General features: G+C 43.4%; 2 protein-coding genes across 3 annotated transcripts in view; both read left to right on the top strand.

The window, feature by feature from the left end:
• Positions 1–15,009, top strand: part of TRAF3IP2 (TRAF3 interacting protein 2) — a 41,871-nt gene extending 26,862 nt beyond the window's left edge. Inside the window, exons 6-9 of the mRNA XM_056566339.1 lie at positions 6,829–6,897; positions 7,509–7,622; positions 8,683–8,757; positions 11,429–15,009. Coding sequence (XP_056422314.1) covers positions 6,829–6,897; positions 7,509–7,622; positions 8,683–8,757; positions 11,429–11,575 — 405 coding nt within the window. The 3' untranslated portion in view covers positions 11,576–15,009. The remainder of the gene's footprint in view (positions 1–6,828; positions 6,898–7,508; positions 7,623–8,682; positions 8,758–11,428) is intronic.
• A 36,683-nt stretch (positions 15,010–51,692) lies between these two features.
• Positions 51,693–276,578, top strand: REV3L (REV3 like, DNA directed polymerase zeta catalytic subunit). Of its 2 annotated transcripts, XM_056566337.1 has the most exons (32): positions 51,693–52,306; positions 138,870–139,062; positions 142,661–142,735; positions 148,943–149,103; positions 164,092–164,188; positions 166,988–167,082; positions 170,800–170,904; positions 175,592–175,676; positions 176,625–176,767; positions 178,960–179,088; positions 197,432–197,669; positions 203,186–203,322; positions 203,578–207,739; positions 210,620–211,527; positions 225,827–225,906; positions 226,126–226,251; positions 227,007–227,196; positions 242,084–242,189; positions 248,738–248,853; positions 249,680–249,798; positions 251,176–251,294; positions 255,243–255,384; positions 256,611–256,855; positions 257,203–257,311; positions 257,433–257,639; positions 258,362–258,471; positions 262,127–262,241; positions 263,517–263,654; positions 267,157–267,347; positions 267,621–267,867; positions 273,255–273,473; positions 275,422–276,578. In XM_056566337.1, the coding sequence occupies exons 1-32, from the start codon at positions 52,168–52,170 to the stop codon at positions 275,560–275,562; spliced, it is 9,387 nt and encodes a 3,128-aa protein (XP_056422312.1). In that variant the 5' UTR covers positions 51,693–52,167; the 3' UTR covers positions 275,563–276,578. The 2 variants fall into 2 exon arrangements, with proteins under 2 accessions (XP_056422312.1, XP_056422313.1); XM_056566338.1 differs by lacking the exons at positions 51,693–52,306; positions 138,870–139,062; positions 142,661–142,735; ... (6 more) ...; positions 178,960–179,088; positions 197,432–197,669 and adding an exon at positions 198,045–198,198.
• Positions 276,579–288,358: the final 11,780 nt, after the last annotated feature.

Below are 288,358 nucleotides of genomic sequence, written 5' to 3'. Positions count from 1 at the left end.
GCAAAAAAAGAAAAAAGTGCTTATGTGAAAGAAATTTATCAACAGGCTGAAAGCAGTTGATAAATAAGTCGCACATAAGCAAAAAAAATAGAACTAAATAGAAAAAAGAAAAAAATAACTAAAAAAAAGGAATACATAAGCAAACATTGATAAATGTCCCCCATTGAGTTTTAAATACATACTAGCTGAATACCCAACACTGCCCGGTTTTTCCTACCTTATCCTTGTGGGGGAAAAGCAACAAAGGAGGAAGCTTTTGTCCTCATATCCCGTCCCCAAATCCTGACCCCATATCCCCTCCTCATATCCCGACCCAAATCCCCTCCTCATATTCCGAACTCACACCCTGTCCTCATATCCCGACCTCATATCCCCTCCCCATAGCTAATCCTCATTTCTAATCCTCATATCCCGTCCTCACGTGGGGCTGTGCTGTGGTAAAGATATTGTAATCTGAAAATAAAAGTGGGCATGTTTTGTGAGATGGGGTGTGGCTTACCAGCCTGACTGACACATTCACCAGGAGATGCAGAGCGGAGCTTGTGGAGTAAGGCACCAGAAGTCCTATTTGACATATAAGTAACATGTGAACAAGTATTATCGAAATATCTCCAGCCGTTTGGAAGTTATGCAGTAACATATATTTCCCATAGACTTGTATGGGAGTTAAAAAAAAAAACCCGCCCCTGGCAAATGGGGGTGAGTAAGGGTTAAATTACCTATCCTATGTTTGTTGTTGACATATAAGTAACATGTGTGCCAAGTTTCATGTTAATATCTTTAGCCGTTTGGACGTGACGTGATAGATATATACAGTGACCCCCCCGACTTACGATGGCCCAGACATACGATCATTTCAACATACGATGGCCTCTCAGATGCCATCGCATGTTGAAGGCAGCATCAACATACGATGCTTTTGTATGTCGGGGCCATCGCTTAAACGGCTATCAGGCAGCGCAGACTGCTTCAGCTGCTGCCGTATAGCCATTTAATGTGCCCCGTGTTCCCCTGTGAGTGTTACTCATCTGTCCCCGCCGCTCCGGACCATCCTCTTCATGCTCCACTGCATGGCCGTCGCTCTCATTCGTCGTTGTCGCACACGTCATCCCGTTATCCAATAGGTGCGGCGTGCATGACGACGTGATGACGGCAATGGAGAGCGATGATCCAGGGCAGTGGTGATGGTCCGGAGCAGCAGGGACTTGTGAGTATAACTTTGTCTATTATTATTGCACGGATCCCTCAACATACGATGGATTCAAGTAACGATGGTTCATTTGGAACAAATTACCATCATATGTTGAGGGATCACTGTACATAGATTATCGTGGTTTTGAGTTTCATATTACTGTGCACATATATGTTGCTGCAGTTGCTTCTGTGCTAGTACTATAGGTATTATACATGCATGCAAAATGCTTTGCTCGAATGTTGGGTTGCGATACTCATATAAGATACAGTGGTCTCTCAAGTTACAATATTAATTGGTTCCAGGATGAACATTGTATGTTGAAACCATTGTATGTTGAGACCAGAACCTGGTAATTGGTTCTGAAGCCATCAAAATGTCATCCAAAAATTGGAAAAAGTGAGGATTAAACAAAAAAAAAAAAGTGGATAACTAATATACATAAAGCAAGTCCTTACATATAAATGTAAGAGAGATCTGCTGGGAGCTGTAAATCACTGTCTATGTAGAGAACAGGAGCTTCTTCAGGGTTCTGTACAGTACATGCAATGTACTAAAAAGGTAAAATGGGGCCCAAAGGAGCAGCTAACCCTGGCACAGGTAAAGAGTAGTACAGAACATGTAGTACCACCCTGTACTGCAGGGACCAGTGGCGCTACTGGCTGTCAGTGCATGCACTTCAGGAATAGAGGTGTTTTACCAGTAAAATGCCCATTCTGATTGGTCGGTTCTTCCAACCATTGACACGTTTTGCAGATCTGTCCTGTCCGTATCATTGTATGTTGAGTCTGGTTTCAAGTTACAATGGTGCAGAAAAGACCATTGTATGCTGAAACTATTGTATGTTGAGGAGATTTTAAGTTGAGGGATCACTGTATACTGTTTTTATTGTATACTGATAACTTAAGACCCCATATCAATACTTAATACAATAATCAATACTTAAGACATAAATCAATACTTATCATACCCATAAGAATATATGCCCACTTTGTGTTTCCACTAGGTAATACGTCCACCAATTATGCCTTCAGAGTTATATGGTCTCTCTTTCTATTCCCACTAAGCAATATGGTTACTCTTTGTGCCTCTCACACTATCTAGGCCCTCTACTGCAGGTAGTACTTTGCACTGACACTGCATTGTTCTGCATGTGTCAGGAAGTGGAAGTCTTGAACTGTCACAAACATTGTAGGCTGCAGTCCTTAAAGGAGTAGTCCAGTGGTGACTCAGTGGTGAGCAACTTATCCCCTATCCTAAGGATAGGGGATAAGTTGCAGATCGTGGGGGGTCCGACAGCTGGGGCCCCCTGCGATCTCCTGTACAGAGCCCCGACAGCCCGCAGGAAGGGGGCGTGTTTACCTCCGCACGAGGCGGCGGCCGACACGCCCCCTCAATACAACTCTATGGCAGAGCCGAAGCGCTGCCTTCGGCAATCTCTGGCTCTGCCATAGAGATGTATTGAGGGGGCGTGTCGGCCGCCGCCTCGTGCGGGGGTCGACAACCGCTATCTGGGCGGAGAGCCGGGGCCCCGTACAGAGAGATCACAGGGGGCCCCAGCGGTCGGACTCCCCGCGATCTCAAACTTATCCCCTATCCTTAGGATAGGGGATAAGTTTTTCACCACTGGACTACCCCTTTAAGCAGCCAGGAGCTTACAGGTGCAAGTGATGAAGAAGAGTCAATGAAACACTGCTCCATCACAGCTTTTAGCTGAATCTGCACCCCGACATTACTGATCAAGTTACAAAATGGCAGTAAGGGACAATTGATGGACTGGGAAAGAGCCAGAGCTGTCTAGCCCTGTGGTCCCCAGCTCACAGGCCCAATAGTGGGCACATGGCCTGCTTTCACCCTTATCAAGACTGACACCTTATATTAGGCAATACTCACACTGCTTTTATGTTGAAGACAGGGGCGTAGCTAGAAACCACGGGGCCCCGGTACGAAAAATTGCCCTGGGCCCCCTACCACCTAACGACCCTCTTCCCCAATCCCGGACGACCCCTTACTTGGTTGCACAAAGATATCAGTGACTACAGTCAGGGGAACACACAACAATATAAGTGACTAACAGGCAGGGCCAGACAGACAAAACAGGCATTTAAGAATAAGCAGCCCATTTTTCTGGAGGGGGTCCAACTTCTGGGACCCCCACCAATCACCCAATCAGCTGTTGTAAAGCTATAACTCCCATCATGTCTGGAGAGCCTCAGCCATTATAGGAGTTGTAGTTTTTCAATAGCTGGAGAGCCACAGATTAGGGTACAACATCACCCATCATCACTGCGGAACTTACAAGTGACTACAGCTGTGATGGGACAGTCAGGAGAAAACACAACACAATGATATGAATGACCTGAGTGACGTCTTCCCTATTGTCTTTTCTTCTTCATCTGGTCCAGACATCAGGACTTCTTCCAGCTCCATCTTCTCAACAGAGTCTGGCACCCGGACATCATAGGTTCTCACTTTGTCAGTAGATCCTCATCCTCTGTATGAAAACAATAATCATTATTATTCTGCTAAATACTGCACCCCCTCCATATAAAACTACCGTCCACTGTACCTCTTGCATATAATACTGCCACCCACTGTACTCCCTGAATATAAAACTACCATCCACTGTACTTCTTGAATATAATACTGGCACCTACTGTACCCCCTGTATATAAAACTACCATCCACTGTACTCCTTGAATATAATACTGCCACCTACTGTACCCTCTGAATATAAAACTACCATCCACTGTACTCCTTGAATATAATACTGCCACACACTGTACCTCTTAAATATAAGGCTGCATTCACACCACGTTTTGTACATATGGGTGCCGGATCCGGCGGGGGGAGGGGAAAACCAAGCGCTCCCATACCCCAGCCGGATCAGCCCGTGACTCCATTTACTTTAATGAGCTGACCGGAGTCAAGCGGTGACTCCGGTCGGCTCAGTTTTGACCAGTATGCGGTTTTGTAACCGGACCCAAAACCGCAGTATACTATAGTTTTAGGTCCGGTCCAAAACCACATACGGGTCAAAACTGAGCCGTCCAGAGTCACCGTTTGACTACGGTCGGCTCATTAAAGTAAATGGAGTCACAGGCTGATCCGGCTGGGGTACGGGAGCGCCTGGTTTGCCCCTCCCCCCGCCGGCACCCGTATGTACAAAACGTGGTGTGAATGCAGCCTTATACTGCCACACACTGTGCCCCTGAATATAAACCCTCAAAAATAACCATGCTATATGCTATACCCTCCCACACATCATACATACATCTTGCTTACACACATCTATCATTCATACACACATCATTATTCATACATACATCATACATACACACATCATTCATACACACGCCACCTCCGGACCCCCCAAACACATGCATTATACATACATACATCATACATACACACATCATTCATACACACGCCACCTCCGGACTCCCCAAACACATGCATTATACATACATACACACAGATCATACATACACATACATCATACATAAATACACCCGCCGCCTCCAGATCCCTCTGCATAATTCATCTCCACACATCATACATACATCCTTCTAGCTTACACACATCTCCACACATCATACATATACATCTTGCTTACACACATCATTCATACATCATACATACAGTACATACACACACATCATTCATACACACGCCACCTCTGGGCCCCCCACACATGTATAATACATACACATCATACATACATCATACATAAACACATATCATACATACACCTGCTGCCTCCAGATCCCCCAACATAATACATGTCCACACATCATACATAAATCCTTCTAGCTTACACACATCATACATACATCTTGCTTACACAACATCTATCATTCATACATCATACATACACACACATCATTCAAACACACGCTGCCTCCAGACCCCAACCCCCCTATGCATATATACATCGCGCTTACACCTACATACATACATACATTACATACACACATTCTACACACATCATACATATACATACACACAACATACATAGACAAACGCAATAATACAAACACACGATACATGTACTCACACATAAACCCTCCCCCCCCCCGCCCCGGTCCTCAGCCTCCTCACCTGCATACATCGTGAATTCAGGGTGATCCTGTCCCGGGAATCCAGCGTCTGAGGCATCAGGCCGCACGGAAGCTTTAGTGCCCTGGCCAAAGCAGAGTCCCGTGCTACAGCGCGGCCCAGGGGTGCGGGAGGTTGGGGTTGGGGGGGCTACGGGGCCCGGTCGCAATTGCGACCCTTGCGACCTCTATAGCTACGCCACTGGTTGAAGATATACACCAGAAAATACTCCCAAAACTCTTTGGCAGTGGTGCTCTGTGTATATGCCGTTTAAAGTCCTATTGAACCAATATATGCGGAAAATCTCTCCTTCTAATCTCTCCTTCTAACGCATGTGACAGCATACCTTTTTTTAACCTGCACTAAATAGCGTGATCATCTATGATTTTTCATCTCGTGCTTTAAAAAATATATATAGAAATCCTGCAAAAAAAAGGATGTTTTGTTTTGTAAGTATTTATAATTTTTTATATATGGAATGTAATATGCTAGGTTTTACATTGAATGCCATAAAGTACAACATATAGAAGACTTCCATCAGAGGTACAAATCAGGTAGATTTTCCAGCATATACCTCTGACATTAACTGCTGTGTGACTAGGGTGTTAATAGGGAAACTCTCTTTTTTCACAATTGATTATTGCTTTTATTCACACTGAATTGTAACTGATACATCTTTGAATTCTTTTTTTAAAGAAATAAACATTTACACCACATTTTTGTTTCAGCTTCACTGTGTTCCATTGCAGTATGCATAATTTAGCTGTATGCAAAAATCTGGTTAACTACACTATTATAAAGACACTATTATGTAAGTCAATGAGAAATGCTTATCATACAGCAGTATATGTTAATATAAAAGTTACCTAAAAACATATATGTTAAACAAAAACAAAACCATGGTGTGAACACATCCTTATCTAACCCACATATACCCAATGTTAAAGTAACTGTCCACACTGTCATGATTATTTATCAAGCCTAACTTGAATATAGTCACTTCTGTTGACTTATTATGTATGAAACTTTATCATAAAAATTAAGCACCACTAAAAAACAATGTGCTAAACATCAGGCAAAGGAAAAACCAGAAGATATGTGAAGTCACTAAGCTATTTAAAGGGGTATTCCGGTGGAAAACATGTTTTGTAAATTACTTTTATTAAAAATGTTTAACCTTTCCAGTACTTATCAATGGCTGTATGCTCCAGAGGAAGTTCTTTTCTTTTTTAATTTATTTTCTGTCTGACCACAGTGCTCTCTGCTTACACTTCTGTCCATGTCAGGAACTGTCCAGAGTAGGATAAAATCCCCATAGCAAACCTATACTGCTCTGGACAATTCCTGACATGGACAGTGGTGTCAGCAGAGAGCAATGTGGTCAGACAAAAAAGAAATTCAAAAAGAAAAGCAATTCCTCTGTAGTATACAACAGCTATCTCTGTTGTCTCCTGGGGAACTTTCCTAGATGGCAGCTGCTATACCTCTTTGATATTAAATTATTTTATTTATGTGCCTTATAATTCTTCTTATCTTAGATTGACATTTTTGAGGGATCAATTCGGGGAATGGACATCATCAGGTGGATGGAGAGATATCTCAGTGATGTAAGTACATAATAAATTAGTAGTCACAGCTGGATTTACTCTGTAGATATTGTAGGTACACAAGCAAAGCCAGCCCTATATACACAGGAAATCATGTGGAAGGTAATATGCGGACTTTGAGCTTCTTCCACCTGATTCTCTTGTTAGGCGTAGATTTCACTACGTAAATGCAATATAGTCCAGTTTAACATCTGTTTCAATAAAAATAAATGTTCAAATGTTAAGATATTTTTGGAGGTACGATATTTGTTATACTGTGACATACATTTAATCATAGGTCCATACATCTAAAGTAGACAACACCTATTGTTTATTGAAGGCATATGGACATCATAGAGGGGGTTCTCTGTACTGAATTAAAATGCAGATTAAAAAGACAGCAGTTTTATGCTGTTAAATACAAAAAAGTCACAAGGGAGGTGAATATTTTATATGTTTTGTGTCAATGCTATAGTACAAAGTGGAGTATTTGGGGCTATGCAGTTTGTTTGTTTTATTTTCTCTGAAAGAAACATTCAATGTTCAGATTGGGCTTTGTATTGTTTTTGTGTAGGTTAAGATCAAGTCTATTGTAACTTACACATTTTGTCCATTTTTTTGTAATTGAATAGGCAAGTGTGATGATCATCATAGCGATCAGCCCACAGTACAAAAAGGATGTTGAAATGGACTTAATCCATGTTAGTGATGATCATGGACTACACACACGATACATCCACAGAATGGTAAGTAACCTGCCTGATACGTCTGCAAATCAGCAAAACGTATATCAGTCATTTTATTACTGTCTCAAAAAGACAGCACAAGTCCTTAGGTCCTATTAGAGTCTATAGGCATTACAAAGAGAGGTTCTCCACTAATAACCTCCCCCTCTAGGTTAAAACCGAAAGCCATACAACACTATGTTTCCCCTGGAAATGTGTGGCTGTCTGTGGGTTACCCCAGCAAAATCACCTTTCCAGCAGCTATGATCTGGAAAGGTTTCTCTCATCAATGATATTTAACATGCAAAGATGGTCATAGATATATATATATATATATGGGATTAGTATTAATTGCAATAATAGTTAACAATAATCTTAATTTATTACAGTCATTATATGCTTTTACAGGTCTTCCCAAATCCAGGGTGGTGAAATAATGGTATATTCAATGTTTCCCAGAAATTTCTGTAGTAGTATTGGGAAAAAATGCCTGTGGAATATTGGGTAGCAGATCCTGACCTAATATCTATGACCATCTTAATGCAAAGGAAGTAGTCTATAACTGGCCATAGATGTGTCAGGGTCTTGTGTAATGGTTAAGTGACAGGATGGGGCCAAAATGAAAGTGGATATACTGCCAATAAAATCTCCTTGCAATCTCTGCATGCCTGGCATATGTTCTCAGCAGCGAATATCCCACTTCTAGATATCTCTGGTGGCTTATCTGTCTTGAGAAAAAATGCATGGTGCATTAGAATTCAAATGTCTGATACTTTTTCCCTGACTTCTGTAGTTGGGGAGAGATTGGACAACCCCATACACATTAGATGGCTGGCCAGTTCTGGGTTATCTCAGAAGACAATCAGAAAGTGGAAAAAACAAAAGAAAACTTCAATCATGTTTTCTTATTGTTGCTGTTTGTGCTGCTGTGGTTGTAATATCTGATTGCATATCGCAGATGTTCATTTCTTTGACGCAATGGTTATCTGATCTATCATGATGTTATAAATCTGTACTGTACATATTATAAGCAGTGGTTTCATATTTCATGCTTTAATGGGGATTTTACTTTTTAATGTAGATGCAGATGGAATTCATAAAACAAGGAAGCATGAACTTCAGATTCATTCCTGTACTATTTCCAAATGCAACAAAGGTCAGTATAAACTAAAATGCAACAAAACAACAACTGTCTAAAAAGCAGCAGTGCATTATTTCAATAATATATGATTATGATCTCTACTGATAGATCTGCATAAGCAATAAGCAAGAGCTAGAAGAGCTCGACTTCACTGTAATATAGCTTGTAGTGGACCCTGGAGTCAGATTTGCCTTAGTGCGTCTGTAGATGGGCACGTTATATCCATATGTAACAGTCTGTATTACAGACAAAACATCTCGACCTCTGTTTATTATGGTTGCAATACATCTGTCTGTTGTAGCCCAAAGAGCTTAGCAAAGCTAGGCAGCTAAATCTTAAAGAGGTACTCCATTGGCCAGCATTCGGAACATTTCGTTTTGAACGCTATGCGCGTGCTGCACGAGTCGGCCATGCCCCCTCGTGATGTCATGCCACTCCCACTCAATACAAGTCTATGGGGGGGGGGGGAAGACGGCCGTCACACCCCTCCCATAGACTTGCATTGAGGGGGCGTGGCATGATGTCACGAGGGGGCATGGCCGACCCCGCAGCGCGTACACAGCGTTCGGAACTAAATGTCTGAACGTTGGCCAGTGGAGTTCTCCTTTAAGCTGGCCATACACTTTCTGCAGGATCGACTGTCTAAAGTGTATGGCAGTCTTCCCACATCTGAAAGCAGGGTTTGTCGTGTTTAATTTTAACCTCCAACCCTATTGGTCTGGTAGAGATAAGTCGCTGTCTGGCTGCAGTTTACCCTTTCCCATAGGAAAACATATGGCTGTGCCAAACATTCATGTACACTGCTCAAAAAAATTAAGGCAACACTAAGATAACACATCCTAGATCTGAATGAATGAACTAATTGTATGAAATACTTTCATCTTTACATAGTTGAATGTGCTGACAACAAAATCACACAAAAATTATCAATGGAAATCAAATTTATCAACCCATGTAGGTCTGGATATGGAGTCACACTCAAAATCAAAGTGGAAAACCACTTTGATGTAATGTCGTTAAAACAAGTCAAAATGATGCTCAGTAGTGTGTGTGGCTTCCATGTGCCCATATGACCTCCATACAACGCCTGGGCATGCTCCTAATGAGGTGACAGATGGTCTCGAGGGATGTCCTCCCAGACCTGGACTAAAGCATCGACCAACTCCTCTACAGTCTGGGGTGCAATGTGGCATTGGTAGATGGAGCGAGACATGATATCCTAGATGTGATCAATTGGATTCAGGTCTGGAGAACGGGCGGGCCAGTCCATAGCATCAATGCCTTCCTCTTGCAAGAACTGCTTACACACTCCAGCCACATGAGGTCTAGCATTGTCTTGCATTAGGAGGAACCCAGGGCCAACCGCACCAGCATATGGTCTCACAAGGGGTCTGAGGATCTCATCTCGGTACCTAATTACAGTCAGGCTAACTCTGGCAAGCACATGGAGGGCTGTGCGGCCCTCCAAAGAAATGCCACACCACACCATTACTGACCCACTGCCAAACCGGTCATGCTGAAGGATGTTGCAGGCAGCAGAACGTTCTCCATGGCGTCTCCAGACTCTGTCACATGTTCTCAGTGTGAACCTGCTTTCATCTGTGAAGAGCACAGGGCGCCAGTGGCAAATTTGCCAATATTGGTGTTCTCTGGCAAATGCCAAATGTCCTGCAAGGTGTTGGGCTGTAAACACAACCCCCACCTGTGAATGTCAGGCCCTCATACCACCCTCATGGAGTCTGTTTCTGACAGTTTGAGGGGGCGGGGCTCTGGCAGTGCTCCTCCTTTCACAAAGGCTGAGTTAGTGGTCCTGCTGCTGGGTTGTTGCCCTCCTATTGCCTCCTCCACATACTGGCCTGTCTCCTGGCAGCGCCTCCATGCTCAGTACATTACGCTGACAGACACAGCAAACCTTCTTGCCACAGCTCACATTGGTGTGCCATCCTGGATGAGCTGCACTACCTGAGCCACTAGTGTAGCTTGTAGACTCTGTCTCATGCTACCACTAGAGTGAAAGCACTGTCAGCATTTAAAAGTGACCAAAACATCAGCCAGGAAGCATAGCAACTGAGAACAGGTCTTTGGTCACCACCTGCAGAACCACTTCTTTATTGGGGGTGTCTTGCTAATAGCCTATAATTTCCGCCTGTTGTCTGTTCCATTTGCACAACAGCATGTGAAATTGATTGTCAATCAGCGTTGCTTCGTGAGTGGACAGTATGATTTCACAGAAGTGTGATTGACACATTGTGTTGTTTAAGTGTTCCCTTTATTTTATTTTTTTAGCAGTGTATATATGGCTGATTTGCAAACTGTGTAATAGCATTTGCCATAAAGGAAAAAAAAAGGATAAAAAGGATAAAAACATATATTTTTTTAAATCTCAGAAAACTGACCAAATCACTCAAAAAAGTGACATGTTATGAGGCTGGGAAAGCAGATCTAAAAACTGAGAGGGCATGTAGCCAGAGTGTGATTTATCTACTTACCTCGAAGGCAGGAGCCTCTGGTACATCAGTCTCAGTTGTATCAATATGGTTAGCTACCTGGTTTACATATATCTACCCCATTATGTGCATTGGTAGATAATATAGCTACTACTGCTAATATATATCATGGATAACTCAACTGAAGCTAAATCTATAAAACAATCAAATTGTCTTTGCTTTTATGCTTGGTTCTTCAGGAACATGTGCCTAACTGGCTGAAAAACACTCACATTTATCGGTGGCCATATGATAAAGGGAGGCTATTCCTGCGGTTACTACGGGAAGAGGAATATATTATTCCCCCAGTTGGACAACTACCAGTACTAGAAGTTAGAACTATATAAATTCACAATATCTCTTCTCCAACTATTAGGTAAATGTAAGCGCATTGCTCTATAGAGAGGCTTGGCCAAGACCAACATTTAACATCAAATCGTTGTCCAGAAAACCTGATGATGCCATTACTTCTGTGTATCAGTCATTTTGTGCAAGCGTCTTGACAAAAGTCTTTGAAGTTGAGATTAAGTCCTTGTTCATGCTTATGAGTATATTTAGATCTGTAAACCTGTATAGTATTTTGCATTATATTGTGGTCACTACTGTTTAGTTTGGCTGCCATATTACAAATTGGGGGAGATTTTTTAAGTCTTTGAATTTTTTAAGTCACTTTTGTTGTTGTTTTTTGGCAAATATGCACATAATTTATCATATGTCTAATAAATAATGTGCAAGTAGCTTAGGGCTATATGGTAATATAAGGCTACACTAATATTGGGGTAAGATTTGTAGTATAAAAGGGGTACTCCAGCACTAATACATCTTATCCCCTATCCCTCGTGACATCACGATACTCTGGCCCCGTGGTCATCACGTTGCACACTCAGAGCCTCCAGTGCTGCGGAGAGCTTGCAAAGGTGGGTGCTGAATGACAGATTGCGGGGGTCCCCAGCGGCGGGACCCTCATGATCAGACATCTTATCGCCTAGCCTTTGGATAGGGGATAAGATGTATTAGGGCCAGAGTACCCCTTTAAGCAAAAGTTGCAAAAGGAAAAAATTACATATTGTGTTATATTCATATGTTTGATGCAAACATTGCTTTCATCTGTTTTTTTATTTCTCCAAATTGGTCACATAGATAATAGAAAATAATAGTCTGGAGCTGACTCATTGATTTCTATTAGATAGATTTCTATGCAGGATCAGTGCAGAGGTCACTGTGTAGGGAGGGCAGGAGGAAAGTTGTGACCTTTACCTATTATAAATGGCCTTGTCCTGTCTTAGTTAACTATACAGTCATGGCCGTAAATGTTGGCACTCCTGAAATTGTTCTAGAAAAGGAAGTATTTCTCACAGAAAATGATTGCAGTAACACATGTTTTGATATATTTGTTTTGTATTGGAACTAAAACAAAAAAAGCAAACTGGACATAATGTCACACCAAACTCCAAAAATGGTCTGGACAAAATTATTGGCACCTTTTCAAAATTGTGGAAAAATAAGATTGTTTCAAATATGTGATGCTCCTTTAAGCTCACCTGGGGCAAGTAACAGGTGTGGGCAATATAAAAATCACACCTGAAAGCAGATAAAAAGGAGAGAAGTTCACTTGGTCCTTGCATTGTGTGTCTGTGTGTGCCACACTAAGCATGGACAACAGAAAGAGGAAAAGAGAACTGTCTGAGGACTTGAGAACAAAAATTATGGAAAAATATCATTATCAAGAAGTTTGCAACCCATGGCACTGTAGCTAATCTCCCTGGGCGTGGATGGAATAGAAACATTTCTGGAAGGTGTAAACGCAGGATAGTCCAGATGGTGTATAAGCAGACCCAAACAAGTTCCAAAGATATTTAAGCTGTCCTGCAGGCTCAGGGAGCATCAAGGTCAGCGCAAACTATAAGTCGACATTGAAATTAAATGGCTGGAGACCCAGGAGGACCCCACTGCTGACACAGAGACATAAAAAAGCAAGACTACATTTTGCCAAAATGAACTTGAGTAAGCCAAAATCCTTCTGGGAAAATGTCTTGTGGACAGATGAGATCAAGATAGAGCTTTTTGGTAAAGCACAGCATTCTACTGTTTACCGAAAATGGAATGAGGCCTACAAAGAAAAGAACACAGTACCTACAGTGACATATGGTGGAGGTTCAATGATGTTTTTGGGGTTGTTCTGCTGCCTCTGACACTGGGTGCCTTGAATGTGTGCAAGGCATCATGAAATCTGAGGATTACTAACGGATTTTGGGTCGCACTGTACAGCGCAGTGTCAGAAAGCTGGATTTGCGTCCGACATCTTGGGTCTTCCAGCAGAACAATGACCCCAAACATACATCAAAAAGCACCCAGAAATGGATGGCAACAAAGCGCTAGAGAGTTCTGAAGTGGCCGGCAATTAGTCCAGATCTAAATCCCATTGAACCTGTGGAGAGATCTTAAAATTGCTGTTGGAAAAGGCACCCTTCCAATAAGAGAGACCTGGAGCAGTTTGCAAAGGAAGAGTGGTCCAACATTTCGGCTGAGAGGTGTAAGAAGCTTATTGATGGTTATAGGAGGTGACTGATTTCAGTTATTTTTTCCTAAGGGTGTGCAACCAAATATTAAGTTAAGGGTGCCAATAATTTTGTCCAGCCCATTTTTGGAGTTTGGTGTGACATTGTCCAATTAACTTTTTTTCCTCCCTTTATTTGTTTAGTTCCAATACACACAAAGGGAATAAACATGTGTATAGCAAAATATGTGTTACTGCAATGCTTTTCTGTGAGAAAGACTTAATTTTCTAGAAAAATTTCAGGGGTGCCAACATTTACGGCCATGAATGTATATTGGTGTCACTTTTCATTGTAGTCCGGTCTTTTATGAAAAGAGATAACTTCTTAAACATTTTTACGGCAAAACAGGAAGAATCCGCATTTTTTTAAGCTAAGTTGCCAGCCTGAAAACAGCAAGATTTCAGGATTTTATACTATAGTAGATAGTAAAGTGTACAATTAGAAAAAAAAGAAAAGTTAACAAAAATTTAAATTTTTTTTTTAAATAAAAATGCATAATCTAAACAATGGGTCGCTTTCTCATGAGATCACATTATTGTTAGTTTATTTAATAGGAAACCATCAATTTTTCAAATAATTACTGTATGTAATTCTTACATATTTTTCTTAAACCTGTGTAGTTATTTGTGTTTACAATATAAAATGGACCAAGTAGACTTTAAAATGTGTAAGAAAATATATAAAGTTGTAAATCAAAAAATAATAACAGAAATAGTAACATAGTACTGTGAATGTAGCCTACATGTATGCAGTTCCATCCTGAACAAGGGACCATAAGATAGTTACATAGACTCAATACTAGAAAATCATTGATAGCTGGAATGACAATTGGATTGCTTAACGGGTAACAATAAACTGGTTCTAGAATGCAGCATGGACTACAATGTACTTTTGCCCGGCACAAATATGGATTTATGAAGTGTCTCCAGTAGAGGGCACTACCTGTCAACTTTTTCCTGAGTCATTTCCTTTGACTATTTCCATGTTTTTTTTTTGTGTCTAAATATCATCTTGTGTGGTATTCATAAAATCTAACAATTGCTTGGCTCCCTGTATGATAAAATATACTATAATTATAAGTACTTTATAGATAATTATCAGTATCCATCTATACTGTGGAATACATAAATATATATAATAAATATTCCATATAAAGAAACAGTTGTGGAATGAGTAATTGTGTTGTCATGTTCACATTATTATAAAATAAAATGAAGTGGTGTTGCACAAAACAGCAATGTAATGAGTAATATTTCCGTATCTCTAGTCAGTGTGTTGCATTCTTCCTTACAAGGATCTTTCACTTTGTACACAAACTACTGAAGCAGCCTGCGGGCAGCACCACATTTGGTGTTCTCGATCCCACTAGCACCACATCTGGAAGACAGTTTACCATCCACTGTACACGTGACTGCAGAACAATATTTTGAAGCAGAGCCAGGCCCACTAAAGCACATTAGAGGAATCCAAAACCCAGCTATTCCACATTTAAAAGTTTTTTTTATTTTTTTAGGAGTTAGGGATGAGAACCTTCCAAACACAGCCAATTTACTATTCAATATATGGAAAATATGTGAGGGCTAGGTTCTGTTCACATTAGCATTATGGCTTCCTTTTATAACAAAACCCACAATGCTCTGACAGATGCTTCATAAAATCGATGTCGCTGGTGCCTATTGGACCATATCTACTTATAATGAGGTCTGTCAGGATCTATTGAGGTTTCTGTCGTTTTTGTAGGAAGAATAGCACAGCATGCAGTGTTATTCTCTTGGTCAAACCTGGCGACAAAACCATTAACAACAGTGTGAACTCAGCTTAGGTGTTAATCATTACAAAAGACACCAGGTATACCAGTTTCAATCTACCGTGTCTTGTGGAGTGTATATAGAGTTTTTTTTTTTTTAAGCTAATATTGTTTTTATACTGTTTATTGCTATGTACTTAGGTAAATGTTTTGACAATGGGATCAAAGAGCAATTTCCTAATTCTGTGGCAAACTACACAGTAAAAAGAATGCCTAATACTAAAAAGAACTAATTCTCACTGACCAATTTTCTCTCCGTTTCTACTTAACACTTCAAAGGCTTTCCACGGTCTTTGTTTTGTAGGCTGCAGCAATAACATGCCATATTGGGCACAGCAGTTAAGCAGTGGCTGCAGCAGTGAGGTTAGTATGGATTTTCATCAAATACCTGGAAGTTAGTGTGGTGCCAAGGTGTTGCAATGATGTAGCAGGGTCTGGTGGTATTAACCCTGTGGGGTAAGGTGTTCCCCTGATTAGTCGTGACGCCAGGATGTGGTTGTTTCGGTATAAGGCCCTGCCGACAACCAACCCAGAAACGGCAGGCAATAAAGGAATGTCCACAGCAGGAATTGTGAAAATAACTGGAACTTTTACTTGGAATTCTTATTAACCCCTTAAGGACCAAGGGCGTACAGGTACGCCTTTGCTCCCTGGTACTTAAGGACCAAGGGCGTACCTGTACGTCCGTGGGAATTCCGTTCCCCCCCCCCCCCCCGTCACAGCAAACCTAGCTTGACAACATACACGCCCTCCCCTCAGCCTCGTCTTGCTGGAGGAGCTGCAGGACCACAACACCCCCCGTCCCACCCCTCATGTTGCTTGAGAAGCACTGTGAGATCCAGTACCCCCACCCCCCAACCCCTAATCACAACCACATTGCGGCTGCTTTTTTGCCTACTTCCTCCTGACAAGGAGCGCTGCTTCCTCCCCCGAAGTGCCTCTCTCTGCCTCAGCTGACAGTGTCTTCAAATCAGGGTGAAAAGGTCACAAATATCGGCCATTCCTGTCCTTAGAGCCTCAGCCGGACAGAGAAGAGACACTGACTTGGTGAGGCTCCTTTCATGTGTGATCTGTCTGCTAAAATGTGTATCTAATCCCCCAGTGTGTGATCTGTCTGCTAAAATGTGTATCAAATCCCCCAGTGTGTGATCTATCTGCTAAAATGTGTATCTAATCCCCCCAGTGTGTGATCTGTCTAATAAGCTGTGTATCTAATCCCCCATGTGTGATCTGTCTAATGAGCTGTGTATCTAATCCCCCATGTGTGATCTGTCTGCTAAAATGTGTATCTAATCCCCCATGTGTGATCTGTCTGATAAAATATGTATCTAATCCCCCAGTGTGTGATCTGTCTAATGAGCTGTGTATCTAAACCTCCCATGTGTGATACTGTTTGCTGAGCTGTGTATCTAATCCCCCATGTGTGATCTGTCTGCTAAACTGTGTATCTAAACCCCCCATAAGTGATACTGTTTGAGCTGTGTATCTAATCCCCCTTGTGGGATCTGTCTGATGAGCTGTGTATCTAATCCTCCCAGGTGTGATCTGTCTGATGAGCAGTGTATCTAACCCTCCCATGTGTGATACTGTTTGCTGAGCCCCTGTATCTAATCCCCATGTGTGATTTGAGCTGTGTATTTAATCCCTTTATGTTTGATATTGTCTGCTGAGCTGTGTATCTAATCCCCTTATGTCTGATACTGGTTGCTGAGCCCCTGTCTCTAATCCTATAATGTGTGATACTGTCTCTATCTAATACTGTTACACTGTCTGCTAAACAGTGTGTCACCCCAGTAGTAAGGAGATTACATGAGGAGGAGGTTTGTTACAGTGTGTTACCCCAGTAGTAAGGAGATTACATGAGGAGGAGGTTTGTTACAGTGTGTCACCCCAGTAGTAAGGAGATTACATGAGGAGGAGGTTTGTTACAGTGTGTCACCCCAGTAGTAAGGAGATTACATGAGGAGGAGGTTTGTTACAGTGTGTCACCCCAGTAGTAAGGAGATTACATGAGGAGGAGGTTTGTTACAGTGTGTCACCCCATTAGTAAGGAGATTACATGAGGAGGAGGTTTGTTACAGTGTGTCACCCCAGTAGTAAGTAGATTACATGAGGAGGAGGTTTGTTACAGTGTGTCACCCCAGTAGTAAGGAGATTACATGAGGAGGAGGTTTGTTACAGTGTGTCACCCCAGTAGTAAGGAGATTACATGAGGAGGAGGTTTGTTACAGTGTGTCACCCCAGTAGTAAGGAGATTACATGAGGAGGAGGTTTGTTACAGTGTGTCACCCCAGTAGTAAGGAGATTACATGAGGAGGAGGTTTGTTACAGTGTGTCACCCCAGTAGTAAGGAGATTACATGAGGAGGAGGTTTGTTACAGTGTGTCACCCCATTAGTAAGGAGATTACATGAGGAGGAGGTTTGTTACAGTGTGTCACCCCAGTAGTAAGTAGATTACATGAGGAGGAGGTTTGTTACAGTGTGTCACCCCAGTAGTAAGGAGATTACATGAGGAGGAGGTTTGTTACAGTGTGTCACCCCAGTAGTAAGGAGATTACATGAGGAGGAGGTTTGTTACAGTGTGTCACCCCAGTAGTAAGGAGATTACATGAGTAGGAGGTTTGTTACAGTGTGTCACCCCAGTAGTAAGGAGATTACATGAGGAGGAGGTTTGTTACAGTGTGTCACCCCAGTAGTAAGGAGATTACATGAGGAGGAGGTTTGTTACAGTGTGTCACCCCAGTAGTATGGAGATTACATGAGGAGGGGGTTTGTTACAGTGTGTCACCCCAGTAGTAAGGTTGGGCATGTCAAAGGGCAGAGCCAATGTGTGGGGTCAAGGGGGCGGCAAAATTAGCTTTCGCCTAGGGTGCCAAAAGTCCTTGCACCAGCCCTGATCATGTATGATTGTGATTGTCTATTATATGTAGGCTCACAGCTCAGGACTACATCCCCATCATGTGTGATTGTCTATTATATGTAAGCTCACAGCTAAGGACTACATCCCCATCATGTGTGATTGTCTATTATATGTAGGCTATAATAGACAGTCACAATCATACATGATGGGAATGTAGTCCTGAGCTGTGAGCTTACATATAATAGACAATCACACATGATGGGGATGTAGTCCTGAGCTGTGAGCCTACATATAATAGACAGTCACAATCATACATGGCAAAACCTAGTTTTGACAACCCTTTGGCTCCGCCCATTGAACCCCTTGGCAAATATAAGATAAGGGGTAGAATTAGTCCCGTAAACCTCATGGTAAATTCTAGACTTGTCCTCCTCCCTACAATTATAACTATACTGCACCTAATGTGGGGGAACTGTACTGCACCTAATGTGGGGGAACTGTACTGCACCTAATGTGGGGAAACTATATTGCACCTAATGTGAGGGAACTATACTCCACCTAATGTGGGGAACTATACTGCACCTAATGTGGAGGAACTGTACTACTAACCTAATGTGGGGGAACTATACTGCCAACCTAATATGGGGGAACTATACTACTAACCTAATGTGGGGGAACTATACTGCACCTAATGTGGGGGACTATACTGCACCTAATGTAGAGGAACTGTACTACTAACCTAATGTGGGGGAACTATACTGCCAACCTAATGTGGGGGAACTATACTACTAACCTAATGTGGGGGAACTATACTGCATCTAATGTGGGGGAACTATACTGCCAACCTAATGTGGGGGAACTGTACTACTAACCTAATGTGGGGGAACTATACTGCACCTAATGTGGGGGAACTATACTGCCAACCTAATGTGGGGGAACCTAATGTGGGGGAACTGTACTGCACCTAATGTGGGGGAACTATACTGCCAACCTAATGTGGGGGAAATATATTTCCATCCTAATGTGGGCGATTTATACTGCCAACCTAATGTGGGGGAACTATGCTGCCAACCTAATGTGAATACAAAAATATTAAATTGTACTATTCTGATCCCTATAGCACTTTTATTTTTCTGTATATGGGGATGTATGAGGGTAATTTTTAGCGCTGTGATTTGTAGTTTTTATCGGTACCATTTTTTTGGGCTTTTTAGATATTTGTTATGGTATTTGAAGTGACCAAAAATGTGCTAATCTGATTAGTGCACTATTACGACTTTTGGGACCCCATTTCTGATTTTGCCCAGGGCCATGCTAAGCCTAAAACCGGCCCTGGATCCAATCCTCCTACACTATGTGTTACGCCGAGCGCTCCGGGTCCCTGCTCCTCCCCGGAGTGCTCACGGCGTCTCTCTCCCTGAGCGCTGCATTGATATGGCCGTCGGGGATGCGATTCGCACAGCGGGACGCGCCCGCTCGCGAATCGCATCCCAAGTCACTTACCCGTCCCGGTCCCCGGCTGTCATGTGCTGGCGCGCGCGGCTCCGCTCTCTAGGGCGCGCGCGCGCCAGCTCTCTGAGACTTAAAGGGCCAGTGCACCAATGATTGGTGCCTGGCCCAATTAGCTTAATTGGCTTCCACCTGCTCCCTGGCTATATCTGCTCACTGCCCCTGCACTCCCTTGCCGGATCTTGTTGCCTTGTGCCAGTGAAAGCGTTTTAGTGTTGTCCAAGCCTGTGTTACCTGAACTCCTGCTATCCATCTTGACTACGAACCTTGCCGCCTGCCCCGACCTTCTGCTACGTCTGACCTTGCCTCTGCCTAGTCCTTCTGTCCCACGCCTTCTCAGCAGTCAGCGAGGTTGAGCCGTTGCTAGTGGATACGACCTGGTTGCTACTGCCGCAGCAAGACCATCCCGCTTTGCGGCGGGCTCTGGTAAACACCAGTAGCCTCTTAGAACCGGTCCACCAGCACGGTCCACGCCAATCCCTCGCTGACACAGAGGATCCACTACCTGTAAGCCGAATCGTGTGACACTATGCAAGCAGGAGTGTGTGTGTGTGTGTGTGTGTATATATATATATATATATATATATATATATATATATACACACATATACACACACATACATAAACACACACACACGCGTGCGCGGAGTGAGTTTGTGCTTTAGGGTGTACACCCTAATGCAATAGGCTGCGCACGCGTATGCGACCACCAATAGCAGATCGGGGGTGGAGGGGTTTACTTTCGGTTTCCCCGTTCTGCCCACCCACAATAGGCGGGGCAGGACGGGGAAACCGACAGGGACCGGCGCCGAAGATCCAGTTACCCATCGGCGGCGGCAGCGGGCGACGATCGGCGGAAGAAGAGGACGGCGACTCAGCTCCCTGGATCCGACGGAAGTCGGTGAGTTACTTCGCAACATCTGGAGGGCTACAGTCTGAGACCACTATAGTGGTCTCTAAACTGTAACCCTCCAGATGTTGCAAAACTACAACTCCCAGCATGCCCAGAGAGCTTTTTAGGCATGCTGGGAGTTGCAGTTTTGCAACAACTGGAGGTCTACAGTTTGAGACCACTGCACAGTGATCTCTATACTGTGCACCTCCAGATCTTGCAAAACTACAACTGATAGCATGCCCACACAGCAGTTTGCTGTCTGGGCATGCTGGGAGTTGTAGTTTTACAACATCTGGAGGTCCACAGTTTGGAGACCACCGTGCAGTGGTCTCTAAACTATAGCTCTCCAGATGTTGCAAAACTGCAACTCCCAGCATGCCTAAACAGCAAACAGCTGTCTCTGCATGCTGGGAGTTGTAGTTGTGTACCTCCAGCTGTTGCATAACTACATCTCCCAGCATGCCTTTTGGCGATCAGTATATGCTGGGAGTTGTAGCTTTGCAACAGCTGGAGGCACACTGGTTGGAAAATACTGAGTTAGGTAACAGAACCTAACTGAAGGTTTTCCAACCAGTGTGCCTCCAGCTGTTGCAAAAGTACAACTCCCATGCACGGTCTGTCAGTACATGTTGGGAGTTGTAGTTTTGAGACAGCTGGAGGTTGGCCCCCCCATATGAACATACAGGGTACATTCACAATGTCGGGTTTACATTAAGTTTACTACTTCAAGTATGAGCTGCGGCAAATTTTTCGCCGCAGTGCAAACTTCTGGCGGTAAATTCACTGTAAACCTCTGCCAGTGTGAATGTACCCTAAAAACACTACACATACACTCCCTTACACTGTCCCCCCAACAAAAATAAAAAACGTATCGTACGGCAGCATTTCCAAAACAGAGCCTCCAGCTGTTGCAAAACAACAACTCACAGCATTTCTGGACAGCCACTGACTGTCCAGGCATGCTGGGAGTTTAGAAACAGCTGGAGGCACCCTGTTTGGGAATCACTGGCGTAGAATACCTCTATGTCCACCCCTGTGCAATCCCTAATTTAGTCCTCAAATGCGCATGGCGCTCTCTCACTTCAGAGCCCTGTCTTATTTCAAGGAAACAGTTTAGTGCCACATATGGGGTATCGCCGTACTCTGGAGAAATTGCACTACTAATTTTGGAGGCTTTTTTCCTTTTACCCCTAATGAAAAAGAAAAGTTGGGGTCTACACCAGCCTGTTCGTGTAAAAAAAAATTTTTTTTTATTAAATTCTGTGAGGGGTTTAGTTTCCAAAATAGGGTCACATGTGGGGGGGGGGTCCACTGTTCTGGCACCATGGGGGGCTTTGTAAATGCACATGGCCCCTGACTACCATTCCAAACGAATTCTCTTTCCAAAAGCTCAATGGTGCTCCTCCTCTTCTGAGCATAGTAGTTCGCCCGTAGTGTACTTCAGGTCAACTTATGGGGTACCTCCATACTCAGAAGAGATGGGGTTACAAATTGGGTATTTTCTGCTATTAACCCTTGCAAAAATGTGAAATTTGGGGGGAAACACCCATTTTAGTGAAAAAAATATATATTTTTTTACATATGCAAAAGTCGTGAAACCCCTGTGGGGTATTAAGGCTCACTTTATTCCTTGTTACGTTCCTCAAGGGGTCTAGTTTCCAAAATAGTATGCCATGTGTTTTTTTTCTGCTGTTCTGGCACCATAGGGGCTTCCTAAATGCGACATGCCCCCCGAGCAAAATTTGCTCTCAAAAAGCCAAATATCACTCCTCTTCTGAGCATTGAAGTTCGCCCGTAGTGCACTTCAGGCCAACTTATGGGGTACCTCCATACTCAGAAGAGATGGGGTTACAAATTTTGGGGGGTATTTTCTGCTATTAACCCTTGCAAAAATGTGAAATATGGGGGGAAACACACATTTTAGTGAAAATCTTTTTTTTTTTTACATATGCAAAAGTCGTGAAACACCTGTGGGGTATTAAGGCTCACTTTATTCCATTTTTACGTTCCCCAAGGGGTCTAGTTTACAAAATGGTATGCCATGTGTTTTTTTTGCTGTTCTGGCACCATAGGGGCTTCCTAAATGCAACATGCCCCCCAAAAACCATTTCTGAAAAACGTACTCTCCAAAATCCCCTTGTCTCTCCTTCACATCTGAGCCCTCTACTGCGCCCTCCGAACAATTTACATAGACATATGAGGTATGTCCTTACTCGAGAGAAATTGGGTAACAAATATAAGTATACATTTTCTCCTTTTACCCCTTATAAAAATTCAAAAATTGGGTCTACAAGAACATGCGAGTGTAAAAAATGAAGATTGTGAATTTTCTCCTTCACTTTGCTGCTATTCCTGTGAAACACCTAATGCGTTAAAACACTTACTAAATGTCATTTTGAATACTTTGGGGGGTGCAGTTTTTAAAATGGGGTCATTTGTGGGGTATTTCTAATATGAAGACCCTTCAAATCCACTTCAAACCTGAACTGGTCCCTGAAAAATAGTGAGTTTGAAAATTTTGTGAAAAATTGCTGCTGAACTTTGAAGCCCTCTGATGTCTTCCAAAAGTAAAAACACGTCAATTTTATGATTCAAACATAAAGTAGACATGTTGGAAATGTGAATCAAAAAAAAATTTATTTTGAATATCCATTTTCCTTACAAGCAGAGAGCTTCAAAGTTAGAAAAATTCAAAATTTTCATCAAATTTTGGGATTTTTCACCAAGAAAGGATGCAAGTTACCACAAACAGAATGATAACTAAAAGCATTCCAGAGTTATTAATGTTTAAAGTGACAGTGGTCAGATGTGCAAAAAACGCTCTGGTCCTAAGGTGTAAAATGGCCTGGTCCTTAAGGGGTTAAACTTGAAGTATTGAGAATATCTATGCAGGCCACTGTGCTACTAATATTATTCTTGAGTTGAGTAGTAGTCACTAGAATTGAAGATAGAGCTTGATAACTCACGTTTTGAAGTGGCTACAGGTTCTTTAGGCTTTGGCCTAGCGTAGATGAATTTAGACAGGTATTGTGTGTCTGAAATCCAGGAGATAAGAGAGTGAATTTAGAAACTACCGCCCCTAATATACTGGGGGGGCTGGACTAAAGCCCATTGGTTGCTAAGCCTGTGGTTACTGTGCCCATGGCACTCTGGGTAATGTCACATGACAGTGGTTCACATGACTAACCTCTATACATTTGTACAACTTTATGTATAATGTATAATATGTACACAAAACCTTTACAATGCATTAACAGAAGGGGAGCAAGGGGTGAGCCCTGCAGAAGAGCCCTATGGACTGCAGGGACTCTTCCGGAGGGGACCTAGAGATGGTACAGGACCCTGTCCTGTACCGGGACACCACATTAGGCTATATTCACATCAGTGTTGTTCAAATCCGTTATATGTCCGTTATTGACACATTACAAAAGTAATTCTTAAAGAGTACCTGTCATCAACAAAAACTTTTAATATGTTGTTCATAATCATTAATGAAGACATATTGTAATATATCTTCATTAAAAAATATTAATATTTATACCAGTTTTTTCATTTTATACTTTTGGCCACTAGGGGTCTCTCTTCTATGCCTGGTCTGCAGGCAGCTTCCTATGCTTTTCATAGTAAGTGTACAGCTTTTAGGACTAATGCTGAAAGGGCACTGGTCCTTCCACAGGAAGTTCAGTACTCTCAGCTCACTGTGAGCTACAAGCCTGCACATGCCTCTCATATAACAGAGGCTAGTCACCTCCCCCTCCTCCTTGCTCTGTGTTCTCCCTGCCCCTCACCACACGCTATCTTGTACATTGTATTATCTCACTGCACTCCCTGCTCTGTGCCCCACCCCTGACATTCATCTTAATTACTGCCTCTGTAATTGCTCCCACCGCCCCTGGTTCTCAGCATTGACTTTTTAGTGCAGAGAAACACAGGAGAGAGAGAGAGATAGAGGCTGCCATCCCTCCCCTGTACTTAGTCTGTATGCACACTGCAGAGCAGTGTTTCCCAACCAGGGTGCCTCCAGCTGTTGCAAAACTACAACTCCCAGCATGCCCGGGCAGCTGTTGGCTGTCTGGGCATGCTGGGAGTTGTAGTTTTGCTACAGCTGGAGGTACCCTGGTTGGGAAACACTGCTGCAGAGGGAGAGCAGCATACAGGAAGACTGGCAGAAGCAGAGTCCCGGCCAGGCTTCATGTGACATCATGCCTGCCGGGACCCGCCTCCTTCCACCCCTCAGAAAATCAGTGCTCCTGAGCTAATGAAGAGGAATAAAACAAAGGTATTTCCACAGCGTTTTAAACCTCAATAAACACAGGGATAGGCATAGTTAGAGTAAGTGACAGATGGGGAGGGGGATCAGGGAAAGTTTAGTTGATGACAGGTACTCTTTAAAGGTGTAGTGCAGTGAAACATAACTTATCCCATATCTCTATGCGATACATGGAGGAGAATGCCAGGGCCTTGTTCAGGAGATCGCTGGGGGTCCCAGCAGTTAGGCCCCCGCAATCTATAACTTATCCCCTATCCTTTGGATAGGGGATAAGTTATGTTTCACTACAGGACTCCTTTAATGGATATGAAACCGATGTTAACGGAGTAAAATGTTAAAAGATTTTGTAAAACTTGCATATAAAATAATGGACCGTTAACATCTTTTCTCCATTAAAGGGGTAGTCCAGTGGTGAAAAACTTATCCCCTATCCTAAGGATAGGGGATAAGTTTGAGATCGCGGGGGGTCCGACCGCTGGGGCCCCCTGCGATCTCTCTGTACGGGGCCCCGGCTCTTCGCCGAGATAGCGGGTGTTGACCCCCGCACGAGGCGGCGGCCGACACGCCCCCTCAATACATCTCTATGGCAGAGCCGGAGATTGCCGAATGCAGCGCTTCGGCTCTGCCATAGAGTTGTATTGAGGGGGCGTGTCGGCCGCCGCCTCGTGCGGAGGTCGACACGCCCCCTTCCCGTGGGCTGTCGGGGCTCCGTACAGGAGATCGCAGGGGGCCCCAGCGGTCGGACCCCCCGCGATCTGCAACTTATCCCCTATCCTTAGGATAGGGGATAAGTTGCTCACCACTGAATCACCACTGGACTACTCCTTTAACCTCTTAAGGACCCTTGACGTACGCGTACGTCATAACACCCTGGTACTTAAGGACCCATGACGTACGCGTACATCATGGAGAATTCCGTCCCCCGCCGCGCGCCGGGCGGGGATCGGACCGGGACACCTGCTGAAATCATTCAGCAGGCATTCCGTGCAAACGCCCAGGGGGGTCATCAGACCCCCCCCCATGTCGGCGATTGTGGCAAATCGCAAGTGAATTCACACTTGCGATTTGTGCAATTCCGGGTCATTACGGGTCCATGGTGACCCAGAATATAAGGGGGATCGTGGTTGTCTAAGACACCTACGATCCCCCTGAAGGGATAGGAGCGAGGTGGCAGGGGTGCCACCCCTCCTGTCCCTGCTATTGGTGGTCTAGACGCGACCACCAATAACAGATCGGGGGCGGGGGGGTTAACTTTCGTTTTCCCCGTCATGCCCACCCACAATAGGCGGGGCAGAACAGGAAAACGACGGGGACCGGCAAAACTGCAACTCCTAGCATGCCCAAACAGCTGTTTGCTGTCTGGGCATGCTGGGATTTGTAGTTTTGCAACAGCTGGAGGACCACAGTTTGGAGATCACTTTGCAGTGTTCTCTAAAACTGTAGCCCTCCAGATGTTGCAAAACTGCCAATCCCAGCATGCCCAAACGACTGTCTCGGCATGCTGGGAGTTGTAGTTGCATACCTCTAGCTATTGCATAACTACATCTCCCAGCATGCCCTTCAGCGATCAGTACATGCTGGGAGTTGTAGTTTTGCAACAGCTGGAGGCACACTGGTTGGAAAATACTGAGTTAGGTAACAGAACTTAACTGAAGGTTTTCCAACCAGTGTGCCTCCAGCTGTTGCAAAAGTACAACTCCCAGCATTCACAGTTTGTCAGTACATGCTGGGAGTTGTAGTTTTGAAATAGCTGGAGGTTTGCCCCCCAATGTGAATGTACAGGGTACATTCACACAGGCAGGTTTACAGTAAGTTTCCTGCTTCAAGTTTGGGCTGCGGCAAATTTTTCGACGCAGCGCAAACTCCTAGCGGGAAACTCACCGTAATACCCCAGTGCGAATGTACCCTAAAACACTACACTACACTAACACATAATAAAGGGTAAAACACTACATACACACCCCCTTACACTGTCCCCCCCCCCCCCCCCCTGATAAAAATGAAAAACTTATTGTATGGCAGTATTTCCAAAACAGAGCCTCCAGCTGTTGCAAAACAACAACTCCCAGTATTTCCGGACAGCCACTGACTGTCCAGGCATGCTTGGAATTTAATAACAGCTGGAGGCACCCTGTTTGGGAATCACTGGCATAGAATACCCCTATGTCCACCCCTAAGCAATCCCTAATTTTGTCCTCAAATGCGCATGGCGCTCTTTCACTTCGGAGCCCTGTCGTATTTCAAGGAAACAGTTTAGGGCCACATATGGGGTATTTCCGTACTCGGGAGAAATTGCTAATTTTGGGGGCTTTTTCTCCTTTTACCCCTTATGAAAAGGAAAAGTTGGGGGCTACACCAGCTTGTTAGTGTAAAAAAAAAAAAAAAAAAAAAAATTGTACACTAACATGCTTGTGTTGCCCCATACTTTTTATTTTCACAAGCGTTAAAAGTAAAAAAAAAGACCCCCAAAATTTGTAACGCAATTTCTCCTGAGTACGGAAATACCCCATATGTGGGCGTAAAATGCTCTGCGGACGAATAACAAGGCTCAGGAGTGAGAGAGCACTATGTACATTTGAGGCCTAAATTGGTGATTTGCACAGGGGTGGCTGATTTTACAGCGGTTCTGACATAAACGCAAAAAAATAAATACCCACATGTGACCCCATTTTGGAAACTACACCCATCACATACTGTAATAAGGGGTACAGTGAGCATTTACGCCCCACAGGTGTCTGACTGATTTTTGTCTGATTTTTGGAACAGTGGTCCGTGAAAATGAAAAATTTAATTTTTCATTTGCCCAGCCCACTGTTCCAAAAATCTGTCAAACTCCAGTGGGTTGTAAATACTCACTGAACCCCTTATTAAATTCTGTGAGGGGTGTAGTTTCCAAAATAGGGTCACATGGGGGGGGGGGGTCCACTGTTCTGGCACCACGGGGGGCTTTGTAAACGCACATGGCCCCTGACTTCCATTCCAAACAATTTTTTCCCAAAAGCTCAATGGCGCTCCTTCTCTTCTGAGCATTGTAGTGCGCCAGCAGAGCACTTGACGTCCACACATGGGGTATTTCCATACTCAGAAGAGATGGGGTTACACATTTTGTGGGGTATTTTGTCCTATTATCCCTTGTAAAAAAAAAATTATTTGAGGGAAAACTAGCATTTTTGTGGAAAAAAAATAATAATTTACACAGCCAACTTTAAAGAAAAGTCGTCAAACACCTGTGGACTCACTGGACCCCTTGTTACGTGCCTTGAGGGGTGTAGTTTCCAAAATAGTATGCCATGTGGGTTGTTTTTTTTTGCTGTTCTGGCACCATAGGGGCTTCCTAAATGTGACATGCCCCCCCCCCCAAAAAAAAAACATTTCAGAAAAACTCCCTCTCCAAAATCCCACTGTCGCTCCTTCCCTTCTGAGTCCTCTAGTGCATCCGCCGAACACTTGACATACACATATGAGGTATTTTCTTACTCGAGAGAAATTGGGTTACATGTTTTAGGAAGATTTCTCTCCTTTTACCCCTTGTAAAAATTCAATAACTCGGTCTACAAGAACATGAGAGTGTAAAAAATTAAGATTTTGAATTTTCTCCTTCAATTTGCTGCTATTCCTGTGAAACACCTAAAGGGTTAACAAACCTTTTGAATGTCATTTTGAATACTTTGAGGGGTGCAGTTTTTATAATGGGGTCATTTATGGGGTATTTCTAATATGAAGACTCTTCAAATCCACTTCAAAACAGAACTGGTCCCTGAAAAATTGAGATTTTGAAAATTTTGTTAAAAATTGGAAAATTGCTGCTATACTTTGAAGCTCTCTGATGTCTTCCAAAAGTAAAAACATGCCAACATAAAGTAGACATATTGTATATGTGAATCAATATATAATTTATTTTGAATATTCATATTCCTTATAAGCAGAGAGCTTCAAAGCTAAAAAAAAAATGCTAAATTTTCAAGTTTTTCATCAAATTTTGGAATTTTTCACCAAGAAATGATGCAAGTATCGACAAAATTTTACAACTAACATAAAGTAGAATATGTCATAAAAAAAAAATCTCGGAATCAGAATGAAAAGTAAAAGCATCCCAGAGTTATTAATGCTTAAAGTGACAGTGGTCAGATGTGCAAAAGATGGCCGGGTCCTACAGTGAAAATTGGCTGGGTCCTTAAGGGGTTAATATGCGTTATTTTTTCACCAGTTATTAATTTTTTTTCTGAGCATACTCAGTAGCAATAACAGATGAAATAACGGATAAAAATAATGGAGTATAACAGAGTTACTTGCGTCACCATAGACTTCAATGTTAAATTACTACATTCGATATTACATCTGTTATTTATGATGGAAAAAAGTACAGCTGAGATTTAAAAAAGCACATTGACAGGAATGGGATCCCTTACCTTCTTTTATCATCTCCGTAGCCCATTTCTATAATGGAGATGAAAAACGCTGATTTGTACAATATTTCAACACATACCTTGGCCAAGTGGTCCACATATGTTGTTTTGACTGATTTCACAGTTGCGTGTGGCAAGCTTTACATACATGATGTGGTTGAAAGCATATTTTTTTAATTGTATTTTTCAATGTTCAAGTTCTTTTCATCTTACGTTTGTTGACCGACCTTTCATAGGCATTTTTAGAAAAGAATAGCCCGTTGCATGCTCACCTGTCGTAACAGCTGCATGGAAGCCAGTTTTCCAGAGTAATTTTAAGGGGTACTCTGGTGGAAAAATATTTTTTAATCAACTGGTGTCAGAAAGTTAAACAGATTTGTAAATTACTTCTATTAAACAATCTTTATCCTTCCACTACTTATTAGCTGCTATATGCTACAGAGAAAGTTCTTTTATTTTTGGATTCATTTTTTTTTCTGTCCACAGTGCTCTCTGCTGACACCTCTGTCTGTATCAGGAACTGTTCAGAGCAGGAGCAAATCCCCATAGCAAACATATGCTGCTCTGGACAATTCCTGATATAGAGGTGTCAGCAGAGAGCACTGTGGACAGAAAAAAAACAAAAGAACTTTCTTTGTAAAATACAGCCGCTAATAAGTACTGGAAGCATAAAGATCTTTTAATAGAAGTAATTTACAAATCTGTTTAACTTTCTGGCACCAGATTAAAAAAAAAAATAATGTTTTCTACTGGAGTACCCCTTTAAATCACATAAAAACTCCAGCACTTTTCTAGTCAATAAAAACACAAAGTTTATTCACATCATCTTAAAAATGGACAAAATAGGAATGTTGAAAAAAAAACACAACTTTACTCATAGTCTTAAATACTGGATAAAGGTACTGCTTTAGAGAACTAGAGCTCCTAAGGCTGCTTTCACACTATAAAATTCATCCGTTTTAAAGATCCGTTTGATGTTCCGTTATGAAAACCCTGAAAATCGGCCATTAAACAATCCCATACGTCCGTTAGAAAATCCGATTATAGTCTTTGGGATATTTACATTATCCGTTATAATCCGTTATAATCTGTTATTAATAACGGACGTTATTTTGTGACAGGAGAATTAACAGAAGAAATAGTGCATGCACTATTTCTCCCGTTACTATCTTCCCTCATAAAATAACGTCCGTTATTAATAACAGACTATAACGGATTATAACGGATAATGTAAAAATCCCATAGACTGTAATCGGATTTTCTAACGGACGTATGGGATTGTTTAATGGCCGATTTTCAGGGTTTTCATAACGGAACATCAAACGGATCTTTAAAACGGATGAATTTTATAGTGTGAAAGCAGCCTAACTCTAAGATGTGCCTGCTTTTTGATAACCTGCTGCCCTTGGTTGCGACCCACTAAAGTAGGTCACACAATCTCAGTACAAATGCAGTCTCCTAAACATATTGGCTGAAGTTTGTATAGGGTGCATTCACACCACGTTTTTGCAATACAGTTCCCGTATACGTTTTCAATGTGAAAACCATACGGAACCGTATTGAAAACCGTATGCATTGACTCTCCATTGAAAACATATGCCAAAAGATGCATCAGGTTGTGTCTGTTTTGCATCCTGTACTCTTTTGTCAGTTTTTTTTCCCGTACCCAAAACCGTAGCCTACCATGGTTTTTGGTGTTGGTGAAAAACTGTATTAAACCGTATATGTTTTTTTAACATGGAAGTCAATGGGAACCGTACAGAACCGTATATGCATACGGTTCCATCTGGTTTTCACCATACGTTTTTTGACTTTACACAGTTTTTTTTCTTGGAATTTCAATCAAACAAGTGAAACTTTATTCAAAATGGAGTGAAAAGTTAAAAACTTTTGTTTTTTTCTTAAAAAACAGATGCAACCGGACATCATTTTTCAAACCGTATACGGTTTTTAACCGTATACGGGTTGAAATTTGTACACATGTTTTGATACAGTTTAGTCAGGTTTTGAGGAATCCGTTTTTCATCAAAAACCTGATACGGGAACTGTATTGCAAAAATGTGGTGTCGATGCACCCTTACAGTGCTGTCTGCCCATACCATATATATTTTAAAATTCAGAATGAACAAATTCTTCCTCCCATTTTCAAAAATCTATTATACAGCACAGCTATCATATTTACTTCACTTGCCCTAGATATGATGTTGTGGTATGCCTCGGGGGTTATAGGGTAGTTGGGATGTTGCTGTTCTGGATAATAAAGGGTGCCGTTAACCCTTGTCACTTGTGATGCCAGGGTGAGGGTTAAATACTGTAATGGTGCTGGGCCTATCGCCACCCTTCCCAAGAGCGATAGGTGAGTGCGTAATAAATGTATTGTCGACAACCCCTGTTTAACTGAAAACTTGCAATAACTTTTACTGAAGATTTTCTGAAGCAGGCAATATTAATAACAGTCCAGATAACAGAGTCTATTTACAGTTGAGCAGCGATTGACAGTTGGTTGGGATCAGATAAGCTCAATTTAGCTTTTAGAAGATTCTGTAGCATAGATCTGCTGGATTTAGGGGTGCATTTAGGTCCAATGATCTTGCGGAGAGTAGTAGGGAATTGTAGATGTACAACAGCTTTGGTATAGGCTGAGGCCACAAGGCTTTGGCCTAGTAAACGTGCTTGAAAGTTGCGGAGGTCCTACCTCGTTCAGTGACAGCAACCCAAGAGAGCGAATAATGGCCGCAGCTCCCTTATATGGGCAGGGGCTGAGCCGTTTGGGATTGGTCCATAACAATTGTCACTCACCGTTACATGGCATTGTGGGTGAACACGTGACACAAGAATCACCTAAGGTCCTTCAACATACCATAGAGTTCTGAGCAACGGGTCACATGACCTAAGGTCCTGCGACGCCAAACAAGTGAGTAATGCAATATACATATTTACAATGATAATTTTTATAAATATTAACTTACTAAGGTGTGACTAAGGGCTAACTAGGGAAGCGTACCCCCACAGTCCTAGGGACTCTGACTTTGGGGACCCCCCACCAAGGCACAGTATGAAATACGGTGCCGGGACACCACAATGTGACCCTTGCATCATCTATATTTTTATTAGCAGCATTGATACTTGAATATCTTCTAAATCCTTGTTTATTTCCCAATGCTTAAAGTAACATTTCCAGATCACATATTTCTCCATATAGAATAATTGTACAAGGACACAGAGAGAACTGCAGTTAATAGAATTGCCTAGTGCATGCAGACATATTAGGTGGGTATCACATGAAAAGCCTGATCTGCATGAAAATTCAGCAATACAAAATAAACTCTGTTCTATATGGTTCGTAAAAGAATTCACCTGTCATAAGAGGCATGCTTGTGCTGACTAGCCGCTAATACACAGGCATATGAACACACACCCAGACTTTATAATTCCCCAGTTATGATTCTTTTCCTATAAAGTGTCTGTTAACGCAATAAAGTTTTTATCTCCTATCTTAACAAAAATTAGCATGCACCTTACAACACTGGGTTCATTCACTTAGAGCAGTAGTTCCATTTCCATTACCCCCATATTAGAAACGTTTGGCCCCCAGATCCTCTCTGATTGTTCAGTGTCAGTGGAAGTCAGCAAATTTGAGTGACTGTGGAGGAGGGGGCGGCTGTAACACACTAGAATGAGCTGAGGAGATTGCAGAAGCCAGCGCTAAATTTTTAGTCGCCATGGTGACCTGGCATTTGTAAAACCCTGATGTAATGTATGTACACAGTGACCCCACACTAGTTGGGAAAAACTGGCAGACAGTGACCACACCAGCAGAATAGTGTGCACAGCTCTGGAGTTTAATTCAGGAGGCAACTCAGGATCAGACAGTACAGCATAAGTATTGTAATGTGACCTCAATGTATGGTGGCACCCGTTGTGCACAATCTAACTATATGCAGTGAATGCAAAGTCACATTACATTACTTCAGGGAAGCCGCAGGTGCAGGTTACACACCAAAGGAAACTGACTGATGTGATGCTCCAAGGGGGAGATTTATCAAAATCTGTCCAGAGGAAAAGTTGCAGAGTTTTCCATAGCAACCAATCAGATTGCTTCTTCCATTTTTGAAAAGGCCTCTGCAAAATTAAAGAAGTGGTCTGATTGCTATTGGCAACTTTTTACTCTGAACAGGTTTTTGATACCCTACCCCCCCCCCCCCCCCCCCAAGTCCCCATTCCCCAGGCTCTCTTATATATGATCACAGTGATGCCAGGGCTGTGGGCTGCAGTGCTCACTCCTTGCCAGTCTGCTGTTCTCCTCTTGGGTGATGCAACCATGATGAGAGGGGCAGCACACCTCCCTACTACAGGAAGCCATAAGTCGCTGAGGCAAATCGGCAATAAAGTTAAAGCCCAAAGCCACAGACTACTGGGCTAAGGCAGATATGCCTCTGATGCCAGCATCTTCCCCCTAATGCTGGCAGAATCTGGGGGGGGGGGGGGGAAGATGCTTGCCGCCTGCACCCTAGGAGGCTGCCTAGTTTACCTAGTGGCAGTGACAGTGCTGAACACAACCCTCTCCTTTGAACCTACCCCTGCACCTAGCTGACACTTTTCAACTCCCTGAACCTCCTTCATCCAACTCAAAAGCTTCCTAGACTAGCCTCCTACTGTAATGCCTAATGATGTGAGGTCTAGCTGAATAGTGGCCACAAGCATTAAAGTGGCGGTGCGGGTACTCTGCCAAACCTCATATTAATACGCATTTTTATAGGATTTTTTTTTAACGCATATCTCCAGAAGGAATGCTGCGTAGCCCTGCGGACGGCTGCCCTATATCCATCCTAGAACACGTGGATGTAACTTGTAATTCATGTGAGAAGATAAGCCCCCTTTTGACCAGATTGTTTAATATAAGAATAGGGGATAAGTGTCTGTGCCATACACAGGTATCTTTGATGCTCTTATAAACAATGTAAAAAGTGCGTGCCAACTGAGATTTGGGGCCGTGTCCTGGAGATCACAAGGAATCCCAGAGGTCAGACCATACACAATCAGACACTTATTACCTATCCAGTTTTTAAGTGCTGGAGTCCTACTTGGTACTAAGATGTAACGAGACCACAGATGACATGGTTATCAAGGGTTGCTATGGTCTTGTAGGTGTAGTCATCCTAATATTACTACTTTAACTTATTTCCATATACACATCCAGAACATACGGATGTAACTAGTACTCTGCCATACATTTTCAATTACTCTTGGCTTCAAACATTACATCCACAGGGGCTAAATGACTCTGTGAGCTTTGCTTTGCCCCTTTTATTTAGATTCTGTCCATTATTTATGGAAGTCAATTATTGGTCCTGTGTCTTCCATTAATCCCCTGTCCTCAATCCGATAATTGTCCGGGCGACCACAGGGATAAATGTTTTTCTTTTAAGAGTTTCTAACTGTTCCATGGTGTTGGTGTTGGGTTTTTGCACATAGGTCTTAATCCTTTTTTTCTCCTCCCTTTTTTGTCCTCTTTGTTTTTCCTATAGTTGTATATATATTATACATACTATGCTATAGTACTCCAGCAAATACTCACCTTGACCATCTATTCTCCAATGGTGATGCATAATCTACTATAATATATTTTGTCCACTTTTCCTAATGGTCTATGGGGTTCGATCACGCACTTTATCCGTCACTGTCTTTTATTCCTAGCATATTTTTTAAATCAGTTTTTTACTCTGTTTACAATGCAACTTTTTTCACTTTAGCACATTTGCACTTTCCAACATTACTTGGTTTACATTATATTCTATACACCAGTGGCCCCTCAGGTGCTCTTTGGCACCTTATGCACGTCACTATATGGCGATTATATCGGTCAGCATATATATATTGCCATACATTATGTGATATATACATGCATTTTTCTGATTTTGTGTGTATTTTTTCAGCATTTTTCAAGTATTTTTCCAGCATTATTCACGTCTTGGGTGGTGGGAAGTGTTCACATTGTACGTTTGTTGTGTGTTTAATGTTTTCCATTCACTCTTTTTGTTATCACTTCACTATCACCTTCACTTATTCATTCATTCACCCTCCTTACTACTGTGTTGTTGATGCACATCTTAACATTGCCTGCAATATATATGTCCTCCGTGCAGCTTTTCCAAGCGACCCTGCCACAAGCCGGCAGCACCATTAGATGCTGTGGGGCGGCTGCATGGATAAGATCGCACAAATACAGTGACCTACGATGGCCCCAACAAACGATAATTTCAACATACGATGGCCTCTACGAAGCCATCGCATGTTGAAGGCAGCATCAACATACGATGCTTTTGTATGTCGGGGCCATCGCATAAACGGCTATCCAGCAGCGCAGACTGCTTCAGCTGCTGCCGAATAGCCATTTAAGGTGCCCAGTGTGGTCCGGTGATGATCACTCACCTGTCCCCGGCACTCCGGACCGTTCTCTTCAGGATCCCCTGCATCGCTGTCCTTCGTCGTCATCACGTCGCCACGCATGCCGTCCCAACATCCAATAGGAGCGGCGTGTGCAGCGACGTGATGACGGTGATGAAGAGCGACGATCCCAGGCAGCAGAGACGGTCTGGAGCGGCGGGGACACCCCAGGGACGCGGCGACAGCGATGGTCCGGAGCAGAGGGGACAGGTGAGTATAACTGCCTATACTTTTCATTGCATGGATCCCTCAACGAACGATGGTTCATTTGGAACGAATTACCATCGTATGTTGAGGGACCGCTGTACGTGCTCTGATCATGCGCACTGTGCATGATGGCTGTGTTGGATAATGGCTGCCATATTGGCTGCAGCCATCCACAGGAGCCATGTGACCTCCACTTCCGTCTGGAGGACCTCCGCTTCCTGTATTACGAGCACAGCATTTAGCTGCATCTCCCAGTGCGACTATGCGCCGCACAAGTGCGGCGGTCGCATTAGATAGGCGTCAATAAGGATAAGAACGCACATTGGAGCTATTGTGAGTATCACATGTGTTGCAATTAAATCAGTAGAATCGCTGGCTATGATTGGTTGTCACTTTCTATATATGCTAACACCAGGATATGATAGACACGCACCCTGATGAAGCTGTGTAAGCAAAAATGCGTTTGGGGTAGGAGGTGAGAGACATCTGTCCTATAGGGTGCATGATCATTTTATCTTTAGCATTTGTACTGTTTTCTTTAGGTACTACACTGCTGCATATGACTTGTTATTTGCATGATTGTCATATATAGTGTGACAGTGCTGTGCTGTTTAGCATTAAAGCTATCTGGATATTTATTGCTATTTGCACATCCATTCCCTTCATAGCTCCAGGAATAATTCCAGGATTCCATATTAATATATATATGTAATGCATGCACCTTTGTTTATCCAATATGACCATGTGATTTATGCTTGTGCTCTCATTATCCACTCTTCTGCCTGAGTATTCTGCTGTGCCTTTGTGTATGTATTTTTTTAATTCATTTCTGTAATTCAATAAAAACGCCAATTTAATGAATATTGGTTCACTATGGTCTCTATTGTTGGTGTGGATAGTTGTGAGGGCCATGTGATATAAGATCTCAGATCGCCACTGATCCTTTTTGGGTAACCCTTGTCTCTGTTGGTGTCGGAAGGCTACCCTAAACCATAAAGTAATAGACTGCGTTGTCAGACATTTTTATTAAAATTACTAAAGTTCTCTGTATAGCTTATTATAAACTGTTGTGTATTTTAGGCAATTTGTATTACAAGCTCTTGTAAATGGCAGAGAAACAATGAAAAGCATTAGCATATTCTTATCAATCTAGGAAATAAATAATATGCAGACGCTGAGTACAGTACTGTGATAAATGTAGGAGGAGGAGGTAGAGTAAAAGCCGCACAGCCTTCGTGTGTAATGAATTTGCCATGGCAACAGACAGAAATTAGACCGATTGATGCTGAAAGTCCTCACTGCTGATCTGATGTTCATTGGATGAAGGAAGCTAGGCTGTACATTATCTTCCTAAATAAACATACTGTCATTACTCTGTTCCGGTCATGTCAGGGTACACCAGGTAAATTATTTATGGAGATCTTTGTTATGGACAAGTCACATATAACAGCATAAAAAAAAAATTCTATAAAAATAAATAAATAATAATCCGCTTACATCAACAGCATTTTATGCGAGATTAACCTCTTTTTAACCAGATTGTCTAATAAAAGATTATGCAAAGATTCTAAAGGGGTATTAGGCAAGGGGTCTTAAAGGGGTATTCCAGCTCTTAAAAACTTGCACAGGATAGGGGATAAGTGTCTGACTGTCCTGTACTCTGGTATCTCCGGTGACCAACCACTTCATGCAGTGGAGACAGTCAGGGCCCTGTCCTGGAGATCACAAGGAATCACAGGGGAAGGACCTTCCACGATCAGACTCATACATTTATAAGTGCTGGAATACCCCAATAGGACTTACTTGGTATCGAGTTGTGATCGAGAGTATGTGTGTTAAGATAGGCAACACGTGTACCTACTGTAGATACTACCACCTTACGGAATAGCTATAGAAAAAGAATCAAATAAAGGTGCCATAAAACTAAACTTTTAATAATGATTTCACAATAAAAAAGAATGAATTGTGTATCTGTCACCATTAAAAAAATTACCTCAAGTCTGAGATCAGTATTGAATGTAAAATACAAAAAAAAAATCACAATTGTCTCCCTATGCTCAGGGACAAAAGTACAATGTAATTGTAAAAAGTACAATGTAATTGGATCCTATAGTCAAGAAATTATTTTCATTTACATGATGGTATGTTTACCTAATGCAGAAACCGTAAGATATAGATACAAAAAAAATCCCACGCATTTCTGTTCCAGCTGTGGGTAATCCAGCAGGGGTTAACTAACAATCATGGGCAATACATAAATATCATAAAGCAAATGGGATCCCAATTACGTCATCCTATTCGATTTATGATATTTATGTGATGCCCATGATTGTTAGTTAACCCCTGAAGACTGGTGGCCTTTCCTCAGGATAGGCCATGATTTGCTGATCGGTGGTATAGTGACACCCAGCACCTCTGTTAGTCAGTGGGGGTGCAGTGGCTAAATCTATGCAGTGAACGTGGCCAGAAGAGGTTGGCTCTGTTCACTGCAAAGGCCGAGTCTGGATACTGCATTTCATTTCCTATTTGAAGAAACCTCCTGAGCAGCCGATTGGCCAGGTGAGACCCTGCCAAAAAGTAATTGATGGATAGGATAGGCCATCAACCATTTTTGCCCAGAAAGTTAATTATTTTAATTAATGGCATATGTTTTTCCAGGTCATGCAGAAAAGAAAAACTAAATCACTCAATGTTTAAAAAAATAAAAAATTATGGAATCATCAACAATAATATTCTAATTTGTAACTTGTCATTTCTTCTTTGGCCTTTACGACTGTCTGAATTCTCAGACTTCCACAATGATAGAAAGTCTCCATCAAGCTGGTTCCAACTACCGTACTTTCTCAATGAGACGTTGAAAGAAGATTAGTTTAGTATAGAACCTTGTCATGGACCAATAATTTTAAGGAGTTATCCAGCCTTATAAAATTGATAGCCTACCCTAAGGTTGACCAGCAGGGGGTTCAGTAGATGGGCCCCTACATATGAAATTCATCAATTTTATAAGGCTAGATATCCTCTTAAAATGTCCACCTTCAATTTTTAGCAAGATTGAGATCTGTTTGCTGGTCATGTTATTAAGTTGTCATGTTTTTGCTAAAGGAAAGCTTTAAGGCTGGGTTCACACCACATTTTTGCAATACAGTTCCCATATACATTTCAATGTGAAAACCTTATGGAACCGAATAGAAAACCGTATGCATTGACTCTCCATTGAAAACCGTATGCCAAAAGATGCATCAGGTTGGGCTCGGTTTGCATCCTGTACTTTTTGTCAGTTTTTTTTTTCCCATACCCAAAACCGTACCCTCCACGGTTTTTGGTTCGGGTGAAAAACCGTATTGAAATGTATACTTTTTTTGAACATGGGAGTCAATGGGAACCGTACAGAACCATATGTGCGTACGGTTCCATCCGGTTTTTACCATACGGTTTTTGACTGTGCACAGTTTTTTTTCTTGAAATTTCAATCAAACAAGTGAAACTTGGAATGAAAAGTTAAAAACTTAAAAAAATAATTCTTAAAAAACGGATGCAACCTGACATAATTTTTCCAAACGATATATGGATTAAAATTGGTACACACGTTTTGATACAGTTTAGTCTGATTTTGAGGAATTCGTTTTTCATCAAAAACCTGATACGGGCACTGTATTTCAAAAACTTGTGTGAACCCAGCCGAACACTCTTTGCCAGATGCCGCTATGCTTGAGTTAACTGCAGACCCTCTAAGCTGCAGTAAGATCTGAGCTGGCTAAAGGTGCTGAACCTAAGGGATTTTGTGATTTCATCCTTCAGCCTCTACACTGAAAGCTGAACTTTACTGCAGGGAATTCCCAGGCTGCAGCTTACAGAGTAGTCTCTAATAAAGTACAAGACAATCTGGTGGACAGAGTCTGGTTTGTGGACTCAGAATGCACAGGAGTAGGACTACATGTACCAGGCAGTGTGACCAGAAGATAAGGTGGGCATGTAGTCAGGTACAGCTGGAAGTAAAGACCAGGAATAGAACTAAAGGTTTCAAGTGCAGTATCTGAGAGGACAAAGCAGGTGTGTAGTCAGCAAAGACGTACAAAAAAAAATACCAAAGTGAAGAACAGCGCCAAGGAGCTCAGTCAGAACAGCAAAGGAATCAGAACTTGAAAAAATTAACCACTACTCTGCTGCAGCAAACCGTAAAGAAGAGAAGGTACAGACCTATACATGTATATTGGGAGGAATCTAGCAGATACATGCATCATCTGGAAAAATACTTTACCATCACTAAGTTTACACATATGGACAAAAGTATTACATGGCCGCACCTCAGCCATCGAATTTAGGTGTTTTATTTAGATCTATTGTGTACCACTGCAGTCTGCTTTTACAAACATTTGTGAAATGGCCTATTGCTTAAATGAAGTTTTTTTGTTAAAAATATTTTTTAAGAAATTATTTTTTTTCCGTGCCAATCTTTTTATGTGACATTTAACAGAAGTTACAACACTGCATCATGAAACAACACATTTGAACAGGCTGTTGGTGGTATTTAGTGCACGGAACAAAAACAATTAGTGACAACATACATTCCATTTCCTGCACACTTTTGAGTACCGAAAAATATATGTTAATTAGCAGGAAATGTATCACTAGTTCAGTTTGTTCAGTCCATTAAACACAATGGGCCAAGCCAGGACACCATTTTTTTTTTCACCAGATGCTGATGTATACCTCTGAAGCATTGTGTCTGAACTCACACCCCCTACTGCAAAACCCTCCCTTAAGCTCTTACATCACAATTATGAACTACAAATCCCAGCATACCTAAGAATAAAAATATCCAAAGAAATTGTGGAAATTGCTCTTTATGCTTGTGCAGTACTTCTGACTGTTTCACTGGAAACTCATCTCCAGTGCTAAACCTTCCCAGTGAACCAAAAGCGTTATTTCCAGGGAACTCTCCTGCTTTGCACTGATCATATGGATAAGTGATGGGCAGGAGAAGGAAGAGAACTGTGCAGCAACAAATCAATGCACAGTTCTCTCAATGAATGAGCAAAGCACTTTAGGGAAGCAATAAGGGAAGGCAGCCTGGCCCAAGCAGTGGACACCCTCAGACATGACAAATGAGGAGCCTCACCATGTTAATCCTCATTCCTCCAGCTGCACACATGGCTCCCACCCTCGCACCCCTATCTAGGTGCCCAACACCTAACTATACTTCAGCTGAAAACCAAGCTGCCTCTTTACTTTGACCACAACATCAGGTAGGCTTTCTACAACACCAGAGCCCTGCTATCCATGGTCCAATGCTGTGGGGTGGCCATGCTAATCGACTTTAACCTGGAGACCTTTCTACTACCACTCCTGTGGGCTGCCCTGTGAGCACCTTCCTTCACTTTTTCAAGTAACATAGTAACATAGTTCATGAGGTTGAAAAAAGACCAGAGTCCATCAAGTTAAACCTATATCCCTACTGAGTCCCTACTGAGTTGATCAAGAGGAAGGCAAAAAACCCTCATACTAGAGGTAAAAATTCCTTCCCGACTCCAAATATGACAGTCAGAATGAATCCCTGGATCAACCTTCTGTCCCTATAAATCTAGTATACATAACCAGCGATGTTATTACTTTCCAAAAATGCATCCAGACCCGTTTTGAACTCTTTTGCAGAGTTCACCATGACCTCCACAGTCTCACTGCTCTTACAGTAAAGAACCCCCGTCTGTGCTGGTGTAGAAACCTTCTTTCCTCTAAACATAGGGGATGCCCCCTTGTTATAGATACAGTCCTGGGTATAAATAGATCATGGGAGAGATCTCTGTACTGCCCCCTGATATATTTATACATAGTTATTAGGTCTCCCCTAAGCCTTCTTTTTTCTAAACTAAATAACCCTAATTCTGATAATCTTTCTGGGTACTGTAGTCCTCTCATTCCCCGTATTACCCTGGTTGCCCGTCTTTGAACCCTCTCCAGCTCCACTGTCTTTCTTGTACACTGGTGCCCAGTACTGTACACAGTATTCTATGTGTGGTATGACTAGTGATTTGTACAGTGGTAGAATTATTTCCTTGTCGTGGGCATCTATGCCCCTATTCATGCACCCCATGATTTTATTAGCCTTGGCAGCAGCTGCCCAACACTGGTCACTACAGCTAAATTTACTGTTAACTAAGACTCCTAAGTCCTTTTCTATGTCAGTCGTCCCAAGTGTTCTCCCATTTAATACATAATCCCAGCCCGGATTTTTCCTCCCCATGTGCATTACCTTACATTCATCAGTGTTGAACCTCATTTGCTACTTCCCAGCCCAAACCTCTAACCTATCCAGATCCAGTTGTAACAGTGCACTGTCCTCTATTGTGTTTACCACTTTACAGAGTTTAGTATCATCTGCAAAGATTGTTACTTTACTATTCAACCCCTCTACAAGGTCATTAATAAATATATTAAACAGAACAGGACCCAAGACGGACCCCTGTGGTACCCCACTAGTAACAGTCACCTAATCAGAATAAGTACCATTAATAACCACTAGAGATGAGCGAACTTACAGTAAATTCGATTCTTCACGAACTTCTCGGGTCGGCAGTTGATGACTTATCCTGCGTAAATTAGTTCAGCCTTCATGTGCTCCGGTGGGCTGGAAAAGGTGGATACATTCCTAGGAAAGAGTCTCCTAGGACTGTATCCACCTTTTCCAGCCCACCGGAGCACCTGAAAGCTGAACTAATTTATGCAGGAAAAGTCATCAACTGCCGAGCCGAGAAGTTTGTGACGAATCGAATTTACTGTAAGTTCGCTCATCTCTAATAACCACCCTCTGTTTCCTATCACTGAGCCAGTTACTTACCCACTTACACACATTGTCCCCCAGACCGATCCTTCTCATTTTATGCACCAACCTTTTATGTGGCACCGTATCAAATGCTTTGGAAAAATCCAGATATATGACATCCAGCGATTCCCCCTGGTCCAGTCTGGAGCTCACCTCCTCCTAAAAGCTGATCAGGTTAGTCTGACAGGACCGATCCCTCATAAAGCCATGCTGATATGGAGTCATACATTTATTTGTATCAAGATATTCCAAAATAGCATCTCTTAGAAAACCCTCAAACAATTTACATACAACAGAGGTTAAACTAACCGGCCTATAATTCCCGGGGTCACCTTTTGTTCCCTTTTTCAATATTGGTACCACATTTGCTATGCGCCAGTCCAGGGAAACAGTCCCTGTTGCTATAGAGTCCCAGAATATAAAAAATAGGGGTCTGTCTATAACATTACTTAATTCCTTTAGAACACAGGGGTGAATGCCATCCGGACCTGGTGATTTGTCTGTTTAGATTTTTTGTAGGCGGCACTGTACTTCTTCCTGGGTTAGGCTGGGTTCACACCACGTTTTGTTAAATACGGCTCCCGTATACGGTTGGGAGGAGGGGGCGGGGCTTAATTGCGGCAGCCGTATTCGGGAACTGTATTTAATGTATGTCTATGAGCCGACCGGAGTGAACCGCAGCCTCCGGTCGGCTTCGTTTTTGGCCGTATGCGGTTTCCCGACCACAGGCAAAAACGTGATCGACCACGTTTTTGCCTGCGGTCGGGAAACCGCATACGGCCGAAAACGAAGCCGACCGGAGGCTGCGGTTCACTCCGGTCGGCTCATAGACATACATTACATACGGTTTCCCGAATACGGCTGAGTGCGGGCGCTGCGCTTAAGCCCCGCCCCCTCCTCCCAACTGTATACGGGAGCCGTATTTAACAAAACGTGGTGTGAACCCAGCCTTAGACAGGTTACCTGTACTGGGGATTTTACCTTATCACACTGTATTTTACCTGGCATTTCATTTTCCTCGGTGAATACAGTGAAGAAGAATTTGTTTAATATATTTGCTTTTTCCTGATCCCCGTTTATAATTTCTTCCTCATCATTTTTTAAGGGGCCCACACTTTCATTTTTGACCTTGACCATGTAAGTACTTACTGACATGAGTGTGCTGTCTCCGGTTAAGCTGTTGAGAAAGTTTGGCAATACCAGGCTTCCCTAACTGCAGAAGATGGAAGGACTTTTTAGCAAGCTCTTACTCTTAAAGGGCCAGTGCTCATTCAATCAAGTGTCTACACCTGCACCCTGTCCTTAACCACATAGAGCAGGTGAGTTGCCTAGCAACATCCGGAGGGCTACAGTCTGAGACCACTATACAGTGGTCTCTATACTGTAGCCCTCCAGATGTTGCAAAACTACAACTCCCAGCATGCCCAAACAGCTATTTGCTGTGTGGGCATGCTGGGATTTGCAGTTTTGCAACAGCTGGAGGGCTACAGTTTGAAGATCACTGTGCGGTGATCCAACTGTGGCCCTCTAGATCTTGCAAAACTACAACTCCTAGCATGGCCACACAGCAAATAGCTGTCTGGGCATGCTGGGAGTTGTAGTTTTGCAACATCTGGAGGGCTACAGTATAGAGACCACTGTATAGTGGTCTCAGACTGTAGCCCTTCAGAGGTTGCAAAACTGCAAATCCCAGCATGCCCAAACAGCAAACAGCTGTCTAGGCATGCTGGGAGTTGTAGTTGAGTACCTCCAGCTGTTGCATAACTACATCTCCCAGCATGCCCCTTGGCGATCAGTACATGCTGGGAGTTGAAGTTTTGCAACAGCTGGAGCCACACTGGTTGGAAAATACTGAGTTAGATAACTGAAGGTTTTCCAACCAGTGTGCCTCCAGCTGTTGCAAAATTACAACTCCCAGCATACATGGTCTGTCAGTAATGCTGGGAGTTGTAGTTTTGAAACATCTGGAGGTTTGCCCCCCCATGTGAATGTATATTCACACGGGCGGGTTTACAGTAAGTTTCTGCTTCAAGTTTGGGCTGCAGCAAATTTTTCGCCGCAGCGCAAACTCCTAGCGGGAAACTCACTGTAAACGCCTGCCAGTGTGAATGTACCCTAAAAACACTACACTACCACAACACATAATAAAGGGTAAAACACTACATATACACCCCCTCACACTGTCCCCCCCAATAAAAATGAAAAACGTATCGTACGGCAGTGTTTCCAAAACGGAGCCTCCAGCTGTTGCAAAACAACAACTCCCAGCATTTCCGGACAGCCACTGACTGTCCAGGCATGCTGGGAGTTTAGCAACAGCTGGAGGCACCCTGTTTGGGAATCACTGGCGTAGAATACCCCTATGTCCACCCCTATGCAGTCCTCAAATGCGCATGGCACTCTCTCACTTCGGAGCCCTGTCGTATTTCAAGAAAACAATTTAGGGTCACATAGGGGGTATTTCCGTACTCGGGAGAAATTGCACTTCAAATTTTGGGGGGCTTTTTACACTAACATGCTGGTGTTGCCCCATACTTTTTATTTTCACAAGCAGTAAAAGGAAAAAAAGACCCCCAAAATTTGTAACGCAATTTCTCCTGAGTACGGAAATACCCCATATGTGGGCGTAAAATGCTCTGCGGACGCACAAGAAGGTTCAGGACTGAGAGCGCACTATGTACATTTGAGGCATAAATTGGTGATTTGCACAGGGGTGGCTGATTTTTCAGCGGTTCTGACATAAACGCAAAAAAATAAATACCCACATGTGACCCCATTTTGGAAACTACACCCCTCACGGAACGTAACAAGGGGTATAGTGAGTCTTAATACCCCACAGGTGTTTGACGAATTTTTCACTAAAATGCTGGTGTTACCCTAAATTTTACAATGCTCAGAAGAGAAGGAGTGCCATTGGGATTTTGAAGCGAAAATTTGTCCGGAATTGAAGGCCACATGTGTTTACAAAGCCCACATAGAGCCAGAACAATGCCCCCCCCCCCACATGTTACCCCATTTTGGAAACTACACCCCTCATGTAATGTAATAAGGGATACAGTGAGCATTTACGCCCCACAGGGGTCTGGCAGATTTTTGGAACAGTGATCGGTGAAAATGAAAAATTAAATTTTTCATTTGCACAGCCCACTGTTCCAAAGATCAGTCAATCGCCAGTGGGGTGTAAGTACTCACTGCACCCCTTATTAAATTCTGTGAGGGGTGTAGTTTCCAAAATGGGGTTACATGTGGGGGGGGTCCACTGTTCTGGCACCACGGGGGGCTTTGTAAACACACATGGTCCCCGACTTCCATTCCAAACAAATTCTCATTCAAAAAGCTTAATGGTGCTCCTCCTCTTCTGAGCATTGTAGTTCGCCAGCAGAGCACTTGATGTCCACACATGGGGTATTTCCATACTCAGAAGAAATGGGGTTACAAATTTTGGGGGTCATTTTCTCCTATTACCCCTTGTAAAAATGTAAAATTTGGGGAAAAAACTGCATTTTAGTGACATTTTTTTTTTTTCATTTACACATCCAACTTTCACAAAAAGTCGTCAAACACCTGTGGGGTGTTAAGGCTCACTGTACCCCTTGTTACGTTCCTTGAGGGGTGTAGTTTCCAAAATGGTATGCCATGTGTTTTTTTTTGCTGTTCTGGCACCACAGGGGCTTCCTAAATGCGACATGCCCCCCAAAAACCATTTCAGCAAAATTTGCTTTCCAAAAGCTAAATGTGACTCCTTTTCTGAGCATTGTAGTTCGCCCAGCAGAGCATTTTACGTCCTAACATGAGGTATTTATATACTCAGAAGAGATGGGGTTACACATTTTGGGGGGCTTTCTCTCCCATTACCCTTTGTAAAAATAATTAATTTGAGGAAAAAAATTGCACTTTAGTGAAAAAAATGTTTTTTCATTTACACATCTGACTTTAATGAAAAGTCGTCAAACACCTGTGGGGTGTTAAGGCTCACTGGACCCCTTGTTACGTGCCTTGAGGGGTGTAGTTTCCAAAATGGTATGCCATGTGGGGGTTTTCTGCTGTTCTGGCACCATAGGGGCTTCCTAAATGTGATATGCCCCCCAAAAACCATTTCAGTCAAATTCACTCTCCAAAATCCCATTGTCGCTCCTTCTTGACATCCACATATGAGGTATTTCCTTACTCGAGTGAAATTGGGTTACAAATTTTGGGGGGCTTTTTCTTATATTACCCCTTGTAAAAATTCAACGGGGTCTACAAGAGCATGTGAGTGGAAAAAATGAAGATTTTGAATTTTCTCCTTCACTTTGATGCTATTCCTGTGAAACACCTAAAGGGTTAACAAACTTTGAATGGCATTTTGAATACTTTGAGGGGTCCAGTTTTTATAATGGGGTCATTTATGGGGTATTTTTTTAATAAGAAAGCCCTTCAAATCCACTTCAAAACTGAACTAGTCTCTGGAAAATTGCTTCTGAACTTTGAAGCCCTCTGATGTCTTCCAAAAGTAAAAATATGTCAACTTTATGATGAAAATATAAAGTAGACATATTGAATTTGTGAATCAAAATATAATGTATTTAATATGTCTGTTTTCCTTAGAAGCAGAGAGCTTCAAAGTTAGAAAAATGCTAAATTTTAAATTTTTTCTTCAAATTTTGGAATTTTTCACCAATAAATGATTCAAGTATCAGCGAAAATTTACCACTAACATAAAGTAGAATATGTTATGAGAAAGCAATCTCGGAATCAGAATGAAAGGTAAAAGCATCCCAGAGTAATTAATGCTTAAAGTGACAGTGGTCAGATGTGAAAAAAATGGCCAGGTCCTTAAAGGACATCTGCAGCGTTCCAAAATTTATCCCCTATCCTCAAGATAGGGGATAGGTGTTTGATCGCAGGGGGTCTGAACGCTGGGGCCCCCGGCGATCTCCTGTACGGGCCCGCGGCTCTCCCGTGCAGGGGGCGTCCCAGCCGCAGCATGACGTTGCGGCCGGCACGCCTCCACCATACATCTCTATGGGAGAGACGGGGAGCCAGCATTCGTGCCTCCCCGCATCCCCCATAAAACTGTATGGGGACGGGGAGGAGACGGGGCGTCACCGTCGACCTCTAGGTCGACGCTATGCGCCTTAGTGCTCACCACGAGTGCTTATGGCGGCGCCCCGTTAGGGAGATCGGGGGGTCCCAGCGGTCGGACCACCCGCAATCTAACCTGTGGATACCCGATAAGTGTAATGCCGCTGCAGTTGTCCTTTAAGGTATAAATGAGCTGGGTTCTTAAGGGGTTAAATATCAGCTCCTCCCTTGGTTCTCTGCTGGATTTTTGGTTGCCTAGTGCCACAGTGAAAGTCCTGTATCCCTGTTTCCGTGTACCTGTTCCTTGCTACCTTACCTACCCTGCACCTGTGTTACCTGCCCTGACCTTCTGCTATCTTGCCACATCCTGCCAGTCTCCTTCTGTGTCACGTCACCTGCCAGCTACCTGTGTGGATGAGTCGTGCCAGGGGTAGCGACCTCGGTGCCGCCTGACGCAGGAAGACCATCCTGCTTTGCGGCGGACTCTGGTGAAAACCAGCGGCACCTTAGACTCCGCTACCTGGCACAGCTCACGTCATCATCCACACAGGCCCAGAGGATCCACCACCTGCCGTGACCTGTTACACCTGCATATGGAGATATATTTATATTTTTAAGGCACACTTAAAACTGTGGCTGTTGAAAATGTATTTGTCTGGGGTATCACATTCCAGAGAACTGGTGCAACACAGGAAAAATAAAAAAGTCATACATGGGATTGTTGACAGGATACGCGGTCTTTATCCACCCATGCATATGTAAGGTTCAGATTGCCTAACCTATACAGTAGGGCTGCAAAGATTAATCAACGTTATCGATAAAATTCGATAACGGGATTCGTTGTCGATGAATCCCGTTATTGAATAACCGGCTGATTCGTTGTCCAGGTTCCGGCTGTGATAACACTGCTGCGGGCGCGCGGCCAGACACTAGTCCGCACTGCCGCAGCCTCTGTTAAGTAGTCTAGTCGCTGTCCCACCCTCCACTACCCACTGCTCACCAATCACGTATGCGGCTGCTTCTCTGAACTCCTCCCCTCCCCCGCCGCTTGTGGACGCTCTACACTTATGGAGCCTCAGCCTGCCGTGGAGGACTCCGTACTACTGCCGCCGGTAGGACAGTTTCCTGCAGTTTAATGCACCCTGCCCCTGTTACTGCCGCATTGCTTATTCACATACACATGGGGGGTATCTGCAGAGCATTGCACCCTAGTGTCATCTACAGACGCTAGGATGTAATGCTCTGCACATACCCCCATGTGTATAGTAGTGTAAGTGTGTACTACATGCACACTGCTATACACATGGTAGTATATGCAGAGCATTGTATCCTAGTGTCTGTACTACAGACACAGGGGTGCAATGCTCTGCATATAACCCTATGTGTATAGCAGTGTGTGCAGAGCATTGCACCCCTGTGTCTGTAGTACAGGCACCAGGATGCAATGCTCTGCACATACTACCATGTGTATAGCAGTGTGCATGTAGTACACACTTACACTACTATACACATGGGGGTATGTGCAGAGCATTGCACCCTTGTGTCTGTACTACAGGGAGGGGATGAAAATTCATAAGCCAGGCGGTGCGGCGGACGAGCGGCGGTTACGTCAGAGTGCCAGAAGGAGGCTTGTAACCCTGCCCATGCCAGTTAGCAGCTCATTTGCATATCCACAAAAAAGAAGATAACAGGCAAACGGCAAATTGATCAGCGTCCCCCGCACTACCAGCTTTAACTGGAGCACAACAGCCATGTGAACAAGGCCTTAATACATACAACCAGCAACATAAGATGTTTCAGGCTAGGTTCCCATGGCCAGTCTCTCCTGTCCCGCTATTTTCCTGTTACTGCTGCTAAACGGATACTAACAAATGGATGCACCCGGATGCCATTTGTCTGTTATTTTAATGGACTACTTAACATAAATAAATAATAATAATAAACAAGTGGCGTCTTTTTGCATCAGTTTTTCATCCGTTTATATTCTTTATTGTCCTGTTTTTTTCTTGTCTGGCTACTTCCTGGTTGCTCACATCTCTTCTGAGTATTCTCAGAAGTAATAACGGATCAAAAACGGATTGGAAAAAAATGCCACAAACAGATGACATTAAAGGCTCATCTGTTTCCCATAGACTTCAATCTTAAATTTCTTATACAGTGATCCCCCCGACCTACGATGGCCCCGACATACAATCATTTCAACATACGATGGCTTCTCTGAGGCCATCGCATGTTGAAGGCAGCATCAACGTACGATGCTTTTATATTTCAGGGCGATCGCATAAATGGCTATCCGGCAGCACAGACTGCTTCAGCTGCCACCGGATAGCCGTTTAACATGCCCGTGTGCTCCGGTGAGTGTCACTCACCTGTCCCTGACATTCCGGACTGTCCTCTTCATGCTCCGCTGCATGGCCCTCGCTCTCCATCGTCATCACGTCACCGCGCACTCTGTCCCGTCATCCAATAGTAGCGGCGTGTGCAGCGGCGTGATGACGGTGATGAAGAGCGACAATCCAGGGCAGCGGTGACAGTCCAGAGCAGCGGGGACACGTGAGTATAACTTTGTCTTTTATTATTGCACGGATCCCTCAACATACGATGGATTCAAGTAACGATGGTTCATTTGGAATGAATTACCATTGTAATTCACTGTATCACTGTACTGAATCACTGTACTGTCTCCATATCTCTTCCGTTCTTTTAGACTGGAAAAAATAGTGTTCTGTTCACACTGAGGAATTTCCGCTGGCAGAATTCTGACGCTGAATCCTGTTCCACCTGAGGATAGAACATGTTCATTCTTCAGGCGGAATCCTCGAGTAAAAGCCCATTGAAGTCAATGGGATTGTTTTTCCTTGAGGAAATCCATTCCAAGCGGAATCCAGAAAAGTAGAATTCAATAGCCTCCTCCTTCATTCCTCGTGGAAATTCCGCTTGATAAATAAAATGACAGAAGGCAACAATTTCTTGACTGAAACGATTCCTCGTGAATTCCTCAGTGTGAACATACCCTTAAAGGAGTCAGATGTCAATGTGAACGAGCCCTTAGTCGCGTTATATCCCTTTAAATACACAATGTAAATTAACCCTGTAGATTTTCTCAGCAGTTCTCGCTCACAACCTAAAACACTGTTTCCCAAACAGGGTGCCTCCAGTTGTTGCAACACTACAACTCCCAGCATGCCTGAACGGCCTTTGGCTGTCCAGGAATGCTGGGAGTTGTAGTTTTGCAACAGCTGAAGACACCTAGGCTAAGAAACACTAACCTAACACCTGCTATAGGCAAATGCAAGTCGGTGCCGGGCTGGCATCTCATCCATCACCTAGCGCCACTTTTGTACAATGAATAGAGCAAGTCTAAACATATCCCATAAGCTTCAGCTCTACGGCGCCTGCGCGGAATTCTCATTGATATCTTACGGCAGTGTGCGACCCACCTAGGAGCCTGAGGTGTGGCACTACACATAGAGTACCCTACAGCCGGAGAGCATTCCGCGCTACTTCCTGTCCTGCCCCCGTCCGCGGAGCGTCTCCTCCATTGTGTGCAGCGCGCGGCACGTCAAGGGTTACTACTACTACTACAAGCGTACGACCGGGGGGCGTGGCCAAAGCTTCCTCTCCTCCCACACACACTACAGTGGCCACGCCCACGCTCACCCCCACCAGCTTGTCACTCTCCCTCCCCGTGACGTCACCATCATGGCAACAACAGCTGCGGCGGCCGCAGCAAGAGCAGTGCGCGGAGGTATCGTCAGCCCGGCCCGGCGGGAGTGTGACTTGGAGCTGGAGCACCAGTGCGGGGGCGAGCCCACAGCATGAGGCTCCCGGTAGCGGCTGAGCGGTATCCTACACGTGACGCGGGGCGCTGCTGAGACCCGACGAGGGGGGAGCGGAGGGCCCGCTGCAGGAGCACCTCTGTACCGATCTTCCCTAGACTGGTGTATGACGGAAGCCATGATCCGTGCGCGCCCGGTGCCCGGACAGCTGTGATCACATGGCCTGTGTATAATAGAGTCCATGTTCCTTCCTGTGTGGGACATAGCCTGCGGTGGACAGTGAGGACTGCTGGGGGTGTCCTCTACCCTCACCAAGATGTTCTCCCTGCGCCTGGTGACTGCGGATTACTACTTGGCTGCCCCGGTGCCCGGCCTGGATGTAACCAGATCCCAGTTCAGAGACTGCCCTGTAAGGAGGGTGCCCGTGGTCAGAGTGTTCGGGGCCACCCCTGCAGGTAAGGGGCAGCTGTGCCCTAATAGGTTATTCAGGGGCATGACTTATCCTATGTAGGAAGTACAGAAATGCCAGTGACGCTGTGGGCATGTACATAGTTGGCACCTATGATCACCTGATATGTTGTAGAGCAATGGTCTCCAAACTGTGGACCTCCAGGTGTTGCAAAACTACAACTCTCAGCATGCCCGGACAGCCAACGGCTGTCCGGGCATGCTGAGAGTTGTAGTTTTGCAACACCTGGAGGTCCACAGTTTGGTGACCACTGCTCTAGGGGGTTTCATACTATCCACTCCTACTGCAAGCTTCTGACATTGCATTGGCATTAGAGTGGCAAGGGCATTACAGGCTAGACTAGATGCCAGGCTGTCTTCTGCAAAGAGATTGGCAGACACAATGGGCTGTTTATAGTGAGACAAGCACGGCTGCCATCAGCTCTCAGACACGCACGGTGGCAGAGCATGTGACCTGCTGTCAGGCCATGCCAAGGTTACCATTGGACGTGCCTACCGCAGCGCTCGCCCTATACAGTCCTGGAGTCAGGAGGCTTGCCTGCCCTAGCCGTGCTGGTCCATGAAATCATCATGCGGGGCTGCTTGTTGCAGTGACCAATGAAAGTTGTGGGAAAGGACGTCCTGCTCTTTGTTAGACATGGTGTCAACCACATCCTGTTTGTGTCTATGACCTGTCTACATGGCCTGGGAATCCTTTAGGAAGAAGACATCTTTTGTATAGTTTCATCAGGACCGAAGTGGCTGGGGGAACCTCACATGACCTGCCGGGGAACGAGACAGGAGCTCTCGCATAGACGTGTTACCCAGAGGACAAGCAGCCATGCGCCTCCCCCACAGTCGTCACACTGCTGCTGAGCCTGGCGGATGCCAGTGTTCACCTGCAAGGGCTGCCATCCGTCTACGGGTTACTGAATTGTATGCTGGGAGGTTTCTGTAGGGTCAGCCAAGAGTCACGTAGTGCTTAGACATCAGGAGCAGCTTATATATTAGGGAAAGATTCTTCAGCGTATTAGAGGGTCATTTCAGCCGCCATTCAGATTGATGCTGGCAATGTTTTTCCTTTTACGGGTACGGAATGATTTCTGTGTCATAGGGACGTGCTGTAGAAAATAAAATTCAAAGCATATGACAGGAGGCGGAACGGTCTGCTGCCCTTTAAAATAAAAAATCCCTCTAGCCCTGATCCCAGCCTGCCATCTTTCTCTGCCTGGCGCCAATGCCAATGGCATGGATCACTTGCTGGCTGCACACTCTACTGTTGAGCATTGGGCTGAACATTTTTGTGTGGCATGAAGCTGGCATGAATGTATATAGCATAACACTGGCGTTTTTACTAGATTTAGAGGCACAGTCCTTGCACCGTGGGTTTGTGTCATGGACCTGGAAACCCCCCCCCCCCCATGTGCCATCATGTGGTGTTTCCGTAAATGAGCACTGTCTGAATCCAAAACTTTTTTATATGTTGTACATCTTGGCAAAACATTTAACCTTTGTAATATATACCTAATAAACGTTTATCCTCTTTTTTTTTTAAGAAATTGTGACTTGTAAAAAAATGACCACTAGTGGTCCCCATACTATCCAGAACATAATCATGTCTGGCCATAGCATAGTCTTTGTCCCAGCTAAATCACGGGCTGGGACAAAGTCCAGGAATTCAGGGTGGGACTAGCACTCCTCTGTGCTCACTCCTGGCCTGTCTATCAGACGCTTGTCTGAAACCAGCAAGGAGAGGGTTACAGAGCCGCCTGCAGTTATTGGATGAAGAGACCCAGCACAGCAGACTCTGGGAGGAAGTGAATGCATAGTGAGTGAGGGCAAGCTCAGTGCTTGGCTCAGACACGTCCCTTCCTAGGTAGTGGATGTCAGAATTAGTAAGCAGCAGAACAGAGGAATTTGTGAGACAAATACAGAAGCCAGACACATAAAAAAGAAATGTACAGCATCTGCATGACCTAGCGAGGAATATATATAAGCAATATTTTTTGTGATATGATAGGTAAGCTTTTAGACATCGCATTCTTTCTTTAAAGCTGTACCTCAAGAAGGCAATGTTGCAATACACTGTGGGCCAATCCATATTTATAGATCTGTAATATAGCCATGTGGATGAGGCTTCCCCTTCATTAGTGCTGCACATTGCAGAGGCTTGGGCATACAAATATAGAACCATTTCCCCCTAGAAGCAATTCAGTGACCCCCATACAGAACACCGAGAGAGGCTCTGTAATGGTGGCCGAGGTCCGATCCTCCAATGCATTCCATCAAAACTGACGGGGAGAAATAGCGCTTTCTTGGTGGACTCCTTGGTGGACTCTTGTTATTGGAATCTGTTGGATGCTGGTGGTGTTTGTCTCGTGACAGATCAGACACTGACTTGTGGTTTTGGTTTATAAAGGTGTGAACAGTGCCTAAAGGTTTACTGTCAGTTGCTGCTGTTGTGCCTAATGTACACACAATAGCTGGTTCTATTCACTTAAAGGGGTTATCCACCATAAGGTGATTTTAGTATGTACCTGGCAGACAGTAATGGACATGCTTAGTAAGGATCTGCACTTGTCTTGGGGCTAAATGGCTATGTTGTGAGATTACCATAACACTGTGGCTAGCTTTATGTGAACTGGTATCTGTTTGAGTTTTCTTCTTTTGCCCACAACTCCCATAATTCAATTTTTTCTCCCTCCCACACATCATCCACCCCATCCATTGAAACATAAATGAGCTGCATCCATTCAAAGATCTGTGGTTTTCAATCAGGGTGCCTACAGCTTTTGCATTAGTTGCAGAATGATCTCTCTTCCACTATGCGATCGCTCCACCCATTGAAGCAGATAGGCTCCCTGTCATCAGCTGACTAGTGAGTCAGGTCTCGGTCACATTGCAACCTGGGAAAAATCTGAGACAACAGTCATTTTGTATGCTGGTAAAAATAAATATTGGGGTGAAAATCACATAAGAATTGTGAGAAAACCGTCACACACAGGTACAGACACTATATTATGAACTACCCTAACTTTACAGGCCCTGTAGAATAGTCAAATAAAATTAAAAAAAATCCTGGAATACCCCTTTAAAAATCTTGGCAGCAGCTCTTCCATGGATAGGGGAATGATGCACATGTCTGAAGGCTCAGTCAGATCTTTTGTTCTTATGTACAATTCTATAATTTCCCATTTAGTGATAAAGGTAAATAAGTTTCGGTTCTGCGGAGGAACATACTTAGGCTAGGTTCAGACTACGGAATCTCCAGGCAGAAAATTTCCGCCTGGAGATTCCGAGTGCGGCCAGCGCCGGCTGAATCAGTCGGCGCTAGGACCGCGCGGACACTGCAGTCTCCAATAGACTGCAATGTGTTCCGCGCGGATTTCCGCCTGAAGAAAGAGCACCGCCTTTCTTCAGGCGGAAATTTCAAAGCGGATTTTCCACTTCACAAATGTCGAAGTGTGAATTTGTGAACGGAAACCCATTCACTACACTAGACCTTTTAGCAAGCGCAATTTCTGACGGAAATTTTACGACTGAATTTCTGTTGGAAATTCCGTAGTCTGAACCTAGCCTTACTGATTACTCATTCCTCTATGATGTACCATAACGCTGTGATCGGTGCAGGTCTGATCTCTGGGACTCCCAAGATCCCCAAATGAAAATCAGCCGTTGGCTGTCCGGGCATGCTGGGAGTTGTAGTTTTGCAACATCTGGAGGTCCGCAGGTTGAAGACCACTGCACTAGGGCACGACAAGCCTGTCTTTTGTCAGCCCTTTTCCATAGGTGCTCTCCATATTACCGTATTTTTCGCCCCATAGGACGCACTGGCGTATAAGATTTACCCAATTTATAGGTGCAAAATATAAAAAAATAAAGAATCTGAACCAAATAGTGGTCTTCAACCTGCGGACCTCCAGATTTAGCAAAACTACAACTCCCAGCATGTCCGGACAACCGTTGGCTGTCCGGGCATGCTGGGAGTTGTAGTTTTGCAACATCTGGAGGTCCGCAGATTGAAGACCACTGCATAGGAGGTAATACTCACGTGTCCCTGCCGCTCCGGACCCGTCACCGCTGCCCTGGATGTCGCTCCGGAACGTCTCTGCTGTCGGCCGGGTATCCTCGCTCTCCGTGATGACGAGGAAGGAGAGCGCTGGCCATACAGGGGATCCCGGCACGGAGCAGACACCGAGGAGGCAGGTAAGGTCCCTCCCGGTGTCATGTAAACACTAACCCGGCTGTTTGGGACCGCCGCGGTGAAATCGCGGTGGTCCCGAACAGCCCGACTGAGCAGCCGGGTTAGTGTTATTTTCGCTTCAGACGCGGCGGTCAGCTTTGATCGCCATGTCTGAAGGGTTAATACAGGGCATCACCGCAATCGGTGATGTCCTGCATTAGCCGCGGGTCCCGGCCGTTGATGGCCGCAGGGACCGCCATGATAGGGGTGTATTCGCCGTATAAGACGCACCAACTTCCCCCCCCCCGTTTTGGGGAAGAAAAAGTGCGTCCTATACGACGAGTAAAAGGTATCTTTACTTATTTCCATTTCTGTTGTGCCTGTGGTCTGCACTCCGGTGTTACATGAGTAGCAGACATCAGGTGACCACCCCAGATAATAAGTGGTCTCAGGAGTATGGAGTGCCACTGCCTAGGCTGCTGGCTGGCTAAGGCAGTCTTGTGATAATGGAGCGCAGACCAAAGACATCCCCTGCTGAACACCTCAGCGTCATTTTAACGACATCTGATGCTAAACACCAAAGGTAGAATGGGGAATCAGTGAGGGGTTGAGATGAGAACACTAATGACTGACACACACGGGGGGAGATGATGGGACAGTAATAAGTGGCAATCTAATGGTGGGTATGGGGACCGCCAAACTCTTTCACTGACAGCTGATGTTGGGGGAGAGAATTGGCAGACATGTTGGATATTAACATAACTGATACTTTTATTTTGTCACCGGAGGAGTCTGGCAGCAGCTTTCTCTGTTCTCCCTATTCAGAAAATATGCACACTTAAAGTCAGTCTGATTTGCAGTGGGTAGGACTGGTGAGACCCCTCCCCCACAATATCTGCAACGGAGAACAGAGTCTTCCCTGAGAATGAAGCAGCGGCTGCGCTGTGAGCCCATTGAGATTAATGGGCAAATGTAGTTAAACAATTTTCCAAATTTATACTGTCTGTGTGGGACATAAAATCATGGTACAGGATAGATGGGTACAGATAAAGGGTCCTCTTTATCTTAAAATTGCAATTATGGCCATAACGCTTCACCATAGGATAACACAGTATATGAGGATAATTTGTGCTTTTATTCATGTATAGGACAACGCGTTTCAGAGGGATCCTCCTTCTTTGTCAGGTCCAAACTACATATAGGATATAACAGTGGTGTGTGTGTGTGTGTGTGTGTATATATATATATATATATATATATATATATATATATATTTGTGTGTGTGGGTGTACAAACAGTAATTCAAATAATGGCAGGATTTGAGGTCTGTGCCATTATTTGAATTACTGTTTGTATATATACTGTACCACTTTTATATCCTGTATATGGAATTTGGTCCTGACGAAGAAGGAGGATCCCTTTGAAATGTGTTTATCCTTTGGTGAAACGCTACAGCCATTAATTGGAATTCTAAGATGGAGGACCCTTCTATCCTGTATCCTGCACCGTTCCCTAACGGTACCGACAGCCAGCTGCTCCCAGACTTTGGACTTTTCCCCCCAAAAAGCGATGTACAGTGTTGTGCCTGCTAGCGCAACACAAGGTGAGCAGTTCCATCACTCCACCGTCATGACACCCTTATATAGCGAAGTTAAAGGCACTATATAGCACCATCTTTGCCCTTTCTTTTCTATATATTTCTATAAAAGCCTGGTGGTCTAGTGCCAAAACATGGCTCCTTACATTTTTGGCAGGAAAAACTATACAGTCATAGGCCTGTACAAACATTGTCCCTGATTTACTTAGAGTGGAGTGTAGGTTTCTTTGTGGGTTTTAATTCCCTGCAATTTTTTCCCCACAGTATTTACTAATGTTTCCCTACATTTTCCACTTTTCGCTATGTTTTTTTATTTTATTTTTATTTTTTTTACACATGCTCTGATCTGTGGGGTTTTCCTCAGCTCAAATCCACTACATTTTCTGTGGAAACCTTAGTAAATATGTCATTTTTTTGTGAAAATGTTGGGGACACGCCCTTTTTTGTCAACCACGCCCCTTTTCTGGTTTTCTCGGTAAAAAGGAGAGTTGGTTGTTTTTTCTTTACAATTCTGGCGCAGGGAGAATTTCTGGCGCACAACCTGACAAAACATGACGGGTTTCCAATAGTAAATCAAGGCCACAGTGTCTTCCGTGAGGCAGGCCTCATACTATATTACAGCCAGGTAAAACCTGCCTTTTGTGTAAGGCGTTCTTGGCTTTTTTCCTGATATTCATTCAGTGACGCAATGTGTGACTCTACATCTTTGCTATATTATAGATTTAATCGTAGCCTTAGGGCTCATGAACACTTGTATAAAGCTGTAATATGGTGATAAACTCTGTTTCTGATTCCATATGGAGGCTTCTCCTCATATTTTTATGGAATTTGTGATAAAATGATCATGGCAAGATTTTTGGGTAGACTGGTGGCTTGTTAAAGGGGTTCTCCGGTGCTTAGACATCTTATCCCCTATCCAAAGGATAGGGGATAAGATGCCTGATCGCGGGAGTCCCGCCGCTGGGGACCCCCGTGATCTTGCACGCGGCACCCCGTTTGTAATCAGTCCCCGGAGCGTGATAGCTATCACGCCCCCTCCCGTAGGCTTGTATTGAGGGCCAGAGCGTGACGTCACACAGGGGTGGAGGCGTGACGTCACACACGCTGCCCGCCCTGTGGTCACCGGTAATCAGTCCTGGAGCGAACACGCTCCGGGGACTGATTACAAACAGGGTGCCGCATGCAAGATCACGGGGGTTCCCAGCGGCGGGACTCCCGCGATCAGGCATCTTATCCCCTATCCTTTGGAAAGGGGATAAGATGTCTAAGCACCGGAGAACCCCTTTAAGAAACCAAATGATGGCCCATGGAGTGCCCACAGTTCTAGAGAATGGGAATAAGTACGTGGATAAGTTCCTCTCAAGAAGGCGCTGGTACCCGGGGATGGAGATAAAGTTCTTTATTGGCAACGCGTTTCGATCCCGAACCGGGATCTTCGTCAGGAATGCCTGACGAAGATCCCGGTTCGGGATCGAAACGCGTTGCCAATAAAGAACTTTATCTCCATCCTCGTGTACCAGCGCCTTCTTGAGAGGAACTTATCCACGTACTTATTCCCATTGCTACTTACCGGACTGACGGGCGTCACACCGGGCTTGTTCCTCGTGGCAGCGGTTTCCCTTGATCTTCTACATATAGACGCTTCTGTAGGTGTTGTGCTCTGAGCGCAACACCTAGGGGTAAGAACCCATCTTTACGTTAACCCTTTATCATTGTTAAAACGGTCCTCACTAGGGGCGCACCTCCTGTGTTTTTTTTTCTCGTTTATATATTACACAGTTCTAGAGAAGGTATGTGCTATGGTACATAGTCAATAGATTAAGTTTTGTCTCAAACAAAGCAGATTGCGTAAATTTTGTAGTAATTTTGTGCTACATTTGTGGTATACATAGGCAAACTGTGCCTGGAAGTCACGAAATATAAGGTGGAAACAAATGTAACATAGTCACTATTGAATTGTGTTCGGTTTATTAAACTCAGTGTATCAGAGCGGGTACAGCCCAATATAAGTTGACCTACCATTCTGTTGGTTTGCTATTGTATACCACAAAAATAGTGTCGGAATAGATGTAAACAAGTAAGGAGAAGAGAGCAGCTAGTACTGCTATTGTGTGCAGTGCAGTACCTAATGGGGGAGGGGCTGGTTGTATGTGAACAGCATCAATAGCTTTATCAGCGATTACTGCAGAATGGTCTACTTAGGAGCATCAGTATATGATCACACCTGTTAACTTCCCACCCAGCCATGCCCCCTCCAGTAAAGTGCTGGTACAGATGGCACTGTTGATTTTGGAGTGTCTAAGAAGTATTCCTAATGCCTTCTTTCTATCCTGTTCACGTCCCACAGTGTGGGCAGCGTGCTGTCATCCTTTTATAAGGCAGCCTTGTTGGTCTTCATCTCACCGAGACTACTAGTATTGAACATTTAGCCAGGCTAGTTTCCTGTAAAGACCTCTGTCAGTTGCCCATGAAGGGTTAAAGCAGCGGGTAGGCAAAACTCTTCAGCATTTTTTGAGATTTTGCTATAAGAAACGCAAGCTCAGACGTGTATGGAAGTAAATACGGTTTTGTCTTTCCCATTTGCACTTTCTATTGAAGTGCTATTCAGTGCCTCTGTAAATGGAAAATATCAGCAGGGACTACATGGTGCACAAGTGAGGACTGGTGTACCAATTGAAAATAGTCCTATCAGGAGTCTTAATTCCTTTTTCTAGGGCATACAGGTAAATCAATGGTGAACTCTGGGTTGTTACAGGCAGCAAGGCAACATTTTTAAGAAGTAGTCTACTTACCCTAGGTGAGTGGTGCTGGGGGCAGAATGGCCACCACTGTATTGAATTTTTATGTGAATCCTGAACTACTTCACTCCAAACCATTGTTCTCTTCAAGACCAGATGCTTAGGAAAGTCAGGAGTTGTAAATGTAACTAGCATAGAAGAGACACGGTTACCCGCACTCACCGCTAGGCTTCAGCTGGCAGACCCAGCTTCAACTGCTCAAGTGGACGTCACCAGACCTGATGCAGGGCACTCTGAGGCAAGGCCGGAAGAAGCGCGCACAAAGCGCAAAACCGCCGGCAGTCGCCTCTGAGCACCCTGCATCAGGGCTGGAACTGGTGACGTCCACGTGAGCAGTTGAAGCGGAGTCGGCCAGCTGAAGCCTAGTGGTGAGTGCGGCTAAATGTGTCTCTTCTATGCTATTTGTATTTAGTAACTTAGTTCTTTCTAGTTCCCAGGACTGCCAGACCCGCACACTCAGGACTTCGGTCTCTCGCTGTGATAGAGGTACCGCAGCCCAGTGACCCTGACTACTTTATAACAATAGTGCCCCTATACCTTTTAGGCTAGATTCAGACTACGGAAAATTTCCGCCCAGAGATTCCGAGTGCGGCCAGCGCTGACTGAATCAGTCGGCACTAGGACCGCGCGGACACTGCAGTCTCCAATCTCCAATAGACTGCAAAGTGTTCCGCGAGTATTTCCGCCTGAAGAATGAGCAACGCCATTCTTCAGCTGGAAATTTCCAAGCAGATTTTCCGTTCACAAATTCCACTTCACAAATTCCGAAGTGTGAATTTGTGAACGGAAACCCATTCACTACACTATACGTTTTAGCAAGCGGAATTTCCACCTGCAATTTCAAAGCGGAATTGCAGGTGGAAATTTCGTAGTCTGAACCTAGCCTTAAAGTTATATCACCAAAGTTAAATGTAGTCACCTGTCTACAGGAAAGCTGATAACTAGCTGATTGTAGGGGTCCAGCCTATGGGACCGCACAAATCACAAGAACGGAGGTCTCTCATGGACTTTGAGGTATCCCCGGATTCTGGTCTGCAGAGTGTTCACTTGTTGGCAGCCGGACATTGTAGCGATGACAGGACTGGAACAAGTGTCAGAGTGAGTAGTCAGAATATATAACCATATCTAATGAATAAAGAAATAAGGTGTTCACATTTATGGTATACCACTAGATATAGTATCCGTGTCTGATAGATGACGTTCCCACCTCTGACCTCTATGAGGAAAGTAGCCAATGGGAATCCATGGACAGGGGGTCACAGGATTCCTGGTCTTTTCTCTTGTCCAGTTACTGTGAATAGGTTCCTCTTGTTTATTACCCAGTATATTCCTATTCTCAGCTGGCCATTGTGCAGTGTATTTTGTACGTTTGCTTGTACCATTTAAAATATAGATCAAAAGGAAATTCCTTTAACCACTGCTTTTAATATTGCCATGGTAACCTTCCTGGGAGAGAGGAAATATTCTTTATATACACGGAATCTGCAGATTTTTAGGATCACAAAGGAAACTGCTATAATCAGATACAGAGGGAAAAAGCAGTCCTCAATCTGGATTGCGTCTACAGGAATAATGCAGCATAATTACCATTGGCACAAGTATATCCATTGTGTCTGGACCAGGTGGATCTTGTAGGTATTTTAGGGAACTTAAGATAACAAAGGGGTGTAGCTTGTCACACTTGCAAAAGGAATAAGAAGGGATCTTGTTCATTGCAGCTTATTGTTTCCTTTTTAGACAACAATAGCAGATAATGTATTCTATAATTTTTAATATGCAATAGAGAATGAACATAAACAGTCTTTGGCTCCAGTAACCAAACCTGACCAGCTGTTCTATTGTCCTTCAATGGATGAAGATATAGGGGGAGATTTATCAAAACCTGTGCAGAGGACGATTGGTGCAGTTGCCCATAGCAACCAATCAGATTGCTTCTTTCATTTTTAAACAGGCCTGTAAAAAAGGAAAGTTGTGATTGGTTTCTATAGGCAACTGCACCACTCTTCCCATACACATTTTTTGATAAATCTCCCCCATAGAGAGCCACTTCTGTCCCAGACTTTGGTACTCTTTTTCCCAGTAGTCACAGCAGAGCCTTCTAACCCCCCCCCTCCCATTAATCACATTAGGGCCCCCTCCCGCTACACCAGGACCTCCCATTCCCCTCATATACCCCCAGCACACTCCTATGAGGCTCACTTGGCTGGCAGGCATTTTCGTGTGAACAGTCTATTCTTGGCTGCTTTCTGAAGCTTCTTGCTCCTGCATCAATCTCTGCTAACCGAGATCAATGCAGGGGAAGCACACAGCGATTGTCCTTGCCTGACACGCCTGGTGTGCACTCTTGGCTGCCAATAAAGACATTTTTGAAATAACACACTGCTTAAAGGGGTACTCCGCCCCTAGACATCTTATCCCCTATCCAAAGGATAGGGGATAAGATGTCAGATCGCCGGGGTCCCGCCGCTGGGGACCCCGGCAATATAGCAAGCAGCACCCACCTGTAACTGCTTCCGGAAGCGCTGGAGGTTCTCAGGCTTATTCCTCCCGACCAGGGGGATGGAAAATTGTGACATCACGACTCTGCCCCATGTGACGTCACTCCCCGCCCCCTCCCATAGACTTGCATTGAGGGGGCGGGGCGTGACGGCACACGGGGGTGGAGTCGTGACATCACGATGTTCCATGGTCAGGAGAAATTAGCCTGAGAGCCTCCTGCTGCTAGCTATATTGCGGGGGGTCTCCAGCGGCGGGACCCCGGCGTTCTGACATCTTATCTCCTATCCTTTGGATAAGGGATAAGATGTCTAGGGGCAGAGTACCCCTTTAAATATTGCCTGATACTTGCCTTGGGATTAGTGCAGCTACTTGTAAGGCTAGGTTCACACTACGTTTTGTACTTACGGTTCCCGTATATGGCTGGGAGGAGGGGGCGGGGCTTAATCGCAGCGCCCGCACTCAGCCATATACAGGAACCGTATTTAATGCATGTCTATGAGCCGACCGGAGGGAACCGCAGCCTCCGGTCGGCTGCGTTTTCGGCCATATGCGGTTTCCCGACCGCAGGCAAAAACGTGGTCAACCGCGTTTTTGCCTACGGTCGGGAAACCGCATACGGCCGAAAACACAGCCGGCCAGAGGCTGCGGTTCACTCTGGTCGGCTCATAGACATGCATTTAATATGGTTCCCGTATACGGCTGAGTGCAGATCACGGCATCTGCAGCGTCGCGGTCACTAAAATGGATGATCGGATCGCCTGCAGCACTGCCGTGGCGATCCGATCATCCAGCACGGCAGATGGAGGTCCCCTCACCTGCCTCCGCTGCCTTCCCGGTGTCTTCTGCTCTGCCTTCCCGCAGACCAGAGCAGAAGATGACTGATAACACTGATCAGTGCTAGGTCCTATACATAGCACTGAACAGGATTAGCAATCGAATGATTGCTATAAATAGTCCCCTATGTAAAAATAAAAGTAAAAAAATAAAGTAAAAAAAATTTGAAAAACCCCCTCCCCCAATAAAAATGTTAATTGTCCCTTTTTCACCCCCAAAAAGTGTTTAAAATTTTTTTTTATATACAGATTTGGTATCGCCGCGTGCGTAAATATCTGAACTTTTAAAATACAATGTTAATGATACCGTACGGTGAACGGCGTGAACGTAAAAAAAAGTTGCTGATGCTTAAAAACACAAGGAGCTGAAATTCAATATGGTTGTCCTTCTCTTCTCTTAGGGTAGAGTCATGAGGCCACCATACTTATACACATGAGTTGGTTGGCTGGTCAGTTGTCATGTGCCTTTAGTTACTGACATCAGAGAGGTCATCACTGGCAGTTTGTAAACAAAAAGAAACGTCTGTGCCGGATCACCGATAGATTGAAGGGATGACTGCTGATAGATTACAGCTAATGTGAAATCAAGACTTTATTTTACCATTGTGAAATAAAATGGTCAGTGGTCCTGATATGTTCGAGGACAGAGATCACAGCTCAGCTTTCATTGTACCAGAGCTTGTAAAGATATGAAAGCTGAGCTGTGATTGGTTATTATGTGAAAATCAGACAGTTTCTGTCTGGAAGCAGATTGGTCACAATAGCCCAGATTTACCAGTCTCATTTGGTAAAGAATTAGGAAAATGCATTAGTTGTTGACTGATCTTGGATTTGTTGCCCCATTGACTCTAGAGGGAACCTGTCACCATGAAAATGCCATGTAATCTATCAGCATAATGTTGTAGAGCAGGAGGAGCGGAGCAGGTTGATATATTTCTTTGTGGGAAAAGATTCATTCAACTTTTCATTCATAGATTGCACCTTCTGCTGTTTCTATTATTAGGAGTCCAGTAGGCAGTGTCACTCAATGATATGGTCACTCACTGGACTCCTAAGAATAACAGGATCATAGATTTGAATCGATTGTACTTTTCTGACAGAGAGATCAATTTACTCAGCTCCTCCCACGTTATAGCATTATGCCGATAGATTAGAGAGCATTTTCATGGGGACAGGTTCCCTTAAAGACAGCTACATACATTTTCTTCTAACAAGAAGCTGTTCACAGGGATCCCACCGCCGGACTGCTCGAGATCAGTGGAAGGAATCCTCAGTTAGTGTGCATCATTTTGGTTTCTGTGCACTTATACCTCCAGGACACAAGGTGCTCCTAGCAGTGACTCTCTGCCCTGGCTAAGGGACCAAAGCTGGCGACCACCATTTTTCATCTGTATGCCCTGTTGGCAGACTAGCATGAATTTACACAGTTTCTAACTGAGCACTTCATGTTTTGCAGCCTGGGTAACTAACCACTAAGCAATATTCTCCAGTGTGGGCTGCTCCTTCTGTAACTAAACACAACAGAATAAATCCCAGGATTAGAGGTACTCCCGTGCCCCAGCCCTCTGAACATACGGTTCAGAAGGCTTGGAGCAGCGGCTGCAACTTCGCTGCCACGCCCCCTTGTGACATCATGTCACTCCCCCTCAATTGATGTCTATGACGGGGCGTGACATCAATGGAGGGGGCGTGGCATGACTGCACGACCGCAGCTGCTGCTCCAAGCCTTCTGAACCGGATGTTCAGAAAGCTTGGGCATGGGAGAGTACCTCTTTAAATATTTGACCGATTCCTGTAAACAGTTTGACTTCAGAGTAGAGTCCTCCCGCCAGAAGTGATCCGTGTACCCAAACTTGCATCAGAGGATGATGCCTCATTGGCCCAGCGCAGTGGTTTTTACCACTTCAGAGATATTCACAGCCAGGCCTGGCATTCGAGAGTTCTATCCGGCATTGTGAATGTTGCAGCCTGTCGACCTGCGGGTGTTCATCTCTGCCATGTGGTTTTAGTTCCAGCTATAACTGCCAAAATATCAGTGGGATTATGTAGGTAAACCATGTGCTGCTTCGGGCTGCTGTCCTGTTGTGCGGTGATCCGCAGACTCTCTTGCGCAGGATTCCTTCAGGTTTAACTCTCCTTGGGAAACGTATTGAATATCTTATGTTGACTCATTGAGGAATTTGGCTACAAATGACTTCTTGATGGAATCAAATTGTAAATTTCCAACACATACAAAGCAGAGATGTATCTGGCACTACTACTATAAATTGTCATCTGAGACGGACTTGCAGGAGCCTCTTGCCATTAATGTAGATTCACCTATATCAGCATAAGGGGGTGCTCACATCCAGGATGCAGGCTTTAGGCTTTATTCCATATAGATGCAATGAACAAACAGGTACAGGAGCACTGGGAGCGTGGTGCCTGTACACGGGTCAGAAGGAGCGCCGCAGGGCATGAAACATGTCGCCGCCCACCTGAGCATCCCTTGCCTCACCTGTTTCACCACGCTCCTTGTGCTCCTGTACCTGTTTGTTCATTGCATCTATATGGAATAAAGCCTGAAGATTTTCCCATTTCATAGGTGAGTGCTTCATCATTCGTCTTCTTTTTATGTGATCAATTGTAAATTTGTTGGCTTACAGATAGGGCTCATTCACACAACCATACAGTATTTGGGAGCCATACTCTGTTTTGAGTAAACGGGAAATAATGGTGAGTTAAGCAAGTTATAAAATCTTGTCTTTGTCATATTGTTTTCATTTCTTTTCAATATGGTGTCCATATGAAAATATGTTACATACTTTCAGGGACTCTATTATAGTTGTGGCTTCCCCATTGTATTCAACAGAGTGTGAAATTTTTTATCTGTAATATGTATTACTACCCTTTGAAATATTTCTTAGATCTCTGTGACATCTCGGAAAAAAGGTGCACATTTGTGACATAAACAGCACCACATCTGTCCTCAGGTTGTACGTGTTATTACGGCTTGGCTCCCTGAGCGGCAATACCACATACATCCTGGGGTTTTCACATGAAAATGTGGAATTCCCCTTGAGGATTTGGGAGCATATTATAGAAATATTAAATTTTTTTATTTTCTATCTGCAGTTGGGGATTTTGCTGCATTCTTGCAGCAAAGTTTGCAACCACTGCTGATGTATTGCAGATTTTGGCTTCCCTCACCACGTGAAAGTACCCTAAGGCTTAAAGGGGTACTCCACTGGCCAGCGTTCTGAAGTAAATGTTCCGAACACTGTTTTCACGCTGCGGGGGTCGTCCACGCCCCTTGTGACGGCTGTCACGTCCCCTCCTATAAACTAGCATTGAGGGAGCGTGACCGTGATGTCACAAGGGGCGTGGCCGACCCCCGCAGCGCGAAAACAGCATTCGGAACATTTAATTCAGATCGCTGGCCAGTGGAGTACTTCTTTAAAACCACAGCAGACCACGGTTTTTAGTCTGAAAAAAAAAAACATGCAGTCCGGATATTAACCGACCAGAGTCCCTGGCTGGCTGACTCCAGTCAGCTCATTGAAATGAATGGGAAACGGCGGCAGCCGTTTTTCAAATTCTCCCATCGGATCCTGCTTCCGTTATGTCTGAACTGTGGCGTGAATGCACCTTCAGCTGGTTAGGACACAGGACTAGGGATCGACCGATTATCGGTTTGGCCGATATTATCGGCCGATAATCACGATTTTGGGCATTATCGTATCGGCAATTACCTTGATAATGCAACCCCGCACACCCCCCCCCACCACACCGCGTCGCACCCCGCCCCGGCCCCATTGCCTCCCCCATCCCCGGTTTTATAATTACCTGTTCCCGGGGTCCACGCTACTTCTGGCTCCTCCTGCGTTACGCTGTGCGCAATGACGAGTGACGTGACGCAACGTCACCGTCAGTGCGCACAGTGACAGCTCAGGAGGACGCCACCGGAGCCAGATGTAGAGTGGACCCCAAGCCCCGGGAACAGGTAATTATAAAACCGGGGATGGGGGAGGCAATGGGGCCGGGGCGGTGCGGCGGTAGGGGGTGCGGATCGATGGGGGGGCGGTCGCGGGTGATAGGACTCGGGAGGACCCCCGGACAGGCAAGGGGAGAGAAGTGGGTGGCGGCAGTGGTCTATGGCACCGCAAAAGCCGTTGCAGTTCATTGATTTTAAAGCGCCCGCTTTAAATCGGTGATCTGCAGCGGTGTCGCGGGGGATAAATAGCCGATAATTTATACCGATATTCCAGTATAAGTTATCGGCTATCGGCCCTAACCTCCACAGATTATCGGTATCGGCCCTAAAAAAACCCGATATCGGTCGATCCCTATACAGGACGTCAAATTTGTTTTTGTTTTTTTTTTTTAGAGATGCTCTACATTTATTTGCAATAAATCTGCATTGTTGAGAACTTTGCTACGGTAACACTGCAGGTTTGGGTCTTTTTTTTTTTTTTTTTATCAAACCTGTCTGACAGTAAAGCTGTCATTGTTGTCTGTGGCAACCAATCACAGCTCAGCTTTCATTTTTGGGTAACAGGGGCAGCATGACCCTTAGATTTGTTAAACGAGGCACAGTGGGAGATAATCCAATCTGCATTAATGAAAACTGTTGCCCATAACAACCATCATAGCTCAGCTTTCATTTAAACAGTTGATCTCTGGTTGCTATGGGGAACAGTAAAGCTTTTTTTTTTCTTTCTGTATTTGCTTCACGAATTTCAGCTCTGATATCTCAGGATATCGGAGAGATTCCATCAGAATCACTGCAACCTATGGCATCATAGGGTAAATATTCAGTTAGTTCACGAATATTTCATATATACAGTGACCCCCCCCCCCCCCCCCCCCGACCTACGATGGTCCCAATATACGATCATTTCAACATACAATGGCTTCTCAGAGGCCATCGCATGTTGAAGGCAGCATCAACATACGATGCTTTTGTATGTCGGGGCCATCGCATAAACGGCTATCCGGCAGCGCAGACTGCTTCAGCCGTTTACGGTGCCCCGTGTGGTCCGCTGACGATCACTCACCTGTCCTCGGGGCTCAGTAGCGTACTCCTCGGGATCCCCTGCATCGACGGAGAGCGACGTTCCCAGGCAGCAGAGACCTTCTCGGAGTGCTGGGGACGCGGCGACAGCGATGGAAGGCGACATCCAGGGCAGCGGTGACTAGGGATCGACCGATATCGTTTTTTTTTAGGGCCGATACCGATAATCGGTGGAGGTTATGGCCGATAGCCAATAACTTATTCCGGAATATCGGTATAAGTTATCGGCTATTTATCCCGCCGCGACACCGCTGCAGTTCATTGCTTTAAAGCGGGCGCTTTAAATCAATGCACAGCAGTGGCTTTTGCGGTGACATAGACCGCCGCCCGCTTCTCTCCCCCCTGCCTGTCTGGGGGTCCTGAGTCCTATCACAGACAACGCCCGCCCCCTACCGCACCGCGTCGCACCCCCCACCGCACCGCCCCGGCCCCATTGCCTCCCCCATTCCCGGTTTTATAATTACCTGTTCCCGGGGTCCACTCTACATCTGGCTCCGGTGGTGTCCTCCTGAGCTGTCACTGTGCGCACTGACGGTGACGTCGCGTCACGTCACTCGTCATTCCGCACAGCGTAACGCAGGGAACAGGTAATTATAAAAACGGGGATGGGGGAGGCAATGGGGCCGGGGCGGTGAGGTGGGGCGTGTGACGCGGGGGGGGGGGGGGGCATTATCGGCTTATCGGCAAGGTAATTGCCAATACCGATAATGCCCAAAATCGGGATTATCGGCCAATAATATCTGCCAAACCGATAATCGGTCGATCCCTAGCGGTGATGAGTGGTGACGGTACGGAGCGGCGGGGATACGTGAGTATAACCTCCAATACCAGTGGACCTCCAGATGTTGCAAAACTACTACTCCCGGCATGCCCGGACAGCCGTTGGCTGTCCGGGCATGCTGGGAGTTGTAGTTTTGCAACATCTGGAGGTCCACAGATTGGAGACCACTGTCCTATACTTTACACGGATCCCTCAACATACGATGGTTTCAACAAACGATGGTTCATTTGGAACAAATTACCATCGTATGTTGAGGGACCACTGTATCATTATTATTATTATTATAATAATAATATATAAAAAAAATTTTTTTTTTTTTTTTTTTTTAGAAAAAACTAATTAGTTAATGCTGAATTTCACCCTATACTAAAATGGACATTTGTATGTGCTGAAAGTCCGCTAAGGACCCTGTAGCGTCTACAAGATCAGAACAAAGGAGCCTCCGACTGCACTGTGCCGAGGGCAGGAAAATACAGCACTTGAAAAACCTATTGGAAAGCAAGTCTCATCCAATATGCTAAATGGCTGTAGAGAGAATATGGTTTACCGCCTCAATGCGTAGAGCAGGAGAGCGATCAATCTCTGCCAGCTCTGCCGTCACAAATAATGTCAAATTATAGCGGGCGATAGAACGTACAGTAGGTCACATTGCTCAAATCCATGTTCCCTATAGTGAATAGAAGCCTGGCAGTTCTCACCTGCAGCGGCAAGGTTTATTGCTCCTTTTAACCTTTTCCTCGCTATCACAGTCTGCCATTGTGGGCTTGTGATACGAATGGCACAGAGGCTTTGGCTGTGTTTTTTATTTTTTTTATTCTCTCGTGGGTGCTTATATTGCTCACATTGTTCATTTAGCTTGTGTTACCTTGGATATTTTATATGCTGCAGCATTTAGTGCAGTTCATGTACTGCAGTAATTTATGTCTAGCTATTATAGGCTGCTTATTGACAGGTGCTGCGGATGTGCTTGACGATAAGGAATACGAGAAGAAATGCTTTGTCTTTGTTAGTAATATAGTATTGCTGCATTTCATTTTGTCAGCCATCACATCTATACTTACAATCAGTAAATTCTTATTTTCATTGACCTTCAGAAGCCGAGCAATTTCAATAGGGCAGCGTCACCAATGTTGGCTAATTGGAATCTTGCAAGGCTGAGTGGTAATAACCATAAGACTTAATAAAAGATAATTACATTTGGTTTGTATTGATTGTACATTGGTCTTTGTGTCTAAAGATCATCCTTTAGGGTACGTTTACACGTTGATAAATCGTAGCGGGTTTCCCACTGCAAGTTTCACTATCCTTCACTTCACCGGGAATAACTGCAATCTGCGAATCTGCTGGTATTGCGGATTTTGCACTTACCCATTGAATTGAATGGTAACACAACTTGGATTGGGTAACCCACTGCGAGTTTATCAACATATGAACGCGCCCTTAGGGCTTTTTCACACGAGCAGATTTTATTGCGAGATAGCATTATGTTTCCTGCTGCGAGTTTGAATTGGGGCAGGTTCTCCATTGCAGATTTTCGTCAGGCGATTTTCTACTTTTGAAAGTTCACTGAAGACCCCATTGAAGTCAATGGAGTTTGCGAAAGCTCTTTAACAGCTGAAATCCCACTGCCAAAAAATCTGTCGCAGAGAACTGTACTTGAGGAATCCTGCAGAATTCTGAAGGAAACTCTGCAGAAAATTCTGCTCGGATTTTGGGCTGAATTCTGCAAAATGCATGCGGACACGGAATTTCTGCAGAAGTGCAGGAATTCTGCCGTGTGAACATACCCAAAGTCGATTTCACCTTTGCTAAATTGAAAGCGGTAACAACTGCAGTAAAAATCCACAGCAATTCTGTAACAAAATAAGCTTGCTGCAGATTTATGTATGTAGAATAAAATAAAAATGTATGTAAACTGTTTGGGGCTACTATATTTGATTCCGACTGTGATTTATGTGTATAGTGTTGCTGTTGTGCCCTATTCAGGCCTTCAGCAGTCTAAAAAGCTTTTACTATTATCTGATCGGGATGATTCTGCCCATGCTGTCCAAGTTTACACAGCAAAGCTGACTAGTAAGCTACCAAACACAGGGAGCGTCAGCTAGTCACACAAATTGTTATATATATGTATATAATAAAACCTGATTTGAATAATGACATTTTCTGAAGATTTCCTTTGTTTTATGGAAAAAACTTTGCTTTCAGTTGGAAACCCCCTAATCTCGTAGGATCCATGCCCAATGCAGAATTTCCGAGAAGAGAAATTCCGTTTGGAAATTCTGGTGTTGTCAATGGAATTCCACTGCACAGTGCACACTATGGAATTTAATTGGCGGAGCTTTTTGCGCACTGTAGTTTACCTGCCAAAAGAATACACAGTTCATTCTTTCAGTGGAATGCATTGCTGGCTATGGGGACCGTCAGTGTCTGTGTAGTCCTAATTCAAGTCGGCACCAGCTGCCGTTGCAATCTCCACTTAGGGTACGCTGCAGATTGGCTTTGAAGTCAATGGGCAGCATAATCTGCAGCAAAAATACGCACATGCAAATGCACCCTTAGGCTAGGTTCACACTGCGGAATCTTCGGGCAGAAAATTTCTGCCGGGAGATTCCGAGTGCTAGGACTGCGCAGACACTGCAGCCTTCAATAGACTGCAATGTGTTCCGCGAGTATTTCCGCCTGAAGAATGAGCAACGCCTTCTTCAGGCGGAAATTTTCAAGCAGATTTTACGTCACAAATTCCAAAGTGTGAATTTGTGAACAGAAGCCCATTCACTATACTATACATTTTAGTAAGCAGAATTTCTGCCTGCAATTTCAAAGTGGAATTTCAGGTGGAAATTCGGTAGTGTGAACCTAGCCTTAGAGTTTATCGAGGCAGAGATTCTTTAGTGTGCATGGACCCTTAGGCTGGGTTCACACGGCTGAAAATGTGCAGCATGTCAGCCAGGCTGACATTGCGCACATTTACATGATCCAGTGGGTGCCAGGACTGCTCGGTTTCATAAACTACAATGCATTTACGAGTGTAATCTGCAGAATGAAAATACAAGTTTATTTTTTTTGCGGCCACTAGAATCAGGAAATTCTGCTGTGTTCATAGTGCAGCAGAATCCCATTGAAATCAATGAGACTCTGCTTTAGTGGAATCATCAACATAACATAAATCAAAAACAAAACCCTGCATAACTGGCCAGCCCAGCTTTCAAAAACACAACTAAAACTATCCAAACTATCTAAAAAACAGACACGCATACCGAAAATGAACATAAAACAGTACAACTTGTCTTATCAAAATATAAACATAAAATTTAGCACTACCCGTCTATAGTTAAAAACCAGGGAAACACACACAACAAGAAAACAAAACAAAAAAACATAACAAGTACACCACTGCAAAAAAATATCTATTTTTTTTCCTTTTTTTTATGTAAAAATAATCATAACACGTTCACTTAATAAACTAAATCAAAATGAATCCTCATCCGAAACTAATGAAAGTACCAAAGAAACATAAGAGATACTCCTCTGCTCTATAATAAAAAAAAAAATCATGACCCCACATCTGGTCCGACTACCAGATCTATTATAAAAGCTATATAACAAAAACAATATAGATATAAAACACAGTATAGATACTAAAACACATAAATATAATATATATACATACAATATGCACTGCAGCTTCCCCCCCATACATACACCTACAAAAACAACTGAAAACCCTACACTAAAACTGTCCCCTCACCCACACCACCCCTGCAGAACATGAGTCCATACCGTTCGTACAGTTTACAAAGTCAGTCCTCAACTGAGCCATGTCAGGTCCCCCCAAAGAATCGGAACACCACCATCCACGAATACACCCTCCCCACCTAGCACTCCTCCCAACCAACTTATACACACTGAACCACAACCCACTTTAGGCCCAAGTTTGGTCACCTGTAAGCCCTTCATACCATATCAACTTAAAAAAGCTAGCGTGCACATGCGTTAGCCCCCCACCAGGGAGAAGGATAGCAGACTTGATACATTCAAACTAATTTTAAACTCTTTCCCTAACTCCCCTACAATTCTCCCTAATTCTATCCCTCCATTAAAACTAACCCTGTTCTCACCCTATCTCTATTTTGGTTAGGGGCAGTGTTCTAGGGATAAAGGCACTCTACCAAAAAAGGTCTACTACCTAGGGCACATCAAAAGAAAAAGGAGAGAAGCCCTACTGGTACTAAGACAGCCATACTCCAAGTTCCTAAATGCCCCATAAACCCAGTCCGGATAGGCAAGTCCGGCAAGTTGACTCCAGCCGATGAAAGTGCCCACCTGGTTGTAGACCCCTATATTAAAGGGAAAATGAAGCAGGAAGTGGTCCATGCCAGGACCGCCACCCCACTATACGGCTCAGCCGCAAGAGACCAGTGGGAGGGACCGTGCCTCTACTCTCTTCCGGCTTTAACCAGAAAGGCTAGATCTGACAACCTGGTCTCCTGTAAAAAGAAAATGTTAGCTTCAACACGGCCGAGAAAATCAAAGGCTGCAAATTTAGTCGTATCTGACTTTATGCTGGCACAATTAAAAGATGCTAGCGTCAATGGGGTGAGTGCCGCCATACAGGGTGATTAAATTAGAGGGCCACACCCTTTACTTCTGTTTCCCCTTCTTTTTCGTCCCCTCATCCCCGAAGAAGAAGAGAAGGTAGGACCGCTTTTGGACCATTTCTTGGATTCTGATTGATGCATATGTCCCCGTCTCTGTCCAGCCCCGGTCTAGCCCTGCCCTCCGAGGAAGGTGCCTCAACAGGACAGGACCCAGTACCCCACAGAAGCTCCTTCTCCCTAGGCACCTCGCCCTCACCTTCCCCTTCCAAGGAGGGGGAGGAGATGGTATCAAGGATCAGGTACCGGTTTGACAGGTCAGTTAGAGAAGGGGGGGGGGGCATTCAGGCTTCCGTTTTGGACCTGGCCCGCAGTACAAGGAACAGAGGGCTCTGACCTCTTCATTCGCCCCTTCCATTTGCCCTTGTCTTTCTTTTTGGGCCTCTCCCCGCTCTCCTCATCCACACTTTCATAGTGGGAGGAATCGGAAGGGTCAGCCATATTACCTTCCTCTCTGTGAAGCCTCCTGATCCCCCTCATCCAGCACGTTCTCCAACAGGGCTTAAGCGGTTACAGGGCCAGCTTCAGGAACAGGGGCCAGAGCTACCTCCGTCACCTGGGAACTCTCCAGCTCCCTACTCCTTCTACGATTTTCCTCCCGCCTTAGTTTGGTGGGGCCCCTTTTCCTCCTCACTAGCCCTGTTGCGCCCTCATCCCTTCCCGTGCCCTCCCCAGCCGAGGCAACTTCACAGCTCTCCTCAGCTGGAGCGGCCGCTGCACGGGCAAAGGCGCTAGGACAATGGCTAAAAGGGTGCCCAAGGACACCACACAGGTGGCACCTGATCTGCCTACAGGATGCGGCCAGGTGACCCACCACACAAAGCTCAGACCTGCACAGTACAGCCTGCGCTAAAATGGGTTGGGCTGCCACACCTGTGACAGACCTTAGGCTGCCCCTGGTAGAAGATCTGGATCCTATCATGTCCAAGGAAGGCAGCTGACGGAATGTGGGCAACCGCACTCCCAGAACGCTTGAGTTTGACGGAAAATGTCCAGGCCCTGGACCAGATCCCATTCTCATCCAAATTTTTCTTGGGCATGTCCGTCACATCCCCATACCGTCCGAGTCAGGTCATGATGTCACTTTCTTGATCGAGTTCTGACGGGAAATCGCCTTTATGGCAAATTCCTGCCAGCCGAGCTCGTTCTTCGCCACTTCATAGTTCGGGCAGAAGAGTTCTAAGACCCTCTGGCCGAACGAAACTGACATCAATCTCGGACGAACCTTAGGGGTGAATCAGGGCAAAGATGTCACTCGCCCTGAATTCAATCTGAAGGAAGAGCTCAACCACTTTAGGGCAAGGTGGGCACACATCCTCGCCCCTCCACAACAGACGGACCAGATTCCTACGGTTATTGTCCTGCCCGGTTGTCTGGAGGGACCAGACCACCTCCCTGTTCCGCTCTCGGAAAGACCCCAAACCATGCCTCTCTATCCAGAAAGACAGGTTTACCTCACCCCTTCCCTCTACCTGGATCGACCTGTCGCCCCTACACAGAGCCTCCAGGAGGCGCTGTTACAATTGGCCTCCAGAGCCGGACTGAGACGGGGACCCCCCTGAACCCCCGGCAGCGACATTGGCATAGCTCCTAGGAGCAGTCACTACCGTGGGGGGGGACCAGACCCAGGACCACCATTCCCATTCATACCACTACTACACCCACCATCATTCACTCCACTGACACTCCCACATACACTCCTCTCATTCACAACACTACTACACCCATCATTCACACATCGTTCACTCTTAGTGTCCTGCCTAATAGATCCTGGGCTGGCTGGGACTTGTAGTATTTCTGGTCTTAGTACGGTCTTCTGTGCTAGCTTAGCTGCTGGGGTCGGCGCTGGTGGCTCCTCCTACACGGGTGATGTGACTACCCGAGTCTGGTACTGCCCCTCTGAGCGCACCCCAGCTCCTCCCACAGTGCCAGCGCTTGGTTTGCCCGACCGCACATGCTCTGTGGCTGATCTCTGCACCCGGACACTCACCCCCCCCCCCCCTCACAGAGGAGTGCCCTGCAGAATATACAGTACTCTGAGGGGCCCGCCACTCTCCACTGCTGGTACCCAGACTTTCTACCCCCTCACAGGGGAGTGTCCTGCAGCGCTCAGGGAACCGATCCCAGAGCAAATAGTCTCTGGCACTTGGACACGCCATTTGCCACCCTGGGGCAGTCCTGCAGTCCCAGAGCTGCCTGCCATAAGCCCATCCTGCCCTTCCCTACCGGCAGGACGGGTGGGCTTCACATATATTGCGTCCGCAGCCATTTCTGATGCCATATTGTACCCCCCCATGCCGGCCCCGTTCCACTATACAAACAGGGTCTGGGGGGCACAGCAGCCTGAACCAGTTTTGCAGCTGGCCCAGACTGCTGGAAAGAACAAAACACATACTGAACTGTTTCTTGGGTCTTCTGCTTCTTCGATCTCTGCCATATACTGCCACATCCTCACACAGTTCATCACCGAAGGTGAAATTCTGGAGGTGGGCTGGGGACTTCTGCATCACAATCGCCATCAATAATCCCCTAGCCTCACTTTCCACATCATCCTTCTCGCTCTCACTTAACGGAAGTGCCACCTGGGCCGGCTCAATGTAGCTGTCCGGGGTGGTCTTCGTGGTCTGGGTGACACAGGGAGTAGAAACAAGCACAACATTTTCCTCCACCCTCTCCTCCTTTACTTCACCACCTTCCTCACTTTCTTCACCGCCACTACTCTCCCCATCATCCACCTCCACCTTACCTGGGGATTTCACGGTGGCAAACCGGTCCTCTTTCATCAGCTTCTTCCAGAAGAGACCGCTCCCTTCCTGGATTTCTGCCCTCCGCTCCTCCAGCTTCACAATCTTAGCTTTCAACTGTTTCCTGAGAAGCAGAGCCTGCATTACTGCTAGGTCTCCTCCCTCCGGCCAGAACAATGGCTGTTTTCTCTCCACCCCCCCCCCCCCCCCGCCAGCCTGGAAGAACGGGTGGTGGAAGACCGGGACTCCTGGGGCTCCATGCAGGGAGGCCCTTCCCAAGCGGCTGCCACACTCCTGGGAAAGGCTGATGAAACACCTGCCTCTATATTCTGCTTGGAAGTCCTGGAGAGTTCAAGAGGGACACACCCGATGCTGCACATACTGAACTGCTCTAAGATGTATATTCAGAGCAGCATGGCAGAGAGAGGGCGGAAGTTCTCCCCTGCAGGGCTTCAGATGATGTCACATCTGCTGGGGAACACTCTTCACAGTCTGTGAATCTGACTGAGCAGAAAATACAGAGCAATATCAAGGTAGAAAACTAAAAAATAAATAAATGAAGGCAGGGGGTGGTTTGTCATGATGGGGACAGTGAACTGGGAGGATTAAAAAAAAGTCAAGATCACGACAAGTAAACTTTAACAATGAACTTGGTTAGTCAGTTAGCATGACAGTAAATGTTACATTTTTCGTGCCTCCCAAAAAAAAAAAAAAAAACAACAATAATTAGGCTATGTTTCAAAAGTCTTTTACCATAGATCTATATATAAACAGAATATATAAACAGAATGTTGGGGCTCCTGTTTTTCTTGCATATATGGGCTTCAAAAGGCTAAAATTGTAAGTTAGTGATAGGTACAGTATGCTAGTCAATTTTATGAATATTTATATGCTTTTGTATCCATGTATCCATCTGCTTAGTTTTTTTTTCTTGTTACACTTTTGTTTTTTGCTTAGTTTGTATTTTTTCTTGTTACACTGCTGTTTTTATGTGAATGTGTATGCATTATTATGTAAATTGTACCATAGCACGTCACTGTAGACATGAGGTGGTGGTCCTTGTCTCACATTTGGGTGTTACTGCTCCGTGTGAAGTAAATCCTTTATTTATTGACTAACTAGCTGAGTACCCGGCGTTGCCCGTTTTTTCCTTCCTAATCCTTGTTGGGGAGGGAAATCGTCCCATCCCCATCTGTCCTCATATCCCGTCCTCCTATCCCCACCCGTAATGTGTACCAGGTATTGAAATATCTCCAGCCATACGGAAGTTATGTGGGAACATACATTTCCCGTTGATTTACATTTGACTTTAAACAAAAACCCCGACCCTCACAAATGGGGATAGTTGAGGGTTAAATTAACTATCCTATATTTTAAGTGGACATATAAGTAACATGTGACCAAGTATTATGGAAATATCTCCAGCCGTTTGGAAGTTATGCAGTAACATATATTTCCCATTGACTTGTATGGGACTTTAAACAAAAACCCCGACCCTGGCAAATGGGGGTTAGTAAGGGTTAAATCACCTATCCTATGTTTGTTGTTGACATATAAGTAACATGTGTGCCAAGTTTCATGTTAATATCTTTAGCCGTTTGGATGTGATGCTGGAACATACATACATACATACACACTCACATACATACACACACACACACACACACGTTGAGTTTTTTTTATATATATATATATATATAGATAGATAGATAGATAGATAGATAGATAGATAGATAAGTGTCATAGTTGCCTCCTATGTGTATAGTAGTTTTTAGGAGACTACACTACTTCTGTGGGACATGACTCCAAACAGTTGTTCTCATGACATGCTACGCTTTTCATCATGAACATAGATAGATAGTTGGATTTTGGTTCAGTCATACAAGCTTTGGTAGAAAAGAAAGGTAGGTAGTTGGCCTGTTGAGAAATTTGTGTTTTGTTTTTAAACATATTTGATATAAAAAGTATCTCTTGGGCCTGATGCTAAGTAAAAATAGATGACCTCAGGACTAGCAATACTTTGTTCTTGAAGGGTGAAGATGTTACTAGTTGTACAATCTGTCCGAATGACCCTTCAGATGAAGGAACTCTGCGTCTAGCGAGTCTAGCAAAGTCTCTGAAGTCAGTCTTGTTGCGAGGATTTTGCCTATATTACTTCATGGTTTTTAAGTAGCTTGTGATGCTTTTTTTCCTTCTCCAAATGGATCATTTTCAGATGAATGCTGCCTTTTATACTGGCTTCAGAGACTTAGGGGAAAAAAATCAGCTTATTTGTGCCTGACCAGAATCATTTAGTAACCTAATTAGTTCCATCTTTTTTGTGTGTTACATTTCAAGGCAGAATTCAAAGGATCATATTTTCCATAATGGATTTAAAATGTGATCTCATCATACATGGGGCTCTTAAATACATCTCAGAATCGGATAGTAGTAAAACAATTGAATGCCAATGACTAATGACGTGTTTTGTGGAGTGAGGTTTCCAGCATGATACCAAGGCTTGTGAACCAGTAACGTTCCCTTCCCTTTTTAACCTTTTTCTAAACGGAGTTTCTGTAATTCTTTACCAAGTTAACGTAGATTATTGTACACAGCAAGTTAGCTATAATTTAACCCGTTATGCATCTATATGGTGCTACTCTCTCTTGTCTTCACATTTACCCGGTTTGTCTCTTCCAATCTTCTAATAGCATCAGTGATACCCTCATAAATCAGATGATGGCATTTTATTTAAGGAGTTCTGCCCTCCTGACACCTGTATTCTGCAAATTCCCATAGGCTGCATTTCTCTCTTACTCACATTGATCCCATATGTAAGCTATAAGCTTAGCTGGAGCAGTGTATGTGGAGAACCTGAAAATCACTGTGGCCTTTGGTTACAGTATTTTCAGCATACAGTGATCTTTTCTGGGCCTTTGTAGCTTGAAACCACATTTATAATATGCCAATCAGATCTTGCGATTCAGTATGGACATTGCATGACTAAAACCCCTGTATAGCAGAAACGCTTGTACCAGTTTCACTCCCAACATTACAATATTGCATGTATTATATACTGCTAAACCTCAACAGGGACGATCTGTTTCTTAGGACACCAGGTGAGGGTGACTGCAAGTAAATTATTTGGTACACTGTACTTTATAGGACCCTTAAGGACATTCAAAAATTCCAGCACAAAATATCGCTTTCGAATTGTGATAATTGTGGATTGCGATTTTTCTTATTTTTTCTTTTGCCTTTAGCTAAATCCAGCGATTACATTCTTAGACTATTCCATTAGAGGCTCGTCTGGCTTGCCATCTCACTGCTGAAAGACTATGTGTGGCGGCTCCAGCCTCCCAGGTGATTGGCGCTGGTGGTGTGCATCAACTTGTGTGGCTCCTCCTAGCAGTGCCTAGCCCTGGGAGGAAGTGATATAAAAAGCCTCTTCCTCTTAGCGCTCTATGGTGCAGCCATGTGGGAGACCAGGTACATGAAATGGGGAGGAGGAATTAAGTTTATTCCTCCCCATTTCATATCCAAATCAATGAACATGACATGGAGGGAAATGGGCTGTCTGAAGGGGATTTCTTATGGCCCATATCCCCTCCTATGGCCTATATTCCCCCTCTTTTCATTAAAGCCAATTCACTTCATAGCTAGAGATGAGCAAACTTACAGTAAATTCGATTTGTCACAAACTTCTCGGCTCGGCAGTTGTTGACTTATCCTGCATAAATGAGTTCAGCTTTCAGGTGCTCCCGTGGGCTGGAAAAGGTGGATACAGTCCTAGGAGACTCTTTCCTAGGACTGTATCCACCTTTTCCTGCCCACCGGAGTACCTGAAAGCTGAACTCATTTATGCAGGATAAGTCATCAACTGCCAAGCTGAGAAGTTCGTGACGAATCGATTTTACTGTAAGTTCGCTCATCTCTACTCATAGCCATTAGCCGCAATATCAAATGAGGGGATTTGCGATTTTGTTTATTATATTGCAATTGCATATTGAAATTGCACATATTCGCAATCAAACCTTTTCCCCAAACCTTGTGGCCCTAGTCCTAAATGTAAAAAAGGATTCCAGACGGTAAAGAAAGTCCAACTGGCACTACTAACCAGGGCTGTGGAGTCGGAGTCGTACGAAATTTTGGGTACATGGAGTTGGAGTCGGCAAACAATGCACTGAAGCAAGTTTTAAATGTCCCAATTCACAAAAGTTATAATTAATGACTTCTCTACTGTAAGAATAAAGACCAATGCATGCAGTGCCGCATGTAATCGCAAAACAAACACGTTAAGTGACCGTGAAGAAGCATGCTTTTCATGTGCTTCACTATATGGCACTCAACGCACAATTAGGAGCGGCAATACTTATACTTTCCATAGTGTTGTGTCCTGCTGTTACAGGGAACCCATGGGTAACCTAGCCTCTCACTGATAAGGGGTTAAGGAAATATGTTTTTTGCAGGACTAGAGACACTTGTATATGGAGGGTCAATAGTTCAAGACTGAAGCTGTAAACCATTGGAAAAACTGCTGCCATTCAGCTAAGGCTATAAAAACTTGTAAACTCTGATTGTTAGCTTAAACTTTAAACATGACTATGGGATTCTACTAGGGAAATCATGTTTAATAATAAATGCCCCTTCCTTGATCCTCCCACTGCCCTATCTTCAGCAGCAGATCAGCACACAACAAGGAGAACGCAGCAGCTTCTGCCCAACTACCTCTTTCTGCTAGAAGAGCTTAGAATGAATTGGTGAAACAGCTTCTTGGATTCAACTGTAAGTGTTTATAAATACATTCGCATATTAATACAGAGGAGTCGGAGTTGGGGAGTCGGAAGTACACAAAACTGTGGCGTCCGAGTCAGAACATTTAGCTACCGACTCCACAGCCCTGCTACTAACTGACACTGTATTTGAGAACCAATATGCGATCCCTTATTCTGAAGCTCACACTACAGTCACTCAGTAATAGCCTCTTCAATAGGTGGTGCGCAGCGTTAAAAGTCCACACATCTATGTTATCCAGTATTAGAAGAAAAACTGCGGCAGCTCACCAAATACGTTTCAGGCTTTTATTCAGAGAGGGTGTACATACAGGTGCAAGTTCACACGAGCAACGTCCGTTTCACACAAAGCGTGCTTCTTCTGGCTTGACTCTAAAAAAGGATTTACATCTTCCAGGAGCTATTGGTGACTGTTATATGTAAGGACCTATTTTATCCATATTACTGATCTGCATTTTATTGTTCGTTCATCATTTTTCTTGTTTCTGGATGACCTTTTTGAGGCTTCAAAAGCAATTACTATATCATACTCTGTAGCAACCGTGGACCCCCAGATGTTGCAAAACTACAACTCTTGGGTGAAAAAATTTGCCTGAATTACACTTGTGTGACTATACATACATCAATAATGTGTGTGTGTGTGTGTGTGTGTGTGTGTGTATGTGTGTGTATATATATATATATATATATATATATATATATATATATATATATAATATATGTGTGTATATAAATAATCTATATGTGTGTATGTGTATATATGCAGCACAACACTGCCTGGTTTAAACATTGCTTGCTGTGTTTTTTGATGGAATTAAAACACATTGGCCCTGATTTACTAAGAGTGTTGTGTAGGTTTCTTTGTGGGTTTTAATTCTCTACAATTTTTTTCCACAGTATTTACTAAGGTTTCCCTATGTTTTGCTTTCCTTTTTTTTGCACATGCTCTCATCTATGGGGTTTTCCTCAAATCCACCTCATTTTCTGTGGAAACCTTAGTAAATATGTTGGGTTTTTGGAAAATGTCTGGGACACGCCCCTTTTTTTTTTTTTTTTGACGGACATGCCCACTTTCTTCGGCGGCCACGTCCCTTTTTGGGTTCTCCTGGAGAAATGGACAGTAAGTCAGTTTTTTTTTCAATTCTGGCGCAGACAGAATTTCTTGCACAATGCGCCAGAATCTGGTGCACAACCCGACAAAACGTCAGGTTTGCAATAGTAAATCAGGGCCGGCCACTTTTGTATGGACTTCAGGAGAGATTTATCAAAACCTGTGCAGAGGGAAAATTGGCCAGTTGCCCATAGCAACCAATCGGATCGCTTCTTTCATTTTTCAGAGACTTCTATAAAAATAAAAAGTGAGCTGATTTGTTACTATGGACAACTGGGCAACTTTTCTCTGCACAGGTTTTGATAAATCTCCCCCTTTGTGTGCTGTGGAAAGGTCCTTTTTGTTATCTATCACCTGACATACACATTACTACAGGTTTACCAGTAATATACATGTTGTTGGATATGAGGTAAATTGGGAACTGCCTGAGGAGTACTTAAATACACTACTTGACCAAAATATTCTTGCTTTCTTGTCAAATAACTTGTTCCAAAACCACCAGCATTAAGGTGGCTTTGCGTATGGTGCTTTGGCTACACCTTGTATGCCACCAAAAAGCTATTCTGAAGTATAGTGTGACTTGGCTATAGAGTTCAGTAGAGAAAATGGTGTTTACTGGAGATTGGTCTGTTTTCCACTGATGCCCACTTTATTTGTGGGACACAGAAGTGTGGAGGTTTGCATGCTTGTATGTGCCCTACGTGTTCACTAGTAGAATATTTTTGGGATATTGAACCTTATGGGCATACAACAGTAAGCAATAAATACCGCTGACAATATCTTGCATACAACTGTAACATGAGCGCGTGCAATAGAGAAGAGCAGGTTTGCTGTAGAAATTTGTCCTCCTCATCTAAACAGGATTTGCAGAAACCTCTCCATTCAGTGGTGTTTCCCCCCCCCCCCCCAACGGATATTTTCCCACTGTATTTACAAAGGTTTAGCTTTTTTACACATGCTGTGGGGTTTTCCTCAGCTCAGATCCACCACATTTTGTGTGGAAACCTTTAGTATATACGTCGGAATTTTTCGAAAATGTTGGGGACAATTTTTTTTTCCCCCCTCAGTAAAATGGATATTTAGTCCAGGTTTTTCAATTCAATTCTGGCGCACAACCCGACAAAACAGGTGATAGGACTCAGAACCCCACCGCAAAAGCCGCTGAGGGGGGGGGGGGGGGGGGGGATAAATAGCCGATAACTTATACCGGAATATCGGTATAAGTTATCGGCTATCGGCCCTAACCTCCACAGAGTATCGGTATCGGCCCTAAAAAATCGATATCTGTCGATCCTTAGTTTACAATAGTAAATCAGGCCCATTGACTCTCAAACATTCATGTAACAAATCTGCCCAGAGAACATACCCACATCGGTATATAGATAGTTAAAGGGCATACACATACCATGCTTTGTGTTCTGTGCGGTCTATGAATTTTCCTATGTGCCCTGATGCTGGAGATCTTTGCATGCTGATCTCCATGTGCTTGGTGCTGACATAGTCTATATTTAGCCTGGGCCTCACTGCGATCTGAATGCTTGACAGAAGTGTAGCACTGGTTGCCAGTTTGTACTTTTTCCATTACAATCCAGTTCCCTTCATTGTCCTTGTTTTGAGCCAATATTCTATCTTTGCTCATGAATGTAGAGTGCCAGTTCTGCGGTTGCCCTTTCTCTCCCACGCACATTCCATTAAAACAGTATTTCCCAACCAGGGTGCCTCCAGCTGTTGCAAAACTACAACTCCTAGCATGTCCGGACAGCCAAAGGCTGTCCGGGCATGCTGGGAGTTGTAGTTTTGCAACAACTGAAGGCACCCTGGTTGGGAAACACTGCATTAGAAGATGGTCTTAGTTGTGCTTTATAATACATTATTTGACTATTGGATGTTAGTGTGACTGAGGCTGTTTCTTATATTATGAGTTTTCTGTACACCCACTTAAAGTGTACCTACCATCAACAAAAACGTTTTATATAATGTAGATAATACCATTATATGTATATTTGTAGTATACATTGGTTAAAAAATATGTATATTTTTGTCCCTACAGCCATTGTTTGGGTGTCTCGATGAGGAGTCCAAAAACAGGAAGTGTGGCTTGACAAGCAGGGCTCTGCACACTGAGTCTCTATGACACGCCCCTGGCTCACCCAGCAGGATGATTGACAAGCCAGGAGCCTGCACAGAGCCCTGCTTCTCCTGCCCTCACTTCCTGTATTTGGACTCCTCATAGACACAAAGGAAATAACTGCAGGGACAGTATTTTTTTCATCCAAAAATATACACATTTTTTAATCAATGTAGATTACGAATATACATATAATGGTATTATCTACATTATATCAAAAGTTTTTGTTGGGGACAGGTACACTTTTAGAAAAAGTAGTTTTAACTATTTTTTTAAACAATGTTTGCCCCATATATCTGTAATAAAGTGCAGCATGTATACAGCAGTCTATAATGTATACAGAATAAACCTAATATTCATATGTAATCCATTCAGATTAAAGAATAGCTCTCATGATCCAGAGCAGGAATCTACTATAAAGGGCTTCTTCTTTTCATTCAGATCCAGCACGGAACTGCTCAGTACTGCGTGAGCACAAAGCTGCCAGGAAGAATTGTAGCCCCACCCTTATTCATGATCTGAAATATAATTATACTTTCCAGACAAGTGTCCTTATTTCACCCGTATTCAATATTTACCTTGTCCGCGAACCTCCCCAGCTAGAGAACAGCGACTGCAGCCATTACATGTGATCCACCGAACAAAGTAGATCATACAGAGTACATGGGTTCACGTAATGCCACGGAAGAGAGCCTGTTATAATACATGGCAATGCAATATACTGTGTGTGTAAAATGAGAATGGAAGATACAAGGACCATAACTGATGTACCCGACATAGCTTTGGGAAAGATAAATTAAAAGTAAGGTTATATTCAAAAACAAATGTCCCCATCTTTTGTTAAAAAATGATGACTGCCATGGCTGCCATTACTTACAGCATTTGTGATGACGTCACTTCACAACACCTTCACAGATGCTCTACGGCAGTCCCTGCACATAGGAAAGTCCAGGCGCAGCACGGTGCTTTCACTCTAGTGGTAGCATGAGACGGAGTCTACAACCCACACAAGTGTCTCAGGTAGTGCAGCTCATCCAGGATGGCACATCAATGCGAACTGTGGCAAGAAGGTTTGCTGTGTCTGTCAGCGTAGTGTCCAGAGCATGGAGGCGCTACCAGGAGACGTGACGGAGGACGAGGAGGGAGGGGGTTGGTGGCTGCAACTGCAAAACTACAACTTCCAGAATGCCTAGACAGCAAAAGGCTGTCTGGGCATGCTGGGAGTTGTAGTTTTGGGACATCCTGGTTGGGAAACACCGCTTCCCACCTCCTTACCAGTGTTTCCCAACCAGAATGTTGCGAAACTACAATTCCCAACATGCCTAGACAGCAAAAGGTAGTAGTAGTTGAGGAACAGCGATACTCTAAATTACAACTCCCATCATTCCCAGATAGCCAAAGGCTGTCTGGAAATGAAAGGGGGTGTATGTAGTTTAGCAACAGCTGAAGGCCCCCTGTTTGGAAACCTTGCTTTATGGGCGTTCTCCCCAGGGGAGAGCCCCATAAATGTACTAACCAATTTTTTGTGTGTTCTTTTTTTCTTCTCATTTCAGATCAGTGAATGCAGAGGACTACTTTGGATTCAGTGGACTACGACGGTTTTTTGTTTACTACACTGCTAAAAAAAACAAAGGGAACACTTAAACAACACAATGTAACTTCAGGTCAATCACACTTCTGTAAAATCACACTGTCCACTCACGAAGAAACACTGATTAACAATCCATTTCACATGCTGTTGTGCAAATGGAACAGACAACAGGTGGAAATTATAGGCAATTAGCAAGACACCCCCAATAAAGAAGTGGTTCTGCAGGTGGTGACCATAGACCGCTTCTCAGTTCCTATGCTTCCTGGCTGATGTTTTGGTCACTTCTGAATGCTGGCAGTGCTTTCACTCTAGTGGTAGCATGAGACGGAGTCTACAACCCACACAAGTGGCTCAGGTAGTGCAGTTCATCCAGGATGGCACATCAATGCGAGCTGTGGCAAGAAGGTTTGCTGTGTCTGTCAGCGTAATGTCCAGAGCATGGAGGCGCTACCAGGAGACAGGCCAGTACATCAGGAGATGTGGAGGAGGCCTTAGGAGGGCAACAACCCAGCAGCAGGACCACTACCTCTGCCTTTGTGAAAGGAGGAGCACTGCCAGAGCCCTGCAAAATGACCTCCAGCAGGCCACAAACGTTCATCTGTCCACTCAAACGGTCAGAAACAGACTCCATGAGGGTTGTATGAGGTCCTGACATCCACAGGTGGGGTTGTGCTTACAGCCCAACACCTTGCAGGATGTTTGGCATTTGACAGAGAACACCAAGATTGGCAAATTCGCCACTGGCGCCCTGTGCTCTTCACACAGATGAAAGCAGGTTCACACTGACCACATGTGACAGACATTAGAGTCTGAAGAGGCTGTGGGAGAATGTTCTGCTGCCTGCAACATCCTCCAGCATGACCGGTTTGGCGTTGGGTCAGTAATGGTGTGGGTTCGCATTTCTTTGGGGGCCGCACAGCCCTCCATTTGCTTTCCAGAGGTAACCTAACTGCCATTAGGTACCGAGATGAGATCCTCAGACCCTTTGTGAGACCATATGCTGATGCGGTTGGCCCTGGGTTCCTCCTAATGCAAGACAATGCTAGACCTCATGTGGCTGGAGTGTGTAAACAGTTCCTGCAAGAGGAAGGCATTGATGCTATGGACTGGCCCGCCTGTTCCCCAGACCTGAATCCAATTGAGCACATCTGGGACATCATGTCTCGCTCCATCCACTAACGCACGTTGCACCACAGACTGTCCAGGAGTTGGCGGATGCTTTAGTCTAGGTCTGGGAGGACATCCCTCAGGAGACCATCCACCACCTCATCAGGAGCATGCCCAGGCATTGTAGGGAGGTCATACGGGCACGTAGAGGCCACACACACTACTGAGACTCATTTTGACTTGTTTTAAGGACATTACATCAAAGTTGGATCTGCCTGTAGTGTGGTTTTCCACTTTGATTTTGAGTGTGACTCCATATCTAGACCTCCATGGGTTGATAAATTTGATTTCCATTGATAATCTTTGTGATTTTGTTGTCAGCACATTAAACTATGTAAAGACAAAAGTATGTCTTACAGTTAGTTCATTCATTCATATCTGGGATGTGTTATCTTAGTGTTCTCTTAATTTTTTTGTGCAGTGTATTAATAAAATGGTTAATGAGGGCTTGTTGGGGGAGTGTTTTTTGGATTTTTTTTAAACTTGTTTGTTTTTAATTTACTTTATAGGCTTAGTGGTGGAAGCTGTCTGATAAAGTGAATCCATTACTAAGCCGGGTTTAGTGTTAGCCTCAAAAACAGCTAGCGCTAACCCCCAATTATTACCCCAGTACCCACCACCAAAGGGATGCCGGGAAGAGCCAGTACCAACAGGCTGGGAGCGTCAAAAATGGCGCTCCTGGGCTTATTTTTTTTTAAAATAATTTAATTATTAGTGCAAAATTCGTGTGAGATTACCCATATTTTAATTCTCAGCCAGATACCAACCAAGCAGCAACAGCCTGATGTTACCAGGGTGGTCGAGAACCATTGTTACTGGCCCTCCCCAGCCCAAATAACTCCAACCTGTTACCGCCTAGGCCCAAAAGCACCATTTTTGACGCTCTGGGCCTGTTGGTACCGGCTCTTCCAGGCACCCCTGTGGTGGTGGGTACCAGGGTAATAACTGGGGGTTAACGCTAAGCCCCAGCTTAGTAATGCATTCTGTCTATAAGACGGCTTCCACTACTAAGCCTGTAAAGTAAATTAAAAAAAAACACGTTTTGAAAAATGTTATAAAAAAAAAAAAAACTCCCCACCAAGCCCTAGTTAACCATTTTATTATTAGTAACCAAAAAAAACACTGATAATATCGTCATAGTCCACCGAACTCGAAGTAGTCCTCACCATACACAGATCTGTACCTTTTTTTTGTTGTTTGTTTTTAAAGTCCGTTTTTATTTTTGATGGGTATAGACGGCCGTGTGAACGCAGCCTAAGTCTATCATCTCTCTCTGGGATATATTCGGATCAGCTCTAGGCTCTGACAGCAGCTCACCTGCCCAAGAGTTATGTCAGTCTATAGAGCCCCAGAAGTGTGTCAGTCACAGACCCCTAACCCCCCCCCCATAAGTTTGTCACCTACAGACCCCCCATAACTGCATTATGTATAGATCCCATATAACTGCATCATGTACAGATCCCCCATAAGTGTCCTCAACAGATCCCCATAAGTGTCATCTACAGACCCCCCCCAATAACAGTGTGTCATCTACAGATCCCCCATAACAATGTCATCTACAGATTCCCCATAACATTGTCATAACTGGGTGCTCCGGGGAGACAAATCCATCACATATAGAGGGAGGTAATAAAGCGGGGGCCCTAGGATGTGTGTACAGTGGGGCCTGGCCTTTGTCTACCCCATAAGCCTATATACTACTGCACATTGTATTCATCATATGTCATCCAGCGAGTCATCTTCAGCTCCCCCATAAGTGTCATCTACAAATCCCCAGTAAGTGTGTCCTCTACAGATCCCCCATAACTGCATTATCTACAGATCCCCCATAACAATGTGTCCTCTACAGATCTCCCATAAGTGTGTCATCTAGTGGTTAAGAAATATCGGGCAGCAACAGGCAGTGGTCAAGAGGCATCTGGCAGCGGCAGGCAGCTGGCAAGAAATCTCTGGCAGCGGCGGGCAGTGGGCAAGAAATCTGGCAGCAGCAGGCAGTAGGCAAGAAACGTCTGGCAGCAGGAGGCAGTGGTAGAGAAATGTCTGGCAGTGGCAGGCAGTGGGCAAGAAATGTCTGGCAGTGGCAGGCAGTGGACAAGAAATGCCTGGCAGTGGCAGGCAGTGGACAAGAAATGTCTGGCAGCAGGAGGCATTGGTCAAGAAATGTCTTGCAGCGGCAGGCAGTGATCAAGAAACATCTGTCAGCAGGAGGCAGTGGTTAAGAAATTTCTGACAGTGGTCAAGAGGCGTCTGGCAGCGGCAGGCAGTGGGCAAGAAATGCCTGGCAGCAGCAGGCAGTGGGAAAGAAATGTCTGGCGGCGGCCAAGACCCCCGTAGTGCCCACCTTTTTTTATGTCCTACCCAAAATACACAAAGGGGTAAATCCCCTAAAAGGGTGACCCATTGTGGTGGGCATCGGGGGTCTTGGTCAGAATGTCGGCATTTACCTAGACAAGGTGCTTAGTTTATGTCTCTCCCTACTTTATACTCATACGTTAGACTTACTATGCAAATTCCAAGGCCTCACCATCGAGGATGAGGTGTTATTAGCCTCTATCGATGTTGAGGCCTTATACTCATCCATACCTCATTCTATTGGTTTACAAGCTGTCTCCTATTACCTTTTTTTTGTCCCACGACCTGTACCATCAAGCCCACAATCGTTAAGTCTTGGACCTCTTAAACTACATCCTCACCCACAATTATTTTCTATTCAGAGGGCGGTACTTCCACCAGCTCAGGGGTACTGCGATGGGGAGTCCCTGTGCCCCATCGTATGCGAATCTGACCCTGGGCTGGAGGGAGGCTGCCATCACCTTTGTGGGTGAGCAGGAGGTCCTGGCCAATAGCATGATATTTTGGTCGCTCTATATAGACAACATATTAATCTTGTGGACAGGGTCAAAAAGCAACTTTGACCTACTTATACAGAGTCTGAATAAGAAGGACATCGGGTTGGCATTCACCTTTGAGGTCAATGACCAGAGCCTGGCATTCTTACTGTTCCGAGAGAGGCAAATTCATCCGCCAGGCAAGAGATCTCCGGGACCTCTTTCATCAATGCGGCTACCCAGATCATGTATTGAGAAATGCATATCAGAATGCATTGCAGCAGGACAGAATTCAACTTTTGGTACCCAAACCGAAAGCCAGGGATTCCAAATTTCTGAGAATTATCGGTACATATGATAGCATGTCCACTCAAGTGAGAAATATTATTGAGAAACACTGGGGCGTACTGAGATTGGATCCTGATCTTTCCGAAGTGGTGGGCCCAGACCAGCTATCATGTACCGTAAGAAGGAGAGTATAGAAGACTGACTGGTACACAGCCATTTACAGACTAACATCTCAAGTACCTGGCTGCGTATTGCACCCGTACACGGTTGCCATAAATGTGGTCATTGAAGAGCATGCACGAACGTGCTTAGGACTAAAACTGTTGATAACCCAAACACCGGTAAAAGCCTCTCTATCAGACATTTTATAAATTGCAGCTCACAGGGGGCATCATCTATCTGGCTTCTTGTTAATGTGGAAAAAGATACATAGGGAAAACTATTCGAGAGTTCTGCCAAAGAGTGCTAGAATATCTAGAGGATATACGGAACCATAGAAACACACCTGTTGCGGTACACATGAACACTTATCACCAAAATGAAACTAACCAGATCATGTTTATTGGGATAGATCAGTGAGACCTCCGCCAAGGGGTGGTGATTGGGACAGGTTGTTGCTGCAGAATGAATGCACATGGATCTATCGCTTTCAGACTATGGCGCCTTGTGGCCTTAATGTGCAATTTTCATTTGCATCTTTCATATAAATATACTGTCTGCATGTTTATTTTATTATATTTTTTGATAACTACTGAGGCTGTGGTGTCCCTGCAGGTGGCAATTTAGGTAGCTAGGGGAGATCCTAGTGGGTCTATCATTCTAGGGCCACCAAAATTGTAGGGCCTGGTAGGGTTGATCAGGAGGTTCCCGGTATTACGGTACCGTCCTTCTAAGGGCATCCATGCCGTCTAGGAATAGGGTCATATTATAGCAATCTAACAGGGTGATATAGGATTCCCTAGGTCCCTGTTATTTCTTTCCCTATCAATTTTTTCCATAATAAGGCCCTCTATCCTCTAATGTACCACAGCCTCAATGTATGTGTTACTTATTTTGACATACTATGTTTATTAAGCACACTGTTTTACATGACCATCTGCATAATTATGCTCTGTATTCTGTATGATTAACTACTGTACATGTGTATATGGGTATACCATATTGTATTTATTATTTTTTTATTTTTTTACAGTCTCCTTCTATTTGAAACCATTTAGCACCTTTTGTATGCAATACACTCGTGCAGAACCCCCCTCCCCCTTTTCTATCCTACATAAAGTATGAAATGATATGTCTATCTACATCTGTGCTATCTAGCCGACAGCGACTTCTTATAGTATTAGGGCTGTAACTTTTGGTATAGGCCATCACCTATATGGCCGTGGTATACTATAGTGGTTATGTCTTCAATATTGTAGCCTGTTAAACTCACTATGGATATATGGCTGTGTATTTCTATACTATTGTGGGCCCATAGTGATTACAGCCCGTGGTGACTATGACTGACTATATACCTGCTTTGTACTCCTTTTCCATTAGCCTAAATCAGTTTAGCGATGTTTGCATGTCCCTGCTAGCGCATCAGCCGTCCAATGGCTTATCTGCCAGAGACTATTCATGGTGGGCTGCATAGAGGTTAGGGGCTGGCCTTTAATGACGGGAACAGGAAGCGCTAACAGTTCATATGGACGCTGGCGTGCATATTGAGCGCGCCTCCCTGGTCACAGGACCGGTATACTCTGCCTCTGCAGGGTTTTATCTAGAGATCGACTGATATTGATTTTTTTAGAGCCGATACCAATAACCAGTGAACTTTCAGGCCGATAGCCGATAACTTATACAGATATTCTGTACATTTTAAATCAATGAACTGCAGCGGCTTTTGCGGGGCCAGAGACCACTGCCACCACCTGCTTCTCTCCCCCTGCCTGTCCTGGGGTCCAGAGTCCAACCACCGTCGCTGCCAGAGACCGCCGCCGCCCGCTTCTCTCCCTGTCCTGAGTCCAACCACCGCCGCTGCCAGAGACCGCCTACGGTGCCCCATTGCCTCCCCCATCTCTGGTTTTATAATTACATGTTCCCGGGGTCCGCGCTACTTCTTGCTCTGGTGGCGTCCTGAGCTGTCACTGTGCGCCGGGCCACTGACGGTGACGTCGCGTTGGGGACGTAACTCGTCATTGCACAGCAACAGCGCAGGACACCGCAGGAGCCAGAAGTAGTGTGGACCCCGGGAACAGGTAATTATAAAACTGGGGATGGGGGAGGCAATGGTGCACCGGCGGCCTGGACTCAGGACAGGCAGGGGGAGAGAAGCGGGTGGCAGCAATGGTGGTTGGACTCAGGACCCCAGGACAGGCAGGGGGAGAGAAGCAGGTGGCGGCGGCGGTCTCTGGCCCCGCAAAAGCCGCTGCAGTTCATAAATTTAAAGTGCCCACGTTATCGGCAAAGAAATTGCAGATACCGATAACTTAGAAAATCGTGAATATCGACCGATAATATCAGCCAAACTTAGTTTTATCCTCTAACCACCTATTATCGTCCTTGTAAGTATGCGATAATAATGTTTGACTGCTTACCTGGGCGTACTATTACTAATACACAGGAAGTGCAGCCTGGTGTGCTGAGGGGGGGTGTCCAGCCTCATCCAATCATAGCTCCTCTCACACTTAACTGCCATATGCTGTTGGTGGGACACACCCCACCCCCCTCAGCACTCCAGGCTGCACTTCCTGTGTTTGGGCTTCGGTCCAAAAGTCTGTCTGAGATGGGGGAAAATGTGCTCTTTTTCAAGCACAAATAAAACATAGAAAACGTCATTTAAAAAAAAAAAAAAAATAATAAAAGTATATTAGAAATATTTTTTTATTTACCATCAGGAGTGCACTAGTAAACATTTGTTTTAATGAGTACCCATTTAATTCCCCATATATCATGGGTTTTTGCTTCTCTCTTGCTACTTATTCTTGAGACAGTGTAGTGCATTGTTTTTGCACGCATCTTACTTAAGTGATACTTTGAGCTCTGATGAAGTGTGGGTGACTGTTGTGACTGGGTGCCTCGCATGGAAACGCGTTGGGACAGGGACAGGGATATTGACTTTGATAACTGTGAGTTGAGCAGAAATGTATTTGCCGTCTTGAGTGCGGTAAATACCCCATGTATTGATTTGCTGCCTTTAGTGTGCGGTATATAGTCCATACTTAAAGGAGTACTCTAATGTAAAACATTTACCCACCATTAGCACTGATTCCCTGAGTTATATAACACTCCCAATTACCTCTGTAGCGTTCCATGAAAGCATCCATGTTTTCTGGCGAAACCGGAAGTGCAGCCTCTCTCAGTGGATTATGAGTGTCGTTCCACACCATCTGTGCGTCCGCGGCCATCTTTGGAACGAATCGTCATCATGACTTCGTTCCTCCTCTCATTTAGCCCGCCCCCGCAAGTGCGATCCTGTCACTCCCCAAGTTGCATATTCATAAATAACTTTGTTTACTCAGCCGGCATTTGCTGGGCTGAGTAAACGCCTCAGCAACCTCCCTCCAATCATCAAGCGAGTCGCGCGCATGCGCACTCGCCTGCATACTAGGACCGGGCATGTGATCAATTACAACCAGTAATATAACAGATAGTTACTATCTGTTATATTCAGAAAGCAACCTACGCAAATACATGTCTCTAAACATGTAGACAGAGGGGGAGGAGATGGGGTAGTGGCTCGGGGTGGGGTTCGGGACAGGGGAAGGCAGAGAGGAGCGTAGTGATGAATATTATTAGGGGTGGGGAGCAAGAGTGAGGGAGGGCTTGTGGGCGAAAGCTGGGTAACGTGATTGCTGACGTCAGATTCAGACGTACAGTACCCGGAAGTAAGCCAAATTACCGGGGGCTGCAGCGGGAGAACCGCTGGATCGATTCAGGAGATCAGCACCTCTATTGAAAGATATTTAAACAACCTATTAGGTGTTGACATTTTTTTGTTATCATAGTACTCCTTTAACATATTCTATGCCGAGAGGTCTTATCATTTGGCTGGTGTATGGCCGCATTCAGATATACACATGCAATTACTGAGCATGAAACATCTGTCAGCAGGAGGCAGTGGTTAAGAAATGTCAGGCAGTGGGACAGACATATCTGGCAGCGGCAGGCATTGCACAAGAGACATCTGGAAGCAGCAGGCAGTGGGTAGTCTGATCTGGTAGTCTGTACCATTCTTCAATCACCAACAAAATGGCTCTGCCTAGTGGCAGTGAAAAAAAACTACAAAATCCCCATCCCCCTCCTTTTTTTTTTTTTTTTGCACATAGACACAAGAGGGAGGTATAGACGAGCGAGGACGAATTTGCAGCAGTTGCTTGTTTTCACCTGATTCCTCATGTTAGCGCCCTCTGCTGGCCAACAGTGGGAAATATGACAAGTTATTACATTTTTCATGATTTTTTTAAATGTAAAAAAATGTTTAAATTTTTCCAAAAATATTTTAAAAAAATTGAAAATTGTTTAACCTTTAAAATTAAATAACATTTGGTGATACATTCCCTTTAATGATCTATTCACATGTACAGTATCCTGTGCAGATTTGATGCGCAGGATTTTCTGCTGCAGATTTCAATGTAAACTAAATGACCGAACACTGCTTCAAATCCTGTGCATCAAATCTGCGTAGAATACTGTTACAGTGCTTGTTAAGATATAAAAGCCAAGCTGTGATTGGTTCCTATGGACAGATCAGAGAGTCTTTGTTTTGTTTAATATGATGGCTGTCCTTTAGAGGGCAGGTAAAAAGACATGATCAACAACTGTGTCTGGTTGTATAATGCCTCTGTATTACAACTTTCTTTTTTTTTTATTGCAGACCATAATGTTAATCTATGGGGCTATTCACATGACTTAATAAAATATGCACATAAAAAAATTCAGCATGCCTTACTTTCATCTAATTGCGGCTTGAAAATGCCCATTGAAATCTATGGAGAGGTATTAAAATAAAAATGCTCTAGTAGATCTACTGTATATTTCTTTGGTCTATCCTCTCTGCCTTTTACATTGTAATGCAATCTCCTGCCTAGAAGACTGTGTATCTACTGTCTAGAAATACAAATTAAATATGAATATCATAGTAGGGAAAATAAATAAAAGTGGCCTGCATGACTTGCGCCTCATCCATGATGAAGCAGAATAATGGGGAACCACATGGGTTGTAGTTTCCAAATCCTCACCAGGCTTGCACTGGTTTCTTTTTTGTATTTTGATACTATATTATTGCCCACACTGTAATAAGGGATTATATGTAACATCCTTTATGTGATGTGAGCTGTATACCTGTACCTACATGCTATATTGTTTTTGGCTGGCCTTTCCCCCTTATGGGGGACATTTACTAAGACAGGCCTCAGTAAAATCACACTGCAGTTACATTTGGCAGATTCATTAAAAGGCACCCGCCTTTGCCACTTCAACAGCTGCCAGTTCAGTGCACGTTAAACGATAGTAACGGTAAAGCCCCACCCACATATTCAAGGGAGTCGTAAACCAGCCAAAGAGTCACAAGTTTTTGCAAAATGTACAACTTTTTTTTACAACGAAACCTGGGATGAATTCAGCAATATCTGGTATTGCCTGTCCCTTTCTTTTTCAATATTTGTGGTTTTAGACTTTCTTTTTTGTCGCTTTGTCCCTTTGCTTGATAAGGAAGCAGGCTTATCAGAAATTGATGTGGCTTCAGTGAAAAGGTATGAGGCTTAAATGTCCCTAAACGTGTGCCAGATTTTGGTTATGGTCCCCACTGATTTTTTATTTTTTTTCCGTAAGATCAGTGTTTAGGATCCATACTATGGATGGATACTTGTGTACAAATGATTTCCTTTGCACTATGATGGTATCCATCCAGCCCCTTTTTCTGTACCATTATTTTTTTTATCCTGACCTGAATTTTTTTTGCCAATAATTGTTGCATAATGACACAGTCATACCTTACTGATTCAAGTAAGGTTATCTTAAGGCTATGGCCATTGCGTATTCCAGACCAGTATAGATGTGTACACTCGGATTTAGGTTTTGAGTACATCTTTTGACCACGAGTTTCATCTGGACCATAGTTCTAATGACCCAAAATAACAGCATTTTAGGCTGGATTCACACATGCTGTTTTTGATGTAGTTCTTTTGTAGACTAAGTAAATAAAAGCACTTTTACCTCTCTTTTATTTTATTTTTTTGTATCTTTGAACTCTTGTGTTTTGCAGAAAAATCTGCATTAAGGGTGCATTCACACACACTGGATGCACTGCACATTTAAAGTTGTAAAATATACAATTGCAGAGCCTCAAGGGATCTGGTGTATGTGGAAACCTAGGCTAAAAATGGCATTTGGGAATCAACAGCAGCTGAAACCCCTGCAATCTCCTGCATGGCAGCCTGGCAGTCCCCAAGAAGGGAACGTGTCAACCCCTGCACGGAGCGGCAGCCGACATGCCCCCTCGATGTATCTCTATAGGAGAGTGGGAGATACCCAAATGCTGTATTTCCGGCTCTCCCATAGAGCTATATGGAGTGGGAGTGTCAGTCGCTGCATTGTGCAAGGGTTGACACTAGGGGTCGACTGAACTTGATTTTTTTTAGGGCCCCTGCCGGTCCTGAGTTTAACCACTGCCGCTGCCCCATTGCCTCCCCCATCCCCGGTTTTATAATTACCTATTCCCGGGGTCCGCGCTACCACCGCTGCTGCCCACCCCAGGAGCCACAAGTAGTGCAGGCCCCGGGAACAGGTAATTATAAAACCGGGGAGGGGGGAGGCAATGGGGCAGTGACGTTGCGGGGGCGGGGCATTATCGGCAAGGTAATTGCCGATACCGATAATGCCCAAAATCGTGATTATCAGCAGATATCGGCCAAACCGATAATCGGTCGATCCCTAGTCGACACGCCCCCTTCCTGAGGACTGCTGCGGTGCCGTGCAGGGGATCCCCCCCCCCCCCCCCCCCCCGCGATCAGACACTTATCCCTTATCCTTTGGATAGGGGATAAGTGTTCCTGCACCGGAGTTCTCTAATGAATTTAAAGGATGTATAGGTAAGTGTGCTCTCCTGTGCCTTTCTATGCAGAAGCACAGTTTAACAATAGGAGCCTATGGGCTACAGATCTTACATTATGCTCACACAGTGGAATATGTGACAGTCTTATGTTGGACCTTATAAAATGAGTTCTGTATGAATTACAACTGGAATTCCCTTTGAAATCAATTTGTTGTGGAATGCATATGAATAAAATTTCATGAGAATGGATCCTAAGGTTGTCCTTACTTGGGACAAACTCAAGATAAAAACATAGAAACACAAACAAGCTAAGGAAATATGAAACGTGAGAAAACAGGAAAGAGGACCTCAAAAGGGGGGGGGGGGGGGGAAGAGAAATTCTAGAAAGAAAAAAATGCTAACGAGTTTACTTACAGTCCTTTAAAACCAGTGATTGGTTTTCAGTAATGTTTGTGTTAAGTGTTTGTACTAGCAAATACTGTGGATTTTGGCACGGAAACAGTGGTTGCTGCAATAAAGTCCACAGTTTTACCTTAAAAACCTCTACAACTGATTTACAGGGGAGATGTGTACAAAACTACATCACATATCTTTCTGCTTGGAAAAAGCTTTAAATGGGTTATCCACCATAAGGTGATTTTAGTGCTTTCCTGGCAAAACTGGGTATTTCCTGTTGGATTTTGTTCTCTAAACTACACATCCCACAGTTCCATGCTTGAAAGTTTGAGGTCACTTTCCTTCCTCCCACACATCAGCCACGCCACCCATTGAAGTGTACAGTGTTTTCTAACCAGGGGACTAAAGCGGTTGCAAAATTGAAGTAGGACAGGCTCCCTCTGATCACCTGACTAGTGAGGTCAGGTCTCGACGCACTGCAACCTGGGAAATCCCCAGACATGAGTAATTTTTTATGCTGTTAAAAATAATTATTGGGGCGACAATCACAGAAGAATTGTGAGACCACGTCACACACCGGTACAGACACTATATTATGAACTACACTAACTTTACAGCCCCTGTAGCACAGTCAAATAAAAAAAATTAATAAAAGCTGTGCTGAAAATTCACTTTAAAATCTGCATCATAATCTGCATGGCAGATTCCGTGCTTATATTTTGGTGGTAAGTTAAGCCTTTGTCAACAGCTACTTAGAATACATACACTTGAACGCTCAATTGCCAGAAACTTGGCTACACTGACTTAATTTACAGCTCCAGTGAGTTTAAGGGTAGGGTCACATGTAACGGATATGCAGCGTATTTTACGCTGCGGATCTGCCGCTGACCCGACCCATAGTGTGCCTACAGCTATTAGAACTAACACAAATGCCCCCCATCCTTACTGGCAACATGCTGCCCTGAGCAGACACACAGGGGGGCCTGCGAGACGCCACTTGTAATCAGACATTGCGGAGCAGTCGCGATGTCTGGGTACACCGAGTCACCGCATGCATGCGCAATGTACTCAGCGGCGTCTCTCAGGCCCCCTGTGTGTCTGCTCGGAGCGGTGTTTCGAGTTAGAACTAACAGCTGGAAGCACACTATGGGTCGGGACACTGGTGGATCTGCAGTGTAAAATACTCTGCGGATCCGTTACATGTGACCCTACACTAAAGAGATATTCCTGCCATTATGATCAGGTCTTATATTACAGAACTTTGTAAAATGAATTGACTGTGCCATTGAACGTTCATCAGTAAAAACCCCCCAAAATACCCCTCATTCTTTCAGTGTTTGTACATAGTTACCATAAGGTACATCCTCCTGTAGTCCAGTTTCAGAAAGTGCAAGCATGTGCATTATCTTCCTATAAACTGTATAAAAGAGTGCAGAAGAACAACACTATATCCCAACAAAAGGGGAGAATCTGTGTGGTGGAGTAGCGTGTGTCTTGTATGTGAAATATGTTCTTCATTGGTCAAACTATAAACTGGTGTATATAAGCTGCAGGCTTTGTCTGCTAACTGACAGCTGTCTTCCACTGCACAGTACTGGGAAATAAAAGGTGAGTCCGTGGCAGTTAGTATATCGTGCACTATGCTTGTACTGCAGTGCCCAGGAGCAGTATGAAGGTGGGGTAGTTGAGGACACTACTGCATCTTGCCTCCAGAGAGTGGCTGTGGCACCAAAGAAATTAAGGCTCATCTACTACAGTAGCATTCTGGACTTTTGGGTCGAACTGAAGCACCAGCTGATGTAGCCCCTTTGGAGCTGTAGACTGACCCTGCAGGGGAGCTGCTGATGTTTGGACCACTATCCTCATTATTGGACATGGAAGAGACCACAGTAGCCATAGTCATTGATGCACACATGCCACTGACTATATAATATTAGAACAAGTTAGTCGCATATGTTGGCTGCACACAATAGGGGAGATTTATTAAAACCTGTACAGAGGAAAAGTTGACCAGTTGCACATAGCAACCAATCAGATCGCTTCTTTAAAAAAAAATAAAATTTTAGAGGCTACTTTAACCCCTTAAGGACCGGGGTTTTTTCCGTTTTTTGCATTTTCGTTTTTTGCTCCTTGCCTTTAAAAAATCATAACTCTTTCAATTTTGCACCTAAAAATCCATATGATGGCTTATTTTTTTGCGCCACCAATTCTACTTTGTAATGACGTCAGTCGTTTTGCTCAAAAATCTACGGTGAAACGGAAAAAAGAATCGTGTGACAAAATTGAAAAAAAAAATGCCGTTTTGTAACTTTTGGGGGCTTCCGTTTCTACGTAGTAAATTTTTCGGTAAAAATGACACCTTATCTTTATTCTGTAGGTCCATACGATTAAAATGATACCCTACTTATATAGGTTTGATTTTGTCGGACTTCTGGAAAAAATCATAACTACATGCAGGAAAATTAATACGTTTAAAATTGTCATCTTCTGACTCCTATAACTTTTTTATTTTTCCGTGCATGGGGCGGTATGAGGGCTCATTTTTTGCGCCGTGATCTGAAGTTTTTAACGGTACAATTTTTGCATTGATAGGACTTATTGATCATTATTGACCAAAAATGCACTATTTTGGACTTTGGAATTTTTTTGCGCGCACGCCATTGACCGAGCGGTTAAATTAATGATATATTTTTATAATTCGGACATTTTCGCACGCGGTGATACCATTATATGTTTATTTTTATTTACACTGTTTTTTGTTTTGTTTTTTATTGGAAAAGGGGGGTGATTCAAACTTTTAATAGGGGAGGAGTTAAATGATCTTTATTCACTTTTTTTTCCCCACTTTTTTTGTGCAGTGTTATAGCTCCCATAGGGACCTATAACACTGCACACAATGATCTTCATCATTGATCACTGGTTTCTCATCGGAAACCAGTGATCGACGATTCTGCCGCATGACTGCTCATGCCTGGATCTCAGGCACTGAGCAGTCATTCTGCGATCGGACAGCGAGGAGGCAGGTAGGGGCCCTCCCGCTGTCCTGTAAGCTGTTCGGGATGCCGCGGCTATCCCCAACAGCCCACTGAGCTAGTCGGCAACTTTCGCTTTTAGCCGCGCGGCTCAGCTCGGAGCGCGCGGCTAAAGGGTTAATAGCGCGCGGCACCGCGATCGGCGCTGCGCGCTATTAGAGGCGGGTCCCAGCTTCACTATGACGCCGGGCCCGCCGTGATATGATGCGGGGTTACTGTGTAACCCCACGTTATATCAGGAGAGCAGGACCAAGGACGTATCGGTACGTCCTTGGTCCTTAAGGGGTTAAAAATTTAACCAGCAATCTGGTTGCTTTCGGCGTGCAGTTCTGGGTACCGGGCAGGTGAATTTTTAAAGCAGTGAGCCCTGCTTCGGGCAAGCAAAGTTGCACGGACAACATAACGCGTGCATAATTGTCCGAACTATTAAAATATAACATATATACTGTACGGTCAATAGCGTAAACGGGGGGGGGGGGGGAAATACCAAACCCCAGAATTGCATTTTTTTTTATAACTTCATATCCCAGAAAAAATTAAGAAAAAAGCGATCAAAAAGTTTGATCAATACCAACCCGGTATATGAAAACATTATAATGGTCAGGAAAATGGCAATTTAAGAAAAAATAATAATAATTCTGGAAAAAAAAAAATTAATTTGTAAAACATGACTGAAATTATACAAATTTGGTATTGCTGGAATCGGGACGACCTAAAGTATCAAAATAACATGTTAGTTTGACCACAAGGTGAATGGCATATATCAATTTCACCTCACAAATAATTATATTTTTGTTTCAGAGCATATGTTATGGTAAAATGAAAGGTGTCATTACAAAGTACAATTCGTCCAGCAAAAAACAAGCCCCCATATGGGTCTGAAGTTGGGAGAAATAAGAGTTATGGCTAATGGAGTTAGGGCAAGGAGGAAAAATTGAAAATTGGCCCAGCCCTTGAGGGATTAAAGTATTTTTAGGTCTGCCTAATTTACATACTATTTACATACTATTTTGGTTGAAATTATTTTGTGTACCCGGACAAGTAGATTGTGCTCCGTTTTAGTCCTTTGGACAAGTATGTTTTAGTTTTTTGTTTTTTAAATTTCCACACCCCTGTAATATACCCCCCCCCCCCAAACTAACCAAATTCTTTACAAATGGTATTTCAGTCCTGAACAACCCCTTTAAAGGGAACCTGTCATCCCTTTCATGCTGCCTAAACCAAAAGTCATCGGGGTGGTCACTTGCAGGCTCTATCCGCATTAACTGATAGATTTATCCCTGTTTTGTTCCACGGAGAGGTCTATCAATGAAATCATCAAAGAAAAAGACAACAAGGAAAAAACATGCACAGCTGCCAATATATGTAAGAATGTGTACACAACATTAATTGTACATGCGTAAAACAAAAAGACCAGACAGATATATAAAATCAATTTTAAAAAAAACCTCAGCAAATGAATATAGCAGTGGATAAGCTATATCAGACACTTCCAAATGAAGCAATAATCATAAGGCTATTTACCATGCAACTAAAGTAAAAGGGTAATACTCAATACCTTCTAAAATAAAATACTGGCAATAGTAGTACAGAATCAATAGATGAAAAGGAGTATAAATGGAAAAAACACTGCAGTGCTGAGTGACCGGGACACCACATAGTACCAAGCATCTGTCAGGAACCGACCAGCGGACAGGGAGAGTGAGCCCTAAACTGACCCTAAAACCGCTCTCCCTGCCTACTTGCTCATCCACCCGAACACCTCCAGTAGACAAGAAGTCCCCATGGAACGGCAACTGGGATCCAACATAGGACACTGTTCACACAGGACACACAAACTGGACACTCCACTAACGATGTAGCCATTAATAATAAATCCAAATAGACTACTGGCCAGCGGCACACTCCACAGTGTGGTCAGAAGCTGACCCAGTAGGAAAACAGAAATATAAAACACAGAACTTAATATAAACGGATACAAGAGAAAACAGTGTGAACAGACACATAGCAAAAAAAACATACAAATCCTAAAACCGACTAAACAAACACAGCTTAAAATCTACTATAAGCATGCCACCTAACCATGGCGAAAACCAGAAAATACAAAGTGCATGCTAAGACAGAGATAGTAGATTAAAAGCTCAAATAAAGAGTGTTACACCAAGAGCTCCAAAGCAGCATGTTAGCAAGTCAGGATATAATGAAGTCAATCACCAGCCCAGAGGCTAGACTGGGTGGACATTAAATAGACACGCCCTAGGAGCTATTGGCTAGCAAGCCAAAGGCTATTAACTATTCCCTGCCCAGGGAACATAGAACTGTTCACACACAACCAAACTAATAACAGTGTGTGAATACAGGCCAATACAGACATGACAGCATCACAACAGAACCTCTTACCTCCTAGAAGACTATGGGCTGTACTCTAGTGCGGACTGGATGACTGGGTTTCCATTTTGCTTATCTTGTGCACTTAATAACGTGGATATTGTTTACATACTGTTTAGGTTGTGATCATTTAGTACTATGTGGTGTCCCTGTCACTGCAGTATTAGAGAGATTTTTTTCCCCATCTATACTTATTTTCATCTATTTATGTGTACTGTTATTGCATGCATTTATTTTATTTTTATTTAATAATTCATTAATAGAAGGTACAGAGTATTACTCGGTTGCATGGTATAAAGCCCTATGCCTATTGCTTTGTGAGTGCCTGATATAGCTTTTTGACTGCTTTGTTCATTCAGATGTTTTTATTTTATTTTTTTATTTGTCTGGTCTTTTATGCCTTATGCTTGTACAATAAATTTAAATGTACTATTTAAATCTGTCAAGGCCAGCGGGGCAGGCAGAAGCCACTAAGGACCACTGTGGTTCAGACAGCATGAACGTGATGAACACAACATTAGGCTCAGGTAGGTGTACTACAGATAGATGGAGGGTAGCCAAATATGGCTGTAATTTTGCCATTACAAAATATCTGGATGCCTAATATTTTTATATCATTATACAGTCTTGGTTTTCCGCATTTTACTGCTTTTAATGGTTGGAAATTCTGAAAATGTAACATACTTTTGCCTACTGTATGTGGGTGGTGGGTGCATTTAACTTTTCCAGGGGCACAGAAGAGACACTGCCAGTGATAGACCGTACAACAACAAGCATGTGTTGCTTATTTATTAGGAAAAATGTAGTAAGGCCTTTCTTTTAAACAATGGAAACACCTGTAAGTCCCTTCTTCTGGCTCCTCTGTATCCTGTTGTGAACTATGTGAGAGCTGGTGCTGCCAGAGAGAGTGCGTGTGCCAGAAGAGGACAATGTCCTTCCTGTGTTCTTCTATGGAGAGAATGGGTGTGTGTGTGTGTGTGGGGAGGTGGGGGTGAATGGGCTCCAGAATCTAATTAAATGGGAAATGTTATGCAAACCTACGTGCAGGGTTTTCTTATTGAGTTAAAAAAAAAAATAATTTCCAGAAATGTCATGTAGGAATTTGCTTCGTTCTCGAACCAGGGAGAGCATGAAGCCAGGCATGCCTATCGGAGCCCATGCTCGACTGACCAGCACTTCAGTACTCTGCTGTCAAGTGACTCCATGATCTCTTCTATTATATGAAGAGAAGGACTTCTCACTGTACTGTAATTGTATGAAATAACGACCTTTATTAGTCCATTCAGGGGTGTGGAAATTAAAAAAAAAACTACTTGTCCAAGGGACTAAAGCGGAACACAATCTACTTGTCCCTCAAGAAAATCCACTTGTCCTGGTTGATGAAATAATTTCAACCAAAATAGTACGAAACCCCCCCCCCCCCCCCCCCCCCCACTAGACCACCAGGGATGGATATAAGATCCTTTAGACACTGCTGACAGTGATGATCTAATGGTTAATAGGCGATCGCAGCATGCCAGGATATTAGCGGAGGGAGAGCTGTAGCTCCTCTTACACCCCAGACAAGCCCAGAAAAATCTAGATGTAACTTTTTGATCACCTTATAAAAAATGTCTAATATGAAGTGACCAAAAATGAGCAATTCTGGACTATTATTTACATTTCCACCGTTCACCGTACGGTTTAATTAACATTATATTTTAATAGTCTGGACATTTCCACATGCAGCAATACCACTTATGTTTATTTTTGTACATTATTTTTATTTAAAGAAAATTGGAACCTTTTATTAGTAAAGGGGCTTATTCACATATATACGCACTTTATAAAATATTTTAATCACTATTTTTCAGTCCTCATAGGGACTTATGTGTTACTGGGTGGGGGGGGGGGGGGGGTTCTGCTTCTCCAGTTTATGTGCTGCATTTTGTGTCAGAAAATGCTGGAAGTTGCATTTAGTTACTACATAACTACAACTCCCAGCATGCCCTGATGCAGCCTATGGTTGTGTGGGTGTTGCAGCATGTTGCACTGTATAGTAGTACAGTTAAGGTTATTGTGTAACATGCTGGGAGTTGTAGTTTTGGTTTGTGTCAGCTGCAGAGCCATAGGATGTGTCAAGGAATACTGGGAATTACAGTTAGTAACTACAATACCCAGCATGCCCTGATGCAGCCTATGGCTCTGCAGCTGACCCGAACCAAAACTACAACTCCCAGCATGTTACACTTTATAGTTCTACAGTTTAGGTTATGGTCCAACATGCTGGGAGTTTTAGTTTTGGTTCGGGCATTTGTGTGCATCCGTGGGGCTCTTGGTTGGCGGGTGAGTATGAAGGGGGCGGGATTCTGGGGGTGCAATTTAGTGCGGGTGCCACTTAAAATAAATAAAATTAGATGGTACAACTGCCTAATGCCCAACGTGACAGTCCGCTCCTATACAAAACATTCATACATACACATATCATACATACACCAGCCCCTGCCCCCATATACATACACACACCCCCACCACTGCCCCCCCACATCATACATTACATACACACATACACTCACACCATACATACACCTGCCGCTGCCCCCCCCCCCACATCATACATCACATACACACACACACATCACACTTTGACATTATACACACACATCATACATTACATACACATCACACATAGACATCATACACACATACACTCACACTATACATATCCACCAGTGTTTCCCAACCAGGGTGGCCTCTAGCTGTTGCAAAACTACAACTCCCAGCATGCCCAGGGCATGCTGGGAGTTGTAGTTTTGCAACAGCTGGAGGCACCCTGGTTGGGAAACACTGATATACACCATACATATGCACACATCATACATACACCTGCTGCTGCCCCCCCCATCATACATTACATACACACATCCACTCACACCATACATATACAACCACCCTTCCTGCCGCCGCCTGCATTCTCGGTCTCCTCACCTGATCCTGCCATGGGTGGACATCAGAGCTGTAGTGTGAGGTGAGATTTCTGACCTCTGAGTACTGGTGTGAGGTGTAGACTTGTATCTGCTCCTGCGCCTCACACCGACATTAAAGAAAAATAAGGGGGGAGTCTGTCTGTCCCTGCTAGCCCGATACAGGGCTAAATCTATAAACAATTCACCTGCCCAGCGCCCAAAACTACTTGTCCCGGGCGTCGGGCTATAGGATTTCCACATCCCCGCCATTTCTAGAACAGCGTACCTTTTCGCCGATCGTTCTGAAGGCCCATTTTTTTGCTTACATGCTCTGTGAAAAACGCCATCACAGCAGCCAAGCCGGGGCCCTGTACAGGAGATTGTAGGGGGTTCCACCAGTCGGACTCTCCCAGCGATCACTTATGCCCTATCCTATGGATAGAGGATATGTTTTTCCCACTGGACATCTACTTTAAATGGGTACTCTGTTGGAAAACATTTTTTTTCATATCAACTGGTGCCACAAAATTAAACAGGTTTGTAAATTACTTCTATTAAAATTCTTAATCCTTCCAGTATTTATCAGCTGCTGTATGCTCCACAGGAAGTTGAATAGTTCTTTTAAGTCTGACCACACTGTTCTCTGCTGACACCTCTGTCCATGTCAGAAACTGTCCTTAGCAGGATAGGTTTGCTATGGGGATTTGCTCCTACTCTGGACAAGTCCTGGCATGGACAGAGGTGTCAGCAGGGAACACTGTGGTCAAACAGAAAATAACAGCTCAACTTTCTCTGTAGTATACAGCAGCGAAGTACTGGAAGGATTAAGATTTTTAAAGTGAAGTAATTTACAAATCTGTTTAACTTTCTGGCACCAATTGATTTAAAAGAAAATGTTTTCCAGTGGTGTACCCCTTTAAAACGTGTGCTGGTCTTTTTTATTTTTTTTCCTTTCTATTTCCTGACTCCTAGATTCACAACATATTTGCCAAACCCTGTATTAGGGATTCACATGACATATATTTTCCTAATAATTTAATATAAAAAACCCTGTATTTACAAATGGCTAAAGCAGTACTACAAAATGACAACAAGCACTATTTGCAAAGCATTCTTGAAATCTAGGCTGCTCTAAGGAACACTTGGTATCTTTTTGGAATACATTGGTTACTTGTTTTTAGAGATGATAGGAATGCCGATCTTTGTTTATGGAGTGATTCTAGTAACACCACCATATTATGGATTTGCTTGTATAGATGTTCCCTAGTATGATTCCATATAGAAAAGTGACATTGAAGCCTGTTTAGTATGCTTAGTATAGGTCATAGAGCATCTATAGAAGCATATAGCTTCTAGACAGGAACAATGGTAAATTTTATATATGGAGAAGTTTCAGTAAATATTTTGCATATTTCAAAAGATTGCATATTTTATATAATTACGTAGAAACCCTATAGATCAGTGTTTCCCAATCAGTGTGCCTGCAGCTGTTGCAAAACAGCTATTGGCTATCTGAGCATGCTGGGATTTGTAGTTTTGCAACAGTTAGAAAACACTGCTATTAACTATTTGATACAGATAAGCATTAAAGCGACTTTTGTAAAAGTTGCGGCCAAAGGAATATTTCTAGATCTAGTACATTGCGGGCCTCCGGGAGCTACGTAAATAGCAAGTCTGTGTCCCATTTAAATTGTGTAACTTCCATGCTATGGCTACTTTCTGCTTTTCTGACCAGCTCTGGTCGCTGCAAATAGGCCAAAGGAGTAGGAAGAAGTTATTTGCTGAGGTGGGATAACTCCTTAAAGAACAAGCCCCAAGGGCATAGGCAACGATATATTAGGCATACTCAATGATTTTTGCAGGTCATTCCATAGAAGAGGCTGAGCTATAAACATCATCTATTGTGTTATCTGTCTACTGGTGTCACTTTTCACTGTAATTCTGTCTGTAATGATAAGGAGGAGCCTCATCTGTGCCTCTGATGCTCTGTTTTATTTCCGGTTTTCTGATTATGCTAATGATGGAGCTTGGTGCACACAGAGCATTCGAAAACCCTAAATGTTCCATGACGTCTAACTTGGATCTTTATGGTAAACGCTCTCCTTCCCTCTGCTGGTCCTTCTTTCCTTTGTAACTTCTCTCACGAGCAGAGCGATTTTACGGCATATCACCTTCAGTAAAAATGTCCTTACTGTGGCCACAGGCAAAGGAGCATCAGCAGAAGGCATGAAAGCCTTTACTATGATGTTCCTGGCTGGTCATTATGGTGCACTCGGGGCTTAGGAACGCCCCATGTGCACCAAGGTACCTCATTAGCATATTCAGAAAAACTGGAATATCTAAAGAACAGAGATACAGATCAGCAAATAGTAAGTACCATTGTCATCAGCATCATTGGCACTACAAATCTATAGCGATAAGTCAGTGTGGGTGATGCTGATGACAAATCGGTCATTGTCCGATCTGTCCCTTTCAATGCTGTAGAATGGATATTTTCTCTACAAAAATGAATTCTGAGTTGACAATTCTGTTACTGATGTCCAGTACTTGCCTATAGACATCAATACCTTGTGGCTGACTACCTTTTTGCACTACATGCTGTATGATCACAAAAAGTGTTAGTGACTATGAAGTACCACTTTCCTTTTGTGTGCGCCTATGTGTGCCATGTTTGTGCTTCCTTCTTTCCTGAAAGGACAACCTTGTCATTGTTCACGCTCTACATTAATGCAGGCCCTCTGCTCTTTGTCTGACAGTCCTCCGGCAAGGCAGGATACATTTCTTTATTTCCTACTGTAATTGTTTCCATGTCAACAGCACAATTATGCAGGCAGTTGTAAGCAGCGCTGTGCCACATATCACTAACTGCCTTTTCTATTGAGAAGGTGTATGGCGTATTAAGGTAGAATGGTATCCTCTATAATCACCCCTATGATTTGGAAGCTGTTTGCAGCTTTAAGGGGCTGTACACTGTTTTCTGAAGAAAATAAATAAATAATTATTATTAATTGGTGCTGGGGTGAGGGGAAAATGAGAAAAAAAACTATACTTGCCTAGCCTTCCCTGGTTCCCCGCTGCTCCTGTCCTGCTCTGTCCGGGTCCCCTGACTTTCTATATTCTCCCTTCTTCTGAGACGGGTGCAGGATTGTTGCTCATGCAATCACTGGCTACAGCAGTTTCTCGTCTTGGGCAGTGATTGCCTGAACAGACAGGTCTTGCAATAGGTCCTCGTCTTGGAAGAAGAGAGAAGATCTGGGGACCAGGCGGAGCCAACCAAAGCAAAGGTAAGTATGTATGTATTTATTAATAACATTTTTTTTTGCTGTTCTATTACTTATGTTCTTTTTTTCTTGTATTCACTATATGTGTTTTGGATTATGATATGCATATCATATGACATGCTAGATCAGAGTTACCCCGTTCATATTAGTCTTTGCTGGTGTATCCACTTTTACAGTGCAGGAGGTACAATATCATGATACTTTGTATTGGATATAACCAGCACCCTTCAAGGGTAGGTGAGATTTCCAAAATCTCAACTACACGCCATGAAGAAATATAGCCCAGATTTCCCATTGCTAATGTGCCAATAACTTGTATATTACTTGTACTATATGTATTGTGCATTTTCCACCCTTTCCACCAGGGCAGAGAAAAGTGTTGTTGTGGGCTGTGGCTTTGATAAAAAGGGCATGGTAAACATGTGGCAATATTTTGGCGTATGATTCTGGTTTTAGGTAAGCTATTAGTTGGACTATACTTCTTCTTAACAGGCTGCTTGATAAATCTGGTGCATCTGAAGGCTGATAACTGATATATCTGGTGCGTAGAAAGATTGTCCAGAAGTTTGTACTGTCTAGGTAGTTTTAGTAAATCCCAGCCTTTGACTTCATTTTGAAAATCTTAGGAAAATCCTCACCTAATCGGCACCACAATCAGCATTTCCACAGTGTGTGCTCACACCATAACCGTGTGGAAGACATGTTTATGTTTTAGTAATAGGATTGAGAAAAACTATGGACAATAAATTATCATTTTTTATTTTTTTTATCTTAATTACTTCGGTTGAGAACATTATTTTTTATTTTTTTTTTAAATCAACCGGTGACAGAAAGTTAAACAGATTTGTAAATTCTATTAAAAAAAATCTTAATCCTTCCAGTACTTATCAGCTGCTGTATACTCCAGAGAAAGTTCTTTCTTTTTCAATTTCTTTTCTGTCTGTCCACAGTGCTCTGTGCTGACACCTCGGTTCATGTCAAGAACTGTCCAGAGCAGGAGAGGTTTGCTATGGGAAATTGTTCCTGCACTGGACAGTTTCTGACATGGATAGAGGTGTCAGCAGAGAGCACTGTGGAAAGACAGAAAAAAAATTCAAAAATAAATGAACGTCCTCTGTGTTATACAGCAGCTGATAAGTACTGGAAGGATTAAGATTTTTAAATAGAAGTAATTTACAAATCTGTTTAACTTTCTGGAACCAGTTGATTAAAAAAAAAAAAAAAATATTCCACCGGAGTACCCCTTTAAGTCTATAGCTGGGTTCACACAACATAACCTTTTCATTGCGCTGATTGCAGCCTCCTTTTTTGTGATAATCTGCATATATTTTTAAACACAACCCAAATTTTACACAGTGTGAACCCAGCTTGTAGGTGCATTTCCCATAGGATAGAGGGGTTGTATGCATGTCAACCTCTCTAAGCCATCTCGGCCAATTATGGATGGGAGGGGAGGGGGTCCTGTTTAAGCTCAATTTCTCAGCCAAGTTACCTTGCATACAACGTGCATAAACAAATGCAGGCATAACTGTATGCTTGAACAAGGTCTCTGTCTGGTGGCAGATGCCCTTTAATCCTAAAATGTATGAGGAGCTGGTACTTATCATTTTCTTAGAGGCAGGATGAAATAAGTATTGGTCCCTGTAATAGACCACTGCCGAAGATTCAACTTCTGCTGATGTCTGCTATATGCTCAGGGGGACTGTGAAATAGAGTTAAAAATATTCCACCCGAAAGCAAACAGCAAGTAGTAGTGCAAGCTGGAATAAATAGAAAGGAATGCCAAGTACAGGAAAGGCCTTATTATGTCATGATAATAACCAAGAACATGGAAGCCAGCTGCTCAAATCTTTTGAAGTAATGTCAAGGCCTCCTCTCTCTTTCTTTTCCCTCCAAACACGTTTTTATTCAGACAGTGAACAAAAAAGGGGCACGAAGGCCCAACACAAAGGCCAAAAACAATAAAAAATTGAATTCAGTATGCAGTACTAAAGGGGTGTATGATAGACAAGTAGTAGACTTAAAGGGGTACTCCGCCCCTAGACATCTTATCCTCTATTCACTGGGACCCCCCTCGATCTCAGTGCAGCACCCGGCAGTCTAAGCAGTATATTCAGAATGGGTTCCGACAGTGGGCGACATGGCGTCGTGCCACGCCCCCTCCATTCATGTGACTGCCTTTGGATAGGGGAGTACCCCTTTAAACATCACATGTGAAAGTAAAGTGACAGAAATCAACATCTTACCATATGTACACAGGGTAGTTTTGGTCATCATTTTCAAACAACGTAGCTTTCCTTTTAAATTATTCAGTAATCACCACCCGGTCAAGGAAAATTTTATATTTCAGAATTGGTCATATGGTGTAAAAGAAGCAGTTTCCTTTTTCCTAAAAATTATTTGACTATATTTCTTCTCTTCTAAATTTGCTACAAGTGGATCAAGAATGTCATCTGGTCTAAGAGCACATTGACAGTGGGCATTGTTGGGGTTAGCAAGTGTTGTAATAAGCACCGTTTTGCCACAATATGAATGGAGGATCTCAGGGTGTCGAATCCTTGTTCCCGTCCTCACCCCTTCCTCTGCCTCATAATGAAAGAGATACTACATAGGATAAGTCAAGGCACCATGGACCAGATGCCTTTAATCAATTGCTGTAACCCTGTCCAAAACCCTTGTTATTTAACACCGTCCCACAAGCCATAATACAGATCTGTCCCTGGTGTTTGGCAACTTACTTGTGCGGTTTAAAGGGGGTACTCCACTGACCAGTGTTCGGAAGTAAATGTTCCGAACGCTGTTTTCGCGCTGCAGGGGTCGGTCGTGCCCCTCATGACGTCATGGCCACACCGTCAATGCAAGTCAATGGGAGGGGGCGTGACTGCCAGTGGAATACCCCTTTAAGGGGTTGTTGGGGGCAAGCTAAATGCATAAATAGCATTGTTCATAATCCTGAAATGTGAATTCCTTCAAGTCTTAACGTCTATCGCTTTACCTTGCCCTTCCCTTACCATCTTGTCCCCTGCCTCATGATTCCCAAGCTACCTCCAAGGTCGAAGAAAAGAGGTAGGAGGAACTGGAAGAATGATCTTGTGCAACTTAACAACTTCCAGTATAGCACAGATATGGAAAGAGCAGAATCCCCAGTTTGCTGGATTTTGTCTATCACAATGGTGACAACCTTACAATCTATCCTGCTAGTGCGCATAATATAAAAGGTTTTTACCTGGTAAAATTGGATGGTTTGGAAGGGCCTGAGGCCATATTTAGATGTCAACCAATGCAGGTCAGGGTCATGTAGTAGATGTCGAGCTGTCAGTATACCCTTACTTCATCTTTCATGAAATAGTTTGGTTTTTCCTACCTTGTGGTTGAAGAGGGGCAAATGTTTCGATATAAGAATGGAGAGGCCAATGGAGAAAGCACCTCGCAAGCCATGATGCTGTCTCCTAAAGTTTAGAGGTCTTTATCTCCCTGGTGATTGTGGAATGATAAGTGTGAAGAAGCATTCATAAGTCCCACTAGGTCCCATTAGGCTAGGGCATAGTTAGAGCAATCGCTTGTAGTCCCCAACTAATTGATATGTCAGGCTTGTCCTCTTTCCTACCTGCTGTAAGTTTGTTATGGATATGTGGAAGTTTACTGTGCCAGAAATTGTCTTTAATTCTTATTAACTCATCTACATGGGGCAGTAAGAGGGGGATAGTCTAAAGGGTATATAAAGGAATCATTCAGGTGTTCTTTGAGAGACTTCTGACAGGCCTTTAGATGCGCTTTCTTAAAGGGGTAGTCCAGTATAGGGGATAAGTGTGAGATTACAGGGGTCCAACTGCTGGGACCTCCTGCGATCTCCCGCCCGTTGCCCCAGGCACAAAGCTGTAGTCGACACACTCCCCATGCTTCCCTATGGGAGAGTCGGAGATACCTGAACACTGTATCTCCGGTTCCTCCATAGAGATGCATGGAGGGGGGTGTTGCCCACAGCTTGTGCAGTGGTCGACATGCCAGGCGCCATGTGGTAGATCGTCTGGGGATTATTATTATTATTTTTTTTTATAAACCGCATACTTCCTTTAAGCAGGGGGACCTTTTGGGTGCTGCAGAATTTCAAGGCGAAGTGTGTAACCAATTGTTTTCTTGGTGACTATAGTCCCAGCTGCCTTGAGATCATTGACAAGGTTCTACCATGAGACCCTTCGTGGTGAGATTTTGCATGGAGCATTTGACAAGTAATTTTGTGTTTCTTCTTTTTCTCTCACCAAGCTGCTTGGCGATGGTCTTGTAGCCATGCCAGCCTTGTGTAGGTCTACAATCTTGTTTCTGACATTCTTGGTCTTGGCAATGGTGGAGAGTTTTGAATCTCATTTATTGCTTCTGTGGACGGGTGTCTTTTTTTTTTTTTTATACAGGTAACAAGCACTGTTCAAAATGCAAATCAATGCAGAACTTTTTGGAATATGTGCTTTTATAATTTTTTTTAAAATTTTGTTAGACTAATCCTATAAATATTAGGGATCGACCGATATTGTTTTTTTTAGGGCCGATACGATAATCGGTGGAGGTTAGGGCCGATAGCCGATAACTTATACCGATATTCCGGTATAAGTTATCGGCTATTTATCCCCCCTCGACACCGCTGCAGGTCATTGATTTAATGCGGGCGCTTTAAATCAATGCACTGCAGTGGCTTTTGCGGGGCCATAGGCCGCCGCCACCACCCGCTTCTCTCTCCTTCCTGTCAGGGTGGTCCGGGCCATCCATCCTTCCTTCCTGTAGTGGCCGGCGGCATTCCGGGTGGAGGGTGAACTGGTCCGGGCTGTCCTTCTTCTCCGGCGGTCATCTTCTCCACTCCGGGCAGGCTCCGGCCTAGTAACGCAGCATAGACGGCGCTGCGCAGTGACGCCCGTGCGGTCACGGTGCAGAGGGTTGAGGGGGCGGTCGCGGTGGGGGCGGTGTGGGGGGCAGGGCATTATCGGCTTATCGGCAAGGTAATTGCCGATAACGATAATGCCAAAAATTGTGATTATCGGCCGATAATATCATGTATGTCCTCTATCTCCCCTGTTATATGTTCTTTAATAGAACATCTCCTGCCTTCTGTATGCTGAAATCTGGACATCTTTGGCATCACGATTGGTGGCTGTGAATATAAATTCTCAGCACTAAGCTTCAAAATCCCTGTGGATTCTTCCCAATTATTTCACTGTAATTTAACTCCTCCCTACACAATATACAAACCATCTGAATTTGTGGAACTGGAAGGAATTCTCCTGGTTTGGCAGAAATAAAGGGGTATTCCGGCTTTATACATCTTATCCCCGATTCAAAGGACCGCTGTCTCAGTGCAGTCCCTGGCATTCTGGGCCGGGAGCTGCCTTTGAGACGGGGACATGAAGTTATGGTCACGCCCCTAGTGATGCCACGTCACACCACGCCCCTCCATGCATATCTATGGGAGGGGGCATGACGGCCATCACGCCCCTCCCATAGACATGAATGGAGGGGTGCGGCATACATCACTAGGGTGCGTGGCCGTGATGTCATGGCCCTGTCTCGGAGGCAGCACCCGGCACAGAATGCGGGGGTCTCTAGCGACATGACCCCTGCGATCATACATCTTATCCCCTATCCTTTGGATAGGGGATAAGATGTATAAAGCCAGAATACCCCTTTAACCTCTTATGGATGCAGGGCGTACCCGTATGCCCTGCGCCCAGTCCCGGTATACAACGCGGGGTCACACTGTGTTGGTCCCGGCGGCTAATGATAGTTGGGATCCTGGGCTAATTGGCACCGATCGTTGTGCCGCGTGCTATTAACCCTTTAGACGCAGTGGTCAAAATGAAAGTAAAAGCTTCCCGGCAACTCAGTCGTGCTGATCGGGACCATTGCGATAAAATCGCAATGTCCCGATAAGCTAGCACGCGAGCGAAGGTCCCCTCGTCTGTCTCTGTCGTGTCCGATCGGCGATTGATTGCTCCAAGCCTGAGATTCAGGCTTGAGCAATCGACTGCCTATAACACTGATCAATGCAAAGCTATGGCTTTGCAGTGATCAGTGTAAAGGATCAGTGTGTGCAGTGTTATAGCCCCCTATGGGAGCTATAACACTGCAAAAAAAAAAAGTTTAATAAAGGGAATTTAACCCTTTCCCTAATAAAAGTTTCAATCACCCCCCTTTTCCCATAAAAAAAACAAACAAACAGTGTAAATAGAAATAAAAATAAACATGTGGTATCGCCGCGGGCGGAAATGTCCGAATTATAAAAATATGTTGTTAATTAAACCGCACTCTCAATGGCGTATGCGCTAAAAAAATCCCAAAGTCCAAAATAGCGTATTTTTGGTCACTTTTTATATCATGAAAAAATGAATAAAAAGCGTTCAAAAAGTCTGATCAATACAAAAATACCGATAAAACCTTCAGATCACGGCGCAAAAAATGAGCCCTCATACCGTCCTGTACACGGAAAAATAAAAAAGTTATAGGGGTCAGAAGATGAGAATTTTTTACGTATACATTTTCCTGCATGTAGTTATGGTATATAAGGAGGGTATCATAACCGTACGGACCTACAGAATAAAGATAAGGTGTCATTTTTACAGAAAAATGTACGGTGTAGAAAAAAAGAATACCTCCAATGTATGGAAGAGTTGATCGCTTTGACCCCTGCAGAAATTGTTCGCTACGGTAAGACGTGGTTTGATTGGATGTCCTTCCAGTCGTCTTCAGGATATCTGAATCTCTTCGATTCTGGAATCCCTGCAGCCCCTAAATTCCACACCCTACCTCTCCCTTCCTCCCTTTTGTCTCGATTAGTTTTTCTTTCTCATTTTTGTCTTGTTTGTTTGTTTTGGATATAGCCCTCTGCTTAGCCTTTCTTCCTTTATTTTTTTTCTTGTACGAATCCATGCCTGTTTACAATTTCTCTTTTTATTGGCTCCCCCTGAGTTTTTTACTTTGTATTTTATATATCTTTCCTATATGCTCTGTTATGGTGCCATGCTGCATTGACATGGCATTTATATAATGTTTGCTTATTATACTTTGGTGTTTTTACACCACCATACATCATACATACAGTATCCAGCCCATATTTGATGCACAGGATTTGAAGCTGTGGTCAGTCATATTTTAGTTTACAATGAAATCTGCAGCTTCAAATCTTGAACATCAAATATGAGCTGGATACTGTACATGTGAATACTCTCAGTTGGGAGGGTGAGGGGGGGAGGGGAAGCAAACATTTTTTAGTCTGGTCATTTCTTGTCAGTGGGGAAAATTTTTATTTTATTTATTTATATAGCGCCTACAGATTCTGCCAGCGCTGTAGGCAGGGGGATCAAATATTTTTTTCCTTCACTGAATATGATGTTCAGAGCCATAAAGGCCAAATGTACTATGAATAAGGGTGTATTGAGGCGGAGCACCTATAACTCCAGCCCTGATCACAGCCGCCATTGTTGTGCTGCAGTATTGGAATCATTTAACAAACTCCCTTTAATGCATTCTCTGTTTTAATTCAGCAATTTATGCTTTTGCGATTGAAATTCCAAAACTGAAGGCTTCTTTTTTTCTTTGGGGAAATAAAAGCTCGGCAGATGGACCTTCTTCCTCTGCCAGGAACTAAAAGGTGGCATTTGCTCATAGTATTGAGGTGGGGCACATTCTTGTACAGCATCCAATGGCAAAAAAATAAACCTGAAGTGTTTGTCAGATTCCTCAGTGTGATGAGGTGGACGACGATAAAAAGCTTTTCTTTGCATCATTTTCTTTCCTTTTTGCTTTGTGCACAGTTTAAAGAAAACATTAGAAGACGAGAAACGAGGCAGAAGGGGGGGGGGGGGGGGCGCTTCCTTGTTTATTACCACCAGATATAGGAGTTTAAATATTAATAAAACTTTGATGCTTGATGAAGGCTCCGATTGTACATAGCTGAAACGTGTTGCACATTAAAATTTGACTATCCTGGCAGCCGAGTACCTTTATCTGAGTGACTATTGGCAAATATCGGGTGATATATTGTGCCCTTTTACTGTGGAGACTGCATTGGTTCAGAAAACATTGGCAGTGTACGTAAAAAAGTAGCATGTTCATATTGTGAAGAAATAATATTCACATTCTTATTTTAGAAATTGAATTTCTATCAAAGGGAAGCGGTCATCTTTTTCATGCTTCCTGAACCACAATGTCATTGAGGTGGTTCCTGGAGGCTTCTCTCTGCCACACCAGCTTAGACTGAGATCTCTCTGTATACCCAAACCGGGAGAGCTCTATCAAACAAGGTCAGCACCACAGGCCGAAGCCACTGGAGACCCTGCTACTGACCTGTAGTTCAGGCAGCATGAACGTTCCCTTTAAAATGGGCATTAAGAAAGCAGTAGAAAAATGGGCATTAAGAAAGCAGGCCTGATAACTGGCTCTAGCATTGAGTCGTATTGCCCATGGCATGAAGTCAGATTTCAGCTTATCATTTTTTTTCCCCACCGTTGTGTGCATGAAAGCAGAGAAGTGGTTGGTTATGGTGGCCAACAGAGACTGTTGTATAAAATACTATACACACACACACACACACACACACTATAAAACCTTATTTGGTTTTTCATACATGAAGCCTGTGCTTTGTTGTTTTAGCTGCTTGTATGGCAACCCAAAATGGTTCTATGGAAAACCATATGGCCTCCACCTCAAGTTGGTAGTTTTTTTCCAACTAGTTTTTCTTTTCTCATGGAAGTCACTGTGGAAGAAATAGAAGAAAGTCTCAATGAATAAGGCTTCAGGGAGGTGACTAAAAATGCTGTGCCAATGTGAATACTTATTTTAATGTCTTCCTGCTGCACTAATAAAACAGCCAGAACACAACACATCACAAACCCCAGCACCCTGATGGAGACCTGCAAGACCCCAATATAAGTCAGTGGCATTATTCACTTTTTCATTTATAGTGAACCTGTCCATTCTATGATCCCCTACACTCTTCCCCTAGTACTTGATAGATGCAGTCAATAGCATTTTGGGCACTGTTTTCATGTGCTTCTTGTGATTCCACTATATCTATCTATCTATCTATATATATATATATATATATATATATATATATATATATATATATATATATATATATACATACAGTGATCCCTCAACTTACAATGGCCATACAATAGTTTCAACATACAATGGTCTTTTCTGGACCATTGTAACTTGAAACCAGACTCAACATACAATGTACAGACAGTCCAGATCTGTGAAATGTGTCAATGGCTGGAAGAACCGACCAATCAATGGACATTCACTGGTAGAGCCCCTGTATTACTGAAGTGCATGCACTGACTGGTGTCTGGTAGTGCCCCCTACAGTACAGGTAGGTATTACATGTTCTGTATTCTTTACCTGTGCCAGGGTTAGCTGCTCCTTTGGACACCAGGTGAGGGCGGCTCCATTTTACATTTTTAGGACATTGCGTGTTCTGTACAGGACCCTGAAGAAGCTCCTGTCCTCTACATAGACCAGTGTTTCCCAACCGCAGTGCCTCCAGCTGTGGAAAACTACAACTCCCAGCATGCCCGGACAGCCTTTGGCTGTCCGGGCATGCTGGGAGTTGTAGTTTTGCAACAGCTGGAGGCTCCCTGCTTGGGAAACACTGACATAGACAGTGATTTACTGCTCCCAGCAGATCTTTCTTACTTTTATATGTAAGGACTTGCTTTATCTGTATTACCGTAGTTATCTACTTATTTTTCTTTATTCCTCACTTTTTTCCTATTTTTGGATGACATTTTGGTGGCTTCAGAACCAATTACCAGATTTCCATAGAGTTATGGTCTCAACATACAATGGTTTCAACATACAATGGTCGTCCGGGAACCGATTAATATTGTAACTTGAGGGACCCCTGTATATAAAAGACTTTATTGGTGCTTGCACTTTTATTGCCAGTAACTAATCGCACTGTGGCAGTGTCCTCCTCCCATCCAGCCATATTTGATTGACACTTTTAAAGCCAGGTTTAGACAGCAGAATGTCTGCAAACCAATTCAACACAGACATTCCGCTGCAGCAGAGTCTCATTGATTTTAATGGGATTCTGCTGCAGGGTGCACACAGCAGAGTTTGCATGGCAGAAAATCCTGATTCCGGTGTCCTCAGAAAAAATAGTAGTGTCTATTCTTTCTGCAGATTCCACTTGGAAATGCATTGTTGTCTATGAGACGGCACATTTCCCAGCGCCAGCGGGATCATTCAAAAGTGCGGACATTTGTGCAGTTCACTCTACGGAATTTCCACCCAGAATGCCACTTAGGCTTGGTCGGAAATTCTTGGGCAGCAGAATCCTATTTCTGGCATTGGGGTTCGGCTGCACAGTGCACACTATGGAATTTCAGCGGCAGACGTTCCTCTGCAGAAATTTCGCCACCTAAAGGATTAAATGTGCTCATTCTTCAAGCGGAATCCGCAACAAATACATTGCAATGTCCATGGGGTCCTAGCTGGCCGCACTCTGAATCGAGATTACGTAGAACTTTGCTCCCTAATTCTGTATTCAGAATCTTCCTTACAGCTATGATCTTTAAACTGTGTCCCTCCAGCTGAATGTGCAAAACTACAATTCCCAGCATGCCCAGACAGCACACTGTTTAAACTGTTTCATGACCAGTTGCTCTTGCAACGTTTTGGAGGACACGCCTCCTTTCTCAAGGCTTGAGAAAGGGGGCGTGTCCTCCAAAACTTCGTAAGGTGTCGACGCAAGCTCCAGCCTGTTCCCCTTTGTGAGAGGAAGGTCTATGCGCTTAAAGGGGTACTCCGCCCCTAGACATCTTATCCCCTATCCAAAGGATAGGGGATAAGATGTCAGATCGGCACGGTCCCGCTGCTGGGTAGCCCCAGGGATCACTGCTGCGGCACCGCACTCTCATTACAGCACAGAGAGAGATCGCTCTGCACGTAATGATGGGCAGTACAGGGGCCGGAGAATCGTTACGTCACGGCTCCCCCCTCGTGACGTCACGGCCCGTCCCTTTCAATACAAGTCTATGGGAGGGGGCGCGGCGGTCGTCACGCCCCCTCCCATAGACTTGCATTAAGGGGACGGCCCGTGATGTCACGAGGGGCGGAGCCATGATGTCACTCTGCTCCGTCCCCCGTATCGCCCGTCATTACGCACAGAGCGAACTCGCTCTGTGCAGTAATGATAGCGGGGTGCCGCAGCGGGGATCCCAGGGCTCCCCAGCAGCGGGACCACGGTGATCTGACATCTTATCCCCTATCCTTTGGATAGGGGATAAGATGCCAGGGGCGGAGTACCCCTTTAAGGAAGCCCGGACATGGGCTGAAAATGACCTACAGCCTGGAGAGTGTCGAGCGCGTCCGAAGAAAGGTGCACTTTGGGTGATTTGAAATTCTGTAATTTCTCCTTTTTTGCAAAGACTCTATCTTACATATTGTGAATGTTTTTTAAACATTTTTTCACTAAAGCAATCAAGTTGTTGGTGTTTTTTTTTTCATAATTGCTACTTGTATTCTCAGTGAGTTTGAGCCCTCACTAATGAAAAACGCAAGACACCCGCCCAAGTGTGAACAGGTGACATATATAATATATTTGCTGCTCTCCTCCCCTTTTTTGAGCAGTGTATTAGTTGTGATGTTGTAGCATGAAACTCTCTAAATTTTCATGTCACGTGACCAGAGTCACCATGTAGCCCTTACGCTGAATGGGACAAGACAGCATGCAGTGTATGTGAAAACATGAACGCTACAGAAGCGAGAATTCAAAATGCATCATGGTAGCTGTAGCCTTTGGATATGTTCACACTAGGGGAATTCTGTGCTGTTAACACTAGAAAATGTACTGCTGATTCTGCTTGCAGCAGCTTTCTGATGCTTTTAATGGGAGGCTGCTGCTGCTCAGTTCATACAGCAGAATTTCTGTTACCAAATTCTCCCTGTGGATTTGAGTTTTACCGAAAGAATACATTTGTTCATTCTTTTGGCAGAATCCGCAAGCAAAGTCCCATTAATCAGTTGATGTGTTATTTCTGCAGCAGATTATGTGCGAAATAAGCGGCAATCTCAATGGTGCCGATCCACTCCTTGTGGAATTTCCTCAGTCTGAACATATCCTTGAAATCGAATGATTAAATCAATAAATTTAGATAATTCATTTTTCTTCTGATTTTCTGTAAATGGCCAGTGTTGTGCCAAGACCTTACCGCTCATCAGAACGCTGCTTAATGGGGTCAGGAATGGCAGAGTATCTTCCGCCCCCTCCCCCTCCTTTGCAGTAATTGCTCCCGTCAGTGCTGACTGCCATCTCCCCCTGCAGTATATTGCATTCAGGAGGCACAGTGCTTTATTCTTGTCCTCTGTCTGCTGTAGTAGGATTGTGTGCCAATCTGTAGATAAGCCTCCCTATGACAAACTCCAGTGTCAGCCCCAATAAGCAGTGGGACGGCTCTTCTCCCTAGTACAGGCTGCGTATAGAAGCAGAACGACCCACAGCTTCTCTATGTCAATTGGATATCTTGAGGTTTTCCTCCATGATGCCTTTCTTTGTTTGCATCGTAGAGAGTAATATTCCCATCTCCTGGTGTACACGCATTTTATCGCCACACCCCTGGCCTCCGCTGACTCCCCTGCCCAGGAATGTAAGCAGGCTGGGGGCCTGTCCTCTCCACATGTAAAGCATTTTCCATCGCTTTCTTTTTAAGGTCATGACTCTTCTCTGGATTTTTTTTTTTTTTTATAAACACAAAATTGTGATGGATTAAATGCAAGTCTGCAAATGCGGATTTTGTGACGTTGCTGTAAAATCTTCTACCAGGTCCATGTTATGCTGCGACAATGATGTTTTCTCTTGTTCTGGTCTAATCTGCTGCTGGCACTGGAGATTACATGGTGGCTGCTCGCCCAATCCCCTCCCATCCTCCTCCTCTTCGTAAAAAATGTTACTTTCCGCAGCCCTAAAGAGGTTATCTGGTTCTCTGTGATTGATGATCTATCCTTAGGTTAGGCTGTCAGTATTAGATGGGTGGGGGGTTCCTACCCTAAGCTCCCCCATCAATCTGGTTTAAATGGGCTGCTGCTTCTTCATTGTTTAACTCTCTATTCCCACTCAGTTGGAATTGACAGAGAAAAAGTATAATGGAAAGTTTTAAATCTTTTTCTGTATTTTTGAAAACCTTGCTTTTTTTGGGGGAAAAATACTGACCATAGTGAAGTGCAAAATAAGGGTAAAAACTTTAGTTGAAACATATCTTTTCTTTTATAAGGCGAAGCTCTGGACTTTTAGTAGCTGCTGTGCCTGATATTGCAGCTCTGTTCTATTCACTTGAATGGGATAAAGTGGTAGTACACTGTACAAAATAATAAAGGGAACACTTAAACAACACAATGGGGGAGATTTATCAAAACCTGTCCAGAGGAAAAGTTGCTGAGCTGCCCATAGCAACCAATCAGATCGCTTCTTTCATTTTTGAAAAGGCCTCTGAAAAATGAAAGAAGCAATCTGATTGGTTGCTATGGGCAACTGAGCAACTTTTCCTCTGGACAGATTTTGATAAATCTCCCCCAATGTAACTCCAAGTCAATGACACTTCTGTGAAATCACACTCGGGAAGCAACACTGATTGACAATCAATTTCACATGCTGTTGTGCAAATGGAACAGACAACAGGTGGAAATTATAGGCAATTAGCAAGACACCCCCAATAGAGGAGTGGTTCTGCAGGTGGTGACCAGAGACCACTTCTCAGTTCCTATCTTCCTGGCTGATGTTTTGGTCACTTTTGAAGGCTGGCGGTGCTATCACTCTAGTGGTAGCATGAGATAGAGTCTACAACCCACACAAGTGGCTCAGGTAGTGCAGCTCATCCAGGATGGCACATCAATGCGAGCTGTGGCAAGGTTTGCTGTGTCTGTCAGCATAGTGTCCAGAGCATGGAGGCGCTGCCAGGAGACAGGCCAGTACATCAGGAGATGTGGAGGAGGCCGTAGGAGGGCAACAACCCAGCAGCAGGACCGCTACCTCAGCCTTTGTGCAAGGAGGAGCACTGCCGGAGCCCTGCAAAATAACCTCCAGCAGGCCACAAATGTGCATGTGTCCACTCAAATGGTCAGAAACAGATTCCATGAGGATGGTATGAGGGCCCGACATCCACAGGTGGGGGTTGTGCTTAGAGCCAAACACCATGCAGGACGTTTGGCATTTGCCAGAGAATTGGCAAATTCCAAGATTGGCAAATTCGGCACAGGCACCCTGTGCTCTTCGCAGATGAAAGCAGGTTCACACTGAGCAGATGTGACAGACGGAGTTTTTAGATGCCGTGGAGAATGTTCTGCTGCCTGCAACATCCTCTAGCATGACCGGTTTGGCAGTAGGTCAGTAATTTCTTTTTTTTTTTTTTTTTTACTACAGCGGAAATTCTTTTCTTTTTGAAACACAGAGCAGTCTGCTGACATCACGAGCACAGTGCTCTCTGCTGACATCTCTGTCCATTTTAGGTACTGCCCAGAACAGCATATGTTTGCTATGGGGATTTCCTTTTACTCTGGCAGTTCCTAAAATGGACAGAGATGTCAGCAGAGAGCACTGTGCTCATGATGTCAGCAGACAGCTCTGTGTTTCAAACAGAAAAGTATTTGTAGTATCTGTAGTATTCAGCAGCTAATAAGTATTCAGCAGCTAATAAGTACAGGAAGGATTTTTTAATGGAAGTAATTTACAAATCTGTTTAATTTTCTGGCACCAGTTGATTTGAAAAAATAAATAAAAATTTCACCGGTGTACCCCTTTAAATCTGTATCCTGAACCCTGTAGTCTCAGGCAAGTCTTTAGCTACATAGGGGCTGTGAAAATATAAATGGAAAACCTGTCACTATAGCATAACTTGAGTGACACTTTAAGCAGCTTTGTGCCCAGACACTAAGGCTAGGTTCACACTACAGAATCGCCGGACAGAGAAATTCCACCTGGAGAGTCTGAATTTGCACAGTGCCAACGGAATCATAGACAGCAGTGTCTTCTGCGCGGATTCTTCCGAAAGAATGGGCAAGAACACTCTTTTGGTGTTGGAGTTCCATAGTGTGCACTGTGCAGCGGAATCCTAGTGCCAGCAATGGGACTAAATGTAGCAGCTCTGTCTGCTTCACTCCATCAGGGGTGCTGAAGATATTTGACCACCATACTCCGCGGTCTCCAGCATTACTATAGAGCAGTGGTCTTCAACCTGCGGACCTCCAGATGTTGCAAAACTACAACTCCCAGAATGCCCGGACAGCCGTTGGCTGTCCGGGCATGCTGGGAGTTGTAGTTTTGCAACATCTGGAGGTCTGCAGGCTGAAGACCACTGCTATAGAGAATAAATGGAGTGGCATCTGAGCATGCGTAGCCTAGCCAGTGCTTACTACACACAGTATGCACATTAATTTATTGGAGCTCATGTATGAGCCTTGTCCTCATTGTCACCTCCTACATAGTGAAGTGACCTTTACTGGTGGGAGGGAAGGTACCTGTCTTTTTTTGTAAGGTGTTTTTTATGCCTGGGAAGCATTTTCATCCTGCCCCCTTCGCCTTCATCCTAACATTCTATGTACCGGCCAATGGTTGAGAGCAGGTCCTTTAGACTTCTATGTACCGGCCAATGTAGATCATCCTCAAGGTTGAGAGCAGGTCCTTTAGACCACTTTATGGGGGAGATGTATCAAAACCTGTCTAGAGGAAAAGTTGCTGAGTTGCCCACAGCAACCAATCGGATCGCTTCTTTCATTTTCTTTCAAAAACCACTCCTAGTCTGTCTCCAGGTTGGGTGTGGTTCTGCAGCTCAGTTCCATTGAAGTAAATGGAGCCAAGATGTAATACCACATCCAGCTTGGAGCCAGACGGGGAGTGTTTTTTGAAAGAAATTACCTTTGTTTTTCGATTCCTGGATACCCCCTTTTAGAGGTTTATTCCCATCTCTGTACGTGGGCTCTCCGTTCCCCACCGGCCTTCTTTTGGCTCCTTGAGGTGGTTTTGAAGCCGGATAGAGCAAAGCTGGCTGTTTTATTTTATGTAGTTTCTATTTAATGTTATGTGCGTTGCTTAAACAGTGTAACACCTTGAGCTATATTGTTTCTGTAAGTGCCAGACTTATGTAAACCATATGACTTGCATTGCTGTAAAATTACCTGTAAAATTAAAGGGGTATTCCAGGAAAAATCTTCAAAAGTTAAACAGATTTGTAAATTACTTATATTAAAAAAATCATAATCCTTCCAATAATTATCAGCTGCTGAAGTTGAGTTGTTATTTTCTGTCTGGCAACAGTGCTCTCTGCTGACATCTCTGCTTGTCTCGGGAACTGCACAGAGTAGAAGAGGTTTGCTATGGGGATTTGTTCCCAAGACAGGTGTCATCAAAGAGCACTTGGATAAAGAAAAGACGTTTTAACTGCAAAATCCTGGGCGAGTGCTCCGTTCCTCTAATCTTGCATTTGGAATTGATTATCTTACTTGTATACGTAAGCACCACTAATATGCAGGACATTACACATCAGTAGTACATACTACCGCATGCTAAAACAGTGGGACACCAACTTAGTGGCTACAGCAGTGCCAAGGATTTGTTTTTCTCCTGTTGCATATTGCACTTGGATAAACCCTTTAACATTAGTCAATGGGAGCTACAAAATATAAAAACTTGGCAGCCAAAAGCAGGCTAAAGGGGCCAGTGGGTCTATGCAATGATAGGAATATACCCCCTTAAGGGCTTATTCACACCTCGGAATCACCAAGGAAAATGTCCTCTCTGAATTCCTCTTTGGATCAGCACTTTTTTCTACATGGGAAATTTAGGAGAAATGATGAGGAATCTGCACTTAGTTTACGTGGAATTTGCTCTGGAAATTATTGCCAGAAATCCAGTGTCTTTTGGCCTTTTTATTACAGAATTTCAGCAGAAGGTTGAACATGTCCATTCTTCCCCTGGAATTCGGATTCCTTTTGGAAATTATTTTGTATAAACCATTGCTGAATTCCCATTGAAGTCAATGGGAGTGTGATCCAAGGCACAGAATTCCTCATGGAATTCTCTTTGCTTTTCCTTAGTGTGAACATACCCTAACAGAAGAGGGAAAACTTGAGGATTTGCAGGGATATATGTAAGGAATGCTCATTGTTATGTATACATCTTGCAGGATAGTCAACCAACTACAGATTATAATGGGAAATGCCCTGTATAGTTTAATGTGTGTCAACGATGGCATGTTCGTATGATAGTGTCTGGCGGGTTCAGTAAAACCTTGAGCCCCCACAAGTGGCACCCCGCAGCAGTGTTTCATCTCCAGCACAGGAACAGACTAAAGATCTTGTACAATTTATACCTTCCCCTCGCCTCCTGCTCAGACACTGCTGTAATGATTTGCCATTGTGAAGGCGGACAAGCAGATAAGGCCATAGTGGGAAATGTCCAGGCTTGGTGCCAAAGCGGCTAGGAGAGTGCTGTAAATAAACCAGGAGATGGCCCTGGGACTTCTCCTAATGAAAGCAAGCACATGCCCAGTGGGAACATGAACAAACACGGGGCCCCTTCAGTGTTTTGCTTGTGGTCTTTTTCTTATTACACAAAGCTGTCTTAAACCTCAAAGTATAGGGTCAAAGCATTGCAGTCAATGTAGAGAATGATAGAGGGCTGGGGAGAGAATAGGGTCCTGCTGTATTTTGTGCTTTTCTGTACCTAACTTTTAAAACAGAACAACTTGTTAAACCACCAACAAACAAGCTGTGGTTTCAGTCATTGCTAAGGATCTGGTGTTGGTGGGGAGCAACCTCTTCCCTGGTGGGCAGGGGCCATCATTGTCGCCTTGTGGCATCCGTACACTAGGCCGTAATGCCTTCTGTAAATGTCCCGTTTAGTGATGGTGTCACCGATAGCAGTCATTTTTATTGCACCTTTTTTAAAGGGGTTTTCCAAGACTTTAACACTGGTAGCCTATCCTTAGGGGCCTATTATACAGGACAATTATTGTCTGACACTGTGATCCCGCAATCATTCAACAACAAAAAATGATCTTTGGTTGACTGCATATCTCGGTGTAAACAGAGGATGTGCAGCCGACAATCATGAAGGATTTAGCTGCTGTTGCACAGCATTTGTGTAGCAAAATCCCCATTCTGTCTCCGATTGGCGCCATAGCAGTCTGGCCGTCGAGGCTGCTGATTGGCACGGGCGTTCATGTGACATCCGCTACTCATGTAACACCGGAGTGCTGACTAGAGGCAGAACGGGGGTCAGCATGGGAACAGATGAGGGGACACTAATGATTGTGACACATGAGGGAGATGAGGAGGATACTAATCTCTGTGACACAGGGAGAGATGAAGGGACACTAATGACTGTGACAAGATAAATAGATAAAGAAATAAGGTCCGAGTGGCACCACTAGTACTCCTGGACAGGAATGCTTCATTAACAATCGGAACTGAAAAGGATACAGATCTAGGAACCTCGTCCTGCGGTTGTGCTAGGACCAATGAAACCAATGTCAGAAAAAGGCAAAATACTACAACAAAGACAATCCTGCACTCACCGCCCATGTATTGTGTGTTCAGCTCATCTCAGGAGGACGACATCCGATCGGCAGGTAAGCTTGGCGTGGGGCGCTCAGAGGCGACTGCCGTCAATTTCGCGCACAATAGCCTCCTAGGCCGGAAGAAGCGATATTGTGCGCGAAATTGTTGGCAGTCGCCTCTGTGCGCCCCATGCCAAGCTAATCATATGACGTCATGTTGCATAACATGCGGTATCATGGCTCCTCGATTCATGACAGATTTGTCAAGCCCTGATGAACATATAAAAATAATTGTATATATGTGTTTGTGTGTGTGATTTATTTACATTGTGTAACAGAGTAGGATCAAAGAAAATGAAGTGATTAAGCGAGTTATCGCTGGGATTTTACATGGTTTTTAATGTATAGCGCCCCCTTTTATAAAGGAGGTTGTGGCCGTCTACTGTCAAGCACAAACAGCTCTCATTTTTTCTGTGGCTGCAGTTCTTATGTAACAAGCAATGCTCTTTTCTTTTTTTCTTTTCAGCAGCTTTCTTTTCAACATTTTAAATTTTTCGAACGTGTCGCCAGCTTCTAGTATCGGAACTTTCAGGTCTACCCTCAGTTCTTACCATATTTAGCTATGAATCCTGAAGGAAGTGCTGGTCTGTGTCTTTTCTTTCTGGCACAAGGCATGTTGGGCTTGCTATCCAGGAACATAAAAGAAATATCCTAGACTAAGCCAGCTATATTAACCGCGTGAACACTGCAAGATTAAAACTCATATGTGCGTGTCTTTTTTTTTTTCTCCCAACCCTGATGTGTATCTTTCGCTCTACTTTCTTATCCTTACAGTATGTTGAGTATTTCCTTTAGTATTGGTAAGGCTATGCAGCGAAAATTGCACACAAATGATTGCAATAAAACCGCATGTGCAAACTCGTGATGTAAATATAATGTAAGGAAGAATTGTGTTGGTAGGTGTGTGATGGCAATCTCTGATCTAACCAAGGCAGTGGGGTTTTAATTAGCACCCCCTTAAAAGCAATTCTGACAATAGCACACAACTGCGCAAACACACACACCCATAAACATACCCCATACACAAAGTTTCTGTTCTTTGTTTAGTGTTTTGTGGGATCTAATGTTTTATTTCCACTACTATACTGGTATAGTTTTGGTCCAGTCTAGTTTGCACAGCTATATTAGGTATTTCTGTTCTTAGTTACTGAAAGGATGACTGGTTTACTTTTTGGGAAATTTCTAGCTTCTTTTCTTTGCGGGTTGATATTTTTGTCAATGACCCCATTCTGGTGGTGTGCACTATGTGATATAAATAACACTTTATTATACATGTTGTTACGAATGTGGTGATTACCAGATATGTATATTTTAATTTCACTATTTTTGTACTGTAAGTGGATTTTGTTTCACTTTTTAAGCCTTTTGAAATTGTAATTAATAAACCATTTTATGTAGTTCCATTATGGGACTTGACAGCTTGAGCCTCTGATCACTTCTGTAGTACGGTTTATTTTTGTATTGCATTGTTTTATTATCTGTGCTATTACCAGTGGGTAAGGGGGGGGGGGGGGGGAGCCCCTTCTATTTGGGAAACCTCTTAACTGCCACAGGCTCTCATGACCATAGCATCTAAGGGGTTAAACAGCCAGGAGCAGGGTTAGCTCTGACTCGACCTTTGCAGCAGTGTCAGCTGTATATTATAACTGACATCTGTTGTGGATGGCTAAACCATCCCTGTGATGTAACTGTATGTGACAGGATCATGCGATACTATGTTTACCACAAAAACATTGAACTGATTAGATAATGGACGTGGAGTTGGTTTTCCACGAGCAAACAAAGGGGAGATCACTTCAGGCAATGCAAAGTGTCCCTGGACGTATGTAAAGCACAACGCCACTGGTCTCTGGAGCCCTGGAATTACATTTCTTTGACAGTTTGATTGGTTTACTTGATACCTAACGAATGGTGGTCTGGAAGGCAGTGCCTACTGGACACGTTGGTAGAGTAGGTAGAATGGTACATGCTGGCCTTCAGTCCCTGGGCACAACAGATATGCTAAGATGGCCATTGTAATAAAAGCGACATCATTGTTTTCATTCTAAACACAACAGCAGTCCAGCTCTGTCACTTCATATGAAGGGTGCACATTACTATCTGTATGTAGGAATTGCTGGCATTGATGTATCTAACTGTATTGCGGGAGTGATGATTTTGGAACGTAGAGACAAAATTGCCTGTACACAAAATGGGCAGAAGTATTGAGACGCCTAATTACATCTATATGAGCTTTTAGGAGATCCCTTTCCAAATCCATAAGCATTAATATGCAGTTGGTCCCCACAAGATCTTGGAATCTGTCCGTGGGAATGTTGGCCTATTTCTCCCTAAAGAGCATCGGTGAGACGCTGAGCTTAGACCAGAGCGCCTGGCGCACAAGCTCTGTTCTATGTGGGTTTCATGTCAGAGCTTGGTGCCGGCCAGTCAAGTTCTTTCACACCAAACTCGCCCAACTATGCCCTTATGGAACATGTGTTATACCCCGGGGCACAGTCATGCTGGCATATTGTCCAGTAGTGGTGTGCTCTTCTCCATCTGACGCATGTCGTTGTGCTTGGTGATGGATGGCTTGTATGTATGTTGCTGCTTGGCCATGGAAATCCATGGAGCAAATTTTTAATGCTAGTTGTGGTGTAAACTCTACAGTTCTTGAGTACATAGTACATTGCATATTACATTGCATTCGTGCTGAAAACACCCCCCCCCCCGGCTTAAACTCAAGGGAACAAAAAAGCGTTTTTGGCTGTTCCTTCTCTGCCTGTCAATCCCTTTTCAGTGGTCTTCAACCTGCAAATCTCCAGATGTTACAAAACTACAACTCCCAGCATGCCCGGAGAGCCATCGGCTGTCCGGGCACGCTTGGAGTTGTGGTTTTGCAACATCTGGAGGTCCGCAGGTTAAAGACCACTTATAAGGGATTGACAGGTGGTGGTGATAATGACGGGGTGATGATGACGGGGTGATGATGACGAGGATATGATGACGGGGTGATGATGACGGGGGTGTTAATGGGGGGTCTGGATGATGACGGGGGTCTGGATGATTTATTTCCCATCCTAGGCTTATAGTCATGTCAATAACTTTTCCTAGGTTTTTGGGGTGAAATTAGGGGCCTCGGCTTATATTTGGAATGGCTAATACTCGAGTATATATGGTACTTTCTTCAGCTCAGTTCACAGGTTTAGCACTCACTGTGTACCATGATAGATGCCTGTGCTTTCTCATTTTCCCTGGTCCTCAGAGGGACTGACTAGACAGAGCAATTAAAATACATCTCTTGTGTACTGTACTGTACTGTACTGTACTGTGTGTATTTTTACACAATAGAGCCATATGCTCTTGGTTATAGTGCATGCTTCCTGGGCGTGCTCTGCATTTATGAGAAGTTTTCTTAAGCACACATATCTAGTTGTACAAAATACTGTAGGCTTCAGGAACCAGACAGTCAGGGTGTTATTTATCATTATTAGGCTATGCTTACACTTCATAAAAAACATGGGTGTATTTGTGGCAATTTTTCGCTGTAATCTGCAAAAAAAAGGCTGATTTTTTTCAATCACAATAAAAAAAATGGCTAAAAAACACTGAAAATAAAAAATAAAAATGTGTCCATATTTTTATGCAGTGTGGCCCGTCTAGGGGACATTTGGGGTCATTGAAGGGGTCATCTCAGGACACCACCTGACTATATGCTCTACTGCAGTGTTTTCTGGATTTCCTTAGTCTCAGGTGATATAATTCTGGTCAGTGAATCAGGCATCACCACAGTTATATCATCCTGAAAACATCACCTGTTGGGGGGTCTTGAGGACTGCGCTTGGGAAACCCTACGCTCTATTGGGACATATGGACATCAAAGAGGGGAATTCCCTGCTTCACCCTCCCCCCCCCCCCCTATATGAGCCACATTGGAGAGTGCTCTGTTTGAGCGTTTCCCATTTCTGCAGACTTGAGTTGTCCTTTGTATGTATTTTGACTGCTTTGTAAAATCCGCAACTTCAAATTTGCAGCTGATTCAGCGTGCGTGAATACAACCTTAAAGGGGTACTCCGGTTGAAAACTTTTTGCCAGAAAGTTAAACAGATTTGTAAATTATTTCTATTTAAAAATCTTAACCCTTCCAGTACTTATTAGCTACTGAATACTACAGAGGAAATTATTTTCTTTTTGGAACACAGAGCTGTCTGCTGACATCATGACCACAGTGCTCTCTGCTGACATCACGAGCACAGTGCTCTCTGCTGCTATCTCTGTCCATTTTAGGAACTGTCCAGAGCAGCATATGTTTGCTATGGGGATTTTCTTCTACTCTAGACAGTTACTAAAATGGACAGAGATGTCAGCAGAGAGCACTGTGCTCGTGATGTCAGCAGAGAGCACTGTGCTCGTGATATCAGCAGAGAGCTCCAGAGTGTTCCAAAAAGAAAATAATTTCCTCTGTAGTATTCAGCAGTTAATACGTACTGGAAGGATTAAGATTTTTTTTAATAGAAGTAATTTACAAATCTGTATAACTTTCTGGCAGCAGTTGATTTGATAAAAAAAAACAAAAAAAACAGTTCCATCGGAGTACCCCTTTTAAGTGTACCTGTCATATCACAGAAAATATAATGCTTTAATATGTTACTCTCTAGGCCATACAGATGCTTTCCATGTCATGTGTCTAGCTTCTGTATTTGGCTCACAAATCCCTCTTTTATCCTGCTTACTCATTCTGACATCCACTGCTCAAGAAGTTGCAAGTCCTGGGCAAGCACTGAGCTTACCCTCACTCACCCTGCATTTATCTCCTCCCAGAGTCTGCTGTGCAGTGCTGGGTCTCTTCATTCAACCACAATATGCTCTTTAACCCCTTCCACACAGGAGTCTGATTGGAGAGCAGTGAGCCTAGAGGACCTCTGTCAATACGTTATATATGGTAAAATCTTCTTACCATCCCTGAGGGACGTTTCTTTCTGCAGTGATGGTGAGAATAGTTAGAAAGTCAGAAAGTCTCCCCCACCAACACCATAAGTAGCACCCTGGGCAGAGAGCTATACTCTCCTTGTCCTGTCTTCTCCGGCTGTATTCATGCCTTCTTGACAGCCCAGGCACGGCCCGCGTCATCTCTCTGTTCTGTGTGCTTAGGGAGCAGAGCAGTGACGCGGGCTGTCAATCATGGCGAGGGGGCGTGATTACAGCCAGAGAAGACGGGACTAGGTGAGTATAGCACTCCGCCCAGGGAACAACTCCACAGGGCCGGCAGGGGAGACTTTCTAACATCATATCCTCACCATCCCTGCAGGCAGAAGCATCTCCCGGGGATGGTGAGGAAGATTATTTTACCATATACACTGCATTGTCACGTGTTTATATATGGTAAAATCTCAAAACAGGTTCCCTCTAAGCGTGTGCACACTTGCAACCAGGTTATAGTGTGTTATTTTTTATTTATTTATTTCTTTCCCCCTCAAAGTTCTCTTTCACTGGACAACCCTTTTAACATCACAAGAATCTGCCATTTTAACGGGTATGTAGACTTTATATGTTCCCTGTATTTGCAGCAATCTTCATGAAATCCACAGTTTGGTGCAGCTGTAAATGTTGCAGATTTTCTGTGCAGAAAATAGGTGGCTTATTTGCAACATGTAAAATTACCCTAAAGCTGCAGCATTTTTGCATCAGAATGGGCAAGCTGCTGTATAAGCCTCTCGCTTTTACCTTAAAAAAAAAAAATGTGTCCATTTGCGAAGAACTTGCTCTCCGTTTAATGCTGTGTTGAAATGTGGAATGTCTTCGCCATCCCTGGAGTAGTCACGTGAGCAGAGATCCAGATGTGGCTTACGGTTTATGTTCCACATATCCTGGCGGAGAAGGGATTGGATAAACCTCTGACCTGTACACCTGGAGTCACTTGTGGGATTGGCAATTGTTCACAGAATGTTCCGTTGGAGCAACAAAGAGTTTGATGTCTCCCAATTCTTTATGGTGATGATAGGCATTGGGATAAACTGCTTGACTCGGATTTCCAAGCAAACTCTTCTACATCTAGATATTTTTCATCATATAAGACGCTCCGGCATATAAGACGGAGAAAAATCTAGAAAAAAAAGATTCTGAACCAAATACAATTTAAAGTATAGGACAGTGATCTTCAACCTGCGGACCTCCAGATGTTGCAAAACTACAACTCCCAGCATGTCCGGACAGCCGTTGGCTGTCCGGGCATGCTGGGAGTTGTAGTTTTGCAACATCTGGAGGTCCGCAGGTTGAAGACCACTGGTATAGGAGGTAATACTCACCTGTCCCCGCCGCTTCGGACCTGTCACCGCTGCCCTGGATGTCGCCCTCCATCGCTGTTGCCGTGTCCCTGGGGTGTCCCCGTCGCTCCGGAACATCTCTGCTGCCGGGTGTCCTCTCTCTCCGTCGCCGCTATCCCGACGCTACGCACGTCGCTCCTATTGGATGACGGGACAACGTGATGGCGACGAAGGAAAGCGCCGGCCTTGCAGGAGATCCTAAGGTCCCTCCCGGTGTCCTGTAAGCTGTTCGGGACGCCGCGATTTCACCGCGGCGGTCCCGAACAGCCCGATTGAGCAGCCGGGTTAGTGTCACTTTCGCTTCAGACGCGGCGATCAGCTTAGATTGCCGCGTCTGAAGGGTTAATACAGGGCATCACCGCGATCGGTGATGTCCTGTATTAGCCGCGGGTTGATGGCCGCAGGGACCGCCGCGATAGGACAGGGTTTTAATGTGTATTTGCCGTATAAGACTCACCAACTTTTGGGGAAGAAAAAGTGCGTCTTATACGGCAAAAAATACGGTAGTTCATACATTCCGCAGCGGCCGTAGGCTGTCTGGGCATGCTGATGGTTGTAGTTCTGCAACAGCAGGAGGCACACTTGTTAGGAAACCCTGATCTAGAGGGAATTCCACACCTCTACAATAAGCTGTATGTCTACTGATCACTGGGCGTGACTGATAAGGTGTGCGCTCTATCCTCACATACAGTATAATAAGTACCATACAAATAATGTAGGATTGTGGCGGTTTTCCTCATGTTTGTGGGTAGCTGTAAATATCCCAATATATTGCAGTCTGCTGATTTCTAATAATGAAATGTACAACAAATAGGTGCAGGAATTGGAGCAACCTGCTGCTAGTGCTAGGACTGCTGCTGAGCCCTCTTAATTTCTTTTCTGGCAAGACGGAAAATTTTGTTTCAGTAGAAGAAAAAAAAATCATTATTGCTCAAAGCGTTGGCTTTTCACAGTTTTTTTTATCTGCATCAGAATTCTTAACAATATTTTGCTGGGAATATATGCATAAAGAAAGTGGCATTTTTTTTTTGCTTTCCTGGTGAAAGGGCTTTTTATAAGTGGCATGACTCCCTCAGCTGGTGACAAAATGATTACAGTGCTAGCAGACCACAGTACTTGCCCATAGGTGTACAGAACATAGCGCCCACAGGAATACAAAGTGCTTTATTTTTTGTGAAAATGCTAGGACAAAGTGCACTGTGTCCTTAGGGGGTGTAAGTTATTTGGGATACACAGTTGTCATACTGATACAAGTAAAGATCGCAAAATGCCTCTATTTTGGCTTTTTGAGATATACACAATGTTGGAATGTTACGCACGCCCAAACAGAGTAGCCCAGCTAATAAAGGGTTAACTGTGGAAAAACAAACGGACAGCTTTTGGTCAGACAGTACCCAGTTGCACTGGTGGTTATCTTACTCTTACCAGCTTTTGGTAGAACAATGAGAATTGTCCCCCGTCCCCTCCTTTGTCTCATAAGGGCTGGGCCTATATGGCAACATGTGTCATGTAACGACAAATCACGTCTTAGTTGTGCGACTAAAATAGTTGTGTGACTTTATTACAGTTGCTGTAATATTTGGCTAGGGCTGGGCGGTATACCGGTTCATACCGAAATTTTTGTGCGGCACGATATGAATTTTAACCCATACCGCAATACCGGTTTGGCCCCTCCCCCTCGGGAACGAATGAATTTTCAGCCCAGCGCTGCTCTGTCCACACATCGGGAAACTAATCATATGTGACCCGCGAGTGCTGTTCTGACCCCCCCCAATTAATTATTAGCCCAGCCCAGCGCTGCGCTGTCCCCATCGGGGTAAATACTCACAAATGTCACCCGCAAGCGCTGCCCTCCTCGTCCTCCTGTTTGTTGCGGCCGCCGGCGCTGACACTCTATACCAGTGGTCTTCAACCTCCAGATGTTGCAAAACTACTACTCCCAGCATGCCCGGACATGCTAAGAGTTGTAGCTTTGCAACATCTGGAGGTCCGCAGGTTTAAGACCACTGCTCTATACTGTATCCCTATGCCCGGGCTGCAAAAGGTAAACAAAATAAACTTTAAACTCCCCTTCCCCGTCGGTCCGGACCTGCTTCCTGGGGATGGGAACGTCGGACAGTCGTCAGCCTATCACCGGCTGCAGCGATGTTCCGCCTCGGCCGTTGATAGGTTGAGCCCACTGTCATGTAAGAAGCCGGCTTCTTACATGACAGTGGGGCTCAGCCTATCACCAGCCGAGGCGGAACATCGCTGCTGATGGCTCCCCGACATTCCCGTCCCCAGAAGAGCGTAAGGCCGACATAGGAACATGCGTTAAAGTTTATTTTTGTTTACCTTTTGCAGCCGGGCATAGGGATACAGTATAGAGTGTCAGCGCCGGCGGCCGCAACAAACAGGACGACGAGGAGGGCAGCGCTTGCGGGTGACGTGAGTAGTACCCCGATGGGGACAGCGCAGCGCTGGGCTAATAATTAATTGGGGGGGGGGGGGGGGAATACCGTTATATACTGTGTAACCGCCATAAATTACAAAAATACAGCGATACATATTTGTCCATATCGCCCAGCCCTATATTTGGCTCGTAAAAAATTCATCTAAATCCACTTGCACGTGAATGTGACCTGCCTGCGACTTCTCTGCAAGTTGCTTGTGACCCATGATCGAATACCCATCAAAGTTGGATTTTGTGTGACTGTGGTGTCGCTGTTGCATCATGTAGCAAGTCAAATCGCGACCACATCGACAACCATTAGACACAATGTCACAGTGCAACATTGCAGTCTTCATGTCATGCTACCTACGTCTCCTTATAACTCTAACCAAAGACCAGCAGCTTTGAGCTTTGACTATGAGAGTGTGAAGTATGAAAACCATGTGGGAGATTTATCAAAACCTGTGTAGAGGAAAAGTTGACCTGTTGCCCATAGCAACCAATCAGATCGCTTCTTTCATTTTAAAAAGGCCTCTGAAAAATAAAAGAAACGATCTGATTGGTTGCTATGGGCAACTGGTCAACTTTTCCTCTACACAGGTTTTGATAAATCTCCCCCAATTTCAGTAAGGTGTAGAACACTATGGAGATTTATGAAAACCTGTGGAGGAAAAGTGGTGCAGTTGCCCATAGAAACCAATCCTTCTTTCATTTATCACAGGCCTCTTTAAAAATGAAAGAAGCGATCTGATTGGTTGCTATGGGCAACTGCACCACTTTTCCTCCACACAGGTTTTGATAAATCTCCCCCAATGTGCGTTTTTGTTGAACTTTTTGTGTTGAACTTATTGAAAGACATAGGAGCTTACCAAAATTGAAAATAGACGTTAGAAATGCAACAAGAACACACAGTGTGAACACAGCTTAAAAGTAGTAGTCGACAACGGATCAGAGTAGTGGATCATCTGTGGGTGTCCATGGCTAGCTTATGTCAGTGTATGCTTGGTCAGTACTTTGTATAACTAGCCTAATTGTGCAATATTTTCCTATGGTGTCCAGTTTTATACTGCTTTGTGTGTGTCATACTGATAACTGACTGATTAAAAGGATCTTTTCATATTGTGCTTTTCTAGGTCAGAAGACGTGCCTGCATCTTCATGGTATATTTCCCTATCTGTTTGTGCCATATGATGGGTATGGCCAGAAGGATCCAGATCGCTATCTCAGGCAGGTGGCATTCAGCATTGACCGGGCGCTTAATGTGGCCTTAGGCAATCCGGCAGCCAACACTCAGCATGTGTTCAAGATCACGTTGGTTTCTGGAGTGTGAGTAGACTTTAATGCACTTAACCTTTTATGTATGGTCATATTGTGGGAATTTATTTTAAAGTGTACCTGTCGCGAAACAAGACTTTTAATATGTTCTTCCTGGTCATAAATAAATAATATATGTTCTGTTAAAAATGTGTATGCTTCACTGACTTGTAAGCCTTTGAAATTTTGACCACTAGGGGTCTCACTTCCCTGCAGTCTCCACATAGACAGACTCATGCCAGATTGGCATGAGTCCAAACTGCGGAAGTGCAGGTGGGGTGGGACATCTGCGGCTCTACACAGCTCTCGCTCGGCAAACCTCTCCTATTCTCCCCACAGCTTTTTATCCCCCCGCCCACCTGTGAAAAGGAGCTGGTCATCAGCGTACACTGAACCTCAGTGCAGCACTGGTAGTCCTAGTGAGTGAATCACAATCACCATCTCTAATGTTTTATAAAGAAGCGCTGTGCATGGCAGGCAGGACTGCTCCAATCTCACTCCTCTCTGTATTCCTCGTGTTGTGCATAACAGAGAGGAGGGGAATCACAACCTGCCTGCCGTGATTTGCTCCCTGTTCTATGCTGTGCTCTGGCTTGGGAGCTCACATAGAACAGGGAAGGGCTTTAGCTGACTGCATGGCTGCCGGGTAACGCCCCCTCCAGCCGGCTAAAGCTCTTAGGGAGTGAGCAAGCTAAAAAAAGGCAAAAACATGATAAATATTAAACGAAATTGGACAAAAAAGACAGCAAGGGACATGTAAGCAAGAGAGGAGGCCCTAGCAGGAAGCCTAAAATAGGTAAGTTACATGATGGCAGGTACTCTTTAAACCCAGTTCATGCATAACAAGAGACAGCTTTCAGAAGTTTCTTCATCGCAAGAGCTAGCTTTACCAGTGCCTCCATCGCAAGAGCTAGCTTTACCAGTGCCTCCATAGCAAGAGTTAGCTTTACCAGTGCCTCCATAGCAAGAGCTTGCTTTACCAGAGCCTCTATAGCAAGAGTTAGCTTTACCAGAGCCTCCATAATAAGAGCTAGCTTTACCAGTGCCTCCATAGCAAGAGTTAGCTTTACCAGTGCCTCCATAGCAAGAACTAGCTTTACCAGAGCCTCTATAGCAAGAGTTAGCTTTACCAGTGCCTCCATAGCAAGAGCTAGCTTTACCAGTGCCTCCATAGCAAGAGCTAGCTTTACCAGTGCCTCCATAGCAAGAGTTAGCTTTACCAATGCCTCCATAGCAAGAACTAGCTTTACCAGAGCCTCTATAGCAAGAGTTAGCTTTACCAGAGGCTCCATAGTAAGAGCTAGCTTTACCAGAGCCTCCATAGTAAGAGCTAGCTTTACCAGAGCCTCTATAGCAAGAGCTAGATTTACCAGTGCCTCCATAGCAAGAGCTAGCTTGACCAGAGCCTCCATAGCAAGAGCCAGCTTTACCAGTGCCTCCGTAGCAAGAGTTAGCTTTACCAGCGCCTCCATAGAAAGAGCTAGCTTTATCAGAGCCTCCGTAGCAAGAGCTAACTTTACCAGTGCCTCCGTAGCAAGAGTTAGCTTTACCAGCGCCTCCATGGCAAGAGCTAGCTTTACCAGAGCCTCTATAGCAAGAGTTAGCTTTACCAGTGCCTTCATAGCAAGAGCTAGCTTTACCAGTGCCTCCGTAGCAAGGGCCAGCTTTACCAGAGCCTCTGTAGCAAGAGCCAGCTTTACTAGTGCCTCTGTAGCAAGAGTTAGCTTTAAAAGTGCCTCTATAGCAAGAGCTAGCTTTACCAGTGCCTCTGTAGCAAGAGCTAGCTTTACCAGAGCCTCCATAGCAAGAGCTAGCTTTACCAGTGCCTCTATAGCAAGAGCTAGCTTTACCAGAGCCTCCATAGCAAGAGCTAGCTTTACCAGAGCCTCCAAAGCAAGAGCTAGCTTTACCAGAGCCTCTATAGCAAGAGCTAGCTTTACCAGTGCCTCTGTAGCAAGAGCTAGCTTTACCAGTGCCTCTGTAGCAAGAACTAGCTTTACCAGGGCCTCTGTAGCAAGAACTAGCTTTACCAGTGTCTCTATAGCAAGAGCTAGCTTTACCAGAGCCTCCATAGCAAGAGCTAGCTTTACCAGTGCCTCCATAGCAAGAGCTAGCTTTACCAGAGCCTCTCTAGCAAGAGGCAGCTTTACCAGAGCCTCCATAGCAAGAGGCAGCTTTTTCCAATGCCTCCATAACAAGAGCCACCTTTTACCAGGGCCTTGATAATGAGACAGATTTTACCAGTGCCTTCATAACAATAGCCCCTTTTACCAGTGCCCCATAACAAGAACTAGCATTTACCAATTCCCCATAACTAGAGCTAGCTTTCAACAAAATCCCAATAACTAGAGGCAGTTCCGAGCATTGCTTACATTAAGTCTACTTATAATAATGAAATTTAAAAGCTGACATCAGTGCCTCCATGTCTTCCCAGCAAGCAGTTGATAAAAAGCATACTTTATCTTGCAACCGGACACAGAAGAGACTCTGTCTATACTAGAGTCAAGAAGAATTGATGAGCCCCATTGACTTTCTTGGGGTCTATTCAGGTTCCAGTACTGAACAAATATGTTGTTGTAGGCTGCAGTGGTGTTGCTGACAATAATACCAGAATTGAGTCTTCCAAAGCAGGGTAAGCAAAGATGGCGTCAACATGTGAATCGAAGGAGAGGAAATCCAGTAGACTCAGACTTGATACATCACACAGATCCTTAGATGTGTGTCATGTATTATCTTCTGTTTAACACAGGTTTGGAAACTATGATTAGTATTATTATGAACTATATGGTAGCACACATATACAGAGTGTATGTTATTTATGTTGTTTGCTGTAGTTACTTGCTTAGTGCGGTCTGTGGGCCACATAGCAGCCTGCAATGCCTTTCTGTTGGACACCCAAAATATTGACCCCACACCTTAGTCACTTTAGTCACACAGAACACTGCACTGCACTTTAGTTTCCATTAGTGGACTGAAAAGATGGGTTCAAGGTGATGCACTATTGGGTCCCAATTAATTTACAGCAATGTTCCATCATAAAAGGTAGTATTCCCTAGCCAGTACTTTTAATAATGATTCTGGCAGATGAATTACATATGATTTAAATCCAAAGTAAATGTGTTAAGTTGCCATTTGCAGCACCCAAAGCATGTTTTGCTGACCACTATACCTAGAAATTCTGCCTCTCGCCTCTCAAAATGAATACCCATCAGAAAGAACCGTATGTAGTGGTAGAACATCATTGCCAGTGAATGTAGTTATTAGATATAGCTTTTAGCCCTAGATTTAAGCAGATTGTAAAGTTTCCTGGTTAGAGAGACAATCACCTGGTGTTGCAGTCACCAAGTATGCGCCTATTAAATCACAGCATTTTTCCTGATAAAATGATAATTGAATAAACTTAGCTATATAAGTGGTTTTTGTTGGCTAGGACATTGATGAAACTCCTCCACAACTCATTTTGTACAGCTTTGAGATTATATGATACTGTATAAATACTATAAGTATGGGTCAAAAGTTAAATTTTTTTATTTGAATTACAATTGTGAAATGTATTTTTAGATGATTGAGTTATAGCTTCTCTCAAACAATAAACTATTTTTTATTGTAGCCCCTTCTATGGATACCATGAAAAAGAGAAACAGTTCATGAAGATCTATCTGTTTAATCCATCTATGGTAAAAAGGTAAGTAATTGATATCTCACTGTGACACTTGTTTAACTCCTTAACAATGCAGGACGTGTATTTACGTCCTGCGCCAGCTCCAGCAATATAACTGACTGCTCCGTGCCTGAGATCCAGGCAGGAACAGTTGTGCGGCGATAACACTGATCAATGGCATATTAATGCATGGAAGTGATCAGTGTAAGAAATCAGTGTGTGCAATGTTATAGCCCCCTATGGGGGCTATAACATTGCGAAAAAAAAGTGTTAATAAATATGATTTAACCCATTCCCTAATAAGTCAGAATCACCCCCCTTTTCCCATAAAAAACAAACAAAAAAACTATGTAAATAAAAATTAAATATAAACATATGTAGTATCGCTGCATGCGCAAATGTCCAAGCTATAAAAATATATAGTTAATTAAACCATACGGTTAATGGCGTACATGTAAAAAAAAAAATTAAAAAGTCCAAAATAGCGTATTTTTGGTCACTTTTTATACCATTAAAAAATGAATAAAAGGCCATGAAAAAGTCCGATCAAAACAAAAATGGCACAGATAAAAACTTCAGATAAAAAAAATGAGCTCTCATACATCCCCATACGCGGAAAAATAAAAAAGTTATAGGGGTCAGAATATGACATTTTTAAACGTATAGATTTTCCTGCACGTAGTTATGATTTTTTCCAGAAGTACTACAAAATCAAACCTACATAAGTAGGGTATCATTTTAACCATATGGACCTACAGAATAATAAGTTGTCATTTTTACCGAAAAATGCTCTACGTAAAAACAAAAGCCCCCCAAAAATTACAAAATGGCATTTTTTTCTTCAATTTTGTCGCACAATTATTTTGTATCCGTTTTTCTGTGGATTCTTGGGTAAAATGACTGTCACTGCAAAGTAGAATTGGTGGCGCAAAAAATAAGCCATAATATGGATTTTTAGGTGGAAAATTGAAAGGGTTATGATTTTTAAAAGGTAAGGAGGAAAAAACAAAAATGCAAAAACTGAAAAACGCTGAGCTCTTAAGGGGTTAAAGGAAATCTGTAATCAGTGTCACCTGCACTAACCTGTTGGTACAGACGGGTAGTGCAGGTGGCACTGATGACAACCATACTTGCCTGTTCTTGTTCCGTGCTGTGGTTTTTCTGCAATCTTCTACTGTTCCGGGACTGATTTAGAGCATAGCTGGAGCTTCATGACGTCACTGTTGCTGTTTTCTGCCATGTCCCACTGCTAGCAAACAGCAGCGTTGGCGTCACAAAGCTCTGTCCATGCTCCAAGTCGGCCCTGGAACAGAAGATAGGGCGAAAGATTGCGAAAGAACCAGAGCACGGAACGGGATCAGGTATGTATGGTTGTCATCAGTGTCACCTGCACTACCTGTTTGTACAGACAGGTTAGTGCAGGTGAAACTGATGACCGATTTCCTTTAAAGGAAATAAGTCAGCTGTATTTGTGCTCAGAGCTGTGTGAAAGTTTAACAGCCTGGCACACCTTCTCACTTTCCCCCACCTCCGAGCCCCTCTTTGATCTACAGGGCCCTGTAAGTCAATCAAGGAGGTGATGAGAGATGAGGCTAATTGAGGAGGTTTGCCAGGCTGTGGCCCTTGAGCAACTCGGCCCAGGCTTCTTGACACTGAAAAATATAAAAAGGTGATTTTGTAAGTTTAGTAACCATCATGCGCATCTGAGAAGGGACAATAAGTTTTTACATCCTACCAGTAGAGTAGAGCAAACTTACAGTAAATTGGTTCATAACGAATCTAGCCGCTCGGCCATTAATTACTGTAGTCTGCATAACGAAGTTCATCATTCCAAGTGCTGTGGTCCTTGGAAAAAGTGAATATAGTCCTAGGAGGCTTAATACTGTCATTCGGACTTTTCCAGGCAACTGGAGCATTTGGAAAGCTGAACTAATTTATGCAGAATAAAGTAATTAACGTCCGAGGTTCATTACAGACCAATTTACTGTTAGTTCGCTCAGCTCTACCTACCAGCTATCCAACGGTGTCTGCAGCTTTTAGCAATAAATAAAGCTGACAGGATTATTTTTATTGCTCTTAGTGACATTTTATGCATCTAAATCATAGTATTTCTATATTCACATCCTGATAAGCTTGAATAGGTTTTAACCCCTTAAGGATTTTTCCGTTTTTGCACTTTCGTTTTTTTCCTCCTTACCTTTTAAAAATCATAACCCTTTCAATTTTCCACCTAAAAATCCATATTATGGCTTATTTTTTGCGTCGCCAATTCTAGTTTGCAGTGACATTAGTCATTTTACCCAAAAATGCACGGCGAAACGGAAAAAAAAATCATTGTGCGACAAAATCGAAGAAAAAATGCCATTTTGTAACTTTTGGGGGCTTCCGTTTCTACGCAGTGCATATTTCGGTAAAAATTACACCTTATCATTATTCTGTAGGTCCATACGGTAAAAATGATACCCTACTTATATAGGTTTAATTTTGTCGCACTTCTGGAAAAAATCATAACTACATGCAGGAAAATTTATACGTTTAAAAATGTCATCTTCTGACCCCTATAACTTTTTTATTTTTCCACGTACAGGGCGGTATGAGGACTAATTTTTTGCGACATGATCTGAAGTTTTTATCGGTATGATATTTGTTTTGATCGGACTTTTTGATCACTTTTTATTCATTTTTTAATGGTATAAAAAGTGACCAAAATACGCTTTTTGGACTTTGGAATTTTTTTGCGCGTACGCCATTGACCGTGCGGTTTAATTAATGATATATTTTTATAGTTTGGACATTTACACACGCGGCGATACCATATATGTTTATTTTTATTTATTTTTTTACACTGTTTTTTTTTTTTATGGGAAAAGGGGGGTGATTCAAACTTTTATTAGGGAAGGGGTTAAATGACCTTTAACACTGCACACACTGATCTTTTACACAGATCACAGGCGTGTATTAACACGCCTGTGATCAGTGTTATCGGCGCTTGACTGCTCCTGCCTGGATCTCAGGCACAGAGCAGTCATTCGCCGATCGGACACCGAGGAGGCAGGTAAGGGCCCTCCCGGTGTCCTGTCAGCTCTTTGGGACGCCGCGATTTCACCGCGGTGGTCCCGAACAGCCCGACTGAGCAGCCGGGTCACTTTCACTTTAGAAGCTGACCGCCGATTCTAAAGGGTTAATACCGCACATCGCCGCGATTGGCGATGTGTGGTATTAGCCGCGGGTCCCGGCCGTTGATGAGCGCCGGGACCGACGCGATATGATGCGGGATCGCGGCGCGTCCTGCGTCGTTAAGGGGTTAAAGAGAATAGAGCATATTGGAACAACATTTTCAGTATGCAGATAACTTGCTAAAATATGCATTTTCTTACTGGGGGTCGAATGCCTGGACTGGCACAATCCTTTATGGGACTGAAGCACTAGTTACATAATGGGTACCATTGACTGTTGTTCCCTATGACCACTTCATTTGAGAGAGACGTGTTGTAGGTCCAGTCACAGGAGAAATTCTTTAAGGATGAGTTTACACTGCACCGCACAGTGTCTGTTGGAGGTATTGAGGTGCTATGTTAAAAAAGATGAACAAAAAATACAAATAAATGTGTATATGTATACTGTGTGGTATGCCACTTTGGTTGTTCTAAATCAGTTTCTATGCCTTGTCCTTTGTAGGTATTTTATCATAGTATAGTATTGACATTTCTCAGTGTTCAGTTAGGTAGTGCTTGCCTTCAGGGATCGGTTCCCTGTGGTAGGTCCTGATTACAGGTAGATGGTTGAAGGATCAGCCCTGAGGGGGCTCCGGAAAATAAGTGGCAATTACTGCTCCATAATCATTTGTCCTGCAGGAGTTACCTTGTTGATGACAATAAAAAAAAAAAAGTCTGTCTTTCTGTCTGTCTATCCATCCACTTGTGTGTGTTTTGTGTATGTATATATATTTTATGTAGAGACATAGACATTTTTAGAGACATAGACATTTTTAGAGACATAGACATCTGTCGAGACATAGACCTCTGTCGAGACATAGACCTCTGTCGAGACATAGGCCTCTGTCGAGACATAGGCCTCTGTCGAGACATAGGCCTCTGTCGAGACATAGGCCTCTGTCGAGACATAGGCCTCTGTCGAGACATAGGCCTCTGTCGAGACATAGGCCTCTGTCGAGACATAGGCCTCTGTCGAGACATAGGCCTCTGTCGAGACATAGGCCTCTGTCGAGACATCTGACATAGACTAGGGTTTGGATCCAGGCTTTGGGAGTCACTTCCATACTCCAGTTCTGCTGTGTGTGATGGTGTCCTGAACCTGATCTCACAGGTGAGTATTGCCAGGGAGCAGCAGATAGGAGTTTCTTTGAAGCAAGACCAGTTTGTCTCTGGTATGTTGGGTACTGATACACTGCACCAATAAGATTGACTTTTGGGACTGAACCTGGCAAGTTTTGGGTGACAAACTCAAAAGTTCATGTAAAGAACCTGATGTATAGGACATTTAAGTTTCTGTTGTTAGGAACTTGTTTCTGTATGTGAACTGCTACAATAAACCCAGGACTACTGAACTGTGATGTCTGCCTGTTTGGGTCTCCTTGCTTTGTGAAAAAACTGTGTGAAGGGTCCCGTTCTACAATCGATTGATTTACACACACATATATGTAGAGGAAGAGTGTTGCCGTTGTCCATAGCAACAAATCAGGTTGATGCTATCTGGTTGCTATGGACAACTGCACCACTCTTCCGCTACACAGATTTGAAAAAATCTCCATGAACTTTGGAAGGCCATGTTGCCACTTGGTGTTTCTTAGTGTTTTCTTTTAGTTTTTTTGTTTGTTTTTTGCTTTACTTCTTTGCCATGGGAAAGTGCTACATTAATTTGAGTGGACGCCGGGCAGGTGAATTTTTTTAAGGCCCTTAGCCCTGTTTCAGGCAAGCAGGGCCAGACCTGAAAGCCCCTGACAAGCACGGCGGTGCTCAGAGGGGTGTATGGAGCGGGCTCTGGACTCGTGCCCGCTCCATACTCTGCAGCCCCTGGCTGTTCTCAGTAGCTGGGGGCCGCCGCTAATTGCCAGACCGTGGCTGACTATTAACCCTTTATATCACCGCTGACAGCGGCGTCTAAAGGGACATGTCAATGCTCCCTAGTGGGCTAGTCCACTATAGTCTATACATCTGCTTCCCTGGGGTTTGTGGCTCTGTGATTGATAGAGCCTGGCTGGACTAGGCTCTATCAATGGATCGCAGAGCACACAGATAAATAGAGTTCAATAGAACTCTATTGATCTGTATGTGGAATCTAATGATTCCTCCTAAAAGTCCCCTAAGTGGCTAATAAAATGTAAAAAAAAAAAAAAAAAAATGCTTTAATAACAATTTACAATAGACAAATTAAACCCTTCCATATTAAAAGTTCCAATCACCCCCTTTTCATATATAAAAACGTGAACATAATAAAAATAAACATATTTGGTATCGCTGCGTGCGTAATTGTATAAACTATTAAAATATAACATTATGTATCCCGTACGGTAAATTATGTAAATGTAAAAAAAAAATACCAAACCACAGAATTGCAATTTTTTGAATATCCCAGAAAAAAGTTAAAAGCGATTTAAAATTTAGATCAATACCAAAATGGTACCGATACAAAAAAATTATTATGGCGCAAAAAATTTGGCCTCGTATGCGAACCTTTTTTTTTTTTTTTAAGCTACAGGGGTAAGAAAATGGCAATACTTTTTATTTATTTATTCTTTTTTTTTTTTTAAAGTTCATAATTTTTTTTAACCCCTTCCCGAGCCAGTCACAGTTTTAGACTATGTTAAGACCATTGAAGTCTGTGGGCATGTCCGCATCCCTTTTTGACAGAATGCCTAAAAGAATCCTCAAAACATATTGGGAGGGGATTTATCAAAACCTGCGCAGAGGAAAAGTTGACCAGTTGAACATAGCAACCAATCAAATCGCTTCTTTTATTTTCCAGAGATCTTTTCCAAAATGAAAGAAGCAATCTGCACAGGTTTTGGTAAATCTCCTCCATAGTAAGTGGGGCCTAACTTGTATATTACTGAATGAAATTCCTGCTCACTTTGGGATTAGGTTCCCCGTGGGAGGGATCACGTAAAGAATGATGGCCTTCTCTGCATAAATGTCTGCACGACCTTCTCTGCACAGAAGTCTGGTTTTCCCTCAAAGTTTAAAAGTGTGCCTTTTTCTATTGTTTCCCCAGAGTGAGCGAGCTGTTACAAGGTGGAGCTGTGATGAATAAGTGCTATCAGCCCCATGAAGCCCATGTCCCCTATCTTCTTCAGCTCTTCATTGATTACAACCTGTATGGAATGAACCTGATCAATCTTGCTGCTGTAAAGTTCCGGAGGGCACGGAGGAAAGGTAAATCCTTATTAGATATTTTTATGCTTAAAATTTTGTGACAGTTTGCTAATATATTTCTGTGACCAGATTAGCTCCCATCATGAGTATGAATCTGGTAATATAATCGTGAAGATGGCAGAACGATTTCCCCAGTATAGTTGTATGTTGTGAATTTTCACAACATATGTGCCTATAGTATGCTTTGTATGTTTCTGCACTGCCTGCAGAGGGCAGGGTTACTTTGAAATTCATAGATAGACATTGGCTGACCAATCCCCCCCCCCCCCCCCACAATGTTTACCAAAGCCTACATATGAGGATGCACTAATTTCAATGTGAAAAATTATTACGTTGGCTTTCATATACTATTTGATTTTCTGTGGGACGATTGCTTTTTTTATCTCTTAAAAAAATAATAATAAATAAATTATGTAAATAAAAAATTGGTGTATGTCCTGAACGTAGTCATTTATACATTGAAGTGAAACGGTCCATCATGTACACGCTGGTGTATATTGGTATAATATTCAGACAGTTTTCTGATGTATACCACAAGCAGTGGCTGTTGTCGACCTGTTTCACATGAGCGCTTGGAAATATATCCATAACAAGAATATAAAATATAACCCCATTATGGATTAGGTAAATACTTGTGGGCTGTCTTCTAGATAAGAAACAGATGCAAAATGCATTTGTACTTTAATTCTTCATATTATTGACACTATCTTTATTATAGTCTTCAAATAATGAATGTAATACAGAGGCAAATTACACCTGTGTTAATTTTCCTCAAAGGGGTTATCCAGCTACTAAAACTTATCCCCCATGCTAAGGATTACGCATAATTGCATGATTTCCATAATGAAGCTGTCTCTTACTGCTGAAAGCTGACGCTATGTTCACACTCCAGAACTTCCATGCAGAATTCCCCATTTGAATTCCGTACAAAGATTCAGCAGCAGGAGAGTCCCATTGATTTCAATGGGATTCTGTTGCACTTTGCACATAGCAGAATTTCTGCGCCGGAAATTCAAATTCCAGTGTCCACAGAAAGAATGGACCTGTCTGCACAGAATGCACTGCCGTCTATGAGATGGCACATTCCTGAGCGGTGCTGATGCAACGCATTCAGAGGAATATCCGCATGGAGATACATAGCCTTAGGCCCCCACTTTCCAATACCTACTAGTCTGGACAGTGACAGCGGGATGTTGTAAATATGTATGTAATAATGTACTATCCTGACACATGACAGTACATTATTGTTGTAGAAAAGTTGCAAAGTGTTTGTATAGTTACCGTAAATAAAATGATTCCACAAATGAAAACCTTTCTCCCTACCCCTAACAACCCATACAATAAAAGTTTTCACATGTATTAAAGGGGTTATCCACCATAAGGTGATTTTAGTACGTACCTGGCAGACAGTAATGGACATGCTTAGGAAGGATCTGCGCTTGTCTTGGGGCTAAATGTCTATGTTGTGAGATTACTATAACACTGTGGCTAGCTTTATGTGAACTGGTATTTCCTATTTGAGTTTTCTTCTTTTGCCTACAAATCCCATAATTCCATTTTCCTCCCTCCCACACATCAGCGACCCCACCCATTGAAACATAAATGAGCTGCATCCATTCAAAAGACCTGTGGTTTTCAATAAGGGTGCCTACAGCTGTTGCATTAGTTGCAGATTGATCTCTCTCCCACCAAGCGATCCCTCCACCCATTGAAGCAGACAGGCTCCCTGTCATCAGCTGACTAGTGAGTCAGGTCTCGGTCACATTGCAACCTGGGAAAAATCTGAGACAACAGTCATTTTGTATGCTGGTAAAAATAAATATTTGGGTGAAAATCACAGAAGACTAGTGAGAAAACCGTCACACACAGGTACAGACACTATATTATGAACTACACTAACTTTACAGCCCCTCTAGTATAGTCAAATAAAAAAAAAAATCCTGGAATACTCCTATAAGGTAACCAGTGAGCTGCATAATTTTTTTTTTATTTACTTATTTATTTAGAGACTTTTAAGCTCATTGATCTTTCATATGTTAAGCACCAATCCAACCTTTATAGATGATAAATTGTAAAATATATACATTAGTCTTTTTTTAAATAATGTAAGTGATTGGGATATAGCATACAGCAGTATCTGTTTTAAACAGTAGCTCCCACTAGGGATTGACCGATATTCACGATTTTGGACATAATCGGTTTCGGCAATTACCTTGCCGATAATCCGATAATGCACCCCCAAGCCCCCCCCCCCCACCGCCCCGATTAGAGACCGCCGCTGCCCCATTGCTTCCCTCATCCCCGGTTTTATAATTACCTGTTCCCGGGGTCTGCACTACTTCTTCTGGCTCCTGCGGCATCCTGTGCGCTGCGCAATGATGAGTGGCGTCCTCAATGCAACTTCACTTTCAGTGCGCACAGTGACAGCTCAGAACGCTGCCGGATCTAGAAGTAGCGCGGACCCCGAGGACAGGTAATTATAAAACCGGGCATGGGGGAGACAATGGGGTGGTGGACTAAGGACCGGCAGGGGGAGAGAAGCGGGTGGTGGTCTCTGGTCCCGCAAAAGCAGCTGCAGTTCATTGATTCAATGATCTGCAGCCGCTTTTTCGTGCCCTGGGGGGGGGGGGGGGGGGGGGTGGAAATAGCCGATAACTTATACCGAAATAACGTTATAAGTTATTGGCGATCGGCCTGAAAGGCCACAGATTATCGATATCGGCCCTAAAAAAATGACATCCTTTTTTTTTTTCCTGTCCCTGCCTATTGTCCATCTATCCCTAACCCCCACCCTGCCTTTTTGTCTGCCTGGTAGTGTGCTCACTACCAGGCAGACTTCCCCAGCAGGCGCGATGTCACTGATGCCTGCTTTGGCACTTCTGCTCTTAGTTCTTCTACACAGGGTGCCTCCAGCTGTTTCACCACTACAACTCCCAGCCACATCTATTGTCGGGGCATGCTGGGAGTTGTAGTGGTGAAACAACTGGAGGAACCCTGTGTTAAAAACAATATCCTTCCATGGCCGCGGCGCAACCCCCCCCCCACCGCCACTTGTCAGTGATTTGCTGTGACCTGCGATACCTGGAACCAATGGTCTGGCAGATTCAAGGCCTCATATTAGTCAACCTTGCAAATTTCACACTATAATTACCCACCCCGGACCCCCGCTACCCGAACCCCGCCAAGCGAATCCGCTCCCCCCTCATACCAAACTGCAGGACAGTCTGGCAGCAGCGACGGGAGGCGGGGCTGGCGTGCGAGGCCAGGGAGCAGGGGAGCCAATGCGTGCTGCTTTTGTACTCAGCACTCGCTCCCGCCTGTCTGATTGACAGGCAGGGAGCGAGCGCAGCCTGAATGAATTCGGACCGATTGCCCGGCCGGCATCGGTCCGAATTCAGTCGTGACGTCATGCCAGGCTGCAGTCGGCCACTAGGACGGAGACCCCTAGTGGCCCGTTTTCAAATGTAAAATACACTATGTTAATAAAAAATTAAAAATAATTAAACTATATTAGAGATATGTTGTAGTACAGAAGTACTACAACATATCAAAAAAGTTGGTGACATTGCCCATTTAAAGGGTACCTCTCATCAAAAAAACTTTTGATATATTATAGATTAATGTATGCAGAATAACTTTACAATTGCATGTTATTAAAAAATATGCTTCTTTCTATTTAATTTTCCACTTTGAAGAAATGACCACTAGGGGTCTCCCTACCAGTCCTGGCAGCAAGCATTTCAGACTCATGCTGAAGTCCTAAACACTACGAGCTGCCAGTCTGCTTTGTTCACAAAGGAGAACACTCAGAGCTGCCTGCCTGCTTTGTTCACAGCCTGTTTGGCTGTGAACAAAGCAGGCTGGCAGCTCTGAGTGTTTAGGACTCCAGCATGAGTCAGAAATGCTTGCTGACAGGACTGATCGGGAAAAATACAATAGAAAGAAGCATATTTTTCATTAACATGCTACTGGAAAGTTATTCAACATTCATTAATCTAAAATATATCAAAAGTTTATTTGATGAGAGGTACCCTTTAAGCATCCGTTGACCTGTCTTCTCCTTAAAAAAAAAAAAAAAAAAAGTATATGTTAAAATAAGCAAACGTATTGCGAATGCACCCTCAACTATAACGATGTATGGTGAGTGGTGGTAAATAAGGCTATTCTTACATCTCCTTATAAATATCTGCCTTTTCTCCATAAATGTAATTGCTAATATATTAACATTTGTAGGCCCTACTTACTATGGGAAGATTATCATGATGGGGCAGTGAACTGGGAGGATTATATAATTTAACAAGGTCAAGACAGGTACTCTTTAAGATCCCAAGAGATAAAAACAAAGCATAATCTTTTGGTCCTTAGGGACAACAGTGCCCATTTCCTTAAGGGGTTAATCAGTTATTAGGCTTGAAGAGGACCACGTCCTAGACCTGGAGGTGAGTGCATGCTCTGGCAAGTCATCATCTTTTAATAAGAGGTCACATAGCAGTTGCTGCCCCTCCAGGCTGCTGCCTGTCAGTAAGTGCATCTGGAAATGATTTAGCGTCCGCTCTGGTCAAACAGTACTGAGTCATGCTAAGCTTTTTCTGAATTCTTGTTTCCATGGAGCTGTTTGTAGAACTTACAGTCGGCTAAGTATTCTCTGAAAGACAAGAATCCAGAAACATTTTTCCCATAATGTGTACCCGCCACTTAGTCCTGGTGTGCATCTATAAGGCTGCATTCACACCATGATTTGGGCATACATCAGGATAGGCGGGAGAAGTTCTAAACTTTATATTACCGAATCCCTGCTGCTGAATCCAGCAGGAGAATTTGAAAGCCGGTTGCTGCCATATTCCTGCTGTACCCGTGCCGTGACCCATTCATTTCAGTTAGTCGGATGGAGGTAGCTAGCGACTCTCGCTGGATAATTTATGGACAATATTCCCGCCCACCCCCTCCCCCTTTCTTTTTTTCTGCCAGACTGAAAAGCGCAGCAGACCACGGTTTTCAGTAATGCTAACTCTGGCTGCCGTGAACCTGGTGTAAATGCAGCCTTAGGCTATGTTCACACGTTGGAATGTCTGCACGGAAAATATCAGCACGGACATTCCACAGACATTGGAGTGCCAGCAAAACATGCCAGCGCCAGGACTGCTCGGAAATGCGCCGCCTCATGTTCAATGTTTTTGCATAGGCTTCTACTGTTTGGGGACCAGTGGGCCAGTATAACTTCAAACCCTTGGGTCCTACAGGTAATACTTCAAGGCCTAAAAATAGAATTTCTAAGTCTACCACCCAACAATTTTCAGGTCACTTTACTTTCTTCCCCCACAGAGTAAGCTCAGCTGCAAAAAGGTGTCCTAGATATGTTGTCCCTAGGAGTTGTTTCTCCGGTTCCCTTAGATCAGGAAGGTCGGGGTCCTTACTCCAGACTCTATCTGGTGAGGAAACTGAATGGGTCTTATCGGCCGATAATAAACTTAAAACACCTCAACAAGTGGAGATGGAATAGTCCCTCTGATTTCTCAGAATGTTCTGATGTGCTCGGTAGACTTGAAGGACGCATACTACCATGTCCCTATTCACTCCTGGTACCAGCAGTACCTTCGGTTTGCGGTGTTTCTAAATGAAGAAATTCGCCATTTTCAGTTCTGTTGTCTCCCATTCGGGATCTCCTCTGCCCCTCGATTTTTTACCAAACTTGTAGTGGAGATGGTCGCCCACTTAAGGCAGCAAGGCATCCAGATTTTTCCTTATCCGGTTGACTTCCTGCTTGTAGCGAGATTTGGGGAAGAGATCCAATATCACCTGTCAAAGTCCTTGGATCTCTTTCAGTTTTTTTTTGGGGGGGGGGGGGGGGGGCAGGTAAATTGGGAAAAGTCAAGTCTAGCTTCCTTCATCTGCAAGGTTTTCCTGGGAATCTCTCTAGATTCAGTTGCTCACACATCCTTTCTCCCAGAGGCCAAGAAGGACGCTCTGATTCACAAAGTAGAGACTCTTTAGAAGAGGTCTTGCGCTTCTATCCGGGAATGCATGAGGATCCTTGGCCTCATGACTTCCTGCATACAAGCAGTTGCATGGAGTCAATTCTACTCCAGACCCCTGCAGGCAAATCTCCTCTCACACTGGGACAAGAGTCAGTCTTCCCCAGACAATTTGATTCCTATCTCCTTGGTCACCAAGAGATCTCTGAATTGGTGGCAGGACAGGAGAAATCTTTCGGTAGGAGTAGTTTGTTCCCATTCGCAAGTAGTGACGTTAACTACAGATGCAAGCGGGACAGGCTGGGGGGCGGTCTGGATTCACTGAGTCAGGACTGGCATTGGAACCTGGCCTATGCCTTTCCCCCTTTTACTCTTCTTCCAGCTGTTCTAAGGAAGATAAGGGAATGGAAAGGGAGAGTGATTCTAGTAGCTCCTGTCTGGTCCAAGATGAACTCGTTCCCTTTGTTAGAGACCCTGTCATCTCTACGATCCAGTCAGGGAGGAAACCTTCTACAGTTTTTGTGTACACTAGAACCTGGCATAAATGTAATCAGGTTGCGGGATAGACCCTTTGATATAGATAATCCTAACATTTCTGTTATCTTAGAGTTTTTGCAGGAGGGTCTACAAAAGGGTCTTAGTTGTAGCACTTATAAGGTGCAGGTAACATCTAATTTTCTTGGTACATCTCTAGCCGAGGATAGACTAGTTAAAAGATTCATTAAGGGGGTCAGTGTTGTCAGACCCAGGTCCAGACCTTCCATAACCAGCTGGGATCTCAATGTTATCCTATCAGGGTTAACCAAAAACCCCTTTGAACCTGCCTCTGCTGCCAAAATTAAATTTCTTTCTTGGAAAGCAGCCTATTTAATGGCCATTACTACAGCCCGCAGAGTGGGGGAAATCCAGGCCCTTTCTATTGGGGAACCCTTTTTTAAGGTCACAGATGAGAAAATAATTCTCAGACCCCGTCCAGAGTTTTTCCCCAATGTGTCTTCTTTTTTAGTAGAAGCCAAGAGATTATTTTACCTTCTTTTTGTCTGAACCCCAAGAATCGGAAAGAACGTGTTTTTCATGCCCTCGATGTTAGGATTATTTTCAAATACCTAGAAGCTACAGCTTAATGGTGGTCAGATGAGAATCTTTTTGTTCAGTATGGGGGTAGGAATAGAGGCAAGAAAGCCTCTAAAGATACAGTTGGCAGATGGATTAAAGGGGTACTCCACTGAAAAAAAAAATGTTTTAAATCAACTGGTGCCAGAAAGTTAAACAGATCTGTAAATTACTTCTATTAAAGTTTGGTTCCCCCGTTCTGCCCACCCACAGTAGTGCTGGCAGAACAGGGGAACAGACGGTGACCGGTGCTGGAGGTCACTTACCATCGATGGCGATGGGCGGCAATCACGTGCGGCTGGCTCCCTGGTGTAGACTACGGAAGTTGGGGAGTTGCCTAGCAACATCTGGAGGGCTACAGTTTGGAGACCACTATACAGTGGTATCTAAACTGTAGCCCTCCAGATGTTGCAAAAAAAAACTCTCAGCATGCCCAGACAGCAGTTTGCTGTCTGGGCATGCTGGGATTTGTAGTTTTGCAACATCTGGAGGGCCACAGTTTGGAGCTCACTGTGCGGTGGTTTCTAAGCCGTGGCCCTTTAAATCTTGCAAAACTACAACTCCCAGGCTGTCTCACCATGCTGGGAGTTGTAGTTGCATACCTCCAGCTGTTGCATAATTACATCTCTCAGCATGCCCTTCGGCGATCAGTACATGTTGGGAGTTGTAGTTTTGCAACAGCTGGAGGTGTGCCTGCAGTAAGTGTTCCGCAGCAGCTCAAACTCCTAGCGGGAAAACTCACCACAAACCCCCGCCAGTGCGAATGTACCCTAAAAACACTACACTAACACATAATAAAGGGTAAAACACAAACACCCCCTTACACTGCCCCCCTCCCAATAAAAATGAAAAACGTAACGTCCCTCATGGAATGTAAAAAAGGTGCAGTGAGCATTTAAGCCCACAGGTGTCTGACAGATTTTTGGAACAGTGGTTCGTGAAAATGAAAAATGTAATTTTTAATTTGCATAGCCCACTGTTCCAAAGATCTGTAAAAATGCCAGCGGGGTGTAAATGCTCACTGCACCCCTTATTAAATTCTGTGAGGGGGTAGTTTCCAAAATGGGGTCGTGTGTGTATGTGTGTGTGGGGGGGGGGGGGGGGGTCCACTATTCTGGCACCATAGGGGCTTCCTAAATACAACATGCCCCCCAAAAACCATTTCAGCAAAATTTGCTTTCCAAAAGCCAAATGTGACTCCTTCTTTTCTGAGCATTGTAGTGTGCCAGCAGATTTGGGGGGCATTTTCTCATATTACCCCTTGTAAAAATGTGAAATTTGAGGAAAAATACAGCATTTTAGTGAAAAAAAAAATTTCATTTACACATCCGACTTTAACGAAAAGTCGTCAAACACCTGTGGGGTGTTACGGCTAACTATACCCCTTTTGTATGTTCCTTGAGGGTGTAGTTTCCAAAATAGTATGCCATGTGTTCTTTTTTTTTTTTCTGTTCTGGCACCACAGGGGCTTCCTAAATGTGACATGCCCCCCAAAAACCATTTCAGCAAAATTCACTCTCCAAAATCCCATTGTCTCGCCTTCCCTTCTGAGCCCTCTAGTGCACCCACGGAGCACTTAACACCCACATATGATATATTTCCGCTCTCGAGAGAAATGGGATTACAAATTTTCGGGGGATTTCTCTCCTTTTACCCCTTGTAAAAATAAAAAAAATGGCTCTACAAGAACATGCGAGTGTAAAAAAAAATTAAGATTTAGAATTTTCTCCTTCTCTTTGCTGCTATTCCTGGGAAACACCTTAAGGGTTAACACACTTTCTAAATGTCATTTTGAATACTTTGAGGGGTGCAGTTTTTTTAATGGGGTAATTTATGGGGTAATTCTAACATGAAAGCCCTTCAAATCCACTTCAAAACTGAACTGGTCCCTAAAAAAATTCCGATTTTGAAATTTTCGTAAAAAATTGGAAAATTGCTGCTGAATTCTGAAGCCCTCTGTGTTCCAAAAGTAAAAGCATTTGAAATGTAAAAATTGAGCTCTCCTGGGTGCTGGTCTCCGATATAAGCAGTAGGACACGTTTCCAGGTCCAAAGTATACTTTATTGCACTAAAAACATGTTTCTGGTCCGAAAGGGACCCTTCCTCAGGTAAAGTAGACATATTTTATATGTGACTCAATATATAATTTATTTGGAATATCCATTTTTCACCAAGAAAGGATGCAAGTAACAACAAAAATGTACCACTATGTTAAAGTAGAATATGTCACGAAAAAACAACAATCTCTGAATCAGAATAAACGGTAAAAGCGTCCCAGAGTTATTAATGTATAAAGTGACAGTGGTCAGAATTGCAAAAAAAGGCTCAGTCCTTAAGGTGAAAAAAGGGCTCAGTCCTTAATTCCTTAACGACGAAGGACGTATATTTACGTCCTGCGCCGGCTCCCGCGATATGCATATCGCGGCGGTCCTGGTGGCCATCAACGGCCGGTACCCGCGGCTAATACAGGACCTCACCGATCGCTGTGATGCCCTGTATTAACCCTTCATATGCGGCCATCAAAGCTGACCGCCGCGTCTGAAGCGAAAGTGAAACTATCCCCCCGGCTGCTCAGTCGAGCTGCTCGGGACCGCTTATAGGACATCGGGAGGGCGTCCCGAACAGCTTACAGGACACCGGGAGGGCCCCTACCTGCCTCCTCGGTGTCCAATCGGCGAATGACTGCTCCGTGCCTGAGATCCAGACAGGAGCAGTCAAGCGATAACACTGATCACAGGTATGTTAATACTCACCAGTGATCTGTGTAAAAGATCAGTGTGTGCAGTGTTATAGGCCCCTATGGGAGCTATAACATTGCAAAAAAAAAAAGTACAAAAAAAGTGTTGCTAGCCCCTTCCCTAATAAAAGTTTGAATCGCCCCCCTTTTCCCATTAAAAAAATAAGTGTAAATAAAAATAAACATATGTGGTATCGCTGCGTGCGTAAATGTCCAAACTATAGAAATATATCGTTAATTAAACCGCACGGGCAATGGCATACACGTAAAAAAAATTCCAAAAAAACGTATTTTTGGTCACTTTTTATACCATAAAAAAATGAATAAAAAGTGAACAAAAGTCCGATCACAACAAAAATGGTACCGATAAAAACTTCAGATCATGGCGCAAAAAATGTGCCCTCATACCGCCCTGTACGTGGAAAAATAAAAAAGTTAAAGGGGTCAGAACAGGACATTTTTAAACGTATAAATTTTCCTGCATGTAGTTATGATTTTTTCCAGAAGTACGACAAATATATATATATATATATATAAGTAGGGTATTATTTTAACTGTATGGACCAACAGAATAATAAGGTGTCATTTTTACCGAAATATTCACTGCGTATAGAAACGGAAGCCCCCAAAAGTTACAAAATTGCGTTTTTTCTTAGATTTTCTCGCACAATGATATTTTTTACCGTTTTGCTGTGGATTTTTACGTAAAATGACTAATGTCACAGCAAAGTAGAATTGGTGATGCAAATTATAAGCCATAATATGGATTTTTAGGTGAAAAATTGAAACGGTTATGATTTTTAAAAGGTAAGGAGGAAAAAACGAAAATGCAAAAACTGAAAAACCCTGAGTCCTTAAGGGGTTAAATGGGCACTCTCATTAAATCTTATTGGGGAAGATTTATTAAAACCTGTCCAGAGGAAAAGTTGCCCATAGCAACCAATCAGCTCGCTTCTTTCATTTTTAACAATGCCTCTAAAGAATGAAAGAAGCAATCTGATTGGTTGCTTTGGACAACTGGGCAACTTTTCCTTTGCATAGGTTTTGATAAATCTCCCCCATTGTTGCTATTGCACTCCTTATGGTAAATAAAAAATCTTTTTAATGTACTTACTTTAAAAAAAAAAAAAAATGAAGTTTTCTATGTTTTATTTGTGTTTAAAAAAGCTGACACTAGGTGTCTCCCTACTTGTCCAGAGCACATTTCACCCCATCTCTTGCACAGACTTTGGACTCCTGCTGGCCTGGCAGAAGTCCAAAGTCAGGAAATGCAGTCTGTAGTGCTGAGGGGGGTGTGTGCAGCTTTAGCCAATCATAGCTCATCTCACACTGAACTGCTCTGGTCTGTGTGTAGCAGAGTGAGGGAGGAAGTTCTCCCCTGTATGGCTTCAGATGATGTCGCGCTTGCTGGGTAACGCCCCTTCCCAGTCTGTGAATCTGACTCTGAATGAGCAGAAAATACAGAGAAATATCAAGGTAGAAAACTAAAAAATAATAAGAATAATGGCGGGGGTGGATTATCATGATGGAGGCAGTTAACTGGGAGGATTATAAAATGTAACCAGATCGTGACAGGTACTCCTTAAATCCGTATATTTTTTTTAAATATATATATATTTTATTTTATTTTTTTCCTTGTAAGGGCTATACCCCCCTCCCTGTTTCTTACTGTGGCCAGATAGGAGGAGCAGCACATTTCCTGGTTGTCCATCCTCCGTGCCCCCAGAAGTCCATTTACTTCCACTTCATGCATCTTTTCTCTGCAACCATTGCGAGTCTGGCCTTTAATACAGAGCCTGACAACCGGGGACTCATGATAGCTCCAGGAAGCAGAAGATCGTGTGTGCTGGGCCCCCTCTTCACTTAATAGGGTGCTGAGGACCACAGTTGCATATATACACAGTGAGAATTGTTAAGTGTATGTGAACTTTAGAAATTGACTGACCAGCTAATTGACCAATCAATTATGAAAATAGTTGACATGTATTTTCATAATCGATTATTTGTTGATTAATGAAATTGTACAAGCCCACTCCGCCACTTTACAGCCTCCTGATTAGAGTGGATCCCTAACTTGAAATGGTGTAGTGTTGGGTTACAACCACTATCGCCACAATGCTATTTTTCCTTTTGTTGGAAGGATTTTTCACCACAATACCAGTGCTCATAAGAAGACCCAGTGACCCAGTGGTCTGGCAGCCCCACTACTGCTAGACCTAGCCCCTGCTCTGGGCCACGTCACACCACAGCAACAATGGCAGACCCACAGCAGTATGAACGGATCACCACGCTCACTTTACTATGTGCTCCTAGCCTAGGAGAAACCAGGAAAACACTCTTAGGGTACATTCAGAAGTACATAATCCACTGCGGAATTCCCTGCTTACAGATTTGCTGCAGGTCCATTGAAGTTAATGGGTAGCCTAGCAACATAATCTGTTTAGGGATTATGCACGTGTGAAAGTACCCTAAGAGTGCATTTACACATACCGGACCATACTACAGGTTTGAAGTTGCGAATTCGCAGTTGTAAAATCAGCAGTTGCAGATGTTACAAGTTAATCGAAAATTGCCTTGTTAAAGGGGTACTCCAGTGGAAAACTTTTTTTATTTTTAAATCAACTGGTGCCAGAAAGTTAAACAGATTTGTAAATTACTTCTATTAAAAAATCTTAATCCTTCCAGTACTTATTAGCTGCTGAATACTACAGAGGAAATTATTTTCTTTTTGGAACACAGTGCTCTCTGCTGACATCACGACCACAGTGCTCTCTGCTGACATCTCTGTCCATTTTAGGAACTGTCCAGAGCAGCATATGTTTTCTCTGGGAATTTTCTCCTACTCAGGACAGTTCTTAAAATGGACATAGATGTCAGCAGAGAGCACTGTGGTCATGATGTCAGCAGAGAACTCTGTGTTCCAAAAGGAAAAGCATTTCCCCTGTAGTATTCAGCAGCTAATAAGTACTGGAAAGAATATGATTTTTTAATAGAAGTAATTTACAAATCTGTTTAACTTTCTGGCACCAGTTGATTAAAAAAATAAAATAAAAAAAGTTTTCCACCGGAGCACAATTAGTTTACAACTTCAAATCTGCAGTTGTTCCTTTGTGTGTGTGTGAATACACCCTTAGGGTAGGGTCACACATGCCGTATTTTGCTGCGTATTTGCTGTTGTCTATAATTCTACCCATTGAAGTTAATGGCTAACAAAATCAACTCCGTATTTTCCTACCCATTGACTTCAATGGGTAGTAAAGTACAAAGCAGCAAATATGCAGCAAAATATGGCACATATGACTCTACCCTTTATACAGTCTCCTGGTGCCATAATTAAAAATGCCTGGGCCAAATGGGCGCAGACTGCATAAGGGCTTATTCCTAGCTTCTCCCAGGTAAACCTTGTGCTCTGTTCACACCTGTGTGATGCTGTGCAGCAGCCATTGTTGCTGTGGCAATGTGTCTGTGGGATGGTGTGGCCCAAAGTTGGGAGATAAATCTGGCAGTAGTGGGGCTGCTGGATGACTGGGTTATCCCTCCTTTGGGAACTGGTGTTGCGGCGGCAGTCATCATTTTAACTTAGGGACCCACTTGAACCAGGTGACTTTGAAATGGCAAGTGGGCTTGTACAGATCAAAATTTATATAACAAACTACTTAATGTTTGGTAATTGTGCTGAGAAGCAATAGATCAATTTACAAGATGTGAATGTATGGCCATGTCTGTTTCTAAATTTTAATTATACTCTGTGTTCAATAATCCTAAAGGAATTACCGTATTTTTCGCCATATAAGATGCTCCAGCATATAAGACGCACCCAATTTTAAAGGATGAAAATCTAGAAAAAAAAGATTCTGAACCAAATACAATGTAAAGTATAGGACAGTGATCTTCAACCTGCGGACCTCCAGATGTTGCAAAACTACAACTCCCAGCATGCCCGGACAGCCGTTGGCTGTCCGGGCATGCCAGGCGTTGTAGTTTTGTAACATCTGGAGGTCCGCAGGTTGAAGACCACTGGTAAAGGAGGTAATACTCACGTGTCCCCGCCGCTCCGGACCCGTCACCGCTGTCTTGGATGTCGCCCTCCATCGCTGTCGCCGTGTCCCCATTGCTCCGGAACGTCTCTGCTGCCTGGTATCCTCGCTCTCCATTGCCGCCATCATGTCGCTACGCGCATGTCGCCACGCACGCCGCTCCTATTGGATGACGGGACGGCGTGCTTGATGACGAGGAAGGAGAGCGCCGGCCATGCAGGGGATCCCGGCACGGAGCAGACACCGAGGAGGCAGGTAAGGTCCCTCCTGGTGTCCTGTAAGCTGTTCGGGACGCCGCTATTTCACCGCGGCAGTCCCGAACAGCCAGACTGAGCAGCCGGGTTAGTTTCACTTCATACGCGGCAGTCAGGTTTGATCGCCGCGTCTGAAGGTTTAATACAGGGCATCACCGCAATCAGTGATGTCCTGTATTAGCCGCTTGTCCCGGCCGTTGATGGCCGCAGGGACCGCCGCAATAGGACAGGGTTTTAATGTGTATTCGCCGTATAAGACCCCCCAGTTTTGGGGAAGAAAGTGCGTCTTATACGGCGAAAAATACGGTAATCAATATAAGTAAATAATTGAAAACCGCATAAAATCCGCAGCATGTAGGATACATGTCAACATACCCTAAAAAGTGAAGAATAAAGGGAAGAATAAAATCCACAGCACGTACGCTACATGTGAACATACCCTAAAAAGGGAAGATAAAACTGCATGTCCTTCATAAACTTTGTCTTCAAATTGAGCTCCTGAGTAACATATTACACTGTACCACCTTCCTATCCCATAGAGTGCAAGGCACAACCACCTTTTGTCAATCTGAAGGTCTGGGACACTGTCCTTTTAGTGTTAGCCAATGCCTTTTCATTGCCAGCTAGTATGCCCCTCTGTGTTCCCCTATTTTAGTCAGTGGCCACATTACTAACTAGAATGCCCTCTCGTTAACCACAATGCCCACCAGGTGCCAACTTTGGTACAACAAATACATTTTTCCTCCAAGTCCCTTGGCAGCTGCAGTTCTTCCTACACGCTGTTCTAGAATAACCTTAAACAAAGAGTGGCTATTTTACATGAAAACTGCCATTTATCAACTTACCTATGTATCTATCCTTTTGCCTTTGTACAGGAGATGTCTCACAAGATATGAAAGCACTTAAAGATACCCTCCCAGGAAACTCCTTCAGTGCCACCTTGGTGCAGTGGGAGGAAGATGAAATCCCAAGGTTTGTAAACACGACTCTGACGCTTGCTTTGTGCTCTCATTTACCTTGTAATTGTGGCTGTTAGGCAGGCTGGCGTAGAGGATAATTATGGCCCTGCCAGCTGTCGGGTTCATCTTTTTTAGGCTTTGTTTAGCCTTGATAATAAACCACTTCTTTGTTCCATTTTGGTCAGCTTCTTATAGGTCGCTTGATTTAAAATAAACATTTTCATATGCCATGTTCAGGTGTACTAGGAGGTAGGGCTGGGCGGTATGACCAAATATGTGTATCACGGTATTTTTTTTAACTTACGGCGGTTCCACGGTATATAACTGTATTTTCTCACCCCACCCCCCCCAAATCATGTGACCCGCCAGCGCTGTTCTGTCCCCCTAATCATGTGACCCGCCAGCACTGTTCTGCTCCCCCCAATTAATGATCAGACCAGCGGGGTACTACTCACAGATGTCAAGCACTGCCCTCCTCCTCTTTGTTGGGGGCAGACACCGGCGCTGGAACTCACTGTACGCCAGTGGTCTCCAACCTGCGGACCTCCAGTTGTTGCAAAACTACAACTCCCAGCATGCCTGGACAGCCAACGGCTGTCCAGGCATGCTGGGAGTTGTAGTTTTCCAACAGCTGGAGGTCCGCAGGTTTGAGACCACTGCTGTCCGCTGTATCCCTATGCCCGGGCTGCAAAAGATACAGAAAATAAACTTCTAACTCACCCACCTCGGCCACACGCTGGGGACGGGGGAGGACAGCCGTCAGCCCATCACCGACCGGAGCGATGTCCTGCCCTGGCCAGTGATAGGCTGAGCCCACTGTCATGTAAGAAGCCGACTTCTTACATGACAGTGAGCTCAGCCGATCACTGGCAGGGGCAGGACATCGCTCCGGCCGGTGATGAGCTGACGGCTGTCCGGCGTTCCAGGGCCGACGTAGGTAAGTTAAGTTTATTTTCTTTATCTTTTGCAGCCCGGGCATAGGGATACAGCATACAGCAGTGGTCTCCAACCTGCGGACCTCCAGCTGTTGCAAAACTACAACTCCCAGCATGCCTGGACAGTGTTGGCTGTCCGGGCATGCTGGGAGTTGTAGTTTCGCAACATCTGAAGGTCTGCAGGTTGGAGACCACTGGCGGACAGTATAGAGTTCCAGCGCCGGTGTCTGCCCGCAACAAAGAGGAGGAGGGCAGTGCTTGACATCTGTGAGTAGTACCCCGCTGGGCTGATAATTAATTAGGGGGGGAGCAGAACAGCGCAGGTGGGTAACATAGGATTAGTTCCCAGATGTGGGGACAGCGCTGTGCTGATAATACATTCCCAAGGGGGAGGGGCCCAACCGGTATTGCGGTATGGACTAAAATTTATATCGTGCAGCCCAAAAATTTCGGTATTCGGTATGAACCGGTATACCGCCCAGCTCTACTAGGAGGGGTCCTCTATTCAAGAGCCACCAGTTTTGGCCTGAGTAAAGAGTACCTCATGTTCTGGAGGACCTGTCCTCCATCACACAGACAACATAGTCATTTGAATGGGTACCGTGTAATACCTAATTTTCCCTGTGGTGGCACTGCAGGAAAACGGAGCTCTGACTGACTGCTTGTCACTGGGGGTTGCCGCCGGAGGACACTCTGTAATTTGTGAACCTTTCTAACTAGTAGGAATTGTCCAAAGCAAAGTTTGTGCTAGAAAAGTGAATAATCTGTGTGTATTTTTAGCATTATTTGAACAGTTATGTAACATATGCACATTTTTAGCTTCTTTTTTGGTGCCGTATAAAACCCGGTGCTCCCAGCCTTTGATATATAAATTTTCATGTTTGGCAAGGATTCAATGTGCTGACAAGATTACAAGTAAGGTCCTGTTAGTGTATGTAATCCAAGGTCCATCATTAGTGAGATCTTTCTTCACCCAAAGGTCACATATTAAGTTTCCCTGATGGACAGATGTACCCGTGTAGTTAGTTCATTCCAAATCCACTCACTCAGACGAAAATAAAATAGGAATGCCGCATGACCCTGGCATCGCTGGTCAATCTTTACTGCTGAGAATGCAGATTTATGCATAAACCTTACCTTGCCTACCTTTGATAAAAAAGAATGCAATAAAACTCCAATGTGGCAATAACATTGGGGGAGATTTATCAAAACCTGTGCAGAGGAAGAGTGGTGCAGTTGCCCATAGCAACCAATCAGATTGCTTCTTTCATTTTCCACAGGCCTCTAAAGAGGCCTGTGGAAAATGAAAGAAGCAATCTGATTGGTTGCTATGGGCAACTACACCACTCTTCCTCTGCACAGGTTTTGATAAATCTCCCCCATTGACTTTATGTAAATTCAGATGAAATTGTCATGAGGGAAACAATTATCTAGACTCCCAAGGTTAAAGGTTATCCCATATCCACAGAATACTCGATCACTGCGCCATTTACAGTCTATGGGGTTTCCAAACCTTGCCAAATTCGGCACTTTGCAATGTTTGTAAGTCCCATAGAGTGTAAACAGCAGTGGTCCAGCATGTACACTGTTTCTCCATTCACTCACAAGACATTTGATCTCTGCTCTCATGATAGGTGCAGTCCCATCAGTTTGATCAGCTAGTTATTGCTTATCCTTTATAATCTTGGGATAACTTCTTTAAATAAAATTCCTTTTTCTTAGAGCAACATTTCCATAGTGAAAGGGACTTGACCATTTTTACTATATCCCCCACTCTTATTAGCGTCTCTCCATTCTGGCTGTTAGATGAGGGCTGTCATCTGCTTGTATTATTCTGTTTTACCGTCTACTAAGTGGACCTGTCATGTCTCTTACAGCTCTTTAATGTTGGAGGGAGTAGAACCCCAAAGTACCTGTGAGTTGGAAGTGGATGCTGTAGCTGCCGATGTCTTAAACCGCCAAGAAATTGAGGGTATGTTGTTTTTCTACTATTTTGGTCAATTATTAAATTCTATCTGGTTTTCAGCTTTAGGAAAGGTTCACTCACACATTGTAAAATGAAAACGAAGAACGTTTATTATATATATATAATATATAATTAATTTTCAGAGACCTCTTTAAAAATGAGAGAAGCAATCTGATTGGTTGCTATGGGCAATTGGTCAACTTTTCGTGTGCAGAGGTTTAGATAAATCTCCCCACATGTGCACTGATGGTATTCTGCAGAAGATGGTGCATGCTGCCATGTACAGACAGTCCGTAATGCAAGTTATGGGACCGCTCCAGCACTGTTTATAATCATTTTGCATATCAATAGACATAACAATAGACCTTCATTTCTACCTTTCAACTTTCTATTTATGAAGGGTTCATTTAGACTATGACAACTACGCCAGGAGATATTTCGGGCAAAGGTACCATCTGGAGCGGTCGCAGCAAAATAAACCAGCGATAGAACCACTCGGAAATGTGTCGTCTCAATAGACGTCAATTAATTTCAGAGCGGATTCCGCAGAAAGAATGAGCGTGTTCATTCTTTCTGCGCAGTCTGTGGTGCAGAAGAATCCTATTGAGAACAATTGGAGGCTTCCGGAGTGGAATTGCCTTCCTCGCTCCAGTGTTGCTGCTGAGATCACGAAAATCTTTTCCTGCTGTCCGACTCTTCCAGGTTTGGTAATGTGACATGGCCAGTCAGCCAAACAGTGGCCAAGGCGAGACAACGCTGCAGTCACTAATAGAATGTGTGAAGTCTCCTTCTCTGGATTTTAAAGTGAGAATACCACGCTGCTTACAGACGAAACCTCACCAAAGAAGTGAAGCTAAAGCTCCCATTGAAATCAGTAGTTGGGGGTTTTCAACCAAAAACGGTGTGTGGATTTGAAGGGGAAAGAAATGTGGGTTTTGCCTTAAAAACAAGCTGATTTTGTCTGTGTGAACAATGCAGTAAGAGGAGTTTGTTGTGTTGTGTTGTTTTGTTTATATTCCTTAAGCCACTCGGCAGTCTAACTGGTTGTGCTGACATCTGGTGGCCAAAATAGAAACTGCATTGTGGAGGTTGCCTGGATATACAATATACAAAACCTGTGCAAAAGAAAAGTTGCTCATAGCAACCAATCAGCTTGCTTCTTTCATTTTGCAGAGGCCTTGTTAAAATTGAAAGAAGTGATCTGATTGGTTGCTATGGGCAACTGGGCAACTTTTCCTCTGGACAGGTTTTGATAAATCTCTCCCTATATTACCAAAATGTAAACCTAAGTAAATTCCTTAGCAGTAATATGGGAAAATGTAGTTAAAGGAGATCTGCAGCATTAGACAACGTATACCCTATTCACAGGATAGGGGATAAGTGTCTGATCCGCAGGGGCTCCGAAAGCTGGGACCCCCCGTTATCTCCTGTATGGGGCCGCGGCTCTCCCCATGCAGGATGACTCTGTGGCCAACACTCCCCCTCCATGTATCTCTATGGGAGAGGCAAAGATACAGCGTCTGTGCATCCCCGCCTCTCCCTTACCCGTACGGGAGATACCCTAACCACAACCCACCCTAGTGATAGGAGATAGGTTGTCTAAAGCTGCAGTACTCCTTTAATGCTTTCATGATATAATGATTGTTTTCTACAATATTTGGTAGAAAAGCTTAGCTTTACGTTTTCTAACCTAGTAGGAGGAAACAGATTCAGGTACTCTTATATCCTCACGTGTGGAAAACTGACAGGCTGTTCACTAGCAGTAATCTCAATACACTGGGTTATAGTGCAGGGGAACAGGAGCACAATGAGCGATAACTTGCAGAAATTGGTTCAGCCATTCTGAGCATACAGCTTAATCTCTTCAGTGCGCAATGGATTCGGGGAGCCGGCTTTTTGCACTTAACTGCCTGTATTCTCTATGTCCGGGCAAGTTCTGCATAGTCATTATCTTGATCCTCACGTTCTTGTGACGTAAGAGCCTGTGGCCACGTAAGTGCTCTGCTATTGTGGTAGAGTGCATGTTCCGCTCCCTCGTTACGCCAGGACATCGTGCCCAAGGAACTGACTCCACTGAAGCCTTGCTACACCCGACTTCCAGATGTAGTGAGGGAGTGACGCCTGCACTCTGGTACAGTAGCAGAGTACTCACCTGCCTGCAGACTCTCACATCACTAGGATGTGAGAGTCAAGTAATGTACTATGCATAAGATGGGCGGGGTTGAGTTATAGTGCGGGTGAACAGCCTGTAGGATTCCCTTTAATCCTCCGTACCAGTGGTTGTCTTGTGTAACTAATGACATTCTACTTGCTTACTACCAAGGGGGAATGTTCCTGGTGACCTCTGCTCCCATTCTTACCTCATAGAAACCTGATGGGTGACGCACTCTATCAATCTTGCCTAGCACTAGTTTCTTGCTTAGATATGTTGACTGATTGGCCATGCATCTTTGGGTAGGCTAACATCACTAAATGACAGATCTGCTGTGGTCTGGGGAACCCTGGTTGTAAACTGTAATACTAAAGCTTTTGATGCAAATATTAAGAGTAATAAGGCAGCGGACAGGAGATGTTCACACACAGGAGATGTTTGCCCTCCATGGCATCTAGCTGTATGAAAATGCAGCAAAATATATGGACTATACTACAGATTTTGCCATAATTTCCCCCCAACAGTAGAGTACATGAAGTCTACAGTAATGGGGAATCAAGGACAATGGCGCAGGCTGTAGATTTTTGTGAAACCCTATTATTTGTAATGTATTGTATGTAAGGTGAACTTGTATTAAATGGATCGGAGCTGCAGTAAATCAGCAACACCTCACGTTGTACCCATTGATTGTCTGCTTCCTGCTAAATTTACGGTGTATGTGCGCACCACGGCTCTGGCAAACAGCTTATTAGAGGGGCTGCCCACTGATCAAATACTGCTGTCCGGAGGATATGGCATTTGTGAAAAAGGGAACCGCACACGCTGTTCACTAGTCACAGAATACCTATTTAGAGTACGTTCACACTTACATAACCGCTGCGGAAATTCAGATTTGCTGCAGACCTATTTCCAATACCGTTAAGGTATGTTCAAATGCACGTAATTCCGCAAACTGAATTTCCCCAGGAGATTTGCTACAGACTCATTGGGTAGCAACATAATCTGCTTGCAGATTTTATGCTGCAGAAAACCTGCAAGCAGATTATGTTGCTTCACATTGACTTTCTGCGGAAAACCATCAGCAGATTATATGCTCATGAACATACCCTTACAGTTAAACATGTTCTAAAGATTAAGGGTGAATTTATCATTTGCTTTTGTCTGCATTAGTATTTTTCTATGTGTTTTTTTTATTTTTTAACTTATTTTCCTCATGTGCCATTCTGCACAAAATAAGTGACTTTATAATCCCTGTATCTAGTGAATAGTGATATATATATATATATATATATATATATATATATATATATATATATATTTATATTTATGTATATAGCGATTTTTTTTTATTTATTTTTTTTACAAAACTGACTAGGTAGACATTTTCCACTGGAGAGGTCAGAAATTTATGAAGTGAGAATTTCACAAATATGAAACGCAGAGCACAGAGAAGTTCACAGATCTACACCACTGCAAGCAGAGCTCTAGAAAAAAGGCTTTCTTGCACATTAAATATCACAACACTCATTTTTCAGTAAAATAAAATAACACTTGTTCCTTTATGCCTACAGCCCAGATAGGAAAGAATCCTGGTCTGCAGGCAATATGGGAAGATGAGAAACAACGTCGTAGAGAGAAGCAGCAATCCTCCCAAATCTCTCCACCAGATTCACAAGGTAAACAGATATGTGGTCATATGGAGGAAAAATTTCTACCTACAAGATTCTAAACCCGGTCCCCGCTAGTGGCAGATATAAAGTGTTCTTTTTTTTTTCTTCTCCACATGACATGACTTAATTATAAGCTAAATACCGTATTTTTCGCCCTATAGGACGCACCGGCATATAAAATGCACCCAATTTTAAAGGTGCAAAACTTAGAAAAAAAGATTCTGAACCCAACAGTGATCTTCAACCTGCGGACCTCCAGATGTTGAAAAAACTACAACTCCCAGCATGCCCGGACAGCCAACGGCTGTCCGGGCATGCTGGGAGTTGTAGTTTTGCAACATATGGAGGTCTGCAGGTTGAAGATCACTGGATAGGAGGTAATACTCACGTGTCCCCACCGCTCCGGACCCGTCACCGCTGCCCTGGATGTCACTCCATCGCTGTCGCCGCGTCCCCAGGGTGTCCACGTCGCTTCGGACGTTTTCTTCCCCGGGATCCACGCTCTCCGTGGCCGTCATCACGTCGCTACGCACGCCGCTCCTATTGGATGATGGGACGGCGTGCTCAACGACGTGATGGCGACAAAGGAGAGCGCCGGCCATGCAGGGGATCCCAGCACGGAGCAGACACCGAGGAGACAGGTAAGGTCCCTCCCGGTGTCCTGTAAGCTGTTCGGGACGCCGAGATTTCACTGCGGCGGTCCCGAACAGCCCGAGCAGCCGGGTTAGTGTCACTTTCCCTTCAGACGCGGCTTCGATCGCCGCGTCTGAAGGGTTAATACAGGGCATCACCGTGATCGGTGATGTCCTGTATTAGCAGCGGGTCCTGGCCGTTGAAGGCCGCAGGGACCGCCGCGATAGGTGTGTATTCGCCGTATAAGACGCACCAACTTTTCCCCCCAGTTTTGGGAAGAAAAAGTGCGTCTTATACGGCGAAAAATACGGTATGTAGATTCAAACAGTATTGCAGCGTACACCGATCAGCCCATAAAATTAAAACCACTGACAAGTGAGATGGATAACATTCACATTTCAAGGTGTGGGATGTTTCAGGTAGCACGGGACCTGTCTGTTCTTGAAGTTGATTTTTGTTTGAAGCATGGACTGCTGCACTTTTGGCTAAAATAGCGCATCTGTCTCTAGGTAACTCCATTCAGGCCAATGGGGTTTACTGCTCCCGTTTAAATTATACATCAACATCCTGTTTAACTGGACTAACTGGAACACTAATACAGTGTTAACCTAGTTTAAATCGGATCAGAAAATCTTTATCTCCATAATGACAGGTCTTGTGGGTGTTTCCGGTATCCAGTGCTTAGTACCTACTGAAAGTGTCCAAGGAAGTGTCCAACCAGCAGTCCACACTACCTCTATCAGCAGCTTAAAGTGTTACTCTCGTTAGTGTAAAAAAAATATATATTATTTTTTTATTATTTAATACTGCCTTAAAAAAAAGCATTTTCCTAATGTATTTTATTAAAAGATCTATTTGCTAAAAATGAAATAAAAATAAAATCTCACTAGGGATGTCTGTCTCCTTAATTCTGTTGTCAGACCCTGGTCTCCTAGTCTGATCCATCCTTATAACAGGAAATCTGGTCACATTTGCTGATGGGGGCAGCGTTATCCCCCAGGCCTGCTCACTTCCTGACTTACTGAACTCAACAGTAGCAGCTGAACCATGTGAGAGGGGGATATAAACAATGATTTAACCCCAGAGGAGTTAACAAGTTGCCCCTATATCAATATGTGTTCAACATAAATTAAAACTAACTTTTATGGTCTATTCACACGTACAGTATTCCTTGCAGATTTGACGCACAGATTTGATGCGCAGGATTTTTTGCTGCAGATTTCAATGTAAACTGAACACAGCTTGAAATCCTACACATCAAATCTGCGCAGAATACTGTACGTGTGAATAGACTCTTAATCAGAATTAAAGTAAGAGGTGAGAACCGAACAACACACACTTAAAATCACTGACCCAATGACATCAAATGAATGTGATGTGTGATCTGCTATATAGACAGAACCTTACCGACCAACTTGGTGGTCAATGCTTTGCGTGTCTAATTAGACATCAATAAGTGCTGTCTCCATGTGGTTATATGGAGTATGTTAGATCTAAACTACTATATTGATGTATATGAAGAACTTAGGCACTATATCTGGCCCTTATTATTCATAATAATCGTTGTTTATAAGTTCTACCTCTGTATGTGTTCAGTGGCCTTGTGTTGTATGATGTGAGAGGGGGAGACACTGGCCAGACTTCTACACACCATGTACAGAGGACAGTGATTTCCAGGCACACTGACCACCAATACAAGGTTCTGCATGAATGACTTTTTCTATGCACACTTATAGGTGTCTCTAGAGGCACAATATAAATGGATTGGACATTTATATGGTGTATAGCCCTTGGTTTAGTCACATGTGCTCAGTAGCGGTAAATATAGTGTGAATCATGTGACCTTCGTCCTTCACACATATCACATGACCTGTAATCTTAAATTAGCAACAGGATTGTATTATGTAGAAAGTCGTATTTTTTTGTTTGTTTTGTTTTTGGGGTTTTTTGTGGCAAATTTGGACACAGGCAAAATAAACAACCTGTGTGGGTTGTATGTAAGTATAATAAACCTATGTATAATAAAGCAGCTTATATAGTGCACAGATCTCTCCATATCTGCTGAGATTTTTGGCTTTTAGCTGTGATGACCACCACACTCTGAAAGCAGCCTGCTTTGTCCCGGCTCACCCTCCCCTCCTGTCTGCTGAGGACCAGACCATTGATGTGAAGAAGTGAAGCTCATATTACTGGTCATTGGATTTTAAGGCAGCCTTTTTCAGTCACATTAGTTTCTATCAGAATAGGCTCATTGCTGTCTTATCTGAGAAATGCTTCCTGCTGCCTTAAAATCTAGAGAGAGGAAGCCGACTGACATGATGTCACAGCATATAGACAGCCTAGTTAATAATGGAAGACCTGTGCAGTGTGACTAATAATAGTATATTGTAAATTGCTTTATTATACTCTTTGACACTATAGACAGGTTATTTTTATTGCTGGACTACCCCTTTAAGGAAATGAGCCTTAAAGGGGTATTCTGGTAGATTTTTTAAATCAACTGGTGCCAGAAAATTAAACAGGTTTGTAAATTAATTCTATTTTAAATTCTTAATCCTTCCAGTACTTATCAGCTTCTTTATACTACAGAGGAAATTCTTTTCTTTTGGATTTTATTTTTTTACATAGCTCTCTGCTGACACCTCTGTCCATGTCAGGAACTGTACAGAGCATGAGCAAATCCTCATAGCAAACCTATCCTGCTCTGGACAGTTCCTGACATGGACAGAGGTGTCAGACAGAAAGGAAATTCAAAAAGAAAAAACATCCTGTGGAGCATACAGCAGCTGATATGTACTGGAAGGGTTAAGATTTTTAAATAGAAGTAATTTACCAAACTGTATAACTTTCTGGCACCAGTTGATTTAAAAAATGTTTTTCCACCGGAGTACCCCTTTAATAAAAGTAAGAACTTGGAGATCTGCTTCAATAGTAGGTTACCAAATCCTTGATGTATACAGTGCATTCGGAAGGTATTCAGACACTTTAACTTTTTGTTTTACATTTTGTTATGTTGTGGACTTGTGATAAAATTAAAATAATCAAATTCCTGTTACACCACCATCATTTTGCATTTAGTACAGAGTAAGGCTCACCAAACAATGTACACTACAATGTTTCAGCAATACCATACAATCTTTGTTTGGACAGATTTTTTGCAACTGAAGATATAGTGGTGCCCCTCATGGCTTGGCATTTGCTCTGATATACATTGTCAGCTGTGAGACCCTATATAGACAGGGGTGTGTCTTTACAAATCATGTACAATCACCTGAATTTACCACAAGTGACTCCGATCAAGGTGTAGAAACATCTCAGAGATGATCAAGAAAAATGTGAGGTCCCAAGTTTCAAGTCTAAAAAGTCTTTTTTAAAGGGGTACTTCAACCCTAAGACATCTTATCCCCTATCCAAAGGATAGGGGATAAGATGTCTGATCGCAGGGGTCCAGCCGCTGGGGACCCCCGCAATCTCTCATGCAGCACCCACCTGTGTGAGCTGCACACCAGCGATGGAGGCTCAGAGTCTGAAGCCTCACAACTACGGGGCCAAAGTATTGTAACGTCATAACTCTGCCCCGTGTGACGTCACGCCCCGCCCCCTCAATGCAAGTCTATGGGAGGAGGCATGATTGCCGTCACGTCCCCTCCCATAGACTTGTATTGAGGTGGCGGGGAGTCATGATACTCCAGCCCAGTAGTCGTGAGGCTTCAGACTCTGAGCCTCCAGCGCTGGCGTGCAGCTCACACAGGTGGGTGCTGCATGAGAGATTGTGGGGGACCCCCGTGATCAGACATATAATTGGATCTAATGATCAGACATCTAATCCTTTGGATAGGGGATAAGATGTCTTAGGGCAGGAGTACCCCTTTAAAATGCTCATTATGTGGTATTGAGTGCAGAATAATGGGGAGAAATTGATTTTCTTAAAATTTTCTTTAGCACAAGGCCGGAACATAGCAAAACAGTAAAAATCTAAAGGGTATGAGAACTTTCTGAATGCATTGTATTTGAGGACCTTTTTGTGTTGAATAATTCTGCAATGCTTTTTTATCTAAAGATCGTGGATTTATTGCTGTGACAGAAAGTGAAAAAATCTTTCAGAAAAGGCTCAAAGAAATTCTAAAACAGAATGACTTCTCAGTGTAAGTATGAGGCATCCTTCAAGCAAGGCAAGTAGATGGTTGCACCCTGTGAAGAGCTTTGTTGGCTTCAGTCGCCATTTTACTGCGTTTAGTATTAGAATACACAATAAAATACCAATAAAATAAGTTAGTCTGTCGCAGCTAGCTACTTTCTAGACTGTGTACCTAATAAACCTGGGAAGTCATGCTGTGGGGAGTGCTGATAGTTTTTCTACTTTGGAGACATGTTTGCAGTTGTGACCGTACATATCTTCCACTCGTGCCCAGGACTGTGTTACGGATTGGCAGTCCCTGTGATTACATATGGAATTGCGTATGGGACTTGTAGTGCAGATAGTGCTGCTTTGACACAATAAAATGCCAGCAGCACTTGCAAGGATGTATTGCACAGAATCCTGATATATTTTACAGAACAATTCAGAGTGAAAATGTAATTTAAAAAGCATTCTGTATACTTCTCTGGATGTGTGATTGCTTATATAAAAATAAGTACAAATTTATGGTATTTCGGGAATGGATCAGTTACTGACTGGCATCTATAGTGTTCCCCACTCTTGGTCCTCTGGATCAAGTTTCTAAATGCATCCCATACATAGCATGCTTTGTAAGTCATAGGCAATAACAGTTCTAGCAGTAGAAGTCCTTAATATTCTACATATAGGTTAAATGGATCTCATACTGTGGCATCTGTTTACCATGGGGTCCCACTATAAATAATGTATATGTTTAGCAGGATTTTTTCTTTTTTTGGATACCATTGTTTGTTGTATACTGGGCAAAAGGAGACAAAAAGGACTATATTTTGGCTACTGTGAGGGAAATGTAACCCCATGGATGTGTTTAGCGTGTAATTCTGGAATTTTACCACCATTCTTGCTAAACGTTCATCATCATGATGTGAACACAGCCTTCCTTATTTGTCATTTCTTTCTAATTCCTAAAAAACAGGTCATTGTCTCACTCGATGGACTGCAGCGGCATGTCAGAAGATATCTCAGCGGAACTTACATTGCATTCACAGTTGGACTTATCGGAGTCCATTCCTTGCACTCCAGCTAACTTAGTGGAGGTTCACAGAGATCTGCAGGAAAGTAAGACCCTTTATGTTTATAATCCTCTAAGGGAGCCTGTCAGATAAGCTGCCATCACTAAGGGCAGCATTATAAAGGGACAGGCATACTATTTTAAACTGTGTGTCCCTTACACCTGGATTTGTAGGTTTAAAGAACATACATCTGAAAGCAAGAAGAGAGAATTCTGTCTACCTGCTAATGATTGACTGGTTTCTCCATATACTGTAGTAGGGACAAATCTGACAATCATTTGCTGGTGACGTGGGGGGGCACCGGGGACTCTTTTCTGGCAGCAAACTGCCTGCTTATGCTGTAGGTTCTCTGAATCTACACTACAGCCCGGTGTTGGAGACAGACTGCTTAAAATAGAATGTCTGTCCCTATGTTATGCTGATACAGTGGCAGCAGAATATCCGAGCTGACAGGTTCCCTTTAAATTGGTTTCTTAGAAAGGAGTTTTGGCAGTATGTTATAAACCTGATTGCCAAGTGTCTTCAGAAACTGAATTGATAAAGGAAAACTGTGGAACAGTGTACCGTATATACTCGAGTATAAGCCGACCCGAATATAAGCAGAGGCCCCTAATTTCACCCCAAAAACCCAGGAAAAGTTATTGACTCGACTAAATGCCTAGGGTGGGAAGTACATCATCCCCCCCATGTCATCATCCAGACCCCATCATCATCATCGCCTGTCAATCCCTTCAGCCATCGGCTGTCCGGGCATGCTGGGAGTTGTAGTTTTGAAACCTCTGGAGGTCCGCAGGTTGAAGACCACTGCGGCCTTCGTCATCATCCAGACCCCCCTCTTAAGTTTTCTACTTACCTCCCCTCGGCGGGACGTTAGGATGAGCTGGTTCGGGCCATCTATGCTGCAGGGACCGTCTGGTGGGGAGGGTTAGGGTGCATGCACACTACGTTTCTTAAGATACGGGACCGTATACGGCTGGGGAGAGGGGGGCGGAGAGTCGGGGGCGGGGCAATCGCACGCTGCCGTATGCGGTCCCGTATCTAATGTATTTCAATGAGCGACCGGAGTGAAACACTGCCTCCGATTGGCTCCGTTTTGCCCCATATACGGTTTCCCGGCCAGACCTAAAAACGCTGTTGACTATGTTTGTAGGTCCGGTCGGGAAACCGTATACGGGCCAAAATGGAGCCAATCGGAGGCAGCGTTTCACTCCGGTCGATAATTGAAATACATTAGATACGGGACTGCATACGGCAGCGTGCGGTTGCCCTGCCCCCAACTCTCCGCCCACGACTCTCTGCTCCCCAGCCGTATACGGTCCCGTATCTTAAGAAACGTAGTGTGCATGCACGCCCGGAGCGTGGAGAAGAGGGCCCCCCCGGTGAAAATGGACAGCCCGGAACGACTAACCCTCCCCACCGGACGGTTCCTGCAGCATAGATGGCCCGGACCAGCTCACCCTACCTTCCCACCGAGGGGAGGTGAGTAGAAAACTAAAGGGGGGGTCTGGATGATGACGAAGGCCGCAGTGGTCTTCAACCTGCGGACCTCCAGAGGTTTCAAAACTACAACTCCCAGCATTCCCGGACAGCCGATGGCTGTCTGGGCATGCTGGGAGTTGTAGCTTTGCAACATCTGGAGGTCCGCAGGTTGAACCACTGAGAAGGTATTGACAGGCGGAGAGTTCACTTGAGTATAAGCCGAGGGGAGCGTTTTCAGCACGAAAAATCGTGCTGAAAAACTCGGCTTATACTAGAGTATATACGGTACATATTTAGAAGGCTCACATTGGGAGCTTAAAGGGGTTATCCAGGAAAAACTTTTTTTTATATATCAACTGGTTCCAGAAAGTTAAACAGATTTGTAAATTACTTCTATTAAAAAAAATCTTAATCCTTTCAGTACTTATGAGCTTCTGAAGTTAAGGTTTTTCTTTTCTGTCTAAGTGCTCTCTGATGACACGTGTCTTGGGAAACGCCCAATTTAGAAGAGGTTTGCTATGGGGATTTGTTTCTAAACTGGGCGTTTCCCGAGACAAGTGTCATCAAAGAGCACTTAGACAGAAAAGAACAACCTTAACTTCAGAAGCTCATAAGTACTAAAAGGATTAAGATTTTTTAATAGAAGTAATTAACAAATCTGTTTAACTTTCTGGAGCCAGTTGATATATAAAAAAAAGTTTTTTTCCTGGAATACCCCTTTAACACAAGTAAAGTTGATAATGTGTTCTCCTTTATTAGAAATTGAGCCATGCGAAGATAAAGAATATACAGATGCTGTGATTGACGAAGAAGCCATTTTAAACATCATGGAATCTAGTCAATGCTTCCAACCTATGCCTCAGAGATTGAGTCAGTCTCCTGTCTTCTGTAAGTAACTCGTGTCCATTTTGTCCAGTCTTAAAGATCATTTTTTTTCCTGATAAGAGGCACATACTGATACATGTTCTTTTTTTTCTAATCTATTTCTATTTCCTAAGTGCAATTTTAATTATAAAATTTTGTTGTGCATTATTATGGTGGCTGCCATCTTGTCTGAGCTGTTATCAATAGAATTTATTGATATGCTTTACAGTGGAACTTTCCCTTTTAAATGTGTGTTAATTTTGAGCAGTACAATTGTCAGTTATGTTCTAAAAATTATATTTTTCAATAATGTATTTTTGTTCACATTTATCAAGATGAAAACCACTCTAAAAACAACACCTCAAGATCTGTATGGAATTTATTGTGTTTTTTTTATGTGCAGATTTTGTGTGGGTTTTCATGTATCTTTTAAAGGAGATATCTGGCAAAAATTAGCTCATCTCCTATCCACAGGATAGGGGATAAAAAAACTGGACCCAACGCTCAGTGTCTGCACGCGCTCCGTACATTTATACAGGAGCGCCGAACAGACCGAAGAGTACAGCACTCTGGAATCATCGGTGCTCTCATAGAAATGAGTAGACGACATGCGCTCCTTTCTGCGAGAGCCGGGGTACATTCCCGAAGATCGCGGGGGGTCCCAGTGCTCGGACTTCCCGCGATCAGCTCTTTATCCCTTATCCTGTGAATAGGGGTAATTTTAGTTTCGCCGGAGTTCTCCTTTAAGATGTTTCTTTCAGGCTCCCATTGATTTTAAGTTTGAACTTTACAGATATACCTTTAAACTTTGAAGAGTAACTTGTCCACTAAAGCCAATGGGAGATTTTGGCATGGTTTTGTCTGTGTGAACATACCTTTAAATGATGTTATAGTATGAAATTAAGGAGTGCAGCTCTGTCCCTGTAGCTGCTAAACTGGTTGGAAAATGGATTGCTCATCATTTAAAGGGAACTTATCAGCTTTATTTAATGCTAAGAAGCTCAAAAACTGTTGGATGGTTGTGTAGGTTATAAAGGCAAACTGTACTTTCCTAGAGCTGATAGTGGTTGCCATTACAGTTAATTCAGAGCCAGAGATCTCACAGTAATCCATACATGCAAACATAAATGTTGGCTACTATACTTTGTGTTGTCAAGTCAGGTATTTTGCCTATATCGAATTCAGAATTATCTTAACCCCTTAAGGACTCAGCCCATTTTGGCCTTAAGGACTCAGACAATTTAATTTTTACGTTTTCATTTTTTCCTCCTCGCCTTCTAAAAATCATAACTTTTTTATATTTTCATCCACAGACTAGTATGAGGGCTTATTTTTTGCGTGACCAGTTGTCCTTTGTAATGACATCACTCATTATATCATAAAATGTATGGCGCAACCAAAAAACACTATTTTTGTGGGGAAATTAAAACGAAAAACGCAATTTTGCTAATTTTGGAAGGTTTTGTTTTCACGCCGTACAATTTCTGGTAAAAATGACATGTGTTCTTTATTCTGAGGGTCAATACGATTAAAATGATACCCATTATTATATACTTTTATATTATTGTTGCGCTTAAAAAAAATCACAAACTTTTTAACCAAATTAGTACGTTTATAATCCCTTTATTTTGATGACCTATAACTTTTTTATTTTTCAGTATAAGCGGCGGTATGGGGGCTCATTTTATGCGCCATGATCTGTACTTTTTTTTGATACCACATTTGTATATAAAAAACTTTTAATACATTTTTTATAATTTTTTTTTTAATAAAATGTATTAAAAAAGTAGGAATTTTGGACTTTTTAAAAAAATTTTCGTTCACGCCGTTCACCGTACGGGATCATTAACATTTTATTTTAATAGTTCGGACATTTACGCACGCGGCGATACCAAATATGTCTATAAAAAATGTTTTTTACGCTTTTTGGGGGGTAAAATAGGAAAAAACGGACGTTTTACTTTTTTATTGGGGGAGGGGATTTTTCACTTTTTTTTTACTTTTACTTTTACATTTTTTTACATTTTTTTTTACACTTGAATAGTCCCCATAGGGGACTATTCATAGCAATACCATGATTGCTAATACTGATCTGTTCTATGTATAGGACATAGAACAGATCAGTATTATCGGTCATCTCCTGCTCTGGTCTGCTCGATCACAGACCAGAGCAGGAGACGCCAGGAGCCGCACGGAGGAAGGTGAGGGGACCTCCGTGCGGCGTTATGAATGATCGGATCCCCGCAGCAGCGCTGCGGGCGATCCGATCGTTCATTTTAATCGCGAACTCCCGCAGATGCCGGGATCTGTATTGATCCCGGCACCTGAGGGGTTAATGGCGGACGCCCGCGAGATCGCGGGCGTCGGCCATTGCCGGCGGGTCCCTGGCTGCGATTAGCAGCCGGGATCAGCCGCGCATGACACGGGCATCGCTCCGATGCCCGCGGTTATGCTTAGGACGTAAATGTACGTCCTGGTGCGTTAAGTACCACCTCACCAGGACGTACATTTACGTCCTGCGTCCTTAAGGGGTTAAGAAAAAAAGGTTTGCTAAAAAAGACATTCAAATTAAAGGGGTATTTCAGGAATAAAATTGTTTGCTTTTTTGTAATACTAGGGCATCTGTAAAAAAGAGCAAAAGGTCATACTTACCTGCCCCCTTCCCCCGCAAGTCCCACTGCAGCTCCTTCCATTGCCCAGCTGCTAGTCCCATTTTTTCTAAGCCCGAGATGACACATCAGAGCAGGCCCCGTCTGCTCAGTTTATCATTGAGATCTCAGAATACTGCTTCGGGGGTCACATGGGCTGTATTTTGCTTCATATTTTCTGCTGCACGTGTGACCCTACCCTTAGGGTCTATTTACGCATACCATATCATGTGCATATTTGATGCACAATATTTGAAGCTGCAGATCAACACAGACTTTAACCCCTTAACGACAATGGATGTAAATGTAAATCATGGTGACGTGGTACTTAGCGCACCATGACGTACATTTACGCGCCGATATCAGCAGCCAGGGACCCACCGGTAATGGTGGACATCCGCCATTAACCCATCCGATGCCGTGATCAATACAGATCACGGCATCTGCGGTAGTTTGAATGGACGAACGGATCGCCCGCAGCGCTGCCGCAGGGATCCGATCATCCAGCATGGCGGCCGGAGGTCCCCTCACCTTGCTCCGGCCGTCTCCCGGGGTCTTCTGCTCTGGTCTGAGATCGAGCAGACCAGAGCAGAAGATCACCAATAATACTGAGCAGTGCTATGTCCTATACATAGCACTGCACAGTATTAGCAATCAACTGATTGCAATGAATAGTCCCCTATGGGGACATAAAAAGTGTAAAAAAAAAAATAAAAAAATAATTTTAAATAAAAAAGTAAAAAAATTTGAAAAATCCCCTCCCCCAATAAAAAGTAAAACGTCCGTTTTCCCCATTTTCCCCCCAAAAAAGCGTTAAAAAAATGAATATACACATTTGGTATCGCCGCGTGCGTAAAAGTATGAACTATTAAAATATATTGTTAATTATCCCGTACGGTGAACGGCGTAAATGTAAAAAAATTTAAAAAGTCAAAAATTGCTTTTTTTTTGTCACATTTTATATTAAAAAATTTTTTATCAAAAATGAATAAAAAGTAAAACCTAAGCAAAAGTGGTACTGATAAAAACTACAGATCATGGCGCAAAAAGTGAGCCCTCATATCGCCTCATATACGGAAAAATGAGAAAGTTATAGGTGGTGAAAATAGGGCAATTTCAAACATACTAATTTGGTAAAATGGTTTGAGATTTTTTTAAGCGGTACAATTATAGAAAAGCATATAACATGGGTATCATTTTAATCGTATTGATCCACATAATAAAGAAAACATGTCATTTTTACCGGAAAGTGTACAGCGTAAAAACAAAACCTTCCAAAATGTGCTAAATTGCGGTTTTCTTTTCAATTTTCCCACAATTTTCGCCATACATTTTATGGTAAAATAAGTGATGTCATTACAAAGTACAATTGGTGACGCAAAAAACAAGCCCTCATATGGGTCTGTGGAGGGAAATATAAGAGAGTTATGATTTTTAGAAGGCGAGCAGGAAAAAATGAAAATGCAAAAATTAAATTTGTCTGGTCCTTAAAGGGGTATTCCGCCACTAGACATCTTATCCCCTATCCAAAGAATAGGGCATAAGATGTCAGAGTACCGGGGTCCCGCTGCTGGGGACCCCGGGGATCGCTCCTGCAGCATCCCGCTATCATTACTGCGCAGAGCGAGATCGCTCTGCACGTAATGACGGGCAACACAGGGGCCGGAGCATCGTTATGTCACGGCTCCGCCCCTCGTGACGTCACGGCCAGCCCCCGTCAATACAAGTCTATGGGAAGGGGGCGTGGCGGTCATCACGCCCCCTGCCATAGACTTGCATTAAGGAGACGGGCCGTGATGTCATGAGGGGCGGAGCCATGACGTCACGCTGCTCCGGCCCCTGTATCGCCCGTCATTACGCACAGAGCGAACTCGCTCTGTGCAGTAATGATGGCGGGGTGCCGCAGCGGCGATCCCCGGGGTCCCCAGCAGCGGGACCGCGGCGATCTAACATCTTATCCCCTATCCTTTGGATAGGGAATAAGATGCCAGGGGCGGAGTACCCCTTTAAGGCCAAAATGGGCTTGGTCCTTAAGGGGTTAAAGTCCATTTGCAGAAAAAATATTGTATGTACTAACATACCACGTATTGACGTGTTTCCATGCACATATGAAGGAAATCCGTAACATGAAAGTCCCCCTTAATAGTCTGTAGCCTTAGATTTCTGATACAGATTTCCTGATGGATTTAAAATGCAGAATTTTCACCCTCATTGTCTGCTGTGTGCACATGCCATTACTGTGAGATATAAACGTGTACTGGCAATCAAGAGTTAATGCTCAGTTTTAGTTCTGTTTTTAAATTTTATTTATTTATTCATGGCGCTGACCTATTCTACACAGGGATGATCACATCAGTCCCTATTCCTGGTGGGGCTCACAATCCAACTTCAATAGTCTAGATTTTTTTAAATCTGTATGAGAAAAAATATGTCTGAAACAAAAAACAGACACATATTTGTACCAGCAAGATTGATAAATCTAGGCCAATATGTTTGGGATTTGGAAGGAAACGTGTGGCGAGGCAGCAGTAACTAGCTGCCACTTTCCTGCACTAACATTTTTTACATTTATTTGGTTTTTCTCTTTTTCCATTTATCCTTAAGACTTATTGGCCCTCATTTACTTAGAAAATCGGGATGTAAGTCTATGTTGCTTTCTTACCCGACTGCTTTTTTCCCCTGGTATTTATTATTATGTCGCATCCTGTTTGTCGCACTGGGTTTTGTAGGTTTTGGTTTCCAACTCCTCTGAGTTGTCGGGAAAAAATCCACAACAATTCAACAAATTCGGGTTGGAAACCTTTATAAATACGTGGGAAAGCTCAGAAATGTCGGGTTACGCCCCTTTTTCGGGTTTGGGAGAATCCACATCGGGTCCGTCGGGAAAAAATGTTGCATCGTGTCGCAGACTGGCGCACAATGTCTGCGACATGGCGCAGACAAAGATGCGCCAAAAAACCCAGACAAAACAAGTCGGGTTTAGAATAGTAAATGAGGGCCATTATCTTACTTTATTCACTTTGCATAGCCCACTATTCTGGGCACATACAATTGTTTGATCTTTGTTTAAAAGAAAGATTACAATTCGCAATACAGGTGGATAACATGGCCCAGTGTATTGTGCCAAATAACATTCTCCTATTAAGCCCTGCCTACTAATTTCTATATTCAATATCTACAGTTAGGGCAGTTAGAGCCCCATGTTTACCAATCACTGGGACAAAATAGAAGTTATGTTTTATTATAGAAATTGGTAAAATTGGGTCACTATATATATATATATATATATATATATATATATATATATATATATATATATATAATTTAAATAGATAATTCAATTACTTGAGTCTGTATAATGGCAGATCTGTGGGCCTCTGGCTGCCATGAGGGCCCAGTGGTGATGAGAGGGGGCCTCTTTCCCTGTGTCTAACCACTTAGGTGCCACGAATGCTAGTGACTTTGGCATCTGAGTGGTTGAATGGCTGGAATGGTAGCTCTCTACAATCTCTCCCTCTGTCACAGTGTCAGCTGTAGTAAGCAGACTCAGCTTGTGCTGATATTACTTATTGCTAGAATATATTGTTGTTGTGGGATTACGTGTTAAGGACACTCATTAATCTTGCTGTATCAGTATATGAGTACTATATCCTGAATCCAAGGAATCACTTGTTATTGATTTCCTGTGGGCTCCGAGGTTTGCCAGATATGCTGACCACCCTTGTGCTTGAAATATTTGAGCTCATCAAAGCTATATTATATCTAACTCTTTGCAGTAGGAAGGTGGAGTGAACAATTTATTTATGAGCTTTATAGTTTTCTACCTGCTGAGTGCTAAAAAGCCAGAGACTGATAAACTTGTGTAAAAGCCTTAGAAACAGCAGACTCCAGACCATGGAGCAACAATTACATGTTTGATGATCGCTGATTTTACAGCATCCTTTATGTCAGTTTATGAATAATATGAATGCCTTCAGTATGAGCCTTTCTCTTTTTGTCAGATTTTCTTATTTTTCCAAGATATTTTTTTTTTTAGTTATTTAAGATTTTGCTTATATTCTTGTACCAAATATTTTTTTTAAATCAAACTGACACTTTTATTGGATCACAAAAGAAATCATACAATACAGTGTGATATAAAGTTAATCAAACAGCGGCTAAGAAGGCCAAAACATGAATAACAGGCAGGTACATATTACAGACTTATGTGGAACATAAAGCTAGTTCGGTATAATGGTCAAGTTGAGAAAATCGCTACATATAACAGTGAGGCAAATCTAGTCCCATGTACTAAGAATAAAGCATCACAGAAAATGGTCATGATCCCTCCCCCACTTCAATACAATATGAGACAGTGGTGAATCACTGACAATGCGAAGAGGAGATCCACGAATCCCACACTGCCTCAAACAGCTCAACAGTGTCTTCCCTGATAGCAGACAACTTTTCGTTAAGCAAGATTATGGTTAAGTCTATCAATCCATTGCGAAGCTATGTAAATGCACCAGACCTGGGAGACATGGGTTGAGGCGGGTAACCATAATGGATGCCAAAAGTTTGGATCCACATTGAGGAGTGAGATCGGGCTATAATTGGCACTATGTAACAAGTCTTGAGCTTAGGGAGAACTGTCACCAGTGCATCAAGAAACTCTGATGGTAGACTAACATTAGAACGGAGCCTATTAAAAAAGGTTACAAGATGTGGGGCTAGTAGGGGGCCAAATTTCTTATAGTAAGCTGCCGTCAGACCATCCGGCACATGGGACTTGCCCGATTTTAGGCGGGAAATCGCCATCAACACTTCTTCAAGGGTGATTGGGGCATTTAAGGACACCCTGGTGTCAGGAGATGTTGGGAGTAGTAAGAGTGCAAGGCGGAATATATACTATAGAGGTGAGAATAACTGAGACCGGGACGCAACTGCAGGTTATGTACCCTATTAAATTATGTTGTTTTTTTGAGCATGGCCGCTAATAGACGATCAGGCTTATTAGCGTATTTGTAATAGGTTTCTTTCGTCCATCTCACTGCCCTTTCCACTGCAGTGGACAATTGCGTCTGGGTCTCCCTGAGGACTCTCTGAAGATGAAGGGATGGGTCTTGCTGATGGGCGTAGGTAAGCCTCTGCAATTTAGCTTCTAAGGCTGTTTGCATTTGTGCATCGTCGCACTTGATGCCCGTGGCTAAACATATGATTCGTCCACGAATGTATGATTTGTGGGACAACCATACCCACTCAGGAGCAGTAGCAGAGTCAGCATTGAAGGTAAAGTAAGAGGACAAATCGGAATCTAACTGCAGTTTGACCCTGGGCATTGTCAATAGGGACTCATTTAAACGCCACCTAAAAGGGTATGTAAAAGGGGTCATAAAATTGAACACTGCACACACCATATCATGGTCTGACCACGCCGACGGAATATGACGGGCATAGAGGAGAGAAGGTAAAGTCCTGGTGGTAGTCAACACCCAGTCAATCCTGGTGTAATGGCGCGGAGCTGGGGAATAATAAGAAAAACCCCTTGCTCTTCCATTGTGCTCACGCCAAACTTCTGTCAGACCATGATCTACAAACAATTGCTGTAGTAGACATTGTTGAGCCCCTGACTTGTGAAATGGGGCCAAGTTAGAGTGATCTAGTTTGCCATTGTAGATCATATTAAAATCGCCCACCCAAATCAAATTATCGCAAGTCAGGGGCTCAAGCTTAGCACATATCTTCCCAAAAAAATGTCAAGGGGGAGTCAGTAGGAGCATATGTATTGACTAAACATAAAACCTTATCCTATAGGGTACCGAGTAGAATCAAAAAACCCCACTCAGGATCCATATATTGATGTTGTACAGAGAATGGGAACGAGTTATGTAAAAGAGTAATCACACCTCTACATTTAGATGTGAACGAAGAGCAGTAAAACCTATTATACGACCTATGGAAAAAGGAAGGTTTAGACGTCAACGTAAAATGTCTCTCTTGTTGGCACAGCAACTCTGGATGCATTCTAGTGTAATCCTTAAAAGCCTTACTTCGCTTAGTAGTGGGAATTAAATCCCTGAACATTATGAGATAATATTTTAGCCATTGTATGCTAGTCTAAACGTGCAATAGACTACTACAGAAATAATAGTGGTATGCACCCAGAACCTAAAAATGAGACTGACCTTCGGATATTCCGAATCTGCATTTCTGCATTCATGCAATATAGTATTATACCTGCAAAAAAACAAACAAAAACACAAAAGAAAACAAAACACAAACAAGACCATAGCATTAGAAAGGTGGGCAGCCGGGGAGAGCAATCCGACATTCTTCCTTGTCTCCAAGAAGGGATGGTGGAGTGTAGTATTCTGGACCGCTGGCAAGCCTCATGGAGAAGGGGGGCGGATGACCACATCCACCCACCTAGGAAGGGTAGAGGGAAAAAGAGGGGTAGTCTAGCAACATGTCCAGGTAAGAAAGTGCTCCAGGTCACCGGGTAACTGTGGTAATGTTCAACCAATGTTGAAGAAAACAGGGCAGCGTCCCAACAAGATCACGAAAGGGTGACAATGCAGCCAGTGTTCAGCTTTTAAGGAGGGCGAGATGAACGCCGGTCCTTAGTAACAGGTATGCAGGTGTGAATCAAACGGCCAGTACGCTGAGGCAGAGGTGGCTGATCTACCATTTTAATGCGTTCCTGGGAGAGAATATACTTGGCTTCAATCAGAGAGCAGACAGTGTGGGAATGGCCATTCATTGAAAGGAGAGGGAGAAGGGGAAGCCCCATCAATACCGTACACCTTCCCGCAGTAGCGCCAACGTGACTGGGCGAAAGTCCCGACGTCTAGCCAGGGGGGAGGGGCTAGATCAGTGTAGATATGCACTGAGGGGGGACTCAAGGAAACATGGAGGCAGGAGTGAGGTCAGTATGGTCTGGGAGCTCCTCAGAGCGATCAGCAGGAGAGCTTGAGCGAGACGCCGCCATCTAGGAGCGTGACCCAGTCCGAAACAAATCAGGTTTTGACTGGGATAATCGCTGGGATAGCTTCTTCTTTCTCTTTTGTTGTGAGCAGGACATATTCCCCCAGGGATAAGTGAGTTTTCTGCCACTAAGGAGCCAATAATTGGCACTGAGAGTGGCTAAAAGCCCTCGGCCAGCAGAGAGCTCACATCAAAGGCATCCTCCCGCGTGAGCTGCGCGCATGCGCCCCTGTACCAAATATTTTTTAATATCCTGTTCCCCTTTAGCTGATGCTTCTGCTGCTCCTGACTGTTCTCTTGTATCATGCTGTGTAATATTTTCCTGCAGTGCCTAGATATTAGTATGCAGTGTACATGCATCAACATTGTGCCTCTTATATGGCTCTCTGTTCTGAATATTTATTCCATAGAGCCAGATTGGGCCCTGTTGAGAGGGTCTTCACAGGGGGCAGCAGGGGCACTAGCAGGAATGGCCACAGAAATTGAAGCTCAAGATGAGGTTTTTAAAGGTTAATAAAATAAAGTTACCTCTGTATGATTTTAAATTATTGAAACCTGAGGTACAGTTTGAAGGCTTCTAAAAGAACACATACTTCACATGCACCTTACATTTCCTTGTGGGAAAACCCCTTTAAGGGGTACTCCCACTGGAAAACATTATTTTATTTTTGTAAATCAACTGGTGCCAGAAAGTTAAACAGATTTGTAAATTAGACCATAAATGTGAAGAAACAGGAAAGGAGAGAGCACACTAAAGGGTTAACACACTTAGTTCACCTGGAACTGCAACACTGCATAGCATCGGTGGCCTAGAATAGCGTCTCCTGTGGGGTGCACATACGAAACGTGTGAAGTATCAATACATTTTTTTATAGAAGTGATTTACAAATCTGTAATAGGAAAAGCACGTACGTGCACACACCGCTCAGCGGAGACAGCTCGGTGTGGAAGTCCGGTTGACGGGACGCTGGGTCAAAGCATCGGCACAGGTATGTGGGCGCTCGGAGGCTACGCCGGCTGTTTCACACGTGAATGCGTGCTTCTTCTGGCCAGAAGAAGCACGCATTCACATGTGAAACAGCCGGCGTAGCCTCCAAGCGCCCACATGCCTGCGCCGATGCTGTGATCCAGCGTCCCGTCAACCGGACTTCCACACCGAGCTGTCTCCGCTGAGCGGTGAGTGCACGTACGTGCTTTTCCTATTACAGATTTGTAAATTACTTCTATTAAAAAATCGTAATCCTTCCAGTACTTATCAACTGCTATTATGATCCACATAGAAAACAGAAAAAAAAACTAAAAAAGCAGCGCTCTCTCGCATGCTGTCGTCGATTGTGCTGTACGACCTGCTGAGAGGATGCAATAGTGCAAGCCCAACAATGTTGGGAGGTGTGGGTGGAGACCAGTGGATGCAGTGTGCAGCTCTATCTCCCCTATCCGTATCCCTTAGGGGACGGAATAATGAAGGATAGGTAGATAAAAGTGGGGAATTTGTAGAGCGCTCCTGCTATCAAAGGACGGATGATCCACAGGAAGTTCTTTTCTTTTTGAATTTCCATTCTGCCTGACCACGGTGCTCTCTGCTGACACCTCTCCATTGTAGGAACTGTCCAGAGCAGGATAGATTTGCTATGGGAATTGCTCCTACTCTGGACAGTTCCTAAAATGCACAGAAGTGTCAGCAGAGAGCACTGTGGACAGACAAAAAGGAAATTCAAAAAGAAAATAACTTCATTTGTAGTATACAGCAGCTGATAAGTACTTATAAGGATTAAGATTTTTAAATAGAAGGAATTTACAAATCTTTCTGGTACCAGTCGATTTAAAATAAATAAATAAATGTTTTCCAGTGGAGTACCCCTTTAAGGAATTGATTCAGTTTTTTTTAGGAGAAATAAATAAACGTAGTTGCGCAATTTAGTTTTTAAAGCTTCCCAGGTCCTCTTATTTCAATGCAATCCCCTGAAGTCCTGTCACTCTGCTGTTACTACAGAGTACTTTATCTCTGCTCTCTCTGGCTATGTTCATGTGATGTAAATGTGTGGAATGTCTGCCCAGAAAGCACGGGCAAACATTCCGCACACTTGCATCTTTCCTTGGCACTAGAACCACTCGGAAATTCAGAGTAGAAACTGATGAAACATTGAACAGGTTCATTCGTTCTGTGGACAGTAAAATCAGGATTTCCCAGGAAATTCCACTATGCACGTTGCAGGAGAATCCTATTGAAATCAATCGTACTCTGCTGCAGCAGAATTTCCAAGCAGAATATTTCCACTTGAAAATTCTGCCATGTGAACATAGCCTTTATCAGTGATCTACACGAATAGCGCTGACTGTGTGGCTTAGTTCATTAGCAAAGCCAGTCTCCATATCTGTCTCTGAATTAACCCTGACTTAGAAGGGGGCTTGAATTTTCCTATCATTGTTTTAAAATAATCCTAAAATCTTGCACTTTTCAGTCTGGCCACAAAGCACAATAACCAGCTGAAAATTCCTTTTCTGTTGAGAAAGCTTTTCTGCAGTCTCCTGATTATAATCACTGACCGGATTACAGGGAACAGGGACATGTATACATAGATAAGACTGTGTCAGGCTATATATAATAGGTGATAGTTAAAGCTCCCCCTCCGTGTACCTCTGCATGGGTCAAATAGTATGCCTTCAATCCTCTCCCAAAGAAAACAATGGGTCAGCTCCAGTCTGTTTCCTATATACCTTTTATTTTAGTGAACATGCAAATGAGCAGTCTGGGGCATGGGCATAGCTACAATCCCGGCCTCAGGCACAGGGACGTCAGCGCTGTTCAGTGCTCGTCCCAGCTTATTAATATTCACTTCATTCACTGCTCTTTCTTAGTGCCTACTGCATAATTCACAGAAATAGACAATCGCTGCCCTTAAGGAAGATAAAATGCAATACTTTATTAATAACCAATATTAAAAAATATGCAAGGATAACCAAACTACACAAAAATAATAAAGATTTCACACGTGTAGCAGTAGGGTTGGGTCAAGGTATAGGTTCAGGTACTCAGGTAAGCTGATGGATATTAAAGGAGTTTGGTCAAGATATGTTAGGGTTCACAGATGGACTGATGAATTTTAAAGGGAAGTGCCCACTCTAAACACTAAAGGCTTAGTACTGTCCCTGCCTTTTGAGGGACCCATCTCCTTAATAGGGGGACGACGACGTTATTTTAGTCCGTTATTGAGAACAGACGTTATTTTGTGACGGAAGATAGTACGGAAGAAAATAGTTCATGAACTATTTTCTTCCGTACTATCTTCCGTCACAAAATAATATCTGTTATCAATAACTGACTATAATGGGTTAAAACGGATATTCGAAAAATCTAACGGACGCATAGGATTTGGTTACTGCCGGTGATTTTAGGACAGAACTCGTGACGGAACTTGCTAAACTGAGTAATTTGCTAGTGTGAAACAAGCCTTACTTTGATGCTCTCTGCTTGTAAGGAAAATGGATATTCCAAATAAATTATATATTGATTCACATATGCAATATGTCTACTTTATGTTGGCATCATAAAGTTGAGATGTTTTTACTTTTTGAAGACATTAGAGGGCTTCAAAGTTCAGCATCAATTTTCCAATTTTTCACGAAAATTTCAAAATTGGAATTTTCAAAATTGAAGTGGATTTGAGGGGCTTTGATGTTAGAAATACCCAATAAATTACCCCATTATAAAAACTGCACCCCTCAAAGTATTCAAAATGACATTCAGAAAGTTTGTTAACCCTTTAGGTATTTAACAGGAATAGCAGCAAAGTGAAGGAGAAAATTGAAAATCTTCATTTTTTACACTCGCATGTTTTTTTATTTTTTACAAGGGGTAAAAGGAGAGAACTATACTGCCAGCCTAATGTGGGGGGAACTATACTGCCAGCCTAATGTGGGGGGAACTATACTGCCAGCCTAATGTGGGGGAACTACAACCTAATGTGGGGGGGGGGGGGGGAGAGCTATACTGCCAACCTAATGTGGGCCCCCTGTTTAAAAAGTTTGAGGACCCCTGCCCTATGGTGCCAGAACAGCAAAAAAGAAAAAAAAACACATGCCATACAATTTTAGAACCTACACCCCTCAAGGAACTTAACAAGGGGTACAGGTGTTTGCTGACTTTTCGTTAAAGTCGGATGTGTAAATGAAGAAAACATTTTTTTTCACAAAAATGCAGTATTTTCCCCAAATTTTACATTTTTACAAGCGGTAATAGGAGAAAATGCCCCCCAAAATCTGTAACCCCATTTCTTCTGAGTATGGAAATACTCAATATGTGGATGTAAAGTGCTCTGCGGGCGGACTACAATGCTCAGAAGAGAAGGTGCTGTCTGGGCATGCTGGGAGTTGTAGTTTTGCAACATCTGGAGGGCTACCCCTGCCACCTCACTCCTATCCCTCTCGGGTATCGGGGGGGGGGGGGTCTTGGACCGGAGACCTTTATGACCCAGAATCGCCGCAGATTGCTGGTCTGAATTTACCGGTGATTGGCGGCGATTGCTGATAGGGGCGATGTGTCGAGGTGCCTTTCAGCAGGCATCCCGGTCCGGTCCCCGACCGGCTAGTGGCGGGGACCGAAATTCCCAAGGGCGTACCTGTACGCCCTGCATCCCTAAGGACTCAGGATGCAGGGCATATGCATACGCCCTGCGTCCTGAAGAGGTTAAAGGGGTAGTCCAGTGGTGAAAAACTTATCCCCTATCCTAAGGATAGGGGATAAGTTTGAGATCGCGGGGGGTCCGACCGCTGGGGCCCCCTGCGATCTCTCTGTACGGGGCCCCGGCTCTCCGCCGAGATAGCGGGTGTCGACCCCCGCACGAGGCGGCGGCCGACACGCCCCCTCAATACATCTCAATGGCAGAGCCGGAGATTGCCGAAGGCAGCGCTTCGGCTCTGCCATAGAGTTGTATTGAGGGGGCGTGTCGGCCGCCGCCTCGTGCGGAGGTCGACACGCCCCCTTCCAGCGGGCTGTCGGGGCTCCGTACAGGAGATCGCGGGGGGCCCCAGGGGTCGGACCCCCCGCGATCTGCAACTTATCCCCTATCCTTAGGATAGGGGATAAGTTGCTCACCACTGAATCACCACTGGACTACTCCTTTAAGAATGTAGTCCGGATAACCTCTAGATAGATATCTTTTCCTCAAAGATTCAGCTTCCACTTTAAAAGATGTTTCAGAGGAGCAGTTTCTTCTAATCCTGAAGTACTGCCCTTTGGGTATACCGGTCCTTAAAGGTTTAGGATGATCACTATCCCATTTAAGAAGGTTGTTGCCTGCTGTGGGCTTACGATATACCTGCGTGTCAAGGCTGCTCTTGGGGTTGCAAAAACTCCCTTGGGGTTCCAAACACTATAACTTCTTCCCACCAACCTAACACAAGATTGGCATATGTAGGTGCCACAGGACTGCCCATGGCAGTCCTGTTTACTCGATGGTATATTCGTGAGTTGAAAAGAAAGAAGTTGTGTGTTAACACAAACTCAATCAAGTGGAGTACCAGTTCATTGTGAGCTGCATGGTGTATACTGCGGCCTTTGAGGAAATGTTTTATGGCATGAAGGCCTACATGATGAGGTATCGAACTGAATAGGGCCTTCACGTCTATAGCGCAAAGCCAGTGATTGGTCTCAAGGGTGACATCCTGTAGTTTCATTAAGAGGTCCATGGTGTTGCGAAAGCAAATTCTCAAAGCCGCTTTGGAGGCTAGAAAGGACCCCCAGATGACAATATATAATCTATTATCACATTTATGGGCTTGAAGGTACCAATACTAGACATGTAAACTGAGCCAGGACAGAAGTATAACCTTGTTTGAAAGAATCAAATGCTTTTACCTATTGTTCAAAGCCTGCTTTGATTTACTGTTTTACATTTGACAGAATGCAGAAAGTATCTTTGTCAAGATGTGTCTTAAGGTACTAATGGACATAGTCTTGATGGTCTAGTAGGACCAAATTTCCCCCCTTGTCTGAGGGTTTCAGGATTATTAGGTTTGCAAGGACTTCAGGGACTTCAACTCTGCATGAGACAAATTCTTAGTGTTGGGAATAAAATTTTAGATTTTAGTCTCAATCTCTCTAGAGACCACTTCCACGAACAATGAATACAATACCTTTCGTTTGTTGGAGGTGACTTTGTACTTTTAAATGGGTAGTCCAGTGGTGAAAAACTTATCCCCTATCCTAAGGATAGGGGATAAGTTTCAGATCGCGAGGGGTCCGACTGCTGGGGCCCCCTGCGATCTCCTGTATGGGGCCCTGACAGCCCACAGGTAGGGGGCGTGTTGACCACTGCACGAAGCAGCGGCTGACACTCCCCCCTCAATACAACTCTATGGCAGAGCCGGAGCGCTGCCTTCCGCAATCTCAGGCTCTGCCATAGAGTTGTGTTGAGGGGCGTGTCGGCCGCCGCTTCGTGTGGTGGTCAACACACGCTATTAGGCCAGCAAGCTGGGGCCCCGTACAGGAGATTTTCACCATTGGACTAACCCTTTAAGATGACAATCGGTGAAAGGGCCAGATCCTGGTTCACGTTCATTTTCTGTAAGAAGAGAAGTGAGTAAATGTACATAGTCCAATCCCCAGTTCTTGTTCAGTCCTTAGATCGTGGAAGTGGAATTATTTTTTCCATTTCAGATAGCGGGCAAACAGGTGGAGGTCCTTCACCCATTCAAAAATTTGTGGTCTGTTAGTCGGTACAAACGATACCCCTATCGGTAGATGCCGAGTAGGATGCCATAGAAGACTGGGAGGAGTAAGATGAGATAGTGGATTCCTGCATGCCAAATTTTTGTCCCCTGGACCCCCTTCCTTCCTTCCTCTTTGAGAGTTCAATCTCCCTTTTCCACGGTTGTGGGTTCCGTAGGGAGACCGGTTCCTACTGCGCAATGCAGAACCACAACTCCCTGGCATGCTGGGAGTTGTGCTTTTGCATTGTGCAGTAGGCACTAAGACAGAGCAGTGAATGAAGTGAATATTAATAAGCCGGCCGAGCACTGACTTCACTGTGCCCGAGGTCTGGATTGTAGCTCCACCCATGCCCAAGACTGCTAATTTGCATATTCACAAAAATAAAGATATCTCCGTAAGGTAGCGATGGATCCGGACACATAAGGTATTGTTTTAATCTGTGTCACCCGCACTACTGGCCAGTACTGCTGATTAGTGCGGGTGAATGTAGTGACAGATTTCCTTTTAAGGACGCTTTAAATTTTCTACCTTTTCAGACCCATATGAGGGCTTGTTTTTTGCCCCACCAATTGTATTTTGTAATGACATCAATCGTTTCACCACAAAATCTATGGCGAAATCAAACAAAGTGTTTGTGCTGCAAAATTGAGAAAAAAAACTAAAACTTACATTTTTTGTAACTTTTGGGGGCTTCTTTTTCTACCCAGTTCACTTTTCAGTATAAATAACACATTATCTTTATTCTGTAGGTCCATACAATTACAGCAATATCCAAATAATATAGGTATTATTTTTTACTTGCTTTACTTCTTGTAAAAAATAACTTTTTGTACGGAACCTAATCCTTTTTTTGTTCAGTATACGAGGATGTGTAAGGGCTCATTTTTTGCGCCGTGATCTGTAGTTTTTATTGGTATCAATTTTGTTCTGAGGGGACTTTATGATCGCTTTTTGTACATTTCTTTATGGTATATGAAGTGTCCAAAAGTATGTTAGTCTGGACTTTATTATTTTTTTTTTTATATGTCTACGCCATTGACCATACAGTTTAATTAAGGTTTTATTTTTATAGTTTGGACATTTACCCACGCAGGGATACCACATATGTTTTATTTTTGTTAACATGATTTATTTATTTTTTATGGGAAAAGGAGGTGATTCTTTTATTAGGGAAGGGGTTAATTTACATGTATTAACTTTTTTTTTTTTTTTTTTTTTCTTTACAGTTTTTTAGTCCTCAGGGGACTATTATGTGCTATCTTCTGATTGCATATAGTGTTCAATGCTGCTCCATAGAACAGCATTCATCAGTGTTATCGGCGTTCTGTTGCCCCAGCCTGCTATGGCTGACTGGAGCATTGGAGCACTATTTGGATGGTGAGGAGGCAGGTAAGGGCCTTCTCATGGTCCTCTCAGCTGATCGAGATACTGATTTTACCATGGTGGTGCCGATACTGAGCAGCCAGGATTATTATTTTATTATACATTTTAGACACCACAATCAACTTTGATTGCAACTTCTAAAGAGTTAATGCCAGGCATCACCCCGATCGGTGATGTCCAGCATTAGTCACGGGTCCTGGCGGCTGATAGCCACCAGAACCATCTCGCTATGAGGTGCACACGTCATAGAAGGGGAGCGGGCGCAGAGTTTACATTGACAGCCTGCGTCCATAAGGTAGTAATAATGTACAAAAAGATAAAAATACAGTGAGAAAATAGAAACAGATTAAAAATAGAGAATGTTTCACTGTCTGTCTCTAATCAGGAAAACTAGGTGATCTACTACGATCAATTATTTATCATTTTGTGGATGTTGTTTGTCAAATGCTTTTACATGTTTAAGGGCTTATCCAGCTTTAGATAATCAGAATTTTTTTTTTCCAAAAACCACACACAACCTGCAAACAGGTGCGGTGCTGTTTTTGGAAGAAACTAGCCCCGTCTTTCTATTGCCAGATAAGCCCTATAATATAACTCTGTGTATGCAACTTTAAAGAGAAACTATCAGTAAATGTTTGCTTTTCCTTTTTTATTGACTCAGTGGACAACAGTCAAGATCAAGCCATGTTAAAGTTGCTAGCTGGTCTAGAAGATGATGGCTATCAAGTGGATGTGTCAAGGCGGTTATCACAGCACAGTTTGTCTGCAAGGTGCAATGCCGTGCAGAATAGTGATGATGAGGAGAATGAGCCACAGGTGGAGAAGGAGGAGATGGAGCTTAGCGTATTAATGTCCCAGAGATGGGACAGCAACCTGGAAGAACGTGATGGTAAAAGAAAGTATGTATCCATCTAGAATGCATTATTCTTCATTGGCCTCTGCCTGAATGTATCTTTACATGACACTGCAGCCTGTATTTTTCAGTAGTTTATTGTTGGATCAGAAAGCTAACATACGGTAAAAAGTATTAAATTTTTTTCAACAGTTCTCAGTCATTCCAGTTACCCCTTAGAGAAACAGGTTTCTTCAGTGGTCATTTCTTCTGTGGTATTTCCATAGTACCAGCAAGTTTTCTATTTTCCAATTTTGCTTGAAAGACGTAAAGCATAGTGGAGAAAAAAAAAAAAAGTAGAATTTTTTTGTACCGATGACAGAAACTATCTATTACAGCATGTCCAGAGGAGATTAGTATACAGAGCTCTGCTTGAAGTACTGTAAGAAGCACGGAACCACAGAGGTAGGATGGAGAAAGGGCTCCAGGATAGCAGAGAGTACTCTGCTGTGTCAACGTCATTCTTGCTATAGAGCGAAGGAGACAGCGACATGTATCAATAAAGGCACTACGGGCATGCCTGTGATTAGTTAGAGGTAAATACTATCTTAAGAACATTTTTCAGATGCTTTTGGACATCAGCTTTATTAAATGAATAACCCTTTTTCTTTACCTGACTTTTAGGTGGTAAATATACCAACAGCATGCCAGTAATGTAATATAGAAAGCTTCTTGTTAAGCTAACAATTAGATTATTATTATATGATGTTTTTTGTTTTACTTATAGATTTTTATATATTAACTAGGCCATGTGCACTTCAAGTTTAAGCACTACATTCAGAGTTCTAATATAGAGAGTGCGACCATGCAAGTCTATACAGCTGCATACATTTGATACCGTATATCCCGGCGTATAAGACTACTTTTTAACCCTGAATTTTCTTCTGAAAAGTTGGGGGTCGTCTTATACGCCGGGTATTGAGGTCCGAGATAGGAAAACTTCTGATTAACTGCCCAGGCCGGCTCCCGTGTGTGGCTGCAGGCGGGGGCCGGCCAGAGCAAGTAAAAACTAATACTGTATACTAAAAACCAGGGTGCCTCCAGCTGTTGTGAAACTACAACTCCCAGCACGGCAAAGGCTGTCCGGACATGCTGGGAATTGTAGTTTTACAACAGCTGGAGGCCACCTGGTTTTTAGTATACAGTATTAGTTTTTACTTGCTCTGGCCGGCCCCCGCCTGCAGCCACACACGGGAGCCGGCCAGGGCAGATAATCATAGGTATTCCTATGCCGGAAAAATCTTTTCGGGACATAAGGATGTCCGCCGGTCACTTATTATTCCCCGGCATCCTCCTGCGATCCTCCTTCGGTCCTCCTGCGGTCCGGTCCTCTGTCTCTATGGTTGTACGCACGGGACGTCAGTGACGTCCCGTGCCTACAACCATAGAGGCAGAGGAGCGCAGGACCAGGAGGACAGGATGCGCGCCGACCGGGGCCTGGTGAGTGACCGGCCGTGCTATCTTAAGTGATCCGGTCACCGCTCCCCGGTCCCGGCACCTACTGCTATGGTCCATAGGCCATAGCAGTAGATGGTGACCCGGGCCGGAGGAGCGGTGATCGGAACACTGTGGGGGCAGACCAGTACAGACATACAGCCTACAGCCATACACTGTATATGGCTGGAAGCTGTATGTCTGTTGGGGGGAGCTGCCAATCTAATGTGGGGGGAGCTGCCTACTATTGTGGGGGAACTGCTGACTTAATGTGGGGGGAGCTGCCTACAAATGTGGGGGGAGCTGCCTACAAATGTGGGGGGAGCTGCCTACAAATGTGGGGGGAGCTGCCTACAAATGTGGGGGGAGCTGCCTACAAATGTGGGGGGAGCTGCCTACAAATGTGGGGGGAGCTGCCTACAAATGTGGGGGGAGCTGCCTACAAATGTGGGGGGAACTGCCTACAAATGTGGGGGGAACTGCCTACAAATGTGGGGGGAACTGCCTACTATTGTGGGGGAACTGCTGACCTAATGTGGGGGGAGCTGCCTACAAATGTGGGGGGAGCTGCCTACTAATGTGGGGGAACTGCTACTAATGTGGGGGAGCTGCCTACTAATGTGGGGTAACTCCCGACCTATTGTGGGGGAGCTGCCTACTATTGTGGGGGAACATGATGCCTACCTAATGTGGGGGGAACTACAAGGTACCGTACATCGCGGTAGGAGGGGTAGTCTTATATGGCGAGTATATCCCAAACTCTATATTTTAACTGTAAAAGTTGGGGGTCGTCTTATACGCCGGCATATATGGTATTTAATCCTAATTAATAAAAAAAAATTTAAAAGTAACAAACGATAGTCTTTTTCAATAAATTTGTTTTTAAAAAGTTTAGATAACTATGCTTTCAGTACAGTTGAAAATGGGTATACCAATATTTGGCATATACTATAAAAAGTGTTGAACAACTTACCTTTCAATGATTATGAAATACTCACATACAATGGCCATATAGCAGCCTTGACCTGTGCAATCTATTACCGTATATACTCGAGTATAAGCCGAGTTTTTCAGCACGATTTTTCGTGCTGAAAACACCCCCCTCGGCTTATACTCGAGTGAACTCCCCCACCCGCAGTGGTCTTCAACCTGCGGACTTCCAGAGGTTTCAAAACTACAACTCCCAGCAAGCCAGGGCAGCCATCGGCTGTCCGGGCTTGCTGGGAGTTGTAGTTTTGAAACCTCCGGAGGTCCGCAGGTTGAAGACCACTGCGGCCTTCAACATCATCCAGCCCCCTCTCACCCCCTTTAGTTCTGAGTACTCACCTCCGCTCGGCGCTGGTCCGGTCCTGCAGGGCTGTCCGGTAAGGAGGTGGTCCGGTGAGGAGGTGGTCCGGGCTGCTATCTTCACCGGGGAGGCCTCTTCTAAGCGCTTCGGGCCCGGCCTCAGAATAGTCACGTTGCCTTGACAACGACGCAGCGTCGTTGTCAAGGCAACGGCTCTATTCCGGGCCGGAAGCGCGGAGAAGAGGCGCCCCCGGTGAAGATAGCAGCCCGGACCACCTCCTCACCGGACCACCTCCTTACCGGACAGCCCTGCAGGACCGGACCAGCGCCGAGCGGAGGTGAGTACTCAGAACTAAAGGGGGTGAGAGGGGGCTGGATGATGTTGAAGGCCGCAGTGGTCTTCAACCTGCGGACCTCCGGAGGTTTCAAAACTACAACTCCCAGCAAGCCCGGACAGCCGATGGCTGCCCGGGCTTGCTGGGAGTTGTAGTTTTGAAACCTCTGGAGGTCCGCATGTTGAAGGCCGCAGTGGTCTTCAACCTGCGGACCTCCGGAGGTTTCAAAACTACAACTCCCAGCAAGCCCGGACAGCCGATGGCTGCCCGGGCTTGCTGGGAGTTGTAGTTTTGAAACCTCTGGAGGTCCGCAGGTTGAAGACCACTGAGGGCGAATGATGAGAAGAGGATGATGAAGGGGGGGGGGGGGTGTGGGGATGATGAAGGGGGGTGGGGATGATTAAGGGGGGGGGGTGTGGGATGATTACAAGGGGATGATGAAGGGGGGATGTGTGGGATGATAAGGGGATGTGTGGGATGATGACAAGGGGATGATGAAGGGGGGATGTGTGGGATGATAAGGGGATGTGTGGGATGATGACAAGGGGATGATGAAGGGGGGATGTGTGGGATGATGACAAGGGGATGATGAAGGGGGGATGTGTGGGATAAGGGGATGTGTGGGATGATGACAAGGGGATGATGAAGGGGGGATTTGTGGGATAAGGGGATGTGTGGGATGATGACAAGGGGATGATGAAGGGGGGATGTGTGGGATAAGGGGATGTGTGGGATGATGACAAGGGGATGATGAAGGGGGGATGTGTGGGATAAGGGGATGTGTGGGATGATGACAAGGGGATGATGAAGGGGGGATGTGTGGGATGATGACAAGGGGATGATGAAGGGGGGATGTGTGGGATAAGGGGATGTGTGGGATGATGACAAGGGGATGATGAAGGGGGGATGTGTGGGATAAGGGGATGTGTGGGATGATGACAAGGGGATGATGAAGGGGGGATGTGTGGGATGATGACAAGGGGATGATGAAGGGGGGATGTGTGGGATAAGGGGATGTGTGGGATGATGACAAGGGGATGATGAAGGGGGGATGTGTGGGATGATAAGGGGATGTGTGGGATGATGACAAGGGGATGATGAAGGGGGGATGTGTGGGATGATGACAAGGGGATGATGAGGATGTTAATGACGGGTCTGGATGATGACAGGGGGGGATGAGGTATTTCCCACCCTAGGCTTATACTCGAGTCAATAACTTTTCCTGGGATTTTGGGTTGAAATTAGGGGTCTCGGCTTATACTCGGGTCGGCTTATACTCGAGTATATACGGTAATCCTATAACTAAATGTTACAGTGGGTTCACACTGCATTTTTGCTGTATCCATTACAGTATGTTTCATTTTGCTTGATACAAAAATGTAGTCAACAAACGCTATTGTGTAGGGCAAAAAAAAAAGTGTATGCATTGCATCTTAGTTTTTTTTTTATTTTTTATAAATAATGTAAGTCAATGGAAAATGGAATCTGCTCTATGGCATACAGCAGCATCCGTTAAGATAGGTTAAAAAGGAAAAAAAATGCAGTGTGAACTAACCCTTAGGTTAGGTAACATACAATTAAAGGAAATCTGTCATCAGAATAACCTGCACTAAACCTGTTACACAGGCTTGTAGTGTGGGTGATCCTGATTAAAACGCTTCTTACCTGGTTAAAAATGGTTCAGCGGTTCTTCAGATATCTATATTTTTAGTTTTCTGTTATTCCCTGGCTTGGGACTCAGTGGGAGGTGTTATTATCTTGGACTCGGCCATACATCATTCTAGCTGGGCGGAGCTGCCGCCCGGCTCATGAATATTCATGAACTTATCCTCATGCGCGGTCCTCCCCACCAGACCGAGAAAGAAGAATTAGACCAGGAGGATAAGTTCATGAATATTCATGAGCCGGGTGGCAGCTCCGCCCAGCTAGAAAGACGTGTGGCCGAGTCCCAGATGATAAGACCTCCCACTGAGTCCCAAGCCAGGGAATAACAGAAAACTAAAAATATAGATATCTTAAGAACCGCTGAACCATTTTTAACCAGGTAAGAAGCGTTTTAATGAGGATCACCCGCACTACAAGCCTGTAACTGGTTTAGTGCGGGTGATTCTGATGACAGATTTCCTTTAAGGGAGTGGGTATCTTTACCTCATGAAGTAATAACATAACATTAGGATATGCCATCATTTAATGGTCAATAGGGATCCAACCTCTGAAAAAACCCAACAACGCTTGGAATAAAGAGGCTGCAGCGATTTACGCTCTGTGCATGCACGGCGGCACCATGGCCACCCAGCTGTGCAGGGGACTTCATTGCAGCTGCACTGATATGAGACAAGCTGCACTTCCCTTTGTGGGGGAAGACTATAGTGAGCTGCAGAGAGGAATCATATATTTCTGAAATGATTTAAAACTATTGAATATAGCTATGTTTCTGAATCAAACTTTTTTTTTTCTTTTGTTTTAGCCTTGGAAAGAACAGTAATGAAAGCTCATCAGAAGAGGATGACTCCACAGACAATGAAATGGAGTGGAGTAGTAATAAGATGTTTCTAGCAGATCTTTCTATACCTCAGTTAGATGGCACAGCTGATGAAAACAGTGGTAAAATTATGAATATTCTCATTCTTAATACATGAATTTCCTAAACAAAGATTTACTTTATGATAATAATGCTGTTGATACTGGGACTCCTGTAAAACCCATAATAGGGCCTTAATCTGTCAAGCGCTGTGGTCAGAAGTTGCAACATGTCCCTATTTAGTTAGGTTGTATTGTAACTTAATACGTAGAGTATAAAATGCAAAGTTTTACGTATTTGGAAATTCATCTTTTTTTCCTTTTTTATTTCTCTTTTAGATAATGGCATGAATAATGAAAGTACTTTAACCCACTCTTCTGTAATTGCAAAGAGCAAATTGTCAATAAAAACCTCCATCTTTCACAAAGATGCTGCTTCCCTGGAGCCTCAATCTTCTGCCAAAACCGCATTCCAGTGTCAGCAAACAAGTGCCCTTTCATCTCCTCATGTGTTAAAAAAAGAGGGTTTAATTGACGATCTCCCCCAGTCACCTGTGGAAAAGGGAACTGAACTTTCCGTCCACAACTTCACAAATGATAGCACTTACAGTATAAAATATCCAGCACCGTTTAACAATTCTGCACATTCAGAAATCCTACATAAAGAAGCAGCTATGAATGACATTGTCTCTATTCCAGCAAGTGACAAGAATGTCTATGAGGATGGGATTTCCTCAGTGAATAGACATCTGCAGTGCAGGAAATTCGCCAGCATTAGGAAAGAAAAGGATGCTGCTTCCTTTTTGCATTTGAACCGGCATGGTAGTGAAGGTACTTTGGACAGAACTCACAGAAATTTCACAGACCTGAGTAGTAACAAAACTAAAAAAACTGCCGACACAAGTGATAAATGTAATATTCCCCCAAACAGCTTTGCTCATGCAGCCTTAACTGAAAATTGTGATAGGACTGTAATTGCTGATATCAATGAAGGTAGCCTTAATAAAATGAAGGTACGATATGAAGAATTTCATGAACATAAAGCTGAAGTGACCAGTGCTAACCAGCAGGTGACCCACTACAAGTTTTTTCCCAGTGTTGTTCTTTCAAACTGTTTGAACCGGCCACAGAAAGCTACTGCAATGTCTTGCAAAAGTCAGCAGCCTAAGAAACCATCAAGATTAAAGCTCTCGAAGAAGATGAAAGGTGCTGTGAGTAAAGATCAGGCAAATGTTGTAGGGGAAGCGGATCGGCAAGAAGATCAAATACACGATAGAAAAAGTGATCTTGAACAAGACCAGCAGCACTCAATACAAGATATTACGGACCCTTCTGATGCCCATGGCTCTGTCAATTTTAATAACATAGAACTGGTAAAAGACAGTAGTTATGCTCCAGGTAATGCCTGTAGTAAAAGTCCTCCTGATGTTGACAGGGTACCTTCCTGTGACATTGCTGTCATGATGGAAGATGGAGCATTTCAAGGAAACACGTGTGAAGTGAATAGCTTTGAATGTCAATTTGAAGAGGGCAATGCAGATTCTGACCCTTCATCAGCACTTTATGGAAATAAATATACTTTAAGGGCAAAAAGGAAAGTCAATTTTGAAAGCGAAGATGGGGAGGCAAGCCTTGGAGCAAGCAACTTAAAAGTTAATCTACCTCAGTCTGTTGAAGCCAATGAATATGCAAGTAGTCCTCAAAAGTCACGCAAACGTAGAAAGGTATCGAATAAGCTACCACCAGTAATTATAAAATATATAATCATTAACAGATTTAAAGGCAGAAAAAATATGCAGATAAAATTAGAAAAGTTAGATCATAGTGAAGATTGTGTAACGTTAACAGAAGAAAAACTTAAGTTCTATGATAAAATGGCTCCTTTAAAAGATTTCTGGCCCAAAGTGCCAGATTCTCCTGCTACCAAATATCCACTATACCCTGTAGTACCAAAGAAGAATAATAAGAGAAAAGCAAAACCGAAATCTACTAAGAAAAAGCCTAGCAAGGTCTCAAAGATGGAGGGTGAAATCCTTAGTCGACCCCTACCTCCACGTAGAAAAAAACCTTGTACTTTTCTTACACCTCCGATGCCATCGTATAATGTTGAAACAGAGGATTGTGATACAGACTACAAGGATGTTATGTCAAAATTAGGCTTTCTTACTGAAAGAAGTCCAAGCCCAATACACATGTCACCTCCACGTTGCTGGTCACCAACAGACCCCCAAGCGGAAGAGCTGAAGAGAAGTCCTGTTGAACAGACTCCTCTTTTTAAAACATTTTCCTTAATCGCAGGGAAGAAAGAAGTTGTTTGTCCTAAAAAACGGCAGCGAAGAGCTCAAACAAACAAAACAAAGAGAAAGATCCCTTTAAGCCCATCCACAGTGAACAGACCTGGAAACCAAATGAATCAGCTTGAGTCAGTGAAAGACGGTAAAAAAGAAAAGGGGAAACCTAGGCAGAAAAAAAGTGAAAAGGCACCAAGAAAACATACAAAAATTAAAGACAGAGGTAAGAAAGCAGTTATTGAAAAATCTGGATTAGAAACATTGGATCAAAATCAATCTGGTAACCAGGTAAATGAAACCACAAAATCAGCAACTGATACTCAGTTATCAGACTTTACTTTGTTTTCTACTCAACATGTACATTCTACTCAGTTCTCATCTTCATACAAACAGGAAGACTTACAGGGAAGCACACAATCTTTTATTGGTACAACCACTTCTAGCTCCCAGAACAATGCCAGTGTCCAAAAGGAGACTAGTGTTTCATCATCACCGCTGCCATTAAATCAAGGCATAGAGTCATTCAAGATAAATAACACAAAAGTACCAGTCCCAAATGTGTTTCAGTCAAAAAACACAACTCAAAATCTGATCTCGAGTTCTGTTAGTCGTCCCTCTCAGGTAATACAAAATGCACAATTTACCTTAAAGTGTACTCCTTTTACTCAAGAGGAGGATCCCACAGAAGTGCAGAAAAGGCTTTTAGCATCTGTTGTGAAATTACGGGACTCTCAAAGTGTACCTGATGCTATGCTTTTTGAGAAGTTGCAATCTAAACTTTTACCTTGCACGATGAACAGTCAGCAACAGGTAACAAGTAGCCAAGATCAGAGTAAACAAAGTGACTTAAACTCTTCTTCAGAAAGTCACTTACCTCGAAGTTCTTTGGTGACGTCTCTAAGAAGCCCTATCAAAATGGCAACTTGGGAACCAAAAGGGGATTTGTTTGATGGAACCCAGTTTACTCCTCATAAATTTAATCAAAACTGTTTGCCTGACATTTTTTCTTGCACAAAAACACTTCAGAACACTATAAAAACAAGTACATCACCGGGAGTCTTGGATGCACATTGTGGAATCGCCGTCTTGAAGGAATTGCTTCACAAAAAGCAAGAGAAAGAAAAGGCAACTGCATTAGAAGAGTCCAGCCCTAAACTCAAAGGGGGTCAATCTTCTCAGATTGACCCAAAGTGTACTAATAAAAAGTCACAGTGCTCAACAGCCAACAAAAAACCAAGAGCTCCTCGTATCACAAAGCCGAAAGCTCCCAAAAATGTTAAAACTGTATTGGTTAAAAATCAGGCCGATCGCCATATTAAGAGCTTAGCGTCAGATGGAAGTCCTGCAATTTTTGCAGACCCTGATTTTGAAAGCTGCTATTCACTTGAAGATAGTTTATCTCCTGAGCATAACTACAATTTTGATATTAATGCTGTAGGGCAAACAGGCCTTTGCAGTTTATATACAGGGAGCCAGTTCATCCCTGCTGATCAAAATTTGCCTCAGAAGTTTTTGAGTGATCCTTGTCCTACAAGTGCCACAGATAATGAGCGTATAAAACAGGAGATTAAACAGATGGAACCTACAAATGTCCGTAGTGCTTCAGAACAAAAAGTGCTTTTGAGACCTAGCTCCCTTAGCCCTGACATGTTTGAAAAATCTTTCACCAACAATAAACAAAGCCCTCATGGTTACCAACTTAAAAATGGATTACTTGTTCCAAGTTTTCATTATCCACCATCAGTAGATGGAAGATTTACCCAGCATACCGAAGATTTAGAGAATAATAAATGTAAGCTTGGTAGCCAAGAGCTTTTTAGAAATGCCTCCTTTAATACAGCACAATCTGAATGGATTCATACAGATGTAATTAATAAGACTAGGGACAACCAATCTGTTTCCAGTTCATCTTTTACTGGACTTGCTTCCTCCCCTGAAATTGATTTTATGGATGGAGACTTAGAACTATACATTTCAAGACATGGTGGCGGATTGACGCCCACACCGGACAGCTCACCAAGATCAATGAGTTCTCCTTCTCAGTCCAAGAATGGGAGTGCTACACCTCGACCAGTACATATTTTAAAGCCGCTCATGTCTCCACCTAGCCGGGAAGAAATCATGGCAACTCTAATGGATCATGACCTGATGGAAACTGTTTATCAGGAACCATTCTTCAGTAACCCTTCTGATGCTCCAGAAAAACCAAGGTGAGCATGCCAAAATACCAGTGTCGCATTTAACTACACTCATTGAAGAAAAAAAAAAAATACTTCATCATGAAGTGTTGTTGAAATTAGATGAAACGTGTGTAAATGTGATTATTATATGTGTAAGTGATAATATCAGAGCGAAAGGATAAGTTTATTGGGAAAAACTACTATTGAAAGGCTCCAATACTCTGTTAGTCTGGATTCAAACTGAGGTTGGGCATAGAGGCATACAAGTTCAGTATGGCATCCTGTGGCACATGGCCACAGATGTTACAGCTGGACCTTTAGCTCATGCACACTTGTAGGTGGCTCGACATAAATGCTTGATGGGTGATACAGTCGTATGCTAAAGTTTAGGCTCCCCCTGACAATTTCCATGATTTTCTTTTAACAAATATTTTGGTGTTTTGGATCAGCAATTTCATTTTGAGCTATCAAATAACTGAAAGCTTGAACTAAACTAAACTTCTGTGGCTCACCCTCAATTCAGCTGACGGTCTGTGTACCACCCAAATGTACTAAAGAAAACCAATATATAAAAAACAAGATGACACCTTCAGGCTCAAAACAATTAACAATAAAATCAGAAAAAATAGAATAGGCTATATAAAAATAATAGCTTCAAGTCTGCGATAGAAGTGTGCCAAACCTTCACATTTAATAACACAACAATACAAAATGTGCAAATCATGGGATCCCTATGTATTATGAAAATTCATTAAAAGTCATCTGGTTACTGACACCAAACAAACATATGCAATCAAGTCAAAAACACTGGTGCGATTTTTAGTTCATGAGTCCAAAGCACATTCTGCTGCTCAGTGTAACACAGACACTGTACTATACATTGGCAAAACAAATGAGTTTTTATAATGCATAAGGATCCCGTGTTTTGCACAGACATAAAATTTTATATTATGTGTTATAAAATGTGATTATTAAATGTGAATGTTTGGCGCACATCTGTTGCAGATCTGAAGCTATAATTTTTCTATAGCCTATTCTCTTTTTCCTGACTTTATTGTTAATTGTTGTGAGCCTAGAGGTGTCATCATTTATTTATTTATTTTTTTTTAAATATCTGAAAGACGCTGATATATTTTAGTAGTAAAATGAGGTTTATTGGATGAACAGCACAAATGTGCAATCTGAATCAAAACAAACGTATACTGTACAGGTGCATAAATTTGGGCACCCAACAGAAATATCACATCAGTATATAGTTAATCCTCCTGTAGCAGAAATAATGGCCTCTAGACACTTCCTATAGCCTGGTAAGGAGATTCTGGATGAAGGTATTTTGGGCTATTCCTCCTTGCAAAACTTCACCAATTCAGTTAGGTTTGATGGTTGCCAAGCATGGACCCACTTTAAATCACACTACAGATTTTTTTATGCTATTCAGGTCTGGGGACTGGGATGGCCATTCCAGAACATTGTACTTCTCTACTTAAATGCCGGAGTAGATTTTGAGCAGTGTTTCAGGTTGTTATCTTGTTGAAATATCCAGCTCTGGGGTAATTATAACTTTGCAACTGATTCATCTACATTAATCTCAAGTATCTGCTGATGTTGAGTGGAATCCATCCCTTAACTTTATCAAGACTCCCAGTATCGGCACTGGCCACACAGCCCCATAGCATCATGGAACCTCCAAAAATTTTTACTGTGGGTAGCAAGTGTTTGTCTTGGAACGCTGTGTTCTTTTGACGCCATGCATAAAGTCACTTCTTATGAACAAATAATTCCAACTTCCAAATTGTTTCATCGGTCCACAGCACCTTCTTCCAAAATGTAGCTGGCTTGTCCAAAAGTGTGTTTGCATACCTCAAGCGACTGTTTGTGGTGTCTGTGCAGAAAAGGCTTCTTCCTCATCATTTCTTTTGTTCAAAGTGCGTTGAATTGTTGAACAATGCACAGTCACACGATCTGCAGCAAGATGATGTTGTAGGTCTTTGGAGGTGGTCTGTGGGCTGTTCTCTCCATCTTTGGCATTTGCCTTTCGGATATTTTACTTGGCCAGCCACTTCTGGCCTTTACAAGAACTGTGCCTGTGGTCTTCGATTTCCTCATTATGTTTCTTGCAGTGGAACTTAAATCACTTAAATCTCTGTGATAGCTTTTTATAGCCTTCCCCTAAACCATAATGTTGAATAATTTTTGTTTTCAGGTCATTTGAAAGTTGTTTTGAGGCCCCCATGTTGCCACTCTTAAGAGGGGCGTCAAAGAGAACACAAACTTGCAACTGACCACCTTAAAGGAGTACTCTGGGATAAAAAAACATATCACCTATCCTAAGGATAGGGAATAAGTGTGAGATTGCGGGGGGCCAGACTGCCAGGATCCCTGTGCTCTGGCTCTCCTCCTGAATGGAACGTGTCGACCACCACTTGGGTACCTCCGGCTCTCCTATAGAGCTGCATGGAGGGGACGTGTCGGACACAGCTTCGGGTGGTGGTCGACACAGCTCTTTTCACACTCAATACTATGAAGATGAGATGATACTATTTGCTGAGTTATACGTAGCTGACAACAGAATACACCACACAGCAGTTGTACGGGTAGAAAGAGCATTTATTCCGATTTTTAAACAGTGTATGTGTGAAACGAAGTACTTTAATGGACTGCTTATGTGACTTGCTATAATTGTGATGAAAATGCTCATTTGTCAAAGTAACATACAGATTAAGTGCTGTCAGATTTTATTGTGATAGCTGAATAAAAGGGGTATTTTTTATGTACAATATTAGTGCATATTTTAGACAGCTTGAAGGAGTCGGCCTCTTTTGCCCTTAGTGTAGTAATACTTGATTTCTGTAGCTTACTTCAATTGTTATTCATTAATCTTAATTATTTTCTGCAATTGTTTCTGTGCAGAGAGGTTGGAGGTCGTGTTCTCACCGTTGAGACAAAACTAGCAAATAATCTTCCTGAGTTTGAAGGGGATTTTCTAATGGAGGGACTAAGACTGTGGAAGACTGCCTTTTCAGCAATGACGCAAAACCCTAGGCCAGTATCACCCACTCGAATGAACAGATTGCTCATGGAGCAAGAGAAACATAAAGTGAATCCTGATGATGATAAAAAGCTGGTGATCATGCCCTGTAAAATTGCACCTGCTCCCGAGAGGGTTCAACTATGGCTGCAGGCAAAAGAACTGTATGAGTCCTCTAAGACATCAAGTAAAGTTCCTTTAATTGAAGAGACAATTAATGATAAAAATATCAAGACTACTTCAGTTCCCAGTGGCTGCAATAGCTTGCCTCCAAAGGAGGTACAGATTTTATTAGCACAGCCTGCAAGTTCAGTGGATCAGCCAGAGAATGGAGAAAAAGTAAAGATCCATATAGCCAGCCCCCCTACTTCCCTTCTGGGTTCAGACTGCAGTGAAGTTGAAGGGTTAACTGATTCACCCCTTGTAGAAATTAATATTGAATCAAACGAAAAGACTAATGAAAATGATATGTCTGATAGTTCCGTATCACCAGCATCTCCAGTCTTAACACCATGGAAGAACCTTGAATGTCCGGATCATAAACCATCTCCTGAGGACTGCAAGGACTGGGTAGAGGAGAATATGATTTTATCCCCAAATGATGAGCACATGGAAGATGACTCAAAGGAGACTGTGAAAAGTGAAATTATAGTATCAACACCTTCCCCTCCTCCACTAAAACAAAAAAGGCACAAATCTAAACATGTTTGTCTACATAGTACACCAGTTATTGAAAGGAGGCTCGGAACAGCATCTCCTGAATTGATATCGCTTACTCCAGTACCATCGGGTATGTAGCTCGATATAACGCATAACATATAGCAGTTTTTGTAGATCATAAAGTTAAGCATTTGATAAATAAGTCACCCTTTGAACTTTTAGTGTCTACACTAGATTTTTTTCACTTATCCTGAACTGATCCTGACTTGGTCTGTGTTATAGTTCAAAGCTGGAGCTTTAAAAACACTCCTTGCTAGCACAACATGTTTACAGAACTTGATCCAGAGATTTGATTCTAGAAAGTGTCAGTTTTATACCAGGAATAGTACAGTTATCTGATATGAAAAAACGGTTATTGGCCATGATTTATCAATCTGTCTGAAACAGAAACGAGTGATTTTTTCCAAGCAGCCAATCAGAGCTCATATTTTATATCTTAACGACCACAGACGTCCGTGGCCTGCTCCCGTAAAGTGAAGCGCGCTCAGAAGCTGAGCACACTTCGTATCTGCTGGGTCCCGCGGTTAATATCGAACATCGTCGATGCAACCAGGACTCGCGGCTAATACCGGACATTGCCGATCGGGCTGATGTCCGGTTTTAACCCTTTAGAAGCCGTGATCAAAGTTGATTGCAATGTCTAAAACGGGAGAAATCAATGCCGGTTAGCTCAGCGGAGCTGTTCGGGATGCCACGGTGAAAATGCGGCATCCCGAACAGCTGAGAGGACAGCAGGTGGCACCTTACCTCACTCCACGCTGTCCAATCGTCATTTGATTGCTCCAAGCCTGAGATCCATGAAGATTACAATGATCAATGCTATGCTATGGCATAGCATTGTTCAGTGTTTGCAATCAAAGGACTGCAAGTAATCGTCCCCTATGGGGGCTAAAAAAAAGTGTAAAAATAAATAAATAAGTAAAGTTTGAATCACCCCCCCCCCCCTTTTCACATTAAGGGTGTGTTCTCACTGAGGAGTTCAAGAGAAATTCACGAGGAATAATTTCGGTCGGGAAATTGTTGCCTTCTCCATGAGGAAATTAAGAGGAATGAAGGAGGAGGCTATTTAATCTACTTTTCTGAATTCCGCTCGAATTCTGCTTGAAAACGAATTCTTTTTTTTACCATTGACTTCTATTGGATTCTACTCGCTGATTCTGCTTGAAGAATGAACATGTTCTTTCTTCAAGCGGAAAGGAATTTAGCTTCGGAATTCTGCTAGCAGAATTTCCGCAGTGTGAACAGGCCAGCAGAAATAACATTAAAGTCAATGGACAGAGGAGATGTGCATTAATATGGAGCGGAGAATTCAAGAGGAATTACTCGAGTAAATGCCTCTTGAATTACTCAGTGTGAACGCACCCTAAAAAAGAAATAAATATGTAAACAAAAATAAACATGTGGTTTTGTCGCATACGTAAATGTCCAAACTATAAAAATATAATGTTAATTAAACCGCAAGGTCAATGGTGTGCACATAAAAAAAAATTCCAAAATTGCGTATTACTTTGTATACCCTAAAGAAATTTATAAAAAGTGATCAAAAAGTCCAATCAAAACAATCATGGTACCGATAAAAACTTAAGATCACGGCGCAAAAAATAAGCCCTCATACCATGCTGTGTACAGAAAAATAAAAAAAGTTATAGGGGTCAGAAGAGGACAATTTTAAACATGCTAATTTTGGTGCATGTAGTTATAATTAGTAAAATAAAGAAAAACCTATATAAATTGGGTATCATTGTAATCGTATGGACCTACAGAATAAAAATCTGGTGTCCTTTTACCGAAAAATGCACTGCGTAGAATCTGAAGCCCCCAAAAGTTACAAAATAACTTTTTTTTTTTTCAAAATTTTGCCCCACAAATATTTTTTTCTGGTTTCGCCATACATTTTTGGGTAAAATGATTGAAGTCATTACAAAGTACAATTGGTGGCACAAAAAAGAAGCCCTCATATGGGTCTGTAGGTGGAAAATTGAAAACGTTATGATTTTTAAAAGGTGAGGAGGAAAAAACAAAAGTGTAAAAATGGAAAACTGCTCAGTCCTTAACCTCTTGGGGACGCAGGGCGTATGCATACGCCCTGCATCCCCGATCCTTCAGGACTCGGGGCATACCTGTATGCCCTGAGCATTTCCGCTCCCTGCCACTCGCCAGGCACGGGAGTTAAAGTTCAGTTCCCCCACTCTGCCATCTCATGGCTGTTTGGGCAGAGCTGGGGAACAGTGGAGCTCACCTGATCCAGGTCAAGGCGGCGATTACGTCATCCGGCGGCGATCCTGATGTCATGGCGATGGCGGCACAGAACTTCAGCAACAGCGATCAGGGTAAGTGGCCTGGAGGACAACAGTTTAGAGTCTCTAAGCTGTGGCCCTTCAGATCTTGCAAAACTACAAGTCCCAGCATGCCCAGACAGCAAACTGCTGTCTCGGCATGCTGGGAGTTGTAGTTGTGTGCCTCCAGTTGTTGCATAACTACAACTCCCAGCATGCACGGTCTGGAGGCACACTGGTGAGGAAACACTGGTGAGGAAACAGTTAGGTAACAGAACCTAACTCAGTGTTTCCCCACCAGTGTGCCTTCAGCTGTTGCAAAACTACAACTCCAAGCATGCACTGACAGACCGTGCATGCTGAGAGTTGTAGTTTTGAAACAGCTGGAGGCACAATGGTGGGGAAGCACTGAGTGTGTCTGTTGCCTAACTCGCTGTGAACACCCGCCTGTGTGAATGTACCCTAAAAACACAACACTACACAAAATAAAGGGTAAACCACTACATATACACATACCCCTACACAGTACCCCCCCCCCATAAAAATTTTAAACTCCTCGTACAGCAGTGTTTCCTAAAAGGAGCCTCCAGCTGTTGCAAAACAACTCCCAGCATTGCCGGACAACCATTGACTGTCCAGGCATGCTGGGAGTTTTTCAGCAGCTGGAGGCACCCTGTTTTGGAAACACTGCTGTAAGGTATTTGTGGTGGCGGAGGCAATTGTAATGCTTGCATCCGGGTCCGCCCCTGTGCATATCCCTAATCTAGGCCTCAAATTCGCATGGCGCTCTCTCACTTCAGAGCCCTGTCGTATTTCAAGGCAACAGTTTATGGCCATATATGGGGTATTTCCATACTCGGGAGAAATTGCGTAAAAAAATTTGGGGGACTTTTACTCCTTTTACCCCTTATGAAATGGAAAAGTTGGGGTCTAAATCAGTATGTTAGTGTAAATGTTTTTATTTATTTACACTAACATGCTGATGTTGTCCCATACTTTTAATTTTCACAAGAGGTAAAAGGAAAAAACAACCCCCAAAATTTTTTAGGCAATTTCTCCTCAGTACGGAAATACCCCATATGTGGGTGTAAAGTGATCTGCGAATGCACAAGAGGGCTCATGCACCATGTACTGTTCCAAAGATCTATCAAACACTAGTGGGGTGTAATTGCTTACTTCACCCCTTATTACATTCCGTGAGGGATGTAGTTTCCGATATAGGGTCACATGTGGGGGGTCCATTGTTCTGGCACCATGGGGGCTTTGTAAATGTACATGGCCCCTGACTTTTATTCCAAACAAATTCTCTCTTCAAAAGCCCAATGGCGCTCCTTCTGTTCTGAGACCTGTAGTGCGCCAGCAGAGCACTTTACGTCCAGATATGAGGTATTTCCTTACTCGGGAGAAATTGGGCTTCACATTTTGGGGTCCATTTTCACCTATTATCCCATGTGAAAATGAAAAATTTGGAGTAACACCATCATTTTAGTGTTAAAAATCGCATTTTTCATTTTCACGTCCAACTTCAACACAAACCTGTCAAACACCTGTGAGGTGTTAAATGGGCACTGTCAGATACAAAAACTTTTGATATGTTGTAAAAGTATAACCAATAGGTTTTGGATTTGGTTTCATTAGAACATTTTCAGTATTTCATACTGATAAAGCCAGTCAAACAACTGCCCCCCTGCCTGCTTGGACACATACTAGTCCTGCTGTGTCCATGCATCATCACCTACGTCATGGAGACACTTCCTTGATTGGTGTGTCCATGACATAGGCAGGGCTCACAGCTGGAGGAAAAATCCTCCCACTTTCAGCTTGCGTCCTGTTACTGTCAGTGAGGACATGCTGGGAGTTGTAGTTTTGCTAATGCTAGGGGAGATGTGAGCAGACAGCATACTGAGGGAGGGGGGCGGAGACCTGCACAGTGATGCCACGCCCAGTCCCTTTGAGAGGAATTCAGACTAGTGAGCTAAATTAAAGGGGTTCTCCAGTGCTTACACATCTTATCCCCTATCCAAAGGATATGGGATAAGATGCCTGATCGCGGGAGTCCCGCCGCTGGGGACGCCCGTGATCATGCACGCGGCACCCCGTTTGTAATCAGTCCCCGGAGCGTGTTCGCTCCGGGACTGATTACAGGCGACCACCAGGCCGGCGGTGTGTGACGTCACGCTCAGCTCCTCAATGCAAGCCTACGGGAGGCACGCCCCCTCCCGTAGGCTTGCATTGAGGGGCGGAGCGTGACGTCACACAGGGGCGGAGGCGTGACGTCACACAGGGGCGGAGGCGTGACGTCACACGCCGCCGGCCCGGTGGTCGCCCGTAATCAGACCCGGAGCGAACACGCTCCGGGGATTGATTACAAACAGGGCGCCGCGTGCATGATCACGGGCGTCCCCAGCGGCGGGACTCCCGTGATCAGGCATCTTATCCCCTATCCTTTGGATAGGGGATAAGATGTGTAAGCCCCGGAGAACCCCTTTAAAAGTGTAATAAATAAAGGTGCTAGACACATAAAAATTAGATGTACATGGTCAGAATTAGGTACTGAGTGATATATATAAAAAACAATTTTTTGGTGGATCTGACGGGTACGCTTTAAGGCACACTATACCCACTATACTGTTACGTTCCTTGAGGGGGGTAGTTTCCCAAATAGTGTGCCATGTGTTTTTTTTTTTTTTTTGCTGTTCTGGCACCATGGGGGCTTCCTAAATGCAACATGCCCCCCAAAAACAATTTCAGCTAAATTCGCTCTCCAAAATCCCACAGTTGCTCTTTCCCTCTTGAGCCATGTTTTGCTCCCGCAAAGCACTTAACGTCAACATATGAGGTATTTCCTTACTCGAGAGAAATTGGGCTACAAATTTTGGGGGGCTTTTTCTCCTTATAACCCTTGTAAAAAGGAAAAAATTGGGCTACATGAACATGTTAGTGTAAAAAAATTTAGATTTAGATTTTTCTCCCACTTTGCTGCTGTTTCTGTGAAACACCTAAAGGGTTAACAAACTTTCTGAATGTCATTTTGAATACTTTGAGGGTTGCAGTTTCTATAATGGAGTCATTTGTGGGGTATTTCTCACAGAAAGGCCCCTCAAATTCACTTCAAACTTAACTGGTCCCTGAAAAATTCTGATTTTGAATTTTCGTGAAAATTTTGAAAATTGCTGCTATACTTTGAAGTCCTCTGATGTCTTCAAAAAATAATAACTTGTCAACTTTATGATGCCAACATAAAGTAGACATATTGGGGGAGATTTATCAAAGGATTTAGACTGGCTTTTCCTGTCTAAATTTGTCGCACAGAAAGTCACAGTCTAAATATGTGCGACTTTTTTGCGACTTTTGCTTTAGAGGATTTTTAGAACATGATGCATTCTAATCTATTTTAGACGGGAAAATGCAGTGGTGCTAAATTTATCAAAAGCGACTTTTCACCACAAGTCGCAGTCGCATTGGCTGGAAGTACGCTGACATGTCAGACCATGCTGGAGCAGATTTAAATACAGTCTAAAGCATAGATCACGTGCGCAGAACAAGCTGAATGAATTAGGACCGATGTCCGGCCGGCATCAGTCCGAATTCAGGCGTGATGTCACGCCAGCCTGCAGTCGGCCACTAGGAGGGAGACCCCTAATGGCCGGTTTTCAAACGTTAATTTAAACATTTTAATAAAAATTTAAAAAAAATGAAAATATATTAGAGATATGTTGTAGTACATATGTACTACAACATATCAACAAAAAAAAAAAGTTGATGACAGTGCCCATTTAAGGTCAAAATAGGCCTAAGGGGTTAAGGAGCTCGGGTAAAATGAAAGCTGAGCTGTGATTGGTTGCTGTGGTCTAATTGATTGATAAATCAGGACCAATGTGTCTGTTAAGTTTTCCACAGTTTCCAATAGCAACTAGCAGAATTGTAAATGTTGCTTTTAACTGTTTTCTCTTGGACCCCCACCTTAAAACCATTGGTGGAGGGGTTGAAATACAAAATAGACGGTAGTCTCTGAAATTCGGGGGGTAAAGATGAGGAGACTTGCTTGCTCTCTTTTTTTCAAGTGTTTAGGTGCTATGGAAACAGCAGTGCTAGCGATGGACCACAGTTCTTCAAAAGGTCTCATTGGGCACTCTTTTGAAGAGGACCTGTAAGCTCTCTAAAGATGTCTGTTTTTAGTAATTGAATGCAAGATCTTTTTGTTAGGTCTGTGAGGCTGGGTTCATATTTAGTTTTTTATTTTTTTTTTTTTTTTGTAAAAACCAGAAATGGCTACAAAACACAAAAATGTGCAAATTATTTCTACTCCTGGTTATTGATAAAGAATTACCAAAATTATACATGTAATTACTGTATGGCTTTGTGTTGTGTTACCAGTGGGGGGCATGTCTAGCACTGTCCAATCAGAGCTTACAATGCCAGACCCCCCCCCCCCCCCCTTACTAGTAACACCCTGTTAACCATTTGGTTATGCATTATTAGTAAAATAAATCAATACAACTACAAATTCCAGATATTTTCTCACCCTAAAGCTGCTAGTATGATACTAATACTCCTATTGCAACATCTTTTTACTGAGCCAGTGTCCACAAGCTACAGAACAGGTCATACCTTTATTTATATCTGAAAATACTATTACAAATAAACCTCATATTATTAGATCAGAACAGCCATATGGCTAGGACCAATGCAGACTGATAACTCATAAAGAGCATTTGATGTTTGTCTGCTGGATAAATCTTTATCTGTATAAGTAGGACACAGTTTAAATGTCTAAGTTGTAACAAGAATAGTGCCAAAGATTATAAACATACAAAAAGGAGGAAAGAAAGCTGTGCCAATGAAAGGACCTTCCCCTCTGCCTCAGACTCCAATGTATGTTTTGCTCATCTTGCTTCCTCAATGGATACTGAGGTGGTGAGCACATTTGCATGTTTAACCCCTTAAACCAAGCCCATTTTGACCTTAAAGGGGTACTCCGCCCCTAGACATCTTATCCCCTATCCAAAGGATAGGGGATAAGATGTCAGATCGCCGGGGCCCCGCTGCTGGGGACCGCCGGGATCTCCGCTGCGGCACCCCGCTATCATTACTGCACAGAGCGAGTTCGCTCTGTGCGTAATGACAGGCGATACAGGGGACGGAGCTGCGTTATGTCATGGCTCCGCCCCTCATGACATCACGGCCCGCCCCCTTAATGCAAGTCTATGGCGGAGGCGTGATGAATGCCACGTCCCCTCCCATAGACTTGTATTGAGGGGGCGGACCGGGACATCACGAGGGGTGGAGCCATGACGTAACGATGCTCCAGCCCCTGTATTGCCCGTCATTACGTGTAGAGCGAACTCGCTCTGTGCAGTAATGATAGCGGGGTGCCACAGCGGCGATCCCCGGGGTCCCCAGCAGCGGGACTGCGGTGATCTGACATCTTATCCCCTATCCTTTGGATAGGGGATAAGATGTCTAGGGGTGGAGTACCCCTTTAAGGACCAGAGCATTTTTTGCACATCTGACCACTGTCACTTTAAGCATTAATAACTCTGGGATGCTTTTACTTATTAATTTGATTCCGAGATAGTTTTTTCGTGACATATTCTATTTATCATAGTGGTACATTTTTGCATAATTTCTTGGATGAAAAATTCCAAAATGTTATGAAAAATGTACAAAAATTTGCATTTTTTTTACTTTGAAGCTCTCTGCTTGTGAGGAAAATAGACATTCCAAATAAATTATATATTGATTCGCCTATACAATATGTCTACTTTATGTTGGCATCATAAAGTTGACATGTTTTTACTTTTGGAAGATATCAGGGGGCTTCAAAATTCAGCAGCAATTTTCACATTTTTCACAAAATTTTCAAAATCTGAATTTTTCAGGGACCAGTTCAGTTTTGAACTGGATTTGAGGAGGTCTTCATATTAGAGATACCCCATTAGAAAAACTGCACCCCTCAAAGTATGCAAAATGATATTCAGAATGCTTGTTAACCCTTTAGGTGTTTCACAGGAATAGCACCAAAGTAAAGGAGAAAATTCAAAATCGGAATTTTTTACACTAACATGTTCTTGTAGACCCAGTTTTTGAATTTTTACAAGGGGTAATAGGAGAAAATGCTCCCCCAAAATTTGTAACCCAATTTCTCTCAAGTAAGGAAATGCCTCATATGTGAATGTAAAGTGCTCTGTGGGTGCACTAGAGGGCTCAGAAGCGAAGGAGCGACAATGGGATTTTGGAGACTGAATTTCGACAGACTTTTGGAACAGTGGGCTGTGCAAATGAAAAATTTAATTTTAAATTTTCACGGACCACTATTCCAAAAATCTGTCAGATACCTGTGGGGTGTAAATTCTCACTGTACCCCTTATTACATTCTGTGAGGGGTGTAGTTTCCAAAATAGGGTCACATGTTGGGGTCCACCGTTCTGGCACCATAAGGGCTTTGTAAACGCACATGGCCTTCAAATCCAAACAAATTCTCTCTCCAAAAGCCCAATGGTGCTGCTTCTCTGCTGAGCCCTGTAGTGTGCCAGCAGAGCACTTTACATCCACACATGGGGTATTTCCTTACTCAGAAGAAATGGTGTTACAAATTTTGGGAGGCTTTTTGGGATAACACCAGCATTTCAGTGAAAAAAGAAAAATTTTCATTTTCACGTCCAACTTTAACTAAAATTCTTCAAACACCAGTGGGTAGTTAGGGCTCACTATACCCCTTGTTAGGTTCCTTAAGGGGTGTACATTCCTTCAGTTTTTTTTTTTTTGTGTTTATGTCAGAACCGCTGTAACAATCAGCCACCCCTGTGCAAATCACCTCAAATGTACATAGTGCCCTCTCACTCCTGAACCTTGTTGTGCGCCCGCAGAGCATTTTATGTTCACATATGGGTATTTCCGTACTCGGGAGATATTGCGTTGCAAATGTTGGGGGTCTTTTTTTTTCCTTTTACCTCTTGTGAAAATGAAAAGTATGGGGCAACACCAGCAAGTTAGTGTAAAATTTTTTTATTTTTTTACAATAACATTCTGGAGTAGACCCCAACTTTGCCTTTTCTTAAGGGGTAAAAAGAGAAAAAGCCCCCAAAATCTGTTAGGCAATTTCTGTTAGTGCGGAAATACCCCATATGTGAACGTTAAATGCTCTGCGGGCGCACAAGGTTCAGGATTGAGAGCGCACTATGTACATTTGAGGTGATTTGCACAGGGGTGGCTGATCGTTACAGCGATTCTGACATAAACACAAAAAAAAAACCTTAAAGGAGACCTCCAGGATAAGAAAATTATGAAAAATTCACACCATTATTAAAAGTTATATAACTTTCCAATAGACTTACATTAACTGTCCTGCATGCTTTCTCCGGTACCGCGGTCTTTTCGGTCCGACAGGAAGTAGTATAGGGGCATGTGAACTCTGTTTTTCGACCTCCATTCACTTCTATTGCGGCGGCCATCTTGTGGTCGAATTTAACTTCTTCCAGGCATGCTGCGGTGCTGATCTGTGGCTCTCGTCCCTCAATACAGCCACTCCCATCTATTGAATATTCATATTTGCCCAGCCATCATTGGCTGAGCATTTTTTTTTCCTTCTCCCTGATCCCTTGTCCAATGGCTGCGGCGGCGCTGCAGCGCAGCCGCACAAGTCTCACTGCTCTTACGTCAGTGTAAGAGCAGTGAGCCAATCGGGTTTCTCCCCAGACGCATGCGCAATGTAAACAAGAAAGTCTCAAACTCCGAGACTTCTCCCGCAGCCCTGCGCGTGCGCAATGCATAGATGGCATAACAGAACGGAACGCAGGACAGAACAGGGGAGGGGGGAGGGTGTATGTTACTGCACAGCTTGATTGGCTGATTATAATCACAAGGGGTTGTGACGAGACTGGGCTAGGTGTGGTTAGCTTTAGGGGTGTTTACTGTGGGCGTGCATATTAAACAGATGGAAGTGAGCAAGAGCAGGGGGGTGGTGAAATTCTTACAGGAAGCGAACGCAGGGAATCATGGCACGTGGTGGCCATATTGATGACGTCACAGGCACTTTTGGCCGTGATTCTGAACGAACAGCTGGACCGATTTTCGCAAAATAAAGCTTCATGGATAGGTAAGAGCAAGAGCTTTAATATGAGACAATTTTTTTTTTACATTTTACGTAATGGAGTTATCCTTTAAGGAACGTACACCTCTTAAGGAACGTAACAAGGAGTATAGTGAGCCATAACTACCCACAGGTGTTTGAAAATTTTTTGTTTAAGTTGGACGTGAGCATTTTTAATTTTTTTACTAAAATGCTGGTGTTATCTGAAATTTTCAAGGGTAATAGCAAAATATTTGTAACACGATTTCTTCTGAGTAAGGAAATGCCCAATATGTGAATGGGAAAAGCTTTGCTGGTGCACTACAGGGCTCAGAAGAGACTTGCCATTGGGCTTTTGGAGAGAGAATTTGTTTGGAATTGAAGGCTATGTGCGTTTACAAAGCCCCCACGGTGCCAGAACGGTGGACCCCCCCCCCCCCCCCGACACACATGTGACCCCATTTTGGAAACTACACCCCTAACAGAATGTAATAAGGGGTACAGTGAGCAGAATGTAATAAGGGGTGCAGTGAGCATTTACACCCCACTGGCGTTAGACAGATTTTTGGAACAGTGGTCTGTGAAAATGAAAAATTTTATTTTTCATTTGCACAGCCCACTGTTCCAAAAGTCTAATGCCAGTGGGGTGTAAATGCTCACTGCACCCCTTATTACATTTCGTGAGGGGTGTAGTTTCCAAAAGGGGGCTCTGAAGTGAGAGCGCATCATGCGTATTTAAGGCCTAAGTTAGGGAGTTAGGGATTCTATGCCAGTGATTCCCAAACAGGGTGCCTCCAGCTGTTGCAAAACTCCCAGCATGTCTGGACAGTCAATGGCTGTCCGGCAATACTGGGAGTTGTTGTATTGCAACAGCTGGAGTCTCCATTTTGGAACCAATGCCGTACCAGATGTTTTTCATTTTTATTGGGGGGGGGGGGGGGGGTGAGACTGTGTGTATATATAGTGTTTTACAATTTTTTTGTGTAGTTTAGTGTTTTTAGGGTACATTCACACAGGTGGGGGTTCACATTGAGTTTCCCGCTGGGAGTTTGAGCTGCAGCGGAAAATTTCCTGCATCTCAAACTTGCAGTGAGAATTTCGCTGTAAACCCCCCGCCCGTGTACATTCACACGTGGCACAGCGTGGTCCGAAATGTGCGTTCACATGAATGAGGAGTGGGAGATGCAGGGGGGGCGGGGATATTTAAATTTTGCGCGCCACGCTCACACAAGCGCTGTGCTCGCTCTCTGCCTGTTTCCTATACAGGCAGAGAGCGAGCACAGCGCTCGTACGTGCGCAGCGCGCAAAATTTTAATATCCCCGCCCCCTGCATATCCCTCTCCTCATTCATTGCAGCCCGCGAGCTGCTGAAGAGAAAGAGGAGACTGGCGGAAGAGAGCCCCGGCCAGGCTTCAGATAACGTCGCGCCTGCCGGGGCCGCCCACTTCCTGCCCTCACCAGAGAGCTCAACTCTGAGCTCCTGCAGCTCTGCACAATAAGGTATTTTTATGGGGATTTGGGTAAAAATAAAGACAGGGATAGATGCAGTTAGTGTCAGGGACAGATGGGGAGGGGGAATAGGGAAATTTAATTTAGTGATAGTTACTCTTTAATTCAGTGTTTCCCAACCAGTGTGCCTCCAGCTGTTGCAAAACTACAACCCCCAGCAAGCATGGTCTGTCAGTGCATTCTGGTAGTTATAGTTTTGCAACAGCTGGAGTCACACGGGTTGGAAAACTCTGAGTTAGGAAACAGACAATGTTTCCCTACCAGTGTTGCTCCAGTTGTTGCAAAACTACAGCTCAAACAATTACATTGACGTGATCTAAGGTGATACAAGGTGCTCAACCCCAAGTGCAGTTGTGCACCTATGTTGGAGTGGAGGACCTGCACCTATGGATCACAATGTGGTTTCACTGCTGTGGTTAATGTACACAATGACATTAGCTAACCCTCAAAACTGATGTAAAATTGAGACATTAGCCAGTATATCCTTATATGAAGGACACACTTGAGCCCGCACACCACGCCAAGGTTTCTCAAATGGTGCGGGACCTAACACTAACCTACCTGGCCAGATAAATAAAACCAGGAACCTAATTACGGCAGCCACAGGTCCGACTTGCAGATTGCTCCTCAGTTACCTCCAGTGTGGACTAGGCACACATAAAATGGGAGGGAGGAGACAAGCTACAAGCCCCACCCTGGTTGGTTCATTTATAGCAGGCCTCACAGGTGAAACCCTAATGCTACCCAGCAAGATAAAAGGGTGCATTAGTATAAGCCTTAAGCAAAGACATGTCGGCTTATATTTTGCAACAACTGGAGGAGAACAGTTTGGAGACCACTGTGTAGTGGTGTCCCAACTGTAGCCCTCCAGATGTTGCAAAACTTCAACTTCAAGCATGCCCAGACTGCCCAGGCATGCTGGGAGTTGCAGTTCGGCAACATACGAAGAGCCAGATGTTACAGAACTACAACTCCCAGCATGCCTGTACTATCTAGGCATGCTGAGAGTTGTAGTTTTGCGACATCTGAAAGAGCACAGATTGGAGACCACTGCACAGTGATCTCCAAACTGTGGCTCTCCAGATGTTGCAAAACTACAACTCCCAGCATGCCCCGGACAGCGAAAGGCTGTAGTTTTGAAACTCCTTGAAGCAGCAGTGAAGATCACTTTACAGCAATCTTCACTGCTGCCTCTGATGCCGACGCTGCCTCCTCCACTTGCCTGCTGCCGATCCCTGCTGCCTGCGCCGGTCCCCCCGGCCACATTGTCCCCCGCAGCTCTTCCCCCGCTCTGCCCAGACTTCTAGGGGTGGTCAGAGCGGGGGGGGAGGGAATCTGAACTTTAACCCCCCTAGTCAGCTAAGACACTGTGATTGGTCCACAGGGACCGCTGACCAGGACCATTCACAGATGGTCCTGGAGGGGCTTGCAGAAGTTGTCTCCCACCGGTAACAGCGGGACTTCTGCCTGTTCACCCATGCAATGCTGTGCATCACCGGGTTAACTGAATGACTTACATAAACGTCAGGATGTGTGAATTATCTGCATAACTTGACATTTATGTAAGTCATTCTGCAGGAAGGGGTTAAATAGTATACACATAGGCAACAGGGGAAGGTTTATTGCAATGCAAATTGCCTTGTTTGTTTTATTACATGGAGTGACCAAGGATTTCTAGTAATCATTACAGAGAAATGGCACCACACAGAGCTAAGGAGAGGCCACAGATCCTTTTTAATAACAGAAAGGAAATATAGTTTCTTTTGTGTTTTTTATTTTATTTTAATTTTTTTTTTATGTCCCACAATATATGAGCCCACAAAATCACAACTGACAAAAGCTGTCCTGAGAGATGGCTTGTTAAAACATTACTTTTAATATTGCCAATAAAAAGATAAAAAATCCAATGAATATACAGTAAACAAGAAACAAGCAATTATAGGTACCATTGCCCGTATTCATGGATCACTCACTGATGTTGCAGGGAAATTGTTAGTAACAAACAGATATGAATAAATTGTATTAAAGGGGTACTCATCCCCTATCCTTTGAATAGAGGATAAGATGTCTGATCGCAGGGGTCCCGCCGCTGGAGTCACCTGCCAACTCCGTGCAGCACCCAGCATTCTAAACAGTATGTTTAGAACGCTGGGTTCCCACGACAGGGGACGTGACATCACACCACGCCCCCTCGTGACGCCAGGCCACTCACCCTCCATTCATGTGGATAGGGGATAAGATGTATAGGGGCAGAGTACCCCTTTAAATGCAGATGAACTTGAATACCTAAATGGGTACTCAATTGCTAGATGCTGGGACCCCTCGCAATCTCCTTGCAGACACCAGCGTTCTGAACATTATGTTCAGAATGTTGGGTTCGGGTATAGGGGAAAAGATGTCTAGCAACGGAGTACCCCTTTTAAGCTTGGCTGTATCAGTGTTCCACAAAAATGTTACTCAAGCCTGTAACAGTGGTATATTCTGACATGTGCATGTTCAATTTTGTGTTCTAGAAGTTCGATTTCAAAAGAGTCAGAGAAGAGGCGCAAACCCAGATAAACTTCGGCGAGTTCTACTAACTACTCAATTAAAGGTAGCTGTTTGTAATATAGATTGCATTTATGACTACATTGAAAAATACTAATACAGAGCTTTCTGGAGCAATTGTTATTGGTAAATATTACTAAATTACTCAGTGTTTTTGCAAAGTTTCTACTATACATGTTTGATCGCTAAGTTGTTCTTAACTAATTTCTTAAATTTTTATGTCTTTATATATGTGTTAATGCTTCTCCTTCCACGTTATTAACAGAATCAGTTTGCTGCCATGGCTGATGTGAAGAAAGAAAGTTCTCAGATTGAGGGTCCTTCTCTGAATAACTCTTATGGCTTCAAAGTCAGCGCACAAAACTTACAAGATGCAAAGGCCCTGCATGAAGTAAGATGTTTAGCCAAGAGAATGAATGCTGAGCAGATTTTAAGCTACATGAATACAGATTGAACTTTCAAGCCGTGGGTGTGGTGACGGGCTTGAGTGGCAAGTCTGTATCAGAAACATGTTTTTTTTTTTATGATATTGAATGACAAATCCATGCCTTCAGGTCCTCATTTATTCCTTTTGCTCCAGTCCATTCAGATGTCTATTCATATACAATACATTGTTGTGATAAGCAGCAGGCAAAGCAAAGATACAAAGCCAATGTTTTTAAACTGAAATGTCTGCTAAATAACCAATCACATTGGTATAATGTAATGCCTTCATGTGTTAAAGGAGATGTCTGGTGCAGAATTTTTCTATTCCATCCTGCCTGGGCTGCAAAAAGAGAGAAAATAAACTTTCACTTACCTTCCTACATTTCCCCGGAGCTCCGCAACAGCTGATCGGTCGGCCGGGCTTTCTACTTCTGTCTTCCCTTAGCCCAGTACGTCACACGGCGCTTCAGCCTATCATCGGCTGAGGTGGGACATCGCTGCGGCCGGTGATAGGCTGAAGCGCCATGTGACGTTCCGGGCTAAGGGAAGACAGAAGTAGACAGCCTGGCCGACCGATCAGCTGTAGCGGAGCTCTCTCTTTTTTTTTTTTTTTTTTTTTGCAACCCGGGCAGGATGGAAAAGAAAAAGTCTGCACCGGACATTTCCTTTAACTAGATTTGGAATATGTGCTGCAAACAATTGTCTTTTTTCTTCATACAGGTGCAGCATCTGACACTCATGTGCATGGAGTTACATGCAAGAACTAGACGAGATTTGGAACCAGATCCTGAATTTGACCCAATCTGTGCTTTATTTTACTGTCTGTCATCAGACTATCCACTGTCAGACAGTGACAAGAAAGAATTGACGGGTGCAATTGTGATTGCACAAGAAACACCTACTGATAAAGGTACATACATCCATGCTGTGATATTTTACTATTTTATTGATCTTATTTAATCTGAAAGTATTTGTGAACTTTTTCATTAATAAAATAAAATGCAAACAAAGACATTACAGAGAATTTCGCAAAAGTTCCACTATGGCCATGAGGAGAATGAATCAAGATGATAAGTAGGGATCGACAGATTATCGGTATGGCCGATATTATCGGCCGATAATCACGATTTTGGGCATTATCGGTATCTGCAATTATCTTGCCGATAATGCCCCGCCCACCGCACCGCGACCGCCACCCCCTCGACCCGCCGCACCTCCGACCCACCGCACCGCGTCACACCCCCCACCGTGATGCTAGGCGGTATACCGGTATGGATTTTTTCCCATATCGCTATACCGGTCGGGCCCCTCCCCCACCCTCCGAGTGAATAAAAAAATTAAACTTACCCGTAATGGGGGTGGTCCAGGCCATCCTTCCTTCATGTAGTGTCCGGGGGCGTTCCGGGTGGAGGGTGGTCCGGTCCGGGCTGTCCTTCTTCTCCGGCGGGCCTCTTCTCCACTCCGGGCAAGCTCCGGCCTAGTATGCTGCATAGACGCCGCTACGCCGTGACGTCAGGTGCGTCGCTGCGCACGGGCGTCACTGCGCAGCGACGTCTATGCAGCGTACTAGGCCGGAGCCTGCCCGGAGTGGAGAAGGACAGCCCGGACCGGACCACCCTCCACCCGGAACGCCCCCGGACACTACAGGAACGATGGATGGCCCGGAGCACCCTGGCAGGTGGTAGGGGAGAGAAGCGGGTGGTGGCGGCGGCGGCCTATGGCCCCGCAAAAGCCACTGCAGATCATTGATTTAAAGTGCCCGCTTTAAATCAATGATCTGCAGCGGTGTCGCAGGGGGTTAAATAGCCGATAACTTATACCGAAATATCGGTATAAGTTATCGGCTATCGGCCCTAACCTGCACCGATTATCGGTATCGGCCCTAAAAAAACGATATCGGTCGATCCCTAATGATAAGTTCAAACAAATTCAGTGCAATCATGAAGTCCCCAGAGTAACCGCCCAACAACAATCAACATACACACACACACACCAAACACCTGTGAGAATCCTAAATCACCATTTGAGGAGAAATGTCGGACACAGGGAATCGCTGGATGTCGTGTATCTTGATTTTTCCAAAGCGTTTGATAGGGTGCCACATAAAAGGTTGGTGCATAAAATGAGAAGGATGGGGCTGGGGGAGAATGTGTGTAAGTTGGTAAGTAACTGGCTCAGTGATAGGAAACAGGTTGGTTTTTAGTGGTACTTATTCTGATTGGGTGACTGTTACCAGTGGGGTACCAGTCTTGGGTCCTATTCTATTTATTTTATTCAATAATGACCTTGTAGAGGGGTTGAATAATAAAGTAGCAATCTTCGCAGATGATACTAAACTCTGTAAAGCGGTAAACACAATAGAGGACAGTGAACTGTTACAAAAGGATCTGGATATGTTGGAGGTTTGGGCTGGGAAGTGGCAGATGGGGTTCAACACTGATAAATTTAAGGTTATGCACATGGGGAGGAAAAATCAAGGCTGGAATTATGTATTAAATGGGAGCACACTTGGAATGACTGATATGGAAAAGGACTTAGGCGTTTTAGTTAACAGTAAATTTAGCTGTAGTGACCAGTGTCGGGCAGCTGCTGCCAAGGCAAATAAAATCAATAGGGGCATAGATGCCTATGACAAGGAAATAATTCTACCGCTATACAAATCACTAGGCAGACCACACATGGAATACTGTGTACAGTACTGGGCACCAGTGTACAAGAAATATATAGTGGAGCTGAAGAAGGTTCAAAGATGGGCAACCAGGGTAAAAAGGGGAATGGGAGGACTACAGTACCCAGAAAGATTATCAGAATTAGGGTTAATTAGTTTAGAAAAAAGAAGGCTTAGGAGCGACCTAATAACTATGTATAAATATATCAGGGGACCCTACAGAGATCTCTCCCATGATCTATTTATACCCAGGACTGTATCTATAACAAGAGGGCATCCTCTACTAGAGGAAAGAAGGTTTCTACACCAGCACAGACGGGGGTTCTTTACTGTAAGAGCAGATGTCGTTGTGAACTCTGTAAAAGAGTTCAAAAGGGGCCTGGATGCATTTTTGGAGAGTAATAGACAGAAGGTTGATCCAGGGATTTATTCTGACTGCCATATCTGGAGTCGGGAAGGAATTTTTACCTCTAGTATGAGGTGTTTTTTTTTTGCCTTCCTCTGGATCAACTCAGTAGGGACTCATTAGGGTTATAGGTTGAACTTAATGGACTCTGGTCTTTTTTCAAACTTATAAACTATGTTACATTTACTGAGGAGAGCTAAGCCATTCAGAAGGGACAACAGACTCCCCCAAAATCAACCAGGGCATCCAGACTTTATCAAATTTTTTGGGGCACTTACGACTAATATAAAGGGTTCTATATAACGGAACATACCTATTAACTAGATTAAACCAACAGAACATAGGAGGAGGAGAGGTATCCTTCCATGCATCACTGCAACCTCCTTCCATTGTTTTTCCGGGAGGTCCGGAATATCCTCAACCCATTTCTGGTAGGCGAACGCAAAAGGATCAGGGCCCACAGACTGCAGCAGAGCATACGCTTGTGTCAACAATTTAGCAAGGTCAGTGGTACCCAGGAGCAACTCCACATCAGAAAACGCTGGGGTCACATCAAGGGAGCCAAATTGTGCCAAGACCGCATGTCGCAATTGAAGATACCGAAAATGGGTACTCCGAGGGACATTAAAACAGACAGACAATTCTTGAAAGGAGGGAAAATCCTCAAATAAATATACAGCAAACTTGACTCCATGTGAACTCCAAAAGCCAGCCGCCTCCAACTCCTGTAGGTGCTCAAAATTAGGATTTCCCCACAGAGGTGCCCTGGGAGACAACACTGGCTGTGGAAAGTGCCCAGGGATCACTTAGTATCAGGAGTATATCTATACAAGACATTAGTTAAAGATTTATATGAACCAATAAGAGCTCCTGAGCAGTAGACAAATTGGAGAGACCCAGGTCGATCCACCAGGCAGCGTACAGTATACCTGCCAACAATAATGGTAAAGACGACCAAGCTTGCCACCGGGTAGCCATAGTAGAGACAACAGGATCTAGATTCAAAGCTAAATAATCCCCAAGACATGCAGAGACCTCGACCCACAAATACTTAAACCGAGTAACCACCTGGAGACCATTGGTGAACAAAGGAGGAAAAACAGCAGCCACAGACAAAGGCATTAGAGAAGACTGACCAGTTGACCAGCATGCCAAAAAAGAGCCACACAGTTCAAGAAGATCAAACAGTGCCCCCAAGGAGCCCTTAACATCAGATAGATCAACTAAAGTTTTGTCTGCATACATGGAAACCTTCTCCAAGGGTCCCTGGCTCAGCCCACATTTGGAAGGTGAAATCTGAATGGCCGCCGCCAGGGGCTCTACTGCCAGAGCAAATAAAAAGGGTGACAGCGGGGCACCCCCTGACGCGTACCTCTACTCAACTGAAATGGCTGAGACATCCAAATTTGTGGGGCGTGGCCTTGATGCCGTGTGAGCGGACGTGCGCTCTGAGCTCCCTCTGCCCTGTTGCTCTATACCCCTGAAAACTTACCCTTTCCCCGCCGGTCTTCTTGCCTTCGGTCCCTCCAAGGTGCAGGATAACGGGGTGCTACTCTTGATCTGGCTCTGAGTGGCGCGGGCGGTCTCCGATGGCCATAGCCTGAGGTGCTGGGTGGTGGAGTACAGCGGAGGTCCCGAGCTGGTGCGGTTTGGTGCAGAAGATCGTCCGGGCTGTCCCTGGGATCTTCTCCGCTTCTGGACCCTCGGCCATCCTGAAGAACGGGTGCCATCTCCGGTCTTCGTGGGAGGGGTCGCCTTTACTGGTGGCCATAGCAGCTCCTGCCGGAGGGAAAGTGCAGCTGCGGATGTCACACTTCGAGACTGGGCTGGAACCTCCTATGCTTCTCTGCTCCTGGCTGCCAGCTATTGGGGGTTGCTGAGTGAGTACATCTGTGCCCTGGCTGGGCTCCTGCTGGGACTTGTGGTGCGTCCACTGGCTTCTGGGGACTGCTCACTTCATACAGTACCCCTTACTGCTTGTAATATCCCCTAGTGACTTTCTACCTGCTCTCTGTGGGCCCTGATTTTCTGGGACTTGTGGTGCTCTTATTTCCCTTTATGGACTGGCTGGCCCTCTGTGGAGCTCCAACTGCAGACCCTATATCACTAGTGCCTCTCTGCCTGCTCTGAGGCCCTGACCTGCTGGGACTTGTGGGGCTTCTGCTGTTTCCTGTGGACTGCCTCATCTGCTGGGGTGCTACCTCCTGCCTATGCTGTATACCTAGTGCCTCTCTACTGGCTCTCTGTGTGGCCTGGGTCTGCTGGAACTTGTGATGCTTCCGCTGCCTTCTGTGGACTATCTCATCCACTGGAGTTCTCCCCTCTGACCTGAGCTATATCCCAGTGCCTCTCTACCTGCTCTCTGGGTGGCCCTGGACTGCTGGGACTTGTGGTGCCCCTGGCCTGATATATTTATAGATGTGACCTGCATTCCTTGTTTCTGGTTCCTTTCTGCCTACCCTTTCAGTCATGGCTAGCCCCCGTAGCAGGAACAAGAAATCCAAACTATATGCTGAAGCTTCTCTGCCGACCTCTGATGAAGAAGCCTCCTCTGATGATGGGTCCTTCTGCTCCGGTGGCCCTTCTCAACGGGATCCTTGTGCTCAACCCCCGCTTGCTACCAAAGTTTCTGTGCAGGCAGCAAAAGCGCTGAGCCAGTTCTCCAGACCTCAGGACTGTCCTAGGGGTGTTTCTCCTGATCCTCCTCTGTCACTGTTTGAAGGGTCTCCAACTCCCCAGCAGCAACAGTCCCCTGAAAGACCTGTCTATGATGCTACAGCTATGGATCATCGGTTCTCAGAGCTCTTGGCTGCCTTTACCTCCTTTCAATCTGTTATGATAACTAAAGTTGATGAACTGTGGCCGGAGTTTGTTATTCTGCGATACGTGAATGCACTGAAGAAGTTGAGCGTAGTGTCTCTGCGGTGGAAGATACTTTGCACCCTCTGCCGGAACAGGTTGATTCAATGCAGCGCTGATTACAGAGGTTCTGAGTTGCATGGATGATTTGGAAAACCATGTGAGGCACAATAACATTCACCTTGTAGGCCTCCCTCAGAAGGTGGAAGGGAATTATCCTGTGCTGTTACTGGAAACGTGGCTGAAAGAGATTCTTCCAGTGGACACATTCTCTACTTATTTCTCCATTGAGCGGGCCCACAGAGTTCTGGCTCGGCCTCCTCCCTTTGGTGGCCCTCTACGCCCCTTCCTGGCCAAACTTCTCCACTTCAGGGACAGAGATGCTATTCTCTGGGCAGTGTGTATCAAGGGCGAAGTCATTTTGTGATGGAAGCAGAGAGTCCTTTTTATCCAGATTTTTCTGTGAAGCTACGCAAGCAGCGGGTGCAGTTCATGGAGGTCGTGCCAAGAGCTAATGCTACTCGATGTTGTATCCTGCTCGCCTGAGAGTGGTAGATGGGGCCTCTATTAAGTTCTTTACTTCTTCAACTGATGTTCTTCACTGGGTGGATGCAGTCTCCCCCTGTCAGGCCTCCGCAATGAACTGTCGTGGCCTATCTTAATAAAGACCGCACTCTGTGAATGTCTTTAGATCAGGGAGCTAGATTTGTTTAGGGCCTCCTTAGGTTCCAGTCTTCCTAAGGTCTCTCTGGATAGTTTTTCTTAGTTACCGGCCAATTTAGTTTATGGTGGGATGCCGGGAGGGAGTATATGTACTAATAGTTTTAGACTCACTTGGCGTTATTTTAATGCCCGTAGCAGTTGTATTTAGGGTCTAGGTTTACACTGTGTTAGGGAATAGATGTTTACTGTGTCCCATTTAGTGTTAGGGTATTCTTGGGGATGTTTTGCTTATGCTTTGTTGCCTTTGCCTACATGTTTTGTGTCTGTGCCCTGTTTGTCTTTCTGTTGGTTGTCTGTGGTTTGTATGGTCCTGGTGCTCTGCCCTTCTCTGTCCTAGTCCTCCTGTGTTTTTTCCTGTATACTGCATCTGCAGTATTTTCTCTCATGATGGGGACCCTGAAAGTAGGTAGTTGGAATGTTTGGGAGCATAATTCTAAGTTCAAGAGGGCCTTGTGCCTAGATTTTGTGAAACGCCAGTCTCTTCACATTATTTGTCTACATGAGTTTATATTACGGGTCAGAAAGTTCTTGCCCTGAAAAGGACTTGGATAGCGCGGGGCTACCATGCATCCTACTCCAATTATGCTAGGGGTGCCTCCGTGTTAATTACCAAGTCCACTAGCGGTTTCACAGACAGCTTGTGACCACTTTGGGAGATTTGTGATACTACATTGTTCTCTCGGTTCTTTCTCCTTTGTTTTTGTCTCTGTGTATGTGCCCCCTCCTTTTCAGGTCTCTGTGCTGGAGTTAATTAATAACAAACTGTTGTCTTTTCCCTCTGATCCTATTCTTTTCATAGGTGATTTCAATGTGGTTCCTGATCCACTGCTCGACCGCACCACTGCTGCTGACCCTGGTTCCTCCTCATTTAATAACTGGCGCTTGGCGTTGGGCCTGACCGACCTCTAGAGGTGGAAATACCCAACTGCCTCTTCCTCTTCCTTTTACTCTGCTGCCCATAGGTCATTCTCCCGAATTGATCTAGCTCTGGCGTCCAAGGACCTCCTTCAGTCGGTAAGAGATGTTTCCTACACCACCAGGGAGATCTCAGACCACTCTGCTGTACTAGTAGTTCTGCACATAGGCCCTAGTCCCCCTTTCCGTATCTGGCACATGCACCCTGACTGGCTGCAGGCCGAGGCGGTTGTGGAGGCTCTGGGGGTTGCCCATGCTTAGTATTGGGAGAATAATGCTTCTTACCCTGACCACTTAGTTCAATGGGAGGCATACAAAGCCACGGTTAGCGGTGGCTTTATAGCGGGTGTTGCGGGCCAGAAGAAATTTTGGTCGGTTACGGAGGGCAGGCTGTTGCAGGGGGTGAGTGTTACGGAGGCAGCGTATGTTAGAAACCTATCCCCTGATAATGAGAGGGCGTGGGCCAAAGCTCAGAGGTCTCTGTTGGTTGTTCAGAAGGATAGGGTCTAGTTGCGGTTAGCAGATAGGGAGGCAGCCCTGTTTGAAATCAGAGATAAGAATGTTAAACTGTTGGCATATTTAGCGAGGGCTAGTCACCCTGCTGCCTCTATCCCTTGTATTAAGGGCAGTGATGGTGCTGTGGTGGTTAACCCCCAGTTGATTAACTCTGTCTTTAGGGACTTTTACTCCTCTTTGTATGCTGCCCCTTCTATGCCCTGTCAAGGGGAAATTCTATTTTTCTTACATGACTTATCCCTTCCCATGCTTAATCGCGCTCAGGCAGAAGCGTTAGATGCCCCTTTACAGTTAAAGAGGTGGAACAGGCAATACGTGATCTTCCTCAAAGGAAGACCCCCGGTTTAGATGGGATGATAGGCGATTGGTATAGGATGAATGAGGAGCAACTGGCCCTTATACTCCTTAAATTATTTCACTTGATAGCTGCTGCAGATGCTCTTCCAGACTCTATGAGGGAGGCATTGATTGTTGTACTCCCCAAGCCTGGAGAGGACCCATTGCTGCCTGATTCTTATAGACCTATTTCCCTTTTGAATGTTGATATTAAGATCTTGACTAGAGTGCTGGCTACTCGCCTGTATGGGGTCATTAACGCTATCATTCATCTTGACCAAACTGTGTTTATGCCGGGTAGGGCTACTGATGTGAATGTGAAGCCTCTGCGGCTCAACATAACAGCGGTAGGGGAGGGCTTTCCTGCAGGTGTGGTGATTAGTCTGGATGTTTACAAGGCCTTTGACTCGGTGCTGTGACCCTATCTGGGGCAGTTACTGGGTGCGATTGGGTTTGGTCCCCTATTTTGTGCTTGGGTTTGCTTGCTATATGATAGTCCTAGGGCCCGCATTCGCACAAACATGAATGTTTCTGCTCCCTTTCTCATGGGTCTTGGGACGAGGCAGGGATGCCCGCTATCTCCCTTCATTTTTGCACTGGCGATGGAGCCTTTGGCAGAAGTCATCCGTAGGGACCCTGTTATCTGTGGTATTCCCAGGGGTCTATTGTAGAGAAGGTTTCCCTTTATGCAGATGACACACTAATGTATTTAGTGGATGCTGGGGGTTCTCTCCTGTTCCTTATTGACCTACTTGATTGGTTTAGTTCGATTTCAGGCTTGCAGGTCAACTGGGTTAAGTCCTCCCTAATGGCACTTTCGTCTGGAGTCTCCCTCCCCTCCTTTCCTCAGGCAGGGGTGCAGGTGGTTTCCCGTTTTAGATACTTAGGGGTGGAGATAATGATTTCCCTGATGGAACTTGGAGCTGCTTTTATGCTCCACAGTGGAGCAGTTGAAGGCCTGGTCCTCGCTTCCTATCTCCCTTGCTGGCAGGATCAATATATTTAAAATGATTTACCTTCCTAAATTCCTTTGTCTTTTTGATTTAGCTCCCATGATCCCCCCCCCCCCCAGGAAATATTTTAATACATTATGTGGTGCTCTGTGATCCTTCTACTGGCAGGGAAAACCTCCCAGACTTGGTCGGGCTCTGCTCCAGGCTCCTAAGCGGCATGGCGGATAACTATAACAATTTTCTTGCATCCCAACTGGTCTATGCAGCGTGGTGGATCGATCTGGATTTGTCGAACTCGGCGACGGCCTTGGCTGGAGCAATTATGGGTTCCTATGAAGCTCTTACTAATACTCTCTACAGGTATCGCTCTCGCTCTTCCTTTCCTATTCCCATTCAAACTATAGCTAAAGTGTGGTCCGTTGTATAGCGTAAATTTCCGCAGCCTCTGGTGTCTCCTAGGGCACCCTTGTGTGGAAATGTACATTTACCTCGCCTACATGGGTTACAGGAGGCCAGTTTCTGGGGTTCTCATGGAGTCAAATTTGTGATCCACTTGCTTGGGGAGTATCAGATTTTCTTATCCTTCTTGGACATGAAGGAACATTATATCATCCCTGGAAATGCCTTTAATAGGTATCTTCAGCTTCGGCATGCGGTTCAGGCGCAGCTTGGCTCCCTGACGTTTACTCTTATGTTCTCTGATGTGGAGCTTCTCCTGAGCACTACAGATCTTTCTAAACCCCTTACTGAGACCTATGCTCTCCTCCATACATTGGGACCTAGCCCTTTTTCTCAAGCTTTTCATAAATGGGTGGCTGATATCCCTGATTTGTCGGTCAGTCAGTGGAAGGAGGTTGAAGGCTCTTATTATTCCACTGTATTTGGTAGTAGAGAGACGGTGAAAAAATCGAGAGATGTTTTGAGGTTGTATCATACCCCTGCTAAGCTGAAGCGCATTGGTGTTTCTCCGTCTGATCTGTGTTTCCGTTATTCTTCCGCAATTGGTACTTTTTTGCATTCAGTGTGGGAGTGTTCCGTCATTGCTCTCTTCTGGAGGGAGGTGATGGGGTTTATGGCTGATAATCTGGACTTTCCTTTCTTACTCACCCCTGTGGTATGCCTGCTGGGAGTCATTAATGAGGTAGTCTCTGGTTCGCATAGACTCTTACTAATTCGCTTCCTGCTATTCTGTGCCCGTAAGGTGGTAGTGATGACCTGGAAGGACACCTCCCCTCCCCCGCTGTCTCGTTGGCTAACTTTGGTTAATAAATATGTCCCGTTATACCAGGCTCTATATGTGAGTTGTAAGTGCCCTAAAAAATTCGACAAGGTATGGCCCCCCCTGGCTTTTGCTGGATGTGTCGACGGAACCTCTCGACTAGACTATCCCAGTAGGTCTTCTGTAGTGTGCTGCTGTTCTTTACGGGGAGGGTTGGGGTTACTGGGATGAGTGCTTGTGTGAGTGTGTCTGTCTGTGTTGGTCTTACTATGGCTGGGTCTCAGATCTGCTCTTCTGTTTTACTGAAGCATACTTTTGCATACTCTGAATCTGTCACTGTGCTAGAGCCGGTCTCTGGGACCTACGTAGTCTGTCGTATATGTTCTACCTTGTTGGTGGTGTTTGTTAATTAAAATGCAATACTTAAATACTTAACAAAAAAAGAGACATCCAAATTTGTGCATATCCTAGCCCTAGGACTGTCATATAACAATCTCACCCATGCTCCAAACTTGGGGCCAAACCGAAGAACCCGCAACACACAGAAAAGACCACTCACCAGAATCAAAGAAGAGACTACTCAACAGAATCAAAAGCTTTGTAAACATCTAAACTAACGACATAACCCAGAGAAACATGGCCCTCAGCTGCAGCAATGTTTAGACATTGATATCTGTGGCCCTGCCCAGCATAAACCCCGTCTGGTCAGGATGAACAACAGTAGTGTGACACCCCATCCCCCCCCCCCCCCCCCCCTCTGACATTTAGCCAGGATTTTAATATCCACATTAAGAAGGGAATTGGGACGGTAGGAATCCGGCATAGTCTGATCCTTGCCTGGTTTAGGAAGAACTACAATCAGAGCCTCACGCATGGAGTCTGGTAACATCCCAGATTCAGAGGCAACACTAAAGATATTCAACATAATTTGACACATATTTGACACAGTCCTGACCTCTGTATCTGAGGAAAGGGATTTAGGAGAAATTATTTCAGAAGACTTAAAGGTAGGAAGACAATGTAATAGAGCAGCAGGAAACGCTAGCAGAATGCTTGGATGTATAGGGAGAGGTATAAGCAGTAGAAAGAGAGAAGTGCTCATGCCGCTCTACAGAACACTGGTGAGACCTCACTTGGAGTATTTTGCACAGTACTGGAGAACATATCTCCAGAAGGATATAGATACTCTAGAGAGAGTTCAGAGAAGAGCTACTAAACTAGTAGATGGATTGCAGGATAAAACTTACCAGGAAAGGTTAAAGGACCTTAACATGTATAGCTTGGAAGAAAGAAGAGACAGAGGGGGATATGAGAGAAACTTTTAAATACATAAAGGGAATCAACACGGTAAAGGAGGAGAGCATATTTAATAGAAGAAAAACTACCACAAGAGGACATAGTTTTAAATTAGAGGGGCAAAGGTTTAAAAGTAATATCAGGAAGTAGTGCATGCATGGAATAGTCTTCCTGCAGAAGTAGTCGCTGCAAATACAGTGAAGAAGTTTAAGCATGCATGGGATAAGCCTAAGGCTATCCTTCATATAAGATAGGGCCAGGGGACTATTCATAGGATTCAGATTATTGGGCAGACTAGATGGGCCAAATGGTTCTTATCTGCCGACACATTCTATGATTCTATAATGGGGATCAACCATACCATCCAAGTACGGAGTCTTCCCCGTCGGTAAATTAGCAATAGCTAGCTAAACCTCCTCCACAGTGAACGGAGCCTTTAAGGAAGCCACCTGAGCCTCAGACAAAGGAGTAAGAGACACCCCTCTCAGAAAGGAGAGAAGGCCAACCGGAATACCCGAAATCTGGGAAGAGTACAGGGAGCTATAAAAATCCCAAAACACATCATTAATAACGGTCTGATCTTATTTCATCTGAATGGTTTACCAAACAGTTTAATGTACAAGCTATAGTAGACATGTGTTCATCCACAAAACTAAGCCCGATAACTTAGTATCCCCTGTGGTCTGTTCACATCAGCAGCTATGTACTTTATCTATTTGTGCCGAGTTAGCCATACAGTTTTTACTGGTAAAACACATTTATTTTACATATTTCACTTGTGAAAACCATTTGGCCAATTTACCGCATTGCAAACCTGTGACATTGATTTTTAACCCCTTATGACCATTAAGAAGATAATGAGAAATCTCAATAGTCAAGCCCACTCCATGCCTGCCAGCTACTTTAAGCTGCTAATTAGAGATGAGCGAACTTACAGTAAATTCGATTCGTTACGAACTTCTCGGCTCGGCAGTTGATGACTTTTCCTGCATAAATTAGTTCAGCTTTCAGGTGCTCCGGTGGTCTGGAAAAGGTGGATACAGTTCTAGGAGACTCTTTCCTAGGAATGTATCCACCTTTTCCAGCCCACCGGAGCACCTGAAAGCTGAACTAATTTATGCAGGAAAAGTCATCAACTGCCGAGCCGAGAAGTTTGTGACGAATCGAATTTACTGTAAGTTCGCTCATCTCTACTGCTAATAACTGTCGTCAGTACCTAGTAGGCAGTGCTGAAAGTTAGACATTAAGAGGTTATGTCATTTGGGCTACAGGGCTTGGATTGCCTCCACTGCAACAAGTTGCTGGAAGCCAATCGAATGTTGTGCAGCCTGATTAAAAATAAATCCCTCATAATCCCAATTTTTTTATTTTTTAAAGTAAATACTAGAGATAAGCGAACTTACAGTAAATTCGATTCGTCACGAACTTCTCAGCTCGGCGGTTGCTGACTTTTCCTGCATAAATTAGTTCAGCTTTCCGGTGCTCTGGTGGGCTGGAAAAGGTGGATACAGTCCTAGGAAAGAGTCTCCTAGGACTGTATCCACCTTTTCCAGTCCACGGGAGCACCTGAAAGCTGAACTAATTTATGCAGGAAAAGACATCAACTGCCGAGCCGAGAAGTTTGTGACGAATCGAATTTACTGTAAGTTCGCTCATCTCTAGTAAATACATTAAAGTGGCAGAATAGGAAATTTAAAACATTAACATATTTTTGAAAATAGTAGTAAATTAAGGCAAAAAATATTATAAATTTGATATCCTTGTAATCTTACTCACCCACAGAATAAAGCATACAGTCATGGCCGTAAATGTTTGCACCCCTGAAATTTTTTAAGAAAATAAACAATTTCTCACAGAAAAGGATTGCAGTAACACATGTTTTGCTATACACCTGTTTATTCCCTTTGTGTGTATTGGAACTAAACCAAAAAGGGAGGAGAAAGAGCAAATTGGAAATAATGTCACACCAAACTCCAAAAATGGTCTGGACAAAATTATTGGCACCAACAATTGTGGATAAATAAGATTGTTTCAAGCATGTGATGCTCCCTTAAACTCACCTGGGGCAAGTAACAGGTGTGGGCAATATAAAAATCACCTGAAAGCAGATAAAAAGGAGAGAAGTTCACTTAGTCTTTGCATTGTGTTTTTGTTTGTGCCACACTAAGCATGGACAACAGAAAGAGGAGAAGAGAACGGTCTGAGGACTTGGGAACCAAAATTGTGGAAAAATATCAACAATCACAAGGTTACAAGTCCATCTCCAGAGATCTAGATTTGCCTTTGTCCACAGTGCGCAACATTATCAAGAAGTTTAGCTAAAGTGCCATGGTGTCAATTAGAGATGAGCGAACTTACAGTAAATTCGATTTGTCACGAACTCCTCGGCTCGGCAGTTGATGACTTATCCTGCGTAAATTAGTTCAGCCTTCAGGTGCTTCGGTGGGCTGGAAAAGGTGGATACATTCCTAGGAAAGAGTCTCCTAGGACTGTATCCACCTTTTCCAGCCCACCGGAGCACCTGAAAGCTGAACTAATTTATGCAGGAAAAGTCATCAACTGCCGAGCCGAGAAGTTCATGACGAATCGAATTTACTGTAAGTTCGCTCATCTCTAGTTGCAATCTCCTTGGGCATGGACGGAAGATAAAAATTGATAAAAGGTGTCAATGTAGGATAGTCCGGATGGTGGAAAAGCAAAGCAGCCCCAAACAAGTTCCAAAGATATTCAAGCTGTCCTGCAGGCTCAGGGAGCATCAGTGTCAGCGCGATCTATCTGTCGACATTTAAATTAAATGAAACGCTATGGCATGAGACGGAGGAGGACCCCACTGCTGACACAGAGACATAAAAAAAGCAAGATTACATTTTGGCAAAATGAACTTGAGTAAGCCAAAATCCTTCTTGGAAAATGTCTTCTGGACAGATGAGACCAAGATCATTCTACTGTTCTCCTGTTTACCGAAAACGGAATGAGGCCTACAAAGAAGAACCCAGTACCTACAGTGAAATATGGTGGAGGCTCAATGATGTTTTGGGGTTGTTTCCCTGCTTCTGGCATTGGGTGCCATGAATGTGTGCAAGGCATCAGGAAATCTGAGGATTGCGATTTTGGGTTGCACTGTACAGCCCAGTGTCAGAAAGCTGGGTTTGCGTCCGAGATCTTGGGTCTTCCAGCAGGACAATGACCCAAAACGTACATCAAAAAGCACCCAGAAATGGATGGCAACAAAGCACTGGAGAGTTCTGAAGTGGCCAGCAATGAGTCCAGATCTAAATCCCTTTGAACACCTGTGGAGAGATCTTAAAATTGCTTTTGGGAAAAGGCGCCCTTCCAATAAGAGAGACCTGGAGCAGTTTGCAAAGGAAGAGTGGTCCAACATTCCGGCTGAGAGGTGTAAGAAGCTTATTGATGATTATAGGAGTGACTGATTTCAGTTATTTTTTCCAAAGGGTTTGCAACCAAATATTAAGTTAAGGGTGCCAATAATTTTGTCCAGCCCATATTTGGAGTTTGGTGTGACATTATGTCCAAATAGCTTTTTTTCCTCCCTTTTTTGGTTTAGTTCCAATGCACACAAAGGGAATAAACATGTGTATAGCAAAACATGTGTTACTGCAATCCTTTTCTGGGAGAAATACTTCATTTTCTAGAAAAATTTCAATTACGGCCATGACTGTACCTGTCAGTTTTACAGCATGGTGAATGGTGTAAAAATAAAACAAACAAAACTTGTTTTTATGTATTAAAATAAAGTTTCATTACAAAGTATCTTGCAAAAAGCAATCCCTAATATCACTCCTTAGTTGGAAAACTAGAAGGTTGGCGGAAAAGTCATGAACTGCTTCCTTTTTTTCAGGAGCCCTGACCTGCATTTATGTTTCTTTTTTGTATTTAATATTTTAGATGCCAGAGAACCCTTACTTACTAGATCTGGAGTCACCAGCTTCCAAACAACATATGTTACGGATGAAAAACAACTTTTTGAGCAAATGATCATCTTAATGAGGAGGTATGTCCTGCCTACATGTCAGAAGTAGTGTCTGTGTTCCCTAGAGATACCTATACATGTGCAATTGGTGAGATGCCAGTCAAGTCTTTAATGCCAACCTGGTTCTTCTTTGTAGAGTGAAAATCCCAGCTGCTGTCCCAGTTTTGCACTTTGGTACACTTATGAATTTGATTCCGATATTGTTCTTTCGGGACATATTCTACTTTATCATAGTGGTACATTTTCGTCGATACTTGCATCATTTCTTGGTGAAGATTTTCCATTTTTCTGACTTTGAAGCTCCCTGTTTGTGAGGAAAATAGACATACCAAATAAATTCTATGTTGATTCACATATACAATATGTCTACTTTATGTTTGTATCATAAAGTTGAAATGTTTTTTTTTTTACTTTTGGAAGACATCAGAGGGCTTCAAAGTTCATCAGCAATTTTTCAGGGACCAGTTCATTTTTTAAGGGGATTTGAGGCGGTCTTCATATTAGTAATACCCCATAAGTGACCCCATTATAAAAACTGCACACATCAAAGTATACAAAATGATATTCAGAATGTTTGTTAACCCTTTAGGTGTTTCACAGGAATAGCAGCAAAGTGAAGGAGAAAATTCAAAATCAGAATTTTTTACACTAACATGTTCTTGTAGACCTAGTTTTTTAATTTTTACAAGGGGTAAAAGGAGAAAATTCCCCCCAAAATGTGTAACCCAATTTCTCTCAAGTAAGGAAATACCTCATATGTAAACGTAAAGTTCTCTGTGGGTTCACTAGAGGGCTCAGAAGAGAAGGAGCGACAATGGGATTTTGGAGAGTGAATGTTGATGAAATGGTTTTTAGGGGTCATGTCACATTTAGGAAGCCCCTGTGGTTTAACCCCTTAACGACGCAGGACGTATATTTACGTCCTGCGCCGGCTCCCGCGATATGAAGCGGGATCGCGCCGCGATCCCGCATCATGTCGCGTGGGTCCGGCGCTAATCAACGGCCGGGACCCGCGGCTAATACCACACATCGCCGATCGCGGCGATGTGCGGTATTAACCCTTTAGAAGCGGCGGTCAAAGCTGACCGCCGCTTCTAAAGTGAAACTGAAAGTATCCCGGCTGCTCAGTCGGGCTGTTCGGGACCGCCGCGGTGAAATCGCGGCGTCCCGAACAGCTGATCGGACACCGGGAGGGCTCTTACCTGCCTCCTCGGTGTCCGATCGACGAATGACTGCTCCGTGCCTGAGATCCAGGCAGGAGCAGTCAAGCGCCGATAATGCTGATCACAGGCATGTTAATACACGCCTGTGATCAGGATGAGAGATCAGTGTGTGCAGTGTTATAGGTCCCTATGGGACCTATAACACTGCAAAAAAAAAGTGTTAATAAAGGTCATTTAACCCCTTCCCTAATAAAAGTTTGAATCACCCCCCTTTTCCCATAAAAAAAATAAAACAGTGTAAAAAAAAAAAAAAAAATAAACATATGTGGTATCGCCGCGTGCGTAAAAGTCCGACCTATAAAAATATATCATTAATTAAGCCGTACGGTCAATGGCGTACGCGCAAAAAAATTCCAAAGTCCATAAAAGCGTATTTTGGTAACTTTTTATAACATTAAAAAGTGATCAAAAAGTCAGATCAAAACAAAAATCATACTAATAAAAACTTCAGATCACGGCGCAAAAAATGAGTCCTCATACCGCCCCGTACGTGGAAAAATAAAAAAGTTATAGGGGTCAGAAGATGACTTTTTTAAACGTATAAATTTTCCTGCATGTAGTTATGATTTTTTCCAGAAGTGCGACAAAATCAAACCTATATAAGTAGGGTATCATTTTAACCGTATGGACCTACAGAATAATGATGAGGTGTAATTTTTACCGAAATATGCACTGCGTAGAAACTGAAGCCCCCAAAAGTTACAAAATGGCGTTTTTTTTTCCATTTTGTCGCACAATGAATTTTTTTCCGTTTCGCCGTGCATTTTTGGGTAAAATGACTAATGTCACTGCAAAGTAGAATTGGCGACGCAAAAAATAAGCCATAATATGGATTTTTAGGTGGAAAATTGAAAGGGTTATGATTTTTAAAAGGTAAGGAGGAAAAAACGAAAGTGCAAAAATGGAAAAACCCTGAGTCCTTAAGGGGTTAACCCCTTAAGGACTCAGGGTTTTTCCGTTTTTGCACTTTCGTTTTTTCCTCCGACGCTTCATATCGCGGGAGCCGGCGCAGGACGTAAATATACGTCCTGCGTCGTTAAGGGGTTAATCAGCAAAAAAAAAAAAAAAAAAAACACATGGCATACTATTTTGGAAATTACACCCCTCAAGGAATGTAACAAGGGGTCCAGTGAGCTTTAAAGGGGTACTACTAAGGAAAACTTTTTTTTTTTTTTTTTTAGATCAACTGGTGCCAGAAAGTTAAATAGATTTGTAAATCACTTCTTTTAAAAAATCTTAATCCTTCCAGTACTTTTTAGGGGCTGTATACTAAAGAGAAATCCAAAAAGAAATGCATTTCCTGTGATGTCCTGACCACAGTGCTCTCTGCTGACCTCTGCTGTCCATTTTAGGAACTGTCCAGAGAAGCATATGTTTGCTATGGGGATTTTCTCCAGTTCCTAAAATGGACAGCAGAGGTCAGCAGAGAGCACTGTGGTGAGGACATCAGAGGTAATGCATTTCTTTTTTGGATTTCTCTTTAGTATGCAGCCCCTAAAAAGTACTGGAAGCATTAAGATTTTTTAATAGAAGTGATTTACAAATCTGTTTAACTTTCTGGCACCAGTTGATTTAAAAAAAAAAGTTTTCCAAGGTAGTACCCATTTATCACGTCACAGGTGTTTGACGACTTTTCGTTAAATTCGGATGTGTAAATAAAATTTTTCTTCTTTCACTAAAATGCATTTTTCCCCCCCAAATTTACCATTTTTACAAGAGATAATAGGAGAAAATGCCCCCCCCCACACAACCCCAAAAAAAAATAAATAATAATTTGTAGCCCCATTTCTTCTGAGTATGGAACTACCTCATATATGGACATCAAGTGCTCTGCTGGCACACTACAATGCTCAGAATAGAAGGAGCCACATTTGGGTTTTTGAAAGCAAATTTTGCTGAAATGGTTTTTGGGGGGCATGTCGCATTTAGGAAGCCCCTATGGCATACATACAGCACCACATGGCATACTATTTTGGAAACACCCCCAAACGCACGTAACCAGGGGTACAATGAGCCTTAACACCCCACAGTTGTTTGACAACTTTTCGTTAAAGTCGGATGTGTAAATGAAAAAAAAAACTAAAACTAATTTTCACTAAAATGCAGGTTTTTTCCCCCCAAATTTCATATTTTTACAAGAGGTTATAGGAGAAAATGCCCCCAAAAATTTGTAACCCCATTTCTTCTGAGTATGGAAATACCCCATGTGTGGATGTGAAGTGCTGTGCGGGCGAACTACAATGCTCAGAAGAGAAGGAGCTTTTGCGGAGAGAATTTGTTTGGAATGGAAGTCGGTAGCCATGTACCAAAGCCCCCGTGCTACCAGAACAGTGGACACCCCCACATGTGGCCCCATTTTGGAAACTACACCCCTCAAGGAATGTAATAAGGGGTGCAGTGAGCATATACACCCCACTGGTGTTTGACAGATCTTTGGAACAGTGGACTGTGCAAATGAAAAATTAAATTTTACATTTTCATGGACCACTGTTCAACAAATCTGTCAGACACTAAATGCTCACTGCACCCCTTATTATGAGGGGTTTGGTTCCAAAATGGGGTCACATGGGGGGGGGGGGGTTTCCACCGTTCTGGCACCATGGGGCTTTGTAAACGCACATGGCCTTCAATTCCAGCCAAATTCTCTCTCCAAAAGCCCTATGGTGCTCCTTCTCTTCTGAGAACTGTAGTGCGCTAGCAGAGCACTTTACATCCACATATGGGGTATTTCCTTACTCAGAAGAAATGGGGTTAAAAATTTGGGGGGGCTTTTTATTCCTATTACCCTTTGTGAAAATAAAAAAAATTGGAATAACACCAACGTTTAAGTGGAAAAAAAATAATTTCATTTTCATTACATCCATCTTTAATGAAAATTCTTCAAACACCTATGGGTAGTTAAGGCTCACAATACCCCTTGTTACATTCCTTAATGTGTTTATGTCAGAACCGCTGTAACGATCAGCCACCCCTGTGCAAATCACCTCAAATGTACATGGTGTTCTCACTCCTGAGCCTTGTTGTGCACCCACAGAGCATTTTACATCCAAATAAGGGGTATTTCCGTACTCAGCAGAAATTGTGTTACAAATGTTGGGGGGTCTCTTTTTCCTTTTACCTCTTTTGAAAGGAAAAGTATGGGGCAACACCAGCAAGTTAATGTAAAAAAATTATTTTTTTTACATTAACTTGCTGGAGTAGACCCCAGCTTTGCCTTTTCATAAGGGGTAAAAGGAGAAAAAGACCCCCAAAATTTGTTAGTACAGAAATACCCCATATGTGGCCCTAAACTGTTGCCTTGAAGTACGACAGGGCTCTGAAGTGAGTTTGATCAGCAGCGGACAGTCTGCTGCATCTCAAACTTGCAGTAAGAAACTCGCTGTAAACCTGCCCATGGAAATGTACCCTGATAAACCTCCAGCTGTTGCAAAACTACAACTCTCAGCATGCAGTGACAGCAGAAGGGCATGCTGGGACTAGTAGTTATGCAACAGCTGGAGGCATACTACTACAACTTCCAGCATGCCCTTTGACTGTCCGTGCATGCTGGGGGTTGTAGTTATGCAACAGCTGGATTCACACTGGTTGCAAAACACAGAGTTTGTTACTCAACTCAATATTTCCCAACCTGTGCGCATCCAGCTGTTGCAAAACTACAACTCCCAGCATGCATGGTCTGTCAGTGCATGCTGGGAGTTATAGTTTTGCAACAGCTGGAGGCACACGGGTTGGATAACACTGAGTTAGGAAACAATGTTTCCCAACCAGTGTGCATCCAGTTGTTGCAAAACTACAACTCCCAGCATGCCCAGACAGCTGAAGGCCATGCTGGGAATTGTAGTTTTGCAACAACTGGAGAAGAACAGTTTGGAGACCACTGTGTAGTGGTGCGGAAACTGTAGCCCTCCAGATGTTGCAAAACTTCAACTCCAAGCATGCTGGGAGTTGTAGTTCAGCAACATCTGAAGGGCCAGATGTTACAGAGCTACAACTCCCAGCATGTCTGGGCATGCTGAGAGTTGTAGTTTTGCAACATCTGGAAGAGCACAGATTGGAGACCCCCCCCCCCCAAGTCAGCTGAGACACTGATTGGTGTCACAGATGGTCCTGGAGGGGCTTGCAGAAGTTGTCTCCCTCTGGTAACAGCGGGATTTCTGCCTGTTAACCCGTGCGATGAGAGATACATGGAAGGGGGCATGTCGGCTGCGGCTTCCTGCTGAGGTGGAAACGGACGCTTTATGCAGACTACCGGGGCCCCGTTCAGGAGATTGCGGGGGGTCCCAGCAGTCGGACCCACCCCCCGCCATCTATAACTTATTTCCTATCCTTTGGATAGGGGATAAATTCTGTTTCACTGCACTACTCCTTTAAGTTGTTAATAACCCCACAGCCCTCATAATAGTAAACAGATTTTCCACATCCTGTGCCTGTATATGCAGCAATACTGACAAGTGAGCTGCACACAGCAGGAAATATGAGCTTCTTTGACTGAGTTCATAATAAGCAGCACTTAATTAAATAATGTGTAATTTTCCGACAATGCATTCCCTTAAAGAGACAAAGTTCTGCTTTTAGGTGAGAAAAGGAAACAATCATATCCAGTCTAGACAATGCTCTGTTAGCAGTTCAGTTTGCAGTCTTGGCTGTGTAGCTCAAAAAAAGTCGCTTTCCACTACTAAATAGGAACAATGACAGCAAACATATACAGTGGTCCCTCAAGTTACAATATTATTGGTCCCAGAATGACCATTGTATGTTGAAACCATTGCATGTTGAGACCAGAAGGAAGACCTGGTAATTGGTTCTCAAGCCCCAAAATGTCATCCTAAAATAGGAAAAAGTGAGGAATAAAGAAAAATAAGCAGATTAACTAATATAGATAAAGCAAGTCCTTACATATAAATGTAAGAAAGATCTGCTGGGAGCTGTAATCTCTGTCTATGTAGAGGACAGGAGCTTCTTCAGGGTCCTGTACAGTACACGCAATGTCCTGAAAAAGTTAAATGGAGCCACCCGTACCTGGTGTCCAAAAAAAGCAGCTAACCCTGGGACAGGAAAAGAGAGGTACAGAACATGTAGTACCACCCTGTACTGTAGGGAGGCGCTGCCAGACAGCCAGACAGCCAGTCAGTGCATGCACTTCAGTAATACAGATTTTTACAAATTCTTCCAGCTATTGACACGTTTCACCGATTCGGACAGTTTCCCTGCATTTAATGTTGAGCCTGACATCTGAGAGTACGATTTGACCTTGAATCCTGTATACTTTCTAATTCTAATGACCTTCTGATCATGCCGTCACATGTATTGTAAATTCTGATGTTTTTTCTTTCACTTTTCTAATAGGTATGACCCCGATATTTTGCTAGGATATGAAGTCCAGATGCACTCATGGGGTTATCTTTTACAGAGGGCATCCGCCCTCAATGTTGATCTCTGCCAGCAAATGTCCAGAATACCTGGTGCGTTTAAAATCTGTTAGTGAAAATAATACTTACAAGTGTAAAATAAAAAGGGGGATCCGATTGGTTGCTATGGGCAACTGGTCAACTTTTGCTCTGCACAGGTTATCAATACCTGTTCAGAGCAAAAGTTGACCAGTTGCCCATAGCAACCAATCGGATCGCTTCTTTCATTTTTAAAAAGCTTTTTAAAAAATAAAAGAAGAAATCTGGTTGCTACTGGTGGGCAACTAATCTGCACAGGTTTTGATAAATCTCCCTTTAATTTTTCAAAATCATATGTAATCGGTTGATTGTGAAGATAGATATTGTTTTCAACCAGTTATTGTAGAATTGTACTGTATTGTACAGTTGAATATATGGCACATTAAAAGGGGGGGTCTGACGAAAAGCAACTTATCCCCTATAAGTTTCTGATCGCGGGGGGGTCCGACCGCTGAAACCCCCAGCAATCTCCTGAATGTGCCCTGGCTCTCTGCGAGAAACATGCCAGAGTTCAGCACTTGGAGCTCATGATGTCTCTAATACGCACTCCTTGTAGAGAGCCAGGGCCTGTTCAGGAAATCACGAAGGGTCTCAGCGGTCAGGCCCACCGTGATCAGACACTTAGTTGCTTTAAAGTCATGTGGAGAAGGAATGTACAAAAGAAAAGCCCCACTTAAATGTAGGCTTCAGCTGGGCAAGTACATGAAAGGTCCCCCTTCCTCACAACTGAGAACGGGGCTTTTAGCAGCCTTAGTTGTCCCCACTAGCTCAGAATTTATAGGCATTTGTAATATCTGGTATTTTTAATAGCTTCTTGGTATTTTTTTATCTTTCATTTTAGCGGATGAAAATGAAAACCGATTTTCTACCGACAAAGATGAATATGGTGCTGAAACTATGAGTGAGATAAATATAGTTGGCCGAATTATATTAAATGTTTGGAGGATGATGAGACCTGAGGTATTGCCTAAGTTCTTATATTATTTTTTGTACAAGACCATGTTCAAAAATAATAATTGACTATACTGAAATGTATAACTTGATAGTGTAGGCACAATGAGTTTTATACACAGTTCGTAGATGGCCAGCACGGCACTGCTTCCCTATTTGAGTGTAGAACAATGATGAAATGGCAGACTTGGACTAGGAATGCTGGAGGTGGTGCTCTGATTGGCAATAGTGCATGAAGGCGTTTCAAAGAAGCAGGAAAATAATCGGCAACTCACCGCAACCAGCTGAATAAATATTCTTTTATTTCATACTCACAAATATGTTACATGGGAACAGGGTAGTGGGGGGACACAGGATGGCGACCAAGCTCCGTTTCGAACGTTGATGGCCGGAGGAAGCACGATCACCGTGCGAAACGGAGCTTGGTCGCCATCCTGTGTCCCCCCACTACCCTCTTCCCATGTAACATATTTGTGAGTATGAAATAAAAGAAGATTTATTCAGCTGGTTGCGGAGAGTTGCCGATTATTTTCCTGCTTCTTTGAAACACAATGAGTTTTATACTGAACGTATCTTACTTTCTTTATTAACTGGTTGCTTGAAATAAATCTATAGAAATTCCTTTGATTTAGTCATATGACAGATTAGCCATTAAGCCTGATAAACTGGCACTTCTGAGTTTAGCAATGTTCAGAAGCCCCATTAATAACTATGGAGCACTTGGCCTGCGTAGTTTGCTTAGTTCATTCGGCGACACATTTCACCTCTGTTCTCATGATTAGTGGGAATCCCAGTGATCGGATCCTCTCTGATCAGCTAGTTATTCTCTATTATATCAATAGGGGATAACTTACAATTGTGGAATTACCCCTTCAACTGTTGTCTGCTGCCATGCTACCTATAGGTTTGAGTTATAGCAGGCTATTGATGGGTAGTGACCAGTTATAGCCTTGGTGTTTCAAGGTTGTAGGAGAAAAAAAACTTGACTTTTGAAATTAAACTTTGTTTTATGTGTCTATCTAAATGCATTATGTAAAGAAATATAGAAAGCAGTGTTTCAGTTTACCCTTTGCTCAAGAGGTGAAAAAAAGTTTTTAATGGAACAGGTAAGTATCGTATAATCACTCCAAGGTATTACATTTTATTATTAATTGATGGCATGCTCAAAAATGTGCTTGAATTATATGGATAATTAGTGCCCTCTACAGACTATAGGGGATAACAGAAAAGTCTGAGCTTTTCCTTAAATGTATTCTAAGTGGATGTATCTTTAAATAGGTACATAAAATTCAAATGCTGTCAGATGCCAGGTTGAATAAAAAAAAAAAAATTTTATTTCTGTTGCCTTTTTGTGATTTAGTGATTTTTGTTTATTTTGTTCCATAGGTTGCTCTGACGAATTATACATTTGAAAACGTGGTCTTCCATGTTCTTCACCAGAGGTTTCCACTTTTTACCTTTCGAACTTTATCAGATTGGTTTGACCAAAAAACTGATGTTTACAGGTAATAATCTATTATTCATAACTGCTTTCCTAAACATGAAGTGAAGCAAGCACCTCATTCACCTGCCTTACATATTATGGTGCTGTTTTTTCATATTGCAGTTGGATCATAGTAATTTTCCTTTTGAGGGGTGGATACTACCTTCAGTAGGGACGATTTATAGGAGAACTCCAGCGAAAATAAACTTATCCCCTAAGTAGCTGATTGCAGGGGTCCAGGGACTGGACCTCGGCTCTCTCCAAGAGGAGCGGGTGTCCTCTACTGGTAAACGGCACGCCCTCCATTCATTTCTATGAGAGCACTGATGATTCCTGAGTGCTGTACTCGGGTCTTTTTGGTGCTCTCATAGAAATGAATGGAGCATGTGCCGTCTGCACCACGCGCTCCTCACTGCAAAGTGAAAAATCCTGACTAGCTCAGTGGGCTGATAGAGACCACCCATACCTGCCTCCTTGCCGTCTGATCACACTTCAAGACTCTAGTCAGCCATGGAAGTCTGAAGCAATGGAGAACCAATAACACTGATCAATGCTGTGCATTAGCTTAGCATTGAATAGTGTATGCAATACAATAAAAAAGTGATCAAAAGAATTCAGCACAATAAACTACAGATCACAGTGCAAAAGATGAGCCCTCATATAGCCCTGTATACGGAAAAATAAAAAAGTTATAGGGGTCAGAAGAGGACATTTTTAAGCAAACTCATTTTTGTACAGAAAGTTTATCATTTTTAAATGTAGTAAAATAAAAAAAAATCGATACAAATTGGGTATCATTTTAATATCATATGGACCTTCAAAATTTAGATTGTGTAATTTTTACCGATACAGAAGCCCCCAAAATTGGCAAAATGTTTTGTGATTTTTTTTTTCCAACTTTTCCCCATAAATGTATATTTTTTTACTGTAGATTTTGTGATCAATTTAGTGATCTCATTACAAAGTACAATTGATAGCACAAAAGAAAAGCTCCTATATGGGTCTGTAGGTGGGAAATTAATAGTGTTATGATGTTTAAAAGGGGAAAGGAAAATACAAAAGTGCAAAATAAAAACCTGCTGTCCATAAGGGGTTAAGGAAGTATTACAGTATTCTACACATACTTGATGCACAGGATTTTATGCTGCAGATTTCAATTTAAACTAAATGACTGAACAAAGTTTCAAATCCTGCACATCAAATATGCACAGGATACTGTATGTGTGAATACACCCTTAAGGCCCCACACTTTCAGTTTTAACCTGCTCAAAAAATGAAGGGAACACTAAGATAACACATCCTAGATCAAAATGAATGAACAAATCAATGGAACTCAAATTTATCAACCCATGGAGGTCTGGATATGGAGTCACACTCAAAATCAAAGTGGAAAACCACACTACAGGCTGATCCAACTTTGATGTTATGTCCTGAAAACAAGTCAAAATGAGGCTCAGTCGTGTGTGTGGCCTCCACATTCCCGTATGACCTCACTATGACCCCTGGGCATGCTCTTCATGAGGTGGCGGAGGGATGTGCGGCCCCCCAAAGAAATGCCACCCACACCATTACTGACCCGCCGCCAAACCGGTCATGCTGGATGACGTTGCAGGCAGCAGAACGATCTCCCCATGTGCTCAGTGTGATCCTGCTTTCATCTGTGAAGAGCACAGGGCACCAGTGGCAAATTTGCCAATCTTGGTGTTCTCTGGCAAATGCCAAACGTCCTGCACGGTGTTGGGCTGTAAGCACAAACCCCACCTGTGGACATCGAGCCCTCATACCACCCTCATGGAGTCTGTTTCTGACCGTTTGAGTGGACACATGCACAGTTTTGGCCTGCTGGAGGTCATTTTACAGGGCTCTGGCAGTGCCCCTCCTTGCACAAAGGTAGAGGTAGCGATCATGCTGCTGGGTATTGCCCTCCTACTGCCTCCTCCACGTCTCCTGATTTACTGGCCTGTCTCCTGGTAGCGCCTCCATGCTCTGGACAGTACTCTGACAGACACAGCAAACCACCTTACCACAGCTCGCACTAATGTGCCATCCTAGATGAGCTGCACTATCTGAGCCACTTGTGCGGGTTGTAGACTCCGTGTGAAGACACCGCCAGCATTCAAAAGTGACCAAAACATCAGCCAGGAAGCATAGGGACTGAGAAGTGGTCTGTGGTTACCACCTGCAGAACCACTCCTATATTGGGGGTGTCTTGGTAATTGCCTATAATTTCCACCTGTTGTCTGTTCCATTTGCATAACAGCATGTGAAATTGATTGTCAATCAGTGTTGCTTCCTGAGTGGACAGTGTGATTTCACAGAAGTGTGATTGACTTGGAGTTACCTTGTGTTGTTTAAGTGTTCCCTTTATTTTTTGAGCAATGTGTATACTATACTATTTATATAATTACAGGACATGTTAGTTTTACTCTATTTTTACTCTAGTTTTACTCTAGTTTTACTCTAGTTTTACTCTAGTTTTTTCCTGTAGTATTTAATGCTTCCTAGCCTTCTAGCTTTGTAGCTAAAATGCCTTTTTGCCTTTTATTCTGGTAAAGTATATACCTCTCACAGTGAAAATATAAAAAAACAAATAGAAAAATGCCCAGTACTGGACATAATTCTATTTGTTCTAACTACCAGCCCTGTGCACCACGATAATAGGTGGAGTGCTGACTAAGAACTTTTAGAGTGTGTTCACACGATTTCCACACAGAAATTCTGCTGCGCTGTGCACATGGCGGAATTTCTATAGCCGATGTTTCTGCTGCAGAAATCCCTATTCCAGAGTCTGCAGAAAGAATAGACGTGTCTATTCTGCGGAGTCCGCACAGAAACTCATTGCTATGAGACTTTACATTTCTGAGCGGTCCTAGTACCAGTATGTTCTGTCGGCATCAAGGACAATGTCTGCACTTAAATTTTCTGTGCGGACATTGCCAGTGTGAACATTATACAGAATTAAAATGGAGTCTGTCAGCAGTTTAATAAAGACTATAAAACGAATTAAGACCCATAAAGAGGTCAGGGAGGGGAGTAAAAACATACCTGAAGTCTGCCTTGTAGCTTGCATGAATGTGAAAACTACTGTTTAATGCACTGGCTGTTATAATTGTCCAGGAGGTGGGGGGTATTCTGTGCACCGACTAAAGCTAAAAGCTCCTAATATCATGAGCTATGTGTTAAAGGGGTACTCCCGTGGAAAACGTTTTCTTTTTTTTTTTTTTTTTTTCTTTTTAAATCAACTGGTGCCAGAAAGTTAAACAGATTTGTAAATTACTTTTATTAAAAAGTCTTAATCCTTCCAGTACTTTTTAGGGGCTATATACTACAGAGGAAATGCTTTCCTTTTTAGATTTCTCTGATGTCATGACCACAGTGCTCTCTGCTGACCTCGGCTGTCCATTTTAGGAGCTGTCCAGAACAGGAGAAAATCTCCATAGCAAACATATGCTGCTCAGGAAAGTTCCTAAAATTGACAGCAGAGGTCAGCAGAGAGCACTGTGGTCATGACATCAGAAAATCTAAAAAGTAAAGCATTTCCTCTGTAGTATATAGCCCCTAAAAAGTACTGGAAGGATTAAGATGTTTTAATAGAAGTAATTTACAAATCTGTTTAACTTTCTGGCACCAGTTGATTTAAAAAAAAAAAAGAAAAGTTTTCCACGGGAGTACCCCTTTAAGAACTCGCCTCCTGGACACTTGCAGCGGTGGCAGCCTTAAGATATCAAGACTACACTTGAAACAGCCATAGGCTATGTATTTTTGCTCCTCTTTTAGTTACACAGCATCTATCACTTTGCAACAAATAGAGGCAGAAGTAGTGCTGGCAAGTACTGCTTGGACTTTTTTCCTCCATAGTTATTATAAATTGGATGTATTGTAGGATAGGTTTCATTACAAAATTGTTTACATATTTTTGATGGGTTTATGTTGTTGTTTTTTAAAGCAATATACTTTTGTGTTTCTGCAGATGGAGGATGATTGACCACTACATGAGCAGGGTGCGTGGATCACTTCAGTTACTGGAACACTTAGACTTGATTGGAAGAACTAGCGAACTAGCAAGACTCTTTGGAATTCAGTTTTTGCATGTCCTAACTAGAGGATCACAGGTAAAGTAACCATATCTGTGAATGAAAGTTGTAACACAGTTATTAAAAGCAGTAAAATGCCTTTACTGCTCACATAGAGATAAAGAAGTAAGCGCTCCATAGAATAATATTGTGTGGACCCAAAGAGTGAGATTAGTATATAAATTAACTGCTCACCCTAGGTGGTTGTGTAATCACATACACAACAATGGAAATGGTATATAGAGTAGGTCGTCTGCTGCCCTCCGGAACATATAAGGCAATGGATATTCGGCTTCAGGAGAACCCGGCTCACGGCGCTGATCGACCAGACAGGTAAGTTGGCTAAAAGAGGATTTATTGACCATAATGCAACGCGTTTTGCTGTGCATGCGCAGCTTCCTCAGGCATAATGCCTGAGGAAGCTGCGCATGCACAGTGAAACGCGTTGCATTCCGGTCAATAAATCCTCTTTTAGCCAACTTACCGGTCTGGTCGATCAGCGCCGTGAGCCGGGTTCTCCTGAAGCCGAATATCCTTTACTGCTCACATGACAGCAGCTTTTCCTTGTGTGCTATTAAATGACCAAGCACATTTATTGAAAAAAGAGGTTGGTAGTATTATAAACTGTGGGGGTTTAATGGTTTAAAAAAAAAAAGCCTGACTGCAGCATTGCCCCAATAACTTGAATGAGACAATGCTGCAGTACCTTGCACTGCCAATACTACTGCTAACATTAAGGAGGCTTTGGGAAGTGCACAAGCACCAATCCTTCTTGAAATAACTCATCAGTGGGGTGCCGGGAGTTGGACCTTTTTAAAGAAAATAATTTCATTTTTTATGTCACCATATTGAGATAGCCATGACCCCTCTCTTTTAGTGCCAAAGCTCCATATCTGGTAGATGTCACATACTTGATACGCAGGATACTGTATGCGTTAATACTACCTTAAAGAGTAATGGAGGAGGGATTATCGAGGCAAAAAGCAAATATACTAAAACCTATTTTATTTTTTATAAATGTAAATCACATATTTACTTCCTAATGTACGTGTTGGCAAATCAACAAGCCAGGACAATACAACCATTACCATAGACAGATAAATTGGTGGATGAAGGCTTGTATGATAGAAATGAAGTGGTTTATGTTTTATTTTAAGCTTCTTTATGTGTAACATTTTTAGATATCTTTAACTTTGGCTTTCAGGTTCAGAATAAAGGATTACATGACAGAACTAATGATATTTTCCTTATCTTTTGTTTCACAGTACCGAGTTGAATCAATGATGCTCCGCATTGCTAAACCAATGAATTATATCCCAGTAACTCCGAGTGTCCAACAGCGAGCTCAGATGAGAGCCCCGCAGTGCATACCACTTGTGATGGAGCCAGAGTCCAAATTCTACAGCAATTCCATATTAGTGCTAGACTTTCAGTCTTTGTACCCTTCCATAGTGATTGCTTACAATTACTGCTACTCAACTTGTCTGGGGAACATTGAGAACCTGGGAAAGTAAGAGCCATTACTGTTTTATTAAACCTAAAATACCAAGTATATGAGTAGCATGAAAGTAAGGAAAGCATGTTAGTGTATGTATGTTTTATACTATACTTCCCTTTCGTCATTTACCGTCTGGCGCCTTGGCTCTCTACATGAATGAAGTGTGTCGACCATGGCAGGATGCTGTGGCCAACATTCCCCCTCCATGCATCTCTATGGGAAAGCTGGAGATACATCGTTGATTTTTATATCACTATAAACATGTCTACCGAGTCCTATTGTACCTTTTAATTGTCAAGTCAGTAACTAGGATTAGTTCCAGAAATTCGAATAAGAACATGCTGTCACTTGGTTTCTAGGTGTGAAGAGTTAAAATTTGGCTGCACATCTTTGCATGTTCCTCCAGACCTCTTGTACCAGCTACGACATGATGTTACAGTATCCCCTAATGGAGTTGCATTTGTTAAGGTAAGAATGTTATGCTTGATCCAAATATTTATACAGACTTTGTGTATGTGATGCTACTGCATGAGAACTTTTACCTTATGCCCAACGAATTATTTCCTCTTTGATTTTCCTCTTGGCTTAGGCCTCTGTCAGAAAGGGGGTACTGCCAAGAATGCTTGAAGAGATTTTGAAGACCCGGATAATGGTGAAACAGTCCATGAAAGAATATAAACAAGACAGAAGCCTTACTCGCCTGCTTGATGCCCGACAACTTGGACTGAAATTAATTGCCAATGTCACGTTTGGCTATACTGCTGCTAACTTCTCTGGGAGAATGCCCTGCGTAGAGGTATGAAGTTGAAGCATATGCCTTCAATAATACACAATATATTCAGCTCTGGGTTTTGCCACTTGGATTGCAACTAGATGCACAAATGTTTTTTTAAAGGGAATCCGTCATCAGCATTACTTCACGCCATGTCTCCTGTGGCTGCAGCTGCGAGGCAGCACCACTTACCGGTTCCAGATGTAGCCTGGAAGTAGCGCATAAAGTGTCAGTCAGGAAACATGCTCATGAGAGAGATTTCACAGGGGAGGAGGATCAGCATTTATAAGAAAGGTGTTTACTCTGAATATCCAGGAGGGATGTCACAGTGCGCTTGGGAACACCCCAAGTGAACAAAGCCACTTAATGTGCATAACTGAGCACACCTCAGGCAACGGTAAAGACTATTGTCATCTACGCCACCTGCAATACAAGCGTATAATAACCGCTTTAGTGCGGGTGATGGTGATGACGGATTCCCTAAACAACAAGCAACACATGCCAAATCTACCGGCTTACTTGGGGGGGGGGGGGGGAAATAATTTATTTTTCACAGGCAGCCCTATTCTGTATGGATTCGTAAAATGATTGCTTTACTGCACCTACTGGTGGAATGCATGCACATGTTTTGTATTATAGGATATTTCCCCTCCGTTCTGTTCTAGTTGAATGTCAATGCCAGATTCTGGTCATATGCAGCAAATGCTATAGAAGTGATGTTGACTTGAATTTTATCTGTTTTGTAGATTGGAGACAGTATTGTCCATAAAGCACGAGAGACTTTGGAACGTGCAATAAAACTTGTGAATGACACACAGAAATGGGGAGCCAGAGTTGTTTATGGTGATACTGACAGGTAATGATATTTGTTCATTTGTAAATACTTAACCCCTTAAGGACACAGGGTTTTTCCGCTTCTGCACTTTCGTTTTTTCCTCATCACCTTCTAAAAAGCATAACCCTTTCAATTTTGCACATACAGCCCCATATGAGGGCTTTTTTTTTATTGCGCCACCAATTGTACTTTATAATGACCTCAATTATTTCACCACAAAATTTACGGCGAAACCATAAAAAAAAAATTTGTGGGGCAAAATTGGAATAAAATGTCATTTTGTAATTATTGGGGGCTTCCGATTCTATGCAGTGCACTTTTCGTTAAAAATGACACCATATCTCTATTCTGCAGGTCCATACGGTCACAAGGATAACTAATTTATATAGGTTTTATTTTATTTTACTAATTTAAAAAAATTATAACTGCATGCACAAAAATTATGTGTAAAATTGTCCTCTTCTGACCCCTATAACTTTTTTATTTTTCTGTATATGGGGATGTATGAGGGCAATTTTTTTGCGCCGTGATCCGAAGTTTTTATCGGTAACATTTTTGTTTTAATGGGACTTTTTGATCGTTTTTTATACTTTTTTTTTAGGGTATACAAAGTGACCAAAAACACGCAATTTGACTTTTTTTTTTTTACATGTACGCCATGGACCGTGCGGTTTAATAAAAAAATGTTTTTTATAGTTCGGACATTTACGCACGCGGCAATACAACATATGTTTATTTTTATTATGGTTACATATTTTTTATATAGATTCTGTAGGGTAATTCAAACTTTTAATATGGAAGGGGTAATGGATGTTTTTTAAAACTTTTTATTCAACTTTTTTTTTTTCCATTTTTAGTCCGCTTAGGGGACTTTTAGGAGGAATCAGTAGATCCCCCATACAGATCAATGTGGTTTCATAGAATTACATTGATCTGTGTGCTCTGCGTTCGATTGATAAATCCTGGTCCTGCCAGGTTTTCCAGGGGAGTACCCCTTTTAATTCTTTCTAATTTATTTATTTATTAATTTTTTAAAGGCCTCTAAAAAATAAAAGAAGTGATCTGATTGGTTGCTATGGGCAACTTTCCTCTGGACATGTTTTGATAAATCTCCCCCAATGTGTGTGTGTGTATGTTCCAGCATGACTTCCAAATCGCTAAATATATTAACATGAAACTTTGTACACACGTTACTTATATCAGCTACAAACATAGGAGAGGTAATTTAACCCTTACCCACCCCCATTTGCGAAGGTCAGGGTATTTGTTTAAAGTCCCATGCAATTCCATGGGAGATGTATGCTCCAGCATAACTTCCGTAAGGCTGGAGATATTTCAATAATACTTGGTACATACGTTACTTATATGTGAAATAAAAATATATGATAGTTAAATTAACTCTAACCTACCCCCTTATGTGAAGGATGGGGTGTTTGTTTCAAGTCTCATGCAAGTATATGGGACTTCCGTTACCTTACTCCACAAGCATCAGTCCAGCTTGCAAGCAACACCGTCCACGCATGCCACGCCCCATCTTGCAAAGACATGCCCATCTATTCAGCCATACCCCTTTTATTTTCTACTTTTTGTGCATTGGCCTGGCTTGATAATCATGCCCACTCCCACAAAGCCACACCCCCTTCTCAGCTTACAATATCTTCATCACAACTCAGCCCCGCCTGAGGACAGGATATGAGGAGAATATATGAGGACTGGATATGAGGTCAAAAGCTTCCTCCTTGCTTTTTCTCCCCAACAAGGATTAGGAAGGAATACCCATGCAACGTCGGGTGCTCAGCTAGTGTACAAATATATGAAGGGACAGTTCAGAGATCTGTCTAGAGATATTTTTATACCTAGGCCGGTAACCATGACCAGGGGGCATCCTTTACGTCTAAAGGAAAGAAGGGGATTTTCTCTTGTTAGAGCTGTGAGACTATGGAACTCTCTGCCACATGTTGTGATGTCTCACTCAATAAATAAGTTCAAGGGGGACCTTGCCTTACCGTGCTCCGTGCCATCTGATTGTCACTTCTATACTGCAACCAGCCATAGTAGGCAGTAGTAAAGGAGCAACAAGAACTCTGATTAATGCTATTCAATGGCATAGCATTGATCAGTATATGCAATCTACAGATTGCATGTAATAGTCCCCTAAGTGGACTAAAAAATATGTAAAAATAAATAATAATAAATGTGAATTAACCCCTTCCCTTATAAAATATTGAATGACACCCATTTTCCCCTTTTCCAAATAAAATTATGTAAAAAAGAATAAACATAAATATATGTGGTATTGCCGCGTGCATAAAAGTCCAAACTATTTTTTAGGAAAAATAAAATAAAAATACCAAAGTCTAGAATTGCGTATTTTTGGTCACTTATACCACATATACCATTAAAAAAATACTAAAAAGGATCAAAAAATCCCATCAAAACAAAAATAGCACCAATAAACGACAGATCACGGAGCAAAAAAGTAGCCGCCACGCATCCCTGTATAAAGAAAAATAAAAAAAATATATAGGGGTCAGAATAGGACAATTTTAAGCATACTAATTTTCGTACAAATAATAAAGTAATAAAATAAAACATGTATTAATTGGGTATCATTGTTATCGTACGGACCAACAGAATAAAGATAATGTCATAATTTTTACCAAAAAAGGGCTCCTGATGTAGGCTGCAGCTTCAGGCCTTCAACAGAGCAGAGAACAAAGGATGCAGAAAAGGAGTGTAATAGTTTTTTTGTTTCAGTATGGAAGGGTACCTTCTCCCTGTCATCCAGCTTTCCCAGTCTCCTGTAGAGACAATGGGGGAGATTTATCAAAGGATTTAGACTGGTTTTTCCTGTCTAAATTTGTCTCACAGAAAGTCGCAGTCTAAATATGTGCGACTTTTCTGCGACTTTTGCTGTAGAGGATTTTTAGAACATGATGCATGCAAGTCTATTTTAGACAGAAATGCATTGGAAAATGCATTGGTGCTGAATTGATCAAGTGCGACTTTTGTGCGACAAGTCGCATCTGCCCAAAATACGCTGAAATGTCAGACCATGTTGGAGCAGGTCTAAATGTAGTTTAAGCTGTAGGCCCTGAAGTCTGAGCACAGAATTTATCAAGGGCTGTGAGACCTTTGATAAATTAGGAGCACAATAGACAGGAGACTACCACCTACGCTGGTCTATAAGCATACCCAGAATAGACTAGATTAGTAAATGTCCCCCAATATGTTAGGAGACTGGGAAAGCTGGATGACAGGCAGTACACAGTGCCCTGTGAGGAGTCTAAAAGTTTGAATAAATTAAATACAATTTGTTTTGTTATGTTTTTATATAAAATAGCCCTTCCTCTAATGAAAACACCTCCCTTTTTCCCCATAAAAAAAATAAATAAATAAAAAAGACCTTGTCACATGACACATGAAAAAAGTATCGGTAATTGGTATCGGCGAGTACTTAAAAAAAAAAAAAAAAGCATTGGTACTCTTACTCAGGACATCCCTAATTTCAGGTAATGGATACCAGATTTATTGTGGATAGAACAGTGATCCAGGGATTTATTCTAGATCACTTTTACTCTTACTGAGACTTTATTATTATTACAGATTCTAACTGTAGACAAATGCTTATTTTTCTGTTAACTCATAATCGGTATATAATCTTTTTATTTTGTAGTATGTTTGTGCTGCTTAAGGGGGCAACTAAGGAACAGTCCTTCAAAATAGGGCAAGAAATTGCTGAAGCTGTCACTGCCACAAACCCAAAGCCAGTGAAGCTGAAGTTTGAGAAGGTAATGTGAGACTTAATAAAAATTATTTACAGTGGGTTATTCTATGCATTTCACCAAAAGGCATACTTAAAGGGGTACTACAGTGGAAAACATTGTTTTTTAATCAACTGGTGCCAAAAAGTTAAACAGATTTGTAAATCACTTCTCTTAAAAAAAAATTAACCCTTCCAGTACTTATCAGCTGCTGTATGCTCCAAAGGAAGTTGAGTAGTTCTTTTCAGTCTGATCACAGTGCTCTCTGCTGACACCTCTGTCCTTGTCAGGAACTGTCCCGAGCAGGAAGAGGTGTGCTATGGGGATTTGCTCCTACTCTGGACAGTTCCTGACATGGTCAGATAGAAAATAAATTTAAAAAGAAAATAACTTCCTCTGTAGTATACAGCAGCTGATAAGTACTGGAAGGATTAAGATTTTTAAATAGAATTAATTTTCAAATCTGTTTAACTTTCTGGCACCAGTTGATTTAAAAAAACAAATTTCCACCGAAGTACCCCTTTATAAGGGGTACTCCAGCATTTAACAATTAATCCACTACCAAAAAATAAGGGATAAGTGTCTGATAGCAGAGGTCCGCCCTCTGGGACTCCCTGTGATCTCCAGAATGCCTCCCAAATCTCCCTGTTCATAGTGCGGTGTGAAATTATGAACAAGATATATCAAATAACAAAGATTTTATAAATGTAATGTACAGATTGTTAAAAAAAAAAAGGGGGGGGGGGTTTCAAGGGTCCAGGCCTGGTCCACGAGGGACCTGAGGAAGAGTGCTGGACCCTTGAAACCCCTTGTCCAATCTGTGCATTATGCTAAAATAATCTATGATATTTTTTACGTCTGGCTAACGGGTTCCCGGAGGGTCATCTATCGTGAAAGATTATCACAGGGTAGAGATTTTAGCCTGAACCAGTACAAAGAAAACTGCAAACAGAGACATTTGCTAGGCCCAAAACAGATGCTCAGTTCATAGTTTTATTATAATAGAATTTTTATATCTACTGTCTTAAATAATGTTAATGGAGTTAGAATAGTTCCATTAAATGTGATATCTGACTTGTTTTCTCCCAGAGTTGTACCCTACAGAATGACAAGGTACATGACCCCTTATGCTGTCTGACCTGCTCATATCTGTACAGTGAGGGCTTGTCATCCATCTGCATTTTATATTTTAGATAAAGATTTGTATGTTACATTAGTGTAAGTTGGTAACAAATGTATCACTTATTGCTGATATCTTGTTTACCGTATCTTTCCACTACCTACATATTCTACGTTTTGCAGGTGTATCTTCCCTGTGTTTTGCAAACCAAGAAGAGATATGTGGGTTATATGTATGAAACCCTTGACCAGAAGGATCCAGTTTTTGATGCAAAAGGCATAGAGACTGTACGAAGAGATGCCTGTCCTGCTGTTGGTAAGGTAAGAAGGAATACACATAGCAAGGAGATATTGTCTGGCACTGCTCTAATATCACAGGTTTATGTGCAGAGGAGCCTTCTGTGGATTATTTGTGCTTTTGATGTGTCAGGTTGTGCTGTACACTTGAAAATAGCTGTATACAATTAATATAGTCCAGAAAGGTAAGAATGTGCAGCACTTACCAATTCTTTGCAAAAATGCTCACTTGGTATAAGCTTCTCCATATTACAACAGGGGATTAAACAGAAGTGTGTCTCAATAAGGCGGCAGTCATTTCACAGCCTTTTGCTTATTCTTGCTTAAGGACACGTCATGACGCAGGAGGAACGTACAGGTGTGCCTTCTCAGTGTCATGGTAACAGTGCAACAAACCCTTTAAAAGCGAATACCAATGACAAAGATTACAAAAACAAACATTTGTTGTTCTCCTTATTTAGGGCTCATTCACACCAAGTTTTATCTATATCCCTGCCAGGCCCGTGCAGCATCCCATTCATTTAAATGAGCCAGACGGATATTTTTGGACTGCATCCGCTCTTGCTGCCAGACAGAAAACCACTTTATAAATTCTTCTGTTGCTGGGGAGGTTTGGGGGGGGGGGGGGGGGTTGGGAGGTGATCGGACAGACTAACTCACCCGTGTCGAAAACAGGAGGGAACATAAGTATTGTGATGATGACAGAGTAGGTGGGGCTTAGCTTGTGATTGGATTGCCATCATGTTGATGACATGGGGCTGGGCTAGAAGGGGCTGTGAAAATCAAAAAGAAAGGACAGTATTGTATAAAGTTGTTGATGTACTACTATAGGGCTGTGATCTGCAACAAATGGCTCTGCAGCTGGTGCAGAATTACAACTCCCATCATTTCCTGACAACCAAAAGATGTACTATAGCAGTTCATGCACTTTATTGTGTGACTGTCCCTTATGCTAGTAGTTGTCTTTGCCTGCTGAGAGTTGTACTGCTGCACCAGCTACAGGGCCACAGGTTGAAAATCACTGCTCTATAGCACAACCTGCTAGAAGTTGTAGTTTTGGGTCAGTTTTGGTTTTTGGCCAAACACTTCCTAAATTCTCTATTTCAGACCAATATTTTTATTTTAGTCCACCACTAGATAAGATTATACTAACAACTACAGTCATGGCCTTAAATGTTTGCACCCCTGACATTTTTCAAGAAAATTAAGTATTTCTCACAGAAAAGGATAACAGTAACACTTGTTTTTCTATAAACGTTTATACCCTTTGTGTTTATTGAAAGTAAACCAAAAAAGGGAGGAGAAAAAGCAAATTGGACATAATGTCACACCAAACTCCAAAAATGGGCTGGACAAAATTATTGACACCCTTAACTTAATATTTGGTTGCACACCCTTTGGAAAAAATAACTGAAATCCGTCGCTTCCTATAACCATCAATAAGCTTCTTACACCTCTCAGACGGAATGTTGGACCACTCTTCCTTTGCAAACTGCTCCAGGTCTCTCTTATTGGAAGGGCGCCTTTTCCCAACAGCAATTTTAAGATCTCTCCACAGGTGTTCAATGGGATTTAGATCTGGACTCACTGCTGGCCACTTCAGAACTCTCCAGCGCTTTGTTGCCATCCATTTCTGGGTGTTTTTTGACCTATGTTTGGGGTCATATTCCTGCTTGAAGACCCAAGATCTCGGACGCAAACCCATCTTTCTGACACTGGGCTGTACCGTGCGACCCAAATCCGTTGGTAATCCTCAGATTTCATGATGCCTTGCACACATTCAAGGCACCCAGTGCCAGAGGAAGCAAAACAACCCCAAAAAACATCATTGAACCTCCACCATATTTCACTGTAGGTACTGTGTTCTTTTCTTTGTAGGCCTCATACTATTTTCAGTAAACAGTAGAATGATGTGCTTTACCAAAAAGCTCTATCTTGGTCTCAACTGTCCACAACACTTTTTTCCAGAAGGATTTTGGCTTACTCAAGTTCATTTTGGCAAAATGTAGCCTTGCTTTTTTAGGTCTGTGTCAGAAGTGGGGTCCTCCTGGGTCTCCTGCCATAGCGTTTCATTTCATTTAAATGTTGACGAATAGTTCGCACTGACACTGATGCTCCCTGAGCCTGCTTATTTGGGTCTGCTTATCCACCATCCGGACTATCCTGCATTGACACCTTTCAGTAATTTTTTTGTCCTCGCCCAGGGAGATTAGCTACAGTGCCATGGGTTGCAAACTTCTTGATAATGTTGCACACTGTGGATAAAGGCAAATCTAGATCTCTGGACATGGACTTGTAACCTTGAGATTGTTGATATTTTTCCACAATTTTGGTTCTCAAGTTCTTTTCTCCTCTTTCTGTTGTCCATGCTTAGTGTGGCACACAGACACACAATGCAAAGACTAAGTGAACTTCTCTCCTTTTTATCTGCTTTCAGATGTGATTTTTGTATTGCCCACACCTGATACTAATTTTTCCATAATTTTGAAAGGGTGCCAATAATTTTGCCCAGCCCATTTTTGGAGTTTGGTGTGACATTATAACCAATTTGCTGTTTTTTTCCTCCCTTTTTTGGTTTAGTTCCAATACACACAAAGGGAATAAACATGTGTATAGCAAAACATGTGTTACTGAAATCCTTTTCTCTTTGAAAATTTCAGGGGTGCCAACATTTACAGCCATGACTGTATTAAAGTGGGTTGGCAAGTCATTTTTGGCTTTAGTTTTCGGCCAAGTACATCCTAAATCTTCGGTTTCTGACACAAAAAATTTCATTTCAGTGCACTACTAATATTTTGTCTGTGTTTTTTTTTTTTTATATAAATATGTATTAAAAAAACAATTTCTAATGTATGTAGGGTTTATGGAACATTTAAGATCAATAACTAGAGGAATAGGTGACCCTTGGTTGATAAAACGTATGCGAGCAGTTGCTGTGTTATTACAGTTTGCAGGATTGGTAATAGTTAATGTGCCAAAAGATGGTGGAGATAGTCATAAACTACTTCTTCAAAGAGAGGCATTATGGATAATGCGGACTGAAGCTCTGGGCACTCTTGATCTTAGTAAGAACATGTGTGTTTGTAATGTTTGTCATTGGTTATTGCTTTTAATGTATTTGTTGTACTGTTACAATGACACTGATGAGAAGGCACACCTATATATTTATGCCTTAAGTGTTATCATGTGTCCTAAGGCTAGAATAAGCAAACTGTTGTGAAACGGCTGGCAGCTTATTGGGACATATACAAGCAAATACGTAAGAATGTGCAGCACTTACCAATCTGTGAGCATTTTTTCAAAGAATGGGTAAGTGCTGCACATTCTTACTTTCTTGGTCTAAGGTAAGGAAGCAAAAAAGATTAAGTATATATATGAGCGAGACTTAGTATGGTTACTATAAAATGGCAGGATATTCTTCAGTCTGGGGGTCAGCACATGGGCTATTCCTGATTACCTGATACCGGTCTTCTGTTCAGTGGGTGCTTTTTCACAGTTACACATTTGTGTCCTTCTGCTTTTCCAGATACTTGAACGTTCAATTAAGCTGCTATTTGAAACAAGAGATATAAGTCAAATCAAGCAGTATGTCCAGAGACAGTGTATGAAGCTTTTGGAGGGGAAAGCCAGCATTCAAGATCTTATCTTTGCCAAGGAATACAGAGGAAGCTTTGCTTATAGACCAGGAGCTTGTGTGCCAGCGCTGGAACTTACAAGGTAATAGATTATGGAACAGCCAAATTACTATAGATAAGGGGATTCTGGCTTACCTGCTGACATAATTTTGTTTTAGCTGAATTTCAGGGTTAAAAAATTAAGGCACTTTGAAGTGCATTAACCTCACACCATGAATAATGATCTGCATAACTGAATGTTTTCATTTTGTGAGTCAATATAAAATAATTTCACTATTATGTGATAGAGGTAAATACTTTTTATGTCCTGTCTATTCCTGTGTCACTTGATTTTGAACACAGCTCTTCTTCACAGGAAAATGGTAGCATATGATCGTCGCTCTGAACCACGCGTTGGAGAGAGAGTGCCATATGTGATTGTGTACGGGACACCTGGAGTACCCCTTATTCAGCTTGTAAGACGGCCTATTGATGTCCTCCAAGACCATAATCTAAGACTAAATGCAACTTACTACATCACTAAGCAAATACTTCCACCACTCAACAGAATCTTTTCTCTCATTGGAGTGGATGTATTCAATTGGTACGACGAATTGCCAAGGGTAAGTACACAGTAGTTTTATACAAGGTTAAAAAAAAAAAAAGTAAACCCATATTAAATACCAGTCTTCCTTTGAACAGAACGGTCTTGCTTCGCAACATGGTCATATGAGATCCTCACAGGACATTTGACTGCGTAAATTTGGTTTCCTTTTTCCCATTCAGAATGTACTTTGCTGCCTATATATGTTATGTATTGTGCACTATTTGAATGTATGTTGTTCAGTATTTTGTTAAATGAGGTGAGTTTCCTCCCTGCGTTCAGCATTTTGTTTTTTCTTTCTTGTTACTCAAGACCAATCTTGTTGGGAGGACTAGCTTCCTGAAATAGCAATGTGGAAGTGGTCAGTGTAACAAAAAGCATACCTCCCATTATATAGTGTGTGCTGCAACAATTTTTTAGCCATGCCCCATACCTGCTTGAGTTCGAGTACCCATTCAAGCATTCTGCAAACTGTGGAAGTGATTACAGTGCAGTTACATCCAGTCACTCACAGGTGACGTCTTATCTGATCGGAGTGATTCACTTTTTCCACCTTTCCCATACAGCCCAGACCTCCATGGTGACTTTCAGCCAAGATTGATCTCTGCTTTTAGACTTCTTACTTGATCAGCACCCTATGGTCTTCTATACAAACTTCCCATCCATACTGCCCACTCTGCGCGCCCACACATCTATGTTTGTAAGTTACAACTTTCTCGGTCAGTTCCATTGGGGGACACAGAAACCGTGGGTATATCTTGCTGCCACTAGGAGGCTAACACTAGGCATACAAAAGAAAGTCGGCCCCTCCTGACAGGATATACCCCGCCTACTGACCCTGAGCTAATCAGTTTTAGCTTAGTGTCAGTAGGAGGCAGACACAGGTCTGGTGTTCTCCAGACCTGGTGTTCTTTTTTATTTTATAGCTAGGGCCCGTTTTAGGTTCTTTTTCTCCTTTTATCTTCTTGTTTTTAGGTGGGGGTTCAGGAGCATGGCGCTACCTGTTCCCCCATATGCGGCTAAGGGGTCCTGGGCATAAAGTATGCACCATTAAACCCTTCCTGCCAACGGCCAGCACCTGGGGTCCAGGTCCCCCTATCTTCCCTGCTCGTCCCACTTTCTCAGCCTGACCTTCCCGCCAACGGCCAGCACCTGGGGTTGCACCTTGGGTCCAGGTCCCCCTATCTTCCCTGCTCGTCCCACTTTCTCAGCCTGACGTGATGCAGGTGGCATTAGCTGGCTGAAGACGCCTTTGGTGAGTATAGCTGTATACAGGGTTAGTATATCCAACCCCCCCTCCCCCACCACCGATTTTACTCTGTCCTGCCTGTGTCTTTTGCTGGGGAGCCCCTTATTCCTGGGGGGGGGGGGGGGGGTTCATCTTTATTCTGGGGAGAACATGTGTCTTTAGTGATAATGTTATTTGTGCAGTGCCGGGGCTCCTGGGATTGCGGGGCAGTTTCCCTCCCCTTCTCCCTCCCCGGCACCGCTTACTTTGTATCAGCTATTCTTCTCTCCGGACGCAACTCCTGTCAGCTGGACTGCGGTCGGCGTTCTTTTTATTTTAGTCGGCAGGCACGTGGGGATCTTTAGTTAATTGTGGCCGGCTCTGTAACATTGCTCTGCCCCGCATTTGGGCGTGCTGACAGAGCTCCCGCCTTCTTTCAGCTCCCAGCCAATACTATGCACTTTGGGGGTCATTCTCTCTACTCCTCCCTCTCCCCGGCCAATGGGGTTCATCCTGGGGTGGAGGCTTTTTTTATGCGAAGTGCCGCTGCTCCTCCTCTTTCTTCTCCTGCGCTGCAGACCGTACTGCTCAGCTGCTCCTTGCCTCTTCTGCTCTGATTTGGACACTTACAGCCTGCTTCTTTGCTCCAGCTGCGGGACACAGGACCTGGGTGAGATTTCTCCATTTTATTTTGCTGCCTACTTTTACTTGCACCTATGTCCGACCCCAGACCCGGTCCTTGCATCGGTCCTTTTCATTCAAGACACATCCTTCCTGGAAGTCAGACAACCTTTCTAGCTGTTTCACATCCAAGTCTGGTACCCATAAGCCTTCCTCCTCCTCCTGAAGGGGCCTAGCTACGGCTCCCAGGCTTTTTACCAAGGTCATGGTGGTGGTGATTGCAATGCTTTGAGGCCAGGGGATCTTTGTTCTTTCCTACCTGGACGACCTTTAATCAAAGCCCCATCTTGGTCCCAAAATGTGGAGAGCCTTCATCTCACGGTACAGACTCTGTCCGCCTTTGGTTGGGTGATCAACCGGGAAAAGTTCAACCTGTCTCCCTCCCAGTCTCTGGTCTTTCTGGGTCTCCTTTTCGACATGGCAGCCGCCCCTGTTCGTCTCCCATTGGACAAACGGCACTTCCTGCAACAGGGTGTCCATCGCCTTAGGCTCTCCTCTCTGATTCCAGTTAGTTTCTGGATGGAGGTACTGGGCCAGATGGTTGCGGGCATAGAGGCGATCCCCTCCGCTCAGTTTCCTTATCGCCCCCTCCAGCTGGCCATATTGGCCAGGTGGGACAAGTCACCATTGACCCTAGATCGGCGGATTCTCCCCCCCCCCCCCATCTCTTCTGTGGTGGCTCTATTCTCCCCGCCTTCTCTAGGGGTGTTCCTTTCTTCCCCTCCACTGGCAGGTCGTCACGACCGGGGGGGGGGGGGGGGGGGGACCTGACAGTCCAGGGTCACTGGTCTTCTCTGGAGGCTCACCTTTCCATCAATCTTCTGGAACTCAGGGCCAACCTCCTGCATGGTCGGCCTGTCCATGTTCAGTTGGACAACACCACGGCTGTGGCATATATCAATCGCCAAGGCGGCAACTACAGTTGTTCGGCGATGGAGGAGGTCTCCCAACATTCTGATCTGGGTCAAGACTTGAGTTCCCGCTCTCTACACGATCCACATTCCAGGTGTGGAGAATTGGGAAGCGGACTTTCTCAGCTGCTCTTCTGCAGATCCGGGGGAGTGGTCTCTCCATCCGGGGTTTTTTCCACAGATCTGCGATCTCTGGTGGATCTCTTCGCATCTCGCCACAACAGGCGGGTTCCCCGCTTTGTCACGAGACCCTCTGGTGGCGAACGCACTGGTAATCCCATGGTCATCCTTCCATCTCCATTACCTCTTTTCACCTCTCCCTCTCCTGTCCAGGGTTCTGCAGAAACTCAAGGCAGAGGGCGTTCCCGCCATTCTGGTGGCTCCAGAAACGTGTGGTACGCAGACTTAAAGGGTACCTCTCATCAAATAAACTTGATATATTTTAGATTAATGAATGTTGAATAACTTTCCAATAGCATGTTAATGAAAAATATGCTTCTTTCTATTGTATTTTTCCCTATCAGTCCTGTCAGCAAGCATTTCTGACTCATGCTGGAGTCCTAAACACTCAGAGCTGCCAGCTGCCAGGACTGGTAGGGAGACCCCTAGTGGTCATTTCTTCAAAGTGGAAAATTAAATAGAAAGAAGCATATTTTTTAATAACATGTCATTGTACAGTTATTCTGCATACATTAATCTATAATATATCAAAAGTTTTTTTGATGAGAGGTACCCTTTAATTCGGCTGTTCGCAGATGTTCCGCTGTCTTCCACTTCACCCCAATCTGCTCTCCCAGGGTCCTCTCTGCCATCCCAGTTTACTGTCGCTGCATTTGACGGCGTGGCGGTTGAAACCATGGTTTTTAGAGCTCTGGGGTTTTCTTTCGGGGTGATTCGCACCATGCTTCGGGCACGGAAGCCTTCCTCCGCTAGGATTTACCACCGCACTTGGAAGGCTTATTTCCGGTGGTGCAAGGCTCAGTCCGTTTCCCGGGTCGTGTTTTCATTTCTGCGCCTTCTTGCTTTTCTGCTATCCGGTCTAGATCAACGTTTGACTCTCAGCTCTGGTCAAGTATCTGCTTTTTCTATTCTATTTCAGCAGCAGTTAGCTTCCAATTTTCATGTCCGCACCTTTCTGCAGGGCGTGGCCCATGCGGCGCCACCTTTCAGGTCTCCCACCCCTCCTTGGAACCTCAAACTGGTGCTTGGCGCTTTGAGGGAGGCTCTGTTCGAACCTCTTCGGGACGCCTCTCTTCAGCTCCTTTCGTGGAAGGTCGCCTTTCACATCGCAATCTCTGAGCTAGCGGCTCTTTCCTGTCGCTCCCCTCTTTTGGTCCTTCATCAGGACAAGGTGGTTTTTCGGCCACCTCCCTCCTCCTTGCCCAAGGTGATTTCCTCCTTTCACATGAAGGAGGAGATCGTCCTTCCTTCCTTATTGTCCGGCTCCATTCAATGCTATACATAGTCTGGATGTTGTTCGGGCTGTCCGGATCGATCTGTCAGTCACCTCCTCTTTTTGGCAGGGTGACTCCTTCTTTGTGATTCCGAAGGGTAATCACAAGAGTCTTCCGTCTTCCAAGGCGACCATTTTGCGGTGGATTTGTTCTGCCATTTCGGAATCGTACCATCGTAAGGGAAAGGTCCCACATTTTCGGGTGACTGCACATTCCACATGTTCCGTTGGGGCTTCGGCCCTGCAGGTCTGTAAGGCGGCCACTTGGTCGTCCTTGCACACTTTCACTAAATTCTACCAAGTGCACCATTCGCGTCTGCTGACGCTAGTTTGGGTCGTAAAGTGTTGTAGGCGGCAGTGGCTCAGTCCTCTGCCTGATGCTGTTGGGTATTTTTCCCACCCCGGGACTGCTTTGGTAAGTCCAACGGTTTCTGTGTCCCCCAATGGAACCGACCAAGAAAAGTAGATTTTTTATGCTTACCGTAAAATCTCTTTCTCAAAGGATCCATTGGGGGACACAGCTCAGACATATGCTGGTTTCTTTATCTGTCCGTCTCCTCCTACTGCTTTGGGACTAAACTGATAAGCTCAGGGTCAGTAGGCGGGGTATATCCTGGCAGGAGGGGCCGACCTTTCTTTTTGCATGCCTAGTGGCAGCAAGATATACCCACGGTTTCTGTGTCCCCCAATGGATCCTCCGAGAAAGAGATTTTACAGTAAGCATAAAAAATCTACTTTTTGCCCACTTAGGAAATTCCTCAGCTTCCCTCCACATAGTTTTGTGTACAGCTATTAAAAGAGATGAGTAAATTATTTCTTCAGAATGCAGTCTTCAGAATGCAGTAGGAGTAGCGATTTGCCTATTTTCTCACCAATAGCAGATTTGAAATCTGGTAAATTTAATGGATAACTGTCTAAAGCTAAGGGGATTTCTAGGAAGAAATTCATTTTATCTGCTAACAAATAGCTTCTTGATGACTGTATGTCCAATGTGATCAATTGATTTCTTTATGGTTTTCTATAAAGCATTTTACCTGGTAAAGAATCTTTCCTGAATGGCTACATATTGGAGATGTACTCATCATACACAAACCTCCACTTAACAGGAAATTGCATTTTGTTTCCTTTGTCAGATCCAGAAGGCATACTCTACATACTCCACAATGCGACATGAGATGGATGCAAGGAAAGGCACAATCTCTCAATATTTCACAACTTTGCATTGCCCTATATGTGATGAACTGACACAACATGGGATCTGTAGTAAATGTAGGAGTCAGCCACAACATGTAGTAGTGATTCTCAATCAAGAAATTCGTGAATTGGAGTACAGACAAGACCAGCTAGTCAAGGTAAATATATATATTTGCAATCTATAAAACCTGTATAATATCTACAATGTAAAGCTGTATGATAATCCCTGTAGTCCAGTATTAAAGGAGAACTATCATGCAGGACAACTGATCCAAAGGATAGGGTATAAGTGTCTGATCGCGGGAGGATCCAACCGCTGGGACCCCTCGTGATCTCCTGCATGGGACCCTGGCTCTGCCTGGGAACAGGGCCCCATCGTGCCCCCTCCATGTATCTCTGTGGGAGAGCCAGAGAACAGCATTCGGCTATCTCCGGCTCTCCCATAGAGATACACATAGGGTGGCATTTCAACCGCCGCTTCGTGCGTGGGTCAACACGCTCCGTTCCCACAGAGAACCGGCGTCCCATGCAGGAGATCACGTGGAGTTCCAGCAGTCGGACCCCTGCAATCTAAACTTATCTTTTGGATAGGGGATACATTTTTCAGTGCGATAGTTCTCCTTTAAGTGTATAGAGACCAGATAGTGGTAATACTGAGCAGGTATTTATTTATTTTTTTACAGTGTAATTGTGGCTGCTATGAAATATAGGCCGGCATTTATCATTGTAGGTGTAAGTGAAGCATTTTTCTACACTTTTTTTTTTTTTGTGCTGGTAATGTGTAGGGGCACCAAATTTATTAAATGATCATAGAGCATTTGATTCATTTTCTGCAGGTCACATTTTCTGAAATTTCTCTCTTTACATACACCAAAAAGCTAAGCTAAGTCTGGGCTGGTGTAGTTTTAGAGACTTTGTGCCTTTTCACGAAAAGGCGCAGTTCATAAAACCTGTCCATATCATGTGTATTGCCAAAATCAGTGGATTGCAACTCAAAATCAGAAGTAATGTATAAACCAAAAAGTGCAAAAAAGGCGCAAATAAACCGTGCTTGCACCATTTTTGCGCCTTTTTGTAGACACAAAAAACTGTCTAAAGACAATGATAAATGTCGGCCATAGAGTATATAAAAAATCCTCAACAAGAGTTGCCTTCCTGAGGAACCTTGACAACCCCATGTACATTGTATTAAGAATAAAAGTAGAACTAGTGTTGCCACCTTCTAGGATATCCCTGGGTTGGGAAATACTCAGTTATTTAAAAGGCCAGAATAACAATTTAAAAAGTTACTGTTAATCTTCTTTCACAGTATATTTGTGTATCACAGCCTTTTCTCCCCATTTCCTTATTTTTGTGGCTGTTATATTGATCGTAACAGATGGTTTAACTGCGTGTACTTGTTATTAGTTATCCAGCTCTTGGTTGTCTGTCTCTGTTGCCTTAAAGCGTTCCTGTCACCAAATAAAACTTTTAATATAGTGTTCCTTGTGTAAATACCAGACACTTTGCCATTCACTTGCTTTTTAAATTATCAACACAAATATGTTTAAAATATCATATAAAAAAACAGCCACTAGGTGGCTCTCTTCTGTTCCCTACCACAATTAATACAGTGAGTTTGGTCTCCTCCCGGCCTGGCAGGAGTCCAAACTCAGGAAGTACTTCTCTGCACTCAGCTTGATTGTCAGCTGCACAGAAAGTGAAAGCTCCACAGATTCTCGCAGAAAGCTGCACAGACTGACAGCTGAATGAGAGCCTCACTGAAATCTGCACAGACTGAAGCATGCACAGAGCTTGAGGTCTTCTATTCATCACAGCACTGCAACCATGTGAGGGCGGAAGTGATCCCTCAGCAGGCTTCAGTGATGTCATGCCCACTTTCCCCTGCTGCGAAATTGCACTATTCAAGCAAGAAGAAAGGTATGATACAGAGTTTTTAAAGCTCTGAAATAGTTTTTAAGGGCAGGAGGGGTGTTAGGAGTAGTTAGGGAACATAGCCTGAGGTAGTTGAGAACAGTTTATTTTGTGACAGGTACTTTTTAAACATATTATATGAAACTGCACAGTGTTAGTGTTGGATTCACAATATCAGTATTTCCTTTGTAGTTATGCAAGAATTGCACAGGCTGCTGTGACCAACAGATCCAATGTGTTTCCCTCAACTGTCCAGTACTTTTCAAGCTCTCCCGAGTGAGCCGGGAACTTTCTAAGGCTCCCTATCTACGTCAGCTCCTTGACCAGTTTTGAATTGCGTTGAGAGGTGACCGGTGCTATATCTTTGCGTGTTTATCACACTACAGACTATTGTGCATGGTGCTGTTTTAGATTGCATTGCTTTCATGATTTTTTTTTATTTGTTTAATATTACTATTATTCAGAGTAACACTCATCTCCATCAGTGCTGGGGGTTAACCTATGTATTGCTATCTTTCTACAATGTACAAAGTATTTTTCCTTTTATTTCAACTTTGTAACATACAGTTTTATAATGCAGGTGTTTGAAAAAGCTAGAGGAATCATTGTGTAAATGCATTTCTTACAATAAGTATTGGTTACTTCCATGGTACACTGCCTAGGAAGGAGCACTGAAATCTTGACTAGCAGAATGCACCTCTCTTGATACATCAGTATCAGACCTCGGTTCAATTCTAGAGCACCCATATTATTTCTAAGTTTAAGTGCAAAATATTTTGTAAATAGACCTTTTTTTACTTTTGAAACAACTGAGTAAAATAATGTGCAATGGGATTTTATACAGTTGGTCAGTGTGTGTCCTCCATGTTTTGCTCCGCTCATATGACATCTTTTATTATTTTTGATCAGAATGTGCAAATAGTATTTCTGTGTAGCATTTCAGATTTGTCATTTTCTTATAAAAGAGTAAAAAAAGAAAATAAAAAAAATCTATATTGCTGTCTTGCTTTAGCTGTAATGGGGCATTGTGAGGAACTGTGCAAAGACCTTTTTGTTATAAAAATGTGGGACTGTTGCAATACTTTAAATATTTTATTTCATGTTGCTTGTTTTGTATAGACATTTCTATGGTTTCTAAATATGCTTATAATATTTTTCTTTTCTTATGTACAGTTAAATCTTATTTGCCATCATCCTGAACACAGTGTATTTAGATTATTTGTATAACTGTATAAAATTTAAAAAAAGAAGGAATTATGTGGTCAGTGTATCGTTTTCTAAACTGGAAATCGTTTGAAAAGTTAAAATGAAAACAATATTAAAAACTAATAAAATATATAATATTGTGACTTTTGTTTTTGTATGACAAAAATTTAAAATGTGCAATGTATTATTGGTGCTGGAAAGGATCAACCAATGCTATTTACATTCCACAGCAGCTTACAATATTTGGACACATTAAACATACAAAGTGATGAATTAACAGGAACAAGCAATAGAAAAGAGACAACCCTTACCATAGGATCTCTTTTTCTATAGAAGAGCACTACATCCTACAAAAGGATCTTCTAGTAGGGGTGTTTGCAGAATCCCTAGTTCAGTGGTTCTTAACCTTGTTGGAGGTACTGAACCCCACCAGTTTCATATGCGCATTCACCGAACCCTTCTTAATTGGAAAAATAAAATATGATTTTTTCAAATTCAAAACACATTAGGCGCAGGCAGTGTTCCTCCACACTGGTCACTTACCAAGCTGGTCAGTGACATTCCGGCGTGTGCTATCTCCCGGCAGCCCCATTTTTTTAACTTAATGCGGGGCCGCAGGGAGTTAATAGTGATGGGGGAATTGCCCTGTCGCTACAGGACGGGCAAACACCGGCTCTGCTAGGGGCCTCGGGCCAGCTCGGGGCCCCAAGCAATTGCTAGGTTTGCCTGTCCTGTTGCGACGGGCCTGAAGTTGGGTGTGTGTCCTGACCTCCGCCGAACCCGTGAAACTGACTCACTGAACCACTGGGGTTCGAACCCAGATTAAGAACCACTGCCCTAGTTAGAGGCTTACCACTAATACAGCCAAAGGATTACTATAACACACCAGAGTTGAAAAAAGATTGAAAACGTTGTGGTAATTCCATCCAAAAGTATCTTAACATGGCAATGTTTCAGCAGTCTCCCCAGCCTTTTTCAAGGTTGAAAAGGCTATAGGAGACAGCCAAAACATCAACATGTTAAGACACTTATGGAATAAACACTACTTTTTATCTACTTCTATATATTTCAGAAAATTTTCACACCCTATTACTTTTTTTTTTTACTATTTTATATTTTGGACTATTACTAAAATACAAATTCAGGTTTCTTGCATAATTCCGCACTCAATACCGTATAATGGCAAAGTAAAAACAGAACATTAGAAATCTTTGCTAAAAAGGAAAAACTACATTTTTGCATTGAGATATGTATTTATACCCTTTACTTTGGTGAAGCACCTTTTGGCAGTGATTGCAGCCTCCAGTTTTCTTCCACACCTGCATTTGGGGTTTATCTGCCATTCTGCAATTTTCAGGTCTCCAGAGATGTTTTATTGGGTTCAAGTCAGCACTCTGGCTGGGTCACTTAAGGAGTTGTCCCTAAACCACACTTGTGTATTTTTGGCTGTGTGCTTAGGGTCATTGTCTTATTGAAAGGTGAACCTTCGACCCAGTCTGTGATCTACAGCACCATGGATCAGATTTTCATTAAAAAAATTATCCTCTGTACTTTTCTCAATTTAGCTTTCCCTCAACCCTGACCAGTCTGTCCATCCCAACTGTAAAATAGCCTAACAGCATAATGCTTCCAAAACCATGCTTCACTGTAGGCATGATATTGTACATCTGATGAGTGCCTGTTTCTTTCAGACATAGCATTTAGAATTGCGGCCGAAAACTCTTTTTATTTATTTATTTTTTTTTTTTTAAACACCTGATAGGCTTTCATGTACCTTTTACTAAGGAAAGCCTTCATTCTGGCCACTCTGCCATAAATCCTACATTGGTGGAGTGCTAGCGGTTATGGCTGACTTTCTGGAAGTTTCTCTCATCTGCACACATGATGTTTGGAGCTCAGCCAGAGTTGACTGGATTTTTGGTCAACTCTCATGTCTTTTACACTGCCGTTGCACCTTCCTCAAGAATGGCCGTTAGTCTTTTTTTATTCTCACGCTATTCTCCCCAGACTGCCGTGTCATAACAGCAGTGTAAAAGGAGCCTTACCAAGGCCCTTTGCCTTTCTATTGTTTAGTGTGGGGGAGTGTTCAACTCTAGGTAAGAATCCTGGTTGTTCTGAACTTTAGAAATTATGGAGGCCTTTTTGGGAACTTCCAAATCAGCAGAATTTTTTGAACCTTTCTCCAGATCTATACCTCTACACAATTTTGTCTCTGAGCTCTATAGGCAGTTCATTCCTGCTCATGGCTTGGTTTTTGCTCTTGTATGCATTGTCAGCTGTGAGACTTTATAAAGACAGGTCTGTATCTTTCCAAATTATGTTCAATAATCTGGATTTACCACAGGTGACTCCATTCAAGGTGTAGAAATGGGAGGCCGGCACAGCTAAATTTCAAGTGTCATAGCAAAGCATCTGAATGTCTATGCAAAATTTTTATTATTCAAATTAAAAAACTGCTTAAATTCTATTTCTCATTATTGGGTATTGAGTGTAGAATGAGGGAGAAGGGGTGGTATAATGTATGTTTGTTTTTTTGCACTTAAAGAGGTAGTCCAGTGGTGAAAAACTTATCCCCTATCCTAAGGATAGGGGACGCGTTTGAGATCACGGGGGGTCCGACCGCTGGGGCCCCCAGCGATCTCTCTGTACGGGGGCCAGGCTCTCCGGCCAGATAGCTGGTGTCAACCTCCGCACGAAGCGGCGGCCGACACGCCCCCTCAATACATCTCTATGGCAGAGCCGGAGATTGCCGAAGGCAGCGCTTCGGCTCTGCCATAGAGTTGTATTGAGGGGGGCGTGTTGGCCGCCGCTTCGTGCGGAGGTCGACACGCCCCCTTCCCGCGGGCTGTCGGGGCTCTGTACAGGAGATCGCAGGGGGCCCCAGCGGTCGGACCCCCCGCGATCTCAAACTTATTCCCTATCCTTAGGATAGGGGATAAGTTGTTCACCACTGGGTTCACCACTGGACTACTCCTTTAACAAAATGTGACAAAAGTGAAAGGGTCTGAAAATGGTCTCAGAAATAGAGTAATAGATAGGTATCTCAACTCTAATGCCTCCTCATTGTTATTAAAACATTTTTGATCACACTGGGTACTGAGCCCCCCCACCAATCGCTAGAATGACCACTTTCCCTCAATGCCATCTCCTCACTGCTGAAGACAAGCTCTGTAGACTTTTTGAAGAATCCATCTTCTGCAGTGAGGAGACGGTGTGGTAAAATCAAGCGGTCAGCTGATTGCTTTTTCCTGCTCGTTCTAGCAGGTACTTTTTAAATGACTGTAAAACATTAAATAGGTTTTCCAGTTTAAAATATATCTACTATTTCTCAATATCTAATAGTGTATTATTTATGTGTGCATACAACTTGTCGAGTGTTTTAATGGCATAGACCTTTATTTTGGCTGGCCCTTTCATGGTGGATCCTCTGTTACTGTGGATTTACACAATGAGGAATTTGTAAAGGCAGTTGTTTTCTGCACCAAGTGCAGGATATAACTTAGGGAGAGTTATCAAAAGTAGTGCCGAAAAAGGGGGAACAGCTGCTTCCTTGCTCAAATATGGAATGTTCTGCAACATGCCTCAACATTTTTTTTTCTTACAGATTCTCTAAATATGGTTAAGTGTACTATATTGCGGATTCATATGAAACAGATCTATAATACAGCAGTGTATATGAACCTTAGGACCCTTACTAGGTGTATATATTTCCTTGCAGTCACCATACTGCAGATAAACAACTTCTAGTGGTTCTGTTCTATTGTTCTATTGCTATACATGCATGGAAATGCCTGCAAAAAACTAAGGTGAGAAGACTTTCCCCGTTGTGGCCAGAGCCACTTTCAAGAGTTCCAATGGGGTTTGCATGACTTTACAGTAAGGATAGTGCATTATGCACAACAAGTATGAACTTTTAAAGGACCTCATCATAAGTTTGAGATTGTACTGCTGACCTAGATCTGTTATAAATAGATCCATGACACTAGTGTATTCATAACATCATCCTGGTGATATTGGATTGACGTTTTGTCTTGAAGTGAACCTATTTACAGTATGTAAAGCATTATCATAGGAAGCTTAACATAGGCTACAGACATTGGGCCATTAGCTTTACATAATATAGGTTACAGGTTTTGAACAAGTGCTTTGTTTCGTATTTGTGCAAGTTCTCATTTAAATGATAAACAAAAGAAAATCTCTTCAAAAAACAGCTTCGCACCTTTCCTAAGGTTGTAGAAACCTAGCATGCGCCAATAGATAAGAACAATTTTACCCATTTAGTCTGCCCAATATTCTGAATACTATGAATAAATAGTCCCTGGCCCTTTCGTATATGAAGGATACCCTTATGCCTATCCCATGCATGTTTAAACTTCTTCACTGTATTTGCTGCTACCACTTCTGCAGGAAAGCTATTCCATGCATCCACTACTCTCTCAGTAAAGTAATACTTCCTCATATTACTACAGAAACCTTTGCCCCGCTAACTTAAAACTATGTCCTCTTGTGGGTAGTTTTTTCCTTTTAAATATACTCTCCTCCGTTACCGTGTTGATTCTCTTTATGTAAAAGCTTCTGTCATATCCCCTCTGTCTCTTCTTTCTTCCAAGCTATACATGCTAAGATCCTTTAATCTTTCCTGGTAAGTTTTATCCTGCAATCCATGTACTAGTTTAGTATTTTCTCTGAACTCTCTCTAGAGTATGTATATCCTTTTGGAGATACGGTCTCCAATACTGCGCAAAATACTCCAAGTGAGGCCTCACAAGTGTTCTGTACAGCGGCATGAGCACTTCTTCTTTCTTTTTTTTTTTTTTTATATTCAAAAAGAAGTTTATTGCATAAAAACTGGGAAATACAAACCATAGGGGCAAATAAGTCCAGTGCAGTGGAACTTCAAATTAAAATAGAAGACAACATCTCTACATTTGCAGATTGAGTAGAATACGCAACCAGCCATCCTGCTGCTCAGAAAAGTGGCTGAGATGCAGATCTAGTACAGTACACGAAAATCGGCAGACAGTATAGGAGCCAGGGAAAAATAAGCACTAGAGAAGAAGAGAAGGAGGGGGTGCAGGAGGGGAATAAAGCAGGTGGAGAAGAAAAGGAAGAATAAGGTGAGAGGGAATCGAGAGAAGGAAAACCAAAAAAGGAATGCAGGGAAAGGAAGGGATGGGCCAAAACATTACCCAGAAGAACAAACCTGTGCTCCTCCAGTCACCACCATCGCAACAGCATCCGCTCGCCAGCATTGGTCATCATAGCTGATCAAACAGTAGTAAATTTAGTGGGTCGGAGAAGAGGGTCCCACACAGTGACAAGGGTTCTAATCTGTCCTGTAAAGTGAGGTTTCAACAAAGGCCAGGCACAGTTGCCAGACTGCAGTAAATTTGGCATTACTGCCAGAGGAGTCTGCCATCAATTCCTCCATGCGGCAGATGAAGAGAATCTCCCTGTACAGGGACGAGAGTGTCTTTCCAGCATCTAGGTATCAGAGCCCTAGCGGCTATCAAGAGGAAGTGAGCCAGAATCCTAGAGGGCGTCCTCCCAGACATCGGTAGGATGGACAACAGGAGTACATTAGCAACATTGGGGTAGGACACGCCAGTGACTGTCACTACACGTGACACCACTTCTGACCAGAAAGAGAGGAGAGGTGGACACGACCACCAAATATGGGACATGGTGCCTCGAGAGAATCTTTGACTTCGTCAAATAGCGTTTAACCACTTAAGGACCCGTGGTTTTTTCGGTTTCTGCATTTTCGTTTTTCCCTCCTTACCTTTAAAAAATCGTAACTCTTTCAATTTTTCACCTAAAAATCCATATGATGGCTGATTTTTTGCACCACCAATTCTACTTTGTAATGACAGTCATTTTGCCCAAAAATCTACGGCAAAATGGAAAAAAAAATCATTGTGAGACAAAATTAAAAAAAATATACATTTTGTAACGTTTCTACACAGTAAATTTTTCAGTAAAAATGACACCTTCTCTTTATTCTGTAGGTTCATACGATTAAAATGATACCCTACTTATGTAGGTTTGATTTTGTTGTACTTCTGGAAAAAATCATAACTACATGCAGGAAACTTTATACGTTTAAAATTGTCATATTCTGACCCCTATAACTTTTTTATTTTTCTGCGTATGGGGCGGTATTAGGGCTAATTTTTTGCGCTGTGATCTGAAGTTTTTTGAGGTACCATTTTTGTATTGATCTTTTTATTCATTTTTTCATTATATAAAAAGTGATCAAAAATACACTATTTGGGATTTTGGAATTTTTTTGCGCGTACGCCATTGACCGTGCGGTTTAATTAATGATAAATTTTTATAACTTGGACATTTCCGCACGCGGCAATACCACATATGTTTATTTTTATTTACACTTTTTTTTTTTATGAGAAAAGGGGGATGATTCAAACTTTTATTACGAAAGGGGTTAAACACCCCTATATAACACTGCACACACTGATCTTTTACATTGTTCAATGGTTTCTCATAGGAAACCACTGATCGATGATACTGCCACTTGACTGCTCATGCCTGAATCTCAGGCACTGAGCAGTCATTCGGCGATCGGACACCAGGAGGCAAGGTAGGAGACCCTCCTCGTGTCTTACAGCTGTTCGGGATGCCGCAATTTCGCCGCTGCGATCCCGAACAGCCCCCTGAGCTAATCGCCATTGTTTTACTTTCACTTTAGACGTGGCATTCAACTTTGAACCAGGGCTGTGGAGTCGGAAGAAATTTTGGGTACCTGGAGTCTGAGTCGGCAAATAATGCACCGACTCCTACTAAATTTAGATTGGAATAAAAAAAACAAAAAAAAAGTTTAAAAGTCCTAATTCACAAAAAGTTATAATTAATGACTTCTCTACTGTAAGAATAAAGATCAATGCATGCAGTGCCTCACATAACCGCAAAACGAACACGTTAAGTGACCGTGAAGAAGCATGCTTTTCATGTGCTTTACTATATGGCACGCAACGCACAATTAGGAGCGGCAATACTTCTACTTTTCCATAGTGTTGTGTTCTGCTATTACAGGGAACCCATGGGTAACCTAGCCTCTCACTGATAAGGGATTAAGTAAATATGTTTTTTGCAGGACTAGAGACACTTGTATAAGTGAAGGGAATGGAGGGTCAATAGTTCAAGACTGAAGCTGTAAACCATTGGAAAAGGGCTATAAAAACTTGTAAACTCAATTGTTAGCTTAAAGGGGTACTCCGCCCCTTGACATCTTATCCCCTACCCAAAGGATAGGGGATAAGATGTCAGATCGCCGGGGTCCCCTGGGATCGCCGCTGCGGCACCGTTCGCTCTGTGCGTAATGATGGGCGATACAGGGGCCGGAGCATCGTTACGTCGTCACGCCCCCTGCCATAGACTTGCATTAAGGGGGCGGGCCGTGGTGTCATGAGGGGTGGAGCCATGACATCACCTGTATCGCCAGTCATTATGCACAGAGCAAACTTGCTCTGTGTAGTAATGAAAGCGCGGTGCCGCAGCGGCGATCCCGGGGGTCCCCAGCAGCGGGACCCCAGTGATCTGACATCTTATCCCCTATCCTTTGGATAGGGGATAAGATGTCTAGGGGCAGAGTACCCCTTTAAACATGACTGGGATTCTACTAGGGAAATCATGTTTTATAATAAATGCCCCTTCCTGGATCCTCCCACTGCCCTATCTTCAGCAGCAGATCAGCACACAAACTGTTCAATACAGTAGACTGTTGGCTTCCCAGCCAGTAGTCCTGTGGTAATGACATGTTTGTTGCCTTTCTTTCCTTCAAGGAATGTATAAAATACATTTGCATATTAATACAGAGGAGTCGGGGAGTCAGAAGTACAAAAAACTCCGGAGTTGGAGTCGGAACATTTATCTACCGACTCCACAGCCCTGCTTTGAACATTGCGTCTAAAGGGTTAATAGCGCGGCACTGCGATCCGCCACAGGTCCCGGGCGTTGTTAGAGGCCCCACGTTATAGAACGGGAGCGAACTCAGGATGTACCGGTATATCCTGGGTCCTTAACAGCTTAAGTGTTTTAAAAAGTTCCCCAGTCACCTAAGGTAGGACATCCAGCCGATGCGCCTGGAGTGCTCCCGGGGTTAGCCAGGGGAGAGCAATAATCTCAAACAATGCCTAAGATCTCTATATCCATAGCTTCAAGGCACGACCGTGGAAAAAGTCCAAGAGTCTGGTCAAAATGGCCGTGAGATAATAGGCTCTGCAGTCCGGGACTGCCAGCCCACCCACCTGTTTCTGTCTGGTTAAAATTGTCTTGGCAATTTTCAACGGTCGCCCCGCCCAAACAAAGGACCTAATAGCCCAATCTAGCCTCCGAAAGATGGGGAGGGGAATAGCAACAGGAACTGCTTGAAAAAGATAAAAGTAGCCTAAGCTAAAATGTTGGCCCTACCAAGCCAGGAAAACCCGTAGACCACTTTGTCAAATCCTTCTCTATGGATTCGGACACAGGTGTGAAGTTAAGTGCATAACTCAACCGAACCCCCAGATACTTGATAGATCCGGAGGCCCACTGAAATGGATGTTCTCGCTGTATGTGTAGCACATCAGCTGAGGGGAGGGTTATGTTCAGGGCCACGCTCTTAGACATATTAATCTTGTGGTTGCTAAAATGGAAGTACAGTTGGAGGGCTTGCCATATCGCCGACAGGGAGGTGTGGGAGGAGGATACATAAAGAAGAACGCAGAGCAGAGGTGCATGTCTCCCCCTGGGAGAACCCCTTAATAGCGGAGTCCATCCAGAGCGCATTCAGTAAGTGTTCCATACAAAGAACATAGAGGGGGAGGAGAGAGCAGGCAGCCCTGGCCTTTGTGAATTCTGATAGGGGCAGACAGGGAGGCATTTAGAGCACTTCTCTCTTTCTACTGCTAATACCTCTCCCTATACACCAAACCATTCTGCCAGCATTTCCTGCTACTCTATTACATTGTCTGCGTACCTTTTAGTCTTACGAAATAGTGATACTGAAGTTAGGACTTATTCTATATAGAGATGAGCGAACTTACAGTAAATTTGATTCGTCACGAACTTCTCGGCTCGGCAGTTGACTTTTCCTGCATAAATTAGTTCAGCTTTCCGGTGCTCCGGTGGGCTGGAAAAGGTGGATACAGTCCTAGGAGACTTTCCTTGGAATGTATCCACCTTTTCCAGCCCACCGGAGCACTTGAAGGCTGAACTAATTTATGCAGGAAAAGTCATGAACTGCCGAGCCGAGAAGTTTGTCACGAATCGAATTTACTGTAATTTCGCTCATCTCTAATTCTATACTCTGCACTTGGGCTTTTACGCCCAAGGTACATTAACCTGCACTTTTTCACATTGCTAGAGTTCCGACCATTCCTCTAGTTTACCTAAATCCTTTTCCATTTGACGTATTCCCCCAGGTTGTGTGTGATATTACAACTTTGCTCCATTCACTTCAATGGAACTAAGCTGCAATACCACATACAACCTGAGGACAGGTGAAACGCTGTTTTTTGTTTTTTTTTAAGAAATCTGTAATGGTTTTCAATCCTGGATAATCCCTTTAAAGGATAAACCTGGGGGAAATACTGTACGATATTTTCGTTTTGTTTTGTTCAAAGTGTCTACAAGATTAAAGCTGATGTAATCTTTTTTACACGACAGTACAGTACATCTAGAAATTACCATGTTTTGTTCTCCATCACCTGAAGCTAGCATAAGCCAAGAGTTTTTGTGGGATCTAGAGGGTCATGCCAATTATTTTGGATCAAACCTCTTTCTCTTGACGTCAGAGCCAGCTTTACTTATTCATTTTACCACATGGTCCATTAGAACCTAGTTTACTTGTACAAAGAAACAAACATTTGATTTACATTCCTACATTGTAAAGGTCACCTTCATGCTCATTCTGTATAAACTGTAATATGTTTAACAAATTTGGCTTTTAATGTCTAAATTTTTACGGAGATGAGGTTAACCATTCATTGCATAATTTGAGCTGCATTTACACTTTTGTAATACAGTTGTGCAGGGGACAAATATCTCGAGTAGCACATACAGGATTGGAACCAATCATGGCAATCCATGTTTAAATATGATCCCAATATTGGCACAAAATGTATAATTGGAGATATGGTATGGGCCCATAGGAGGTTTGAAAATATGCCTTTGTCTACCAAGGATTATCTCCTATTGAAAGCCATTTTCTGCAGGCATGTAGAGGCAATTATAGTGTTTGCTACATTCTCAATCTCTTGAGGGACTTCCGAATCCCACTCCTACATGTACATTTTAACTTATTATTGCTGTTTTTTTGTGTTAATACAGTTTGGCCTACAGTACATTGGCCGAACTACGCAAAAGCTGCATAGTAGGATCAATAAGCACAGATTCAACATAAGAACAGGATTCCTTCTGCATGGATTATCCAAGCACTGTGCTATATCTCATAAGGGGGTTGCTAAGCCTTTCAGTGTCTTACCTATTGATCATGTCCCAAAATCTCGATCCAACAGATTTGAACTACTGAAGAGGTTAGAGGTCTTCTGGATCTTTAAGTGTGGATCCCTTCAGCCAATTGGACTCAATGAGGTCTTGGAGACTATCCTCGTATAACTTCTGAACAACATATATCAACAGGTTCCAGAAACTGTCCTTGTCCTAATATTATCCTTGTCCACAATTTTACATACTATAAAAATGTCACAGAAAAATATTGAAAATTTAGCCCAGCTGTGATTAAAAACAGGGTTGGCAGCTCTATACACTGTGGTCAAAGGACCCACAAATATCCACCTTCTTTTTTTTCCATATTATTATCCTGTGGTATTCTGCCATGTAAGGTTTTGTTTCCCTATCCACAGCCATCTCTACAATGGTACTATTTGGGCTTGTCTTCCATCAAGCGTAGCGGGCTCCTAATAGTTGCTACATACAAACAACAGCTACCTCTACTCTTTATGTGGCTACTTCCTTTAGCTACATTTAATACACCCCCAGCTTCATAATAACAGCTATACATTAGCTACACTAGCTATATATTAGCTACAATTAATACATCCCTGGCTTCATAATAACAGCTATTCATTATCCAATTGTATCTATCAATCATCTGCTTACACTATGTAGTAAGTCAGTAAACGTAACCTCTAGCATCGGTATCAACATCTATGGCCCGTTCTTTCCATTTTGTTATCTACATAGAGCGGTGCTCCATCAGACTGTTAATCTTAATTATGCTGTTTGCACCATGCTACTATCCTGTATCTTCTTTTTATGCAGCCCTATAACTCTGGGTCCGCCCCTTTTGAACTCCGCTACTATTCAATATCGCTCTGCTAGGAGTGAAAGCAAGCTTACATGAACGCTGACAGCTCTGGAGTCCCAGTGGAATACATGTAACACTAGACTCCACCCCCTGACCAACCAGAAACCGTTTCAGCTCCGCTCCTCCAATTAGCAACGTCCACCCGGCCTCATAGAGAAAAACTCGATCTGTCACCGGCCGGCATATGTTCTAAGTACAGGTGTGCGATCCCTGCTCTATACAGTTAAGCAGAGCGATCCCTAACATAATAAGACTCTCTCAACTAGCGCACAGCAGCCAGCATTAAGTTGTATATCATGCGGCACAGATCACAGCCATAGGTGTTTATAACTGTGCGAGTTCTATGGATCTACGCTAGTTGCGTAAACCATGTTTATGAATGCCGTAATGAACGTAACCTTTAAGGTTGCGTACGATATGTATTTTAACTTCACTTGTCCATTTTGTTCTATGCACTTTGCCAGACGAAGGGTCCAGTTCGGACCAGAAACGTGTTGCTTTTGTGCTACCAATAAACCACTTTTATACACTGAGAAGAGTCTACAGAGCTTCTTTTCCACCAGGACCAGCGCCAGCAGCGGCCCGCTTTTTTTG

Source organism: Hyla sarda, chromosome 3, assembly GCF_029499605.1.
Source record: "Hyla sarda isolate aHylSar1 chromosome 3, aHylSar1.hap1, whole genome shotgun sequence".
NCBI classification, from domain to species: domain Eukaryota; kingdom Metazoa; phylum Chordata; class Amphibia; order Anura; family Hylidae; genus Hyla; species Hyla sarda.
The sequence above is the reverse complement of the archived record's forward strand: the minus strand, read 5'-3'. Positions and strand labels throughout refer to the sequence as shown.

Coding starts and splice junctions, on each gene's coding strand:
- REV3L (XM_056566337.1), top strand. CDS start 52,168: ATGTTCTCCCTGCGCCTGGTGACTGCGGATTACTACTTGGCTGCCCCG. Junction 175,677..176,624: donor AAACAGAATGACTTCTCAGT/GTAAGTATGAGG, acceptor CCTAAAAAACAG/GTCATTGTCTCACTCGATGG. Junction 267,348..267,620: donor CCAGCGCTGGAACTTACAAG/GTAATAGATTAT, acceptor TCTTCTTCACAG/GAAAATGGTAGCATATGATC.